General features: G+C 50.9%; 2 protein-coding genes and 1 long non-coding RNA gene across 6 annotated transcripts; 2 read left to right on the forward strand and 1 right to left on the reverse strand.

The window, feature by feature from the left end:
• The first annotated feature begins 1,083 nt into the window (after positions 1–1,083).
• On the forward strand, positions 1,084–39,228 carry LOC129046299 (uncharacterized). The gene is made up of 5 exons (XR_010408008.1): positions 1,084–1,189; positions 3,981–4,119; positions 5,700–5,791; positions 35,957–36,064; positions 37,950–39,228. It is a non-coding gene; the product is annotated as an uncharacterized LOC129046299 (long non-coding RNA).
• Positions 39,229–43,009: 3,781 nt separating this feature from the next.
• On the forward strand, positions 43,010–52,945 carry CEBPG (CCAAT enhancer binding protein gamma). 3 transcript variants are annotated; one of them, XM_064580867.1, is made up of 2 exons: positions 43,010–43,207; positions 49,336–52,945. In XM_064580867.1, exon 2 carries the CDS (start codon positions 49,432–49,434, stop codon positions 49,867–49,869), a length of 438 nt encoding a protein of 145 aa, XP_064436937.1. In that variant the 5' UTR covers positions 43,010–43,207; positions 49,336–49,431; the 3' UTR covers positions 49,870–52,945. The 3 variants fall into 3 exon arrangements, with proteins under 3 accessions (XP_064436937.1, XP_064436938.1, XP_064436939.1); XM_064580868.1 differs by lacking the exon at positions 43,010–43,207 and adding an exon at positions 43,218–43,685; XM_064580869.1 differs by lacking the exon at positions 43,010–43,207 and adding an exon at positions 43,692–43,994.
• Positions 52,946–55,927: 2,982 nt separating this feature from the next.
• PEPD (peptidase D) lies at positions 55,928–173,979 on the reverse strand. Of its 2 annotated transcripts, XM_064580866.1 has the most exons (15): positions 173,822–173,979; positions 165,823–166,006; positions 163,698–163,825; positions 156,577–156,640; positions 150,731–150,778; positions 149,285–149,346; positions 139,873–139,917; positions 129,336–129,411; positions 128,119–128,165; positions 80,026–80,094; positions 78,312–78,389; positions 68,311–68,459; positions 60,294–60,478; positions 57,167–57,358; positions 55,928–56,458 (listed from the first exon to the last, which is right to left on the reverse strand). In XM_064580866.1, the coding sequence occupies exons 1-15, from the start codon at positions 173,836–173,838 to the stop codon at positions 56,321–56,323; spliced, it is 1,482 nt and encodes a 493-aa protein (XP_064436936.1). In that variant the 5' UTR covers positions 173,839–173,979; the 3' UTR covers positions 55,928–56,320. The 2 variants fall into 2 exon arrangements, with proteins under 2 accessions (XP_064436936.1, XP_045747183.2); XM_045891227.3 differs by lacking the exons at positions 128,119–128,165; positions 129,336–129,411.
• Positions 173,980–245,807: the final 71,828 nt, after the last annotated feature.

The following is a 245,807-nucleotide window of genomic DNA, read 5'->3' on the forward strand; positions in this document are numbered from 1 at the left end:
TCACACCAGCACAGGTACTTATGCATCACTCCATTTGCAGGGAATTTGCCCGGTGAGGAGGAGATGGACAATGGAGCAAGGTGCCCAAGGATGCAGCAAATTGGATGCATCCTCCAGTGACATGATGAGGGGTATTTAGCTTTCTGACTAGGACGAAAAGGGGCACGAGAGATCTATGCTGTAAAAGTCCTTGGAATGCACAAGGTAGACGAAAAGTGAAGATCCACCACATGTGAAGATCCTCAACTTGGGAGGAAAAACACAAAGAATCCAATAGAAAAATGAGCCAGGGATTTAACAGGCTTTTCACAGGAAGAGAAATTCAAAGAGCCAATAAGCATGTGAAGAAACTGAGGTAACCTTCTTTCCTCTAAGCTCATGAGGTAGGGACAAATAAAAGAGTGGCTGGTGAGAATGTATGAAACCAGATTCTCTTGCACATTGTTGGTAGAAACATGAATTGCAGCAATGCTCCGGGGAAATAATCTGGCAATGTCTATTAAAATTAACTTACATGTCCCTTTTGATGCAGAAATGACACTATTAAGAATCTATCTTATAGGTATAAAATTACCAGCCTGGAAGTATATTTACCCCAAGATGGCATTTTAGCAACTGTTTGCAATATCAGAAATCAAAGGGCAGATTAGAATAAAGGTTGTAACAAAATGGAAAATTGTTCACAATGTCACGTTAAGTAAAATAGGAAGATAAAAAATTCTATCAACATGACTACGAATCTGCCAACATGGACTGAGCATATGGACAAGAATGTGTAGAAATATTGATTTAGATCGCTGACGGGATTGTGGGAGATTTTGCCTTGAATGTCTGTTGCTATCAGAATATTGTTTTGCCAATAATGTAACTTTTTAAAAACACGTGTGGTGAGTCCTGGAAGTGGTGGTGGTTTACAGGGTAAAGGTTAATTTCCCTTGACAGCCATCTTAAGGTTTTGAGCTATTCTTTGGGAAGCCGTGAGTGGTGGATGGGTTTGGGGCTTGGGAGTGCTGGAGGTGGGCATGGAGGTGGAGGGGGTGAGGGTGGAGACTAGAGGGGAGTCTTCATGGGAGGGGAAGTCACTGCCACTCTATATAGATCAGGCTTGGTGAGGATCAGATCTGGGGCAGCGGAGAAGGAAGGCAGGAGGCAGATTCGGAAAGCCATTTGGAAGAAACCACCCAACTGGGTAAGTGAGGAGGAGGAGGAGCGGAGGTGACTCTACCCGCCTTACCCGGGCAGGGAAAGCCTTGCAGCCAGCGGAAGTTTTTAAAGACCTAGGGTGGGAGGGGAGGAAACGTAAGAGCTCAATTTCAGACATGCTGAATTCGGAATTTGAGAGTTTTCTGAACTCAATTTGGAACAGGGAAATGTTTGCTTTGAATGACAAAGTTAATATATATATATATATATAAAATATCTATTTAAATATATATTTATATACTTTTTAATATTTATATACAAGTATATATATTTATATACTTTAAGTATATATATACTTATATATATAATTTATATATATACATATATATACTTATATATATATAATTTATATATATACATATATATATATAGTACATATATATTCAAGAAGCCAGAGATGGAACATTCTTCAGTGATTTGACTGACCTGTAGAAAGACTGAACTTTCCCTTCAATAAGACAAAGCTACTTTCAGCAGAGGGATTTCCAAAAATAGCACTTCCTCACTTTCTGGTATGGCTTTATCTTAGTATTTTTGTCTAATATTGAACCCAGACTCTTCTTTTTTAAGTCTTTGTGATCGTACAAGGATATTTTCCCCTCCTTAACGCTTTTCTTTTCTTCAAGAAAGAATTCCTGTGCTGGTTTTGCCCATTGTGTATTTGTAAACAGTGGACACCAATGACCCAAACTACCCCTTGGAGCTTTCGTCTTTGCTATGGACCAATTCCTCCATTCTTTTAATAACTTTGGTTCCTCTTTACACTCTGGCAGCCTTTTCCCTACATACTTGTGGTAGAAAGCAGCCCTAGCCAAGCACGGTTTTCTGGGTGTGGCCCTACTGCCCTTCCCTCATCTGGGCAGCCATGGTTCTTGCCGGCTCTTTCAGGTTCTCTGGCACTAGCTAGTCTGTGACCTTCTCCCGCAGGGACCTCTCCAATCCCGACCACCCATTGTGGCTACTTTCAGAACCCTCTGCCGCAGGTCCTAGATTTACACTTTCCAAATCAGATGTGAGTGTTAGAACATCCCAGCTTGCCTACTCGGGTGGCTACAGCCATTTTTAAAAAAGGAAGACAGCAAGTGTCATCGAGGATGTAGTGAAACTGGAACGCTGACACATCCCTGGTGGGAATGTATGGTTCCTCAAAAAATTAAAAATAGAATTACCACATGATCCAGCAATTCTACCTCCGGGGACAGCATCAAAAGAACTGGAATCAGGGTCTCAGATATTTCTACACCCGTATTCACAGCAACGTTATTCACAGTAGCCAACAGGTGGAAGCAAGCCACATATCCATTGATGGATAAATGGGTATACAGAATGTGGTCTAGCCATACAATGGAATATTACTCAGCCTTCAAAAGGAAGGAAAGTCTGACACATGTTATAACCTGGATGAACCTTGAGGCCATCATGCTAAGTGAAATAAGACAGCTGCACAAAGACAAATGACGTATGGTTCCACCTATACGAGGGACCTAGAGTAGCCAAATTTAGAGAGACAGAAAGAAGAACGGTGGTGGGTAGGGGTGGAAAGCTGTTGTTTAATGGGTATAGAGTTTCCGTTTTACAAGATGAAAAGACTTCTGGAGATTGGTTGCCTAGCGATGTGAATCACACACTTAAAAAGGGCAAAAATGGTAAATTTTGTCATGTGCATTTTACCACAATCAAAAATTTTTTTGAAAAATTAAAAAAAGGAGAGAGGGAGTGGAGTCAGGATCTAAACCCACGTCATCCGATGACAATGCCTATTCTTACCACTAAGCTATGCTAACCCTATGGGTAAGAGGACCCGTGCACCTCAGAAGGCAGATTATCTGTCACCGGCTCTTGCTTGGAGATATCATTCCCCAACCTAAGAGGCTTATTGGTCGAGGCCTTATATGTACATTCAGAGCACCTTCCCCTGTACCACCCCTGCCCAGAGATGTTCTAGTAAACCATTTCTGTAACTCCATTTATCCTCAGGAGCAGAGCCCCACCAGCAAGCCATTCTCAATCAGTTTAACATAAGTAGCACATCCTCTAACATTAAAGCTGGAGTTTGGGGGCGCCTGGGTGGCTCAGTCAGTTAAGCGTCCAACTCTTGATTTTGGCTCAGGTCATGATCTCAGGGTCATGAGATGGAGCCCTGTGGTTGGTTCTGTGCTCAGCGAGGAGTCTGTTTGGGATTCTCTCTCTCCCTCTGCCCCTCCCCCCGCTTGCAAGTGCTCGCTCTCTCTCAAAAAATAAAAATAAATAAAAAAATTTGGAGCCTTGTGAGTAGCTAACACACAGCCCCAATACTCACCTTACAAAATGCACTCGTCTTTATTATTTGTGTGCTCATTTGGTTTCCTCATGCCAGTATAAGTCCCTCCAAGATATTCATGTGTATCCAAGGGACCCTGAGTCTAGGCTTGTGTTCATGAAAGCTTTTCTGCATGGGCCAAGAATATTCTGTTCATTCTTTTACCTTTTGCATTCTTTGAAGATGAGACCTTGTCTTGTGCGTCCCATAATACTACCATATTTATACACATAATAAGCATTTAAAAAAGAACAACTTATAGAGATTTTCAAACTCGACAAAAGTAGAGAAAATAGTATAATGAACACTCATGTACTCCTCACTGTGTCAACATTTTACCATTCTTGATCCCTAAAATTTAATAAATATGTCATGAGATGATAGCATTGAATGAATGAATTAAATTGAGAATTTAAATGGAAGAACTTCTTGGTAGGTACATTCAGTTTTGTTTGTTTGTTTGTTTGTTTGTTTTTAGCAAGTTCCGGCGTGGGGCCCAAACTCACAACCCTGAGATCAAGACCTGAGCTGAGATCAAGATTTGGACGCTTAACCAACTGAGCCTAACATTCAGCTTCTTAATAGGTGACAGTGTGGAATACACTATTTCCACATAGGTAGGTCAGATTCTACCTGTCTGAGATCATTTATATCTAATTCTGCCAAATGATAATCTGGAGATGGGCTAAGTTACCTCTTTGTATATTTTCCCATTGTGTAAGTCCAGAATGCTGCAGGCTCTTTGTTTACAAGCAACAGAAACTGAGTCTGGTTGATTTAAAGCAAACAATCTACTGAAAAGATTTGGAGGAGCTCATAGAATCCAAGGAAAAACAGGACAGCCTTGTAAAGGACAGCAACCAGGGCAACTCCAGGACCCTGGAGAACAGGAACCTATTGATAAGTCTGTTCAGGGTGCTGCTACTGTCCAGATGAGATGCTCCAACCATTCTCTGATTGTTACTCCTGTCACCACTTGAATTCCTAAGAGACATCGTCCCCCTTTTGAATTCCCAGGAGAGACCATCAGTTGCTCACTCTAGTCTGGGTCATGTGTCCATGCGGATGTGCAGTCAATCACTATGACTCTAATTTGGCCAGGCCAGTCTAGTTCCCCAAAGAAGAATCTTGTACTCTTATCAAAAGAATAAATGAGGGATAACAAAGGAGCAGAGTTCACCCAAAGACCCACTAGCAAAAAAAGACCCACTAGCACTTTTCCTTGGCAGCACCTTCCAGCTTGGTGTCTTGTGAACTTAATTTGTCTTATGTGGCTTCAGACATGGGTTTGATTTTAAAAATGTTAAGTAGTTTTTAACTAATCCCTAAGATACTATCACCTTCTGGTATATTGCCTCGCTGTCCTGTCTGACCTTTTGAGAATAGATCGCGTCCAGAAGAGTAAAAAATCCATACCATCCATTTTTATCCCAATCTCCCCAATTTTATTTCACTTTATGTCATCAATAAATGCTTTGGAGTCTCCATACAAGTAATTTTCTTTTGGCAAATCGAGTTATGCTTCCCTATTAATTTATTTCTAATCTCAAAGTTGTCATCCTTACGTTCGACTCTTCTTTCACAAGTGGTGGTCATGACAGTGAGATTCTCCTATATGCTAAGTGGATGCTCTGTTCAAAGACTACTTCATGGGAGGTCCTGATATGAATACTTAGTGAGGAAAAGTTCTGTAAAGTGAAGCATTCTTCTAATTTTTTTTTCAAAAGGATTTATTTGCATTTTTTAAAAAGAATACATAAATAGATATTTTAGGGAAAGGAGAGGGAAGAAACTGAATCAGTAGAGTAACTATAAAATTTTTCCATTTCCTTCTTCTACATCATTTCCACCTTTTATTTTAGTCCTTCAGGTTTTAGAACTTAGCTGGTCTTTGAGTCAAACACTTGTGGACTGGGTTGAATACACACCTTCAATTATGATAAGTATGTGTTTACCCCATCAATTAAAATTAGGATTGTCCCACAGAAGATTCCAGGTGGCTGGTAGAATCTGTTCTTCAGAATTCCTTCCTGTTGTTCCTTTTTCCTTTTTATCCCTTTTCTCTTTGCTTATAGTTTGACTTTCAAAGTTTTTTCAAGTCTTCTGGTTACAGACATTCTTAGGAAACATTTGCTGTATTTTCCTGGCTTTGGGCAAGGCACCCAAACTTACTCTGATCTTTCATGACACCCACTAGGCTCACTATTTTCAGGATGGTCTAGATTTCACTCATCGTTCAAAGGGGAATACACAGAAATGCACAGCATTGAAGCGTCATTTCCACGATGGGTAAGTATACCATGCCATTGGGGAGAAAGATGGATTTTTTCAGAGTTCTTTTTTCACCTGAGAATCTCTAGACAAATGGATAATTTTCATCAATAAATTATTTTCTGTACAACATTTTCCATGAGCTAGCTTCTCCCATTATGCCACCCACTCCTTGGCTAATAGAACCCTGTTCCTTGGCTAATGAATGCATTCAGGAACACAGGCCTGGGCCACTCTAGACCAGTGCTGTCTTAGAGAAATAGACTATGAGCCACATATGTAGTTTAAAATTTTCTGATAGCTATATTTAAAAAGTAAAAAGAAACAATTGAAATTAATGAATTTTAACTTACACAAATATACAAAAAAAAATATTTCAACATGAAATCAATGTAATAATTATTACAGAGTTGGTTTATAGTCTCCCCCACCCTCCGCAGTCTTTTTGAGATATAACTGACATTTAACATTCTATAAGTTTAAGGTGTACAATATAGTGATTTGATATATGTGTATATATATATATATGCATTGTGAAATTTCAGGGTTTTTTGTACAAAGTATTCAAAATCTGGTATGCATTTTATACTTAGAACACATCTCCATTTGGACACTAAATTTTTATTGGAAATAATTGATCTGTATTTAAATTTCATAAAATTGATATTGAAAAATAGATACACATACCAACATTTAAAAAATGTTTCCAATCACTGAATCATGTATTGGTTCAAAATTTTAAATATAAATTACTTAAAATGAAATAAAATTGAAAATGTAGTTCCTTAGTTGCACTAGTCACATTTCAAATGCTAGTTTTTTTGGACATTACAGCTCTAATGTCCAAAGTAAGCTCTAAACTCTTACTGCTCTAAGTATGGTCTATGGACCAGAGGAAGTTGTATGACCTAGGATCTTGTTAGGGATGTAGCTTCAACTCTATTTCAGAAGCTAGTTTCCTAGCATTCAAAGCACATTAAAGCATAAAAAGGACACTTTAGCCCAGTGGTCACTAAACTTTTTCATCATGGGCATATTCTTCTTATTTATTTTTTTACAAAAACTTAAAATGTAAAAATTATTCTTAGCTCATGGGCCTGTAAAAACAGGCTGCAGGCCACATTTGACCCACAGGCCATAGTTTGCTAATCCTTGTCTAGACCAAAACTGATAAAAGAACAAAAGAATCTGTAGTCCTTTCTGGTGACCCAGTTACCTGGTATATTCACATTATAACAAACAAAGGTAATTAAAAAGATAACATGAATTTTATAGGGTAAATTTGCCATTACCTATCCAAATGTAAATATGTACCCTTTGACCCACACATACCACTTCTAGACATCTATTCTACAGAAAAAATACAATTACACACAAACACACACAACATAGCAATTATATATGTTCAAAGATACTCATTGCAGCAGTGTTTGTAGAAGCAAAATATCAGAAATATTATAAATGTCCATCAATAAATGTTCTAATAAGTTATGATATCTTCATTACCACAAAACACTGTATAGTTATCAAAAGAAATGAAGTAGATCTGTATACAGGGACGTGAAATTATGTCCAGGACATATTGCTAATTGAAAATAAAGTTACAGAATGGTATATTCTCATTTTAAAAATTGAGAACACACATGTGCAAACATACACTCACATAACCCAGATTAGTTCAATGATTACCCCTGTGGAGTAAGAACTGGGATAAACGGGCAGAAAGTAGAGGGAACTTCCGCTTTTTGCTTCATACATTTCTGTATTATATTCATATTTCAATAGGTGTGCATCATTTCTATAATAAAAGTAATTTAAAAGGCGATTTTGATTTGTGGGCATATGACCACTATCTTACTTTATACTCTTTTCTGTTCTCCCTATTTGTAGTAAGCATATTGAGCTTATACCTAAAAAATTAATCATGTCAGTCATTTACCATTTCTGATAATGAGGGTCAGAGTCCTAGCTGAGATGAGCCCAACATTCTGCAGTTCTTTTCTACATGAAGCATTTCCTGATTCAAAATATTATGGAGGTGGGCTGCCCAACAGAAATAGAAATAGAAAAACAACTAGGAATCTGGGAAACCAAAAATTTAAACTTTCACTTAAAATCCAGGAGGGGCTACACTCAAAAAGGGTAAACTGGAAATAGACACCCTTCTCAAAAAACTGAATACAACCTTAGACATCTTTCAATCCCAAACTAGATTAAGGTAATTAGCTTTTCTCTACTTGCCTGCCAGGAGGCAAAATTAAATCCTCTTTGAAGGATGATAACATTCACCAGACTGTCAAACTATTTACATAATTTGTCATACATAGTAATTGTATTCAAGCTAATATTACCAGGATGTCTATTAGTTATAACCAAAACCAAAAGAAAATAGAAAGCATGTAGAAAAATAGACAATAATAAATAAAATTTAAAAATGAAAGAAAAAGAAAATAGTAGATAGGAAGTAGTATAAGCAGGTCCTCAAGTGATCCATAATATTGTGATTATCAGAAATGGACTTTAAAATAATTGATTGAAGTCCTAGCTACAAAAATAAGGCAAGAAGAGGCTATTAAAGTTACAACTTTAGAAATTAAAGGTATAACTAATAGAAAACCCCCCACAAAACTCTTATTATTTATAGACAATATGATGGTATATGTAGGAAATTCAAAAGACTCTACAAGCAAACTATTACAATTCACATGTGAATTTAAAGGAAGTTATTACATCAAGTTCAATATAAAACATTTTTGCATGTGTGTATCAGCAACAAATAAGAAGTCACATGTAATAGCATAAAAACATCAACCCTCTACAAATAAATCTAAGGAGAGATTCCAAGTGCTATAATTTTACCCCAACAACTCAAAACATTATTTAGAAAAATTTAAAAGATCTAAGGATATGAAAAGACAGGAGATGCTCATGGATTAGAAAACTCAACATAGGGGCACCTGGGTGGTGCAGTTGGTTAAGTGGTCCATTCTTGGTTTTGGCTCAGGTCATGAACTCAGAGTCGTGAGATTGAGCACAGAGTCTCTCTCAGCTTGAGTCTCTCTCTCCCTCTCTATCTGCCTCTTCCCCACCATGGGCGCGGGTGCTCTATCTCTCCCTCTCTCTCTCTCTCGCAAATAAATAAATAAATCTGAAAAAAGAAAACTCAACATAATAAATATTTAATTCTACACTATAGTAATCTATAAATTCAGTGTCATGCCAGTTAAAATCCCAGATTTGTGTGTATGTATTTACTAAAATTGGTAGGCTTATTCTAAAATTATATGGAAATGTAAAGGGCCAAGAATAGTCAAGGTAATTTTGAGAAAGAATAAAGCCAAGGACTTATATTATTAAATATCAAAACCTATTTAAAGCTGTAGTAATTAAGACAGTATGGTATTGGCACAAGGACAAATGAACCAGTGGAAAATTATGTAGAATCCAGAAACAGCCACACATACCAACAACTGATTTATGACAAAGGCTATGGAGTAGTGCAGTGGGGAAAGAAGGATTATTTTTTCTTTAAAAAAAAGATTTTATTTATCTATTTGAGAGAGCGAGAGCGAGCAAGCAAGAGCAAAAGTGGCGGGAAGGGGCAGACGGAGAGGGAGAAGCAGACTCCCCTCTGAGTGAGAGCCCGATGCGGGGCTCCATCCCAGGACCCTGGGATCATGACCTGTGCTGAAGGCAGATGCTTAACTGACTGAGCTACCCAGACACCCAAGGAAGAATTATCCTTCTAACAAATGATGTTAGCCAATCAGATATTTATACAGAAAAAAATACATTTTTTTCCTTCTATTTCACCAACATGAAAATCAAATTCAGATGGATTGGATATCTAAATGCAAATGTAAAACAATCAAGTTTTTAAAGGAAACAAGAAGAGGATATCTTTATGACCTCAAAGTAGGCATGGGCATAAAAAGTAGTAACCATAAGAAAAAATAATTGAGAAAGTTGAGTATATTAAAATTTGAAACAAAGTATTAGGAGAATGATAACACACAAAAGTGGGAAAAGATATATCCATAAATATAGCAGAGAGACTCATACACAGACTATGTGAAGATCTCCAAACCCAATAAGAAAAACTCAGACAACTTAATGGAAAAGTGGGCAAAATACTTGAAAAGACAATCATAAAAGATGATATCCAAGTGGTCAATAAACATATGAAAAGATGCCCAACCTCATTCAATATCATTTATGACAACCACTTTGGGAAAATAGTTTGGCCATATCTGTTATAGCCAAACATGTGCATGCCTATGGCCCAGCAATTCTCCTCCTAGCTATATATCCATCAGAAATGCACACAAATGTTCACCTAAAGGTATGTACTAAAATATTTCCTAACAGCACTATTTATAATAGTGCCAACCTGAAAACTATACCAAATGCCCCTCAACCACTGAGTGGATAAATCAGTGAAATACTACATATAGTGATAAGAATGAATTATCCATAACCAGAGAAACAATATGAACAAATTTCACAAAAATAATATTGCGCAGAAGAAGCCAGACACAAAAGAAGACATATATAGTAGGTAGAGACTAAGATGGCCCTCAGTCATTTTTGCTTCCTGGTATTCATGCCCCTGGTTAGTCACCTCCCCACTCCCAAGTATGGACTGAGCCTCATGACTCATTTCTAGTGAATAAAATATGACAAAAGTGATAAAAATGTCACTTCTGATATTAGGTGGCAAAAGACTGGCTTCCCTCCCGGGTTCTCTCTCTCTCGTATTTTCTCACTGTGAAGGAAGCTGTTGCCATATTGTGAGTTGCTCAGTGGAGAGGCTCATGTGGCAAGGAGGTCTTAGTCCAACAATTCAGATCCCAACAACTCAGGGATCTGAATCCTGTAACAATCTGCCACTGGACTTTGATCTTTCCCCAGCTGAGCCTCCAGATGAGGCCATCGTCATAGATGACAGTCTGAATTCAGGAGATAACCTTGAATCAGAGCTACCCAGCTAAGCCACGTGTGGATTCCTGACCCACAGAAACCATGAAATCATAAGTGTTTCTTGTTTTAAGCTGCAAAATTTGGGGTTAATTTGTTATGTATGGGCTCAGCAACATGGCTTCCCACTCACCAAGGCCAAACAGGTTAAGGCCGCCACTGAGTTCCCAGTCTGCCAACAGAGACCAACATACTATGGCACTGTCCTCCAGGGTGGTCAGCTGGCTACCTGATGGCAGGCTGATTTCATTGAACCACTTTCAACATGGAAGAAGCAGTGTTTTGTTCTTACTGGAGTAGGGGCGAATGGGTGGCTCAGTCAGTTAAGCGTCAACTCTTGATTTCAGCTCAGATCATGATCTCAGTGTCATGGGATCAAGCCCTGCATTGGGCTCCACACTCAGCGTAGAGTCTGCTTGTCTCTTTCCCTCTGCTCCTCTCCCTGCTCATGCTCTCTCTCTCAAATAAATAAATAAAAATAAATAAATAAAATCTTACTGGAGTAGACATTTTCTCTGGGAATGTGGCTTTTCTTTCCCTGTGCACAATGCTTCCACCAAATCTACCATCTGTGGACTAACAGAATGCCTTATCCACCATCATGGTATTCCACACAGCATTGCTTCTGATCTAGGAACTCACTGACAGCAACATAATTGTTGCAATGGGCCCATGCTCGTGGATTTCACTCGTCTTGCCATGCTTCCCACCATCTTGAAGTAGCTGGTTTGATAAAATGATAGAATGGCCTTCGAAGACTCAATCACAACACCAACTAGGTGGCAAAATCTTGTGGGGTTCTCAAGAAGAGTGTAAGTACTCTGAGTCAGCATCCTATATGTGGTGCTATTTCCCCCACAGCCAGGATTCACAGGTCCAGGAATCAAGGCGAAGAAATGGGAGTGGTACCACTTAGTATTACCCCTGGTGACCTACTAGCAAAATGTTTGTTTCCTGTTCCCACAAATGTGTGCTCTGGTCCAGAGGTGTTAGTTCCAAAGGGAGGGAAGCTTTCACCAAGACACACAATGATTCCATTGAACTGGATATTAAGACTGCCACCTGGCCACTTTGGACTCCTTGTTCCTTTGAATCAACAGGCAAAGAAAGGAGTTACTGTGTTGGCTGGGGTGATTGATTCTGATCACCAAGGGGAAGTTGGAGTGTACTCCACCAGGGAGGTAAGGAAGAGTATGTCTGGAATAAAGGAGATCCCTTAGGGCATCTCTTAGTATTACCATGCCCTGGGATCAAAAGGTCAATGGAAAACTACAGCCCAATCCAGGCAGGACTACTAATGGCTCAGACCCTTCAGAAATGAAGGTTTGGGTCACCCCACCAGGTAAAGAATCAGGACCAGCTGAGGTGCTTGCTGAAGGCAAAGGTAATATAAAAACAGTAGCAGAAGAAGGTAGTTACCACAGAGCTGATTACAGAAATGATGACTGTCGTTGTCATGAATATTTCCTCCTGATTTCGTTATGAACATGTGTGTGCGTGCGTGTGTGTACGTGTGTGTAGCAAATGCCTTTGTTTTCCTCCCTCTTATTCTCTTTAATGTAACATAAGGTGTATTCACTTTATATTATACTATTTGAGTATTGTTCATTTGAAATCATAGTATTTAAGTTACAGGATATCAAGGAGAAGGGTAAACATCACTCAAGGACTTAACCCCCTTTTCTGGGAAAGGGGCTAATGGGTTTTCAGTTGTATGCAGAATAGTTGTATCATGTTAGGTGGAATTATGATTGTCTTTATTTGAAGATTCACTTGGTTTAAGAGATGCCGTGGGTGCCAGGTTGACAAGGGTTAGAAATAGGGAAAGAGGGAAAACAGAAAACAATGTAAAAGACATGTTGAAAATGTTTAATGTCATATAATTGGGGTCCCAGAGCAAAAGGAAAGAGAGAATGGATTTAAAGCAGCCTATATGCAAGGAAAGCCACACATAGGCACATCATAGTGAAGATGCTAAAATTTAAGATGACGAGAAATCTGAAAAGTATCTAGAGAAAAGAAAAAACATATCATCTTCCAAAGGAGCAATAAAATTGACAGTTTTTGTTTTGTTTTGTTTTGTTTTGTTTTGTTTTAAGGAGGGATTCGGGGCAGAAGGAGAGAAAGAGAGAGAATTTTAAGTAGGTTCCATGCCCAGCACAGAGCCCGGCACAGGGCTTGATCTCACAACCCTGAGATCATGACCTGAGCTGAAATCAGGAGTCAAGACACTTAACCAACTGTCGCACCCAGGCACCCCAACAGCTTAGTTTTTTATTTATTATTATGTTATGTTAATCACCATACATTACATCATTAGTTTTTGATGTAGTGTTCCATGATTCATTGTTTGTGTATAACACCCAGTGCTCCATGCAGAATGTGCCCTTTTTAATACCTATCACCAGGCTAACCCATCCTCCCACCCCCCCTCCAGAACCCTCTGTTTTTCAGAGTCCATAGCCTCTCATGGTTCGTCTCCCCCTCCAATTTCCCCACCTTCATTCTTCCCCTCCTGCTATCTTCTTCTCCTTCTTCTCCTTCTCCTTCTCCTTCTCCTTCTCCTTCTCCTTCTCCTTCTCCTTCTCCTTCTCCTTCTTCTTCTTCTTCTTCTTCTTCTTCTTCTTCTTCTTCTTCTTCTTCTTCTTCTTCTTTTTAAAACATATGATGTATTATTTGCTTCAGAGGGACAGATCTGTGATTCAACAGTCTTGCACAATTCACAGCGCTCACCATAGCACATACCCTCCCCAATGTCTATCATCCAGTCATCCCATCCCTCCCACCCCCCACCACTCCAGCAACCCTCAGTTTGTTTCCTGAGATTAAGAATTCCTCATATCAGTGAGGTCATATGATACATGTCTTTCTCTGATTGACTTATTTCGCTCAGCATAATACCCTCCAGTTCCATCCACGTTGTTGCAAATGGCAAGATCTCATTCCTTTTGATGGCTGCATAATATTCCATTGTATATATATACCACCTCTTCTTTATCCATTCATCTGTCGATGGACATCTTGGCTCTTTCCACAGTTTGGCTATTGTGGACATTGCTGCTATAAACATCGGGGTGCATGTACCCCTTTGGATCCCTATTTGTATCTTTGGGGTAGATATCCAGTAGTGCAATTGCTGGATCGTATGGTCCAACAGCTTAGTTTTTGATAGAAAGAATAAAAGCCAGAAAAAAACTCCTAAAATAATATCTTTAACGTGCTGAAAGAAGATAATTGCCAACTTAGAATTCCACTTCCCATGAAAATATGTTTCCAAAATGAAGCTGAAGTGAATAAATGTTTAGACAAACAACAACATAAAATGTTTAGACAAATGTTTAGAGAGGATTAATCACATGTATACTTACTGTAGTACAAATGGTTAAAAGGTAAGAATTCAAGAAGCACAAGAAAAATAGTCCCACAGTTAAGGGTGGAAATTCAGGAAGGATTAAAGAGTGGCAGAGAGAGATGTGTGTGTATATCTAAGTGGACACTGGCTACATAAGACAAAATAATAATGACTGATGAGTTTTATATACACATAGAATAAAAAACATATGGCCACAATATCATGAAAAGTGTGAGGGATATTTATCAGAGCAGACCCGAAACAAAGATGTGAGTTCAAATAATTGATTCGGGAAGTTTACCCAGATAATATCACTGTGGGACTGGAGAAGTGAGGTGGGGAAGGGAAAGAAAGAATGAAGTGTGCATAATCCAGCCATTTATCACTATGTGTAATTGGAGCTTAATCTTGCTTAGAAACTCTGGGACCAGAGGAGAACAAGCACCTCTGAGTTAATCCCACTTGAGGGGCAAAGAGTCTAGGATATTTGCCCACTATCCCTGGCCAGTAATTGGTTGAGGATTACTTCAGGGAGTTTTAAATTTCCTGGCACTTTCAGCCTCCTCTGCACCCAGCATCCAAAAAAGTGCTCAAACCAGGTTAAGTCATGGATGCTAGAAGTTGTATGTTGAGCCAATAGGCATGGAAATGGTAAACACCAAGGGGGTTTAGGTGGGCCAAAGAAAGTACTACAGAAAACACGGGAGTTCAAGAATTCAAAATTTATTTTTAACCATCCAGGAAAAAATAAATGAACAAATTTACATTAGACTCTAATAAGCAGAAGATGCATATTGTTATCTTTAGATGTCAAAGAGTAAGATTATATGTATTTGACAAGTTAATGGAAGGGAAAAAGGATTGATAAAAATGGCTGGATTAATCAAAAAGAAGATAAAAAGGTTGAAAAGATGAGCATAGAAGAATGGAATGAATGGGGCACAAATACTAAGATGGTAGATTTTAATCTCGATGTGTTGTTAATTGCAAAAATTGTAAAAGAATTAAGTATTCCAGTTGAAAGACGAAGATGATCAGATTGAACAATAGAGCACAAAAAATGCTGCTTAAGAGACACACTTTCAATACAGGATCCAGAAAAACTGAATATAAAAAGATGGGAAATATAGACACTATAAACAGCAACCAAAACAAATTGGGTGCAGTTCTATTGACAAACTCTATATTAAGACAGAATGCATTACTAGGCCAAAAGAGGATTAATGAGAAAAGAGTCAGTCACCAAGGAGATATGACAATTTAAATTTGTATGCATCTAGTCACATAGCCTCAATATGTATAAAGCAAATGAATGGAACTAAAAGGTGATTCACATTCATAGTGAGAAATTTTTAGCACATGTCTCTCATTAACTGAGAGGACATACAGAACCAATAAGAAATATGTAATATGTAAACAGGATTAATAAACTTAATCTAATATATGTATAAAATATTGCTCCTGACATCTGAAGAATACACATTCTTTGCAAGAATGTTGTAACATTTACCAAAATTGGCCATATCTTGGGCCAAATTTTAAAAGACTGAAATCATACAGGATGTGTTTTCTTGCTATAATGGAATTAAACTAGAAATCAATAATAAAAAAACGCCAAAGCCCCCAAATGTTGGAAATGTAGAAGCACTTTTAAAAACCAACTGATGAATAACTGAACTCTACATCTGAACTAATGATGTACTATATGTGGCTAATTGAATTTAAATTTAAAAAATGCTTCTAAAAAAACCCCAAACCTAACGAGTCAAAGAAGAAATTGCAATAAAAATTGGAAAATGTTTTGAACTGAATGATACAAAAATATGACATAATAAAATGATTGGATCAAGATAAAACTGTGCTTTCTATATATAGCTTAAAATGTTTATGTTGGAAAAAAAAAGGCTGAAAATCAATGAAATAAGTATCCATTTCAAATGCTAGGAAAGCAAAACAGCAAGTAAACCCAAAGAAAGTAGAAGGAAGGAAATTATAAAGATTAGAATAGAAACAATGAAATTAAAAACAAATGTATACTAAAGAAAGATAAAAATTAGTTCTTTGAAAAGAATATTAAAATCTATAAACTCTCGGCAGGACTGATCAAGAAGAAGGAAAAATCACAAATTACCAATATGAGACTGACAAAGAGGATATCACACCCAATCTTCAGACATTAAAAATAAGAAGATAAACAATGAATTTTTTATGACAATGAATTTGGAAATTTAGATGAAATTAGAAAAAAAAAAAACCTACCAAGAGTGACGAAGAAGAAAGTAGAAAACGTCTGAATAATCTTGTATCTATTTAATAAATCAAATTCGTGATTAAAAACCTTCCCACAAAGAAAACTCCAAGTCCAGATGGCTTTACTAGTGAATTTTATCAAACATTTAAGGAGAATAAATATTTATTTTCCAGGGACTACTTAAAGAGAAAGTACTTTCCAACTTTTATGAGGTCAAAATAACCTTGATTCCAAAGCTCACAGGGATAGTATAAGAAAAGTATAAGCCAATCTCTCTCATAAATTTATATGTAAAAATCCTGAATAAAATATTATTAAACTAAATCCAGCAATATAGAAAAAAGATAATACATAATGACCAAGATCTAAATAAGTGTAGGGATATACCATGTTCATGAACTGGAAAACTCAATTTTGTAAATGTCAATTCTCCTCCAATTCAATACAATCCAAATACAAATCCCAATAGGTGTTTAGGGAAGTTGGCAAGCTGATTCCAAATTTATATAATACAAAGTGCTAAAAATAGCAAAGACAGCCTTGAAGAAGAATGAATTTGGAAGATTTATACTGTCAGGTATGAAGACTTATTATAATGATACAACAATATGATGGCGTGACATTGGCACAAAGATAGACCAATGAACAGGACACACCATCTGGAAATCCACACACACACAGATACCTAATTTATGATAAATGTGACAAATGCAGAGCTGTAAGGAAAGAATGGCTTTTTCAATACATGGTACTAGATCAATTGGACATCTTCATAGGAAAAACAGTGAATCTTGACCACTACCTCAGATCGTATATAAAAATGAATTCTTTTTTTTTTTTTTAAGATTTTATTTATTTGACAGAGAGAGAGAGATAGCGAGAGCAGGAACACAGGCAGGGGTAGGGGGAGAGGGAGAAGCAGGCTTCCCGCCTAGCAGGGAGCCCGATGCGGGGCTCGATCCCAGGACCCTGGGATCATGACCTGAGCCGAAGGCAGATGCTCAACAACTGAGCCACCCAGGCGCCCCTAAAAATGAATTCTTGTCATACTGGTGATCTAAATGTACAAGTTAGAACAATGCTTCTGGAAGAAAATACAGGAGAAGATCTACATTACCACGAGATAGACAAAGCTTTCCCGAACAGAACACAAAACATAAATTAAAAGGTTGATAAATTGGATTATATTAAAATTAGGAACTTCTGCTCATCCAAAGACACTCCTAAAAGAGTAATAAGGCAAACTGCAGAATGGGAGAAGATATTTGCTGACTTATGTCTGACAAAGCATTTACAAACAGAATGTATAAAGAACTCTCACAAATTAAAAAAAAAAAAAAAAGACATCCCAGTAGAAAATGATTTGAACTGGCAGTTCACCAGAGGATCTCCAAATGGTCAATAAACATGGAAAAGGTTGCTCTATTTCATCAGGTATCAGGGAAATGCAACTAACAGGATAATGAATTATCACTGTTCACTCCCACCCCCACTGAATGGCTAAAATAAAATGACTGACGATACCACATGTTAGTGAGGATGTAGAGCGGAGTATATTCATTTGGTAGGGCTGTTGTAACAAAGCACCACAGACTGAGTGGCTTAAACAACAGAAATTTATTTCCTCACAATTCTGGAAGCTGGAAGTCCAAGATCAAGGTGTCAGCTGGATTGGCTTCTTATGAAGGTCTTGGCTTGTAGGGGCCCATCTTCTCCCTATGTCTTCACATGGTCTTCCTCTGTAAATATCAGTGTCCTAATTTCCTCTTCTTATAAGGACAGTCATATTGGATCCCAGGCCACTCTGATGACTATTTCATTACCTCTTTAAAGACCCTGTCTCCAGGGGTATCTGGGTGGCTCAGTTGGTTAAGTGTCTGCCTTCAGCTCAGGTCATGATCTCAGGGTCCTGGGATCGAGCCCCGCATCGGGCTCCCTGCTCAGTGAAGAGTCTGCTTCTCCCTATGCTTCTCCCTCTCTCTTTCTCTCTCAAATAAGTAAATAAAAAAATCTTAAAAAACAAAAAAGACCCTGTCTTCAAATACAGTCATATTCTGAAATCCTGGGGGTTAGGACTTCAATGTATGAATTATTTTAGGAGGATACAGCTGAGCCCATAAACTGGAGCAGCTGAACCTCTCATATACTGGGAGTGTGGATTGATCTAACTCCTTTGGAAAATGGCTGGGCACCATCTACTAAAGCCAAACAGACACAGGCCCAGGGATGATTCCATTTCTAGGTGTATACGCGATAGAAATGCAGACACAGGCATATCAAAAGGCATGTATGAGAATGGTCATGGAAGTATTCCTAACTGCTCCCAACTGGAGACAAATCAAATATCCACAGTGGATAAATGGATAGATAAATTTTGGCATATTCATACAGTAGAATTCTATAGAATAATAAAAATGAACGATCTCTTGGCATTCCCACCATAGATGAATCTCATGAGCATAACGTTGAATGAAAGGTGCCAGATACAAAAGCGTACATTCAGCACATTCTATAGAATCGCATTGACACTAAGTTCAAAAATATGCAAAACTACTCCATGGTGTTCCAGGAGGGAGAAGGAGAGTGACGAGGGGTTGAGAAACACAAGGCGGCTTCCGTCCCTTGATCTGGGTGCTCGCCTGGTGCAATTTCATTGAGTGGGCACTTAGGTTTGTACAATTTTCCTTGGTATATTAGTTCAGTAATGAAGATCAAGCCCCTAACCCTGCTCTGCAACGGATTTTAAAAAGCCACCTTTATCAGGACAAGGACCACGTCCCTGTTTCCTGTCCATGTCAGGTAGGAGGCCACAAGGACAAATTGGCATTATTCTCTCCTAGCTGCTCACACCACTTTGAATTCAGTTCCTCAGCAAGTTTGGGAAATTTCTCCCCAAAGACTATACCTCCCATGGACAAAAGAATATTAAGTTGACTATTCTTAGAAAGAGGAGCTTAGATAAGGGGACTACTTTTTATGATGGCTTTGAGACGGGATTCAGGAGAGAAAAGAGCTTGGGTAAACAAGACAAGAGTAGAGTCTAACAAATTCACCCAGGCAGCGTCTTCATCCCCGAAGGATCTAAAACTAATTTTCAGCACAGATCCCTCTTAAGGACTTAGATTCTTTATTCCCAACTGATTATTCAGCTGAATTTGGGCATTAGTTTGCAGCCTCATTCCCAAAGCCCTCCTTTCCCCGCCTCTTCCTGACCCCACAGGGTAGAGCTGAGCGCTGGAAGCTTTGGCTTTGGAGGTCTCTAGTTTTGATATAACAGGGAAAAAAAAATTGAGCTAACTGAAGAGTTACCTTTGGAACGCTTAAGATTTGGCATCTGTGTTCCTCATGTGATTCTGCGAGTATCTGGCTCCTTTCATTCAATTCAAATCTGGCTCCTTTCATTCAATTCTGTATCCAAAACCAGAATTATTTTCATGACAATCTTAGTTTTATAAAAACCCCAGAACTGCAGGTGGAGATGTCCTCCTACACAGGTGCCTCATTGGCCCAGGGCCACACGACTCTTGCTTTTCCGGGTTAGGAGAGCAAAATCCTGGCAGGGGTCAAGGGCGCTTTTGGAAGTAGAATGGTGATTCCTAAATCCGTAGGAGAAAACACACTCTATTCCCAGGTGCGTCCCACTCACTTTTGCTCGGACACGTTTTGGACTGATAGGCCCCTTTTAAAACATAATTCATTCAGTATGTCACTTGGGTGGGTTTTACTCAAATTTCAAAAAAAAAAACCAAAAAAAACAAACCTCCCTGAAGGAACAAATTTCATGTCAAGAGATGGGACTGACCTTTTTCCTTAGTCTAAGTTGGACTGTCTCTCTGAGCACATATCCGTACATAATCCTTGCAAAGCAGGGCTGGGGAGAAGGGAGAAGACATTTCCCCAAAGAACGACTGTGATTATATCTACAATAGCACGTCCTAAGAGGAAAAATGAACCTGCAGCTCTCAGAGTAATGAGACACCTGTAGAAAGCCATTCTAGATAATTGTGTTGTCTTGGCACAATGGTGGGGGTTGGCGGGGGAGTTGATTATCTTGATTACTCTACAAATTTGCTCCCACACACGGAGGCCTACCCTGACCATCCTACTTAAATATACTCTGTGCCACCACCTTTCCTCCTTACTATTCTTCCCCTCCCACCCCCCCAAGATTTACCACCTTTTAATACAGTGAGGAATGTGACCCCAGGAAGACAAAGACCTCCTTCCGGTTTGTTCCCTGGTACATACTAAATGCCTAGGACCAAGCCTTGTACGTAACGAGCACTCAATAAATGCTCAGGGACAATTTGAAAATTCAGTACCTTCATTAACCAAGTGCCAAGCCTCCTAATCTTCTTGCCTCATCTTGAACGGAAAACTTTGATTACAAAGCCTTTGCTGAAAAACGGAACTAGACCCTTACATACAGAGAACAAACTGATGGTGGCCAGAGGGAAGGAGGTGAGGAATGGGGAGAAAGGGTGAAGGGAAGGGGGGGTACAGGCCTCCAGTTTTGGGATGAATCAGTCACAAGGATGAAAGGTACAATGTAAGGAGGAGAGCCAATGGTATTGTAATCGTGTTGTATGGTGACGGAAGGTAGCTACACTTGGGGCAAGCATAGTATAATGTATGGACCCTTCCAATCACTAGTTTGTACCCCTGAAACTAACATGTGTGTCAATTTTACTTCAATGAAAAAAAATCAGTCTTTGCTATTATGCAAAGGATATGGTAACATATTTTCCAGAGACAGGATCAGGTTACGTTACCTTATCCTTTTATAATGCCGTTTAAAATACATTATTATTGGGGCGCCTGGATGGCTCAGTCTTTAAGCGTCTGCCTTCGGCTCAGGTCATGATCCCGGGGTCCTGGGATCAAGCCCTGCATCAGGCTCCCTGCTCAGCGGGAAGCCTGCTTCCCCTCTCACTCCCCTTGCTTGTGTTCCCTCTCTTGCTGTCTCTCTCTCTGTCAAATAAATAAATAAAATCTTTAAAAAAATAAATAAAATACATTATTATTAACAAATACTAATCTAATATGAAGGTATAAAAATTCTGGAAATTAAAAAAAACCTTACGTATGTAAACATACATCCTCTATGATGCAAAGCAAATTTGGGGTTAATTGAAGATTCTCTAAAGACGAACTCAAAGACACAACACATTTGTCTTTAATCACGGCATGAAGTGTCTGTTTGAGGAACACCATATGAAAAGTGCATGTCCAATTATGATTGGTAAGACCATGTAGAGGATGCCTGGTATGTGCCAGACCTCTAATTTCCCCAACAACCCTTCAAGATAGTGTTACCATCCACATCTGTAGATGAGGAGACTGAGGCCCCAAAAGGAGAACGAACTGGCCCAAGGTCACACGGATTTCAGATGATAATCTGGTTTTGTTCAACACCACGGTCTATCCCCAGACGCTGGCTAGCTCTCCAGAAGAGCGCCCAATGCCGTTTCACGTGATATTCACATATGTCATTGGTTTCATATTCTTAGTCAACACATATGTTTTGAGTAATTTTTATGTTCTTAGCACTGTGCCGGCTTCCTTGGAGATTGCTCTAAGAAGCCTGCCCTCTCACTGGGAGGCACTCATGAACCCCAGGGAGACCATGTGAACGGAGGAGTGGGACCCACATGGATGCTAGGGGAGTTCTGAAGAGGGAGGAACCCTCATGGGCTGGGCTCCTGGCCCTAATCATGGAGTGCCCCTTTGCCTTCTAAGCCAGGCAAGGCCATGGGTTGAGTTTGGAGCTCAGCTTCTGTGTCCCTTCACAGTGGCACCTCAGTCTTCATGAGAAGTGACCTCTCCCCACCGTGTGGTCTCGGTGGTGACTGTAGGGGCCGTTGCCTCCTGCTGCCCACCAGCCTCTGTGGAAGCCGGAGAGGCAAATCCTTCCTCTCTTGGATGCTGGTGGGATATGAGGAGGCATGGGACAGCCAAGCGTGGGGCCCATGGCCAGCACCTTGGATCTTGCGTGAGTGACACAAGGATGGCAGGCCACTTGTAGGCATCAATGACAACAGGGGATGGAGGTCAAACCAAAGGAGCCACGTCTTGACTGGCTGCTTCTGGGATGAGGCAGTGACAAAGGCCCCTGAGAACAGGTTCATTCCCTCCCACATCTGGGAGTCTATAAGATCTTCCCACAAACCCCTTTGCAGTTGACATAGTCTTGAATTCCTCGTCCAGTTTTGATTGGAAAGGTGTGTTTTTTCCTTTACCCTTTATCCGGAACTTAACATGGATGGGTATCGTTCATGAGAAAAAACATTCTAGGGACGCCCATCACTGAATCAGCGGGTGAAGTCTGCTTTTAGGAAATGGTTGTTCGCTTACTCAGATGCTTTCTCCATCAGTTGGAGTGTGTCTGATTCTTACCTAATAACTCTGTATTCCTCTGAAGTTTCCTGAAGCTTGGTAATCACACAAGAAGCCACCAGGAGTTATGGAGTCATGAGTGACCTCAGGCCCTCCAGGCTGAGCAGGGCTCGGGCTCGGGTAGTAAGGAGGGCAACACCAGGGCCCTGGGTACCCTGCCGGTCTTGCTCTGTGGGATGATGCAGGGAGAGGCTTTCCTATATTTTGGCCCAGAGCACAAGATCTTATCTGCAAAACCACATCACTCTGGCCGGTCCTGAAACCATCAAAGAATTAAGCCCGGGATGACCCATTTATTGGGTGAATGAAGGTTGCATGCTCCAGCACTGTTCATTCCCTTCCACAGTGTGATGTGCTAATTCACAGAGTATATTTTCAGAGCACATCTGCCCCTTTAAACTCTGCACCCGTAACTACAGTGTGCAACTGTAATTTGAGTTCATCAAAGCCAATTATTCCAGTTCCTTTTTTTCAACTCAGGGTTTTTTTTATTTTATTTTAAGTTGTCATGGGAAAATAATTCTTAATAAATCCCTTTAAGCACAGGGAACTAGGGCAATTACAGACATTTTAAGAATTATTGAAACATTTTAAAGTTTTTTGATTTATGTTCCAAAGGACATAAGTAATCCTTTCTTCTTCTTCTTCTTCTTCTCCTTTTTTTCTTTTTGGAAGAGCTTCACTTAATTTCAAGGACAGACATTGGGCACACAGATTGTTCAAATCTAATTAATTATCTGGCTTTACCCACAACAGTCACACCTTCAAAACACTGAGGTTGTAGCTAATCATCTGAAATTCTCCCACACTGAAATAATTGCACACACCCTTTTGGGCCATGACAGATATATGTACTGGGTGAATTACAAGAAGGGAAGGCACACCCCCCGAGGGAAATCAAGTTTTGTTTGTTAGTGACTCATCAATTTAATCATGTATTAAATATTCAATATCTGATGTAAAACATTTAAAATCCTGAGGTAGTACCTTGAAACAAAAAATATACTAGTCGGGTTATCCAACTGTATTAGTGTTTTTTATACCCCCAATTAGATTAGAAAATCCCACAGCTGGGGAAAGCAAGGCTGGGAAGGTCCCAGGGATGGTACGGCTTCACAAATCCATGGGTGACCGAACCTGATGAGGCTGAGGGGTGGGTTCCTTTCAGTTTATGATCCACGGGAAGCTGAAGGCCAGTGACCGTTGGCCATGGGAAAGATCACTCCATGCCCAGGGACATCCACTTGGAATTAATTGACTGCACTAGAGCATGCATCAGAAAATGAACACAGGGTTTATGACTCATATTTGCAGGTAACCTAAAAAACACTTGATTTTTCCATGCATTGATAAGCTTTAAAAATAGAAAAAGAGGGGAAAAAATGACCTTGAAACCTAAAAGCTAGAATGTGACAGCCATACGTCTATCACGGTTGAGAGCCAAACCCTTTCAGTTTACCCCACAAAAAGACCTGGTATACCAGGTTGAAAAATAAAACCATAAACTCTGTCAGAGTCAAAGTTGAGTTACTGCTATGTAGGTCTGGAGTACAAATACAAGAAGAAATGTTAGCACAGGCCATGACATGCCCCAGGAATTATCAGATGCATCTTTTCTTTGGCACAGAAGTTTGGAATTCACGGCTCCAAGGAAAAAAAACTGCTTGTCAATCCAGACTTTGGATCCGGACACTGGCAGCCAGCTCCGTGATAATTCCATGTGGGAATTGGGTGGTTTGTAAAGGCAAGAGAGCTCTCCCTGTGGGGCTCAGGTACTGTTGCCAAGGGGGCATCTTCCAGCCGTGTTTCCTACGATCAGCTACGGTCAAGAGAAGCTGGTCTCGAGGAGGATGCCCTGCATAAGGTGAGAGAGAGATGAGCCGCGAAAGTAAGGCAATATTAATACAAAAGCTGGACAGAGCAGGCCAAAAGATGGACTTCCACCTGATGATCATTGATGATTCAAGGGAAATCGGTGTTTGGACTTGTGTGCCTGAGTGTAAGTGCCAGACTAGGATGGTCTAGGGCTGATCTTCCATTTTCCAGTGCACAGTGGGCCACGAAGGACCGACCCCTGCCCCCCCATCCTGTCAGCCCTCAGCCCCAGCACCAAGCCCTTCTGATGCAGGGCTAGTCCCAAAGTGCCCCAGCCTCTTGCTTTCACCCTGAAAGCAGTCTGAAAAATAAATTCACACTAAACAACCAATTGTTGACGAACGGTTAATTTGTGGGAGGTTCTCATTATCCTAGGATAAAGAGTATCACAAGCAAGCACGTGCAAACACCCACAAAAAATTGGAGTGAATCTAAAATTCCTTAAAACAGGAACCAAAATTTCATACTAGAGTGAAAAAAAAGCTATGACTGGGGTTTTGCCTTGAATATTAAACAAGCATTTCGCTTATATTTTGCTTTATAATTCGGGAAAGTCAATTTTGTTTTCTATTTCAGAAAACCTGGGGTGAAATTGCAATCATGCACAGTTCTTAAAATGAACAAAGAATGTGTCAGGTGTTGATGGGCGAGGTTCTGTTTATGGTGCGTGATGATACTCTATGGATTTCCCCTTAGACTGTGGCAGTGTGATGACACTTTATTCATTTCCCCCCAGAGTTTCCCTTTGCTTTAAACTCATTCTGTTCCATGTCAGTCTCCTTTATCCCTCGATTTCCCTTCCTCAGTTGGTCACCTTTCCAAATCTTGCCCCATCCACCTCTATCAAGGACTTTGCTTGTGATACAAGGAATCAATATGACTTGGACAGACTGTGTGAAATCTGTCCCTTTTTTTGCAACTTCATGTCAGGTTAGATTTATTGTATGTGTATGCCAGTCCGTTGCCCCCAAAGAACTGACCCCTCAAAAGTGTCACACGAAAGGCAAAATCGCTTGGGTCTGGAGTTGTGTAAGGGAGAATTAGTTTTGACCATGGCAAATTCATCATCCATGGCCATTCATATTTTCATGTTATGATTATCTTGGATTCTCTGAGCAACTTTGTAAATATCAGGCTTTGGATAAAGAAATCCCCTTTTTACTTCCCAGAACTGAATGATGGCCCATTTATTCTTTTCCAATAATACAAGCCTAATCTTGAACTGAAGCCTAAAACTATAAATTTTCTTGAGTAACTAAAGCTTTGGCCATATCCTCAAAATTTATTTTATGCGGTTCTCATAATTATTTTCCGAGCATAACTGAAATTGCCATTTTTATTACATCTGAAAGATTTATTATACCCAGAAGATTTTTTTAAAGATAATTTTTCTTTTGATTTGTAAGTTATTTCATTATTTTGTTGATCCTTTTATTTAATATCTAGTTTTATTGCATTGCAGACAATAGAAGCTCTATTTTTTTGGAATATATTCACATTTTCTTTATTGCCTAATGTAAATTTGTGTGTATGTGAAGGCTTAGTGGATATTTGAAGAGAATGCATGTTCTTTGACCAATAAAGCACCAATACATTTTATGTATTATGTCACAGTTATATGTTGTTATTCAGATCTTCTATGTCTTTTAAAAATAAAAGACACAATTTACATTTCATACAATTCACTGATTTTGAGGCATACAGTTCAAAGTTTTCTGGTGTATTCACAAGGTTGTGCAACCACTGCCGTATTCTAATTTCAGCCTAACCGTGAAATCCACTTCAGATTTATAATGACTTAGTCCCAGTGAAATAGACACTTTAATCCTAAAAAGCTCCATTCTGCCCCCTCTTTATGTTATTATTGTAATAAATATTACTCCTCTATATGTTAACAACTCAATAATACATTGTTATGATTAATGCATTAGGTAGTCTCACGTATTTTCAAGAAATAGAGAAGAAAGGAAAGCAAGTACAGTTGACCCTTGAACAACATAGGTTTCAATTGCATGGGTCCACTTATATGTTGATTTTTTTACGGTATAGTCCTGCAAATGTATTTTCTCTTCCTTGTGATTTTCTGAATAACATTTTCTTTTCTCTAGCTTCCTTTATTGTAAGAATATTGTAGGTATTACATAGAACATACAAAATATGTGTTAACCAATGGTTTATGTGATCAGTAAGGCTTCCAGCCAAGAGTAGGCTATTAGTGGTTAAGTTTCGGGGTAGTTAAAAGTTATATGCAGATTTTCACCTGCACGGGTGGTCAATGCCCCCTAACCCCTGCATTGTTCAAGGGTCAACTGTGTATATTTTTAGAGTTGTTATAGTACCTTCTTATTGACCCTTTCTGGTTCTCTTCATTTATTACTGTAGTTTCAGATTATCACCTTGTGTCCTTTCCTTATCCCCATATAGCTTTGCTCCTACTTTCCTTCTATGTAAAGTTATTGTCAAATATATTGTATTTCTATGTATTATAGACCCAACAATACAATTACATACACATTGCTTTTATAAATCAGTTTAGGGAAAACAGGAGAAGAAATATATAATTATGTGCTGTCTTTTGCAATCACTACATAATTACCTTTACCGAAGCTCTGTGTATGTGTGTGCATGTGCATGCACGCGCATTCAAATTATTGTCTGAGGTCACTTACTTTCTGCCTGAATATTTTTTGTCAGTCAAGTGGACTTATCAACAAATTGTCTCAGGTTTTGTCTATCTCAGAATGTCTTTATTTTGCCTTCATTTTTTAAAGATAGTTTTACTGGATATGAGATTATTGGTTTGACAATATTTCACTTTCATCACTTTGAAGATATCATCCCACTTATCTCTGGCTTCCATTCTTTCTGATTAAAAGTCAGCTGTTAATCTTCCTGGGGACTCCTCATATGGGATGAGTTGTTTTCTTTTGCTGCTTTAATGATTTTATCTTTGTCTTTGTCTTGCAACATTTTTACTATGATGTGTCTGGATGTGGATCTCTTTGTTTATCATACTTGGAGTTTGTTGACCTTCTTGGCTACAAAGATTAATGTTTTTCATAAAATTTGGGAAGATTTAGTCATTGTTTTTTCAAATACTTTTAATGTTCCTTTCTTCTCTTTCAGCTAATTCCTTTATGTGTATTTTGGTGCATATGATGGCATCTCACATTTTTCAAAGGCTCTGTTAATTTTTTGTTTTCTACTTTATTATTATTTTTTTACCCTCTATAGATAGACATTGATCTATGTTTAATTTCACTGATTTGTTTCTGCCAACTCAATCTTCTGTTGAGCCTATCTCTCTAGTGAAGTTTTCATTTTGATTATTGTACTTTTCAACTCCAGAATTTCTGTATTGCTGTTTAAGTAATTTTGTTTCTTTATTGCTGTTCTCTATTTGATGAGACATTGCTATCATCCTCTCCTTTAATTCCTTAAGTATGATTTCCTTTAGTTCTTTGAACATATTTGTAATAGCTAGCTGCTTTGAAGTTTTTGTCTATTTAACCACCTAGACCCCTTCAGTGCCATGCCTTTGAAATATTTATCTGCTTGACCTGTCAGAAAAAAAATAAGAGGTATATTAATATATCCCATTAAAAATGTGGTTTTGTGCTTTCTTCCCCTTATATTTCTAACTTTTAACTTTCCAAATTTCAGTGCTATTACTAGACATATAAATGCTTTTTCTTTCTATTTTGGTGTTTTTTAAACACTGAGCAGCTATAAATTAACACTTGGCATAATGAATATCAGAATATGTACCCATCCAATTTAAGCAAAAGAATATTATCACTCATTTTTTCACTTTTTATTTTAAAGAATGAATTTGGAGGATTCGGTCCCCGTAGTAAAGACATTACTCTGATCACAGCGGCTTTAATAGCTATGACTTAAAGGTATATTTTGATTTTTTGGGTAGGATAAGAATCTCTTGAGTACTTTTTCCTAAGCCTGTAGTGAATTCAGAGGGTACCTTCTAAGGTCTTCTGAGTCTAGATATGCTGAGGTCAGACAGAGCATGTAGGTCAGATTCTAAAGAAATAGCTTTGGTGCTAGCCTTCACAGAAACAACCACAAAAATACACTGGACAGAAATATAGCCTCCAGCTTCCTCTGGGCCCCATGATGCTCTGACATTTCACTTTTCCGGAGTCAATTCTCTTTCCTATTCTTGTTAGCTCCAATTTCACACTTAAACATATCTGTAGGGGCACCTGGGTGGCTCAGTCATTAAGCGTCTCCCTTTGGCTCAGGTCATGATCCCAGGGTCCTGGGATCAAGCCCCGCATCGGGCTTCCTGCTCAGCCGGGTAGCCTGCTTCTCCCTCTCCCACTCCCCTGCTTGTGTTCCCTCTCTTGCTGTCTCTGTCTCTCTGTCAAATAAATAAATAAATAAATCTTAAAAAAAAAACAAACCATATCTGTAAACCACTGTCTCTCCATTGACTCCTGGGGGATGAACATTCCTTCCAATTTACAGAGTAAAAACAAACCATAATATGAGAACTTCTCAACTTTCTAATGGCAAACTTACAAACCTGCCCCTAAATCTATTCTTTCCTCTTCTCCTCTTGTTAAAATGAGAGGACGGTCCTGCCCTCTCCCTCCCAGGCTCTATTAAGCGAGATGTGGTCCCATGCCCTCCCTTCCCCTTAGGGAATAGCTCCTGCAGTCCTCCCTATCTGTGTTTAAACATGCCTGTCCCTCTCACCTTTACATACACGCGCGCGCACACACACACACACACACACACACACACACACACCCTTTCACTCCAGACTTCCCTGCAGCTATCCTGCTATCTCCTCTTGCTCAAAGCCACACTTGTAGAAAAAGTTGTCTAAACTCATCATTTCTTCTCCTCCCACTCATTTCTCAGTCTGTCACCTGTCACCTGTTACCTGTTAAATCTTTACTAATATTCTTGCCTCTGATCTTGCTCTCCTTCAATCTGTTTCTCACTGTAGCAGCCAGAATAATCCTTTTAAGATGCAAATTTGGACACATTCTTCCTCTCCTTCAAAGGCTTTCATGACTTCTTATTGATCTCAAGATAAGATCCAAACTCCTTGGCAAGGCCTCCACTGTCAGTCTCCTTAATCTCCTCAGCCCTCTCCAACCCCAGGCTCTGGTCACACCTTGCTTCTCACTGTCCCTGACTGGCTCTCTGTGCCTCCCCTGGTCTTTCATTTTGCACCTTCACCCGGTTCACTCATACTTACCTTTCTCACTCCAGGGAGAAAAATGGGAAGCCTTTTCTGACCTCTACCACTCCAAGACCAGATGAGGCCCCTTTCTTTTTGTTTCCCTGGCACCTGGTACTTTACCCCTACTATGTGGTACTTACCATATCACACTGTTTATTTCTGTCTCCAACTAGACCGAAAACTCTTGGGAGCAAGGATCATTTCCTAATCACCATCTCACACCAACATTGAGCAAAGTGCCTAGCACATAGCAGATGGACTGTAGATTTTTAAATAAATGAACAAATAGCTCCTGTAATAGCCTGGAAGGTCAGCATCATCTGTGATTTTCTTTCTCTCTCTCTCTCTTTTTTTTTTTTTTGGCAACTAAAGAAGGCTGTTTGTTTTTATTGTGGTGAAAAAAACACATATCATAAAATGTACCATCCTGACCATTTTTAAATGTACAGTTTAGCAGAGTTAAAGTGCATTTACGCTGTTGTGAAACAGATCTCCAGAATGTTTTCTCTTGCAGAGCTGGAACCCATACCCATTATAGAACAATTACTCTTTCTCCTCTTCCCCTCACCCTATGGCCTGTATCTATGAATTCGACTCCTTTAGATACTTCATGGAATGGAATAGTTCAGTATTTGTAATTTTGTGACTGGCTTGTTTCACTTAGCGTCATATCTCCGAGTTTCATCCATGTAGCATGTTTATAGGATTTCCTTTCTTTTCATCATTTTATTTAAATTCAGTTTTATTTAAATTCAGGTATTATTAGTTTCAGAGGTAGAGTTCAGTGATTCATCAGTCTTATATAGCACGCTGTGCTCATTACATCTGGTGTCCTCCTTAATGTCCATCACCCAGTTACCCTATCCCCCTACCTCCTCCTGCACAGTTTGTTTCCTATGATTAAGGGTCCCTTATGGTTTGTCTCCCTCTCTGATTTTGTCTGGTTTGTTTCTTAAATTCCACATATGAATGAAATCATATGATAATTGTCTTTCTCTGATTAACTGAGAATTTCCTTTCTTTTTAAGGCTGCAGAGTACTCTATTGTATAGATATAACACATTTCATTTATCCATTTACCCACTGATGGACATTTGGGTTGCTTCCACCATTGGTGACTTTTTATGATTTTCTATGGTATTTATAATTCTGTTTTTTTATAAGTTTCTGACCCTACAACATTCAAATACAGTACTTCAGATAATATAAGCAAACATATGCTTTCTAGAAATACAGTCTTTATTAAATATAATATTTTATTGTTATAAAGTTATTCAACTCTTTCTAATAAAAATTTTATCATTAGAATCATATATATTTCACAGTATAAATCCCTGTTAAGAACAAAAACACTTATATAAGACTAGGTATCCATCAGTTTAATTTGTACAGAAGAATGAAGCTAATAAGATTCATCTTTATAAGGTCAAATTAACTTAGAAGTATACAATTCTTACTTGAGAGTCTGCAAGTACATATATAAAACCATATATACAAACTTTATATAACATATATGTATAAAATCAGTCAATAAATGGTAACATAATATCATATATAATTTACAATATATATATCTCTTCCAAAGCTAAGTGTGTATCTCTTTTTGAAAGAAGGAACACAAGTAATTAATCTTGATTTTGTTCAAACAACAGATAGCCCAGAGGAGAACATTTTTAATCAACACCTGAGATCAGGTGGGGATGGATAGAGTTCTGTGCACTAATGGTCAAATTACAGTGCAATCCATACAAATAGGCATTCAGTTCCTCAAGGGATAAAAAGACAAAAGAAAGAAAGGTGACACACACACACACAAAATCCAGTAATAGTCCGAGTCGTCATCCTGTTCCTTTAAGCAATTACCCATGTCAGGCATATCTTTTCTTCCAAGCATCACCTTCATTTCTTCTTGTTGAGCTTTGAGAATTTGGTCACCACTGGTCGGGGCTAATTCAAATGGACATTTAAATAAGTTCTTTAGTGGGGCGCTTGGGTGGCTCAGTTGTTAAGCGTCTGCCTTCCGCTCAGGTCGTGATCCCAGGGTCCTGGGATCGAGCCCCGCATCGGGCTCCCTGCTCGGCGGGAAGCCTGCTTCTCCCTCTCCCACTCCCCCTGCTTGTGTTCCCTCTTTTGCTGTGTCTCTCTCTGCCAAATAAATAAAATCTTTAAAAAATAAATAAATAAATAAGTTCTTTAGCTGCTATTGTTAACAATGATACAATGTACTTCCTTGTATCTTTGCTGGCATGCGTGATGATCTTTTAGAATAAATGACTGAATTGAAATGATCAGGTCAAAGGGTATGCACACTTCTAGGGTTTTTATTTCAAATTGCCAAATAGTCTTCCAGAAAGATTTTATAAAATTACTTTCCCACTGACCAATTTACTTTCTCGCTACTGCCATTTAGTAACATGTTTTTTGATTATTTATAATCATAGAGAGAATATGGTATCTCATTGATTTAATTTGCATTTGTTTAATAAAAGATATTTTTTCATGTCTCAGGCCATTAGTATGTCTTGTGAAATGCTTGTTGATATTCCCTACCTTTGAATATTGTGGTGCTCATCTTCTGATTATTGATTTCTTTTTTTTTAAGTAGGCTCCACGCCCAGCATGGAGTCCAATGTGGAACTTGAACTCAAGATCTTGAGATCAAGACCTGAGCTGAGATCACGAGTCAGATGCTTAACCGACTGAGCCACCCAGGCGCCCCTGATTGTTAAGAGTTTCTTGTATGATAAGGAAATTGATACCTTGTTATATGTTGCAAATATTTCTCTAGTTTCTCATTTGTTACCAGTTTTATTTATAGTATATATATATATATTTATTTAAAGATTTTATTTATTTATTTGACAGAGGGAGACACAGCGAGAGAGGGAACACAAGCAGGGGGAGTCAGGGAGGGAGAAACAGGCTTCCTGCTGAGCAGGGAGCCTGATGTGTGGCTCCATCCCAGGACGCTGGGATCATGACCCAAGCTGAAGGCAGATGCTTAACGACTGAGCCACCCAGGCGCCCCTTCTTTGTCTTTTTTTTTTTTCCAATTTTATTTTATTTTAATTTTATTTTGTTATGTTATGTTAATCACCATACATTACATCATTAGTTTTTGATGTAGTGTCCTTTGTCTTTTTTTGACCTGGGAGTCAAAGTTAGTAACCTCCACGTAGCAGGTTCCTATCCCATAAGGAAGCAACTTGCTAACTTCTGTGAGAGCCGTGGGGCAGGGGTTGGGTGCTAATCAGGGAAATTGTTCTTGCTGTCTGTTGTGCTTTGGGAAGTGTTACCTCTTGTTGGCCATTGGCTCCTCTCTGGCAATGATAACCAGTGGTATCTGCCTAGCAATGCAGTGGGTGGTACAGGGGATGAGGGAGGGGCACCTGTCTCCTCAGCACAATGGCTGCTTCTACTCCCAAAACCCCAGCAAAAGCTAATCTGACCATGGAACAGTGATCAAAATTAGAAAACTAACATTGACATGGTACTAGTAACAAATCTATAGACCCAATTCGATTTTCTCCAGTGACCCCACTAATGTCCTTTTTATGGTCTAGAATTCAATCTAGCATTCCATGTTACCTTTAGCTGTCTCCTTAGTTTCCTCTAATCTGGGACACTTTTTCAGCTTTTCCTTGTCTTTCATGACCTTAACTTTTTTTTTTTTTAAAGTAAACTCCTGGCCCAGGGCAGAGCCCAACACGGGGCTTGAACTCATCACCCTGAAATCAAGACCTGAGCTGAGATCGAGAGTGAGATGCTTAACCAACTGAGCCACCCACGCGCCCCTGACCTTAATATTTTTTAAGAGTATTGGTTAGTGATGTTATAGGTTGTCCCTCAATTTGAGTTTATCTGACATTTTCTCACAATGAGGTTGAAATCATGCATTTTGGCAAGAATGCCACAGGAGACATGTACCTTTCTCGGTGCATTATAACAGGGGTCCATGATGTCAATATGTCTTAGTACTGCCGATGGTAACTTTGAGAACTTGGTTAAGATGGTATCTTCCAGGTTTCTCCAATGTAAGATTATTAATTTTCCCATTGTAATTAATAGGTATCTTGTGGGGAGATACTTTGAGAGTATGTAACCATCCTGTTTCTCATTATCCTTTCACCCATTGATTTTAATATAAAGTGATGATTCATTCCCATCACAGTTATTACGGTGGTGTTCATCTAAAGGTGATTTGCTATTTCAATAATTCCTCCCACATTTAGTAATTGGAATTTGTTATAAGGAAGAGCTGTTTCTTTCCTGTGATTTATTTGGTTATTTAATTATCTATTTATGTTGGTATGAACTCATAGCTATTTATTTTATTCTGCAACTTATAATTCATTACTATTATTTATTTGGTTACTCAGTTGTCCCAAATTTGGCCATCGGGAACTCCTTCAAATTAACTCCTAAGTTCTTGTGATATGTCTCCATCAGTTTTGGAGCATTTTTTCACTTCCTGGCACCATGAGATGTGCCAGATTCTTCTTGTGTTTTCCCTGCCCAATTGTGGAATCAACTGCTTAACCAATGAACCCTAGTTCTGTTCACTGAAGGAAGATATTTAGAAACCATGATTTGGTCTCTAGGTGGGATCATTACTACTGGGGTGTTTTTGCTTTTGGACCCTCTCAGTGGATAAGGCTAGAGAACACACATAACTATATTCTCACACACACTTACACACATCTGTATTTATTTCTGTATCTATCAATCTGTGTATATACTACAAATCATGAATTCACCCTGATAACCTCAGATTCCAACCCAACACCACAGGATTCATTCTACCCTTCCTTTCCCCTCATCTGTAACTTCTTTCTCCAACAGTGAGAAACTCCATCTCATTATGCCAATGTATTTACTTGTTTGCTCAGTCCTAGCATGTACGTAAAATAGTTCCACGATTGCTACCATAACCCTTTGAAAAATTTAGTAACTAGTGCATATTATTTACATACAGTTATTTTTGTAGTTAGCCTTATCCAATCAAAATACTATTTTCTAAAGTTATTCAGATTAGGTTCTGTCTTTGCCACAGTGTGGTTATGTTATTCATTTGTAGTGCAGTTGGGTTCACTGGTTACTATTTGTACTTTGAGTTCCTCCCATGTCCTGGTTGGTGTTAACTATTTATTTCTGGGGTGTGTGAAACTTGACCGTGGTTCTCAGAGTCAGAGCTATACAAAAAGGTCCACTTACTCTCCCCCTCATCTATTCTACCCTCTTTCCAATTCCCTTCCACCCTGTAGATAACCAATCTCATTAGTTTCCGGTGTATTCATCCTGTGTTTCTTTTGCATTAATGATCCCCTGCCAAATCTTGATGGCAAATGGACAAATATAGTAGCCAAGGCTTAAAAAGGCATGGTAATGAAGAGTACAGATTTCTCAAGGTGGAAAGTGTGGGTCAGTTGGACATGTGAGCTACTTTGACCAGAAGAGGTGCTAGCCAAGGGTGAGGAAACTCTAACATGGATGAGAGGGGAGGCGGGTGATGAATACTGGTGTAGCCTTGAGGTCAATTGCAGCAGTAGGCACTGTAGTTCATCTACTAGCTATCTTCTGGCAAATCTTTCCAGTAAAGGAGACCATCCAGAATCCTGGAGAAGCTCTTCACAGGTGGGATTAATTTATTGTAAGTAATAAGTGGATTCAAGCCCTGGAAGAGGTGGACTGCAGTAGATGTTGTGGTGTAACCCTCCCCCCGACGTTTCTGGATCCCCATTCGGAACAGAGACACTCATGCCCCCCTGCTGCGTGCCCCCCTCATAAGTACCTGGCATAGCATTATGTGCATAAAACAGAACCTTCTCTTTCTATAAGACAAGAACAGAGTATAGCAGACAGGAGAATAGCAAAAAGCACCACAGTGTGCATTTTAATGTTAAATCCTATGCCACCGAGAAGAAAGAGGAGGGCCAGCACGAACTAGAATAGTCAGCAAAGTTGAGGTGGTCTCCAGCCTCCCTCATCAAGCATTTCTTGGCCAGCTCCTGGAGCCCCACCATGAGGCACTGCACCGCTAACATGGTCCCTTGACCATCATCAGGGTCTCTTGAGGACAGGCCCTTCGGCACAAACACTACTTCTGCTTCTTCTTTGCAGAGTTGATCCCGCAGCCAAGGGGGCTGATTCATGATGTTTACAAAAACACAAATCCTCCAGGCATCAAAGCAGCTCCCCTGGGCTGAAGAAATGGGATCATTCACAGAGGTGAGGGGGGAAATGTCCCTGTCTTCATAAAGACTGCTACATTGTGCTTGCCTCTCCAAATCTCAGATGTTTCCCCAAAAACCTTTGCAAAGAGAAGAGAAAACAACGGGGCATCTGGGTGGCCCAGTCTGTTAAGTGTCTGGGTGGCCAAGTCGGTTAAGTGTCCAACTTTTGATTTCGGCTCAGGTCGTGATCTCAGGGTCATGAGGTCAGTCCTGCATCGGGCTCGGTGCTGAGCGTGGAGACTGCTTGGGATTCTCTCTCTCCCTCTCCCTCTGCCCCACCCCCCCGCCCGCCCAGTATGTGCATGCACATGCTCTTAAAGAAAAGAAACCAAGAATTGGGTCCTAGGTAGCAAATGCTTTTTGGATGGACAAATTATTTTTACGCCTCCCATGTGCCGACACCATGCTAGCTTCATGTCAGTTTACTTAATCCTTATAACCACTCTATGAGGTAGGCACTGTCCACCTTCTCTACAGATGGGGAACAGAGCTTTAGCTATGTTAAATACAGCCAACATCACTCTTGTCTGTCTCCAAAGCCCATCACACTGCCATGATGGAGACTGCTGTCATATATATCATACATAAGCCAATAACAAAAGACAAAAACCAAACACCCATTTATCTTCTGTTTTGTGCTTCATAGGCACTGGAATAATTTGCATTACAATTATTATGTAGCAGGTAATCAGTGCTTATTCAGTGAAGTGAAGATATAAGAATAAGACCCTTCTTATATATATGCAATGGAATATTATGCAGCCATCAAAAGGAATGAGATCTTGCCATTTGCAACGACGTGGATGGAACTGGAGGGTGTTATGCTGATTGAAATAAGTCAATCAGAGAAAGACATGTATCATATGATCTCACTGATATGAGGAATTCTTTTTTTTTTAAAGATTTTATTTATTTATTTGAGAGAGAGAGTGAGAGAGAGAGAGACAGCACAAGAGGGAGGAGCGGGAGAGGGAGTAGCAGACTCCCCGCCGAGCAGGGAGCCTGATGCGGGACTCGATCCCGGGACTCCAGGATCATGACCTGAGCCGAAGGCAGTCGCTTAACCAACTGAGCCACCCAGGCGCCTGATATGAGGAATTCTTAATCGCAGGAAACAAACTGAGGGTTGCTGGAGTAGGGGGTGGGGTGGGAGGGATGGGGTGACTGGGTGATAGACACTGGGGAGGGTATGTGCTCTGGTGAGCACTGTGAATTGTGCAAGACTATTGAATCTCAGATCTGTACCTCTGAAACAAATAATGCAATATATGTTAAGAAAAAAAAAGAAGAAGATAGCAGGAGGGGAAGAAGGAAGGGGGGGGAAATCAGAGGGGGAGACGAACCATGAGAGACAATAGACTCTGAAAAACAAACTGAGGGCTCTAGAGGGGAGGGGGGTGGGAGGATGGGTTAGCCTGGTGATGGGTATTAAAGAGGGCACGTTCTGCATGGAGCACTGGGTGTTATGCACAAACAATGAATCATGGAACACTACATCTAAAACTAATGATGTAATGTATGGGGATTAACGTAACAAAAAAATTTTAAAAAAAGGAATAAGACCCTTCTGGGCCCACAAAAGGTACAGATGAGCTCTCCTGATATGCATGACGTCATGGCCTATGTATACAGATGGAGGGTACCTAGCCTCATGCCCACAGATGCACACAACTCTCCTCCTGTGTGTGGATGGTCTGTACCTATTGTCATGTGCTCACCTGGTACACACCTACCCCTGTGCTCACAGATGACATGTACTATTCTTAAGTGTACAGGTGACATATCTTAACTCACAGGATAACGAAGTCTGACATGTGGCGAAGTGCTGTATAATGGACTAACTGTTCAAGTTTAAACCATGTCAGATTTTTCTCTTTCAGGCATTGGACACGCTTACAAAAGTTAGGGTGTCCTAAGACAACCATTCAGCATTGTAGCCCATATGATTCCAAACAGTGCTTCCAAAGGTAAAATTAGAGGTATAAATTTTGCCTTCAGGCATGGGGAGCATATCACGTGGGGAAGCACAAATCAGGCAGCCAGAGCAAAGAAGCCTCCATCAGAGTGACCGCGGTGTGATTTGCCATGCGAAGTGGATATTCCTGGATGTGTCTGCTCAGCACTCCTTTTTCCTTTGGGAAGTGCCTCAGCCACTCCCTCCCGAGCTGCCTTGTCAGTGCATCGTGACCTGTTCCTGGCCATTTGGTTATTTCAGAGATGAGCACTTGAACCAGCTGGGCATCGCGATCCCAGAGTCCTTGCCTAAGACTTTTCTAACAGGGACTTAAAAAGAGAGTCGGAGAAACATCGCCAAAGGCAAGGGAAGCAAGGGCAAAAATGAACTATTGGGACTTCATCAAGATAAAAAGCTTTTGCAAAGCAAAGGAAACAGTCAACAAAACCAAAAGACAACCAACAGAATGGGAGAAGATGTTTGCAAATGACATATCAGATAAAGGGCTAGTATCCAAAATCTATAAAGAACTCATCAAACTCAACACCCAAAGAACAAAAAATCCAATCAAGAAATGGGCAGAAGACATGAACAGACATTTTTCCAAAGAAGACATCCAAATGGCCAACAGACACATGAAAAAGTGCTCAATATCGCTCGGCATCAGGGAAATCCAAATCAAAACCTCAGTGAGATACCACCTCACACCAGTCAGAATGGCTAAAATTAACAAGTCAGGAAACGACAGGTGTTGGCGGGGATGCAGAGAAAGGGGAACCCTCCTACACTGTTGGTGGGAATGCAAGCTGGTGCAGCCACTCTGGAAAACTGTATGGAGGTTCCTCAAAAGGTTGAAAATAGAGCTACCATATGATCCAGCAATTGCACTACTGGGTATTTACCCCAAAGAGACAAAAGTAGGGATCCGAAGGGGTACGTGCACCCCGATGTTTATAGCAGCAATGTCCACAATAGCCAAACTGTGGAAAGAGCCAAGATGTCCATCGACAGATGAATGGATAAAGAAGAGGTGGTATATATATACAATGGAATATTATGCAGCCATCAAAAGGAATGAGATCTTGCCATTTGCAACGACATGGATGGAACTGGAGGGTATTATGTTGAGTGAAATAAGTCAAACAGAGAAAGACATGTATCATATGATCTCACTGATATGAGGAATTCTTAATTGCAGGAAACAAACTGAGGGTTGCTGGAGTGGGGGGTAGGGTGGGAGGGATGGGGTGACTGGGTGATAGACACTGGGGAGGGTATGCGCTCTGGTAAGCGCTGTGAATTGTGCAAGACTGTTGAATCTCAGATCTGTACCTCTGAAACAAATAATGCAATATATGTTAAGAAAAAAAGAAGAAGAAGAAGAAAGTAGCGGGAGGGGAAGAATGAAGCGGGGGAAATCGGAGGGGTAGACGAACCATGAGAGACGATGGACTCTGAAAAACAAACAGGGTTCTAGAGGGGAGGGGGGTGGGAGGATGGGTTAGCCTGGTGGTGGGTATTGAGAAGGGCACATTCTGCATGGAGCACTGGGTGTTATGCACAAACAATGAATCATGGAACACTTCATCTAAAACTAATAATGTAATGTATGGGGATTAACATAAGAATAATAAAAAAAACCTGATGATTAGTAGTACTATAAGAATGTAGAGAATGGCAAAATCATGTGTGTAGTATCATTAAAGCATAAGGGGAAAAAATGGAAAGGTGTATCAAAATTATATGTGATGGGACTAAGAGTTATTTGTTTCCAACTTTTCCACAATGTGATCATATTACTGAAATAAAATCATTAAAAATAAAAAAATAAAAAAAAGAGAGAGTCGGCTTTTCTTTAGTGACCAAAACTGTGAACACTGAGGCTGTCAGTGACCGGGTGAAGAAAGTTGGTGTGCAAGCAAAAGATCAATGAAACCAATAGGCACGCACGTGCACACACACACATGGACAGAAGGGCAGAGACAGACATGAAGACATTTGAGTTCTTGGTTCTGATATAGCATGGGTATTTCATGAAGAGGGCCCTAAAATCTTTGACCAAGTCCTTCTTTCTGCTAAGGCAAGTCAGGGATGGTTTGCAATAAAAAGGCCCTTTACCAGTGCAGAATGATTGATGAGCCCTGTCCTAATAATGCTAATATGCTGCAGTAAATACCTACTGAGAGGCAGACCTGTGGCATTGTTTCAATGCTCAAAATATAGATATGGCCCAGATCTCCTATCAGAGATGGTTAATTTGGTATATTAATTTTTCAGAAACTTTCCAAATATAAATTTATGATAAGTACTTAAGTATTATCGTAGGTACTTAAGATACATGCATAAGTTTGCATAGTAAACTTTTATTGATCTGGCTTTCTAAACAGTAAGAGATTTGAAATTACCAAATTTTTCCTTACCCTACAGAAGCAAGTGAAGTAAGATATGGTAACTAAGGGAACTATTCCAAAAAACACATTTTGGGATACACTACAGGGTCGACATGAACACCTTTAATATTCTGTGCGTTTCAGTGGCTGAATGAATCATCAAAGCTACATGAAGCACAGCTTGACCTTGTTTTGAAGTGTATTTAGTCTCCTATAATTCTATGATATAGCTTGTTTATAATTCATGTATGAGCATCATAGTAATAACAGCTACTACTTTTTGAGTTCCTACCATGTAGCAGGCAGGCACCGTTCTGGGGGCCAAACACACATTAACTCCTTTAACCCCCACAGCAATCCTCTTGGGTAGATACTGTCATTATCCCTATTTGCAGATGACCAAGAGGTTACACTATTAAGAGGTTAAGCTGTGGAGAGAAAAGCCTGATACTACGGTCCACAGCTGTTAGGTAACTAAGATAATCATAGTAGGTCTCAGGTAAGTAGCATAATCAACTAACAAGACATCCTATTTCTCAAGTCCTTTAGAGGGGATTTTAATGTACAAACTTGTTTACAAACTCTTTGGATTTGTAGATTATGGATCAGGTATCAGTGAGGCAGAGATGTATGCAGGAAACCTTTCTTATGAAGGTTTAGGTCCCTGTGACTCAGAAGAGAGCAACATGGTGGATCTCCTCAACCCAGAGACAGCCTGTGTCAGGCTCTCCTCATTTCCTTATGGTGAGAGCAAAGCTTTCCAAGGCTTCTCATCTCTCTTAGGGTAAAAATCAGAACTCTTCCTGGGCCACAGGCTCTGTTAATTTCACCAGTCTCCACTGGGACATTGCGCCTTGCTACTCTGGCCTTACATTTCTCCCATCATAAAACCTTTAGATAAGACATTTCCTCTGACTGGTACGTGCACTTCATCTGCACTACCTAGGCAAACCCTACTCATCTGTTAGGCCTTCCCTGAACCACAGACCACATCTGGTTCCCTTCTTATAATCTCACAGCATCTTGTACTTCTTTCTTGTCATATTTATGAAAGTGGTAACAGAAAAATTGTGTAATTACTGAACGTCTGTCTCCCTGGCTCTAGGGGCAAGCTTCATGTAGGCAGGGGCTGTGTTTGTCTTGTTCGTTGCTGAATCTCCAGCACTTAGCCCATAGCTTAGCAGGTAGTTAGCACCAAATAAGTATTTGTAAACTAAGTAGAAGAATTACCAGCTGCCAGCTGAAGAGGAAATTTTTAAGTCTCCTTGGCATTGACCAGACCTGCTGAGTGTGGAAGACCTGCCCAGACACAGAGAACGCTAGAGCAGCTTGGCTGAGTGGTCAGCAAGCCAGAGGATAAACGAGCATACCTATAATTTTTTTTTTTTTCTATACAACTTTTAAGTGATTGGGAGGGGTTAGGGCAAAATTATGATTTTGTAAGCAATAAAGTACAATCCAGTTTTAACAGTGCTAAAATCTTGATCAGAGAAATTTCAAATCAGAACACTGAAGGCCAAAGTAAAAGAAACATAGTGGTTTTGATGGTATTATGTCTTGCTACCAAGTATGTTTCTATGGTTAACACTGTTCGCTTTTAGTTGCAGCCCTTTTAATTTTATGTTTTATCTTTAGTTTTTGCAAAGGTTTTTTTTTTTATCATCACTTTGCTGATTCCTCGAAACAATCTTATGCCGAGAACTGGTGCCCTGGCCTGGGCGATGAAGAAATGTTTCCTCTTTCAAAGACTCTTATTTTTTGGACGATAAGAATTGCTAAAGAGGAAGCAATCAAACCTATCGCGCTGGCTCTGTCCTCCACCCAGCGCGCTGCTTCCTGGTTTCAGACGCTTTCAGATCCTCCTGTGAAGTGTCATTGGATACATAAAACTGGACTGCCGTGTGTTTCTTTGAGATCCCATCTCTCAGTCTGTTCACCTGGATGACGCCACACGGGAATCGGTCGCGCAAACCCGATTCGTTTCCCGGTGACAACGAACCACAGTTTGCAGCGTTCACCAATGTGACATCAGTCCTAAACCTACGCTGGGAAAATGTGGCTCTACCACTTTTCCCGCAAGCTGGCAGCTGCCTTCGCGGCCGTGAGGTCCTGCACTTGCCTCCAGGCTCCGCCGGGCGCCCCGCGTCCCGGGAGGCGCGTGTCGTGGGCCGCTCCGCGGGACGGTCCCTGCGGATGCCCCGGGGGCCTCCCGAGGACGCGGCGAAACCCCGACGGACTTCGGCGACTGAAAAAACCACGGCAGAAGTTGTGCCTCCCAAAGACAGGTGCCGCCTTCGCAAGGCTACAGCTCCCCAACGCCTCCAACTCTCACAGGTCCTTTCTCGCCGCGGGTCTCCCGTAGCCCGGAGCCGCCGCCCCGCGCCAACCGCGGAGGACGCGGGCGGCGCCAAGAGCCTCCGTCCGCTCCCGCCACACCCGCCGAGCCGCCGCGCCGCGCCGCGCCGCGCCTCGGCCAACGCCTCCGCCACGTGCCCGCCTCCCGCAGCCAGGCCGCTCGCGATTGGCTGGCGGCGCCGCCCGTCGCGAGGGGCGGGCGCGCCGCCCGCAGGCCGGCGCTCCTATTGGCCGTGGCGGCGGCGGCGGCGGCGCGCGCGGCCCGGGCGAGGAGGGGAAGCCGGTGGCGGCGGTGGCGGAACGGGCGGAGGCTGCCGGTTTCGTAACCGTCGCTCCTCCTCGCTGACTCGCGGGCTGCGAGGCCTGGGTCCGTCGCGCCGCGCCGCGCGGGGCCGCTCGGAGTGGAGGCCGCCTGGGGGCGGGCGGGCTGGAGGCGCAGGTAAGGAGGCCGCGGGCAGGCGGGCTGAGGGAAGAGGAGGAGGCCGCGGCGGAGCCGGCCGCTCGCCTGGTTGCCGGCCGGGCCCGAGGAGACCCGGCCCGGCCTGAGGCGGCCGGCTGGCCGGGAAGGCCCCGCGCGGCGTCTGATGCAACCTGCCGGCAACACCCGGCGGGGCCGCTGAGCTCATCCCTGGCCGCGGCCCAGCGCTGCGGCGCCACCCGCCGACCCCCGCGCTCCCCCCGGGCGCCCCTCGCCGCCGGCCGGGGACGGGGCGGGGACGAGGTGTGCCCCCTCCGGAACCCGGCCTCTGTTGGAGCGACGGGCAGTGGTGACAGGCTAGGCGCGTGTGGGCCCCTGGGGATACAGGGTGTTCCCCAGAAGAGCAGTAGGTGGACCGTCCCTTACTGTCGTGCCGCATCGGATCTTGCCCGCCCCTCCAGGACCGCTCGGTGAGGGGAGGCGAGACTTCGGTTCCGAGGTTAGTAGAGCGCTCAAGTGGGCAGCGAAAGGAGTTGATGCTGAAGTCCGTGACTTTACAGAGCTAATCCCGTGCTTGCTTACGGAGCTGTAATTTGAATATCCTGCACTTGACCGCTGAACGAAGTTAGCTGAACGTGCAGCTACCACAAGTGGAATAGAAAAGAGAAGGGCCAGAAACGGAGCCCTTCGTTAGCCTGTCGCAGCGAACACAGTCAAGAAAAGAGCTGGCAGAGGGGTCTAGATGAAGAGGATGGAGATGCATGTTTGAGGGGGAAGGATCGGATCATCTGTTCTCCCACGGGGGCTTGTATGTTTTAATTCGTCAGAAGGTTTGATTGTTGGCCTTGTGTCTGAGGTTCATGTTGTAATCTGGCACCTTAAAACGTGTCCGTTTCAGAAAGGTTTTCAGGTTAGTGGGTTACACAAAAATTGGTAGTTCTCTTTCTGAGCCTACACTCAGCGAATCCTTACGTGAAGAGATTGCCCTTGAATTCAGATAGGATAACGCGACTCCCAAATAAATTTTGGAAAGAAAATACTGTAAGGGCTTGCTTTACTAAGAAATTCTGCATCTTAAAGTCCGTGATACTGAAAAGTTAAAATCTGGTCAGCTATAACCACTTGATCAGTATTGGGGATGAGCTATTCTTAAAGTGGAGTCTCTGTTTCTGGGAAAACTTCCTATAAACAAGGCTAAGTAATTACAGGATGCCAGTGAGCTGAAGAATTTTTTGATTTCTTGATTCCTGCTTCTGGTGGGTGCACTTGGCTGATTCAGTCATTTTTAATACCTGCCTGAAAAACAGGAGGAAACAAAATTTCATTTTTTCAGAATATCTTTTAAGTTCTCCAGGGCATAACATGACTGTCAGCAGTTGTCTGATCTTGGAGAGGTGGTTTCTTCTGTAGGGATTTAAACAGCACATGGTGAGTCCCTGGTAAAGACAAATAGGACCTCATGGGGCTGAATTTGGTCTTATGGTCTAGGATTGCCTCGCCTGATCACAGTAATGGTAAATGTGGGTAGCCACGATTCCAGGTATATTGTATATTCTTGGGAGTGAGTGCTTCCACCGGTTCTTGTAGGTACATTGGTCTCCTACCTTTTTGACTTTCCAGCCCTATCAGTTAAAATTTTTTTTTGAGTATGATTTCCTAATAGAGGTATATTTATAAACAATATGTGTACTGTTTTATTTTTGTATGTTGTAAATCCTACCAAAGGAAAATTAAAATGATGATGTTAAAAAAAGACAAATGAACGTACATTTTCTCCATACTCCAGTGGACCACTCATATACTCCCCAAAGGGATGTACCCTCCTTCATGGGCCCCCGTGTTGGGTCATGAAGCAAGCAGTGGCAACTAAATAGAAATCCTGCTCATCTGGGTATGTATTGACTTTGCTTACCTTGACATCACGTATAGTACAGAGTTGTCAGACCCTGGCAAAACATACCTAAGAACTTGAGGTTATTCATTGGAACACATAACTGGCTAAATAGAAAATAAAGGTTAACTGAGATGAAGCAAAGACCAGACAAGAAATGTTCATTGTATAGACTGGGCACTCGAAGTATCAAATGGAATTGTATTTTTATTTTCCTGTTCGCCTTTAAGAAAGACCAAGAACTTAGGGTTGGAAGACTATAAGATCTTACTAACACTTTTGATTTAATTGTGGTTGTTTTAAGAGATGTTAATGCTAGAGAATATCATTTCTATATAGGACATTTATAAAAATAAATGTTTTCTCTTAGCCTCTGAGCCAGTATTGGACAAATATTTCTCCAGCACCACCACTCCATGGCTAGCCCTGCACTAGATGCTGGGCATATGGATATGAAGACAGAGTCCTGCCTCTAGTTTAGTCTACAGGGAGCCACATTATAGAGCTGGCATTGACAGAGAAACTAGGGGAAAAAATTGGACAGCCACACAAAGAAAAGAGAAAGCGTGACCATTTAGGGGATTGGTAGTGGTTCGGTATTATTGAGGTGTGAAGCATAAGGGAGCAGGGGCTGGACACTAGCGCAGGTTTGAGTGCTCCATGGGTCTGGCGACAGTGGTTGGAGGGTGCACTGCTAAACCAGAGGGGACGAGTGCCCCCCGGGGAGATGGTGTCAGCCTGAGGTAATTCTGTGGTGTTAGGATGGAGAGGGATGGTGGTTGTAAGTTCTTTTGGGAGATGGGTACGTGTACAGATTGGGAGTAATGGAGAAACATCTGTGAATATTTTGGAGTGTAGATGCTCACTGAGGAAATATGAGTTAAGAATTTATTTTTTGGGGGGTGCCTGGGTGGCTCAGTCGGTTAAGCATCTGCCTTCCGCTCAGGTCATGATCCCAGGGTCCTGGGATCAGCCCCGTGTCGGGCTCCATGTTCGGCGGAGAGCCTGCTTCTCCCTCCCTCTCTGCCTGCCACTCTGCCTATCTGTGCTCTCTTTCTGTCAAATAAATAAAATCTTAAAAAAAAAAAAAATTTATTTTGGGGAGCATGGGGAGGAATATTTGGTTGTATATAATGTGGAGAAAAAAGTGACAGGAGGATTAGGAGAATTCTTGACAAGTTTACTTTCCCAAATGAAACTTAAGAGAAGTTTGTTTTACTCATTCTAACCTTGCTGAGTTTTCAGTGTGTTACTGATTTGAATGAACACTACTTGAATTAAGAAATTTGAATTTTAAAAAAATTTACCCAATCAGACCGTCTTTCTTAAGATCCATTGTTAATCTGCAGCATTGGCTCTTAAACCTCAGTGTCAACAGAATCACTTGGAGGTCCCTCTAAAACAACACTGCTCAGTCCTATTCCTAGAGCTCCTGATTCTTATGTCCGGGGTAGCCTGAGAATTTGCATTTCTGACAAGTTCCCAAATGATGCTGCTGCTGGTCCAGGGACCACGCTTTGAGAACTGCTCTTCAATTTTTCTCCTGCTCCCTGCCTGGATGATTCACATCTAAGGAAACGAGGCACCACCCTGCTTCCTGTGGAATGAACTTTGGAATAGTATTTGTCCACATAGGAGCCAGACTTTCATTTAGGGTTGAATATCCAGATTTGAAATAAACTAATTTTTTTTTCCCATTGTAGGTGCTAAGTGTTTGTGAAAGGAACAAAAGCATAAATGACAGTGGAAACTGTGAAATGTGTAACTTTGGAGGCAGCTATTTTGCTTGTGTAAAAGCACAGTTGATAATCTGGAGTTAACTCTCTTGGACCATTTGGCCCTTTGACCCCCCTCCCCCCCTTTACTTGGTTTACTTTCCTTAATGGATATTTTTTCACTTAAAACTTACTTCCCTGGCTTTGGTTGAGGAACTTAAAAAAAAAAAAAAAAAGAATCATTTTTGAATTATTTTTATTATTTCCAAGTTTCCTTACTTACATTTTTACCAATTTGATAGTTTCTTTGTTTTTCAAGCAATGAGCACATCTTCAAAGTACCCCCTACTCTAGTATCCTACCAAAATGAGTCAGGCTGAGGTAGAAGAGCTCTTCCCCATTCCTATATCTTTGGGTACAAAAATGGGCATGAACATCACTGAATTTGGAGCCTGTATTAAAAGTTTTTAGTGACTTAGGAATAAAAAAGCATAAAGGGGTAGAAAAGAGTTTTTAGTGACTAAAGTTCATGGTGTATTTTCAGAGTCAGAAGGCATCTTACCATTCTATATCCCTCATTTGCAGATGGGGAAATCGAGGCCCAAAGAGGGGAAGGGATAGGTCCAGAGCAAAACTGGGGGAGCCAGAGCCAAGACAAGAATTGACCTGGTTCCTGCTCTGTGCTTTTTGGATCATTTTCTCTTTGAGCTGTCTCTAGAGATTAGCTTTAGAGGTTAAAACCATAATTGGTGTATGAGAAATAAAAAAGTTAAATAAGATGACCGTGATCATGATAGTTGAGACAATCCCAGGAGAAGTGTTAAAGTTTTTAAAAGTCAACTAAAATTCTTATGCTCACTTTACACCAAATAAATAAGCAATAATGTAGGTGGCCACTAACACTATTAGTGGTAAGGTGGCCCAAGTTAATACTGAATTGCCACTGTTTAACTGGAAGAAAAAATAGGCAACATAATAAATTATCCAGGGAGATTGTGTAATGTCCTTTATTGAAGATAGACTCTGTGTAGATATCCATCCATGGTTTGGAAGGAAGCTTTCTCTTTTGCCGTACTTTTGGAGTGAGAACAGATGACCCACTAACTCAGGGCTGCACACATGGCTTTGAAAACAATTGAAAGTAATGAAAATATGGACTTTTTAAAAGGAAAATTTTTTTAAAGCAGACCAATGAACAGTGTTTATACAAGAAACACCTGGCTAATGGTTTGGGTGAAGCTACTGGTGTTTACTGAGTTTTTTCTTAAGAGCTGTGAGGTGTACTCATTTGAGGCATCATAATTCTGGCTCCAGGTTTTATCCACTGATGTAGGTTTAGCAGTTTTGTGAAAAGAGAACAGGATAGTCATAACACTGCTTTCTGAATTTCCAAGAGTGCTATGATTTCTTGGTGGACATGGCTCATTCGCTGAGTCAGTTTGTCTTGAAGTGGCCTCATCATCAGATAGGTATGCTTTTGACACATCTTGAGGCAGCTCAAGTGTGTGACCTAGTGGATTGGTCACTCAACTAGTGACCTAGTTGGATTGATAGTAATCCAAGTATGACTAGTTTCTGAAACTGGCTTCATTTCTACGGGCAGCAGTGCAGGAACACTCAAGAGTTGGCATTCCGTCTGAGCCGCGTCTGCCTTGTCAAGTGGGTGCCGGCGCACTTTCTGTCTAGCCTCAGCCCCATACTTGCTCTTCCTTGGGTGCATCATTAGGGCTTTTGTTTCTTTCCTTGTGGTTTCAGGTTGCCTGTGTTGAGATGTGTTTATAAATTATGTCAAGAAGGAAAAAACCCCCACCGTTAGAAGCAGCATGGTGGGATGGGGCAGCACACTGGAGGTCCCAGAGCTCCTACATCTCTGATCCAAGAAGCTAACTTAGGAAATCTATGTAAACTACTATGTGTGAGGTCATTAAAAACAAAAGAAAAAAAAGCTCCCCCCTAAAAAAAAAGTCTTTTCAGAATATTCCATAAAGATGTACTCCGGGAGAAAAGTCAAGTCCTTGGTGACTTAGGTCTCTGCATATTGGTGTAAGGAACATGCAGTGATCCCGACGAGTCGGGGAGATCGGGCACTCTGCCGCAGGATTCTGTTTTGACGTGAGCCAACAATTGAAACTTTGTCCCCCTTGCTTTGCAGGTGTCTCTTCTATCATAATTGAACTCAGGTTTTGCATGTTTCACCCAAACAGCTCAAATTTTTTCTGGCAGATTGCCAAGTGCTATTATTTCCTCTCTGCTACCTAATTAGCGGTATTCTTTTGTTTTTCCTTCCATTTTTGATAACAATCACAGACGGGCAGTACCCTCAGGGATGCAGGTGGGCTGAATTTGGCCTTATGTGCTCCTGTACTAACTTACCTTTCTAAATTAAATGATTTAGACTTCTGAAACATTGGAACAGTTGGCAGTTGCTGTAGACTTTTCTCAGCATAATCAATGAATGTCGGCCTGCTGTTAGATACATGCAAGTTTAATCTCATTTGATCTTGTCATTTCAAACATTTTAATGCAATTTATTTTTTAACTAGGTACATGTGAAGATTTCTTGGCAGCTTAGTGTGGAAACCATTGATCACCTTGCCCTCATTTCTGCCTGTTCTGTGTCAGCAAGAGAGAGTGCCCAAATGAGCAAGATAGCCCAGCAGAACAGTACTCCGGGAATAAGTGTTATTCATACTCAGGCTCATGCCGGCGGCTTACAGCAGGTTCCTCAGCTGGTGCCTGCTGGCCCGGGGGGAGGAGGCAAAGCCGTGCCCCCAAGCAAGCAAAGCAAAAAGAGTTCGCCCATGGATCGCAACAGTGATGAGTATCGTCAGCGCAGAGAGAGGAACAACATGGCTGTGAAAAAGAGCCGGTTGAAAAGCAAGCAGAAAGCACAGGATACACTGCAGAGAGTGAATCAGCTCAAAGAAGAGAATGAACGTTTGGAAGCAAAAATTAAATTGCTGACTAAGGAATTAAGTGTATTGAAAGATTTGTTTCTTGAGCACGCACACAACCTTGCAGATAACGTGCAACCCACTAGCACTGAAAATACAACTTCTGATAATGCAGGACAGTAGACCTCACCCCTTCCAAACTTCACAACTTGTGGCTTGAACGTTAAAGGTGTGACTACCTACATCACTCATATCAATGGCCGAACATTGTCTTGTTCCATTATTCAAAGACCCACTGAAGGTTGTTTTCTAGGATCAGCACTGAAGAGTTGATTAGCTAAAAATGTTAGCCATGTAATTTGAATATCTAGTTTTAAATGATATGGATTTTTTTGTGGGGATAAAACCAATTTTTAAGGTATATGGTAAAAAAAAAAAAAAAAAAAAAAGCCCTGGACCTTGATATTCTTAATAAATCCTCACTTCCCAAGAAATGCTTCTTTTGTAGGTTGATCAAAGGAATGGGGAACTGGCAGGTCCTGCAGAAGGGTCTTGGTTTTATTGGAGATGATTAATTAGACTAAGAGAAGTTGAATGCCATCTGTGTTAATCTATTTGTGTTTTTTTTCTAAATTATGTATTAAAAATCCTTAGGGCTATAGAAATCAATCACTTTGTAATTTGGAGTGATTTTATGTATAACATAAACCTGTTTTAGCCTAATTAGTACTGTTTTCCCCCAACAAGTATAAGTTTTTGAGTAGCGGTGCCAGGTTAAGTAAATTCCATTACGTTTTAAAGGCAGTATACAGCCAGTGGCTTGAAAATACTAATGATTAGGAGACAAATAGGTTTCTTAAAAATAAAAGTAAAGCATATTAGAATTATGCTTTCGGGATACCTTTGGGTTATTGGATTGGCATTATTTTGTTTTCTAACAACAAAAAACCCCCAGGAGTTTAGAGAAACTTGTATCTGTAAACTACAATTTTTGTTTCTGTAGATGCTGGTCAAGTTAAGTAAATATTTTTTGTTTCTGTAGATGCTCGTCAAGTAAGTAAATATTTTTAAAATACCATTTTGACAGCCAAGTTAGTAGACAAATGCCTTAACAGTTTACTGATTGGGATTTAGGTAACTTCTCCTGTGTCCAAATATCTTCAATGGGGCCATGATTATTAAAGGCAAAAATTTCTTGTGAAGGATCATTTGGCTTTTGATCTTAACCAAGTCATTATTAGAAAAATACGTCATCAACTCTATGCCGTCTCCCAAAATAATAGTCTAAGAAAACTTGAAAGTGTAAGGTTTAACCTTTAATTTATTTCACTTAAATACATCTTTTTATATTGTTTTTGTGACATTTCTTTTTCTAGTTAGTGGGCTCTTCTAGACTTTTGTACCACTGCTTCTGTTTGTTCATTTGTATGCTTTTGTGTCCCATAAATTATTTTAGAAAGAAAATACTGATAAAACTCAGGATATTGACATTTTTGTTGAGACTAAAAAATGGCAGTCGCTAAAGTCGGGGATCGCTAGGGTCTGGTTTATATCAGTGTTTGTGGTTTTGATTGTCCTTGTTGATTTTTTTTTTTAGCACAATCCTAGCTCAGATTTGTTGGTTTTTGTATATTTCTGTGTGTGTGTGTATGTGTGTGTGTGTGTGTCTAGGCTGGTGACAAGAGACTGAGTCACATCTGATTAAAAAGTTTGTGTTACCAGGTATCTTATTTGAACATGGTCACTTAAGTTTTTGGCCATATTGTTTCTTACTAGGACTTGGAACAGTGTAACCAGGATGTGACTCAAGTTGCACCCTTGGGTTGGTACAAAAGTGTGGTCTGTGCTCTTCTGGGCAGGTGAAAATACCACCGTGACCTGCAACTCAGCAAAGCCATTATTAAGGCCATGAGCCTCTTCCACATGTGACTGGAACCCAGCGTTGTTCCATGAGAGCCACTGTCCCAGGAGGGTTAGCTCCCTGGAGAGCCAGGAGACAGGATCAAGGTTTCTCTTAGGGTCTGACATCGGTTTACTTTGGCTGCAGTATCAGTCTACTTCTAGGTCGATAGATGTTTTGACTGACTAGGAGGTAACCCGCAGAATCCTACTGAATCTTTAATAGCTGATTGATGTTATATAATTAACCTATTTAGAGGTACAGTTAGGTCACTTGAATCGTTAAGCGCCTATAAAGGTGTTACAGACATTGTAATCTCTTGTTTACTAAAAAAAAAAAAAAAGTCTTTCAGAAATTGATGTCCCTATGGAATTTATGGTTACCATTTATATGAACTGACTTAACTGTCTTGGAGAAGAAGCTTCAGGGAAATCATCAGGGGTGTGCACTCGATAACTTCAAATCCGAACATAAGATTGAAACTTGGAAAAATTGATTCAAGCTTTCCTGTTAACCTATGCAAACCAGAACTTTAGCACAAGCCGTCATGTATGCGTAGAACAAAAATGTTAACCGTTGTCTTGACTGTCTTACTGAAGTGTTTGGGAATGAAAGTTTGCAGTTTGATAGATTTATCAGTATCAAATTGAGGGAAACCAAGTATGGGGAATGGGTAAGTTTAGAGCTTTGGGAATTGTTAAGATGACTTTTGTAACTTCTGTTCTGTAGGTTACGTATGCACCGTTAGGGTTTGATCTGCCTTTGCCGGCAGGTCCAGTGGTTTAGGAAGTAGGCTTTAGTGTAAATGTCTAGCTGCATCTGAGTCATCCGAGATGGCTGCTTTGTGGATGGGGTTGGCAGCACGTGGGGAGATCAGAGCAGCTCTTCTACCGTCTGGCCCCTTGCGGTGACTGGAATGTGAGCTCAGATACTTTGGACATTCTTGCTAAGAGGTAGTAAGATAGTAATAAAATATGACCAGATGTTTGAAAGTTAGGTCACAAGTGTGAAATCTGAAATTTACATAAAAAAGTAGTATGTGCACTTTAGTATTTGGTATTAAAAGAAATCAGCCTTTGGTGTTTCTCAGCCCCCATTAGAGGGCTTGAAACATACCTGGACAACCCAGTTAGCACTCAGAGTGCTTTTTGATGCCTTAGAAATAGGAAGCAATTTTTTGTTTGACAAAAGCTAGGGAGGAGAAAGTCCATTCTAATAGCTGTTAGAGCTGCCTCTCAGGAAAAAGTCCTTACCTTGTTCTTTTTGTTCCTGGCTTTCCTCAGTTTGTGAGATTACTCTATTTTTTTAAATATAATTTTATTTCTTTCAATGAATTTGAAATAAAAAACTTTGGAATAATGACTGTATTTCCTTGTGGGTTTCTTTCTGTTCGTATCCCGAGGAAGTAGTCCAGATGTCCAAGAGCTCTGAAGAGCAGGCAGATGGTCGGCCGTCTTTCCTGCTGTCCCAGCCCAGGGCAGGGGTGAAGGTCGCTGAGGGTCGGGGGCGGGAGGTGCTTTTGTCCAAGTCTAGATTTCCCTGAATGGATGGGAACGTGAATGGATTTCCTCTGAATCTAGAGGGCCTCTTCAGTGCTGTTCGTTGTCACGTGGTCTAACCCGGGAATGGGGACCAGGGTGGAGAAGGCAGCGGCGGGCTCGCCTGCTCGGGCACCTCGTGTCTCAGTGTGTGGTTTCCAGTCACACGGTGGTGGTAGAGAGGAGTTCTTGAGGCTTTGAGGCCTCGGGAAGGTCGAAGTAAGGCCTTTCCCCTAGCAGCACAATTTATAGTGTGTACCTCCTCATTGACGTGATGCTGTGGAGTGTCTCTGCAGATGAACGAGGCAATACTGAATCCATGCTGATTTGAGTGTGTCAAGGGAAGATGTCATTTAGAGACTCTTCTGTGATGCATCAGCTTTTTTCATGTGTTGGGACATAGGTTTCTACTTACTGCATCTTAATGACAGTCGTAGTACAGTAATTATTTCTGCGGGTAGTGCATCCTATTTGGTTTTTACAAAGTAGTTGTAATTTGGGAGCCCATAAATAGTTTGTCTTGGGGAATTGTATATAGAGATGATTTGTGAAGGTGCCAGCTTTTTTTTCAATAAAAGCACCTTTGGACCTGCTCTGTCACTGCCTGGGAGCATCTAGAGTCCGTGTGCATTGTACGTGCACTCGAAGGAGATCGCCAATCCCGAACAGTCTCGTACTGCCACGCGCATTCCTCGCACAACTCTAGGCCTGGAAGCTACGCAGCGGTGCGCACAGGGTCCGGGGTGCAGAACTGGGCTTGGAAGCGAACGGGCCTGTTGTACTTTTCGTGTCGCCCAAATGACTACATCTGGCCCGGGCCTTCCCGCTCCGCCACCTTTCCCTTCTACCCCCTAAATGTGCTTTCCTCCCTCCCTCCCCCGCCGCCCAGAACCATCGTCCTCTCTTGCCCGGACTTGGTCTCCTTGGACCACTGCCTGCTCTCCAGAACCTGCTGTCATTCCCCACTGCACCCAGAGGGAGACCCCGTCTCCTTGTGACGTGGCTCCCCTCATCTGCGGCCTTGCTTTCCCTCCGTCCTCCGTCCCCTGTTACTTGGCTTTGGCTGCAGGGCTTCTCCAGGCTCGTTTTACTCCAGGCCGCCTTTGAACAACAGTTCACGTCTGGGTGCCTCATCTTGTCTCGCTTTTCCCTTTCACTCCTTCCTGTCTCAGCGCCCTGGCTTTCTAGACAAGGTCAGCCGTTCCTTCACGGCACTTTGCGGTGAAGGGATCTGTGCTTGCTTGTTCAAGGCGAGGCCTCTCAGGATCCCCGAGGCTCGGAGAGCAGGGAGGGTGGTTTCCTACTACACCGGCCAGAGTGGCTGCTCAGTTATTTATTGAAGGAATACCCAGACCCTTCCAGGGTTTCAGAAAGGCTTTTTCAGTGCTGTTCTGCTTTCTGGAAGGGTCTCTAAGGAGTTTCTGAAGCTGTATGCCTTTCTGCAGAGGTCTGGAGGCATGAGGAGTTGGGTGCATCCTCTGGACCACGGGGTAGAGGGGGCGCTGCTGGCCACCCGAGCCCCCCACCGCCGGAGGGTGTCCTGACTCACCGCCCCGAGGCGAGACCAGTCAGACCTACCCTCCCAGTGCCCCTCTGTGACGAAGAACATGTAGTTAACGGGATTTCCCCTTATTCTTCTGACCTTCTTGCTTGGTAATCACAGAAAATGTACGTGAAACGGGCAGTTTTGGTATGAGGCGTCTGAAGGAAAGGAAGGAGAAAGATGTGACAACAGGCAGCTGTGTTTAACACAAACGAAACTGTCCATTTAGAGCGCTAGCCTCACTGTATCCGGGCTTATCCGGGCGCGGGGGCAGCTGAAACCCCGGATGCCAGAACGGGTCCCCCGCAGGTGCAGCCGGGGCAGAGAAACATTGGTGAATGGAGACTCCTGACACTCAAGTCCATCACTGCCAACCGCTCGAGGTCACAAATAACTTAGGGACTGCCTGAGCACCGGAGCAAACCTGAAAAAATGGGTGTGATCGATCTGAGGAGCAAACCAGGTAAACTGATCTGGAACCGAGGTGGTCTCATTTTAATGTGGTCACTTTGCAAGCACTTTTGTGTTACTGCCGCAGGAAGAAATCGGTTTGGACTCAACGCTTCAGTGACTTCTCAAAATGTCTAGCTTGGGCTACAGAGTTTCCCACCCCATCGTGGTTTCATCTCTGGTGTCCCTTCACCTTGGCCCGGAAAGTCCTGGATGAGAGGGCTGTGGAGACACAGGCCCGGATCGGTTTCTCACCGAGCTCCCCCGCTCCCGGCGGGGGCAGGGCTGCGGGACGGGGGACCTGGGCCAGCAGAGGGGAGGACAGGCATTGCGCATTCGGCGGGGACCAGGCCCAGCTGGCCCCAGAACACTCCCTGCCTGCGTGGAGTTTGGTCCGCGGGTTCACACTTAGGGAAGACAAATGGTCTCAGCAAACGGAAGCCACTAGAAGGCTCACCTCTACCACGGAGCGGCCCTAGGTGGCTGTGTCGCTCAGGCGGATGCCGGCTTTGCTATGAAAAGGGCATCGAGGACAAGGCATCCCTGCCAAGTCTCACATTTTATAGAACTGTGCCTTAAGTGCTGCATAAAAATTGTTCCCTTCAGAAATCTAGCTTTGAGGCAGTGCCCCGCCCTCGAAAAGGCTTCTTCCTCTAGCGGTTCACCTTTTCATGTGCAAAGGCCCGTGTAGGGTGGCTCCACGCCTGCGCCCCGGCTCCCCGCTCTGCCCCGGCAGCTGCTATGCTAGGTCCCTGCGTGCCAGGCTCCGCCGCCGAGCGAGAAAGAACAGAGAGTAAGCTGTGCACAAAGGACCATTTTGGGAAACTTTTTATTGCAAATCCGACTCTGCACATTGATTTTTGAGAGGAAACGCTGGAAATGGATCTTCCCGGAGCAGAAGAATGCAAATGACGAGACATATTTTAGTTGCTATCAAGGAGCAGAATTCTCTTCCATTAGCACTTTAAAAGCCACTGTCATTCAAGCAGAGTAAGAGCAGATTCAGGTGTGATCTTGCAGAAGGTTAAGAAAGAGACCCTCCCCCCCTGCCCCCCGAGGAAACCACAAGCTCAAACATGGACGCAGCCATGGGATTTCTGAGCACGCATCTCTCGCCGCTCGAGGGCCAGGCAGGAGGCTGCGCATCGTGAAGACAGGTGGCCAGGCTGGGTCCCTGGTCCCACTGGGCACTCCCAGCTGGCTCTACTTGGGGCCACAGAAGGGAGTAAAGGCCTTGTCACTGCCTGCCATGCATGCTTCGATCTCCTCCACCGTGCGGGGCACACAGGTGAGCAGTTCCATGCCACTAGCAGTCACCACGACGTCCTCCTCGATCCGGACCTGCGTCACAATGACAGACACTCATGGGGGTGCCTGGGTGGCTCAGGGGGTGAGCATCCGACTCTTGGGTGTCAGCTCAAGTCATAATCTCACGGGTCCTGGGATTGAGCCCCGTGTCGGGCTCCACGCTCAACAGGGAGTCTGTTGAGATTCTCTCTCCCCCCTGCCCCTCCCCCTACTTGGGCATGTGAGTGTGCACGCGCACACTCGCAAATAAATCTAAAAAAGAAAAACTCGGGGGAAAAAAAAGAAGAATGACAGACACTATTTCTGAGTTGGCCTCACGCACCAGATTAGAGGCTCAGACCAGCCGCTGGGTTGGAGGAGCCCCTTCTAAGGAGCGGTCTGTCTTGCCTGTGATGGAAGGGGCTGGCCTCCAGGCCTCCGTGGGAGGCTGTTGAGACGAAGGCGCCTCCCATGGGGCCATCTGCTCCTGCCACCTGCCCACCCAGTCCTTGCCCCTTGCCCAGTGGACGGGGTCCCAGAGTGGGCAGGGGTTTTGTAGAATCTGTGTCTGTCTTGCTGAGGAGCGAGGCACTGGTCCGTGACAGACCATGAGAAGGCACATGCCGGGTCCTTCTCAAGGGAGGAAGTGAAGACCATCCCCACCCCCACTAGGGCTCCTGTCTCGAGACAAAGGGGTGGCGCGCTGCAGTGTGCGCATGTCGGTGTCCAGGGGGCCGGGATGCGGGGCCTGTGGGCACTCACCCCCCCGAATGCCCGGAAGCGCTGCAGGACCTCGCGGTTGAAGAAGCAGGCACGGGCCGGGTCGGCCAGGGCCTCGTCCAGCAGGTGGTCGATGAAGTAAATGCCCGGCTCCACGGTGAGCACCATGCCCGGCTCCAGGTGCCGCGTGGTGCGCAGGCTCCGCAGGCCGGGCTCATCGATGCGTTCCACGCCCTGTGAGGAGAGGCAGGGCCCGGAGGACCCCAGCGCTGGCACGGATGGAGGGTTCCCGCCGCGGCGGCAGCCAGATGGCCCCCAAGGCCCACCTGCTGAGCCCTCCCTGCTCTCACTGGAGCTTCGGATGAGACCCTCCACTCTCCGCAGACACCGCCAGACTTGGCCGGTTCCTGCCTCTCCTTAGCCCCCACACTGCCTGCAGGGGCCCTGTGGACACCTATGTGCACGCCGCCGGGGCGAGCTGCCCGAGCCGGCCGCCCTCACCCAGGCCCTGTCCCCGCCAGAGAGGGCGGCAGAAGCCAAACTCCGGAAGCCAAAAAAGCTCTTAAGGCGGCTGCAGGGCTTCCCGCGCTGCGTCGTGTCTTCCAGGCAGCTGGAGTGGGAACCGGCCCCAGAAGCACTGGGCCCCGCTCCCCCAGGCCAGGACCCAGGTTTTCCGCGGGGCCTTCCAGGAGGAGGGACAGGTGCTGTCCCCAGGACAGGCGTGACGCTGCTGTGCACACGCACAAACGCGCACGCGCGTGGAGCCTGGGGGCGTGGCCCCAGAGGAGCACACGTGGGGGGCTGGCCCCCGCCCTCGCAGAGCAGGCGACAGTGGCAGCGTGCTCCCTGCAGAGGCACCCTCTCCCCCGAATGCCCACCTGGCCTGGGCCCCTCGATTCACACGGCATCACCAACACCTGTCTCCCCGGGTCCCCGAGGCCGCCGTCCGGCCCCAGCCCCGGCCCGTGAGCACGGGTGGGCAGCGAGCAGGCTTTCCGGTCGGGTCTGAGCCTGCCCCGCCCCGCTCGCAGCCTGGAAGCCCAGCTGCTGGAGACGGAGCTGTCATTTCGGACTGTTTGGGGGCCAAGAACATCAGACTTCAATTAGTGGTTCATGTAAGGTAACCAGAAACAGGCTGGCTCGGCCTCCAGGGCCGGGCACATCAGGGAAGCCTGTGACGGGGATTCCAGGAGGGTGGGGACAGCAGGGCACGCAGAGAAACTTGTGCACGGCCACCCTGACCTGGCATGAGCCAGGCTGGGGCGGAGGGGAGGAGGGGACCCCCAGGCACCGTGACCCCTGATGGCTCGCGCTTTGGGCACAGATGCCCATCTGGAGAAGCTCCCGACTCTGTGCCACTTTGTGCCCGGAGGGGCTATGCAGGAGGGCCCGGGACGCACCCCCGTGCTCGGATGAGAGGTGCTTGTGGGGCCGGCCAGTGGCCTTCTGCCATCTCAAGTCTGTGCCTGCCCTGGACACGCCCTCCCTGTCCCTCACCTACTTGTTACCCGCTAGGTGCCTGTCCCTTTCCCTCCACTCCAAGGTTGTCAAAGCCGGGGGCCCAGCAGAGGCAGCAAACTGGTACGGTCAGGTCTCCCTGTTCCCCCTCAGTCACTGTGGGCCCACGTCGGGCCACTCCATGGGCGCGCCCAGGGGAGGGTGGTCTGCTCAGGCTTGTATAGAGACAAGCCCTCTGGAAAATTTCAGGACCGCCCATCCAATTGTGGGTGAGGGGAGAGCGGGAGGGGGCCCTGCCGCGGCCCCCCGACCTTTATCCCTTCAGAGCATTAGCTCCCAGGAGTCTCCCACCGTGGGCACGGCCCGAGCAGGTCTGGCGAAGCATGGGGGCTGGGCAGTGGAGAGCAGGGCCCCCCCCCCAAAGGGGAGAGGCCAAGCCCCCCCGCCCCTCCAACCCTGAGACCTTCCGCCAGGGCAGCAGACCTCCACTTTTACTGGGTTCTGAGCAGAGGAGACCCAGATGTGTCTGGAGGCCTGAAATAAAACAAATGACTTTTATAGGAAAAGCCATATTTTTTTCTACAATGTTTATCTGTCAAAAGAATAGACTCTGTGAGCACAAAGGGCTGCTTACTGGAAAAGATAAAACAGTTTGCTGCCAATTTTCTCTGGTGGAAAAAAAGCGCTCTGGCGACTAATGAATAACGAACCTCAGTTAACAATGTCTGGAAGGCCCTGCTCTTGGCTCCCTGTACACAATGTGATGGATAGAAATTAGGAAATTAAAACTGATTTTGTTTCTCCAAATTTAACTGTTTACACTTGAGGGAAAAAAAAAAATTGAATAATAATGCTCCTCTTGAGCAATTTTTTCCCCCCAAAAATCATTCTTCGTGCTTTCAAAATACCCTGCAGCCAACAGGCCCAGCCTAGTCTTGGCTAACTGGCTGGTGGGCCCCAGGGCGTGCACCGATTGCATAAGCAGCCCCCTGCACCTTGGGCGCCAGGCCAGGCGGCAGGGCCGGGCTCACCCCCGCCCACCCGGGGCCCGGAAAGGCTGCAGCCACCTGCCGGGCAGGGCCTCCCCAAGGCTGGCTGCAAGCGCCGGCTGGGTGGTCCTTTCAAGAGTCAGTGGGTAGGGAGGGGAGGAAAAGCCTTGTCTGGAAATGCCCACAGAAGCCTCCCTCCCCTGCTAAGGGTGCCCGGAGGGCCTGCAGACGAGGAGGCCACGGGGGTGTGCTGGCCTGGGGGGCTGGGGCTGCTGCTGGGCCTGTGAGGGGCGCTGGGCTCTGCTAGTCCCAGGAAGGACCCGGGTCAGCCGCCTGACGGCAGTGCCTCACCGCCCCGGCTTGCATGAAGCCAGAGGCAGGAGGACACTATGGTGGCGGGGTCAGCCTGGTCACTACGACCCAGCTTTGGGGTTCCCACTGCTCTGTGGAAACTGCGCGCTGACCTACCACCCCGCAGGGCAGGGGCTCCCCCCAGTGCACAGCCCGGGGCCACCAGATGAGGCACACTCTAGGGAGCCCCCCACCCCGCCGGCGCCCACAGCGGCCAGGGGCCAGGAGCAACCGCTGGGTGCAGGGCGAGGAGGAGCAGGGGACCCTGTGGGACCCCATTCCTCCTCCTCTTGCTTGTCCTGCTACAGCCCAGTTGGCTCCCGGAGCCCCGCCCCGGGGAGGGCCACTCACGCGGACGTGTCCACACTGACCTCGGGGTAGCCTCCCACGTCGTGCACATCAATGCCCAGGAAGTGGCCGAGCCCGTGAGGCATGAACACGGCTCCCAGGTGGGCCTGGCCCATGGCGTCAATGCTACCGCTCAGGATGCCAAGGCGGGTCAGCTCCTCCAGGTGGATGCGGTCGGCCAGGCGGTGCATGTCAGGCCACCACACCCCTGTGGCTCCAGAGGAGGCTGCAATGAGCTGTGGGGACTGGCCGTCTGGCCGGGGCTCCCCGAGGCAAGGTTTGGGGGGCCCACGAATCCCCTGCGCGGGCTGAGGCGGGACGGCTGCAAGTGGGTGGCGAGGGGGCCGTGCCGGGCCAGCTGTCCAGGCCAGGCTTTCCCCGCCTAAGTTGGGACCTCGAGACCTCTCCTCTCTCCCGATCGTGCCCTCTGGGGGAGGCTCCTGTGGCCCATGGCCAGGCGCCCAGCCTAGGGCTACTGCGCAGCCCACGCCACATCTGCCCTCGGCCAGAGCAGGCTTCTGGGGCCAGGGGAGCCCGGGAAGACCCCTGAGCATCAGGAGGAGAAAAGCGTCTGTCCCCGGCAGATGGGGGGCAGCCTCAGAGAGCCCCAGACCAATGCTCGGAGCCTCAGGCTGTGGGGTGAGGGCATCCCTGCGCCCCCCGAAGTGGGCCTGAATCACCCTTGGAGCTGCAGAGGGGAGCAAAGGTTTCCAGGGCGAAGGTGCAGCTGGCGCGGCCTCACGGCCCGGCTGGCACGGGTCTGCGGCCCCGCCCGCTCCGAGCAGGGGCGGACCATCTCCACAGCAGCCCAGACATCCAGGCCCCAGACTGCTGCTCGAACTCATCCTTGCCCCATGCTTCTGAGGCAAAGGTCACTGTGGGGAGCACGTCCCCAGGCACTGAGTTTCGGGGTGTGAGCAAGCTCCGGGGCTCTGCCCAGGGCTCTCAGGCAGCCACCCGCAAAGAGCCTCGGCCAGTGCCAGGGCACGCTGGCCCTGCCCACGAGGCTGGAGAGTCCCCACCGTCAGCCTCACTCCACAGCACCGGGCACTCAGCCTAAGCACCAGGCGAGGTTCAAAGCCGGTGGAGCTCCCTGGCCGGCCCTGCCCCACCGGGCTGAGTTTGGGGCAGGCCACATGCTGGCTGCGGCCAGTGCGCCAGGCCGACAGAGCGGGGGCACGCACCCCTCTGCCATGCTCCAGCCAGAGAGGGGGCCCGTGCTGGCCCTCGTGGCCCCCTCCACGTGGGGGGCAACCCTGGCTCCTAAGAGGCATCCCCACGATGCCCTGCCCTGCACACCCTGCATGACTGATGGTGGCTGCTGCAGAGGGGCACCCCGGCACCCTGCACCATCGGGGGCCTGCGCGGGCCCCGTGCTGGCAAGGGCTGGGCCGTCAGGGCTGGGCTCGGGGCTCTGAACCTCTTTGGCTGGCAGGAGGCAGCCCAAGGGCTCCATGCAGGGCGAGAGAGGGGTGAGAGCCCACTCGGGGACACAGGGCATCGCCCCTCAGACACGTGCTGGGTGCCAGGCCTGCAGGTGGGCCCCCTTCCCCACCAGGGCAGAGGCCCCACAGTCGGGGTCTTGGGCTGGCTGGAGGCACAGGGCTGACCCAGCCTCCTGGATCCCCGGGGTCCAGCTCTGAGCGGGCGGCTGGGGCTGCACCCTTGGTCCATTCGCAGGGCAGGGGCCAGCCCATGGCCCCAGGCGCAGGGAGGCCGAGGGGAGAAGACCGGTCTCTAGAGACAAGAGAGCCTCCTTGGAGTCCAGCTCCTGAGGCCAGTCCCGTTCTGTTCCACCTGCCAAGGACCACAAGGTGCCACGGTGGAGGGGGTGTCCTGGGCTCTGGCTTTACCGTAGCACAGGAGGGGAGGGCTGGGTTTGAGGCCGTGGAGGCGGAGCCAGATGGGCGGCTCTCCTCGGACGCTCGGGCATCCTCAAATGGAGAGCTGGGCACCGGGTCCCTGCTCAGCTGCTCGCTCGCCGCCGTGAGCCCCAGATGCCTTTGTCACACACAGCTGCGACGCTGGTCTTAGAAAGCCAGCCGCAGAGGCTCTGGCATCTACCGGGAGACCGGGTCAGTATCCCCCCAAAACTGTCATTGGCCCAGCCAGACCCCGGTTCAACCCTTGATGTTGGCTGTGCTCTTGGGGCACCAGCCCGAGCCTTGTGTCCCCACTCCGCCCCGAGGCCGACCCGCTCTACCTCGCCGTCCCCAGGCCAGGCCACCTGTCACACATGCTCACGGAGGCCTCTCTGAGTCACCCTGCCGCCTGAGACTCCTCAGTCCCCGGGGCTCGGCCCCAGTGGGCCCTGCCCTGGACAGCCCTTCCCCAGCACACTCTCCCCCCCGGTCCCGGTTAGGCCTCTCCCTGCACCTTGTCCCCTAGGCAGGCCTGCCTGCTCGCTTCTCCTGTCGCTGGACCAGAGAGCCGCTGCCTCCCCTGGGCACCCTGGCCTAGCGAATGCTGGTTCAAGGGAGGATGCACAGCAGGCTCGTCCCTAAGTTCTGCTCCTGCTCGGAGGCTCTGGGCCTGAAAGCGCCCCTGCGCAGCTCTGCACACTTGCTCCTGGCTGGCCTGGCCCCCGGGGCTGAGGAAGGGCGTCCCGTGCGCTGGCTGACACCCCAACCCCAAAGCAACTCCGCTTCTCTTGGGCAGGGGCCTTTTCCGGTGGCCAAAGGGGAGCCCCAGGAAGCAGCCTGACGTCAAGCCCGGCGGACTTCCAAGTGGGCTGCGGCCTCGGCATAACGGGGAGTCAGGTATAAATCAAGCTCCCTGCCGGCAGCTCGGCTCCTCTCCTGTCCTCCTGGGGCCGGACGCGAGGGCCGGGGCGGTCCCCACGGCGCCTCTAGTCCTCCTCGCCTGCGCTCCTCGGCCGGCCTTGCAAACGCTCTCGTGGCTGGCAGTGGGCGGCTGCCTGCATGTGGTTAGGGTTGTGACAGTGATTCAACCTCCAGCAACTTGGCCCCAGTGTCTGGCCCGGATGGTGGTTACGACACCCTGGGCCAGGGCAGGGGCCCCGAAGTGTGTGAAGGTTGCTGTCCTTGGGCTAGGCTGGAGGAGTGGATGCGAACCAGGGGACTCCAGCGGCACCCCCCAGGCTCCCCCCCAACCTCAGCAGAAGGCCCAGTGGTCCCCTCAGCCTGCTCATACTGGTGATGGGTGCCACACTGGGGAGCACACTACAGACTGTGGGTCACCAGTCCTGCCCGCCCTCCCGCCTCCAGCAAGCACTGGAGCTTGTCCCCTTTTCCCCGGACATCTCCTGAACCTGGCCCCTGACCTCTCCTGGCCTCCCGCCACCTTCCTGCAATGCCTCATTCCCCCTGCATCCTGTCCGAGTCAGGTGAGGACAGAGCCCCACATTCCTCAGCCTGGCCTCCCTCTCACCCACCCCTGCGCCCACGGCCCTTGGTGGTGCTGGCACTGCCCTGTGTCTTCCACCTGCTGGCCCCTCAGCTGGGACCACCTCGCCAAAGCCTCCACCTGCCCACACTCACTCCCATTCTTGCTGTGGGCCTCTGTTAAGGCTTTCTCCAGGAAGCCCTCCCTGACCGCCCCTTCCTGTGCTGCCAGAGCTCTTCCCGCCAGAGGACAGTCAAAGCCCCTGCGCCGAGAGGAGGGACCCGCGTCCTGCTCCATGCCTGACCAACGTGTGGCCTGAGGAGGAGCCCCAGCCTCCCTCACAGCTCTCCTGTGTAGTCAGTGCTGTGACCTCATGGGCCCGGGATCTGGGTGTGCCCCTGACCCTGCTCCTCCGGGCACTCAGACCCCAGGGTGCCAAGCTAGCAGCTGGGTTTGCGCCCTGCCATCTGGCTGTGGGCTCCGAGGGACCAGAGCCCTGGTGCCCGGACCCCAGCGTGTGTCCAGACCATCCCCGGGTCACAGGCTGGTCTTCCGTGCCCACCTGATACCCCTCAGGCCACACCTTCCCCCGACGGGGCCCAGGCCCGGACTGGGAGCCTCCGCAGCCGCCCTCACAGCCTGAGGCCTCCTGCCCAGAGCACGGCAGCCCCAGGGGCTCGGGGCCCCAGCTCAGCCAGGAGGGCCCGGAGAGCTGACTCCTCACGGCTACTTCCAGACAAAGAACTCACTTCATCCAAAGACAATGGCCCTCAGGAGACCCTGCGCGCGCCAGGCCCTGGGGGTGCTGTAAGCAAGGCGCAGGGCTGGGTCCCGGGGCAGGCCCCGAGGGCTGCAGGGAGCCGTCTGGTGGGCCAAGCTGGCGCGGGGCTGAGGGCCTCTGGCCCAGCCACCGCCCCCCCAGACCCGCCTGCTGCCAGGACCTCCGGGGACCCACTCACCCTGCGGGAAGGGCAGGGGGCAGTGTGCGCCCCGGACTGCAGGCGCCTCTCTGCCGAGCGGAGCGTGGCCGGCTCTTGAAGCCTCTGCAAGCAACACCCCCCACCCCTCCCGCCTGCAAAGGCCCGAGGGAGGAAAGGAGGCCAGGGAGGGTGGGAACTTGCCCACCGTCCTACAGCCAGCAGGGGGGCCTCTCAGGACAGCGAGGGCCACACGGGGCCCTCACCAGACAGCCCTCCCTGCCCTGCCTCCTGCCACAGGGGAAGCCCGCGGTCTGAGTGGCACCGTCCCCGCACCTCCGTCTGCGGCACCCCGGCACCCCTCTCTGAGGAGGAGCCGAGGGGAGTCCGGCCACTCCAGCCCCCATCCCCGTCCCTGCCCGGCAGGCAGGCAGAGCCGGCTGAGGCACCCCAACCACAGGCCATAGCAGACACGTGCCGGGCCATGTGGGCCCGCACGGCTCCGGGGCCCCGGGTCCTGCCTGCCGTCCGGCCCGCTCCGGGGGCAGCCTGCTTCTCACTTCACATCGGCTGCGCCTCCCCTCCATGCAGGTGGCCGGGACCCTGACCACAGCAGAGTGGGAAGTGGGGGGAGCTACGCACACCTGCTAGGGTGTGGGAATGACTGGGGGGGTCGTTTGCATAGACAGAGACTCCACCCCCTTTGCAGCCCAGAAGCAGTGGGGCCCCCGAGCCCAGCGTGCAGTCTGCACCCCCTATGCGGGGTCCCGGTGGGGGCATGGGCTCAGAAGTGGGGGAGGGGGGCTGCAGCCTAAGCATGGGAGGCGGAGGTGGGCAGGTGAGCACAGAGAGAAAGGAGCTGCTGGGAAGCGGGACGCGAGGCTGCAGGAGACCTGGGGACTTCCAAGTGACCTCAGTGCTCCACAGTGGCTGGAGGGACAGAGGCTACAGAATGGCCCCGGCGCGGCGGCCCACGGACACCCTTCTCTGAGGTGCTCTCTGGGCACACTCCCTGGTCTGCTCAGGGTGGGCCGCCGGGCCTGACACACAAGCTGGGGAGAGCTTCGATTCCAGAAGGCAGCACAAGGCCCCTTCCGCGGGGCTGGCTCGGGTGGTGGGGGTGGTCCCCAGGGGCCACGGCCTCGCCGGCCTCGCCACCCTCACGCGGCCCCTCTCCGTGAGCTCGGCCACCTTTCCCTGGCTGTCTGGGGGACAGGGAGGGGTGCCCCCCCCCCCGGCTGTCCGCTCACTGCTCCCTGCAAGGCCGCAGGAAGCAGTCATGCAGTCTCAGCGGGTGTGTGTCTTGGCGCAACAGCTGAACCCACAAACCAGGGGCATTTCCGCTAGGACAGGACATGGGGCTGACCTGGCCACGGCCTCCTTGCAGCTCTGAGGAGGCGACCTGCCCCCATCGGAGCAGCTCTGTGGGCACAGGATGCCCATCCTGCTTGGCCAGTGCAGCGTGGGACCCGGCAGGGTCGGCCCTGGGGAACTGTCGGCAGGGGTGTCTGTGTGTCTCAATCCCAGCACCGGTAGGAGAGGTGGGGGCTATAGCAGGGACTCTGCTCCAACCCCCTCACAAGAGAAGCTCAGGGCCGCAGCGAGGGCCCAGCCTGCGCCCTGCTGTGTCTGGGAGGAGGCCCACCTCACGTGGTGCGCAGAGACCAGCTCAGCTGAGCCCAGCCTGGCCGGGCCTCAGGCCTTCTGCCTGCCCCGAGAGTGACATGGCCAGGCAGCCTTATGGGATCAAGGTGCCCAGGGGAGTGCGGGGACAGAGCATCAGGCCTTTCTCAGTGCAACTGGGGGCCCTGCGGACTAGCCTGTGGGCCTGGCCACTTTCTGGGCAGAATCGGGGTTGCTCTGTCGGCCGACTCAGTTGGCCAGGACACCGACTGGGGAAGTGCTACCCGGGTCCCAGCAGACTTTGCTGTGTGTGTGTGGGGGGGTGGGCAGGTGGGGTAGGCCAGGCCTGGGCCTTCACCCCCATCTCAGCACCGGGCAGAGGCTAAGCAGGGCCAGGGGCTTGAAGCCTGGAGCTCTGAGTTGAACAAAGCTTTCCAAAGCTCCGCCTACCATCCCTCCAACCCTCACCCCCCCCCCCCCCCAACCACCAGGGCCATGTTGGCCTGACTCTGCCTGCCCGTCTCTCCAGTGTGGACCTCGGAGCCCGCCAGCGCAGCCTCTCTGTGCTGCAGCCCACCCCCACCGCCTCCTCGAGGGACCCACCATGGGGCATGGGGGCTTCATAGGCAGCAGAGCGTGGCTCCGACCTCAGAGGGCGGGAGCACCAGGCCCTTCCAGCCCCTGGCCTGGACTCCAGGACATCTAAATTCACAACTGCCCGTGCGCAGGTGGACAGTCCACTCAAGGGAAAGGCGACACGGTTTGCTCACCCTGCGAGGTGATGGCCCAGCGGGGGGCAGCTGCCAAGTGGCCTGGCATGGGGAGCTCGAGGCAGAGGGAGACCCCTCCTCAGCCGCCGTGCTCGCAGACACCAGGGAGCGCCCCACAGCCCATGGCTAGCGGCGTAGAGAGAGCAGGAAGGGTCATGCCCCTCGGGTGACGGGACTGCGTCTCCAGGCTGGACTTCACTGGGAATGGGTGATGCATTCCGTGCTTTAAAGGCTAGATCCCCGCCCCCCCAGCCCCCCCCGCCCGGGGCTGCAGCCCACTCCTTCCAGCGCCCCTCCTGCACCTCCCCCACGGAGTCACAAGCACTGTTACACTCCCTTCTTCCACACAAAAGGGGGACTGGCCACCCCATTCTGCACTCTTCTGTCTCCATGCAACAAGCATCCAGAAGGCTCCCTGTGTTAGCGCTCCCGGAGTGACTAGGCTTTTCAAATAAGTGATGAACATGAGATGCTTTTTCCTTCTGCAGCCAACAAACCACGCAAGTCCTGTCACCTTGTCACCCCAGCAGGGGCTTAACTTGTAGGTTTTCCTTTCTTATCTTCCCTTGGGGGCTGAGTTGCCTGGCCTGGGACTCCCTGGACCGCCAGTTTCCCTCCATGGCTCCCCTAGCGTCTGCTGCGGGCCCGGTGGCTGGATGGGGGCCGTCCGGAAAGGCCTGCTCGGTGTGCCTCTCAAAGTGGCACCTGCTGAGCGTCCCTCAAAAACAGCACCTTGCTTGTGCTGTGACTCATCCCAACACCTGGCCGAGGGGCCCCGGGGCTGTTTAGCCAACACAGAGCCAAGAGGCCTCAAGAGGCCACACCCTGGGGCTTTCACAGTTTGGGGATCTTCTTTTCCTAAGTAAGGGCTCCACAGAGGGACGCCAACGTGACTGCACGATCCCTCTGATTTCAGAATGAGCTTGGAGTCCAGCCTTCGAGGAGGTCATGGCCAGGCCCCCAGAGGGCCCTGCGGCAGCCACCCACCATTCCCCAGACACCGCGAGACACTCGGCCCCCACCAGAGCCAGTGGCAGCCTGAACAAAAGGGCGCCCCAACACCCAACCGAACGCCAGTGTCGGCGTCTGCCGGTCAAGCTCTCTCTGGAGCGGCCCCTGCGGGACAGGACAGGGGACATGCTGACATCCCACTGGCCCCTGAGAGCAGGGGTTCTTGCTGGTGGAGGATGTCCGATGGGATGTGGGGTGACTTTGGGCCGAGCTCCCCCATTCCCAGCCCTGTCCCTCCGTGGTGGTCAGCCCCTTTCCCAGGGCTGCTCCTGGGGATCCGATACCATCTGGAGTCTCAGCCAGTTGACCGAGCGAAGGGGGACAGAGTCAGGCTGTGGCGTGCAGGACCTGCCTCAGGCCACCAGCGTCCTCACCTGGCTTCATGGCGCTCATGACAGCACGGCAGCTCCGCAGCACCGCCTCGTAGATGGCCTTCTGGTCTGCGGTGAACTTGCCATTGGCCGGGAAGGAGCACGTGATGTCAGAGGAGAAGCAGTAATACTCTCCACCCATGTCGAACAGGCTGCGGGGAGAGGAGGCTGTGAGGTTGGGATGGCCCCACCCCCACCCCCCAGGAGGCTCAAGGACAGCCTGCTGGGCCCTGGGGGTGTCAGGGTGCTGAGCCCGAGCCACCCTGTTGCATCACTGGTGCGGGCAGCAGTGTGGGGCCTCCCGCCCTGCTGCGTCCTCACGCTGCCATCTCGGGAGACCTCCGACCCTGAGCAGGGAAGCCTGGAGGGAGCGGGGCCGATCCTGCGCACATTCCCCTGCCCTCCCAGGCATCTGGGGATGCCCAGCTGCGGGGCCTCACCTGGAGAATGAGGGAGGGGCAGAGATGTCTTCAGGCCCCGACTCACCATGTGGCCTCCACGGGAGCACTCCCAGACCCTCCCATGACTTCCCTGCCCCAGTACTGCTCAGGGGCCTTGGGATGGATGAACCCACCCGACAGACAAGGTGGACTAAGCCACACCACCCAGCTCTCCTGGGCCCCAGGGTCTGAGTGAAAACCCAGTGGAAGGGTCCCTCTCCCTGCTGGGATAGGACCGATGTGCTCTACCGGGGCGTGAGGGAAGGACCAGGAGGACGTGGCAGACAGCAGTCCTCACGTCCAGCAGGGCGCCCCCACATCCCCAGGGGTGGAGAGTAGGAAGCTACGGAGACCCTGAGCTAGGGTCTGAGAGCCAGCAGAGGCAGGAAGGTGCTGGTACACACAGGCAGGCTCCTGAGTCAGGAGGGCAGCCCAGCTCAGCCTGCCCGCTGGACCCCCTGTGACTGGGCCCAGTGCAGCAGGGATAGGAGGGTGCTGGGTGGGCCTCTCCGACACCTTGGCGGCCTGCCAGGAGCCAGGGCCTCCGGGGCCTCAGTGATCAAGGGCAAGAAAGAATCCTCCCCTGCACCCTGCATGCTGGGATGTGACGGGATACATCAAGTGCTGCTGGGTCACCATGCTGACGGGACCCCAAATGAGAGCAGGAGGGGTGTAGAGACGGAGTGCCCCCCTCCATCCTGTCCCTCCCCGAGCATCTCAGCAGGCCGCTTGGCAACAGGCATACAGAGGGGACCCCTTCATCAGCCAAGCATGACGCTGATGGGAGACAAAACCGAGGGACAGTGGTCTAACACCAGGCCCAGGATTCTGCTGCGTCCTCAGGGCCAGGTGACCAGAGTCGGGGGGAGCTAAGGGGCGGGGGGCAGGCTGCAGCTGCATAGATCCTGGCAAACCTGAGCCCGGGGCAGGGCTGTGCTCTCCCCAAACCCAAATCCTCGTGGTGAGCACAGCCGCTCAACAAACATTGCAGGGGCCGCCTGTGCACCTGCCTTTGGGGCCCCAATCCCCCACCCCAGACGACAGAGGAGGGGGTCCCTGCCCCTGCCGGTGGAGGAGTCGGGCCATGTGGCCTGACAGGCAGCACCCGCTACTCCAAACAGAGTTTTAAAGGAAAAACTTGAATGCTCAGGATCCCCGGACGCTCTGCTGGAATCCAAAGTCCCCAGCCGAGCGCTTTTTCATCTCCTGTCTTTTTCCGATTGCAAAACGCCATAAACAGTGTCAACAGTGCAAAAAGCACCAGATAAACACCTCAGGTGATTCTGAGGGGGTGGGGGGAGAGCCCCAAGCAGTATGGCACGGGAACTTCGGGCCGGGTCAAAGTCACAAACTCTAGGGGACCCTGCCTGGGGCAGGCTCGTGGCAGGGCCCTGGGCCTCACTGGGGGTAACCCGAAGACAGGACAGGGAGGCCTTGAACAGACACACCCAGGCAGCTGTTCCCCAGGAGGCTCCAGATGCACCCGGGGGTTTGGGTCAACAGCCGCCTGCAGGCTGACTCCTGTGCGGGGGGTGGGGGGTGGGGGGACGCTGGCCCTACAGAGCTGGCCGGGAGGGCAGGGAACATGAGGCTCTGAACAGGGACCCAGCAAAGCCTCATGTCCAGGGACAGCAGCTCAGAGCCCAGTGACAGGCCCTGTTCTGATTCCAGCGCTGGGCCCCCTGGGCCTCAGCACTTCTCCCTTTAAGATAGGGGCGCCACCGCCACTGTGTCCTCTCAGGGCCGGCATGTAGGCAGGCGTGGGGCGCGGATCTGTGTGGGGCCATGGCCCAGGTCCACCCTGGGAGCAGAGCATTCTCATTTGGGCCCCTCCAAGGCAACAAAGGAACACGGTTTGTGGTTTGTTGATTCAGAACGTCCAAGAATGGTCTGAGCAGACAGGATGGAGCTGGGGGCCTGGGCGACACAGGCCCGTGAGGGCCACCCCATCGGGGGGCAACCGCCGGGGCAGACGGCTCTGCTGGACTGTGCTGATCTCAAAGAAAAACAGAAATGGAACTATTTAAAAAACGAGGAAGCCCACAAGAGCACACTGAAGGCTGGAGTCTTCTAGAGCGGTGGAGACAAGACACTCCTCTGCTGCAGCCACACTCCTGACGGAGTTCTCCAAACATGCTCCTCAGAAACACAGTGAGAACATGGGACAGGGGTGCTGGGAGCCCCTCGGCCAGCCTGGCTTTACCGTTCGGACTCTAGAAGACCTCGCTTATATTTGTTGTGTGAGAACCGTCCGCTCGCTGCAGAAGGAAGTGTTCGCCTAGGTGGCCAGCTCCATTCTGCCCAGCGCTGCTCGGGCACGGGGCTGGAGTCTATTTTCGTGCTCTCAGTTCCCTATCTTTCTCTGCTTAAAAAAAAAAAAAGAATCCCCCTCAGAGTTCCTACACACGTAAGTTATTCAGATTCAAGCCAGTCCGGAATCCAAGGACGAAAGCGGCCTCTTTCATAAATCATCTCCCTCCAGCTCCTCTGTGTCCACGTCACCCGTCCTCTGAGCGCTAAGTGACAATGGGGAATTCGGTCATCCTTTGGCTCCACCGAGCGCTCAGGATCCTCCTCCCCCTGCCTGGGGACACCCACCAGGGCCGCTACCATCTTTGGCCGAGTGAATGCGTGTGATAATCTAAGACATCTGGGGAGCTGTTACGCATCTCCAAGCAATACACTGGCGTCTCTTTGCTCATATGTGTTTATCTGGTTCTATTTCTGGCCGGGATGAGAAGTTCTGTCTGCCCTTGGCTCCTCCCGGGCAGCTTCATGCCCGGGCTGCCCGCCACCCTTGGCTCAGCAGGGCCCTCCCCAAGCCCCCCTCAGCTCCCCGGGCCCCACCGCAGGGACCGGCCGGCCCACAGGCAGAAGGTCTCCGAGATGGGCTAGTGACAGAGGCTTGGGAAGCATTCTGAGGAAACGCTGCTATGCACGTACAAGGCTCTGCGCTCAGCATCCCGAGCTGTGGCCTCGCCCCCGGCCGCCTCTCACCCAAGCCCGGCCAGCGCTGGGCCTATTCACCGTGGCAGGAGCATTTCAGACCTCAATTCGCCGCCACCCCAGCCTGTGTTCCAGGCGAGGCCAGGGGATTTCTGAGAAGCAGGAAACTCCTGCTTCCCTCCAGACCTCAGCGTGAGAGAGGAAGACGTGCTGCTGGCTTTCCCGTTTGTGTCCTGCAGCCGGCAGCCCCTCCGGACAAGGCACGTGGCCCGCCCCCCAGCCCCCACTGTGACCGGCGGGGCCGAGGCCATCACTTGGAGGCCACAGGCTGACTCATCAAGCAGACCTCTCCCCAGTACCTTCTAGGCATCCCTGCTCCCCACTCCAGTCATGGGTCGGCTACTCCTGGGGGGCCCAGGCAGACAGAAAAGTTGCCCAAGCGACCAGCCCCCAGAGACCCAGAGCCAGCAGTCCCTGGCACACAGGCTCGGGCCGGGGGCGTCCTGCATGTCTGGAAAGAACTGTTGTTCCCATTCTACAGATGGCGTGGGGAGAAGCAGAGCCCCCATGTGGGGCCAAGTCCCCTGAAGGGCACGACATGGCACCTGGCCCGCTATGTGGGTGGGACACAGTGACCATCCAGCCAGGCACTCTCTGCCACCACGGCACAGCAGACAAGGGCTGGGCATCAGGGCAGTGGCCTCCATCGGGGAGGGACGGAATCGTGTCACGAGCCCAGCACATGCTTCATTTCACTTTTTTGGTCAGCAGTGTCCCATGATGTCTGTGACCACCCAGGCTGTCTGGACTAGTGCTTTTCAAGCCGGGGGCAGTAAAGTCAACTGAGTGGGGTGCAGGCAAGGAACGTAAAGTACACAGAACGGACAGATCATGCAGAGGGGTACCCGGTTCTAGTCTGGGTAGGTCTGCGCACATGGGATGGGGCCAGAATGTGAAGGTGCTTCTCACTGGGACGGAAGGCTGACGGCTATGGCCACTGGTCTAGCTGTCCAGGCTAGTGGGGTCTGTGCCCCCCAGAGAGTGTTCTCTTACCCTGAGGCCTGGGCATGTCTTTAAGACCACTGAACCCTCGGTATGGGGCTGCTGGGTGAGAATCAAGTGTTCCTCTGAGGAAACAGCCAGGGGACCGGGGTCAGGGAGCAGGCTCTGGAGATGACACTCGTTCTCTGAAGTCAACCAGGACATCGGGCACCAGGACAAGTGAGGCCTGGAGGCTCCCTCAGCCCAGCTCCACCACCAGCTGTGGGGGGAGCCCCCCTCACCCCAGCTCCGCCACCAGCCCTAGACACTCGCCCCTCCGTGGGGCTGCAGGTGCCAGGCAGACATCAGAGCAGGCGGCTCCCAGGAGCAGGCAGGACCATCCCATCACAGCCTGCGGGACACCAAGGGAGCTGCTGGGGCCCCGGGTTAGCGGCGGGGGGGCCCCCTACAGCCTGCAGGCTGGGGGCAGGGTGTCCGACAGAGATGCAGACTGCTGCCCACGGCACGGTGGCCTGGGACGGAGGGGGTGAGGTAGGGTGACTTCCCCCACGCAGTTTAACATCTAGTCCACGTCAAGCCTGTGGAACTAACTGGGAACGAGACAGGGGCAGGAAGGAGCCGGCGGTAATGGCGCTGGTGGCAGGAAGGGTGGCCAGCTAGGGAAAGAGCCTGCCTTGACCACGATCCCTCACAGGTCTGTTCCCCCATCTGTGGAAGGAAAGGACGAGGCAGCTTGGGGGTGTGACATGGTCAGCATGTGCCACTGACACGCCGGTGACAGGTCAGGTGTCTCCAGGGGCTTCCCTAGGAGGGAAGCCCTTATTTCTCTGGGCAGAGAGAAGCGGGGCTTCGGTCACTGCGTGCTGTGTCCCCACCTCTGCCGGTCAGCAGGGCAAGGCAAGCGAGAGCCAGGGCATCAGGCCGACCGTTAGCATGGCAAGAAGAAATAGAGGCCCCCGACCCCTGACAGGAGAGGAGAGGAGAGGAGAAGGGGAGCGACCTGGCATGGGGCTGGGACAGGCCTCTCCCCCTAACTGGGCTGGCTGTCCCCTCCCATGCCCCAGGGGCAGCACAGACAGAGGGCCAGCAGGGAGTAGGCCGGCCCACACATCCTGAGACAACTCTGCCCTCTTCTGGCCAGTGCTGGGACGTCCGGCACGCCACCCACTGGCCACATCCTGCCTACAGCTGGACAACCCAGGCCTGGGCATCCTTAGGTGCTCTAGAAGGTTCTAGAAGTATACACAGGGTATCCTACCTCAGGAACCACTCCCCCCGCTCCCTGATCGGATGGTAGGGTGGGAGGCAGCAGTGGTTGAGGAGGGGTGTCCCAGCTGTTTTCCAAATCAGGACCCACCGGAGGCACAGCCTGGGCCCCTCCTGCCTCTGCCCCTGGGGTGATCCTGCCGAGGGGCCCCGGGGAGGTAGGAGGGCTGCAAAGGCCAGCCTCAGACCCAGGAGCCCAGCACAAGGGAGGATCCGACTCCGGTGCACTGCTTCCCAGTGGATTTGAACACGGACAGCAGCGCTCCCTGGTAGCCCATGGGTGGCACACCAGCCCCTTGGCACCTCCACCTGCCTTGGGGACTCTGGTTTCCAAAGCCCAGGCTGGTTCTGGGAAGCCAGGGCAGCCCATGGGGGCCACATCTGTCTTCACAACATCTGTGTTCACACCCACCTGGCTGGGGCTCATTTGGTGGGGAGGGGTCTTCCGGGGCTCCTACCCAGAAAGAGTGTCCAATGACAGGAGCCACCATCCTTTGTGTGAACACGTGAAGAGCATGCATCAGCAAGTGTACTGCACTCCTACCACCCTGTTTGACAAGGTGCCACTTGCCTTAAACGCCAGAACAAAAAGCAACTAATGGCTTCTCTAGGACCGTGGCTGGGAGACGGGTTCCTGGAGAACCTGTGAAAGGGCTCTGAGAGCCAAGGGCAAAGGCCCAAGAGGTACCCCCCAAGAGGCCTCATGGCTCTGAGGGAGCTGAGTGTGAGGCCCCCAGGGATCTGAAGCCACATCAAAGTCTGGTTCTCCACCTGTGGCTCATGCTGAGCAAGTGGGGCTGCATCCAGCAGGGAGACATGAGAAGGGGCCCATGGAGCGGGCGTGGTGGGTGAAGCAGCCCTTGCTGTTCAGTCCTAGGAAGACAAGGTGGACATGGAGGGCGAACCAGTGTGCCTAACTCACAAGCCCTGTTCCCAGGGCAATGACTGAGGCCGACAGCAGCTTCGACCCGGCTCCCGGGAAGGTGCTGGTCCTGGAGGGACGGAGGCATCGGGGGGTGGGCCTGGCCAGCCTCACGCCCCACCTGGCACTCACCTCGAGGACAGTGCGAGGCTGAAAACACAGAACAGGCCTCGGTGCTCACGAGCTATCTGCCTCAGGCTCGGCAGTGCCTCTCACCGCCTGTCTGTCATGGAACCCGCTGCTGGAAGGTGGGCCTCAGGGCCCCAGAGCACAGGCAGAAGCGCAGCCTGCTGGCTCTGAGGACGGCCACCACTGTCCCTCTCACCCGCCAAGGCCACGCTGTGCCAGGCTCCCCACTCAACACTGCTTATTCTCGCTGAATCCTCCCAGAGCTGGGTGTGGATGGAGAAGCTGAGGCTCGGGGTACCAGCCACTCAGCTAGGGAGGGGGAGGGCAGGGGCAGGAACTAGGGACCCTCCGCGCTCATCATCACACAGCCCAGGCTCTCTGAGGCTCCCTGTGGGGGGCTGTGGGCACGTCTGGGACCGGAGGGAGAGGGATGCAAAGGTTGACCGCCTCTCAGCCCCCACTCCCACCTTCTCCAGTAGAGCCTGACTGCGCTGGACCAGCTCTGGCCCCATGCAGCCCCTTCCTCAATGTTCAAGTATCTCTGGGGCATTTTCACCTGACTTCAAGGGACTGGAACAGTTGTACTCTGGGAGACACTCAGCTTCAGGAAGAACTGCACCATGCTCATATTTTGGTTTCATACCTTATGATGAAGTAGCGTGGCTTTTACATTGGGATAACAGAGTGATTTATTATTTACCCAACACAGTAGGCGCGGCGGATCCATTTCAATAAAACAATGGATTATAAGCGCCACCAGCAATCTGGCAGTAGCAGTAATCAACAAAACATGTTGTTCTAAATGCTGCATAATAAATTGACTATAATAAACTCATAATTATTCTACTGGCTACGTTTCAAAGTTACCATTAGAAAAATCAAATCACCAATTTGAACTTGGCATTAATATCCACGGGATTCCTGGATCAGCCCTCAGTCCTCCTGTCTTAGCTGCAAGCAGGAGCCGCAGTGCCACACGCTGCCAGGAGGGCCGGGGCCACATCTGGGCCACGTGGGAAGTGGATATATGCTGCGCCTTGGTCAGCCCAGCCCCACCCCAGCAGCGGCCAGTCCAGGGACGCAGCTGTGACCAGCCTCTCATGGGGTGAGGACCGTAGTGGGGGCAGACAGAGAGTGGAAAAGTAGCCACTTCCTCTGGGGTGTGCCAAGTTCACACGGCCACATGGCATGGCCACAGGGCCCTCCAGGCGGCCAGAGCTGGCCCCGGGACAGCCAAATCCCACTGGTATGGCGAGGTCTCTGCCTCTGCCCGGGGACTGGTTTCCCACATCCTGGCCTCGTGGCCCAGGCGGAATGGGCGGCACAAAGAGCATTAGGAAAGGTTCCAGGATGCAAAAGTCCCTGGAGACACCAGGTGGTCTCTCTTTGGCCCAGAGGGCACGGTGCTCCCGTCTGCCCTTAGTCTCCAGCTGAGCCACATCTCAGGCAGCCACCCCCCTCCCTAAATCCCTCTGGCTCTGTACCTGGACCTTCCTTGTGTCTCAGTGACCTCCCCTACACATGGCGGGGGGGGGGGGGGCATGGGGTGGGGGCAGGGTGAGAAAATCTACCTGAAGAGACGTCCCTGGGGCCAGGTACAGGAGAAGGTCCTGTCAGGGTTTCTGCATACCCTTGGCCCCTGTGCCAAGAGGACACCAGCCACTCTGGGAGGAGTGCAGACACTTTGGGTGTCCCCCTCTGTATGCTCCCATTCCCACTCTACTGGCCCAGACTCCCCAGGAAAGGGCACATGAGCTCAGCCCCTGCCTTTCTGACACATTTCTTCTGCCCCTTCATGCCGTTCTGAGAGCTGTGTGTTATCTCCACTGACAGAAAAGTAAACTGAGGCTCCAAGAGGGAACTCAGGGGCTTTGTTTCCTCCCAGAAGGTGGAACTAGGCTCTGGGCGACAGCGGCCCTAGCCAGAACAGCCCGTCCCGCTACTGCCCCCGGGTGATAGCAGAGCCCACAGCCAGTCACCGAGCCCAGTGTGCCCTGCGGCAGGGACGGACCCCCTGGGGTTGGGTGGATGTCTGAAAACACTTAGCAGGGACAGCTCAGAACACAGCTCAGGCCCCCCAGTGGATGCGGGCCAGGGCCTCCTGAGTGCAGGTTCCCCTCCTCCCTGCCTCAGGGCTGGGCTACACGTGCGGGAGGCCAGGTTCTGGCCGCCGGGCTGCATGGCCGGAACTCCAGCAGGGGAACGGAGCCTAGCTGGGCGACACCCACAACCCGACGCAAGGCACGATGCTGCCGGGAAGCAGGCTGGCAGGATTCTTGCTCAGGTGCCCAGCAACTAGGAGCTGCAGGCCCCAAAGAACCGGATGCAACAGTGCGTGCCCCCCACCCCGGCCATGTGTTGATGACCGTGGCAAGATGTCTGAAGACCAAGACAGGGTGGCCTCTGGGTGGCTCTCAGTGGCTCTCAGCCCGGCTTTCCTGAGCACAGGAGACATGTGGTGAGTGAGGCCAACCCCTCACCACATGTCTTCTGTGGGCTGGGCTGGCCCTGCCTGATGTCTGGGAGGTGGAGAGGAGAAGTGGGCAGTGCCCAGTGTCCGAGTCAAAGAGAGAGCTGGTCCAGGTCAGCGAGGCACCCACAGACCCCTGCCAAGACCCGGGGCAACTGCCCAGAGAGGTGCGGCCTATGCTCAGTATGAGCCCTCCACCCCGGGGGGGGCGTGAGCGGGAGTGCAATCCTGCCAACAGGGGAGAGTCCATCTGGGGGCTGAGGGCTGCAGATCCTGCCCACATCTGCTTGGTCGGGGCTCTAGGAGGTGCCCTGAGCACCTTAAGCTGTGCTCAGGAAAGCCCCGCAAACAGTCTTGAAGGTCAAGAGCCCCCTCTGACCTCCTGAACTCATGGCCGTTTATGGATGGCTGAGGCTGGCAGGATTCAGAGGGTGGGAAGCTCCCCACGGGTCTTCCCCGCTCCAGACTAGGTGCCCGCCCTCCTGGTACCGAGACAGAGGTGTGAGTGGCGAGTACGGGGCAGGTGCTGGGGGCCAGCTCAGGCCGCCTCTGAGGCTGTGCCTCAGCAACCCGCCACCACCCGGCACAGGGTCCCCCGCACCCTCTCTCGGTGCTTCTCTGGCCTTGCAGAGAAGGAGCCGTGCAGGTGGGCAGCCCTGGTAAAGAAGTCTGGGCCCAGAGCAGACCTGGGGGCCTCACTGTGCTCAGCCCTCTCAGGGTGGGACCAAGAGGCTCCCCAGTCAGTCCCCCTGGAGGTGGAGACCCCCTGCGACCCCGCGGGTCACATGCAGAGCCAGGACAGGACCGGCTCAGAGCTGGCCTCACTCACCACATGTCTCCATCCTGGATGGTCCGGTCGTTGGGGGCCCCGGCGTGTCCATAGTGCAGAACCGCCGAATTCTCACCACTGTGGAGGACCGGGGGAGGTCAAGAGCCCATCCTCACCGGTATGTGCCCCTCAGAGACACAGCCATGGTGACACATGCAGACATGCAGACATGCACACGGCCATGCACACCCATTCTCAGGGGCAGGCCCCGGCCCACGGGCAGTACCATTCCCCCCTCCAGCAGAGGCCCGGGGGTGGCCGGCTCAGGCCATACAGCTGGTGGCCAGCCTCGTGGCTCGCAGCTCCCATGCTGACACGTCAGGGCTCCCCTAGACGAGCGCTGTGTGGGCAGATGCCCTTGGGGCTCAGCATGTGGGACTGGTGGGGGGACAAGGGTCTGAGGCCCAGGGAAGGGACCCTGAGGAAGCCGTCTTCTCCTGGTTGGGGGGGCGGGGAGGCCCAGGGGAACGGCCCGGACCATGGAGGGGCCGCCATGCTGTCAGCCTCGCTCCTCTATTCGAGCTTGCTTCCCTAATGAGTGATGCCTTTAAGAAAAAAAGGACTTTTAAGTCTGTCCAAAGGAAAAAAAAAAAAAACCCACCTGGGTGTAATATTTATGGCCCTGTTCGGGAGTCTCAGGAATCATAAAAGTAGAAATAATGATTTTTCTCTCTATCCACCAGAGAAGAACATTTCCAAAGACTGAGACGTCCACATGTATTATTCATGTGCCGAGGACGTGCGCATCAGCAGAGCTGCTGGTTCCGTCCTGGCTGGGCAGAGGCCAGACCCTCTGACCCAGGGCGCAGAGCTGGGCGAGGCGAGCTAGGGTGCACCCGGGAGCCGAGGGGGCCACCCCCAGCCAGGATGTGCTCCTCAGAGACACACGCACGGTGACACACGCAGACACGCAGACAAGCATACAGCCGTACACACCCACAGCCATGGGCTGCCCCGTTCTCAGCGGCATTTGACCCCCGTGGCCTCTAAGCACACTCAGCCACGTGCAGCTGACACACACAGACACACACAGAGCACCCGCAGCCACAGTGTGCCGCACGTGGGGGGATACCCCCCACCCCAGAGACCCGGACCCACCCACCATCAGGATGTTCCCTACACAGCCACACTGATGGCCACACACACACACAGACACGGAACCACGGCCTCCTGCACCGACATGGCTCCTTCCGCCTCTGTTGCACACAGAAGCCGTCACAGCCCTAAGTCACACCCTGGGGGAGGTCAACAGCCCATCCTCACCGGGATGCGCCCCTCAGAGACACAGCCACGGTGACACATGCAGACATGCACACGGCCATGCACACCCATTCTCAGGGGCAGGCCCCGGCCCACGGGCAGTACCATCCCCCCCTCCAGGAGAGGCCCAGGGGTGGCCGGCTCAGGCCGTACAGCTGGTGGCCAGCCTCGTGGCCAGCCCCACATGCTGGCTGTGTGTCTGTGTGGAGGGGGAAGGAAGGCTAGCCAGCAGCCCCAGGGGGGCAGCCACCCTAGAGAGGGCAAGAGAGGGCATGGCAGCGAGTGGGCCGGCTCCCTCCTGCACCCCGCACGGGCCGGAAGCCTTAGGAAGGGACAATGGCTTAGCTTCAGTGGGCACTGCTGTGGGCATGGTAGCGAGCAGGTGTGTCCAAGCTCAGGGGGCGGGGGGGCCCTCACCTTCCCACAACCCCCCCTCTCTGTCATCCCCACTTACCTGCCACAGATGCAGGTGTAGGAGCTGTGGCGCATGCCCCCCCGGGAGTAGCAGTAGTGCTCGAAGAGGCTGCAGGGGAAGAAAGGACGTCAGGACGGAGGTGCCAGAGGATGCACGCCCCCCGCCCCACGCAAATCCTGGGCCCAGCTTGGCTTGCTTGGCTGTGCCCGCAGCAAGACCCAAGCTCCCCGGCATTGCTCTGCGAGGCTTGTAGCCCGGAGCCCAGGGTCGGCGCAGGCCACAGAAGCAGGGGCCAGTGAGGAGAGGGAAAACAAAACAAGAGGCACACCACCTCCCATGCTGGGGGGCCGCCCAGAGCCCCAGGCCCATCGGGAAGTCAGCCCTGGTCTTGCAGGAGGACGGATTGGGGCAGGGGCCACCGCTGTATCCCTGGGACTCCCGTGTCCACTGGCCACAGCCCACCCCACCACGAGGGGCTGGACACGAGCTCTCCCAGCCCCAAGCTAGCCTCAGATGGCCCTGGGCCTGACCCTGGGGAGGGGCACAGGGAAAGGAGAGCAGAACCGCTGGGCACTGGCCTGGAGGACAGGGTCGAGGGGCAGGCCCTCACGGAGACAAAGCAGGGCAGGGCGGTCTCTGGTTGGGGGCAGAGGGGATGGAGAGATACAGGGTCTGAGGACAGGTCCTCCTTCTCCTTCCTAAGGCCAAGCAGCAAATGGCCCCATGGACAAGCTCCCACTCTGGGCAGGGGAGGCAAAGGTGAGACCCTAGAGGGGGTCGCTAGCCCCCAGGGTGAGCCCAGAGCCAGAGCCTTGGGAGGCCTCCAGGTGCACAGGATGTCAAGGTCAGAGGGTAAACCACCCCTGGCAAAGGCCTGAGCCCTGCCCCTGGGCCTCCTGGGGCAGATCCTGCAGATGACTACAGGGGCTGATGGACCAGACCAGCCACATGAACACCACCTCAGCAGTGCTGAACTCTCGGCGGGCCTGGGCAACATCTGAGAAGCAGGTCCAGGGGGCCCCACCCCACCCGCCGACCCCCAGGGCAGGGGCCCAAGCACAGGGCTGTGCCACAGCCCCCGTCCTCGGAACACCAAGGCTGCCCGTGGGCATGCTGAGTGGCAATCCTGCCCTGCTCACTCGAGGCCTGTTTCGGGGAACATCTGTATGGAGCAGTCTAATCTTCCAGGCGCTGTAAACATCAATTACGTATAATTGTTATGATTGGGTATTAAGTAGTTGTCATGCAGGAACGGTTCTGCTCCGTTCAATCGGCTTCCAGACTTGCTTCACAAACCTCCCAGGATAATTGGGTATCTGTGAGTGAACGATTTCCTCAACAGAAAGAATTTCAGGAAGTGCCAGGGAGGCGAGGAAGGGCGCACACTCCCCCCTTATCAGTGCCCTGTATTCACAGCAGGGGCACTCTAGGGGCTGCCACCAACTTTCACCTCTGTCCCGGAGACCACGGGGGTGGCGAGACCAAGTCACAGCCCCGCGTGCGGCTACAGCCCAGCCCGTTCCTTCCTGGGGCCAGCCTTCCAGTGCCAAGCCCCGGCAGGCAGCCTCTGATACCAGGGCCTCGGACACGGGGCCCCCGCACAGCGAGCCCACATGAGGGGAGGACACCCGATGAGCCGTGGAGCTGCTCCCTTATAAGGAAGACCCAAGCCTGTGCGGACAGAAGCAGATCTCAGGGCCGCATGGCCATTCTCCAGGGGCTGGGGACAGAGGGCCTTTCCTGGGGCGGGGACAGGCAGACAACTGTGGGAACAGCCAGGAAGGCCAGGCCGAGGGACAGCTGTGCCACCTGCGTGCGCAGATGAATAACCGGGAACATTCTGCAGAGGCCTGAGGACGTGGGGTAGGAGGGCGGCTTCCCTCCCCTACAGCCTCAGCGGCCTGCATTTCCCGGCCGTGTCCTCTGCTCAGGAGAAATGGCCTTCATGGCACACTCCGGCTTCCATTTAAGAAAAAAGCACTTTAGGGTAAAAGGCACAGCTTACAGAAGCACTAGACTGAGCGAAGGCTGACCCAGTTTTCACCTGCGGATTGCAGCCCGGCCCTGGGGCAGTTTCTAGCCACAGGAAGAGGAGAAATGCCAGAAGCTGAAAAGTCACTCGAGCTGAAAATGACTTGAAGTTATTCAAATTGGACTTCAGCATCTAATTTTGGTTTGAATTAACTTTTCTGACACGACGTGAGGACCAACTGGGGCTTTGGTGGCAATAACAGGCGAACGCAACAGGCCCACGTTTTCTGCTCATGCGCCTCGGAGGTCCCTCTCTGAGCCCTCAGGCCTGGGCTGTGGACACATGCAATGGTCAGGGGGCCCATGGAAAGATGGGCATTTCTGGTTTTCAAGGGACAGGGGTACTGAGCAGTGCATGCTGCAAACTGGGGCCACATGGGTGACACGGAGCTCCTGTGGAGCCTGGTAGGAGCTCGGTCAGAGATGCACGCGTTCCCACTACACAGCTCACAGACCGAGGCGGTGATAGAAGGGCAGTTGATAAAGACCCCTCTGGAACTTTATGGAAAATATGGCCAACTGTGAACCAGATAAGGATCAGGTGACCCATAGCCAGAAGGGCCCAACTCCTGACAGACACAAGTCTACAACCAGATTCGGCTGGAAGCTACCCGTTGGTCCCTCTGGAGCCATAAGGAGACAATGGCAGAGTAAACTGAAAACCGGAACTGTAAACCGTCCCACCTCCCCCACTCAAGAGGTGCTACATGAAAGACAGTACACAGAACCACGTTCATGGGACAGGAAGGAAGATGGGGCCGGAAGGAAGGAAGACGGAGCTGCCAGGCTTGGGAAGCTGGAGGCCTTGGCTTTCACTGCCATGTGGGGACAGGGACAAGGCCTCAGGGACATAAGAAGTAGCAGAAGAGAACGAGACCCCACCCTCACATACAGCTGCGGCCCAGGCCGGGATGCACCCTCAGCAGAAGGCCAGACCTGGAGAAAATTCGCCAGCATCAAAACAGGCCATCAGGGAGCCTGCCTGGGCTCTGGGGAAAAACAAAATACCAGCCTTCCCTCGGAGTTCATAGTGTGGGTCTGTCCTCTGTGGGGTTCAGGGTCCAGCGTGAACTACCTGCATGGTTTGGAGTGACACAAAGCCAACTGGGTGGCCACAGCCTCAGGCCAGCCAGGGTCTGTGTGCACGCTATGTACACAATACACACACACACACACACACACTGAAGATGAACTCACAACCCACACTTCGTCCACAAGAGTTGTCAGACACAGCCAGCAGCAGGCTGGGACCCCCAAGGATTTCTGGTAACAGAATTTCAGGGACTATACGCACCCATGAACTGACACCTAACCACAGAGCATGAAAACACAACAGGTAGATCCTATGAAGAACCACCTCAAAACTTCTGGAAGTGAGCAGTCTACCCATCAGCAGATGGGGGCAGGAAGCCAGGCAGCAGGGCCGGTAGCTCAGAGATCACCTCCGCCTGCTCTTTCATCTGTGACTCTCGCCTGTGTGTCGGTGTCCCGCGGAGCCCACCCGCCCCGCTCCCTCCTACTCACCTGCGTGGAGCATGAGGTGGGGAGCACCCGACCAGGCACCAGGCCCGTGGCCCGGCAGCAGGGGGGGCTTCCCGATGCGCAGAGGCAAGCCGGGGTCTCACACACACCTGCCACAACGTGGTCTCTGAAGCTCTCCCCAGCAGGGCCGTGCCTCTATCAATTTACACCCCTTGCCTATAAATTTCTCCCAAGCAAGACACGAGTGGAAAATGCTTTGTCTCCAGACATCAGTGAGAACCTTTCAGTAACCTGGGAGAGTCTGTGCTGTGAATAACGAGGTGGATGGAGCTACTGCGGCGACAGAGGGGCAGACCCATTTGTCAGTGCCTAGAGATGACGAATGGGGCAGGGCGAGCAGATGCCGAGGCCCAGATCTGCAGGAACAGTGTCTCTGGGGACATCACTGGGGCCTCCGCCGGGGCCTGCACGTCTAGCCCGTGGAGCCTTCCTGGGCTCACGGCCCAGCTCCTGCCCTCGGAGGTTTATCACCTGATGAGGAGATAGCCACGGCCCTATAAAAATGCATCAGCTGCCCAAGATAACGGCAGGAGGGCTGCCGGGGGCAGAGAGTGTCAGCGAGCTACCAGCACAAGCGTGAGCGCTGGCAGATGGGCCAGCCGGGGAGGTGAGCAGGGGCTGCATCAGCCCCCTGCTGATGCACGGCGGTTCCAGGGCATGCCGCGCCAGGAACAGGAACGTGGAAGGGAAGATGGGCAGGCCGCTTGGCTGAGCTGCGGGTCTAGGAGAGTGAGCAGCTAGGACACGGGGTTCTCGTGTGCGGCCAAGGCACTCCAAGCTACATGCAGGGGCAGGTGCAGTCCACACCCACTGTTACTGCGGTCCCCAGCGGGTGCCCCACGTTCTCTCCTAGCAGAGGCAGGCTCCTCGTGGCGGCCCCCCACGTCCTCAGGCCTGTGGATTCTCCACCCTGTGCCATGTCCCGTCATCCTTGCTCTGGGCCACATGCCCAGCCTCCTGGGGGCACTGCTCAGTAATGACACTGAAGCCAAATCCCAGCTCTGCCATGTACCAGCTGTATGGCCTGTCCGTGCCTCAGTTTCCTTGTCTGTAAGATGGGATAACAGTACCTTCCACAGAACTGCTGTATCACTTACATGATATGATACATAGAAAGTGCATATAACAGCGTCTGCCACATGCTGAGCCCTACGTGCAGGACACATCAGCTGTCACCACTGTGGTCGTTCAGGGGCCTCAAAGGGAGTGCACATAGCAAGGTCCCCTTGAGGGAGGCCGGGCTTAGACAAAGAGTCTCTTGTCCTTTAAAGCCAAACAGAATCCCTCTGTGGCCCGGACCCCGGCGCCCACATGGCGCAGTGCAGCCCCACGTGCAGGTGGACACACGCTGCCTCCCCCGGACAGACACGCACACGGGTGTCCCCTGACACAGGGCGTCTAACTGCCTCTGTCCCGCTCACGCATCCGGAAGTCTTGCCTCCTTAGGGAAGTGCCCCGGCCTCGAGGAGTGAGAAAGGAGGGAGTGGGGGTGTCTCGTGATGTTTTGGGGCTAATGACTATGTTCTGTGCAGTTATCACAGCACTGAGTTACTTCGGATTCACATTTATTGTTTAATTAACTACCCTTATTTTTGGGGTATAAATGACAGCTAGGTAATGAATGGGAAAGGCCTTCTGGAGACCTGAGTACTTACTAAAAGAAAATTCTCAATAGTAAGAAAATCACAGTCCCACAGAGAGGAGCCCTGAGACTCACCCAGAGGCGAGTGGAGTGTTTTCCTGTTTTCCTGCTTCCCCCAAGTGGAGGCAGCAGCCAGAGACGACTCGGATCCAGACCCCGAGGAGGGGTCTCTGCTAGGAGTCAGCAGCAGGAGAACAGCTTGCCCACGGAACCAGAAGCACATACCACATTACTGTTGAATTTCCAGGGAAGGGTGGATGCTATTCCACTAATTTCTTCTGGGGGTGATCAGGTGTCGTCAGAAAGTACCCAGCAGAAGAGCCTCCATCCCGCCCTGGTAATCGCTGCCACCCATCCCAGCCTCTGCCCAAATTCCCAGGAGAGCCCCAGCTCCTGTAACCGAGTTCTCTGTGGGCCTTCTGAACGGCGGGTTCCGGCCTGTGTGGTGAACCGAGAGGCAGCCTGTCCCTCTCCTTCCCCAGGCCCCCCAGGGAGGAAAGACAGAGAGCAAGTGAGGGAGCCACCACTGAGGCTTGAGGGTGTTTTAAATGAGCAAGTAGCATTCACACAGTTTGTCACCAAGAAGGGACTGACCTGGACTAAACCCAGACATACATTATTAACAAAACTAGAAAAGGAGAGGAAAGATGGCGGAGGAGTAGGGGACCCTATTTCAACTGGTCCCCGGAATTGAGCTAGATATCTACCAGACCACTCTGAGCACCCACGAAACCAGCCTGAGATGTAAGAAGATCTGGATCTCTACAAACAGAATATCGCAGGCGGTTGGTTTCCAGGTATGAAGCGGGGAGCCGTGATTCCGCAGGGAGCCGTGATTCTGCAGGCAGAATCGGAGGATAAACGGCAGCGGGAGGGTGCCTGGCCATGGGGATCCTACACCGCCCGTGAGTGACAGCCTCGCGTGCTGCGGACAGGGCACAGACTCGCAGACCGGTAGCAGCGGGGAAAGGACTTCAGGGCAGCCCCCGGGGGCGGAAACCCAGAGCAGCAGGGTCGGGCCGGCGAACTGCTGCCCTGTCCGCCCCCCCCCCCCCCCGACAGAAACCCAGAGCGGTGGGGTCGCGCGCGCGAACTGGGAGCAGCTGGGCACAACCCAGGCCGCTGCAGTTTATAGCAGCACGGACAGAAACGGAGACCGTGTGGCCTGGAGAGCTCACTGAAGAACAGACTGCGGTCTCTCTGCTCTGAGGCAGAGGGTTGGAAACAGTCTCTTCTGCTCTGACTCACGGAAGAGATGCGGAAAGCCGCCAGGGAAAGCCGCCAGAGAACAAAAGCCCCCAAAACTGATTCCCACTGAGCCCATCCCCCGCCACAGGGGGGCAGGGCAACTCCGCCCAAACAGGGTTGCCTGAGTAACAGCACGGCAGGCCCCTCCCGCAGAACACAGGCTGGGAAAACAAGAGGCCAGCAACCCTAAGGTCCCAAGAAAACAGGTGCATCTTGCTTGGGTTCTGGTCAATAATTTGGACTCTATACATTCCCTCAAACACCCATCAACAGAATGACTAGGAGGAGGAGCCCCCAAAATAGAAAAGACTCAGAGATTATGACTTACGCTGCAGACTTACAAATGGATGCAGATATAACCAAGATGTCGGAGATGGAATTCAGGCTAGCAATTGTGAAGACAATGGCTAGAATGGAGAAATCAATTAATGGTAACATAAAGTCTCTAAGGGCAGAAATGAAAGCTGAACTGGCAGAACTTAAAAATGCTATCAATGAGATCCAATCCAATATAGATAATCTAACAGCTAGGATAACTGAGGCAGAAAAACGAAGAAGCGACCTGGAAGACAATATAATAGATAAAAAAGGGAAAAGAGGAGGCCAGGGAGAAACAACTCAGAATCCATGAAAATAGAATCAGAGAAATAAGTGACACCATGAAGCATTCCAATGTCAGAATAACTGGAATCTCGGAGGGAGTGGAGAGAGAGAACTAGAAGATGTATTTGAGCAAATTGTAGCTGAGAACTTCCCTAATCTGGGGAATGAAACAAACATTCGCATCCTAGAGGCAGAGAGGACCCCTCCCAAGATCAAGGAAAACAGGCCAACACCCTGGCATGTAATAGTAAAAACTTGCAAATCTTAGAACCAAGGAAACCATCTTAAGGGTAGTTAGGGGGAAGAGATGCCTTATGTACAGAGGGAGGAACATCAGAATAACGTCAGACCTATCCACAGAGACCTGGCAAGCCAGAAAGGCCTGGCAAGGCATATTCAGGGTACTAAATGAGAAGAACATGCAGCCAAGAATACTTTATTCGGCAAGGCTTTCATTTAAAATGGATGGAGAGATGCAGAGCTTCCACGACCGGCAGAAACTGAAAGAATATGTGACCACTAAGCCGGCCCTGCAAGAAATATTAAGAGGGGTTCTATAAAAGGAGAAAGACCCCAAGAGTGATATACAACAGAAATTTACAGGGACAATCTATAAAAACAATGTCTTCACAGGCAACATGATGACAATTCATTCATATCTTTCAATAATCACTCTCAATGTGAATGGCCTAAATGCTCCCATAAAACGGCACAGGGTTGCAGACTGGATAAAAAGACAGGACCCATCCATATGCTGCCTACAAGAGACTCATTTTGAACCTAAAGATACATCCACACTGAAAGTGAAGGGATGGAGATCCATCTTCCATGCCAGCGGACCTCAAAAGAAAGCTGGGGTAGCAATTCTTATATCAGACAAATTAGATTTTAAACTAAAGTCTGTAATTAGAGACACAGAGGGACACTATATCATTCTTAAAGGGTCTATCCAACAAGAAGATTTAACAATTGTAAATATCTATGCCCTCAACATGGGAGCAGCCATCTACATAAGCCAACTGTTAACCAAAATAAAGAGTCATATTGATAACAATACGTTAATTGTAAGAGACCTCAATACTCTACTCTCAGCAATGGACAGATCATCTAAGCAGAAAATCAACAAGGAAACAAGAGCTTTGAATGATACATTGGACCAGATGGACCTCATAGATATTTACAGATCATTCCACCCTAAAACAACAGAATACTCATTCTTCTCGAGCGCACATGGAACTTTCTCCAGAATAGACCACATACTGGGTCACAAATCAGGTCTCAACCGATACCAAAAGACTGAGATTATTCCCTGCATATTCTCAGACCACAATGCTCTAAAACTGGAACTCAATCACAAGAAAAAATTTGGCAGAAATTCAAACACTTGGAAGCTGAAGACCACTCTGCTCAAGAATGTTTGGGTCAACCAGGAAATCAAAGAAGAACTTAAACAATTCATGGAAATCAATGAGAAAGAAAACACATCGGTCCAAAACCTATGGGATACTGCAAAGGTGGTCCTAAGGGGGAAATACATAGCCATCCAAGCCTCACTCAAAAAATAGAAAAATCCCGAATTCACCAACTAACTCTACACCTTAAAGAACTAGAGAAAAAGCAACAAATGATGCCTACGCCACGCATTAGAAGAGAATTAAAATTAAAGCAGAGATCAATGAATTAGAAACCAGAAACAGTAGATCAGATCAACAAAACTAGAAGTTGGTTCTTTGAAAGAATTAATAAGATCAATAAACCAGACTTATCCAAAAGAGAGAAAGGACCCAAATTAATAAAATTATGAATGAAAGGGGAGAGATCATGACCAACACCAAGGAAATAGAAACAATTATTAGAAATTATTATCAACAACTATATGCCAATAAACTGAGCAATCTGGATGAAATGGAGGCCTTCCTGGAAACCTGTAAGCTGCCAAGACTGAAACAGGAAGAAATTGACAACCTGAATAGGCCAATAACCAGTAACGAGATTGAAGCAGTGATCAAAAACCTCCAAAAAAACAAGAGTCCAGGGCCTGATGGATTCCCTGGGGAATTCTACCAAACATTCAAAGAAGAAATAATACCTATTCTACTGAAGTTGTTTCAAAAAATAGAAACAGAAGGAAAACTTCCAAACTCATTCTATGAGGCCAGCATTACCTTAATCCCCAAACCAGGCAAAGACCCCATCAAAAAGATGAATTTCAGACCGATATCCCTGATGAATATGGATTCCAAAATCCTCAACAAAATCCTGGCTGATAGGATCCAACAACACATTCAAAGGATCATCCATCACGACCAAGTGGGATTTATCCCCGGGATGCAAGCGTGGTTCAACATTCGCAAATCAATCAATGTGATACAACACATTAATAAGGGGAGGGAGAAGACCCATATGGTCCTCTCAATTGATGCAGAAAAAGCATTTGACAAAATACAACATCCTTTCCTGATTAAAACTCTTCTGAGTATAGGGATAGAGGGAACATTCCTCAAGTTCATAAAATCCATCTATGAAAAACCCACAACGAATATCATCCTCAATGGGGAAAAGCTGAGAGCCTTTCCCTTAAGATCAGGAACACATCAAGGATGCCCACTCTCGCCACTATTGTTCAACATAGTACTATAAGTCCTAGCAACAGCAATCAGACAACAAAAAGAAAGAAAAGGTATTCAAATTGGCAAAGAAGAAGTCAAACTCTCTCTTTTCGCATACATGATACTAAAGTATCATGGAAAACCCGAAAGACTCCACCCCCAAATTACTAGAACTCATACAGCAATTCAGTAATGTGGCAGGATACAAAATCAATGCCCAGAAATCAGTTGCTTTCTTATACACTAACAACGCAACTGTAGAAAGAGAAATTAGAGAAATGATTCCATTTACAATAGCACCAAAAACCATAAGATACCTCGGAATAAACCTAACCAAAGCGGTGAAGGATCTATACTCTAGGAACTACAAAACACTCCTGAAAGAAATTGAAGAAGACACAAAAAGATGGAAAAATATTCCATGCTCATGGATCGGAAGAATAAACACTGTTAAAATGTCTATGCAGTCTACACCTTCAATGCCATCCCGATCAAGATTCCAACGACATTTTTCAAAGTGCTGGAACAAACAATCCTAAAATTTGTATGGAATCAGAAAAAAACCCGAATCACCAAGGAAATGTTGAAAAAGAAAAACAAAGCTGGGGGCAACACATTGCCCGATTTCAAGCTATATTACAAAGCAGTGATCACCAAGACAGCATGGTACTGGCACAAAAACATACAGACCAATGGAACAGAATAGAGAACCCAGATATGGACCCTCAACTCTATGGTCAAATAATCTTTGACAAAGCAGGAAAAACATGCAATGGATAAAAGCCAGTCTCTTCAATAAATGGTGCTGGGAAAATTGGACAGCCACATGCAGAAGAATGAAACTCGACCATTCTCTAACACCATTCACAAAGATAAACTCAAAGTGGATGAAAGACCTCAATGTGAGACAGGAATCCATCAAAATCCTAGAGGAGAACGTAGGCAGTAACCTCTTTGACATCGCCCACAGCAACTTCTTTCAAGATACATCTGCAAAAGCTAGTGAAACAGAAGCAAAAATGAACTTTTGGGACTTCATCAAGATAAAAAGCTTCTGCACAGCAAAGGAAACAGTCAACAAAACAAAAAGGCAACCCACAGGATGGGAGAAGATATTTGCAAATGACACTACAGATAAAGGGCTGGTATCCAAGATCTATAAAGAACTTCTCAAACTCAACACCCAAAAAACAAATAATCAAGTCAAAAAGTGGGCAGAAGATATGAAAAGACACTTCTCTGAAGAAGACATACAAATGGCTAACAGACACATGTTCATCATCATTAGCCATTAGGGAAATTCAAATCAAAACCACATTGAGATACCACCTTACACCAGTTAGAATGGCAAAAATAGACAGGGAAAGAAACAACAAATGTTGGCGAGGTTGTGGAGAAAGGGGAACCCTCTTACACTGTTGGTGGGAATGCAAGTTGGTACAGCCACTTTGGAAAACAGTGTGGAGGTTCCTCAAAAATTTAAAAATAGAGCTACCCTATGACCCAGCAATTGCACTACTGGGTATTTACCCCAAAGACACAGATGTAGTGAAAAGAAGGGCCATATGTACCCCAATGTTCATAGCAGCACTGTCCGCAATAGCCAAACTGTGGAAAGAGCCAAGATGCCCTTCAACAGATGAATGGATAAAGAAGATGTGGTCCATATATACAATGGAATATTACTCAGCCATCAGAAAGGATGAATACCCAACTTTTACATCAACATGGATGGGACTGGAGGAGATTATGCTAAGTGAAATAGCATAGGTCAAGCAGAGAAAGTCAATTATCATATGGTTTCACTTATTTGTGGAACATAAGGAATAGCACGGAGGACATTAGGAGAAGGAAGGGAAAAATGAGGGGGGTGGGAATTGGAGGGAGAGATGAACCATGAGAGACTATGGACTCTGAGAAACAAACAGGGTTTTAGAGGGGAGGGGGGAGGGGGATTGGTTAGCCCGGTGATGGGTATTAAGGAGGGCACGTACTGCATGGAGCACTGGGTGTTGTATGAAAACAATGGATCGTGGATCATCACATCAAAAACTAATGATGTATTGTATGGTGACTAACATAACATAATAAAATTAAAAAACAAAACAAAACAAAACTAGAGCTCACGGCACAGCCTGCAAGACTCGGCACCACCTGGGACACGGGCCACATGCAGTGGCTGCAGTGGCCATCTCCACCATCAGCAGCTCCTTCTGCCTGAGGCTCGCCAAGTCCCCTGCCGCTGCCCCACCTGAGTCCCCGCCAGGGGACAACGACACCTTCCCACCCAGGGCCTCTGATAAGGCCCTGCCAATAAGAGAAACTGATCAGCCCCCAGCAGCCTCCAGCGTTGTCAAAAATCCTTGGGGGGGAAGGAGCGGTTTTCCTACTTTGTGGGAAAAAGGCCCTGCAAGGGAAGACTCCACCCAACCGGAGGCAAGGGCGGCAGCAAAGACAGGGTCACGGCAGGAAGACGAGGAGCACCAGAGAGAAGCCACTCACTCTCTCCCCAAGAGCAGCGTTATCAAGGTACGAGATAATTAGCATTTTAATTGGATAATTGGGAATTCTAAATTGCCTATCTTGTATTAAGCATAACTGAGGACATAACATGACATTCAATTAACAAATATTCCTCTTTATCCTTGACATGCTTGATTAGGTTGAATTTCCGAGTTCTTCGGTATCAGCAACAGGATAAAGCCCCGGCTTATTAGTCAGACGGCTAATAAATGCAAATCATATATATATGGAAAAGATTTTAGAAATTCTCTACACAAAGGGAAAAAAACCTCACCCAGAATCTTATCCCCCAGAGATAACCTCTGTCAAATATGCTGTTGAACATCCTTCCAGGCATTTTTTTTAAATGCATAAATACGGATTGTTAAAAATAATAATGAGCTGTATGTTAAAATAATAAAACCTTTTTCGAAGCCACTTTTTGACTGAAGTCTGACGTGCGTAGAGAAGAGGACTACGACCATAGGGACCCAGCATGGTGACCTGCCACAGAGTGAGCACGCCCTTGTGCCCGGCACGTGGGGCCCCTCCCAGCCCGTCCTCCCTCCCGAGGGCGCCTGACTTCCATCACCGCACGGGACTTCTGCCTCCTTGTGACCTTTGCATAAAGGGAATCAAACAACAGGCCCTCTCCGTGGGGCTTCTTCTGCCGCTCCCATCGATGCCCATGAGACCCGCCCCGGTGGCGGGGAGCTGGCGCTGCTGCTTCTCTCTGTTGGTAGTGTTCCATTGGCTCCGTTCTCCTGCTGCCGAACATTCTGGCGGTTTCCAGACTGCAGCTAACACGAACAGGGCAGCTGTGAACACGCTCATCCGGTCTTCTGGGGCAGTGTGCACGCACCTCCACTGAGCATACTCCAGGCCTGGAAATGCTGTGTCACTGGATTTTGTATCCGTTCGGCTTTAGCAGGTAACTAACGCAAGGCTTTGTAGGTGACTGTATCAATTTATTCATTGGCTCGTAACTCCTACTTCACACCTGTGCATGGGGCCCCACTGAGCTCAAAAGGCACCCCCTCCAGTCCTGAGACATTTCTCTTGCTAAAGCAACATCATGTTCCCTTGTCCATAAATATATGTCTATATTTTTGGGGGCCACTCTGTCCAGAATCTGACTACTTCTCCCCCCTAACGCTGGTGTAGGCCACCGTCTCTTGCAGGTCGATGGACACAGTGGTGTAGCTGGTCTCCCTGCTTCAGCCCTTGTCCCCTACAGAGGACTCCTTTGATGATCTAAGTAGGAGCACACAGCGTCCTGGCTTCATTTCCCTGTCTCCTCTTATCTTCTCCATCTGCCTCCCTGCTGCTCCTGGGGCTGCCGGGCAAGCTCCCACCACAGGGCCACCAGAGGAGCCCCATTCTCTCCACCTGGAATGTCTGTCCCAGAGATCCATAGCTTGCTTTCTCCTTCAGGACTCTCCTCCAATGTCCCCTTCTCAGGGACACCTGTCCTCAGCTCCTTGGACAAAGTACTCCCTCCCTTCTAGCCCTCACCATATGACTTTCACCCATCCATCCATCCACCTATCCTTTCTCACCTCCATTATGTGGGGTTTTGTCTGTTTTGCTTGCTCAAGTGTCCCCAGAGCCCAGAATAGTGTCTGGCCCACCGACACCCCTCCACACATGTCTGCTGAGTGACTGAACAGTACGTGGTTGCGTGGGCAGTACCACAACCTATAATTTATTTACTCCCCCAATTTCACGCTGTTGGATATCTAGGCTGCTTCCACCTCCATCTTATGCTGGACACCCGTGGCCACATGCCTGAATTCTTAGAAGGAGAATTACATGGGCACATTTTCAGTCTCAGGGCCCGTTCTGCCCAACAGACCCCAAAAACGTTCATAAGGATTTTCAGCGTCTTGAGCAGCGTACTATAGGGCCTGCCTGCCCACTCAACTGCGAATCTAGCAGGCAAAACCAAAAAGTATTTTGTTTCATTGATTAACTGGCAAGTTTACATGTTTACGTCCTCATAGTTCTTCCTTTCTGAGTGGCCGTTTCTTTTTTTTTAGAAAAATGAATGTTCATCTTTCTCCTATTGATCCGTAAGGGATTTATATATGAAGGACACTAGCTAGTGGTTTCGACCATCATCTAGGTAGCAAGCAGCTGGCCCATTCTGACCCTCTGCAGGACCTTCTTTGCTGATTTCCTAAAAGAAGGGCAGGGCAGTGGGGGAGGCACTGCCGACAACAAGGGCAGGACGGACCGGTGTCTGGAATGGTGATGATATACAAGAAGACAAAACCTGGAGCCTGCAGCATGCAGCTTAAGTGGAAAATTCTAGATCTGTGAATCCAGATCCCTTTGGGGCTGATGCTCTTGAACAAGTGAGAGGGCCCCAGCTTTGGGAGGCCTGGGGAGAGCTGCGTAAACACAGCCACTGCCAACAACGTGCCTTCATCTGGGATCAACATCTGCTCACATCTGACCCAATCTCACCAGCCCTGGCTGATGTCAGCAATCACAGCCTTTTTGGCCCCAAACCAAAACCACCCCCCCTTTAAAAAATGCACCAGGCCATCCTAGGAATCATCCATGGAGGATCAATGTATGACCAGGAAGGGATGGAGGGAGATAATTCTCATTTGACACAATCCAGAGGCTACTTTCCCTCTCAAGGATGCCTGCACCCCTTCCTCCCCTCCCCAGGAAGGTGCAGGGGAAGGAAGCCGGTATGTGGGGAGCCTTCTGGAAGAGCAATAGCTAGTATTTCCCAAAGCATGACAGAAGTCCACGAGATGACATTAAGGGATACACTGATACACGTGTCCTATGCACTACGTATTTATTTTTAAGTGTTCCATTCCATTTATGGCAAATTATACTGAGTTTCACTCACGACAGGGATATAAAGCTTTCTTTTAAAGGACATTTAAAGAAAAAAAAAGTATAGGAACTAATAAGCAAATAGTACTACAAGTGGGACAGGAATTTGGCAGACAGTGTGAGGGTGTCACGTGACTGATGCTAGGTGATCCTGATCTAAGGCTTCTCTGAAGAAAAACCTTATTTTAGTTGTGGGAGTACCTTGGTCCGGAAGCTCCCTGAGCACTTGACTGTCTTCAGAAAACAGCTGGTGGGAGAGACTCAAAAGAACCCAGATTCTTTCCTATTCCCCCTCTTGCTCCTGTCCCTGGCTCGGCAGCCTCAGACACCCAGCCAGTGTGGACCCTCAGGGCAAATGCCAAACGGGGCCCTCTGTCCTTAGCACCTGGAATGCTGAGGGGTCTCGGGGGACGATGCCACCTCCAGCAAATCTGGCTGCTAAGGGCCTTGGACCAGCAGATGCCGCTCAGCTCTGCCGCTGAGTGAAGACAGGGAAGCGCTTCCCTTTGGCCTGAGTCCTGGCTGGAGCCTTACTTGGCAACGTTTCTGTCTTCCTTTATTTAATAGCTCATCATAAAGCCAGGTCATTAGACGGAGGCTGTTCAGGGCAAGGACTCTCCCAAATGCCCACGTGGGTCCACGGATGTACAAGTACCTCGGGGCACGTGCCCGGTGGCCACCCCGCTCCGCCTGCGGTGTCCTTGGAGGTACCACTTGCCACGAGGCCCCACTCCACAAATTCCTCCCACCACCCGTGGAAGAAGCAAAACTTAAAATCCTTCACCACAAAGGTGCTTCCTAAATACCAATCCTGCAGAGCATGAGGGTCCCGGATCCCACTCGGCGTGGCCAGGACAGGATCCCCTCGTCATCCCTTCTACAGGAAGAGAAGGCTATGCTTTTTGAATCCCTCCAGTGTGTCTTTGTTTCTACAGAGCCCAGTGCTACCTTATTTCCAAATATCAAATTTCTTTCTCAGCCTCATAATCTTAAAAGTATATCACAAATTTGCCGTTTCGGATAGAACTCTCTCTGGAAAGCACCTTTTTATATCAGTGCCTCTTTAAAGTGGCGGTCCGAAGCATCAGCTGGCTCTCTGCATCCCAGCTCCAGCTCTGGCCAGCCCTCTGGGGCTCTCCTCTTCTGACTCAATCACCTTCTGGGCCCCATGTCCACATTTTCTCTCCCAAAGGTCCTCTGCTCAAGGCTCTGACACCAGCCAGGCCCAGACGCGCACACACAAACCATTCTAGGTATTCCAGGCACAGGGCATGAAACACAGGGAACCGGTTCCCTGGGGGGTCAGGGTGCCTGGGGCCACCTCTCAGCTGGAGGACCCAGGAGAGCTGTGTCGCTGCAGCCTAGGATCCCGGCCACCTGCAAGAAGTGAGAACGATGGCCACCTCACCAGGTGAACACTACCCCAGGTACCTAAGACACAAGATGTCCTCTTTGAGGACATTCTCCCAAGCTCCAGGGAGCCACAAAGCCCAGGTCAAAGGCAGACTGTCAATGGAAGGAGGCCCAGACACCGTCCGGCAGGCCTGGGCGGGCCCTTGGTGGCAACAGCCCTCTCCGCCCTGCAAGTGCTTGCATTCCACGGCAGCACCCTGGCTACTTAGTAGTGTGGGCTGCCGAAGATCCTCTCCTAACAAGCCTTCATGTCCCCGCTCAGAACTCCAAGCATTATTTTAGACACACCTGGCTGAAGGAGCAACAGCAATGCTATTTATCACTCTGGAAGTCTTTATCCACTTACGATGATGACTGGGGAGAGCACCCACACCGCCCCTGTAGAAAGATCAGCCCTGAAAAGAGGAGACGCTGCCAGTGGGGGGCGCTCTCCAAGCATGGAGCCGGGTGGGGTGACCAAAGGGCTCCACTCTCCAGGACCCCAGGGCCTCAGCACCAGCTCGCGCCACATGGGTATGAGGTGGCTGGGTGGCGGGGGGACAGTCATGGGTGCTCCCCACCTGTCCCCAACATGTTGCAGGATGTCCACCCTGGGTCCGCAGGGAACAGGTGAGGCAATTTAAGAACTCACTCACGTACTCTGAGCCTTTCCCCTGCTGACTTCCCGAAGATGCAGGGCAGGTTCCTAAAAGTACTCCTCCAACCCCCATGAATTAAAAATTTTGGTAACTTAAGCCTATTTATCAATAGCTAATTAATAAGGTCTAAGTCCTATGATGACAAGGTGATTAAAAGGTTTTTGAAATAATGCATTTTTAATTAAAATGCTACCTCTTGGTTTCTGGATAGATTCAAAAGAAAGCCTCAACAGATGTTTTGTTTTCAAATACACATTATATAAAGCCAATAATTAGAACTCATGCTTTTAATTACATTTTAATTATTCTTTGCCTATTGATGCAAAGTTAAATATTCTTTCTTCGTGGTACTAATAGTGCTAACCAAAGCCAGCAGATGACCAGCAGGAACTGTTCCGTGTGCAAAGCCCTGTTTCAGAGGGCTGTATCGTGAAGGTGCCCTGGAACTCTTTGCCCTCCTCCTGGCAGATGGCGATCCATTTCTGGTGAACTGCCTGGTCCAGAGGCACTCTCCTGCCTCCTGGCCTGGAAGAGTCATGCTCCGAGGCCGAAGCACCAGCGATGTTTTGAGGGTCTGCATTTCCCCTCCTCCTGTCCACAGCCACGAGGCCAGGAAAGTCTCGTGGCTTCTCCATCCCCTCCCTGCACACACTGGGAAGCGTCTTACCAGGGGGACCCACACAAGCAACCAAATCGCCCACCCAACTTCAGCAAGCTTACGAGACGCCATGAGAACCTGGAGGAGGGGGCAGAGGGAGTCAGGCTGTGAGGCGGTGCTTCCCCGTCCGCCCTGCTGGCCTCTCCAGGGAACACCCGTACTGCCCAGCGTGCCCAGAGCACTGTTTCGGCCTCTGCCCCCAACCCCAGCCCCGTCCCTGCCGCCAGCACCCATGGGCGCCCTTAGCACCAGGACTGCTACAGCCCCTCCACCCTGCTCCCTTGAGTCCACCTGGCTGCCCTGCTGTCCTTTAACCAGGCCCCCCCACAACCCACCTGCCCGCCCCAGAGGTGGTGGCTGGAGGAGGCTGTCGGTGGCCTCTCCACTCGCTCACCACCAAAAGCCCTCCTAAGGTGAGCCCTCTCCTCTCTCCTTCCCCCTCCCCCTTACACACACACACACATGCCCTTCATGGCTTTCACTCTTGCACATGGCTGTGCGCCTTTTCCCTACTGGTCTCGAAGGGAAGTTGTAGACAAAGGCCCAAGGCACCCTATACCCAAGGCTGGGTACAGGGATGAGCATGCAGTAGGTCCTCAGTAAACATCTGAGGAAAGGGTAACAGACGGCAGGGACGGTTGGCTGGAACATCCCCAATGCGCCAAAGAGAACACGAGTACGTGCACGCACACAAACACGTGGCCTTAAACCCCAGCTGCTCCGGGGGCACCTGGGCAGAGACCTGGCCGCGTGCTCACCTGTCCCCCTGTAGTCAGTGGGACCGCGGGACTGGCTCTTGCCAAACGGAGCATGAGCGAAAGTGACGTGAGCCGCTTTCAGGCAAGGCTTTTAAGAGTGGGCATAAGCTCGCCATGCTTTCTCTCTCCCCTCTCAAGAGGGGCAGAGGACTTGGGCGACAGAAGTATCTCGGACACTGGTGGAGGACAGCCACAGGGCCCGCCTCACACTGCAACGTGAGCCAGAAATAAACCTGCCCTGTGCTCAGCCACTGAGACTTGCATTTTTGGTGTTAGTGCAAAGGCTTTCCTATGCTGACTAACACACGTAGGAATTTAGAATATGGTAAAGGAATTTTCAGTCAGGGAGGTAAAGACATTATTCCAAAGATGGCGGGCTGACGTGTCATTTCGTGGGGGGCAAAAATGCCAGCATCCTTGCTTACCCATCACTCTTAAATGCATGTTAGGTAGACCAAAGAGTTACACGTAAAAAACAAAACCATGTGGATAACATGGATTTGTCACACCGTACATACCAGTGTGGAAGTATTTCGTAACTGCACAGAAAATTTTTTAAAGAAAATCGTAAAACCATAAAGAGAGAAGAGAGACGCAAGCAGCTGAATTGTATTGAGGCCCATGTGAGGATGCAAAAGGTATGAACTATACAGGAAGAGATCAATTTGACAATTTAAACAGGGCATCAAACTGGGAAAAAATATTTTGACAAATAGAACGGTAATGTGAAGAGTCCTAGAACGAAGTGCTCTTAGAGATCACTAAGTTGACCATGAATGTCCCAACAGGAGCTGTGCCAAGGACACACAAGCCCCAAAGACAGAGAAAGCACCTGCAAGAGAAGATGAACCTTGCCAGCAATCAAAGAAGTGCAAATAAAGATGACTCTTACTTTTCCCTTAACAGTTGGTAGAGATGAAAAATAATAAGAGCAACACAGTTAACTCTGGGGCCCGAGGGGGAACAGGCAATCACAGGGTGTGTGTGTGTGTGTGTGTGTGTGTGTGTGTGTGTGTGCGTGCGCGTGCGCACCCAGCTCAGTGGCAGAGAGCACGGGTTCTGGAGGCTGCCTGGCTCCTCCAAGACCCATCTGTCTGCTGTGGGATCGTGGGCCAGTTTCTTAAAGCCTTTATGTGTCCTATAAAGTGCAGAGGATGCCACTCCTCACACCCCTGGTATTAAATGGGAAAATTTCTAGGAAGCACATAGTATGTGCTCACCGGACAATAACATCACGGGCAGCTATGAGGGAGAATAAGTTCTAGAGGACAGACTAGCTTTGTGTATCAAAAGTCTCCCCAGCAGTTCCATTTGCAGGAATTTACCCCAAAGAGATGACCAGTTTAACACTCGAGAGAGAGATAGATGGATAAGGTTGATCACTGCATTGTTGTTCACACTGGGAAGTCCAAAGCCACTGGGCCATTCCTGGCAGAGGACTGGTGTGAGCAGATTATGGCGGGGCCCCACAGGTACAGTGTGCCCTAGCTCAGAGACGGAAGAAATATCCACTTGACACAGGGGGAGGAACAGTGTGATCCCAGCAGATCAAAGTCTGTCCATCTGTGCCCCTGGAGAGACCCAGAAGCATGTTGCTAAAGCCACAGGGGTTAGTGAACCTCTGTATCAAGGGAGATTTTTCATACCTTATTTATAATGTTCTGTACTGCCTGAATTTCCTACTGGAACATGTAGTATCTTTTTATCAGAAAAAGTTTCATGTTGAAAATATTTTTGGAAGAAACGAAAGCTCCTTGTTAAAGACCAGCCGCCCTGTACCAGTCTTGCCCCACTGCCCCTAGCCCTCCCCAGGCCTCTTAGGATGTGCTGGGCCCAGGGGACACAGTCCACACAGCCAGGATCCGGGACTCCTTGAAGCTGCCACAAGGGGTCGCAAGTGCACGCCGCCTGCCGCCCGCAACTCGCGAAAGCTTTGGCCCAGCTTGTGGGACCGCAGTTCAGAAACTCAGTAGGCAGGGCTCTTTGGTATGGGGTGTGGAGAATCCAAGCCACAAGAACGTCCGCTCAGCCCTGCTTCAAAAGCCCACTTAACTTCCTTCTCTGGAGTCAGATTCTGTGGCGAACCCCCCCCCCCCCGCCGTCTGCACAAAGAGATAGGCCTCCTGCAGTGGGACTGGGGGTGTCAGAGACCCTGCCTGCTTCCTCTGGCTGCCCACACCATCAACGCTGTCCTCAGCAGGCCGCCCGCCCCTCGGGGAAACACGGGCGGCTTGGGATCCCACTAGAGTGGAGGGAGCAAGGGACAGGATGGGGCCAAACAGGCAGCTTGCAAGGACGGACGGAATTAAGGAGCAGATCTGCCTCTGGGGCTCTCTGTCTCCCCTGGCAACAGAAGGAAGCGTCTCTGCCCAGGGGGACGGCGCTCCCTGGAAGTGAGCCTGCCACTGTAAACAGATTCTGCAGATCTGTACGGGGCAAATCACCTAGAATGTATACGACGTGACATTCGCCAAATGCCCCAGAAAGAACTCGGATTCAGCTGTGATCGGCGGGGCCTACCATTCGTAGCATCTGGATGCCCCAGTGGAACTCTCTGCCACCGGGGCTCCCTGCACAAGGAGCCTGGAGACAGTGGCCCAAGCCTACATCTTCCAGGGGCACCTCACCTCCCCCCCACCCCCGGCTCCCCGCCCCCGTACTGGCCTGCAGCTGTGCTGGGAGCATCGTGTCAGCCCCCCAGCCCCTGCAGCGCACTTTAAGGGAACTGTTTGTACCCACCTAGTTCTGGGACTAGTTGGGGGGGGTCCCCGGGGGCCCGGGAGCTACACAAACACTTTTAACCCATGAGAATTGGCTGCCTTTCCTGGCCTTCCTTGCCTCGGGTGGAGAACAAGCTCAGTGATGCCTCAAAGCGCCAGCCAGCCCGGAAACTTCAATAACTAGGGAAGGAGAGTTCTTTATGAAATTTTTGTAGTCTGGTTGCTAGTTCTCACCTCTCTGAGTGTGAGCAGGTGTTTTATCCTTAGACTACAGAGCTAGAGCTCTCCTCTCCCTACTAAGGGGGCACTCCCACTGAACAAACACAGGGCACACCAAGGCCCTTGAGACTGTCTTAGAATAATGATGCCCATTCTGTACCTCCAGGGGGCTTAAATCATTTATAAGGCGATTTTAATAATAACTATAGATTAATTCTGCATTCTCTTTTTACCTATTTCACTGACTACAAACTGTTAGGAATTAGGTAATATATTACAATAGGCTTCTAGGGACTTTTTATTAACTAATGCCCCATATTTAAAAACCTTCCTGCCAAATGAGAAACATTAAGAAATGCGGTCCCTTTTATAAATTGCTTCTAACAGATTCGATATTCAGGCCCCGGCCTTAACAGACAGCCCAGGCCCAAATGGTCACTTTACCGTGTCGGCCTGTGGCTCTCCAGAGGCCTAGACATTTGGAAAGTTCGAGGACCACTCGCGCTGAGAGACAGAGACAGCAGCCTTCCTGCCCAGACTGCCACTGTAATAGCTCTGCTTTGTACGTTTGCTTTTTGCTTTTCGTTTTTTGGGTAAGCCTATTGGTTGAACTGTAACACATATGGTAAAGGACACACATCTCAGGTGTCCAAACTGACGACGTTTCACGACCGGACCCCTGCGATCCAGATCCGGAACCTTTCTAGTCTGGCAGATGCCATGCCCGTCTCTCCCCCGCCCTCTGCTACCCCATCACCACGGTTCTGCCTGTTGGAGAGCTTCGTGGACATTGGATGAGACAGCATGGGCCCTGGAGTCTGGCTTCTTCCTCCTGACGCTGCCCGCCTGGTACTCGTCCGTTTATCCATCTCTACAGGGGGCTTTGGGCTCCCCCAGTTTCAGAGTACTCCCGGCCCACGCACAGAATGTTCTGGCGCACGTCTTCTGCTGTGTCTGCTGTGTAGCCGGGTACGGCATGCTCAGCCCAGTTGTCTTCCAGTGATTGTTCCAGCGTCTCTGTTTTTTACGTTTGCTATTTTTTGGCCTCCCAGGGAAGAGAGTTCCAAGCCCATGCCTTTAGGACACAGAGGCGTGAACCTGCGTGTGAGGCATCGGAGTGCCTGGCCAGGCGTGGGAGCTGCCGGGGCAGAAACAGCCTTGTCCTGAAGTCAGACCTTTCCCTGTGGGACCACAGCGCAGGCAGCTTTGCCTCAGCCCCAGAGCAGGATCACACATCTCGAAGACACAGAGAGCTACAGATGGCTTCTGACGCCCCCTCAGAGGTACCTGTCTTTCTGCAAGTAGACACCTCAGCAGCAATAAAAACTTGGTCAGGAATGAGGAAGAGGGAATGAAAAACACAAACAGGCTCACCCAGGGAAGAAAGCTGCGAGCTGGGGGCACCCGGAAGTGGCTGGGCAAGGTCCTGCCCTTCGAGAGAGTTCCTAGGCTGGGCCTCAGGAACGGGGTTGGGAAGGAGCCAGGAAGGGCAGGAGGAAGTCCAGCCAGTCCTCCTCAGGCCTGTCCTCCCTGCTTTCAGTGAAGGACTGAGATGGAGCCCGGGGGTGGGGGGCTGCACAAACACTGGGCAGTTACAGACATTTGAGGACAGCGCAGAGAAGGGGCCAAGATAAACACCAGGTCCCACAGAAAAGAGCTCCAGGGCACAGGCCCACTGCACCATGAGGGACAGGCGCCTGGCACTTGGGGCAGCCAAGTGCGGGCAGTTGAGGGTACAGCTTCCTTGTCCATCCGGCACTTCCAGGCAGAGGAGAGGAAAGGCCCAGCCTCCCAGGACTGTCCCAGTAAAGCCACCAAGCTGAGGATCCTTTGTTTTCATTTCCAAATTCAAAGGGCCCTCGGCTAAGCCAGCGTCTGATCCCGACTCAAAGCCATAGGGGACCCCTGGTGAGCCAGACATAGAGGAGCCTCAGCTGTGACAGCCCAGGGGGCTCGGAAAATTGAGGTCCCAGAAGCCAGTTTTAGAAGTTTATGAATAATAAATGCAATTAATGTGATGGAAAACAGAATTTGGAAGCAAAGCTGAGGCCCTAGGGCGGGTGACTCACCAGGTCACCCTACCTTGTCACTTCCTGCTGCCCAAGCCCCTCAGAACAGACAGGTGGTCTGGAGGCGGGGGCACCAATCCCCCATCTGGCCATAGTCCAGAACAAAGAACAACTGGGGACTGGGGTCTGGCCGGAGAACAAAGGCCCCCCAGAACCCACCCCTTCTTTAGCTCCGGGCGCTTTGGGCACAGCACGCCCTGGTGGTAGAGTTCCTGGCTCCTGAGCGTGCCTCTCCGGCCTCAGCTTCCTCCCCCGTGAAACGGGAATGTGGCCCACACTTTGCCTGGATGTTGTCACATAAGTGCTGATCCCAGCATCCTGGGGGTCAGCATCTCCAAGGGCTGTAAGCAAAGGACTGCCTTGGGCCCCTCATACCACATTCCCATGGTGGCCCCCACTTGGGCTCTGACACCAGCCCCACACGGAGGTGCTGGTGCTAGTTTGAGGCCAGGGTGTCCCCTCCAGGCTCTCAGCAGGTCCTCTGCCTGCCTGGTGCCTGGCACTGACTATTCCTTCAGCAAACATGGGAGGAGGGGAGCAGGTGTGGAGAAAGGAAGAAGGAGGAAGAAAGGCAGATGGACCTGGGGGAGGAGAGGAAGAGCCTGAGGCTAAACCAGCCCAGAGCTCCCCCTGACTTCCCAGCCCCAGCTTGGTGTCAGGGTGCCGCTCTGGCCTAGGGGAGGTGGGGGAGAAGGAGCAGGGCAGAATGAGGGATCACTGTGGGCGAGGGGGAGGGAAGGGCTCCTAGTGCCTTGCTTGGAGGCTGGCCTGAGCCTTCTTCAGTGTCTCCTGCCGGCCTAGGGCAGGAGGCTACTGCTTGACAAGCTGGGCACAATCAAGGGCTCCAGTGGGCCCAAGGCTGAGAAGCCCCTCGCCCCTGCTGTGGGCCGTGAGCCTAGTGCCCCTGGGGAGGCCCTGGTGGTTGCTGCAGACCCTCCTCATTCTCCCCACTGGGGCTGTCCGTGAAGATGGCTGAGTGTTAGCAGGAAAGTTCTCTCACTTACTACAAATTGCACCTTTATGGGAAAATCAATGACATTGCCTCCTTGGTCTCCCACCCTTGTTGCTGGTCTGAAGTAATTACTCCACAGGGTGACAGGCTGGAACTGGGCCAGCGTTTCCAGGAGCACCTGCCTGCCCCCAGCCCTGCATCTCGGGGGGCGGCCCAGGAAGGGAAACTGTCTGGAGAGATCCATCCATCACACCCGGCTCTCCATGCTTGGCCCTCGGCTCTGCTTGGCAACACCATCACATGCCTACTATGCGCTAGCCATGACGTGCTATGATCGCAGGGTGAACAAGGCAGACTAAGGCCCTCAATCCTCAGAGACATTTCCCTGAGTGAAGCTGAACACGGCAGAAGCCACGTGCTGGGAGAGCACAGCCACGAGGACGGGACTCACTGGAGGATTCCCTGGAGGAGGGGGTCTGCGGCAGAGGGCAGAGCAAGTGGGAAATCCCAAAGCAGAGAGAAGCAGGGCATGTGAAAGGAATGGCAACCAGGCCTGAGGAGGCAGCCGGAGCATGGGGAGCAGCAGGGAAAGCGAAGTGAGCGGGGCAGGCGGGGGAACCCCAGGATGTGGCCCCGGGAGGCTGGGGGAGAAAGCACCCTCCAGCCTCCTACCCTCAGAACAGCTGCGTCGCCTCCTCCTGGCAAAGCGACTCCAAACATCTCAATACAGCCTACTTCTTTCTTTCAAGATTCCTTTAAATGATAGCTTGTTTAAGTACCAACATCAATTGGCCAGCAATTCCATGAACAAATGCTTCTCTGCTTGTCTCCAAGTTCAGCCACTTTTATTTGTCCCCAAGTATTTGGCAGAAACCAGTTACATCAATAAAGAAACGTCAATTTTTAACAGCCACATGAGATGCAAAAGCTTCAGATGGATTTTTTTTTGTCAGCAATCAGGGCGCCTGGAGGAGCAGTTATTAACAGCCACTGGAGACACACGGGCCGGCCCGGGAGACAGGGCTCCAGATTTAGCCTGGATTAAGGAGACACTGCAGGCACCGGACCTCTCGGCGTCATAAATAACACTGAAATTTTACACCGTGGTTGAACTCTTCGTTGTCACAATCGTTTAGGTCACAGAGTGTATGATGCTGTATAGCAAAATGACAAATCTCTTTCTCAACTGCTAAGTACACAGAGCCCATCGGAATAAATCCAACCAAATTGCCCGCTACAGGTAAGCAGGCAGCGACACAAGGGGGAGAGCGTGAAGGGGGTGGTGGCATCAGAAACATCTTGGACAGTGATTTCCAGAGGCACGTGCACTATGTGGAGAGGGGTCTGTCTTCTGGGTGCCCCTTGCCACTTCCTGCCATGTCACCTCATGGTTGGAAGAGGTAGGGTTCCAAACCCTTGATAACACAAGGAGTCTGATACCCAGGCTCTCCCCCAAACAACCAAGTCACAGCTGAGCTAATGAAAGGGGCAGAGAAAAGTGATGCAAGAAGGATGGTCTCTCACCATGAAATATGAGGATGGAAGTGCATTAATGCAGTGGGTGATCCTCCTGGAGAGCCGGAAGTAAGCCTCCAAGGCCTACTGGTTGGACCACCGCCCAGATGTAAGCCCCAACCAAAGACATCACCGGCCAACAAGACTTCAGGAAGCATCGGGGAACTGGGCCGGGATCACAGAGGGCGGCCCCTGGGCGCTGGGTTTCGGGCACGGACACTCAGCTGAGCACGGATAAACAGACCCATCTGCTCCCTGGCCCTGAGGAGTCGTCCCAGAGGCAGGGACGCCACACCCCAATGGCCCCCCAGGCCCATGCCGTGTGTGTTTGGCAGGAGAAACGGCGTCTTACAATCCTGCCCCAGCCCAGAGCCCCAACCAACACAGCTGCCTGCTCCCTCTCCTGGGCCAGACTGGCCTGACTTTGTGGTTGTCAGAAAATGGAACCTGCAGGGCCCTTCAGCCTCTAACATGCAAGGGCAAGACCACTCCAACAGCCCGGCCCCAGGGTTCTTCCTGCACTGGTTGCTCTCCTAGGAGAACTGTGGAGCCTCAGATAATGGCAACTCTTTGGGACTGAGGAGTGGTCTCTCCCCGTTCTTTAACAGGAACACAGCAAACAGAACGCTTTCTAGCAAAAAGGGATCTGTTCTCCAGGACAAGCCAGTGGCACGGTTCTCCTCCCAGAAGTGCAAAAGGGTCTGCTCTTGGAGGAGACCCGGAGGGGCGGTTTGAGGGGCTGCTCCAGTCTGGTCATGGCCTGAGGAGGAAAAAGCATGGTATGTCCTGGCATATCTCACATGCATCCATAGCCCCCAGAGTATATGGGCCATGCCTGGGTCCTGCCCTTCCTGGCCCTTCCTGGTCCCCCACCTCCCCTGGGCTGGGCTCCTAAGCTGCCGGGGGCCATGACCTCTGCCAGGATTGGGAGCAGCACTAGACCCTCCAAATCTGCTCCGGGAAGGGCCAAACCTCAGTAAAGCTGGGTCAGCACAAAGGCCCGGGGGCCGGGCACAGGCAGGCCGGCCCCTGTGTGGGATGTCCACTGAACCTCCTTGAGCAGCTGGGTCTGCTGGAGGACCCAAGCCATTGGTTTTAGCTTCCTGGGAGCTCTCTACAAAGAACAGGCCCATTTAAAAGGAACCTGGTCCAGGCAGGACCACTACCAGAGAGCTGGTTCCTCAGCTGTCTGTGGTCATGGAGCCCAGCAGCATCCCCGAATGTCAGCCTGCCTGGGACTAAATCAGGTCCCGCCCTCTGAGGTGCTGCCACCTCGGGCCTTGATGAATGCCTTCCATAAACTCCCCAGAGCAAATGCCAAACTTTACAAGATGAGGTTCCAAGAAATGTCCTTAATGATTTTATGCTGGCTTTTCGTCAAGTGTAGCAATGGTCCATTTATAACAACTCTAAATGACATCCAGCGGGCCCTGTCACTGGATGGGAGACCCTGGCTGGAAAAAGACCTTGCCCCACCTGCTCTGCTCCTCTGTTCTTCCCTCTGCTACCTCATTTTCCTAGGCACAGGGGGTCTGGACTCTTCTTTTGGTCTTCCCCACCTCGTTTAGTGGCAACTCCCTCCTTCCAGAAGCTCAAGTCAAAAACCCTGGAGTCACCCTTGATGTGCCAGCAAATGCTGCTGGCTCCACCTGGTTCGCCAGGCCTGGCATAAAATATGCCCAGAACTTGCCTGCTTCTCACCTCTGACACTCTGACTCAGGGCCAACACCCTGTCACCTGTGGTCCCCCCACCTCAGGGCCTCCTCATTGGCCCCCCCTGCAGCCAGCTCTCACTACCACCAGATCAAGTCTCTCCCCTGCTCGACCCCCAGCCCCCAGCCCCTCTTCTCTGCCATTCGAGCCTCCCTGTGGTTCCTCTCTTGACACCCCAGGGCTCAGCACCCCCCAGCACCCCGGGTCGTGTTCAACCTCTATGACAGGCCTTCAAAGCCACCATATTCAGAAAGGCAAATCACTCCCAGGACTCCCTCTGTTATCTTTTCCTGTTTTTATTTCCTCCCCCTAGTATTTGCTACCACCAAAAATGCTGCACATTTTACTTACTTACTTTGTTTATCTCCCTTCTCGAGCTTCACACACAGGTTTTCCTCTGTTCTGTCTCCCTGCTCCTAGAACCCAGTGCCTGGCACCTGTGGTTACCCAATAAATGTTTATAATCCAACAAACTGGCACAAGCAGGCTGGGAATGAGCCAGTACTCGCCGGCCCACAGGTGGCCTGCTTGCCAAGGACAGGCAGTGCATGGCGGGCAGGTGTCGGCCCGCTCGGCCAAGAGCTGTGGGAGGGTCAAGAGCGCTTCTGCTGTACTCCGGGCAAATGGTCAAATCAGAGCTCCCGGAAATGGACAATGCCAACCATAATTCCTAGCAAGTTTCGGCCATACCTACTACATCTGGAAATGATTTTGGAAACTCCTGGTCTTGTAGGGACAGTGAGCCTGGTTGACACAGATTCCATCAAGCCCAGAGAGATCAGCTCTGGCTCGCTCAGGCCTCCTGAGATGGCATCTAAGTCTGCCTGCGAGAACACTCTGCCATTTAACAGCAACTGGAAATGGCCTTGGTCTGGCCCTGGGACCACCAGTGAAGGATTGCCACACACCACATCGCAACACCGACACACGCCCCCTTATCTGCCCTCGCAGGGGTGCGGTCCTGACTCCTTGATAACCACTGGGCTGCTGGGTTCCCCAGGGCCAGTGACCACATCCACAGGAAGGGAGGCCACTCAGAAGGGCGCACAGCCCAGGCTGATGTGGGGGGTGGGTCGTGACCCTGCTCTGACACGCATGACTTCGGCCCCAGTCAGGTGGATGCTCCTTGGACCCCGAATCCTCCAAGGGTTGAGTGAGGAGCTATCCTTCCCCACCACCCGAGGAACCAGCCCTGTTGCTTCTCTTCCTCGGGAACACCTGCTCCGTGCCAGGCTGCCCTCGGCCCAGGAGCGGGCCTGGCTCTCCCTCGGTCCTGACTACAGCCTGGAACCTGCCGGGCCTGGGCTCCTGGGACACCTAGGGCACCGTCCATCCCTGCTGGTGACCTCTACCCACCCCTCCACGCCCTCTTCCATCTCTACCCCACCTCTCCCCCGTGCCCAGCCTGTCCCTTTGCTCCAGACCTGTTATCTCTGCAGGGCCACAGGGGAACAGTTCTAGAGGCTGCAGCAACCTCTGAAGGCCACACCCAGGCTCTCAGGTCACAGCTGCTGGGCTTTCTGGCCGAGGCTGACCCTGACCTGGGGGTCGGAGGGGTGGGGAGGGGGTGGGCTGAGCCTCCTGCCCCTTCTTAGGTGGTCTCTTTCCACTTCGGGGGACCAAAACTTCTTCCTTACCTACAGTTGGCCAGATTCTACCCTGATTCTGGCATTAGCCAGAATCATTACCACACCGTACAATGGTAGCTGCTAGGGTTCGAATCCCAGCTCCTGACCTGCTAAAGGTACAACCTTGTCAAGTTACTTAGCCTCCTGGTTCCTCACTTTGCTGGCCTATGGAAGGGACAAAACGGTAGCTGCTACACTCAGAAGGTGGCTGCGAGGACGAAATGGGCCGTACCCTCATTTGATCACAGAAGAGCAAAGGGCCCAGACTGGGCTGGTGTGTGGTCAGCCCTCGGGACGTGCCCTTGGTGCTGCCGCCGCCACCATAGCCACTCTGTCCTGGAACCCCGCTCCACGGGAGCGTGGCCGTCCTGGCACGTTGAGTCCCCAGGGCTCAGGACAATGTCGGACTCCGGGAACTGGCCCGGCCTCATGGGTTTCATGTCTTACGTGCTGGCCCAAGCACTTCTCGCCCCCCGCTTGCCCCTCCTGGAAACTACCACCTTCCTGTCCCCACGTGTCACTAATGTGTCATTTCTAAGACTCTAGAACTATTGCCTCTGGGTCCTCTCCACTCCTCCACCTGGATGGCAACCCCAGGTTTGTACCCTGTCCCTGGGAGGCCTGTCCCAGGGTTGTCGTAAGACCCACTTGCCTCCTGCCCAGGGCCCAAGGGGACCTACGAGGACCAGGCCTGTGTGTGTACACACTCACTCACTCACTGGAGGCTAGGACATGAAATACAGCCAGGCCCTGGCTCAAAGTGCAGCACCAGCGCCCCGGGGATCTCTCTCCTGCCCAAATTCATGGGCCTCATAAAAGCACAGCCCAAGGGCACAGCCTCTACCATTTTCAGCAGGAAATACACTGACTGGGAGGCAGGAGGCTGCACAGAAAGCAGACAACGGACCTCAGCGGGAGCAAAGCTTGGTCGGCGCCACATGGCCCGACGCCACCAGGTGGCCAAGTGAGACGTAGGGCTCACTGCCGTCCTTCCACCCTCCCCGCCCCAACATCTGATCCACCACTGGGTCCTGAGCTCCAGCTCCAAACTCATCCTCCCCCCGCCCTGCCGCCCAGTCTGGCCCACAGCAGCCTCCCTGCTGCCCTCCTGTTGTCACCTCGGCCTACTCACCACCCAAAGCCACGGCCTCATCTCCCAGCTCCCTCCCCAGTCACAGAATCCTCTGAGGGGCCTCTCATTGAGACCTGGCCCTGCCAGCAACTCCTCTCTTACCTGCCGGGCCCCACCTGCTGTGCCCTCTCACCACGTGGGAAGTGCCGGCTGGCTCCTCGCCGCCCTCAGCCCCAGCTTGAGGGTCACACTGGGCCATGACAGCTCCCCGTTCTTTCCTGGACTCCAACTTATCACGTGTCATTCTCCTGCTTGTCTGGCTTCCCCTCTGGAATGTCAGCCGTGACCCTGGCCAGCCCCCTAGGGCCAGCCCAAGCCCTTCCGAACGTGGGCACTGCTGAGTCACCGAGGGAGCCAGCAGACAGGACACCAGGCCTGATTTCTCCCAGAAGCAAAGGCAGTTACCGGCTGAGTTGTGCCCCCCCCGCCCCGCCCCCCCCCCCCCGAATTCATATGTTCAAGTCCTAACCCCGGTACGTCAGAATGTGACTACATTGGGAGACGGGACCTTTAAAGAGATGACTAAGTTAAACCGAGGTCTTCAGTGGGACCCTCATCCAATCTGACTGGTGTCTCTACAAGAAGAGGAAATTAAGACACAGAGAGGCACAAGGATGTATGCCCGTGGGGGGAAAGGCCACGTGAGGACATAAGAAGGCAACCAAGGAGAGAGGCCTCAGAAGAAATCAAACCTGCTGACAACTTGATCTTGGACTTCTAGCCTCCAAGACTATAAGAAAATAAATCTCTGTTGTTTGAGCCCCTCCATCTATGGTACTTTGTTATGGCAGCCCCAGCAAACTAGACACCTCTGGGCCAGAGGGATGAGAGAGGTCCCCAGAGGGAGGGAGGCGGTGGCCACACACCACCGGGGTTTGAATCAGCTATGACCTGAAAGCTGAACTAGAGTCCCACCAGGGTCAAAGCCAAGACCTCGGAGGAGAAGGCAGGACAGAGGCCAGACGTGAGGAGCCCCTCCCTCAAGCCAGCACCAGCCACAGCTTCATGGCCGGCCAGGAGGGACCAGGATCTCTGCAGCAGAAAAGTGAAGCAGACCCCCAGCCAGCCCACCCCTGGCTGGGGTTCTGGCTCCCCACCCCCACAAGGAGGGCTGCCAGTCTGAACCATAACAGACTGCAGCTCTTGGAGATTCATTTCTTGCCTCTTCAAAGCATTATGGATTGATTGCCAAGTCTCACCGTAAATCAAAAGAAAGTCACTACTCATTACCTACTTAGAATTCCCTGAGTTCTTCCTGGGAAACCATTTCTCAGCTGTTTGATCTCTGAGCCACCAGCACTATCTCTAGGCATGCCACCCATCACGGCAGCCACCAGACACTTTTTTCTTCCAGGCTCCTTTCTCAGCACTTAGATGAATTTCTACCTTTCTCCAGTTTCAAGAAGAGCTGCCAGGATAAATGGTTCAAAGACTCCAGTTCACGCTGAAAATATATGGACTGTGTACAGCCGGTTCTGAATAACCCCCACGCTGGAGGGGAAAGCACCAACCACACTCGTGTTGGACGGGTCACACTGGCAGCCAGGCCCCAGACTCACTAGGACACTAGGACACTCTCCTGTGTCCTTTCATCTGTGGGAGAGTGACACTTGTCCAGCTTCAGCCAGCACCAGCTGCCCATTCCTCGGTCAAGCCCCTCCTACCCGAGTAGAATGTCGCCAAGTGCCCCAGGGCTTTGCCAGCTGGCTGAGGCTACTAGGAGCAAGGAGGGGCCCCATTTCCAAACTCTGCATCCTGGAGGAACCTCTTTCCCAGTCCTGCTGCTAGTACCACTTTCCCAAGGAACCTCTGCCCCCAGAAGGGCTCCTTTACCACCCAAGGCGGCAAGGCCCGGCTGACATCCGCTTCCCCCACCCAGGGTGCCCATTTCCATCGCCACCAGCCTGGCTCCAGGAAGGGCAGTCAAACCCCACTTCTGCTGGGGTGAACAGCAAGGCAAAGTAAAACTGCAAAAACAAAGTCCAGCCAGGCCCTGATCCTAACAGCCACCAGGCATCCGTTGTGCAGGGGGCTGGATGGGCAGGGCCCTCCACCAAGGAGCCCCACTCACCCCTGGCTGGAGGGCTGCGTACTGCGCACCTGGCCCTTGCCAGGACACCTGGAATACCCACCTGAGCAGCCCACGGTGCTGTTCCTGCAGGGCATGAAGTGGGAACAGCCCCCGCCCAGGCCCAGACACAGAAGGTCAGTAACTGCCACTCACAAGGGCATCCCGAGTGCTGTCACGAATGTAATCCGTCCAGCTGGCGGGTGTGTGGGGTGTGTGTGGCACCCTCCCAGGGGAAGGCCCCACGTAGTAGTGCAGGGGGCTGGGGAACAGAACAGCCGAATAAACATGAGCGCAGCTGGCTGGGAGGGCAAGCAGTGGTGCCGGAGCCGGGAGAAGCCAGCCCGCGCAGCCAGGGTCTTGCCCAAGGGCGGCGGCTGTCATCTCATTCTGCTCTGAGAAGCAGGGCACAGGAGGAGGCCTCGGAGCACGGTGGCGCCAGAGGCCCAGGAGGAACTGGGAAGGCTCGGCAGTGACAACATGCTAGCCCAGACCCCCTGGCCTGAGGCCTGTCACCCCCACCAGCCATGGGCAGCCTGGCTCGCAGACAGCCTCATGTCTCCTGAACCCCCCAGCGCCGCGTGTAGAGAGTCCCGCATCGGTGAGAGCTGCAGGTGAGCGGCAGCTAAGTGAGGCTGTGCTGCCCCAGCCCATCTGACCAGCCACTCCGACCCCGCGCTTTTCCTCACTCTGCATGGGAGGTGGCATGCCCTTGGACAGCCGCTGGACGAAGCCCAGAGGCTCACACTGACCGCCCATACCACCCAGTCTGCATGCCAGACACCAAGGGTGGCCTGGTACAGGGCTGGGGGGCCGGGGGGACTTGTGCGGGACACAGGCCTGACTCCTCAGAGAGGTCAGCACCCAGAGCCTGAGGTTGGGGCCTCTAAGCGGAGAGCCCCTCTCTGTGGTTTCACCACAAACTACCTCCAGGTTTCAAGAGCAGACATGCCTGCTGGCAGATATGGAAACGGGCTTTCTGAGTTCCTGGATTAAACCCTTCACCACATCTACAGAATCCTGAGTTAGGAGGGGAAAACTCCCAGCCCAGAATAATTGCTCCCACAGGGAGCATCTTTCTGCACCAGCATGTAATAGGTCTGGATGAGAATTTTCTAAAGATCGGTACCAAACCTCGCTGCAAAATCACAATTGTCTGCCTGCTCTGGCCACCAAACCCGGATAACGGCTTCTACAGGACAGTTGTGCGCCGGACGCACGTGGGACTTGGAGCGGTGCCCTCGGCTGGAACTGAGCCGGACTGCCTCCCCTCCCAGATGGACGCTGGCCCCCAGGCCGCACCCCACCCCTCCTATCAGCGCCGGGGCTCCTTCAGGGGATGCAGGCAAAAGGGAAAGGCTCTTCTGCAATGGGGGTGCGGCCTGGGGTACCTGGCAGGTAAACTGTAAACCAGTGAGGCCGACCAGAAATCTACACACGAAACCTGAGAAACAGCCTTTCTTCTTCCCCATAGCGCTCCCATTTTTCTTAAAATACATGACCCTTTGACTATCTTATTTTTCCCTCATTTGATAGAGACACTGGTATGAGAAATCCCTCTCAACTCTAGAAACAGGTGCAGCCTGAGAGCAATGAATACAAAGGGGTGACGGAGGAAAGGGGCCACCTGGTGCTGGAGGAGGTGACAGGGAGTGGCGGGGGTGCTGTGGCGTGTGCCCGCAGCTGCTCAGTTCCCACTGGGTTGCTGCTCCCTGGGAATTCCAGCCCAAGCTTACCAACTATTTTAATTTCTAGGAAAAGCCAGAAAAGTCTCCTGATTTTTCATTAATGACTCAAAACAACCAAAACAAACCAGAAAACCCGACTGTGTGAGCCAAACGAAAGCTGCCTGTATACTGGGGGGTCCAGCCCAGAGGCTACCAGTTTACAAACTCTGGCCTTTGTCTTGCTAAAAATTCCTCCTGGGGAGTGAAAAGTGGGGATGCTAGGTGTCCCCCTACCAAGACCCTAGCCTGACAGAGGCTTCTGGAAGCCCACAGGAGTGTCAGGCAAGTCTCACAGGGGCCCCAGCGGGAAGGCAGGCCAGCTAATGGGGTGTGGCCAAAGCCAGCTCAGGCAATGGCCCACTGCAGGGAAGATGTCTCCTACTGCCACCAAGAGAAGGCTCAGTACTGCCAAACCCCCTGATTTGGCTCACACCCCCTGCTCAGCTCCTCTGGTGGCTCACCTTGCAAAGTGAATCCACAGACAACCCAAACTTTCCTCCCCCTTTCTTCTGGGCCTGAGCGATTTCACTAGCACCCCATATCTGCAGCCAGTCAGCCAGCTCTCAGCCATGCAGAAGGAGCCAGAGCAAGTCTCCCTGTGGGAAATGGGAGGAATAGAGTCTGCAGCCCGTGTTTTTACAGGATCCACAAGACAGCACATCTGAGCAGACTGTCATGGATGGAGAACAGGTCAAAATGGGAAGGGGTTCTCCAGACGAAAGCTGTGGTAGCCACGTTATAAAAGTGTAATAAATGAGCCACAGAGCTGGTGTGCAGGGGTTACCATAAGTGAATGGGAAGAGAAGCCTGAGAACTTTCCACTGGTGCAGAAGTGGGAATTCTGAGAGAAAAGATAAGGGCCAGAGAAGGCTTCCTGGGGACCTGATATATGCAGAATAGGAATTTAAAAGGAAGGTCCTAAAGTAAAAAAAGGTTTCATTGTTCAAATTAAAGGACCGGATCCTAGTCCATCATGGGAGCTCATAGGGATGACTCCAGGCCTGTCTGCACAGCTTCTGGCCCCCCGTGGGTCACCCCATTAGCTTCTGTAACTGAGAAGGAAGCCACAGAGAGACTGGGGAGTGACATGATAAATAATATCACAGGTCTCAGATAACATGACCCAGGAGGATAAATGCTTGCCTCTGGGGAGTGACCAGTGAGATAAAAGGAGACACAGAGGTGTGGCACACCCACTTGGGGGTGCAAAAAGCCAGTGCTGCCGGCCTGTCCTTCACACACAGATCAGCCTCGCTGGTGTCCAAGCTGCTCCTGACTCCACAGAGCTGTTGCTGACATCACTGGACCTGTCACCTGGATCAAAGTTGACAGGCTATGTCCTCCTCCATCTCCTCTGGTCTGTGTGGGAGGTAGAACAGCTTCTTTGCTCTACCCTTCATTGGCCTAAGTCAGAAGACACCTGATCTAAGTCTCACCACTTGAATCGTGCGGTCCTCTGTACCCCCCAACCTCTGCATTGACTACTGGCTGAAGAACTGTACTAACACAGAGAACTCACACCTCTTCTCAAGGGGCTGCCTTCACCTGGGCCTCCAACCTGGTTGCCAAGGCTGGTGGGATTCTGACTCCTCTGGTATAGCTGAAGCCCAGGTCAGCACCAAGAAATGGGAAAAATTGTCACTCTCAAGAATAAAGACAGACTCCTATATACATCAAGTCAAGACAATTAAAAAGTTTCCTAGAAAGGAGAAAGAAGATGATTTGCCCAAGATCTCTGGCAGCCATGGAAGGAATGGTTTCATGGAACCAAGATCCAATACCAGTTAAACCATCCCTCGCAGAGGAGGCAACAGAAAAACTCTCCAATGTGCAAGGTCAAAGTACAAGCATTCAAGAAAAGGGAACACAAGGTACAAAACAGGGGTCCACACTGGATTCAGTATGACAGTGCACATTCTGAACAACTGTGATGAAAACTACAAAATAACACAAATGTTGAAAATAATGGAAAGAGAAGTGAGACAGTAAGAAACTGGAAGGATGGGGACAGGAGGAGGATAAAGAGTAAAACCATGCTGAATTTCTCAGTTTTCCAAGCGAGGAATCGATATTATTTGACTTGTTCATAGAGGTAGAGACCACAGAGAAATACAGGTCCTTTCTTCTTAATTTAAAAGTAATTCTACACCAAAAATAGGATGCATAGAACAAAGGAAACTTCACCAACTTTCCAGAATGACAGAAAACAATTTTTTTTTGAAGATTTTATTTATGTATTTGATAGAGAGAGACACAGCGAGAGAGGGAACACAAGCAGGGGGAGTGGGAGAGGGAGAAGCAGGTTTCCCGCCGAGCAGGGATCCCAATATGGGGCTCGATCCCAGGACCCCGGGATCATGACCTGAGCTGAAGGCAGACGCTTAACGACTGAGCCACCCAGGCGCAGAAAACAAGAGAAAACAATTTAAAAGCCAGAAAGGTGGTACAGAAACCAGAAAGCAGCACCAAGAGAGCAAACATTCTGGTCATCGCGACAGATGCAAATGGCTTTCCTAACACCCAAGGGCCCTGCATTCGGAACATGTAAACTACAGCCGATAAACAGAGTTAAAAGCAAGGAGTAAACAGAGATACACCAGGAAAATGCAAAATAAGAAAACATTTAATAGCAAAACCAGGAGCAGATAAAGTCATATTCAACACAAAAGGATTACTTAGGTCAAAAGGGGTTCCTGTAAAAAGGTAAAATACACGATTAAAAAACATAACAATCCTCAACCTGTAAGCCTCTTGAAACAACTTGGTATGGAAATGAGTAAAACAAAAATCTACTGGGAACCACAAAGAGGAATTCATAAAACTACCTCTCTTCATCCTAGAGAAAATGTCCAAAAACAGGGGAGGAGGCAGAAGACTGGAATAAGAAGAGAAAGTACATCCAAGTATATACTCTAAAAATAAAAAGTTAAAATTTTCCAATAAATGTTTAATGTTTCACTTTATTCCGTAAAATACTGACAAAAATTTTCTAAATAGGCCACAAGAAAAATCTCAAAACTAAGAAAAACAAAATTTACACAAACATTCTCTAACTACGGTGGAAACTCATAATAACCAAAAGTTAACCAAGAAAATTAACCAACCATATCTATCTGGAAATTAGAAGAAATGCTGTTAGTTCATTTCTTAGGTCAAACATCAAATCCACCAAAACTTCTTAGGACATGGTAAAGGGAGCATTCAAGAATATTTGAGCCAAAATTCATTTATTACTCCACGAGAAAGGATAGGAAAAAAAGCTAAGTTTCAACTGAACAAGTTAAAAGAGGGCTGTTCAAAACAAGGTCAGGAAGGAAGGAGAAAGGAATGAGTAATAAAACCGGGGATCTAGGAGTTAGACCAGCAGTGGAGCTGATGATTACATTTGGAAGATGACTGTATGAAAAGACCAACAAAACAGCTACGATTCTGGCAAAACTCCTCCATATAGAAAAAGCAGACACACAGGCAGGAATGAGAAAGGAAGCACAACTACAGACACAGAGGAGATGTTTTTCAAATTCAACAGAAGAAAATAACTCAGTTCTAATAAATTCAAAATTCTTGATGAAAAGAAAAACATTCCAAGAACAATTTATATTCTATGTCAACTATACTTCAACTTAAAAAAAAAAAAAAGAAAATGATAAAAAGAAAAAAAAAAAAAAACCTTCCAGGAAAATGTACTATATTGACTCTAAGGAGGATAAAGGATAAAGCGAGGCTGAAACAATCCCTTAGGAAAACCTGAAAAGTCATCTGAGAAATGCTCCCCCAAAGAAACAGTAAGCTCTGACTTCTTTCAACGTTCAAGGAACAGACAAGCCCCTCTGCTTTTTTTTTAATTTTTTAATTAAGTTTTTTATTTTAGTTCCAGTATAGATAACATCCGGTGTTGTATTAGTTTCAGTTTTCATTCAACAATTCTATACATGACCCAGTGCTCTTCACAAGTGCCCTCCTTAATCCCCTTCCCCTATTTCTCCCATCCCCCCCACCCCCTAACCATCAGTTTGTTCTCTGTAGTTAAGAGTCTGTTTCTTGAACAGTCAACAAAACCAAAAGACAACCGACAGAATGGGAGAAGATATTTGCAAATGACATATCAGATAAAGGGCTAGTATCCAAAATCTATAAAGAACTCATTAAACTCAACACCCAAAGAACAAAGAATCCAATCAAGAAATGGGCAGAAGACATGAACAGACATTTTTCCAAAGAAGACATCCAAATGGCCAACAGACACATGAAAAAGTGCTCAATATCACTCGGCATCAGGGAAATCAAAATCAAAACCTCAATGAGATACCACCTCACACCAGTCAGAATGGCTAAAATTAACAAGTCAGGAAACGACAGATGTTGGCGGGGATGCGGAGAAAGGGGAACCCTCCTACACTGTTGGTGGGAATGCAAGCTGGTGCAGCCACTCTGGAAAACAGTATGGAGGTTCCTCAAAAAGTTGAAAATAGAGCTACCATATGATCCAGCAATTGCACTACTGGGTATTTACCCCAAAGATACAAAAGTAGGGATCCGAAAGGGTACGTGCACCCCGATGTTTTAGCAGCAATGTCCACAATAGCCAAACTGTGGAAAGAGCCAAGATGTCCATCAGCAGATGAATGGATAAAGAAGATGTGGTATATATATACAATGGAATATTATGCAGCCATCAAAAGGAATGAGATCTTGCCATTTGCAACGACGTGGATGGAACTGGAGGGTATTATGTTGAGCGAAATAAGTCAAACAGAGAAAGACATGTATCATATGACCTCACTGATATGAGGAATTCTTAATCGCAGGAAACAAACTGAGGGTTGCTGGAGTGGGGGGTGGGGTGGGAGGGATGGGGTGGCTGGGTGAGAGACATTGGGGAGGGTATGTGCTATGGTGAGCGCTGTGAATTGTGTAAGACTGTTGAATCTCAGATCTGTACCTCTGAAACAAATAATGCAATATATGTTAAGAAAAAAAAAAAAAGAAGAAGAAGGTAGCAGGAGGGGAAGAATGAAACAGGGGAAATCGGAGGGGTAGACGAACCACGAGAGACGATGGACTCTGAAAAACAAACTGAGGGTTCTAGAGGGGAGGAGGGTGGGAGGATGGGTTAGCCTGGTGGTGGGTATTGAGGAGGGCACATTCTGCATGGAGCACTGGGTGTTATGCACAAACAATGAATCATGGAACACTACATCTAAAACTAATGATGTAATGTATGGGGATTAACATAAGAATAAAAAAAATAGCAGGAGGGGAAAAAAAAAAGAGTCTGTTTCTTGGTTTGTCTCTCTCTCTCTCTTTTTTTTTTCCCCTTTGCTTGTTTGTTTCTTAAATTCCACATAGGAGTGAGATCACATGGTATTTATCTTTCTCAGGCTAACTTCTTTTGCTTAGCATTATACTGTCTAGACCCATCAGGTTGTTGCAAAGTCCCTCTGCTTTCTAAACTATTCTAGAAAACGGAGAAATGTGGAGAACTTCTCAAATCACAATCTCAAAAATGCTGATCTCAAAATATGGCAAAGAGAGTTAAAAAAAATGTATAGCTTAAGCCCCTATTTTGAATCTTTAATAAAATGCTAGTAAAGAGTAACCACAAAACCATCATGATGATACTGCCTGGTCTATACACTGTCTATGTGCTGATTCACTGAATCCTCCTAACCACCCTATGAAGTGCTCTTATTATCCTTTCCCCAGATGAGGAAACTGAGGCACAGGAAGTGGCAGAGCTGGTACTGAGACGCAGGACACACCAGTCTCTAGAGACCACACTCTAACCACTGCTGTATACTGCCTCCCTATTTCAGTCCTGCGGCGTACCATGGCAGAGATCTGCCATGATGAAGTAGCGTCATGTGCCAGGGACGCCACACCAGCTCCACACCAGAAAGTCTCTGTGTAAAATTCATCTAAGGTACACCTAGTGCCCGATCTTGGTATCTGAGGTCACACTCTGGTAAAAGGAACCGGGGCTCCCTGCGGAAACGGCTCATTCTGGGGCTGGAGTGGGGACCATACAAAATGAGCCTGGAGTGGCCTGCAGTCCGGTTAAAGCAAGGCAGTGCTCGAGAAGCAAAATGACTGGGGGTGGATGATGTCGGAGGGACACAGGAGCCAAATGACGGAGCCTCCAATGCCCAAAGCGAGAATGACATGAGCAAGAAAATAAATAATACTGGATTATAACTCAAAGTATAAAGTAAGCATCTATGGGTCCACATAGGTATGAGTAAATAAGTGATTGAAGAAATACATGAATGGGGAAGAAGAGATAAATCCCCTATACAGCAGAATCACAAATAGTATATATAGATACTCCCCCACCAAGGGGACAGAACATAACTCCCCGCTCCTTAGGTGTGGGCTGGCCAGTGACTTCCTTCAACGAGTATAGTATGGAAGGTGGGAAAGAGCAACTCTCCAGTGGAGAAACTTGACAAACTGCCTCAGGGAGGTGATCAAGGACACCGATGGTAAGTGAGATTCACAGAATGTACCCCTGATATGATGTGGTGCACGCAACACTCTACCTCTGTGGTCTTCCTCCCAATGACCCATGACCTCTATCTAAACTCTGAGAAAAACATCAGAAAAAGTAAAATGGAAGGACCTTGTACAAAATATCTGACCAGTCCTCCTCAAAACTGTTAAGGTCATCTAAGTAAGGAAGTCCGAGAAACTGTCACAGTCAAAAGGAGCCTAAGGAGACAGGACAGCTAAACACAGTGGGGGTCCTGGGTGGGATCCTGGAACAGAAAGAGTATCGGGTAAAAGTGTGGACTTCAGATGATAATAATGTGTCAATATTGTTCATGAGCTGTGACAAATGTGCCACAGCCATGTTAATGATGGGGGTGGGGGTGGGGTAGGCGGCAGCTAACTCATATCCCTGTAACTTTTCTGTGATCCAAAACGGTTACAAAATTAGAAGTTTATCAATTGCCTGAAACACATACGCACAAAAGGCCAAGGGAGATGCCAAAAAGGCACCTGACAATATTCAACATCCTTTCCTGATAAAACGTCCTGGTAAGCCAGGGAGAAAACACTACTTCCTTAAAGTGATGATATATATTTATCAGAAGTCAACAGTCAGAAGCAGGTTCAATAGTGAAATACTACAGGAAAATCCATAAAGATGCCACCACTCCTACTTACTGGGATTCTCGGGGCAATTCGCCAGCATTTGAAAAGGAAATGCCTATGTCCCTTGGCTTTGTTCCCAAAAGCTCTGATTAGGACTGCATCGACCAGGCTGCATATTTGCAGGAAGCCTTTGCCTCTGATTCTTTGTCCACCCTTCTGGCTGGATACAAGGCTGCTTTGTGCCCTAAATGTACCCATTTTCCGGTTACTCTTACAGGCAAAATGAGCTACCCTGGCTTTAAGCCCCCGAGCCCTACACCCCTTTCAGACACGGGCTCTGCTGAACCATACAGAGAGAGCTACTCCCTTCCGTCACGTCAGGTCGTGTGCACAGAGCAGGCTGGGGGGCACACGGGATCTGCCCTGCCCAGTATGGGGTGGTCCGGGAGGAGGTACAGCCTGTTCCGAACACTGAGGAGTCATCTTTCCCAGGTGGCCCTGGCTCTCGGAAAGGGCTCAGCTCACTGAGGTGCGGCCAGCTGGGTGCAGTATTCGTGGGCTGCCTTCCTGAGGTGGGGCAGCAAACAGAGGGGGTTTCCTGACCCCTCTCGTGGTAGGCCATGTGGGGCCTGCCTCCAACAGCCAAGGAAGCACTGGCAGGAAACCTGCATCAGCCTCACAACACAAGGCAAAGAGCAGGTTCCGCCATGCCTGGACCTGGGGTCTCAGCGGGCCCTTTTTGAACAAGCCACGCTGTGGCTTCATCCCTTAAGGTGGCCAGCGGAGAGAGGATGTCTACTACGGAGGGGACAGGACACTGCCCATGACAGTGACCAGGCCCATGGAGAAGGCTCATCACATCCATTCTCACCCGTTGGGGCTCAGGGTCAGAGGCTGCTTGGACCCACACCTGCCCCAAAAGCCCCAAGCGAAACTCCAGCACCTTCATGGGGGAAGGTAAACTGTGGGTGGCCACACTGATGCCCAGGCTTGCCTAGACTGAGAGCACACTAAGTCAGACCACTCCCAGATGACTGAAAGCTGCACATCTCCAGAACCTCCCAGAAGGAGGAAAATACAGGCCTTTTGGTGACATCCATCACCAATGAAACCTGGATCCTCTGCATGACCCATGAGGGGCACGGCCAGAGCCATACACGGTCATGTCTGACCACCATGCCCAGCATGCCAGGCAGGGAGAGCCCTGGGAAAGACCCATAGCCAGAGGGGGGCATGCCAGTCCAGGCACCTGAGGGATGGCCCTTCAGTGACTACAGCGCACTAGCAGGGATGGACAAAGAAGAGGGAGGAAATCTGAGATGGGCCAGTGGTCTCCGGAGACCTGGAAACGCAGCCCCTGCAGAGGTAATGGAGAAGCCAGTCCCACCATCTGGGGGCAGGGTGGCCTATGGGATCTGTGGGGGGAGCTGGGAGTGAGGGATGAGCTCAGGGGTCAACTGTGTCGGGCGAGGTCTGGGGCTTGGGCTGGGGGTGGGACAGGAAAAAGCAGCTTCTTTGTGTCAGCAGCCTGTGCTTTCTACAGCCATAATCACCACGAGTTAGTAGGCTTGTGGCTGTGGGGCTCCCTATAAGCCCTCCCATCTTCCAATTATCCTCACTGGAGTGAAATGTTTTAATCCTCAAAAAAGATTTTAAAAAGGGCTTTAACAACATAGCAAGGGTTTTACAACTTGCTCCCTGGGGTGGGGGTGGGGGAGTAAATTGAAAGATCAACTACTTGACCCAGCACCCCACAGCTTATGTGGAATGTGTGTATGTGTGTGTGTGTGTGTGTGTTTATGTCTGTGGTGTATGTGAGTGAGTGGACGTGTGGTGTCAGTGGGTGGTGTCTGTGGATGGTGTGTGTGTGTGTGTGTATGTTTGGGTGTGTGTGTGTGCAGTGTTGGTGGTATCTGTGTGGGTGTGGATGTGTTGTCAGTGGGTGGTATCCCTGTGTGTATGTGTGTGGGGTCAGTGGACGTGTTTGCGCACGTGTGCGCGCAGGCGCACAGGATCAGGGCAGGAGACCCCGTCCCCTCGGCCCTTAGGCTGCCTCCCCCACTCCCCAGCCCTGACTCAGTGGGCACACTGCACACACGGGAGGTGCCTCGCTCCGTCCAGCCAGGGGGCAGGGAAAGGCAACGGGCCCTCAGCACAGCACAGATGGGCCAGTGCTTTATTAACAAAGGACTGGAAGAAAACAGGAGGCTACCGGTGTGGGCTGTTGCCTGGGACAGAACGGCAGAGCAAACCCAGGCCTTGTCGACGATCTCCGGGCAGGGTTGGGGGTACAGAAGGACCCCGGCCCGGGGAGTGGGACAGCCCTTTCCCCCTGCACACCTCGCAGACCCTCCGTCTTGTAACGCCCTCCTACAACCCCCACAGAAGCTGTCACGGGAGGACCCGAAATGACCCAGTCCCAGCCTGGAGAGAAAGATGGTATAATTTCAATTAAGGTCCCAGGCTGTCAAATACATCGTTATTAATCTCTTTGTGGCAAATGTGAGCCGGGACCTGCTTACACAGCCAACTGAGCATGCTCTAAATTAGTGTTTGCAGGTAACGGATTCAGTTGCCAGCCCCACGCCAGCCGGCTACAAGCTGATTACGCCACTAACATGAAAGAATATGAGGCGGTAAAATGGACTGCCTGATTGGGCCTGCAGTCAGATGCTGTTCGTGCCCGATTTACCCACATATTAACGTCTTATTGGTTTAACACAATTTACTACACCTCAGTCGCGGAAAATGATTTTCATTTCCTCTGAAAACCCTACTCACATGCACAGCACAAAGGAGGAGGGATCTTAAAAAAGCCATCAGTTCACTTTTTTTTTTTTAACATGCCCTCAAGATTTTATAACAAGCCTCTGATAATAAAACAACAACAAAAAACGAGGCTTAGGACCGGGTTTGCTAGCCAGCATCTCTTAAGCTTGAATCTGAGCACCACTGCCTTGAGGTTGTGCCCTCTTTTGAGAAAATCAGCCCCATCTCAGCCTCCGGTCCCCTGCTCCCACCCTGCCTCCAGTCCTGACACACGAGTCCCTGTTCTTCTTACCCTGTGTCCCTCTGTGGGGCTGGTGCTGGCCATGCTCCTGGCAGAACGTCCAGAATGTTCTAGGGATGCTCTTTTGACCCCTGTGGGTCAGCGGCCTGCATAGGAGTCTGGCCGCCCTGGGCCTTCCTGGGCATCGGTCCAGCCTGCGTTACAAGAGCCACACCCCGCGGGGAAACAACACCTGCTCTACAGGAGATTTTATACTCCCCACCTAGTTAAGAAAAGAATTCTAAAAGTTCACAGTGGTACAAAGGATAGCAAAAAATAGCTCAGGACATTTCCCTGTCTCCCATCCATCCAGCCAACCCCCACACACATACTTCTTGACACCAATTGTGGGGCCGACACTGTGCATAAAGGAGACGGGACTTCAAGAAGCCTCCAGCCTCCCAAGGACGCAGAACACAAAACTGTGTCACAGAGCCACCCGGGCAGTGACAGAGATACACGCCTGAGGGGAGGAAGCTCAGGGCAGAGAGAAGTCGGCCCCCTGCTTACCACTGCAAAATGCTCCTACGGGCTTCGGCTGGCACTGGCCGTAGGGAGCGCCCTCGTCAAATCTGGCGAGGGACACCCCAAGATGTCCCAGGACAACCATCTTCCCACCGCCTTTGGGGGTGACCCCGTCTGCCCCCACCGGTCACCCTGCCCACCTGTCCTACAGGAACAGACCCCGTCTCTTGTTCTCATCTTCTCTGCCTCAGCTTTTCCCCAGCACTGCCCGCAGTCCCCCAGGCCTGCACCCCAGGAAGGTCCCCGCTCTCAGCTCTCGGGGCAGGCACCGCTTCCCTTGCGTACCTCCTACAGCCAGCCGTGGGAGGGCAGGGCATACAGTAGGTGCACAACAGTGCACACACCTGGCACGTCCAGTTGAGCCACTCGGTAATGCCACTCGGCACCCTCAGGGCGGCTCTGGTGTGAGCATCAGGCTCATTTCCCCTGATCCACAGAGGAGGCAGCCATGGGGCCGGGGGACTAGAGGGTGGGGGGCACCCAGTGGTTTGAAGACAAAGGGACGATGTCCCCACAGCTCAGCTTAACAAAGGCCCCTTCACATGACTGCCAAACTCCATGTGTAGACTCTGGATCCCAACACAGACAGACCAGCGTGGACCAGGTATTGATAAGATTAAGGAATTACTGTTAATTTGGTTAGATGTGATGATGATGTGGTGGTTTCCTAAAGGGCAAAAATCCTCAACTGAGACACCTACTGCTGTTCTTACAGCTGAACAGACATGACATCTGGGGTTTGGTTTTAAATATGATGACAAAACAAGACGAAACAAAAACCTCGGTGGGGACTTCGAGGTTCATTATCCTCGGGGGGGGGTGGATATTCGAAATTTCTCATAATTTCGTAATTCAAATCTGATATTTGAAATTTCTCATAAAAAGAGAAAAAAGACCTCCATGCCCTAGGTGGGGGTGTAGGGAGCCGGCAGAAGTATTCCTAAGGCCCCTGGCCAGAGCTCACACGCAGGCCCGACTGGGCGGCGGCAGGCTCGGGCTCTGGACCCAGGGGGGCCGGGGGAGGGCGGCTCCTGCCCGACCCGGCAGCCAGCTTTGGAGCTAGACTGCTGGCAGCTGAGGACACAAGGTCACCAGCGTGCAGAGGACAGCAGGGCTCCACTCTGGGGCAAGCCAGTCCTGCTCTAATTTCTGGGTTATTTTTGTTTGAGGCATAGTCATGGGCCAGTTCAGCTGGGAAGAAATTTGTGGGGCAGTGCCAATCTGGGGGACTGCTGCCCGGCCCACCTCCCAGGTAGCCCTGCAGACCTCCCCCGTCCCAGGTCCTGGTAGGGGGCGAGGACCCTGGGACTAGCAGAGCAGATACCGCACTGCAGCAGACCATGTGAAGGCAGAGGCTGGGACACCTCTGTGTGCCCATCCCCATCCTCCTCCCGCGTGACAGAGCTGGGTCCCTAATGAAGCTCTTGTTCCATGCCCCCTCCCAGGACGCCACAGCAATGAGCGCCCTCAAGGCCATGTTAACCTCTTCCTACCCAGGCTAAGAGGAGAGAAATACAGAGGCCCTCTGTTCCGGACTCCTTTCAGGGTGAGACTTTGAAAAAGATGCCTCTCCCCAAGCTACAGGATGGTGAACATACATGCCCGCTGTGCCCACTGCGGACTCTGTGTGCACCTCGCCCTCACCACACACTGATAACACGGGCAGGCCAGAAAGGCTGGGAGGGACATGAGGAGGCAGAGTGGGCCCTGAGGGCACCCAGGTGGGCTCTGCAAAGTGGGGAAGGGGGGGCAGCACCAAGCTCCTACAAGGCCAGGTCGGAAGAGGCAGCCCAGAATGGGGGTGGCAGTAAAGGTAAAACTCTTTTCCTGGACTCACAACACTCTGACACCAAACGTGTGGGTTTTCCACACCAAGCAATTTTCCAGTTCTCTGTGGTCACCAACCGGATGTCCTACAATTTAATTCTGACGCTAACTGCCAGAGTTAGCACAGACCTCCCAGGTTAAGGGCTCAGTACTTATGACTGACTGGCTATAACCTGGGGGTTTCCATGACCCCTTCCTTGGGTTTGATCATTTGCTAGAATGGCTCACAGAACTCAGGAAAGTGCTTTACTATTAGTACTTTATTAGAAAGGATACAACTCAGGAAGAGCCAAACAGAAGAGAGATGCACAGGGCAAGGTGTGGGGGAAGGGACAAGGAGCTTCTATGCCCCGCCCCCCGGCCCACCACCCTTCCGGCTCTCCCACTGCTTAAGGTCCTTTGGAGGTTCCCTTCCGCAGGCACAGCTGAGTAAGTCACCGGTCAGAACTCCACCTCTGGCCCCTCTCCTCTCTCCCTGGAGTTTGAGGGCAGGGATGAGAGTTCCAACCCCCTAATCTAGGGGTTGGTTCCTCTACCAACCACCCCCACCTTCTAAGAGTCACTCAGGTGCAAGTGAAAGGGGCTTATTATGAATAAAGACACTTTCACTGAAGGAACTCCAAGGGTTCTAGAAGCTCTGTGCCAGGAACTGGGGGCAGAGACCAAATAGGCATTTCTTATTCCATCACAGGGGGAGAACTGGCTGCCTCTTCGGTGTCCTCTCCCCAGTGGAGCTTCCAGACAGTACCATCATTGGGGGGAGATGGACTGGGGGCCTCCTGCCCCCGGACCTGGGTGAGAGGAGTGCCACTGGGGCAGTTTGGGTCTGACCCCAGGGCTTCCTCAGGCCATGGCAGCACGTGCTGAGCCCTGGGTCCCAGCACAGAGTGGGGCTGAGGAGCTGGCCACGTCACACCCATCGTGGCTGGCCACCCCAGGAAGTGCTGAGGGGCGGAGGGGACAGTGGCTCGCTGTGGGCCTAACTGGAGCCAAAGGCCAATGGAATTCTCCAGAACACTTTATGAGCCACTTAACTATTCCTCGACCCAGTCGTCCAAGCACAGCCGACGTAATGGCAATGTTTACACATAAAAATGGCAAGCTGCTTTACTAGAGGCTTTCAGAGTCACAACAGCAGTTTTCTCTGCAGAAACAAAGTCCAAGTGGGGAATGATGGGGCACTAAACCATCCCGAAAAGTCATCAAAGACCATTACCATCAAACACTCTGCCCAGAGCCAGGCAGGTGGTCACGGTCCAAAGACAGACGCCCAGCCCACGGTCCCCACTCAATTCTGCAGCGGGCCTGTAGTGCTCATCTGGTACTGGCTGAGGGAACATCAATTACTGTTTTTTACATTTTAATCTTTACCCAGAGAAACACAGCAGCTTACCTCTCCATCTCATATTCTTTCATTCCCACTTTTACGGCCTTCATTACCTGGAGAATGGATATTAAGCAAAGACGTTTGTATTAAGGAGATAAGTAACACTGCCTTATAAATAATGTATAGCAGTTTTTCAAAAGAAACTCTTCTTTAAAAAAAAAAAAAAAAAAAGAATGGTATGGGCGCACAGCGGTGCAGACATGTGACAAATGCGAACTTTTTTAAAGCTCCAAGAGCCATACAGTTTATTTAAACCACTCTGGGGGCGCCTGGGTGGCTCAGTTGGTTAAGCGGCTGCCTTCGGCTCAGGTCATGATCCTGGAGTCCCGGGATCGAGTCCCGCATCGGGTTCCCTGCTCGGCAGGGAGTCTGCTTCTCCCTCTGACTCTCCCCCTCTCATGCTCCCTATCACTATCTTTCTCAATAAATAAATAAAAATCTTAAAAAAAAAAAAAAATAAACCACTCTGGAGCCCTTCCATCTGGGAGCCCGTGAGCTGCCGGCACCAAGCTACATGGCCAGCTCAGGTGGCGGCCAAGCTTCAACCAAGATGTCTGGTGAACACTTAATGCTCGGAAAGCGATGCCTAGCCTAGAAGGTTTCCTTTGTTTAGCTGTCATAGAACACACAGAAAATGAATTCATGCAAGCAACTGTGGCCCCCAAACGACCCTTGCCTGTCTCCGGACACAAAGCCGTGGCTGTCACTATACAGGCACCAGGCTATCCCAGTCACCCTGAACATCCTACAAGACATACACTTCCTTATTCGCTCTTGCTCCTCAGGTAAAGTGGGAAGGTTTGGGAAAGAGCCTCATGAGAGAGGCTGTTTTCGGAAATGGAGGACAGTAATCACTGTGCCTGAATGATGGCTAAGGACAGGAGAGCCTTTAAAAGGAGCTGGAACCGCCGGAGTGCCAGGAAGGAGAGCCCCACACTCTGAGCGGGGACTTCTTGCTGGGAAATGTCCTCAGGGTGGGTGCCTTAAGGTGAGGGACTGGGGCAGAGCCTCTGCTGTCCCTGCCCTGCCCCCACTGGGGAAGAGAAAAGAGCCATGACCGTGTCTCTGCCGGAAGCAACACTTGCTGCCTACTCACACGGCACCCGGGACTGGAGCCACCACGGGACCGTCCATCTCAACGAGGCCCTCCCACCCCACTCAGAGCCCTGCTGCTTGCCCACCCCAGCTAGAACAGCGCTCCGGGGAGCCCGTGCCCAGCTTACCTCCCGGTGGGCCTCGCTGGAGATTCTGTTGGTGTAACGCAAAACCTCCAGCTCCATGTCCGTCTTAAAGACTCGGCTTCAGAGAGAAGAAAAAAGGGGCAAGTCAGTGATGCCCAGCGTCAGGGGCTGGCCGGACCCCCCCACCCAGGGAGACCTTGGGGCCCACCATACCCAGCACGGCCTGGGAAGCAGCACAGGGCTGGCTTGTGCCCAGCCAGGCCACTGGGGCATGGGGGTGGAAGGGCCACCAAGCCCCAGAAGTGATACGCTGCACCAAGCGCTGCCCATCCTGGTCTCATGCCAGGCTTGGGTGTGCAGGCTGTTTCTAGTTACAAGACCTGGAAACCGCTGTGGGTGCTGGACGAAGCCCAGATTCTGCAGCCAGACATGTCCTGCCTCACCGAGACTCAGTTTCCCCGTCCATAAAATGGGGATAAAATCTACCTGGCAAGGAGGCTGTTGGACCTGAATCAAGTGTGCCAACTCCCAGGGCTCTGCCCAGTTGGCTGAAGAGGGTTACCGTTTCCTCCCACCCCACCCACCTGCCCCTGGGGCAGCCCAGGAATCCTCCTCCACCCCAGTCAGGCCCCCTGCGGGATCCAGGGATGGGGGTGGGAACAGTGGGTGGTGCAGCCACTTCCAGCCATGAGTGCAGGAAAAAATGTGGAAAACAGCCAGTCTGCAGAGAGGAGGAGACAAGGAACAGACAAGAAGAGAAGGGGGCTGTGTGGGGCAGGCAGGCGCAGCCAAGAGGCCCTGCTCTCCTTCTCACTCAGCTGTGCCTCCTGCAGCTGGACTCTGAGGGTCTTGGGGGCCCTCACAATAAATCCATGTTAATCTGCCCAAATGTGGTCAGGTTTCTGGTCTTTGCGATCAACCTCATTGCCAAGTACGACTCAGCTAGAGAAGCTACGTAAATATTTGTTTTCAACCTCCACTTCAGATGAGCAACTCCAGGCCATGTGGCATTTCAGTGGCAGCCGTGACCAGTCATTAAGAGCTCAGCGTCCCGGTGCGTGCCCCGTGGCCAGCTCTGCGTCCTTCACACAAGGTGACACACCTTCACCAACGCTCCCACACGGCCACCTCTCCCTCTCGTGAAGGGAACACATTCAAGCACCCTGCAGACAGGCAAAGCCAGTGTCTGATGATGGCAGACCAGTGCCTGCCCCCCCCCCCCCCCCGTTCACTCTCTCATCCAGCTGCTGTCTGTGTCCTGAAGCTGGACCAAGGCCAAGGACGGCAGCGAAGAAGCTCCCACCTCCATCAGAGGCAGCGAACCTCTGGGGACTTCACAGAAGCAGCCCAAGCCAGCCACTGACTCACACCGTCTCCATGGTGCCATCCAGCTGGGACAGCCAGCCATCTGTCACAGGGAAGTGACGAAGGCATCTTGCAGCACCGTGACGCCCTCCTAAGACCGTAAAATCTTCTGGGGAATATGGAAAAGATAAACCCTTCAGCCCAGTGAGACTTTTTCCACATGAATAGCCTTTCTTTCCTGAGGAAGCAGACCCTGAAGCCTGACACTCGGCTCTTTATCATCAGAAGGCGTCTCTGATTCCCCACCAGGGGGCTGGGAGCAGTCCCACCTGGGGAACAGGAAGCTGCTTCCTGTGCCCTGGAGGTGAGGGTCCAAAGCCTGGGCAGGACTCAGATGAGCAGCTCAGCTCCTGAGGCCCAAATCCACTCACAGGATAACCTAGCGGCCCCTGCTGCTTCACTCCCCACTGCCACCTGCTCACTCCAGCCCGAGCAACTGGTAAGCGGGGAGTGGGCTCCTCTGTTCTCAGGTGCAGTGATGACCAGAATGACAACACAGTGGGGAACCAGGCCCAGGCTGTGCCCGCCCCCAGCCCTCTGCCCCTCTATTCAGCTTAGATCCCTGGTTCATCCTGCCAACATTTCAGACCCCGAGGCCCTGTGCCCACACAGCCATATGGGCTCGGCCAAACCCCCACGAGGGATGAGCCAGAGCCTGGGCCTGCAAAAGCATGATCCGGGGCCACAACGGCCACAGGAAAATCCGCGACTGGGCAGTCGGCACAGCAAGCTCCCAGTCACCGGCCCCACCGGCCTCAGCACCATCCCAGTTCTGCTCTGAGCTGCTTGGGGGCATGCAAGGCCAGAGGGCTCCTCTCAACTTTATCTCCCTCAGATCTCTCCCCTCCCTTCCCTGGGTCTCCTCCCCTTGTCAGCAGACGAATGAACTCTATCCCTCCTCTCTGAACTCCCAAGCCTTCCCCTCCACACTCGGGTTCTCCTCCCCACCCACTCACAAGGGAAGGAGTGGAGCAGGCTCAGCACCCCAACATACACAGCTGGGCTCAGAGCCCACGTGGCCCCTATTACTGGGAGCTCCATGACCACCCACTTCCCCTTCCTCCTCCTCCTCTGGGCAAGCTCTATCCCCCACTACCCTGCCACTTTCCGGAAGGGAAACCATAACCACCTCTGCTTTGGGAGTGGAGAGAGAGCTGCTTTTATGTTTCATCTCAACCCTCTTGTCCATCTCCTCCCCTCTCCTCTTCCCCTTTTGGCCTACCACTACCCCCCACCCTGCCAGCCCCCATCTCACCAACGTGTGGGAGAAGGACTCCAGGCTGCCAAATCCAGAAGCGTTCCACGACCGCCGAGAGGAAGCACAGGGAGCCCTGCATCCTCTGGCACCACTGGGCTGCTACCCCTCCTCCATCTCCCTTCCCTGCTCCCAAATCCCCGTCTCTGGCACAGGGCTCTTCGCTGCACCTGCCCCTGTAAGCCCCCAGGCTCCTACAGCTCAGCCTGACACAAACTCCCCCACCTCACCCCACAGCTCCACCACACCCCTGCTACTTCAAACAGACACCTGCACATCATCCCAGACACTTTCGTGTCATCAGTCCATTGCTCCCACATCCAGGTGATGACCAAGGGCTTCAATTCTCGCCGCTACAACCTCTCTCAGACCCTCCGTTTCTCTCCATCCAGACCCCACCGCCTCCAGCCTGGACAACTCTCCGGCCTCTTCTTGCCTCCAGGCCTCTGTGCTCACTGACAGCCGCTGGGAACCTTTAGGAAACAAATGTGACCACGCTTTTCCTTGCTTAAAAGCTTTGGGGGCCTCTAAATGTCCTCGGGATGGAGTTAAAACTACTCACGAGCCTTCCCATGCCTGTCTCCACCACCTACCTCCCCTCAGCCCCACAGCGACTCTTCTGCTCAGGCCCTTTCACCTCCAGCTCCCACCTGAACCACACCTTTCCCGAAGTGGAAGAGGGGCTCCCCCAACCCCTTTCCCTACGTTTCCAGGGCAGTCTATAGGAATCCTTGGAGAGCTACCACACACGTGACTCTTTTTACATTTAAGTCTCTTCCCAAAAAGGCCGTGGTCCTGGGGGGTAGGGTAGCGGCACCCCAAGGGCTTGGCCCAAAACAGACACGTAGGAACCAGGGTTAGAAATAGTACCTGGGCATTGCACCAAAGCTGGAAAATGCCTTAGTTCCAAAAAGGAGAGCTCATGGCTCTTTTCAAAGAAGAAAAAGAGGCTTCCTCCACCCCACCTGGGGGAGTTTGGCAGACATCGTGGGATGTGGCTCAGCCAGGCCTGCCCTGCGCAGGACAGGGGCACAGCCTGCCCGGGCTCCAGCAGCCCAAACTGCCACAGCCACCGCCTTACCCTGAGCCACGCAGCTAGGAGGAGGCAGCCCTAAGAGTTGAACCCCAGGAGCCCACTGCACAGGCTCTCCCCACAGCCCCTCCCTGCAGTGGGAGCGCCCCAGTCTACAGAGGGGCCGGGAAAAGCAGGCCACCAGCTTCTCCTCCAAGGACACTTGGTGCCCAAACCACACTGTCTTCCCATCAGAGACGCCAGCACTTCCGACCATTGATGCTGAGGCCTGCTTTCCTTCCCAATTTGAATTTGTGGAAGATGACAAACCAGGACTTTACCTGGTTTACTCAGGACTTATTTTTGTTTTCTTTTTTTTTATTCTTATGTTAATCCCCATACATTACATCATTAGTTTTAGATGAAGTGTTCCATGATTCATTGTTTGTGCATAACACCCTGTGCTCCATGCAGAATGTGCCCTCCTCAATACCCACCACCAGGCTAACCCATCCTCCCACCCCCCTCCCCTCTAGAACCCTCAGTTTGTTTTGCAGAGTCCATCGTCTCTCATGATTCATCTACCCCTCCGATTTCCCCCGCTTCATTCTTCCCCTCCCGCTACCTTCTTCTTCTTTTTTTTTTCTTAACATATATTGCATTATTTGTTTCAGAGGTACAGATCTGAGATTCAACAGTCTTGCACAATTCACAGCGCCTACCAGAGCACATACCCTCCCCAGTGTCTATCACCCAGTCACGCCATCCCTCCCACCCCACCCCCCACTCCAGCAACCCTCAGTTTGTTTCCTGCAATTAAGAATTCCTCATATCAGTGAGATCATATGATACATGTCTTTCTCTGTTTGACTTATTTCACTCAACATAATACCCTCCAGTTCCATCCACGTCGTTGCAAATGGTAAGATCTCATTACTCAGGATTTATTTTTAAGTCATGTTTAAAAAGAAATCACACTGAACCAGGACAAATTATGCCATAAAGGCGGTTCTCCAACAAAACCTGCCTGGCGCAACTGAATCCGAGCTTTAAAGGCCCTCAGAACAGGCGTCTGCCGTGTGCCGGCTCACCTGACTATCCATAGGGCGCTCTGGGTCTAAGTCTTGCCCAGGTGCCAGGCATCCAGCCTGGCCCAGGTCTCTCCAGGACACAAGCACCAGAAACAGTTTTTAAGATGACTGTACAAAATAACAGGACTTTCCAGCATTCAGCAGTTTCTCCCTATCTTCAGGAAGGATTGACCGCCCTGAGTCTGATGAGGCTATTTCTATGACTCCTGGACATGAAAAGATAAGGAAAAAAGGATTCCAACCCTCCAGAGTGAGGGCTGCCTAGTGTCATACTCAGCCCCAGCCTTGTTTGGCCCCAGTATGTGTGGGGTGGGGTAAGAAATGTGATCTGCAAGTCTTCTATCCCCAGGACAGGACCAAGGCCTCCTCCTCCATGAGGCACCAGAGGACGCAGGTTTGGGACAGAACCAACACAGATGCAGTTAACAAGTCTGGGCTGAGAACAACTCAGACTCTTCGACTAGCAAAAGGACATGGCTGACATGTGCAGGCGATAGAGGCCATCATGCAGAGTCCCCAGGCCTGTGGCCCTGCCTGTGAGCATCAATGCACCCAGGTGGCCACTCACATAGCAAGGCAGCGCCCCACGCAGGGGAGCAGAAGGGAGGAGAAAGCTCCTCCACCATGCCAGGCCCAGAGTCCCCTGCAACAGGCTAGAAATGACAAAAACTGGACTCAGCTGAGATTTATTTGTGCAATCTGGTTTTTTTCCCCTTCAATATGCATAGGTCACAAAACTGCTTCTGGGCATTAAACCCAGGATTAAGACATTAATTAGCTGAGGTTTGAATTCTCCACTGATTAAAACAGTAGCAAGACAGGGGCGCCTGCGTGGCTCAGTCGGTTAAGCGCCTGCCTTCAGCTCAGGTCATGATCCTGGGGTCCTGGGATCGAGCCCCTTCTCCCTCTCCCTCTGCCTGCCACTCTCCCTACTTGTGCTCTCTATCAGGAAAGGAAAGAGGAAAGGAAAGAGGAAAGGAAAGAGGAAAGGAAAGGGAAAGGAAAGGAAAGGGAAAGGAAAGGAAAGGAAAGGAAAGGAAAGGAAAGGAAAGGAAAGGAAAGGAAGAAAGAAAGAAAGAAAGAAAAAATAAGACAGTAGCAAGACAAGATGAAGTATATCCAAAATCAATCTCTAAGCATCAAAATGCCACCGAGGAGCGCCTGGGTGGCTCAGTCAGTTAAGCCGCTGCCTTCGGCTCAGGTCATGATCCTGGGGTTCCGGGATCGAGCCCCGCATCGGGCTCCCTGCTCAGCGGGGAGTCTGCTTCTCCCTCTCCCTCTGCCTGCCTCTCTGCCTACTTGTTCTCTCTCTCTGTCAAATAAATGAGTAAAACCTTTAAAAAAAAAAACAAAAAAACAAAGTGCCACCGTGGTGAACAAAACCCATTTGAAGGGACAGGAATTCCATCTCTCCTGGAGATAAATGTACAGAGGGGATGGTTCTGTGGGAGCCGGCGGGCAGGAACTCAAGGCCACAGGACCCCCCATGTCCATTCCTTCCACACCTCATGACCTGGTGCTACAAAGGATGAAATCCCAAAACAACAGGAGGGACAGAAAGGAAAGAGCTACTTGGAATTACATATCCTCAGGAGGCTCAATCAATAAGTCCTCTCAAAGAAATCGGAGCCACGAAGAAAATGGTGGTCTCGCTCAGCAGTGAGCTCAGTGTGCTTGAGACTTGACATGGGCCAGGCAGACACGGCTGCACACAGGGGAGGGACGGGAGGGTCCACCTCAGTGTGTCGGCCCGGGGCGCAGCCGTGCCTTCCTCTCTGCCTGATGGCGCCCACACCCCACCTCCTGCCTTCTGGTACATGGTCATTCAAGGCCTCACTCTGCCCTAGGGTCCCCACTGTCCACTCGGCTTTCTTGCTAACGTAGGGTTAAATGCCTCTTCCTCAGGAGACAAAGACAGCAACCCAACTGAAATACTTTTCACACAGTCCAAGAATCTAGGTCATCATCTACGTATCTTCTAATTCAGGACACGTTACCCAGGACACAGGATCCTGCCGTGCTTCTGCCCCTGAACCATCCACACCTCGCCATCTCCCGAGCACAGAAAAGGCAGGGAAGGAGAAACAGATATATTACTCCCCTGCCTGTTAACACACACAGGACACCTTCGCTCTGTGTAATTAACAGTTCTAAAATCGGTGTGTGACTCAATTTAACACGGTCTCACTTAAAACCCAAGAAGGCACACGGCAACTGCTGACATGCTTGTTCTGCTGTGACGCTTCCAGAGGTACTTAACCAGAATCCCAGGCACGGAGCTATTAAGACGGTACAAAAGTATCTCCCTCTATTTCCTAACCTAACTTCAGATCAATTTAATCATCTGCAGAACAGAAGAATGGAACCACAGCCTAAATTATGGAAGTGAGATGCCTGCTCTTAAGTTTCAACTTTTGACCTCCACGTTTGAACTGCAATACCCAGCACGAGAAATTATCAGTTATGATCTCATGTTTCTGGGGAAGAGTATGATTATAGAGGAATTTACAGGAAATCACAAAGGCACTGCTTGAGTGAATGAGAAACAATAAAAGCAGTCACAGAGAGGAAATGAACAACATCCACAAAAACGAGGAAGGAAGCGTCCTCTGTGCTGGGAGAGGCTGCTCCTTGCCTCTATCAGACAGGCCCTGGGAGGAATCCCAGACCCCCAGCCCAGCGGCTAACGGGGAGCTGGGGTACATGAGTAGCAGGGGGTGTGGAGCGAGAGGAAGCTCAGCTGCACAGCCCCTGGCCCCCACCCTCACTACACCCTGGCCTCACACAGAGCCATGCCAGGCCCTCTGAGCACCCCTGCGTGTCCCGTGGCCAAGAGAGGACCGAGAGCACAGCTGAAAGTCAGGCAAACCCCCACCCCCATCCCCTCCAGGGTGCCCCTCAGATACACAAGGGGCAGCACAAGATCCTGGGACCACCTGCCTGGGCTCAGCTCCTGGCTTTTTCTCAGGCAAATCCCCTCCCTGTGCCTCAGCTTCCTCATCTGTAGAATGGGGATAATCAGAGCACCTAGCTTAGAGCATAAACAAAATACCTCTTTGAATAAGGGAACAAATGTCAAGTGCTTAGCACAGCGCCGTGTATACAAGAAGTCTAAAAAGGCAACAGACAGGGTGCCTGGGTGGCTCAGTCGGTTAAGCGTCCGACTCTTGATTTCGGCTCAGGTCATGATCTCAGGGTCATGAGATTGAGCCCCCCACTGGGCTCTGCACTCAGTGGGGAGTCTGCTTGGAATTCTCTCTCCCTCTCCCTCTACCCCTCCCCCCCACACACTCTCTCTCTCTCTCTCTCTCAAATAAATCAATTTTTTTAAAAAAAGGCAATAGACATTGTATTAAGCTGAGTTAGCACTTGACTTCTGTGGGAGCCGGCAGGCAGGAACTCAAGGCCACAGGACCCCCCATGTCCATTCCTTCCACACCTCATGACCTGGTGCTACAAAGGATAAAATCCCAGAACAGGAGGGACAGAAAGGAAAGAGCTACTTGGAATTACATATCCTCAGGAGGCTCAATCAATAAGTCCTCTCAAAGAAATCGGAGCCATGAAGAAAATGGCGGTTTCACTCAGCAGTGAGCTAAGTGTGCTTGAGACTTGACGTGGGCCAGGCAGACACGGGCTGCACATCAAGGGAGAGCACTTCTGCTTTGCACATGAGGAAACCAAGGCTCAGTGCTATAGGCTGAATGAATATGGGTCTCCCTCCAACACTGATACGCTGAAACCTAACCTCCACTGTGTTGGTATTCAGAGGTGGGGACTTGGGAGGCAAACAGGTCATGCAGGCAGAACTCTCATGAATGGGATTGGTGCCCTTATAAAAGAGACCCCAGAGAGTTCCCCGCCTCTTCTGTCCTATGAGGACACTGTGGGAACACGGCCACCTAGGGATCAGCAAGTGGGTTCTCACCACACACCGAGTCTGCCAGCACCTCAGTCTTGGATTTCCCAGGTTCTAGAACTGTGAGAAACACATTTCTGTTGTTTATGAGCCATCCACCATGGTAATTGTTATGGCAGCCCAAATGGTCTAAGACACTTGGCGAATCTTCGCAAGTTAGGTATTACTGCATTGCCACTGGCAGATGAAACTGAGGCTCAGAACACTTAAGCGACTTGCCGAGGGGACAGGTTGGGGTTAGAGTTTGGATGTGCCTGAGTGGAGGGCTCTTCTGTCACCACAGGCAGCCCCCCTCCCTGGGGCCTAGACGGAGGGGGGTAATGAAAGCATTCAGGACACAGGCACCCAAAGATGTGTCAATCATAAATTGTAAATTATGTCAATCATAATTTAATGTCATAGAAAACCCACTCTCCCGGAAATGAGGGACCAGCCTGCCATTCCACCCAGAATCCTTCCTTCACTTCCTCCAAGAGGGCAGTGACCGTGACCACCATGGATCTCACTGGAGAATGACTGCAGTCACTACAGAGGCCAGAACCCACGCTATTAAAACACACCCTTGAGGCAGTAAGGACAATGTGACATTTCTAAAATAGTTCTACTGCCATCAAATATCAAATAAGTCCTTTCTGCCAGCTTTGATAAAGTTGGTTAGTATTCTTATGAATGCGGAATCCATCTCAGAACCTTGGAAATGTCACTAGAATTAAAGCATGCCTGTTCCAAAGTAACCAACTAATGACTTGTTCCTCAGGAGATGCTGGAGCATACAAGCCAGCACGGTCTCCAAAGCACCCGAACCGTAAGCCGCCATGAGGGAGTGTCACACGTGGGGCGTAAGTGGGTGCGGGCCCATTCCTGAGTATCCAGGATTTATTCTTCTGTCAACTGGAAGCTACAGATGGGCCAGGCATCTGTTACTTTATAAAAACAAGAAAAGGCGGCTATGTGCTGAAAGGACACAGGCCCCATCCTCAGAGCGAGTGTGGCTGCCAAGAAAGCTGGGCTGGCTGGCCCACCCTCCAGCGCTCCCACAGTCAGTACCAATGCCTGTGACAGCGCTTGGATTTCCACCTCTGGCCTAGCCTCGCTCCCACTGGAACCTGCTTCAGACTCAACACGGCCCAAACAAGTCCCTGATTGGCCACAGCACCTGCTCTTCCCAGCCATCCCACTACCCAGCTGTTCAGGACAAAAAACTGGAGTCACCTTCAACTCCAGCCTTCACCCAGGTCACAGTCAGCTCCTCCCAGGGGTGTTCCCCTTGACCACCACTCTACTCTCAACTCTGTCACACTACCCTTCTACTGCCATCTGGATCCTGCAGCAGCCTCCTTACTGGCAACTTGCTACCTCTCTTGCCCTACAGCTGAGTCTCCAGTCTGAGGCCAAAATGCCTGCTTGAGTGGGAGGGCCACTTCCAGGGCCCGCAGAGGTGATGATCCCCAACCTGAGAAGGTTTGCCCTGCTGTGACCTAACAGAACCCAGTTATGCTGCAGGTACGTACAGGCTGCCGGTATCAGCAAGGAAGGAATGGAGGCAACATAAGAACACGTACAACAGGATGCCAAGTTGTCAGGACACAGAAGCAACACGAGGAAAACATGTTTACCTTTCTGGTAATAGGATTATGTATGATGTTTATTTTCACTCTTTTCATTATCTACTCTGAGCTATAGGAGCGTGGCTCATTCATGGCAGGAGTTTTTAAAAGTATCCTAAATAAAAGATAAGAAAAATTTAACTAATCTTCAAGTGACTCAAGCCCTTTTGGAACGTCAGACCAACTGACACACACACACACACACAAAACAGCGAAGAGAGTTGTTCTGGGGACCATCTTTTCTGAGGGGCTCTCTGAGATGGGGCAGGGTGTCTCAGCTTCCTGAGCAGAGCACAACAAATAGCCAAAGTAGCCATAAAAAATACTCACCACTCCACAATTTCCGGATGAAGAATGGTGTTATTGACATTAAACCTGTAGAGGAAAAACAAATCAAGCCTATTAGTTCAATGGTCTATCATCTCCCCACAAGAAATACCTCTTTTAAGGCATACCAAGAGAGGGCATGACCCAGAGAGGGCCCCAAGCTTTAACTTCATGACCCCTGGGCCCATAGAAGGCCTGCTGCTCACTTCCTGCAGCAGACTTGCAGCCAGGCCAAGTGCTCTAGGTGCCGTCAGAGAAAAAGCTGCTCGGCTGCAAAACACCATCCTCCACTCTCACTAGGCAGACCTAAAGGCCACAGCCTCCTCTGTCAAGTATACCAACATACACACAATAGGAGTCCCAGAAGAAAAGGAGAAAGATAAAGGAGAAGAATTTTTGAAAAGAAAAAAAAAAGGCCCCAAACTTCACCAATTTAATGAAAAACATGAATCTACACATCTACAAAGCCCAATAAACTCCAAAAAGGATAAATCCCAAGAGACCCACATTCAGACATATAATCTGTCAAAAGACAAAGAGAAAATCCTGAAAGCAGTAAGAGGAAAAAAAATGCATGACATACAAGGAATTCTCAGTAAGATCAATGGCTGATTTCTCATCAAAAACCATAAAGGCCAAAAGGCAGCAGGATGAAAGAAAAAAAAAAATGCATCAACCAAGATTCTATATCCAGCAAAGCTATGATTCAAAAATGAAAGGAAAATTAAAACAGTCCCAGATAGACAAAAATAGAGAATTTATTGCTAGAAGACTTTCCTACCAGAAATCCTAAAGGAAATCTTTCAGACTGTAGTGAACAACACTAGAGTAACTTGAATCCCCATGAAGAAAAACAAGGCATTGATAAAATAAATTACATAAGCAAGTAAAGCGACAGAGTAAATGTGCTTTTTTTTCTAACTCCTTTTTTCACCTCTCTGACTTAAAAGACAACTGCATAAAGCAGTAATTGTAAATCTGTGTTGACTAATGGAACATGTGAAGATGCAATCTGTATGCAACAACAGCACAAAGGAGGGGACAACATGGAGCTATACAGAGTTGTTGTATGCTACTGAAATTAAGTTGACATTAACGAAAACTAGACTGTCACAAGTTTAAGAGGTCACTTGCAATCCCCCAGGTAATAACGACGAAAATAATTTAAACATACAGAAAAGGAGATGAGAAAGGAATAAAAACAATGTATCACAAAAAAATCAATTAAATACAAAAGAAAGTAGTAATGGAGAAGCTGAGGAACAAAAATGACATATGACATATAGAAACTAGTGACAAAATGGCAGAAGGAATTCATTCCTTATCAGCAATTACTTTAGATGTAAATAGATTTGATTCTCCAATTAAAAGGCAGGGACTGGCAGAAGGAATTAAAAGAAACATGATACAAGTAAATGTTTTAAAAAGACACACTTTAGAGTCAAAAACACAAATAGGTTGAGAATGAAAGGATGAGAAAAGATGTATAATGCAAAGAGAAACCAAAAGGGAGCTGGAACAGCTCTGTTAATATCAGACAAAATAAGGGTTAAGACAAAAAAATTTACTAAAGATAGACATTTTATACAAATTAAAAGATAAATTCATGAAGAAGACATAATAATTATAAACACATACGCACCTAACAACACAGCCCCAAGATATATGAATCAAAAACTGACAGAATTGAAGGGGAAATAAATAACTCAACAATATCTGGAAACTTCAATACTCTGCTTGCAGTAATGGATAGAACAACTAATGGAAGATTGACAAGGAAATAGGAGACTTGAGCAACACTATCAACCAACTACACCTAACAGACATCTCTAGACTACTTCACCCTACAGTAGAATACCCATTTTCTCAAGTGCACATGGAACATTCTCCAGAATAGATCATATGTTAAACCATAAAACAACTCCCAATAAACTTACAAGGACTGAAATCATATTGAGTGTGTCCTCCAAGCAGGTTGGAATGAAATTAGAAATCAGTAACAGAAGAAAAATTCACTAATCTGTAGAAATTAAATTTTATACTCTTAAATAACAAATAGGTCAATGAAGAAATCAGAAGGGAAACTGAAAATACTGAGACGAATGGAAACAAAAGCACAACATACCAAAACCTAAAGAATGCTGCTAAAGCAGTGCTTACAAAGAAGTTAACAGCCAAAAATACCGATGTTAAAAAGGAAGAAAGTTATCTCAAACCAATGACCTACTCTTCTAACTTAAGAAACTAGAGAAAGAAGGAGCACCTGGGTGGCTCAGTTGGTTGAACATCAGACTCTTGATTTCGGCTCAGGTCATGATCTTACGGTCTTGAGATCAAGCCCCACGCCAGGCTCCGCACTGAGCATGGAGCCTGCTTGGGATTCTCTTTCTCTCTCTCTCCCTCTGCCTCTCTCCCCCAACACATGCATGCACTCTCTCTCTCTCACAAATATAAATCAAAATCTTTTAAAAAGAAACTGGAAAAAGAAGACGAAACTAAACCCAAAGCAAGCAGAAGGAATAGAATAATAAAAATTTGAGCAGAAATAAGCAAAAAAGAGAAAGCAAAACAGTAGAGAAAAATCAATGGGATAAAAATTGGTTCCTTGAAAACACCAACAAAACTAACAGCTTTAGCCTGACCAAGAAACAAAGAGAAGGCTCAAGTTACTGACCAGAGATTAAAAAGGGGACATTATTAATGATTTAACAAAAATTAAAAGGATTATAAGAGAATATAATGAACAACTATATGGCGATAACTGGATAATTGAGATGAAAAAGACAAATTCCAGGATGCCTGAGTGTCTCAGTCAGTTAAGCTTCTACCTTCAGCTCAGGTCATGATCCCAGGGTCCTGGGATAGAGCTCCATGTCTGGCTCCCTGCTCAGCGGGGAGCCTGCTTCTCCCTCTTCCTCTGCACCCCCCCCCCCGCTTGTGCTCTCTCTCTCTCTCTCTAATAAAATCTTAAAAAAAAAAAAAAAAAAGACAAATCCCTAAAGACACAAACTACCAAAACTGATACAAGAAAAAAAAAATCCAAATAGACCTATGACAAGTAGATACTGAATTAGTAATCAAAACCTCCTCACAAAGAAAAGCCCTGGATCAAATGCCTTCATCATGAATACCAAATGTTTAAAAACGAATTAACACCAATCCTTCATTAACTCTTACTAAAACTAGAAGAGGAAGGAACACTTTTCAACTCATTCTACAAGCTTAGAATTACCCTGATACCAAAACCAAGACATCGTAAGAAACTATAGCTGGAAATCTCTCCTGAACACTGGCACAAAAAAATCTTCAACAAAACACTAACAAACAAAATCCACCAACATATCAAAAGGACATACACCATGACCAAATCATATTTATCTCAGGAATGTGGTTACTTCAACAGACAAAAAGAATATAATACACCATATTAACAGAATTTAGAAAACCACACAGATGTAGAAAAAGGATCTTACAAAATCCAACAACCTTTCATGATAAAAACACTCAATGAACTAGTAAGAGAAGGGAACTTCCCCAACCTGATAAAGGTATCTACAAAAAACACACAGCCTACATCATAGTTAATGGTCAAAGATGAAAAGCTTTCCCCTAAGATGAGGAACAAGGCCCTTCCTCTCCACTTCTGTTCAAAACTGCACACAAGAAACATTTATCATAGTCATATACTGGAAGTTTCAACAATTTTCAAAGCACTGAGATATAGAAAATGCTCAATGATTACAGTAGAATTAAACTAGAAATCAGTAACAGAAGGAAAACTATAAAATCCCAATTTGTTTGGAAATTAAGCAACAGACTTCTAAGGACTTGCTGTTCAAAAAGGAAATAACAAAATTAGAAAATAAAAGCATGAAATAGCAGAACTGGTGAAATGCAGGTAAACAATGCCCAGAGGAAAAGGTATTTAGTGGAAAAGAACACTGAAAACAATGATCTATGGGGCCACTGGGTGGCTCAGATAGTTAAGCATCTGCCTTCAGCTCAGGTCATGATCTCAGGGTCTGGAATCGAGCCCCACGTCGGGCTCCCAGCTCAGCAGAGAGTCTGCTTCTCTCTCTCCTTCTGCCTCTCCTGCTTGTGCTCCATCTCTCTCTCTCTCAAATGAATAAATAAAATCTTTTTTAAAAGAAAGAAAAGAAAACCATGATCTAAGCTCCTATCCCCAAACATGTCCCTTTCTTCTCTCTCAAGAAGCTAGAAAAAGAACAAACCTAAAGAAAGTAAAAGGAAATTAAAAAGCACAGAAATCAATGAACTAAAAGGCAAACACAAAATAAAGAAAAATCTATAAAGCCAAAAGTTGTTCTTTGATAAGATAAACATAATTGGAAAAGGGACCCCAGGAGACATAAAAAGATCAGGTCAGGGCACATCATGTGTGACCCAGAGCTCAAGCTGGCAGTGAGAGAGCTGGGGAAGGATGGCATGGCCCAGCACAAAATACAGGCCTCAGCAGAGAAGCTGGGGCAAGCCTTCAACCCTCTGGATTCTGAGCCCTGCAGGGCATGCTGGCTTACGACCAAGCAGGGACTCTCCATGGCCCCATTACTGATGTTTGAAAACACCTATCTAATGCCGCGGTTATGCAGCTGGCACCCCCACTGCTGGTTGAGCCCACTGAAGGAAGGAAGGACAGAGGAGAGAAGTGGGAAGGGGGCATTAACAGGCTAGGAGGATTCCAAATCTCCAAAGCTTTTGGGACTCCTAACTACACAAATAAGACCAACTCAAAGTCACCCGAAATGTTGCAGAATCAAAGCCCTACTTGTGAAATATCAAAGAGACCACAGGTAGTCAACCTGGTTCAGAGTCAAGAACAGAGCAGCAGATGACATAAATCAAGACGACAACACAGACTCTGCCTCCCATTTCCCCAAATGTCACTTTGACGTTTGGAAAAGCAATGGCCTATCTACTCAGCAGGAAAACACAGCAGTAAAATTTCACTTTACAAAATGTACGTACACATACACATATGCTCCTACAGACACATGAGCAGCAAAGTGACCCAGCACACAAACACAGATGCAAACACAACAGATATGATGAACACACACCCAAGCAGGCACGCACTTAGGAAGAGGTGCAGGCAGACACACACAGATATATATGCAACACACACACACACATGTACACGCACACACACCCGGAGACAAACCCAGACAGGCATATGCTTAGACTAATACACAAAGATCGACCCCTAAATATACACGCATACAGAAACCCATAGATTCACGCAAAAGGGCACTCAGATACAAAAATACTCAGACAGAGAAACACTCAAGACACACACAGAAGAGTCCAAAAGACATTCACCCCCATTGCCTCTATCCTAGTTAGCATTTTCTATGATAAGCATGTATCAGTTGGGTAAAAACAACAATAAATCCACCAGTGCCTAAGAGGGTGGGGAGCAAGTGTCCTGGAAGCATAGGGTAATTCCCTGGTGGGCTCAGCCTGAGGGATGGGTGACAATGGGTGAGCAGGATGGGTCCAAACTCCCCTGCCCCAGCTCCTGGCCTTCTCCCTGCAGTTTCTAACTCCAGGAAGGAGGTGAGACCCACTGGAGAACATGCCCTGCAAGGGCCCCCCACTGCCCTCCCCTGCTAGGGGCTGGAGTGGGTTCCTGTCTCCTCATGGAGATTCCATGGACCATAATAAGAAGCTCAAGTTAACGAAGAGTAACCTGATACGCAAGTTAACAGTAACCACAAAGCCAAGTCCCCCCCCACAGACCGGCATTTCGTTGTGATCATCAGGTTTTAACAAAGTCCCTCTATTTCCTGGGTTTAAAAATTCACATCTTTGGGGCGCCTGGGTGGCTCAGTTGTTAAGCATCTGCCTTTGGCTCAGATCATGATCCCAGGGTCCTGGAATCGAGCCCAGCATCGGGCTCCCTGCTCGGTGGGAAAGCCTTCTTCTCCCTTTCCCACTCCCCCTGCTTGTGTTTCCTCTCTCACTGTCTCTCTCTCTCTCTGTCAAATAAATAAATAAATAAAATCTTAAAAAAAAAAATTAAAATTCACATCTTTGAATATTTATATCCCTACATTAGCAACCCCCCAAATTCAGCAATTTCATATTTAACTGCTTATTTAAATGGAATTAATTTATAACCAATTGTCTTCAAATATGCAAGGCAATTTAAGTAAATGCCAAAAGATAAGAAATATGCTTATCCTGAACAACCAGCTGATGTAAAATATCGACCGTATTTCTCTCTCAGACAACGACATGAAACTGAGCCCTCCGCAACTCATTGCCCTGGCCCAGGGCTCCCAGGCAGTCTGCCTGCTCTGGAGGGAACTGTCTCCTGGCAGGCAGGCACCCCCATGAGCCACCTGGCCCCTGCAGATCTTCTCCTCCAGGGTCAGCCTCCCCCTCTCTCTCCCTCTCTCAGGAAAATCTGCTCTGAAGTCTACCTCCTCAGATGCTATCAAAGATTTATCATGTCTGCCCTTTGCTCCCAGGCTACAGGAACCAATTGCTCCAGGCAGCCGCGGGAGGGAGCCCACAGGGAGAAGCCCCACGCCCTCCATACCACACCCCTACCCTCACCTGTCCACCCAGCTGTTCTCTGGCTGGGGCTAGCCGGAACTGAGGTGAAGAGGCTCTTAACTGGGTGGACAGGTGAGGCCACTGTTCTACGATAAGCTCCTTCCTCCCCCCAGGCCAAGGGACAAAGGTGGCCCGGGATGGCCCACAGCAGAAACCTAGAGGCCAAACCCGAACTTCTGCCACAGCAGGTCAATCAAAAATCCAAGATGTGGGGTGTTTCAGAGAAGTCCAAAAGGGTCAAAAACCAAATTTCCAGGAATAAGATGCTTTACTAGGGCAGTAAGAAGCAACCGGTGACAGACACCGATGGAAAGTGGGACAATAGCAAGACTCATCTTGCTTAGGAAACAGGCTATTATTATCCACAGCCAGCAGCTGGAGACGCGGCAGGCAGGTGAATGTAGCTGAGCTGCAGCAGCCCTCAAGGACAGTGGCAGAAGGAACGAGGGGACCAAGTCAAGGTGCTGGCAGCCAGGGTGAGTGGGAGGCAGGGGACCGAGCGGCACCCAGAGCCCAGGAGTACAGACAGGACTTTCCAGCGGGCAGCTGGAGGCAGAGACCGGGGCCCAAAGTCATACCCGTGGCATGCAGGGTAGGGGCACCCACCGCAGGCTCCTACCCAACAGAGCAACCCCTGAGGGCTGAGCTACTCAAAGGATGCCCCAGAGGGAAGGGAGGGAGGACCACAGGGGCCAGGGAACTCTGAAGCAGAGACACATGTGGGAGGGCTCTCACCAGCGGTGCATCGGTGCATCGGCCAAGACACATGGGTATGAAAACAATCCCCCAGCTCCTCCGGCCTGCGGGGGACAGGCTCTCAGTACAGCAACGAGCGGCTGGGGAGTACCCCAAGTCAGCCCCATCTGGAATGGACTACAGATCGGAGAGGGCCCGGCCAGGGCCTGGGGAGAACCAGCAAAGTTAAGGCAGTCCCTGGCTCTCCAAAAAAGCTTCCAAATGCCGACTGGGCAGGGAGGGGGTTTGGCAGAGCACAGGCTCCTCTGGGCTCTTGGCAGGGGCTGAGGGGTCCCACAGACCAACAGGGGCCAGAGGCTGAGGTCCTGTTCACAGCAGGATTCCTCCTAGGGAAGAGGCCTCAGCTGCCACGGCCCACTGACTGTGATGGCCCTGGAATCTGCCCACGCCTCGTCTCTGGGAAAACCTGGGGAGCGGCCAGCTGAGCTCTGCTCTCAGGGGTCACATCCGGAGCTCCCTCCCATACCTGCCACACCACCCACCAGACCTGTTCCTGGGGTGCTGGGGAGGCATTCTCGGCACCAAAAACCTCTGGAGGGGGCAGGCAAAGAACCCGCAACGCACTGGCATCGGGAATCTTATAATCAGTGATCCCGAAGTCCACCTGGCCCACTGCACAGAGACGGGGAGACCAAGGCTCAGGGGGGCAACAGGGCTTAATGGGGATGTGCTTGTGAACAAGTGAACACCTGTTTCCAGAGCACCAGCTCCATGCCAGGCTCCGGGGCAGAGCAGGATCCCATTTCGCCCCCATGCAAGCCCCAGCAACACCATTATGCGTGCGGGAGCTGAGGCTCAGAGGGCAAGCTCTGTGAGAGGAGGTGGCCACGAGGGCTCCCTCCTCTCACTCAGGGCCCTCCCCACGAGGCAGAGACCTAGCGGAGGCTGGAGGGGCCAGCCCATGGGAACACAGATGTTGGTGCTGGTTGAGGCAGGTGAGCCAGGCAGCGGCACCTCGGCAGGGCTGGGGGACCAGGGGAGGCTGGGCCCAAGACAGGCCACAGCGGGCTGGGCCCACGCCTTCCGCTCGGCTCCAGGGCCTGGAGGGACATGGCAGCTCCACGGCCAGCATTTCAAAGAGCGAGCACATGGCTACTCCAGGGAAATTCCCAAGAGGATGCAGGGGTTTGAGCAATGAGAAGCAAACCTGATACTCGCCCCCATCCCATCGCTCTTATCATTGGGGGAGAGATACATATTTATGAGCTCATAATCCTTCCTAATCACCCCTACCTCACACAGACGCACAAACTCCCTGTGGCTCAGGCTCATACATAATTATTAGGCACATCCTCTGTCACCGCCTCAGTCCACCAAAGGACGACAGGACGCAGTGGCGCAGAGTAAGTGCGGTAGTGGGGGAGCTGGGGATGGGAGGCCCAGGAGCAAGGCTGGGGGGCCAGCCACACTCAGCAGCCTGGGGGAGCAGGTGCCCCCCTCAAGGGTTCCTCTGCCACAGCCTGGAGCCCCAGACGAACCACCCCCCACCCACCCCGCCGCAGGGCCAGTCCCCAGCCGGCCCAGGGACACAGCCCAGCTTGCAGGAAGCTCTCTCCAGGGGCCTCGGTATGAGGGGGGCAAGGAGGGCAAGGTGCCTTACCTCGGCCCCACATCTGCCTTCCTACCTGGAGAGGCCCAGGAGGGGGAGCAGGGTTTGGAGGATGGGCCTGGAGCTAAACGGGGGGAGTGAGGGCAGGTAAGGGGTTCGCTCTCTTGAGACTGGGGCAACAGCAGACTCAGGCTGGGAGAAGTCAGTGCCAGGACTGAGGAGAGGGGCTGAGAAGAGCAAGGACTACAGAGCTGAGAGCAGGTCTCTAGAAGGAGAGTAAGCCCCCGCCTGTCCGTGCTCCCAAGCCCGGGCAGGTCTGCACTTGCATTATGGAGCTCAACAGAGAAGCAGAAGTTGAAGTGATCTTAGGCAAATCATTTTTCTAAACATTTCCTCAAAATACCCAATCCGACTCCTTCCTAGCATCCTCCTGTTCATGTATTTTGTGCCTAGCTTGCAGACAGGGCAAGGCCTGCGGGTGAAAGGTGAGCGGGGGAGGAGGGAGACCATTCCAGGGGCCCCAGGACTCACTTGCTGATGCCCTCGAAGGAGGCCTCCCTGCAGATACTGCCACTGTCCGTGTTGACGCCACGCTGTAGAGACAGAGGGAGCATGAAGGGCGGGGCAGGCACACGGGGCCGCCCTACGGGGTCCCCACCACCTGCAGGGGAGCGCCCACCTCCTCTATCCAGCCTCAGGACTGGGGAAGAACCTGGAGCCTCCACCCTGCCCAGCAAACATATCCCTTCCTGCCGTTCAGGTAACTCCCAGCCAAGCCTGCCCTCCCACCCCTGCTCAAAGGCAAGCTGTCCGTTCTCTGCCGCAGCCTGAACCTGGAGGAAAGGAAAGGGCCGCACAAACAGCATCCCAGGTGCATGAAAGCCTCCTCCCTCAGATCACTTTGCTAAAACCAGCTCAGGCTATGCAGGCACAGACGGGGAGTGTGCCCACACTCCCCACTGACAGGGTCCAAAAAAGCACTGTCACATCCAGCCCTCCCGGAGATGTGGGTAGGACCCAACTCCGGCATGATGGGCGCTTCTCAGTGACACCACGGAGCTGTGGTACATCCCTGTCCTTCCCCTGACTGGGAGGAGAGTGGAATTCAGACAAGAGAGGAGACAAAAAGGACTCAGAGAAAAGTGTGCCATCCCCAGAGAGGCAAGGCGTTCCGAAGTGCCCTTCTTCTTTAAGAACGGCAGGCCAACGTTGAATAATGCCCCCCAAAGAAAACACGCCGGGCCATCTCCGACCACAATCATCTCACGTAATCTTCCTGCTCGGCCATCAAAACAGCAGAGCGGAAAAAAGACACCATGTGAAGTGCTTTTAAAAAAAAAAAAACCAAGAAGAACTATTTCTGAAAAAAAATCGATGAACGAGAGAAAAGGGTCACTTTGGGAGGGAAGAACAGTTGTACACTCTCCATACTTGAAACTCCCCAAGGTCAAAAAAGTGCAAGAAAGCTGGTTCTTCTCTGAGCCATTTCGCTGCCAGAGGGCCCCCACAGCCCTATTTAAGGCACCAGGGGCCCACCGGGCACCCCGACCCACCCCCAGGCCGTGGCAGGTCATTCAGTGTACCTAATTCTATATCTGATGCCAAAGAGCCCAACAACCTTGCAGACAGGCACCACAGGTGTGTCTTTAAAATTCTATTAACAATGGAGGAGACACAGGGTGGAAGCACATTGATATTCTACATCCACAAAATCTGTGAGCTCGGCCTGACACAAATACATTCTCCAGCTGGGTTTTAACCCTTGGAGTAGGCGTGGCGTCTTCTGCCAGGACCCGGCACATCTCAGGGACACTGGAGGATGGAGGACGTGGTCCCGGATGTATTCAGCCATCTTGAAGGAGGTGTCACTACGTGTTACCGATGACCATTCCTCCAGTTTCCAAATCCTCTGCAGGGGTAGGCAGCTCCCTAAAACCTTTCCCCGTGGTGCCCAATCCCTGGACACCAGCCACTTACCAAGGTGAGGAGGACAGAGGGGTTCTGTGACGTCAGGACACTGGCGATCTAAAAGGTCAGAAAGAAAAATCCACTTTAGAGCAATCGCAAAGACATCTGATGGAGATGATACGCCACCATGACTTAACGATGTCAGCTCACATTTATGGAGCCAGTGGTTAAAACCAGGCAGTGATGCTGTTGTCCACATCCTACAGATGAGGAGACCGAGGCTTGTGGACACCAAAGGACTTCTGAAAGCCACGTGGCTATCAAGTGGCAGACAGGGATTCACGCCTACACCTGGCACACCTTCCCACATGCCGCCCTGCCTCCGGGCCCCACACACATCCCAGGCTCCACGCTGCCAGACCTGCCCACCCCGCAACAGCCCCCCTCGCCAGGCCAGCACCTCTGTCCATCTGCCAGTCCCTCCGGAAAGACCTGTTCCAACTACCTCTTAGGCACTGATCCCAACAGCCTCCTGTCCCCAGGGCAGACACCTCCCTCCCTGCCCCCCATTCATCTCCTAGACTGTGTGGAGGAAGCTTCCCCCAATCCCACCCTCTGTCCCCCACCCCAAATCCCCACTCTCCATCCCTCCTCCACCTTGACCCACTCAGGCCTCATGTCCCTGCATGCTGGCTGCTTTCTATCCCAACCCCATGAATTAATGTGCCACATAACCTCATCTCTCCATGCCTCTGCTCAGGCTCTGACCCCTGCCTAGAATGCCTCCTCCCCTCCTCAGCAATAGTAAAGCCTTTTGTTACCCAGACAGATTCATTCACTCCCTCATCTCCTGCCCCATTCCCTTGGCAAAGTGCCCACCACACTGCATTAGCCACGACATTTGTACCCGAGAGCACCAAGCACCCTGGTAGGAGCATTTTCTTCCTCTCCTGGCCCCCACGCCTCAGTCTGCCCTGCATCTTGGTTACCAAGGCCCCTGCCGTATTTGAGCCCTCACCCCCACCCAAAACTCTTTCACACCCTGACATGGGCGTGAGAAGGATTTGTTGTTTGTTGTTTTAACAGGTTTCCTGAGCTATCACTGACAGGCTCTACAATGCACATATTTAAAGTGCACATTTTGATAAGTTTTGACATATGTATGTACATGTTTTTTAATACTGAGAGGCTCCCAGAGAAAACCTGGAATATACTGAAAACTGTAAGAAGATAAAATACACCTACAATCCCATCCCCAGAGACTTTTTATCTCTGCACATGAAAACAGAGATCTGTAATGACATCTGATCATACGAAGTTACACACTTCACCTGTTTCCTGAGATGAAGTATTCTCCAGCCACGGGATTTTTACCAATCTCTACCGCCGGGGGAGGGGAAACGCCCAACGAGCCCCCTGATCATGGCCTGTGCTGGTCCCTCCAGACATCATCTCATCTAACCACCTGGGAAGTTGGAGCTACTTGTGTCCAGATTTCACAAATGAGAAAGCCGACAGGTTCAATCATTTGTCCAGGTTCATGGTTAAAAACGAGCAGAGGCCAGGGTTGAACATACGGCTGTATGGCTCTCTTAATGGACACAGCACAGTTCATTTATTCATTCATTCCTCTACTGGACACTTAAATAACTTCCAGCGATTAACTAGTGTTAGAGAGGCCCTGACGAACACTCTTCTATACAAATCCAGTTTCTTACCATAAATTCCTTTAAAAATGTATTTCCTTAAAAAAAGAGAGAGAGTGACCCAGTGACACCCCTGGGTGAAAAGCCATATGCTTCATTGAGGGTTTTGATGCTGGTGGCCAGACGATCCTCCAGATGTGTGCCAGCCGCCCTCCCCCCACGGCGCACAAGGCTCCGCCTCCCCAGACCCTCCTCTCTGACTCCTGCCATGAGGACAACTGAACCCCCTACTCCCGCCTCTGTGCTGCACACACCAACAGCTCGGCTGAATCCCTGCCACTCCCACAGGCCCTCCTGGAGGAGGGGGGACGCATTAAAAGGAACAAGAGCTGTGCATGTCGGGCCCCTGGGTGTGCTGTCACGTCGACAGGAAGGGTCTCCATTCATCAGCACAGAACAGCCCCGTCAATGACGGTGGCAGGACTGGAGAGCGAGCAGGCACCCGGGGACGGCCACGTGCCACCGCCCTTGGCAGAGGGGAGCCAGATCACAAATGCACGGTCTGGTGGTTTCTCTCTCGGCGATGGCTCGGGACGTGCTGGTTAGGAATGATGGGGAAAGCAGGCCTCTCTGTGCTGCCTGGTGCGAAGATGGGCCGAGAGCCGACACACCAAGCAGGCCGGGCGTCTGCCAGTCCTGGCAAGACGGCGTCTCTGGTGGATCATGACGGCCTGAGTGGGCCCTGGTTCCCTCTGTGGTTGTAAAACCTCTCCCAGCCTGGCAGCTCCGTCCACCCTTCCACATGGAGACCCATTAGCACTACGTTCTTCTCAGCACACCCCGGGCCCACGTCTCAGAAATAAAGGAGGCGGGCTGCGCCTGTGTGTCGCCAGCTCAAATGCAGCTCCAGCGCACAGGACGGCTCGCCTCTGTCAACCCCGGGCCTCATTTCCATGGAGTGCGGGCCGCGGGGGACCCATCAGCCTTCCCAAACCGGCGCTGTTAAATGCCCCTGATGTGCTGCATCCACAGCCAGCATCAATTTCCTGGGCAGCCAGGCCTCACTGGCAGGTTGAGGGAGATGGCACAGGCAGAACTGATCAGAGCCTTGTGCAGAGGGGCCCTCCCTTGGGGACACTCAGAGGCTGCCCGAAGACCCCTCATGCACCCTCACGCTCAGGGCCCCAGGCAGGCCTGCTGGCTACTCTGCCTGGGTGACGGGCCAGAGAAAGGGGCAGAGCAGTCCTTAACCAAGCCTGCCCTGCTCTAGGGAGCTGGGCTTCACCCTGCGAGCACCCAAGCTTGTGAACTGTTTTGGGGCACCTGGCTGGAGCAGTCGGTTAAGTGTCCGACTCCTGGTTTTGGCTCAGGGTCATGAGACTGAACCCCATGTCAGGCTCCACGCTCCATGTGGAGTCTGCTTAACACTCTCTCCCCCTTGCACGCATGCATGCTCTCTCTCTCCAAAGTGAATAAATAAATCTTTAAAAGCAACTGTTTTTCATGGCCGTCTGAAACAAGGGTGCAACTTGGTGGCTGGCAACGCGTCTAAAAATCTGAACTTGTTTCTAAAATGTAAGCATCAGGAAAGCTCACAAACACCATGGATCTGCAGCTCCTCCTGCACAATTGGGAGTTTCCAGCAACTCTGGACCAGCAGTCCCACGTAGCAGCTGTCCCTTCAGAGGTGCCACCCCACCCCAGAGTGAAGCACCTGACCAGCTGTCAACAACGAGCCCCCATCTCCAGTAAGAATCAGAGCAGTAAGTCAGGACAGAATTGATGAACCATGACAGTGATGATGACGGGACACAGCGGACAGCTCTTGGACCCGAGATCCTGTCCTCTGAACTCCTCTGAAGGCTTCATTTAAGATTCTGCTTCGTAAATACAGACTGAGAGTGGGCTGCTCTGTGGGGCTGTGATTCTGCACGACAGGCTTTCCTGTCCCAACGCTCCAGACCTGCATCCCTGTATCTGGAGGCCAGCTCTCCTCTTTCTCCCCAGAAGCCACAGGATGAATGGAGCTGAGGTTCCCCCAGACACAGAAGCAACAATGTCAGACTGTGGCTGGGCGGGCTGTAGCACAGAGACGCTCTGACTCGGTGGGGCTGAGTCCTGGGCTGCCCCCTCCAAGTTTATGGGAAGGTCAAGGTCCCCAAGGGCAATAATGTTAAAATGCAGTTTATGGAGGCAGGAGGGATACACGTGCCAAAGGAGAGGGTCAGGAACAAAATCAGAACTAAGGATAGAGGGCGCCTGGGTGGCTCAGTTGGTTAAGCGACTGCCTTCGGCTCAGGTCGTGATCCTGGAGTCCCGGGATCAAGTCCCGCATCGGGCTCCCTGCTCCTTGGGAGCCTGCTTCTCCCTCTGCTTCTCTCTCTCTCTCTCTCTGTCTCTCATGAATAAATAAATAAAATCTTTAAAAAAAAAAAAGAACTAAGGATAGAGCAGGTCACTGCTCCCTAGTACCTAGTACGCACTCCCTAGTACTTAGAGATACAAGGTAAGTGGCAAATGACCTCATCAGGGCATGCAAATAAATGTTCAGACTATTTGAGATCCTGCACCCAAAGAGATCAATACAACAGGTCACATGTGTATTAACAGACTCTTTAGATGCTATGAGTCACCCCCAGTAACTTGGTATTGAAATCCCAGGACAAGAAAGATCCATCAAAAGCCCCCTCTCTCTACAACCCAACTGGGCAGCAGGTGCCGCAGACACAGGCGCCCACGGCCTCGTCGATGCGAGCTGCACTCCTTCCCCAAGGCCCTCCTGACCAGGCACCGCCCTGCTAGTCACCTTCTGCAGCAGCTGGGTCCTGGCTGCTGAGTTCAGCCCTGGGTCTCAACCAGCTCTGACGCCCACACGCCCCTGGAACCAGGCAGGCAGAATGTGACAGTAATGTCTGGGGGAAGGAACTGGGCCTTAGAGACAAACATAAAGCAGCAAAAGGCAGACTAGAGAGCAGAACACAGCCAGTATCCAGCATGTCCACCGCAGGTCCCAAGAGCCGGGGTGGGAGGGGCGCCAGTGTGGACCAGTCAGCAGGGGATGCAGCGGGCTGGCAAAGGCCTCGGAGCTCGGGTAGGACACGGGGGCAGGGGGGGCGGGCATTCTAGGGCAGCAGAACTGGAGCAGGACCATGTCTGTGTGGGGGACAGTACTAACGTGGGCCTGCGTGGGGCCAGGCGTCCTCCAGCAGACTGTGCCAGGCCCCCGCTCCGGGGCTGAGACACACTGCTTCTTCACCGCGCTGTGGGTCTGGCCAGGATCCCTGCAAACCTGCCTCCCACCCAGTGCCGTCATTCCCCAACAGAGCCTGTGTCCTACCCAGGGTAAGGGGTAGCTGCTTGGTCTCCAACTGGCTGGCTCAGCAGCTGCTTCCACACTGATCCCCAGCTCTTAGGTACGTCCACATGCGATCTCGGTTTGGCTGGGGAAATGTGGCGTGGGAGGGCCCCATCCAGCTGACCCTGCCAGGCTGGGGTAGACCTTGAGCAGCAGGCCTCCTGGTGCTTATGTTCTACCTAGCACTGACCTGCACACGGTGTGGGGGTTGTAACAGCGCCCAGGGACAGAGCAGAGAGGCCTCCCTGTGGGCCTGGCAGTGGCTGCAGTGTTGGGGGCCTTGGTCCCCCAAGGAGACCATGGGGGCGCATAGCTGCGCTCTCACCTCTGCCCCAGCCCCGTCCCATCAGCCGTGGAAGTCAGGGGCAGCGCCTTGTGACTGCCTGGATTCGGGACAGATGCAGAGCCTCCCAGAAGGACAGTCATTCACCTATCCAGGCCACATGACACCGTTGGGCATCCACACTGGGAAGTAGATGAAAGCCAGGAAACTTCCAACCGCACCCCACCCCACGGGGCTCTCAAAGTCTGGGGCTTTTCTGGCAGTGGCATCTGCAGCCAGCGGCGGCTGTGGGGAGGACCTCCCAATATGTGGAGGCCCAGGCTGAGCCCCGGGGGGGGACACTGAGATGAGACCTCCCAAAGATGTCCTCCTTCTGGGAAGCTCAGCAGCCATAACCCAGGTACCAGAAGCCTCCAGCCACTGAGTCAGGGGCACTGGGCCAGGCAAAGGGGGGGCCTCTTCAGGGAAGTCTGAGGTACACGTCCTGCCGGCGCTCCCCAAATGAGGGCACTGCCACGGTGGCTGGCGGCCAGGTGGTGACATCCCACCACAGGCCGCCAGGTTACGGCCCTGAGAGGAAGGGGGTGAGGGAGGCCCTCGACGGCTCAGAGAAGAGTTGGCTGCTACTGACCTCGTCTATATACTGGACGTCATCCACGGCATACTTCTCCTTGAAGTACTCCTTGGAGTGGATCCTCAAAGAGAAGCACAAGGAACACCAGGGTGAGGGTTTGGCCACACTCGGCACAAGCTGCCTTCCCGCCCCCAAGCCCAGACCGTAAAGCCCCGGGCCACAGAGTGAACGCTGAACTGCACCTGCCTCCCCAGACCTCCCCCAGCTGACCTCCGCCGTCCTCGGAGCCCGTGACCCTGGCCACCAGCAGCAAGCATCTACAGACCATACCTCCCCTTCCCCCACAAGTGAGAGCCCACGGGGGGGGGGGGGGGGGGCCAGCCAGCATTCCCTCTGGGGCATGAAATAAGCTGCCTCCCAGGAGCCCCCCCCCATAGAGCTTCTTTAGAGGAATGTTTTAAAATTAACATTTGAAAGAAGTCAATATCAGTATTACTCACTGTGATGAGAAACATTCAAGCTTACTCATCACCACTGAAAAATCAGCCATGAAAAGACAGAGACAAAGGGAGGAGGAGGTTGGGCCACCCCCCAAAGGGCTCTGGGTCATGGTCGCAGTCTGGCAAGCAACCCCCCGCCCCAGCCTCCTGGTCAGTGGCTGAGTTGATGTCACTGCTGGTGACAGAGCTCACACGAGGTGGGGCACTAGCCACACAAGGGGAGGGTGTCACCAGCCAAGTCTAATGACGCACACACGCCATCCTGCGCCATCCCACGCCTGGGCACCACATCAGCACGGGGGGATAGGCCCCAGCCTGCCTGTGATCGCATGGTATTCTAGTCACCAAGTGTTAGATCCGAAAGAGGCCTCAGGGGAATACAGCAGATGGTTTTCAGCCTGTGCTTCCTGGACTCTCAAGGGCGAGCAGATGACAGCGGGGTGAGGGTGCCAAGGACAGGGTGCCTGGGGAGGCCCAGAGAGGCCAGGGGAGGGAGCACACTTCCAGACTTGGAGAGGACCATCTCCAAAAACGAGCTCCCTGTGCCTTTGAGTGACTGGTGTCACTGGCCAGGAAACAGAAACCCACTCCCCTCCCTGAGCCCTGCACCACTTCTCTCCGGGGCTGGAGGCCCCGGTTCTCCGTCTACCACGGACAGCTCACTGACCCTTGGCGACTAAGTGGTGACACGCTCAGCCATGCACAAAAGCACATGCCATAAGGGTGAGGTGGGGCCATCGGTGTCCTCACCACATCCACCCTCCACTGCACCGGCTGCAGTCCCAGCACCAGGACGGATGCCCTGCATCCTCAGCAGGTCTCCGACCCACCTCTGGCCCCTGTCACTTCATCGCTTGCAGCTGTGACAGGCATCCAGAGCAAACTCCCAGAAGATTTGGGAAATGCCAAGAACCTGCTTTCAAGGGATGCTTCCTACAGAGGGCATCTCAGCCATCACCCCAGGGAACGCATGCCTGCGTGCCCTGCCGGGGAATCTTGGCCTTGACCTATACTTGAGACCTGGGAACATCTCCATGTACTCAACCTGAGGTCAAGGTCTTCACAATGTGGAACCAGAAGAGATGGGAGGAGGAGGGATAAAGGCGAGGCAAACACAAGGTAGCCGTGTCCTGTGGGCGGCCCCAGGGCTGTGTGCTCACCTGTCCACCCCTCGCCTGCCAGCCACAAGCCATCCACTTGCCACAGGAGCCAAGGAGCAGCCAGGGCCAGGCAGCCCACAGGAGAGCCTGCTGCCACCACCCTGATTATCTGGGAGGAAGTGAGGGTGGGTGCCAACTCCCCAACATGCCCCCTGTCCTCCTCAAAGAGGTCGAAGGACACACAGTCCAGAGCACCCAAAACCACCCAACTACCACAGGCCTGGTTCCCAATAGGAATGATCACTTGACAGATACAATCTGAAAAGCCATGAGCATCTTTTCTGGCACTCTGCATGCCATTCTTTCCGAAAGGGCAGAGATAATTAAGTTTGAACACTACCTATTGTTCGTGTTTGGCGGCTAATTATGGTAAAAATAATTTAAATGTCACCCGAAGGGATAAGCCAGCCACCAGAGGCTCAGCAGCCACGATCTCACAGGGCTGACGGGAGAAGGAGCAATACGCCCACGAGAGCCGTACAGAACTGGCAGGAGAGGTCATGGGGCAGCTACAGACCCACCGAGGGCCAGGCGGGTGGCAGCCGCATGGAGGGCCTGCATCCTGCCCTGCCTGGAGTCTAGAGTCCCGCAGCGCAGCTCGTGGCAGATCCCACCGTACAGCGGGTCCAGATAAAGCCACTGGACCGGGAAAGAGCGGGTCACAGGGGAAGCCGGCCCCACCCCAGAAACTCGCCCTTCAAAGGGAAAGGACAGCTCTGGCAGGAGAGAGGAGAGAGCGCCCCATTCAAAGGCACTTGTGCCTTTGCCACCAGCAGCTGGGCCCGGCACGACTTAGAGGAGGCCTTTCCCAGAACTCAGGGTCAGGGTCGACACAGTGAGTAGCAATACCCCGTGCGGGGCCTCCTGCGGGTAGGAGACATTAAAGGAATTCGCGTGGTGCGGACACAATGGAGCTCTCGAGAATATGAAATTGCCAAGCACAGGCCTTGCCGCCCAGCTGGCCACCTGCGTGCGGTTAATGACTAAGTAAGAGGACCCAAGTGCAGCAGTCACCGTCACTTCACAGGGCCCTGAGTCCGCCTTCAGCTGCCCCCACTGCTGCAGCCTCTCACACTGCTCATGGCCCAGCGCCGTGGCTTGCTCCCCAATGGAGGTCGGCAACCACTTCGAGAAGCCAGTGGCTGGTCAGAGAAACGCAGATCTCTCCAAAGCAATGCAGGTGCCTGATCCTGAGGACCGTGCCTGGGAGCAAGGGGCCCTCTATGGGCACTGAAGCTGCCCTGTACTGAGTCACAGAGACAATTCCCTGCCTGCTCAAAGGACCCCAGACACCGTGCGAGCAGCCAAGGCCGCCACGGGCTAAGCCCGGTCCTGACAAAAATGATGGGAGACACTCACATCCAAAGGCACCAGACTTTTGTGAGCCAAGATTCCAAATGAAAACAAATTAGGGGCTACCACACTCCTGTCCCAAAAAAGCCCTGGGGTGAGGAACAGGCCGGGCCCCTCGGCGTCTGCTGCCCTGACAACAGGACCCTGCCCTTTACGCAGGAAGTGGCAGATCTGCAGATGGGAGTGCTGCTTCCCTGGACTACTTTGGATTGCAGTATCTGCCAGATGGATTTTCAAAAGCCATCAGATAGAGACGCAAAAGGAAGCTGAGGAGCTGAAGGTCAAATGTTCAGAGCTGTGGGGTTTGATTGCAAAGGCCAGGTAATCCCAACAGCCTCGCTCCTGAGCCCTGTTGATCACGAGTGTCTGGAAACAGTCACACGCAATCAGATGTGGCCACTCCCCAACTCCAGTCCCAGACAACCAACCCCTTCGCCACTGTCCCGCTGTAACTGAGCCTTCTCTCCCACAGGCTTGGGACATGGGGGCCAGGAGAGGACACATGGGGGCAGAGGAAGGGAAAGGTCTACCTGGCTGGCCACACTGGGGAGCCAGGTCTGCAGGAGATAAGGGTCTAGCTCTCTGCTGTGGGGCCGGAAGGGACTGACCTGCTCATTCTGGCCTGCCCGGCATGGAGCCTTTCCAATAGGGAGACCCACGCGGCAGACCCATCTCTACACTCAAAGGTCACGCAAGCCTCTATGTCTGCACCAGATAATCAGCTGGCTCAGCAAAGCAGGGCCAGACTAAAGGAGAACTTTTTTGTAAAGATTTATTTATTGGGGCGCCTGGGTGGCTCAGTCGCTGAGCGTCTGCCTTCGGCTCAGGTCATGATCCCAGGGTTCTGGGATCGAGCCCCATATCGGGCTCCCTGCTCGGCGGGAAGCCTGCTGCTCCCTCTCCCACTCCCCCTGCTTGTGTTCCCTCTCTCACTGTGTCTCTCTCTGTCAAATAAATAAATAAATAATCTTTAAAAAAAAAGATTTATTTACTTATTTTAGAGAGAAAGAGAAAGTATGTATGTGCACAAGCAGGGGGAGAGGGAGAGGGAGAATCTCAAGCAGACTGCCCGCTGAGCATGGAGCCTGACTCGGGGTTCAATCTTACAACCCTGAAATCATGACCTGAACTGAAACCAGGAGTCAGATGCTCAACTGAATGAACCACCCAGGCACCCCTAAAGGAGAACTTTTAACAGCAGCCCTGAAAACCAGCCATGGCCAAAGCACAGAACATTATTCCTGTATTACTGAGGATTACACTTCAGAATAGCCAACTGCTAACAGCTGTTCCCTGACCAATCAGGTCCTGGGTTTTAAACCCTCTAGTCAAGTGCCATTTGGCTCCCCAGATGGTGGCTGTGGGGAAACATGATGAGATTTGCTCAGATTTTCCCACTGGATGGTGGAGTCCCCAAGGCAGGGACAGGCCTCTCCGCCCACAGCCCTGGAGGATGTCCACCCTCCAGGACAGGCACTCCCCAACTTGACGCAAGACAAAGCAGCAGACGGAAAGCCCAGTGAGGCCCTGCTCAAACCCTCCCCTAGCCCCCCATCCACGCCCACATCTCACGGTGGAGCCCCTCCGCCCACAGGACTGGCACTCCCAGAGCCAGCAGGCAGGGTCCCGGGGCAGCTCAGAGGGCAGCCTGGTCAAAACCACGGGCGCTGCCCAGGCACTGGGGCCCCAGCTATTTCTGGGACGTGCCACTAGCAGGCAGGGCAGAGGTCACAGCTCCGTGATCACCTCACGTGCAGGAAAGGTTCTGGAAGAATCCTCTTACCAAGACCTGACCTACACTCTCACCAGGAAACTCCTCAGCATAGCTGTACCAGTTACCAGGGCTTTGTAGCAAACCATACTGACATTTTTCATGTTCACGGACTCTGAAGGTCTGGGCTTGGGACAGAGCCCAGAGAGGACAGCGTATGTCTGCTCCACGAGGTTTGGGACCTCAGCAGGAGGACTCAAAGGCTGGGGTTTGGAGTCACCCACTCTGGCAGGTGGTCTGGCTATCAGCTGGAGCCCCCCCCCACCCCCACTCCCGTCCATGAGGTCCCTCGACACAGGTGAGCGTGGGCTTCCTTGCAGCATGGCAGCAGGGTTCAAGGGCAGGTGTCCCATGAGCAAGAACCAGGAGTCTAGCCACAGGATGACCCTGCCAGCTTCACGCATCAAGGCAGTCACCAGGTCTCGACCTGGAGGTGTGGGAGGGCGGGGAGCCCACCTCTCCATCGGGAATGGCCACAAATATTCCTGGGGCCACTTCTAGACATCACAAGCTGCCTGTCCCTGGCATCTTTACCACCGCATTTCATTGTCACAAAAGGTAGCCATCCGCACAGTGCCCATCGCCATGACGACAGCCCCGGCGGTGCCTCACAAGCAGCCTTGTCACCGTCCCACAATAAGGATCAGAGGCCCCGATAGTGACAAGACCTGCTCTGTGAAGAGGCCATCCCCGCCATCCAGCCAGCTTCCAGCAAGACTGACCCAGGCGGCCTGCACAGGCCACGCCACCACCCAGAACCCGTGCCTCTTTAAAGCAGGACAGTCGTAAGGATCCATCCAGGAATATGCTAAAGGCCGACTATCAGGGCTACAACAGGATGGGGAGGCAAGAGTTGGGTGAGGCGGAACCACCCTCCCATGAGCACCCATGTCTTCAGGCCTGGCCCTGCTGATCTAGCAGAAGGAGGGGTCCCGGAAGATCGGACGGAGGAGGGCCTGCCCCAGGCCAAACCGGCGGCCAGTGTCTCTGCAGGTAGAAGACACCGTGGCACAGCAGGCGGGGAGGTCCAAGGGACAGAGCAAGACATCTACCGTGGCCGGCCTCCCCTTCTGCAGCCCCCTTCTCACTCCCTCCTAGGGCTGGGCGGTGTGGAGCTCTGGGGGCTCTCACTGGGCCTGGCTCACCTTGCCCAATGCACCGCCCCGTCCCTCGGGGAAAAAGCAGCACAACCTTCCCGTGTTCACCCTAACCCAGGCTTGGAGGCCAGTGGGAACCTGCTCATCACAGCAGGGACCCGTTCAGGCCATCTGCCCCAGGGCCTCTGAGAGGGCCAGGACCTAGGTGCCCAGCCATGCCCTCCAAAGGCCAACTGGATCGGGCACGCCCACTTCCCACCCTCCCTCCCCAGGGCCAAGCGGGAAAACACGCTGCCAGGGAAGCCGGGCGCACTTCTCTTCTGCTGTCAGTTCTGCTTCAAGCCGTCTTCACGGGCCAGGAGGCCTCAAAGCAGAACTGTTACCAACTTGTGAGCCTGAACCCCTTCCCCAGGATGACGGAAGTCTCCAACAAAGGAGACTCTAGAGTTTGCACTGAAGGGCTGGTGGGAGAGGCCCTGTCCCGGCCCTCTGCACGGAGCCACAGGCCCGCCAGCCCACCTGGTAATGAGCCTTCGGGGACAGCAGGCAGCAAGGGCTACAATTTAGACATTAGCCTGGAGGAATCACTCTCCAGGCAGAAATGACACACTGAAGGTGATGAACATTTAGCGTGATGCCCTGAGTGCCTTGAGCACCCATGCTTAAGTACGGCTTCTGCCTCGGTACCTCGGAGAGGCAGGATGGCTCCCACGGGGGGTAGGCACGGCCAAGCGCCCTGGAGCTGGAAGGTGCCACGGACGATGGGGAGGAGGCCTCCGAACACAGCCCACTGCCACACTCCTCACACGGTACAAGCCTAGAGTCCCCGCCGGGTCTCACAGGTGAGCCGACTGAGGCAGGGCCTCCCTCAGAGCCAGAGACAGACACACGGCAGCATCCAGCAATGCCCCACGAGGGGTGGGCCTCAGAGAAGGGTCCAGAGCCAACCCCCACGACACCCAAGGTGGGGCCACCTCCCACTGATGCCTCGCACAAGTGATGACCCATTGGGGTCAAAGCCTCCGGCATTTTAACAAAGCTGGGAATCCAGAATTTCAAGATTAATAAACAGTACGTCCACACAGACATGACCGTAGTCTGTGGCCGTGGCTCTGACGCCCCTTCCCAACCAAGGAGGCAAGGCTCCGGCCCCGAGCAGGCTGTCAATGGACCCGACCACTGACACCACCCCAACCCCACTGCTCCTTCCCTCCTTGCCACTGCAAGCCAAGCCCTGCCCCCCACCCTGAGCCCAGTGGGCAGCAGGCCCAGTCACAGGGCCCGGACGGCTCCTTACTTTCCCATCCAGGTGGCATAGCTGGCAGGAAGCCTGGGCACAAACAGGGTGGACTTCCCGGTGCTGACCTCAATCGTGCCGTAGCAGCCTGGGTCGGTGACGCCGAATGCCCAGTGAAAGAAAGACTCCTGGGATGGAAACAAGGACCTTGGTCACCAGGTCAGCAGGACAAAAACGTGAGGCCCAAGGAGAGAGGTGGGGCATCAGACCGAGCACCTGAGAGAGTCTGCTCAGGCCCCCCCAGCTCTCGGAGCCTGCCCCCCAGCCTCATATAGTTCCCCACCCGTGCACTCTGCCCCCCACCTTGCCAGCAGCAGGCTGCCCAGCACCCCCTTCCGGGATTTGGCAGGGGGCAGCCCAGCTGGCTCCTCCCACCCTGCTCTGAGCCTCCTCTGAGGATGCACGGTTCATGCGTGTGCCTGAGCCCCCCTCCCCGCCACTACCCCCTCTCTGGCCACACCCCTTAGCCCCTGGCCGGGCACCCCAGGGCACATTAGGACACAGGTGCCCACGTGCACCACAGGCCCGGCACAGCCCTACCCGCGCCTCTCTGCTGCCCCCATGCCCGAAGGTGGGCAACATGCCACCCTGACTTAGACACCCAGGCCAGACATCCGCACGGAAATGGATTCCTCCATTTAGGACTGACTTCCTTCTCTCACCCCCTGGGCAGCTGATGACTTCAGTGTTTAGCAATAAACACTGAGCTCAAATAATGTTATAAAGGTATGAAGTGGAGGAGGATCTCTTCTAAAATTAACCTTGCATAACAGCAGAAAGGGAGCCAAAGGCTGAATTTAGGAGATCGGTTTTTAAACCACAGAATACGCAAACCTCAAGAAGCATCGAGACTAGTCAGAAAAAACTTGAGACCTCCATGTCTCTAGAAACCAGGGGACTGCAAGCTTGCAGCTGCAAGAACGTGGCACGGGTACAGTTTCCAGCAGGAGCCACTTTCAGCAAAAACAGTGCAATCGCTCTCAGCAGCTGACAGCCCATCTGTGTCCTGTGGGGGGGACACAGCCCAGCTGGGGAGGCCACGTCCAGCCGCCCCTCCACACTCAGGTCTCCTTCACGTTTCCCTGCCTCCTCCTGGCCCGGATGCCGGATGGCCATGTCCCCGAGGCTCTGCCTGCCCCCAGGGAGGGTCTAGAGGTCCCAAGGTGTCAGGCACCAGCTCTGGGCACGGCAGGGAAAAGAGAGCCCTATCCTTAGAGTCCAGAGATGGGCTTCTAATTAATCCCGGCTCCCCCTCTGGCAAGTTGGTTCCTCTCTGAGGCTCTGTTTTATCATCTGTAAAGTGGGTGCAAAGCTGAGATCGATGAGAGTGGGGCCAGCTCAGGGCCTCTCCAGCTTTCTGGGGGAGCCCCTCTGTTGAGGGTCCTTGCTCCTGCTCCTGGAAACAGTGATGCCAGTGATTCTCAGCTAAGGCCACCACATCCGGGCTGGCTTCCTGCTGCTACGCCACCCTCCGCCACGCAGGATCCCAGAACCTCAAGGCGTCCGTAGTCCACTTCCCAGGCCAGGACACCGAAGCCCAGGGAGGGTCACAGAGTCAGCAGTGGCCAAGCCAGGATGAATGTCTGGGCCTCCCACTCCTGCCCAGGACCCTGTTCCCATGCCTCCTCTCCAGTCCTCGGCAGCCCGTATCTTCCCTGGGCAGGCAGAATCTGGCCCCCAGAAGTCAGGCCTCCCCATCTGCACCTCTGCCCAGCTCACCCCCTTACCACTCACTCCTGTGGACACACACCCCCCTCCCCAGCCTGGAACACCCACTCCCACCTGTACTTGTCAGAATTCACCCTGGCCTTCAGAGCCCACACCAAATACCGCCTCTTCCACGAAGCCTCCCTGCCTGCCTGCTCCCCAGGAATGTCATTTTCCTGTATTCTGACCTAAGAGCGGAGACTGGCTGGCATCAGCTCTGCCCCATCCACAGCGAGGAGGGCTCTGCCCCTCCAGAATCGGGGCTCCTTGGGTGCCCAGGCCTCAGCCCGCCCTGAGAGCCTCTTCCGGGGCCCCTTTACTCCCCAAGGCCCACCAGGCCCGACGCCAGGGCGGGCGGGCGGCCCACCGGAGGCCTGGCGCGCAGCTGAAGGCGCAGGAAGGCAGCAGGGCGGCTCACCTGGCGGAAGAGGACGCCGGTGTCGGTGCAGTAGCGCCGCGTGTGCTCCCCTCCCTGCAGCAGCACGACACTGCCGGCCTGCACGGCCGGGTTCTTGCGCAGCCGCTCACACAGGCGCTGTCTGTTCAGAGCGAAGAGCGCCAGGGGCACCTTCAGGGTCTCATTCCCCAGCCAGAACGAAGGTCTGCAGAGACACAAGCACATGTCATCACACGGGCTTCTGTTAGCATCACCGAGCCCACCCACCACCCGCGGCCTGAGCTCACCGGAGGGCCGAGCCTGCTGGGGGACCCAGAAACAGCCCCTCCCTGGGCTGCCGAGGACCACGGGGCCTCGTCGACCCCACCCTCCCCTGCTGTCCCTGAGCCCTGGACCTGGAGTGGGGATGACGGAAAGCTGCATCTGCTTCACCAGCCCCTGGAGGGAAAGGAAAGCCTGCAATGGTTTGCAGACGCACTCAATGCCTACCCTCAAGGAGCTGACCATCCACGCGAGAAGGATCTATGATCTGGCCCAGACAACACTGCAACGCTGCCCTCGTGCCTGCATGATGTTGTCTTCTCTGCAAGTCACAGACCCAGCAGCCCGGGCTGGGACACCCACCTGTCCCCAGTGCACATACACAGGACACCCAGTACCAGGGCCCGAAGTGGGTCTGTGCTGAGGGGACCAGGGTGAGATGGACTGGGCAGTGGCAGCCCTAGGGTGCTGTCCTGGAGGACAGACGTCACCGGAGAGCAGGCGGGTGTCTCTCCCCACCGCACTCCCATTTACGCTGAGAAAACAGCTTACCCTCCCAGCACCCACCCCCCAAAGCCCACCTGCCTCTGGACCCTGCACCCCATGTCTATTCCCAGGTTGCTCCAGCATCACGTTTCCCTCCCAGGATCACGCTTTGCATCCAATGTACAGGAACTTCACCTTCATAATAGATAAAAACACTTCCCTTGACTGCCACTCACCTCCAGCAGTTGATTTCTCTCTCCCCTTTGAAGGAAATAATCTCTGCAGAGTCACTCAGGCTCCCTGTTCTAGTGTCCCAGCGGCCCATGCTCTCCTCAATCCCCACCCCGGGCCTCGGCCCACCCCTCCCTGCACTGTAGCCCCTGCCAGGCCACCGTGACCCGCACTCCCAATCAGCACTGGCTTCCCAGTCCTTACCCAGCCTCCGGGCACTCAGGACCCTGGGGACCACTCTTTCCACCGCCCCCAACCATGCTCAGGCTCCCTCTCTCCTTAGCTCCTCCTCCAGCTGGGGGACCCCCATCTCCTGCCTGGACAACCACAGGGACCTCTCCAGGCTCTCTTTGGTCCCAGCTTTCCCCCACAGCCTCTTCTGCACCCACCCAGAAGGACCCTTTGCAATGCAAATCGGAGCAGGCCCTCCCCTGCCCACCCTGCCTCAGCTATCAAGTGCACTTGGAAGAGAGCTACCAGGCACTGGGGGGATCCAACCCCCACTTTGCCTGCAGGAGCATCCCAGCTCTTCCCCAAACACCAAGAACACGCCGCAGGTGCCCAGATGGCTCGTGTTCTCTCACTTTATCTAGGCCTCTGCAGAAATGGCTGCTCTTCCCAGAAGCTTACCAGTACTCCGTCCAAACCTTCTCCCCTATTCTCTTCACCCCTCTCTAGAGCACACAGCACTGCATAACGTCATTTATTTACCTGCTCCTGGTCTCCCCAAGTAAAATGTAAGCTCTAGGAGGGCAGGGACCTTGCCTCCTTCCTGAATGAAGGCCTCTGCGGAGGACGGAGGTCAAGTTCCGGGAAGTGTGCTGGGGGCCAGGCCCAGGGGGTGGAGGAGGAGTCAGGCAGGGCCCTGTGGTGCGCGCCTGAGGGAGGCCCTGCAGGCTCTCCAGCCAGGGGGCAGAAGGTGCACGGGCAGGCCCGGGAGGGCAGGCACGGCCCAGAGCTGGTTCGAGAGAGAGGCTGCCAGGGACCGCCTGAGAGCCGGGCAGACGGCCCCTCCCACATTCACCTGGCCACGGGCAGAGGCAGGGACACGCGAGCAGGTGACACCTCTGGCACACCTTAGCTCTAATCCCACCTTCTCAGGACGGTCTTCCCTGGCCTTCCTTTAAACTTTAAACTTGCCTGGCTCCCTGCTTAGCACTTGTACCCTCCAGATCCACTCTCCCTGCTCTGCATGCCCGCCTCCCAGGACTTCAATAAGGCTCCAGGTGGATTTAGCCACTGGGAGGCAGGGCAGGAGACCAGAGGGTGGAGGGAGGACAGAGAATCCATTCCCTGCTCCCTCCCTGGTGGAACCTGGAACCTGCCGGCTGGGGGTCCCTCCCCGCAGGGCCACAGCTCCCAGGCCTCCTTTGTCCCAGCACCACCTTTGCTGGCTCCCGGCCAGCTTCCCGCCTCTTCTCTCCCAGGTCCCCTGAACCTGCCCACAGCACTGTAAACTGACCCTGCATTAAGCGCTCATCAGCCCTTCGAGTGAGGCTCTGCCAGGTCCCTGGCTGAAGTGACACAAACACCTTCTAACATAAATGCAGCCTGTGTTGACTGGTGCTCACTGGAGGGGCTGCCTCCGCGCGCAAGAACGTAAATCCCACAGGCACAGATCTGGGTCTGCCCTGGTCACTGCTGCCCTAGTGCCTATAGCACCCTGCTTGGCACATGGCAAGCACTCAATAAATATGTGCTGACTGAACAACTGTCACAGCGTGGGGACGCCCACACAGCTGTGCAGACCAGAAATGGCCACATCAGCTCCAGTGCGGCAGGAAGCAGAACCCTGGAGCCCAGCGTGGCCAGAAAGGGTGGAGGGGTCATGCACACCCCACATATGTCCGCAGGACAAGAACACCCCGGTCCCTGGGCATGGGCTGCCGCCCACCCTCCCGGAGTGGCTGGACAGGGGCCAGGACCTCCTCGAGGCCGGGCCGCTTTTCTGCTATGCTCAGCCACAAGGATCAAAGGGCAGAGGTGGCAGCTCGTAAACATGCTTGCATCCCAGCTGGCCGCGTGGTCAGGAACTGAAAGTGTAGCCACCAGCATCCCCGCGGCCCCCCTCACTCAGCAAAGCCCGTGGAGGGCGTGGCCCAGAGGAGAACCTTGTCTCCGCACACTCCCCGGGGGGCGGAGAGGGGCCACCACCGAGGCACCAGGGCAGGTGGCACCGGCCAAAGGTGCCAGACGCACGCAGACTCCATAGCACAACTGGCTAGAAGTGCCCGATTCCAGCCAGCACCCACCCCCTAGCCCTGCCCACCTCGTCCCCCACCACTCCTCACCCCTCTCCCTGGCCCTCTCTCCTTAAACACACCAGACACCAGCTCCCGCTGGCCTGCCACCATGCCCCCACCAGGAAGGCTCTCAGAAGGGCTGGCCTTCCTCTTGTCCAGAACCTTCTGAGAGGCCTCCATGCCTCGGGGCACCTGGACTGGGACCTTCTGGCCCAAGGGCCAGGCAGCCCAGGTCAAGACAGGAAACTTGCTAAGAATCCTCTCTGGGAGCATCAGCTGCTACCGTGAAGAGAATCTGCAATACCGCCTGGGCCCCGGTGGGGCTCAGCCACAACAGAGAAGGGCAGGCCAGGCGGGCCGATGAACCGCAGCCACTCCTTACGGCAGGGCACCCCCAGAATCAAGGTTCATAGATAAACGCGCCTTTTGATTTCTCCTGGCATAAACCAAACCCCGTGAGAGATCGGGCCCAGAGCCAGTGCAGGTGACTTCCCGCAAGCTCAGCAAAAGCAGCACCAAAAGAACACCTCTATCTGCTTCCCACCGGCACTATCACTGGCATCCAGAATTTAGAAGGCAGAAGCCAGGTTATCCCCATGTGCCGGCGTAAATAAGGCAATGGTCAAGGAAGACAGCAGGGGCCGGCAGACTGGCCCTGGGCACCAGAGAGACCCGGAGCAAAAGCTCCAGCCCCTACGGGCCAGCACGGCCCAACCAACCGCCAGGGCCCAGGAAGCAGCCAGTGACCGGGAGTGGGGCTAGCCTCAAGGGAAGTGTGATGCCGCGGCCCCTGCGACCCGTTCCTGTCCCCCCGGACGGGGGCTGAGCACCCCCTCCTCGCCTCGTGGCCACGTGCACAACTCGCACCCAAGGCCTGTGGGGATTCGCACACAGAACTGAGGAACCCCATCTACTTGGATGGGACAAAATGGCATCTTTATGGGCTTTAACCTCTCATCCCAATTCGCCTTTTCTTCAATTATTAACGTCAGCAACTAACTGTGATACCACAGCGGTATCAGCAACGTACGAATCTGTCAGCAACAACAATCACAGGCATTTTCCTATCACATTACTGACGTCACGGCAACTCAGACTGCCACTGTTGTTCACCATTGCTTCAAAATTAAGGTGGTTATTGGGCCTGCTGCTTTTATTACTTAATGGGTTAATAAAGAAGCATCTATTACTATACTGTAAATTAACATTTTGATAACTGTATTTTAATACAGTTGGTTTTCCCTGCAATCCTCTGTGTTCCATTTTATGCATTTAAAAACATCAGGTTGAGAAGGGGGCACAGGACTCACCGATACACATGGGGTCCGTGGCACAAACAAGGACAAGGTCCCTGCACTAGAATGTGATGCCGCTTCTAGATGGGGCCACGCTGCTAAGCTCCTGGCAAGAACCAGCCAAGGACCTCCTGCTTCCTCACCCTCAGCCTCCAGGTTGGGCCAGGCACCGAGCCCACTGGCTGGCAGTCAGCAAGGGCAACCCACTCACCCTGGCTGGAAGGGTCGGGGGGGTAAGCACACACAGAGACGGAGAGAAAGAGAGCTATGTGGAGTCAGGACCAAGCCTGGAAAAGGGCCGGGGAGGGCAAAGGGGCACTCAGCGGCCAGCCCGCCTCCCACAGACCCACGCTTACCCATCCACCGGGGTCAGCCTGACTCCTCTTCCCCAGGAGCACAAGGTTCACGTCAGGGTGGGGACAGGCTTTGATCCTGAACTTGATTCCTCAGGTTACTTTCTCTCCCGAAAAGCTGACTCTGGTATGACCCATGACCCAACAGGTTCACACCCAGGGCAGCCCATCTGCATTTCCTTGCTGGCAAAGGCCCTCTGGACAGCAGCTCCCTGGGAGCCACTCAATTAAAAAATTAAAGGAGTTTCTTCATCCTACGCAGAATTCTGTCCCCCTCCCCACCCACATCTCCTTTCCTCAAACACTGAGAGCCTCCTTGCAAAGCAGGACAGCACACTGGACTAATTTAGAGTAAATCCCCCTTTTTTTCCTTAGGCACCATGTCACCCAGCACCAATCACAGGGTGGCCACATGGCCCTGGAGGTACAAACTTAACTGGTCCCTGGGCTCCAAGGTGCCAGCAGAGGCAGGAAGGGAAGCAACCTCTCAACCACGATTGGCAGGTGTGCTGACAGGGAAAAGCATCCTGTCACTGGAAAAAAACTGGGATTCTCTGGGGTTCTGAGCAGGAAGCTTGTACTGGAAGTCAGGAGGGCAGGCGGTCAGGAAAGGTTTCTGGGAGGAGGAATCATCATCTCAGCTGGGCCTGCAAGTATGTGCAAAGTTACACCAGAGGCCAAGGGCACTCCAGGGCCAGCGGGTGAGTGGGCACAGCAAGGAAGAGAACGGGGAAAAGCCATGTGGCAGGTCTGGCTGCAGTAGGTAAGTCTCAACTCTGACCACGGAAAGCTCAGGCATGGCTCAAAAAGAAGGTAGGGGTCCCTCCCACCAAGTGCCATGGGATGAGGGGTAGAGGAGTTGGGGGGGACTTTAGAGCAGACTCTCTGGGGGCTATGGGACCCTCTGTCTCACACTTGGAAGTTCCTGCCCAAGCCGGCAGGACAAGAGCAGGATCAACCCTGAAACACTCCCCAGGGGAGCTTCTCATTGCATCTGGAGTTCCCAGTTGAATCTGAGATACTAGTTGAGGACTCCCATTGCTCCCCAAATCACATGGAGCACACTCCAGTCACCTGAGACTTTCACAGCTGTCCCTGGCCCAGGCTCTGGTAGGACTCTACAGGCAACCAAATCCGACTCCCAGGGGAGGTCACGGCCATGACTTGATGGCATAGTGCCTTCTCATGCCTGACAACTCTGATCTATCCCCCTGTGTGCAGATGGGCACAGAGACTTGTTGGAAACACACTCAAAACCTCCTCCCCTTAAGAAAGCTGCTAGGGTTTGACCTCAGATTCAAAGTGTCCAGCAGGGCAGCCCCATACTAGTTGGGATGGCTCTTGCCAAGGAGGCCCTGTCAAGCTCCGGAAGCTACCTGCACTTCCAATAGTGTACCTCTCCAAGAATTCTGTCATTCTGTGTTTCCCCCTCCATGCCACCCCCCATGGCCCAGAGGATCAGTTTTGCTAGAAGAGCCCTCCTTCCAGGATTTGGCCAGTTCCAGGCTCACCCCCATCCAAACAAGGAGCCTGGCTCCTCTATGCCTTCAGGAGAGCAGGAGGCCAGCATGGAGCCCTGAACCCAAATGCAGCCCCTAGAATTCCCTATGACCACCTGGCCGGCCCAGATATAAAGACAACAGACCTGCATCTGGGCACTGGCCTACAGCTACTGCTCACTCTGCTCTTTCAGACAGGGTCATGGGCTGGGTTCAAGGATCTGACCCCAGGTTCCTTAACACACATCTGGGACTTCATATGCACAGTTCTCTGCCTGAGGGGCACCCAAGGATTGGCACACATGTCATCCAGGGACTGAAGCCTACCCACACTTTCCCCTGAGCTCAGAACCCATGCCCCTCCAGGGCACACACCAAGACCGGAGGCAGACAGGTGGATGGCCGAGTGCCATGTGTCCATCTGCCCCAGTGGCCTGTGAGCACCTACGGGTATGCCCTGTACTGTCCCTGGAATACAGCAGGTGCCCACTGTTTGATTTGTATGTCCTAGGCTCTCTCAACCTTGGGGGCCACTTGAGCGGCCATCTTCTGTTGCCATTCTCCCCACCTCCTAAAAAGTGAGCCCACTGGTTCCACCATTCTGATCTCACTTCCCAGCCTGGCATCTGGGACAGTGCCCCCTCTCTACCACTTCCCCTCCTAGCCCCCAGCACCACCAGACCCATATGCCATACCCATCATTGGGCCTCCCCTTGAACTCACACACAACCCTCATCTAAAGAGCACATCTGATTAGATTAAAACCCCGTAGATGGCTCCAGTCGCTCACAACAAAGTCTGGAGAAGCCAACTGGGACACCACGCCTTCCAGCACAAGGATGCACCCCACTCTCCCCCATCCCCAGCACAGTCTTAACTCTCAACCTTTGTCACTCACCCTTTGCTCAGATGTCCCCTCCTCTTGGACACCCTCCCCCACACTTCGGTGAACCCATCTGTCCACACTTCCTGCTACCAGAACCCTTCACCCATTCTTTCATGCAGCAGAACTTAGGAAGTACCTACTGTGTGCAAAGCACTTACCAGTTAGGCCCAGGAGTGAACCAGAGAAAGGCCCTGACCTTACATTCCAAATGAGAAAACAAGAAACAAGTAAAATAAATGCACAATAAAGTTTATCAGAAGGTGTAAAGGACTGCAAAACGTAGGATAGGTACTGTGGGAAAGCTTCTCTGAGGTGACGTTTGGGCCCTGAAGGAAGCGGGGGCGTGCCCCGTTGGGGAAGGGGGCCGGAGCCCTCCTCAGACACCACCTCCTCCCGGGAGCGCTCCATCCCCGCACCGGGCGACGCCGGCCGCCCAACTGAGGGGCGTGGCCGCGAGCGCGCCTGCAGACCCGAGCCCCCACCTCGGCCGCAAGGCGGGGCCGCCACGCGCGCGGCTGGGGCCGGAGCGCCAGGGTGGGCCCGAGGACCACCGGGCAGCGGAGAGGGGAGCTCAGCTGCCCCAGCCGCGGAGCGCGCTGCCAGCCGCCGGCGCTCCGACGCCCGCCCCGCGCGACGAAGCGCGCTGCCCGCGGCCCCACAGCACTACCAGCGGGGCCGCGGCCCGGCGGCGGGGGCTATCAGCCTGGAGGCCCAGGCCCCCTCTCCGGGCCGCCGGCCAATGGCCAGGGACGGGAGCAGCACTCACCCTGTGGCCGCCGCCATGTTCGCCCAGCAGCAGCGTCACGTAAAGCGAGGCACGCGCTGAGCCGGGCTGAGTCCCACTGCGGGCCGGGGCGGGGCCGACGCCCTTGCCCCGCCCCCTCCGGCGTCCAGCGCCGCGAGACCCGAAGGAGCGGAGCCCGGGAAGCGGGGGGGAGGATCCATCTGACTCGCAGGCGAGGGGCGGGGCCGGGGTGAGGGGCGGAGGCCTTTCCAGAGTAAGGGAGTGTCCCCAGGCAGTGGATACCTCGTCTCAGCCCCACCCCCGGGGGAGGAAATCCCGGGAGAAAGCGCCTTTGACCCGATCTAGGGGCGGGGCAGAGGTGACCCTAGTAGCTGAAGAAGGGAAATGTCTTGAGCAAAAGCCAGGGCTGTTGGAGTAACCAAAAAGTTCAGTGTCCAAGAGAGGGGGTGTGGGAGTGAGAGGTAAGACCTCAGAGTAAGCAAGGGTCAGATCCTGCAGGGCTTCCGGTATGCGGCTGGGAAGTTAGGTCTGGTAGGACCTTTACAAGCTCCCTCAACTGCAGGATGGAGGAGGACCTGGAGGCAGGGGGGCCAGTGCGGAGAGCTGGGGAGAAGGGCACAGATGGAGGGCACAGTTCAGGAGGGAGAATCTACCAGAAGGTGTTCCCTTTTGCTCTGCTGGGCACTGCTGTTGGGTGCAGGGTCCTGCAAAGAGTTGGAGGAAGGGGTATCAGGGAGGGAGATTGGGAAGCAGATGTTCCAGGGGAGCAACCTAAGCTGCAGGTGTTTTAGAATAATAGTAATACGGACACTGGCAACAGGTACAGAGCACTTACTGTGACCCTGTCCTTTGCAAATGTTAGCTCATTGAATCCTCACAACAGCTCTGTGCGGTAGGCTCTGCCCTTAAGGCCATTTTACAGATGGGGAAACTGAGGCCTAGAGAAGTAGGTAACTCACCTGAGCTCACACAGGAGCCAAGTTTATGCAGTCACACCCCTGAGTAGTTACCCATGCTGGCTCTGTAAAGGAAAGAAGTCCAGGGCTGGGGGTGGGGGCGCCCGTGGGATCCTGGGCCACATCAAGGTGTGCAGATGTGTGAGGACAGGAGGTAGGGCCCAGCACATGCTCATGGGGATCCTGACCCCAGTCCCCAGCTATCTCAAAGCTGGAGGTAATTTCTGGTTGAAGGGCTTGGGTTTGGGGATACCTCTTGTTTCTGTCAAAGACAAGGATATGGGTCACCATGGCCAGGCTGGGGGACACCAGAGGTGATGAGATGGAGAAACAGTTGCGATGTATTCCCACAACCCTGGGAAGAGAGCCAACCCCTTAAACAGGGGGAGGAACCAAGCCAGACCATAAGCAGAGTAGGCGACCCAGCATGGCCCTTTGAGTCCCAGAACCATCCCTGGTTTCCTCATCTGTCCAGTGAGATCTAATGGTAGCACCTCATGGAGCTGATGTAGGGTGTCATGAGCAAACATCCCAGCACCTTTAGCCAGGGGCACAGCCAAAAGAGGTCAAGGCACGAGGAGGAAGGTGGCACCTCCAAACAGCCCTTTGCCCCTCCCTGACCCAGTTAAGGTAAGAAGAGTTGATGGAAGAGGGGGTCCTCATCCTTGCTCCCCCTTCCCACTACACATATAGCAGCTCTCAGGGGTCTCTGTCTTTCAGGTAGGACTCCCCCAGAGAGGGTCATCAGGCCCCTTGCCAGTTTCCAGGGAGGAGAGCAGAGGTACAAGGCTCTACACTTTACCACCTGGCCCTGGGCCCCCAAGAACATGGCTCCCCCACTAAGCAGTTGCTCTACCTTCAGCTAAAGAAACTCAATTCCCTAAAAAAGAGACACTTAAAAAATAACGAAGGGTGAGCAGAATGAGCTTTTCATGTTCCTTTGCCAAAAGAAAATCTGCCCCTGAGCTAATTAGAGCCCCTCCACCATTTCTTTTGACATAAACTATGTCAAAATTAAGCCAACTGCCAGTTCAGAGTGTTTATTAATATGAAAAATAAGTAATTATCCTAAACATCCACAAAAGAGGGAGGGCACCTACCAACTCAGTGGAGCTCCCTGGTGTGTGAGCAGTAATAGGGAGGCCCTGTCCTTGACTCCCGTGCACCCAGGCCCATCTGGACCGAGGGCCTGCCCTGCTGGTGTTATGGGAGCCTGGCACAGAGGGCTGTCCGCCACCACTCACCCCTCCCCATTAGAGGCTCTGGCAGGGCCGGGCCCCACCCCCACCCTTCCTCATCAGAAGCTGGGGCTCCCAGAGAAGCAGCCCTGGGAGTGGGAGAAGATTGCGTAGTTACTCATGCAGGGCAGATCTGGACACTGTTGGGAGCCAGGAGGCAATTGGAGAAAGATTGATTTTAGAGAGTTGGAGCAGGAGTGTGTAAATCATCGAGGGAGAGCACCAGGCAGCACGCTCAGGCCTTAAGCGATGTCACCTTCGAGGTCACGGGCCTTTGGCTGAAACAGTCTGCCATCATCGTGACCTAGAAGGGGAGGTGTTTGTGCTCAGCCAGCCCAGCAGCCAGAGCATCGTGACTCTCCCAAAGTGCCCTGCCCCAGCCAGATGCCCACAAGAAACTTGGTTCCGGGAAGGCTCCTCCTTGGAGCTCCTGTGGCTCCTTTTGTCCCTGAGACACTGTGTCCTGCCACGTTCCTCCACTCTGCCCACCCCGCAACCTAACCATATGTTCTTGCAGCCCCATGGGCACTGCTGACAGTGGGCTGCCTGAGATGGCAGCCCCAGAAGTGGCCACCAGCCAGACTGACGCAAGGCCACCCTTGGGGCCTCATCGGGGTGTCCCCTGGAAAAGTCGTGACATGGGCCTCATCCATCTTCAGCCACAGACTGAGGACACTGGTCTCAGGAAGGCTCCGTGGGACCACACTGGAGGTGGCCTTGACATTGGCTCTGCCCTTGGGTACCAAGCTGTCACCCTTGGTGCCACTCTGAGACTGACGTCGTGGGGAGTCGGGGCCCAGACCCTGTGCTGGAGGTCTGGGGGCAGAGGAGGAAGAAGAGCCCACCCTCAGGGGGAACAGGGGTACGGGCTGCTGTTTTGTCCCGTGATCAGTGGGGACTTACTGATTCTGGGCAGGAAAGCAGTGGGGGCCGAGCCCACATCTGGGGCTGAAGCTCCGGAGGGTCAGAGCACAGAACTGGAAAGAGCCAGCAAGAGATTCTGCACCTGCCCCATGGGAACACCAGCCTCAGGGTGTGCAGCGTGTGACATGGGGTGTCATTTGGGGTTTTTGTGATTGTCTTGCTTTTGCTGAGTACAGGAGACTAGGCTCAGGAAGCCAGCACCAAACAACTGAACAGAAGGAATAGAGGGGGCTGGGAATGTGTAGATGTGAGAAGGGGTGGGAGTGGCACATTCCTACCCCACCTCTCCTGGAGTGGGGGGAAGGAAGGAGCGTGATGGAAAGGGGAAAGCCCAGGAGGCCGCCTCTCCATCACGGCTCTGGCAGGTCCCAGCCTTCATCTCTGCAATGTCAGCAGGGATAGCCACAGCTCTCCCATTCCTGAGGCCAGTGTGGCCACCCCTCTCCATCGCCCCCCCACAGGCACCCCCCACGAGCCCCCCCCACCTCACTCCTCCTGCCCTTCTTCCCCTTCTTGCGGAAAAGAGGCGGTGGCTAAGGCGCCCTCCCTCACAAGGCCGTCAGCATCTCAGATGAAGTGGTCCCTGCTGAGTGCTTTACCAGGGTCTACGAGGCAATTCAAGATGAGAAATGGCATGGTGGCTTCGGGAAGGCAAATCATTCCAACAGCACCTGAAAAACATCAACGGAAACAAGCTCTTTTTGTGTGTGTGAAAATGGGGGATATATTGTTTTTCACTGTTTGGAAGACTGTTTTCTCATCTTGAAATCACAAGCTGTTTTCTTCCAGAGAGACTTATAAATACATCCAATTATCGACATTCAATATAGGAAATAAAGTTCTGAAATGGTTGTCTTCCGCACATGCGGAGAGGGCTGGCCAGGTTGCGCAGGTGATAATGACTTTTATTTCTTGCGAGTCGTATCCGTGCAGAGTGGCTGGTCCCTCCACCTTTTATTGCTTTCACCTTTATTACATTTCCCATGTTGTGCTGGGCTATTCATTGATGTAACTTTATTACCACTTTCAAGATCTTGATCAAAATGAATGAGAGTCCTAATTTCAAGAGTATGAGTGCCAAGTCCCAGAGCAGGGGGATTTGGTCGTGTGGCTTGTGTCCTGGGAGCATCTGAAATTTCCCTGGCGGGGGCGGGGGGAGGAGCGGGATGATTCTCCCTCGGCCCAGCTCCAAGTTCTGAACTTCGGCCCTTCCTGCTGGCATTCATAACTGCCCCTCTCCCGGGTTCCAGTCAGGGTGGCATTTGAGGGACATTTTTGGCCCTTTATGAAATCACCCACAGACTGTGTCCCCAGCGGCCATGTAACCTATGCATGTCACCGGTAACACTCCGGTCACCTGTGACTCTGCTTCTCTTGACCTCACACCTGTCAACCCTTCCTCCCTCAGTACTTTGTCCCTCTCCTGCCTCTCCCTTCCTAAGGACCTTTGCCACCACTCCCCCATGTGACTGCCAAGGCTCCCCAGCTGCCTGCCTGCCTTCAGTCACTCCCTATTCAAAGTCCCCATGCTCATCAGGATTCTTTGCAGCAAACAGCCCCTGAGTCTATCACAAGCAGAAGAGAGATGTGTTGGAAGGATATCAGGCAGCACATGTGAAGGAGAGGCAGGCTCAGAAAACAGGAGCTAGGTGAGTGGGTGGCCCAAAGCACAACCAGGCCACACCACACAATGTCGCCCAGAACACTTGCCACCACCTCTGCCCTTGGGCATAATCTTGGACACAGCATCCTGGCTTCACCCCCCACCACCACCAATGGCCAAAGCCCTTGGCAGGCAGTGCAGCCCATTGCAAAGCCCAAACCTCATGCCCACACTCTGGCTATCTTGCCCCTTTCCACTTTGGGGCAAGGACAGGAGGGGAGGGGTGGCTACCTGGCATCTCACCGAGTCCCATTCTTCAAACAGGTGGGGGTTCAGACGCTGGTACATATATACAAAGCCCCATGACACACAGTGATGGATCAGCTTGGGGTACCAGCAACTCCTCCCACCCCAGATAAAACCATGAAAAGTCCAACTTGGACAAACTAGTCCTGAATATTGTGAGCAAAAATCTAGAGTGCAATTATTTCCATTTCAGCACAAGTATGAGTTTCTTGCTTCGTGGTTTTTATTTTCAGTTTACATGGGAAGGTATATAATTTTCATTCCCTTGGCTCTAAAGATCTTGCCTGGCCCTGCCTGTGTATCACTGACAAATAAATATTCCCTAAGCACAAAGTGGCCCCTTAGAAATCACATCATGGGGAAAGAAGTGCCTGGGTTTCAAAGTCAGAAGCCTAGGGGTGCCTGGGTGGCTCAGTCGGTTAAGCATCAGCTTTCGGCTCAGGTCATGATCTCAGGGTCCTGGGATGGAGCCCCGCATTGGGATCCCTGCTCAGCGGGGAGTCTGCTTCTCCCTCTGCTCCTCCCCCTGCTTGTGTGCGCTCTCTCTCTCTCAAATAAATAAAAAAAATATTTTTTTAAAAAGTCAGAAGCCCGGTCCTCTGACTTCTCCGATCCTCACTTTACCCATTTGAAGAGGCAGACAAGATGCCTTTCTTTGCCTCCCTGTGGGGCAGTTCCAAGGGTGAAATGAGGTCTTGGGAGACAGTGTATACAAATGTGGCAGTAGTCTCTTTTGTTATTATGAGATTCTTATTAGAGAACATTTACACAGTGGTTAAGAATGTGATGTAGGAAACTATATCCCATTCCTGGTTTTACTATTTGCTCACTGTGTGGCACTGGGAAAGTTACTCAACCTCTCTGAGCCTCAGCTTCCTTGTTGGTGAAGTGGGGGTGATGGGTCTGAATTTGGAGGATTGTTGTGGAGATGAGATAGGGTGGTCCTATGAGACACAACACAACCCCTGGCTCATGATGGCCACCATCTTTATGTCAATGGTCAAACGAGAAGTAGGGCCATCAGAAAAGGACCAGGCCCCTTATCGCATGCCCTGTGAAGTCACTCTCAGCCCTGTCCACCTACAGAGCAATTTTAACACAAAGAAGTGAGTCCATAACCCCAAGGCCAGGTGGCCAGTGCCCACTCCCTTCAAGAAGACTGGCTGGGTCCTGGGCCTGCCTGACCACCTTGAACCATCCCTGGGCTCCCTGCATGTGGCCTGGCAGTCCAGCCAAACACAGGGATGTGAAAGAGCATCTTGCAGGGAAACTGAGTGAGTGGGGAAAACTGCAGGGAGGGTTTTCCTGGCCGCCCCCGGGGCCTCTGGCCCCGCCTGGAGCTTTAGTCTTCAGGGCTCTGCACGTAGGCATGGATTTGCATGTAGAGAAGAGGGTCGGCCAGGAGGTTTGTGAGAGGGGCTAAGGACATATAATAGATTGCAAGATTGCCCTCAAATTCTTCTCGCTGCGTCCACGCTCTTGCTTAGTGATGCTGTAGCCCCTCCCACCTAGAGGTGGCGTCAATTTCTCCAGCCCTTGAATCCGGGTTGGCCAGGCAACTTACCTTGGATAATAAGACATTAGCAAAGGCAGAGGCCTTGGAAGATGCTCACCCACTGGGGCTTACCCTCTCACCACTCTTGGAAGCCCTGTCACCATGTGCAGATGCCCTAGCTAGTCTGCTAGAGGGTAAGATGCCTGTTGGACAGCCTGCCAACCAGCAGACATATAATATAGGCTAGGTTGGCCCAGATGATCAGCGTCTACCCAACCTGATAGCTGAATGCAGACTCATGACTGAGTCCAGCAGAGACCAGCCGAGCCGACCCCCAGAATCCTGAGCTGTGTAAATGATTGCTTGGAACCATTACATTGAGTGACTTGTTCTACCAGTTTATCAGAACCAACACAGGGCAGAGGGAAGAGAGCCCGGGGCTCCGCCCCAGAGCTGAGGCTGGGGGCAGACGCCGTAGGGGCTGTTGGCACTAGGAGCTCTGGGAGCTGCAGGGTTCGAGCAACACTGTTGTGGGGCCCTGTGGGGGAAGTGTGACCTTCACCTCACCCTTGCCTGGAGCACAGCCCAGCTTCAGCTTGGAGAAGGTCACAGGGACGTGGATTCTGTCCCAGCACCACGTGGTTGCGCTACCTTGGGGACTGCCCCACAGCTGCATGGCTACGTGAGGCTGGGCAGCGGTACAGCTTGGAGAAGGTCGCAGGGACGTGGTCCATCAGTGAGGCTTCCTGGGCAGCAGACTTGAAGCATTTGAAGGAAGTGGGAGACTCCGTGAGCCCCTTAAGAATCCTTCTGAGACCCCCGGGGATACCTGGAAGAGATTTTCAAGGAGACTGGAGGGCCCACGTCATAGAGATGGGGCTAGAGCCAATTAAATGGAAATGATTATGTCGATGAACAATGCATGCGCCAAAAACCAGTGACCCTCTAGCCTGGGGACTTGGCTCACACTGTCCCACCCCAATGCAAGGCTGGCGTGGGGGGCACCCGACACGGGCTTGGACCCGGGGGGCCTGGATGGGTAACTGAGAAGTGACAGTCAGCAGGGAGTTCACCCCTCCGTCAGCCTTGCTCATCGAAGACGAGGGTCCTGCTGCTGAGACACCTGCCCAAGTCCAAGGTTGGGACTGTCCAAGCTGAGCGCCCTCCTTCACTTCCAAGCGCTGGCCATTATATTCTGAGCATCTTTTACAGAGATTAATAGAGATCCCAGAAGTTGCCACTGCCGTGCTCAGTCCAGATGGTAACACGGTCTCGGCCTCAGATGTCAGGTTCACCAGCAGGGTGATGAGCCGGCTGGGGCCTCTCTCCCCTCCCCATCTTTTCTTTTTCTTTTATTTTTTTTAAGATTATATTTATTTATTTGACAGAGAGAAAGAGCACACCACACACAAGCAGGGGGGGCGGCAGGCAGAGGGAGAGGGAGAAGTCGACGCCCCCCTGAGCAGAGAGCCCAACGCGGGGCTCGATCCCAGGACCCTGGGATCATGACCCTAGCCAAAGGCAGAGGCCTAACAACTGAGCCACCCAGGTGCCCCTCTCCCCATCTTTTCTGAACAGTCTTTGGAAAAGTCACAGTTTTATTTCCCAATCTCAGAGATCAATATTGAGGGCTTGAGGGAGAATTTACTAGAAATCAGCTCACCGTGAAAACAGACCACGAATTCGCCTGCAGGACCAGCTGTCTGCCCTCTGAGCACCGGGAGTCTCTGGGCCCCTCCCCACCCCACCCCCACATCCCCCCAACCCCCACCCCCAGCCTCAGCACCAGCACCTGCTGGGAGTGGGAGCAAGCAGCTAGGCCTTACTTCACAGGGCTCTGGGAGGAGAAGGGACCGAACGTTGCCACAGGGCACCACGTCTGCCTGAGGGAGAAGGTGGTCAACACTGAGGGGAGGAGAGCTCCTGGAACCTTCGTGGTCGTTCCCTGAGTTCCAGTCTACAGAACCGGCTGCCCAGAAAGCCAGTTTTAGCTTGGGACTGGCACCAAGGGCGGGCTCTGTCACTTCTGTCATGAAGGGACACTTGCTATGTGAAGACCAGGGGCCCTTTCTGTGGGGTCCAGGTCCTCCAGGGAAGGTCCACCCAGCTTGCATAAGCTCCAAGCTCCTCCGGTGTGGTTTGGGGGGGTGGAGGGCATTGCAGAGAGGAGGTAACATGCAGGCCACCCCTCAGAGATCCTGATTTAGTGGGCTGAGGTGGGGCCCTGTCAGCTGCCCCTCCAGGGATGAGGTGCAGACACTGGCCATCAGTCCTGCACTCATCACCCTCCAGCAACCCACATGCTCATTCCCTTCCTCCCCCGCAGTGAGGCTCTCTCATCTTCCCTCCTGCCCATGAGGCCCCCTCCCACCCGTCCCACGGCCTAATCCAGAGAGCTCGCTGGCCTGGTCAGGGCACCTGTGGTATCCACGGGGCCCCAGCCTCCTGGCCAGAGAGCCCGCTAGCCCCTCCGTCCCACTCTAAAACTGACACAGAGTAGAGCTTGCCAAGACAATGTTATAAGGCCCCTGGGGAAATAAATTGGAGCGGCTACTTTGGAGAGCACTTTAGAAATATCTATTAAAACCAAAAAAATTAAAACTTAGCCTTCTGACCCGTAATTGCAATGCTCATGATCTACCCTGAGGCTCCCCCTCTGTGTGAGCACAAGGAGATATAAACCTTGATATAAAGCGCTCTCATTGCAGGATTACTTGTGAGAGTGAAAAATGGAAAGCAGTCCACGAGTTCATAACTCTCATCTGCTTGCGTGCTGTGAGAGCAGTTAGGAGGAATGTCCTAGATCTACAGGTATCCACGCGGAGAAGTCCTAACAGCACTTTGTTGAGTGAAAAGTCGGAAGCACGGTGCACACCGTGTTATGTCATTAATGTTTACAAACCCATGAAACAATAGACTGTTCTATGAATTCTCTATGGACACATGTTTTTGTTATAAAAGCACTTACGAGGTCTGGAAGAAGATAAACCAAAGGTTGTCTTCAGGGAGTGGGGGAGGGTGCTGCAGAAGAAATCAAAAAAGAATGGAACTTTATGTAGTGGTGTAATTTCTTAGAAAGGAGGACATAATCAGTCATTTGTGCCATCAAAAATAAATAAAACCACTTTTTTTTTTAAAGATTTTATTTATTTAGAGAGTGAGCGAAAGAGAAACAGCATGAGAGGGGAGAGGGTCAGAGGGAGAAGCAGGCTCCCCGCTGAGCCGGGAGCCCGATGTGGGACTCGATCCCAGGACCCTGGGATCATGACCTGAGCCGAAGGCAGACGCTTAACCAACTGAGCCACCCAGGCGCCCTAAAACCACTTTTAAAAAGAAAATCTCTTGGGACACCTGGGTGGCTCAGTTGGTTAAGCGGCTGCCTTCAGCTCGGGTCGTGATCCCAGGGTCCTGGGATCGAGTCCCGCATCGGCCTCCTTGCTCAGCGGGGAGCCTGCTTCTCCCTCTGCCTGCCTCTCCCCCTGCTTGTGTTCTGTCTCTCCCTCTGACAAATAAATAAATAAAATCTTTAAAAAAAAGAAAAGAAAATCTCTTATCTCGGGAAGGTGCCGTAGCCTGTGTGTGTGTGTGTGCGGGGGAATCCCTTGCAAACTGGGGAGCTTGTTTTAATCTAGAATCTGTTGGAGCCTCCCAGCTGTCCCCTGCACCCCCCCCTCTGGCCCGTCCCCACGACGGTGCTCTCCCTACTTCCGGCTCCGGAGTCCCAGTCAGACCTGGTCAGGGAAGGGAGGTTGGTTGGTTTGTGTTTTGAAGGAAAAGGCCTGGTTCTTACTTACAAGGGTCATGGGCAGAGCATTCCAGGCCAGTGCCAAGAGAACAGATGTGATGCAGGCCGGCTGGGTCTGAGAACCCAGGGGAGGGTCCCACAGGACCAGCCAAGAGGGTCCTCGGCCTCACGCAGGATAGAAATCAAACTCGAGCCAGAGAAAGTGAAAACGGAGTTTACCGAATAGTGTGACAGGTAGAGAAGAGCAGAGGGAGTGTCTGGGAGACGGAAGGGAAGGGAAGGGAAAGGGAAAGGGAAAGGGAAAGGGAAAGGGAAAGGGAAGGGAGAAGGGAAGGGAAGGGAAGGGAAGGAAAGGGAAGGGAAGGGAAGGGAGAAGGGAAGGGAGAAGGGAAGGGAAGGGAGAAGGGAAGGGAAGGGAAGGGAAAAGGAAAGGAAAGGGAAGGGAAAAGGAAAGGAAAGGGAAGGGAAGGGAAGGGAAGGGAAAAGGAAAGGGAAGGGAAGGGAAGGGGGAAGGGAAGGGAAGGGAAGGGAAGGGGGAAGGGAAGGGAAGGAAAGGGAAAAGGAAAGGAAAGGGAAAAGGAAAGGAAAGGGAAGGAAAAAGGAAAGGAAAGGAAAGGAAAGGAAAGGAAAGGAAAGGAAAAAGGAAAGGAAAGGAAAGGAGAAAGGAAAGGAAAGGAAAGGAGAAAGGAAAGGAAAGGAAAGGAGAAAGGAAAGGAAAGGAGAGGAAAGGAGAAAGGAAAGGAAAGGAAAGGAAAGGAAAGGAAAGGAAAGGAAAGGAAAGGAAAGGAAAAAGGAAAGGAAAGGAAAAAGGAAAGGAAAGGAAAGGAGACTGAGTCTCATCCTTGTTTGGGGCTGGGGGTTTATATTAGAAAAGGGTCTAGGGTGGGGGCACCTGGGTGGCTCAGTCAGTTGAGCATCTGACTCTTGGTCTTGGCTCAGGGCACGATCTCAGGGTCAAGAGATCGAGCCCCGCATCCTGCCCCGCAATCGGTGAGGATTCTGCTTGAGTTTCTCTCTCCCTCTCCCTGCACATGTGTGTCCACTCTCACTCACTCTCTCTTTCTCTCTAAAATAAATAAATAAAATCTTTAAGAATAGAATAAAATAAAACAAATAAAAGAGGGTCTAGGGTATCTGTTCCTCCAGGGTCGGGTCCCATCAAAGGCGAGTGTCATGCGAACAGTAGGAGTTATTCCATAAAGTACCAAAAGCAGGGGTATTGAGGCCAGCGTCAGCTGAGGTTTATTTGAAGCTGACGTCCTAGAACACGTTCAGGATCTGGCTCTTCTTAGGTGTTCTCAGGTGTTTGGGGCCGAGGACAAAACTGAGAATGATTAACTCCCTTCCTTTCCCCCCTAAAGTGGGATCGGAGTTTCTTTGGCTTATTCAGAGGCAAAACACGGACCACGAGTAAATGGGGCCGAACAGAGAAACTGCAGAGACGGAGCCTTTCTAACATTGAAAGCTTCAGCTTCACTATTTTAGTTGGGTAGTTGGGGCTGTTGGGTGGGGGGACTATGCTGGCTCATGGGAGCCCAGACCCCACGTGGCCAACCCTGCCTTGCCACCCCTGCCCCCCACTGTGACTTCCCACCCCCCTTGCCAAACTCTGCCGCCTCCCTACTGACCACCATCTCCCAGCCTCCACCTCTGCTAGGAACCTCACCACCACTGCCCCCTGACCCTTGACCCCCACCTCCACCACACCAACAACTACCTGATCCTCAGTCCCCCAACTCCTGCTCCCCATCCTCTCTCTCCTTACCCCGACTCTTGCCCCTCAACCCAGGGCCTGCTAGCTCCTCCCAGCGAAAGAATCCTCCTGCCCTTGTGCTTACAGCCCTTGAGGGAAACGGGGAGCCAATCCGTTGGTGGACTGGCTGCCAGTGAAACAGACATGGGGTTTTAGGCATTTACTCATCAAGGAACAGACTCTCCCTCCTCCCCCTCCCCAGGATTTGCAAGAGGAGCTCAGCCCCCTCCTCCCTTCTGATTTCCAGCTTCCTCTCTGGTTTCCATGGATTCCGAGATTGCTCCCAGCACCTGAGCCCAGAGAGAGGGTGAGGGGAGTGAGGGAGTGGGGGCTGAGGGAGGGCAGGGCAAGCTGCTCTTCGGCAGTCCCCCTCAGGCCCACCTGCCTGCCCACCCCTCCCAGAGACCCCAGAGGGTCACCTGGGCTCCCAGGGGAACTGATGTGTCTCATCCTCCTTCTGGAAAGCCCAGGGGACTCCAGGAAACCTGCTCTACCCTGAACGACTTCAAAGCCAGCTCACTGAGGGGGCTGTTACCCCCAACCAGAAAATACTAACTGTGGCCACAGCAAGAGGGGACAGTGTCCAAACTGGGCCCAGGGGGCCCAGCCAAGAGCCCACTGGGCTCCATGCTTCTGGGGCTCTAAGTGCTAGCTGCAGAATCTGGACCACCAGAGAGAAGGTAGGAAAGATCTACGATGGGTAGGCACTGACCATCGTCCACTTGGGGGTATCCATCCTGCCCAGTTTAGCCCCTTCCGTTCTGCCAGGGCCCATGGGGGCACTGTCACCGTGGCTGCCCAGCACCCCAACACCCTTTCTCTCTTGAGGGTTGCTAGGTATGCAGGCCCCAAGCATGGCCAGGCCAGGGCCCTGCCCGGGGTCCAGCTTAGCCAGAAAAGCTTCAGCGGGCTGCAGGAGCACCACAGAGCCAGGGCGGACAGCTGAGCGGGCTTAGACTGTAAGTCCAGTACCGGCGGGACCGCCAGGCAGAGGCTGTACCCCTGGATCCTTCCCCCAGCCTGGTCTCAGCAAGTTCGGAGAGCTGCCTCCCACTCTTCCAGTGAGGTCCTTTCCATGTTCCTTGGCTCCAGTCCACTTTTGAGAGCCTGCCTGACACGTTTGCTAGTGGGTGGGTGGTCTTCACTGGGCAGTTAGATTCTTGGGAATCCGTTGTGATCTCAGGGACCACCCACTATGCGGGGCCTCCTGGTGCTCTGCCTCAGCTTCCAGTAGAATCCCGTAGAGTCTTTAAAAGCTAGTGCCTAGCTTCTCCCCGCCCCCCCCCCGCCCCCCAGATCAGCTGAATCAGAATTCCCAGGAATGGAGACAGGACCCTGGGATTTTCGCAAGCTCCCTGGTTGATGCCGACTGAAAGTCAAGACTGAGAGAGAGCTTTCAGACAGAGTCCTCCCCAAATCCGTTGGTGGGGACTGCGGGGTAAGGGTCCCACATGAGGGATGGCAGGGGTGGTAACCGGGCAGGATGCCCTCTCTTCTGACCAACTTCATGTCCAGCTCCCCACTGGGTCCACATCCATCCACTCTGCTCCTGCCTCCTGAAGGCTGCCCACGGGCCCTGCCTCCTCACCCTCCTTGTCCCTTTCCCCCTGACCCCAAATCCTGGCTCCATCTTCACAGTCAGCCTGGAAGAGCCATGAAACCGGAAAAGGAAGCCATCTCTCTGCAACCTTAAAACACACAGCTCACTGGAACTGGAGGGTATTATGTTGAGTGAAATAAGTCAACCAGAGAAAGACATGTATCATATGATCTCACTGATATGAGGAATTCTTAATTGTAGGAAACAAACTGAGGGTTGCTGGAGTGGGGGGTGGGGTGGGAGGGATGGGGTGACTGGGTGATAGACACTGGGGAGGGTATGTGCTCTGGTAAGCGCTGTGAATTGTGCAAGACTGTTGAATCTCAGATCTGTACCTCTGAAACAAATAATGCAATATATGTTAAGAAAAAAAAAAGAAGAAGAAGAAGGTAGCGGGAGGGGAAGAATGAAGCGGGGGAAATCGGAGGGGTAGACGAACCATGAGAGACGATGGACTCTGAAAAACAAACAGGGTTCTAGAGGGGAAGGGGGTGGGAGGATGGGTTAGCCTGGTGGTGGGTATTGAGGAGGGCACGTTCTGCATGGAGCACTGGGTGTTATGCACAAACAATGAATCATGGAACACTACATCTAAAACTAATGATGTAATGTATGGGGATTAACATAAGAATAAAAAAAAAAACCAAAAACCACACAGCTCACCTCTGATGCGGCCCACCCCACTCCTGGGTGCGCCTTACCCCAGGGGGGGAAATGTCCAGCCGCAGACACGGGCCAACCTGCTCACAGCTGCCCTGCTCAGGACAGCCACAGCTACCCACGTGCCTGTCAACAACAGACTGGTTAAATAAAGTCATGTTCTCATACGGTGGAATCCATGCCAAGGAGAGGAAGAATCTCAGAAGCACAGTGAGGAGTGGGATCAGTTAGACACAGAAGAGCGTATGCTGGATGATTCCATGCCTGCCTTACACTCCGAAGAACTGAGCAGTTGCAACAGAGACCACAGGGCCCACAAGCCCCAGATATTTAGTACCTGGCCCTTTACAGGAAAATTTGCCAACTCCTCACCTATACGGTAGGGGGAATGGAAAGGGACAGGGAAGAAGCAAGACTTCTCAACGAGCATCCTCTTTTAGATCACTTTGGTTGTTGGAACTTATGAATGGATGTATGGTCTGTTTATTTAAAAAAATAGAATACAAACAAAATCCATGGGGAAAAAAATGAAAAAGGGCACCCAAAACCTCATCGAAACTGTGGGAAGTCAGAATGATGGCCACCCGTGGCTGATAGGGCCTGGGAGGGAGCACAGGAGAAACCCTGGGCCCAACGATGTTGGGTTTAGCTCATCTGGGTGGTCCCATGGGTGTCTTCAGTTCGAGAACGCATGGGGAGTTGCGCACTTAGGATGTATGCACTTCTCAGGATGCGTGCTAAACTTGAGTGAGAGGTGGAGATAACTGGTGGGGCTGCCCTCCAGGAAGAGGACGAGGAAGATGAGGGAAATGTTTGCAGTTCTTACTAAAGCAGGGAAGGAAAAGAAACCTAAACTGCCAGGTTCGTTTTCAAGTCAGCTGAATATTTGCATCCTGCTGGGGATCTGTCCCTCTGGGCCTCCTGAGCCACCTTGTACCCCAACACCTAGGTGCTGAGAGGTGCGGACATGAGGCCAGACGAGACCAGCCCAGGCTCCTCGTCCCCCACCCCCCCCTTCCCAGACCTATTTGGTGCCTTTCCACCTTGTCCTACTTGGCCTCTTGGCAACATAGGGTCCTGGGGACCCCTCCCTCCTTCTTGAAACTCTTCCTTGCTTTGTCTGCCACCTGCCCTCCCTCGGTGGAGATTCAGCACCCCCTCACATCTTGGGCCCCCCCAGGGCTCTGCTGAGGACCTCACCTCCTCTAACTGATGTGATGCCCTGCCCCGCGTGCTGATAACACAGCAGCTTTATCTCCAGGCTAGATTCTTCCCTTGGTTCCATTTCCTTCGCCCAAAGCAATCATGAGGCCTCTCAGGAATCCTTGGGCAAGACCAATAGCCTCAAGCAGCCACTCCTTGACCTCCATGTTGTTTCCCATCTCAGTGACCCTGCGGCCAGCTGTCCCCACAGAAATCTGGTGTCACCTCACCTTCATGGGTACATCCCATCCGCCACCAAACGCTGCTAGCTCTCCCCCTAAATGTTTCTGGAATTCCTGCCCCTCCCCCCCACACTGCCCTGAACCAAGCTCGTTCACTCGCTCTCTCTCACCACGGTTATCGCTGGAACCTTCCACAAGGCTCTCCCAGCTTCTGCCCAGTGATCCTTTAACTAAAAGAGATCTCATCTTGTCCCTCCCCGGTGGCTCACAGCACTCCGGGGATGCCATGTTACCCTTAGGCGAAAGCAGGGAGGTGTCAGGCAGGGCTATATTTTAGAATCGCCTGGAGAGCTTTTAACAATGTTGTATCCCACCTTACACCACGCCCCAACTGAGTCGGGCCTCTGGGCGTGGGGCCCCAAACATGGGTATACCTCCTCCTGCCTTCCGTGCTCAGCTCCAGCCCCATCTTTCTCTGTGACCCCTCCCCTCCGCCCCCCTTCCTTTTCCTCCTCAACCCACACTCCCCGTGAGCCCTGCTGTCTGTCTCCCCCACTAGAACTGCACACGAGGAGGGCACAGCGCGCATCTGCCTCGTCTCCTTGACAGAGACTCCCTCTTCGACTAAGCTCAGGCTCCTCTGAGCCCCTTCTCAGCTAGGCCCCAACCCTGGCCCTTAAGGACTGCAGCCTCAGCACGAAGTCATGACACCCCGCCCTAAGAGACTTGAGCCCACTCTAGCATGGTTCCTGACAGCTCTAGGCCTTATCCCTGCGCAGCCCAGCCTCCCTTCACTTCCTGCCTGGGAAAGCTGAAGGCTGCCCTGGAAACGTGCCCTTTGTTCCCACCAATACCTGAGGATAGGACCCCGGCTCTCAGTTTCTGGGGGAGGATAGGGGCCTGTTTCCATAAGCTCCCATTAGCAACCCCCACCTGCTTTTTGCCGATTTTCACTTCCCTGACTGCCCCAGCCCTGCTTGCTGGCCCTCCCCACGAGCCCCCCACCCCCACCCCAAATGTCCCAAATGCCCCAAGTTCCCGGTCACCTCCACACGAGCAGTGGAGCTCGGTTAAACCCACGGCTCTTTCTCCTACTGCAGTGGCTCTTAAGATCTGTCTTTCTGGCCTTCACCTAGCCTTTGGCTCCACTGCTCTTGTGTATCCTCAGCTCCTGATTCTTGAGAGAAAGGCGGGCAGGACGTGAGCAGGCTGGTTCTGCCTTGCTGATGAGGGTCTGAGGCCCCAGGCGCTGCACTTGACCGAGTCCGCTCAGGAGGGAGTGCCCCCGCCCCTAAGTGGGTGCCCCTGGTGTATTGACTCCTAGGGCTGTTATAACAAATCCCTGCACACTGGCTGGCCCGAAACAATTTATTCTCTTGTGGTTTTGAAGGCCAGAGGTACCAAATGAAGCTGTCTGCAGGGTCAGTTCCTTCCAGAGGCTGAGACAGGGAATTGTTCCAGGCCTCTTCCCTAGCTTCTGGCTACCGGAAGCCCTGGGCCTCTTTGGTTTGAGACTCCAATCTCTGCCTCCATCTTACCTGGCCTTCTCCCCTGGGCTGTGTCCTCTCCCCTTCTGTCCCTTGTAGGGACACTCATCATTGGATTTAGAGCCCATCTAAATCCAGGATGATCTCATCTCAAGACCCTTAACTTAGGAACATTCACAGAGACTCTTACTCCAAATCTGGTCATGTTCTGGGGTTCCAGGTGGACATATACTTTGGAGACCACCATTCCCCTCACTATAGCTAGGGCTCAGTGGGCACCCAGCCCTCTTGCTGGTACTCACACTAACATCACTCTGGGTGATAAGACAGATCTATGGAGGAGAGGGCCAGGCAGGGAAGATCTCAGGAGTATGGAAGAGCCTGAGATAAAGAATCTTAGACTTCCCCACCCATGTTCCGGCAGACACATCCTCTGTCCAATCCTCCCCATGGGTGAGCACTTGGCTCAGAGTCAGGAGACCTGGGTTTGAAGCCTGGCCCTGCCCCTCCACTCACTTGTGATCTCTGGTGATCAGGTCCCCTATCTAGGCAAAGATAAGTCCCCCTGTTCCTTGCAGCCCTAGCTCCAGTACCGTGAGTGTGAACTATGGTACCTCCTGCTCATGTCTCAGAGAGCCTGGCGTCCCCCACACATCCCTGTCTATGGAGGGAGAGAAAGGGTGGCTGGGTGTGCCTGGGGACAGGGTATGCCTGAACTGGGCATGCAGTGTGACTTGGGAAGCCACTGAACTTCCCAGATGGTCATGTCCCCGCCGTGGTTTATGCAGATCGCTTCTCCCAGCATCAGTTGAGTCCCCTTCAGACAGTGAAGGAGGACACAGGGTGACCAGGCCCAGAGCAGGATGCAGTAAAGCCAGATACCATGGGGAGTCCTCTGGTAACAAAGATGGGGGCTGTGAGCCTACTCAGCAAGGTTTCCCAGAAAGCCACAAATGGGGTGTGATGTCCACACCGGGACATCAGGGGACTCACCTGCCGAAGAGCCCATGGAGCAGGGAGGACCTTGACGGAAACAAGAGATTCATTCCCAGGATACTAGCATAGACCCCAGAGCCATCTCTAGGATGTGCAGAGAGAGCACACACACCTGTCCACTCTCTCCCCAACCCTGAGACATGTGACTTTTCCTGTGTGGGGTGATGTCCCCTCCCCATACTCAGGCCAGGGCTCAGAGTTGGGCCATCCACATTCTCCTGTTGGAAGATTCAAGTCGTGGAGTGTAGCCAGAATCAGGGCCAGCCCTGAATGGAATAATGAACACATCACGTGGGCTTATCAACCAACACCAAAGACTCTGCCATGATGGTCCCCAAATAATATTTTCAACCATGGTTGTATTAGGGTTGTGGGATTATAAGGGATATTCTTCTCTGCTTTCCAAACGTTTGCTAATGTGCTGATATTATCTTCATCATTAAAAAGCTAAACATTGAAAAAATTATCTCCCAAGTTCCTTTTGTCAAGAGTACAGCCAGGATAATTATCATTCCGAAGAGGCTGCTCAGGGGACGATCCACTGGTTCACAGATGGGGACCCGTGAGCCCTGCCCCCCCCCATTGCCCCCATTCCAATTCTGATCACCAGAAGGTTACACAGCGGCGGGGATTTCTGCACTTTCACCCAGAGTCATTCTCACCAACCTGCAACTGAACGCCCTGCCTTCAGTTTCTGCTGAGCATCAGTAGACACAAAGCAAATGTGTAGACTGTCTCTGCATTTTCCATAAAACTTCTTTCACAGACACCATCTGCGGAGTTGTCCCCATCTCTTGCAAAGATCCAGTTGACAAACTCCTGTTAGAGCCATTGTGGGGGGAGGGGAGGAAAACCTCTCTTGATCAACCCATAAGCCCCTGAAGAGCTCGACCACGTCTGTTATGCTCACATTGTTTTTCACAGTGCCCAGTGCGGTACGGGGCATTGACTAACTGTTCAAGTATCGTTTGTAGAATGAGAGAAAAAAGGAACTTATTGACTTGCACAACTTAGAAGTGCAAAGGTGTGTCTTGCATCAAGTACAGCTGGATGCCGGAGTCCCAATAATAGCATCAGGAGTTTAACTTCCCACCCTTGGCTCTGCTTTCTTGTGTTATTTGCCTTCCTTCACGGGCAGGCTGATTCCCTGTGACAGCCAAGAAGGCCACGAGACTGTCCAAAGTTACTCCCACATACCAGCTTGTCATCCCATAGAAAGAGAGGACTTCGGGGCGCCTGGGTGGCTCAGTTGGTTGAGCGACTGCCTTCGGCTCAGGTCATGATCCCAGAGTCCCGGGATCGAGTCCCGCATCGGGCTCCCTGCTCAGCGAGGAGCCTGCTTCTCCCCCTGACCCTCCCCCACTCATGTACTCTCTCTCTCTCTCTCATTCTCGCTCTCTCAAAATAAATAAATCAATCAAAAAAAAAAAAAAAAGAAAGAAAGAGAGGACTTCATTCCCCAAAGTCCTAGGGAGGACTCCGGTCAGCTGGCATGGGCCGCATGCCCAACCCGGAACCAACTGGGGTGGCCCAGGGAATGAGGTCCTCTCATTGGCCAGGTCTGGGTCATGTCCCACCCCTGAAGCAAGGGGGAGGAGCCAGCTGCATCCCACTCTGGGACATGGAGCCTCTTCTGCCCAGCAAGGACAAGCTCAGGTACTAGAAGAGGATGTGGAGAAAAGCATGCGGAACCAAGGCTGCCCCAGTCTCTGCAATACCCCAACTTGGACTCCAGATTTTGCCCCCTCTATCCTGCACTTCCCCATCCTGATAAATGGTACAACCCCCAACTACTCTGGTCCTAGAACCAGAATATTGCAGATTGATTATTCTTTGTTCTTTTCTTTCCCTCCCCTGTGGGCTCATGGCATGTGAGCCACATAGGCCCACTTGGGTCATTGTGGCCACATAGGCCCAGCCACCCGAGCAGTCCGGTCTTAGCCCAGCAGCTGCTTGACCCCCAGACCCCTCACGATGTCTCTGAAAACCGAGGAGTGGAGAAGTCATTATGCCCATTTCATGGATAAATACACCAAGGTCAGGCTGGGCTAATGATGCCTCTCCTCAGGCCATGCAGGAAGCTGGTGGCAGAACCAGGGCAGGGTCCAGGCCTCCTGAGACTTAGTTGAGAAATACACCCCCTGTCACACCCCACCTTGGCCTGTGGCCCCGTCTGCAACTGACCCCCTGCACCAACAAGCCTGGCCCTTTTATCCAACGGGCTTCCCCAGCCAGCCATGACCCAAGGTCTCCAACTTGGGAGCCCTGGGCTCCCACAGTGAGGGCAGGAGAAGGCAAGGCTCCCGTGTGGACCCACAGCCATGCTGGGATAGCACTGAGAACATCTTTCCTTGGGAGCTCCTGGGCTTGGGTTCCAAGGCTAGCCATCACCATGACCAGCTGCTGGACACCCGGGCAGCTGCCAGATGTGTCTGCACTTGGGCTAAGCTCTCGGTAAAGCAGGACCCTCCATGGCTGAGGCTCAGAAGGCCTCCAGACAGGGCCAGTTACTACTGGGGACAAACATACATTTGCTCATGGGCTCCTTGGTTTGGGGACATTTTAGTCTCTGATACAGAAGAAAGATGTGCTTCGATTCAGAGAATCCAACTCAGCTCGCATCACCTACACCCCACGAGGTGTCTGGCAGGTGCAAGGTGCAGCTCTGGGCAGTGCCGTCCACTCCATTCCTGTGCACGGTGCCCCCAGTGCATCCTGGCCTGACGTTCTCATTTATGCTATCCCCTTCTTCCCACCTTGCAGCTCCATGGTAGCCTTGTCATCTGGGCCACTTGGGTCCTCCAGGAAGTGGATGCAGAGATGCAGTGAGGGGTGCAACAGGTTTTTTGGGGGCAATGTCTGTGGGAGAAAATAGGGGAGGAAGTGATTGGGCAGGGAGAGCCTCAGATCCCAGTGGAGATGTGATAAGATCTCGGCCAACCTAGCAGGGAGCTCTGCAGCAAAACCTGCCCACTAGAGGAGTCCCGCATGGACCCAAACGGCCCGGTCCTAGTGCCCCTGCCAAGGGATGCCCAGGAAGAGCCTGGCTGTGGCTTGCAAGCACTTTGCAGCTCCATGGCAATTCCCGAAGGGGACTGGAGGACATCCCTGGCAGCCGCGTGACCATTTCACAGATGCAGACGCCAGGGCCGAGAGAAGTCAGTGACTCCTAGAGGCACACGGCTGGCCAGAGAGGAGCAGCCTGGCCCAGACCCTGCCCTCATCAAGCGTGGGCAGTGCCTGGCTCTTGGCTGCCGAGATGCCATTTTCCACCACTGGTCAGGACTCCGGAACACGTTCCCCTCCCATTCTCCAAGAGGAACAACCACTTGCAATCCATGCAGCCCACCAAGACAATGGCCTGCCGGAGGACCCAGGTCCCTGCTAGACCTTGGCCAAAGCTCCTGTCCCTGGGAAATGTGAGTGGGGACGACAGGCAGCGATTCGGTCCTCACGAATGTCACAGAATTCTTGCTGTATAATGAGAAGCCCCTTGGATGTGGTGGCTCTGGTTCTAACAGAGATCCATCAGAAAGCTGTAGCGCTCCCCCACTCTTTCCAGGGCCACTGGGGTCCATCTACCTGTCTGCACAGAGGTACCTCCTCATTGCCACCTGCCCTGGGGCCTGGGACACAACATGACAGGCGATCTGATGGCTGCTTGTCCACCCTGCCTCATTGTCAGCTCCATGATTGTCCAGAAACGATTCCGGTCTGGGTTTTAAGAGCTGGGTTTTAAGATTTCCCCCCTCCTCCCCCCCACCATGGCTTTCCCAGGACTCCCAGTGACGGCAGACTGGTATCGTGGTCCTCAGGCCTGGCTGCACATTTGAAAATTACGATGCCGGGATCCCACCCCCGAAATTCTGGAGTGGGGCCTAGACCTTGAAATTTATGAAGCCCTCCAGTGTGCAGCCGGGACAATTGCACAGAGCCCCCCGTTCAATGAAGCCCGTGTGCTTGGGGTTTAATCTCTGTGGCCACCCTCTTGAAATTCTTAAAAACTTTTGTCCTTGAACTTGTGCTTTGTAAGTGAAGTCCAAAGTGGCAATGGAACGTGTCCTGAGGGCTTGGAGTGCCCCATTTCTACCCCCTCCTCACAGCCCAGGATGGGTTTCCAGATGCCTACTCCCCACCTCAACCCCACAACTGCTGACCGCAGGGCTGACTCCCTGGGGGCCTGAGCACAGGCAACAGGAGGTCAGGGTCGGGCACTGAGCTGCAGGATAGGGACCTGGGGGCCCATGAGGATCTGCATTCAGCCCACAAGCACCCCACACCCAAGGGAGAGAGGCATTAAATAGCAAAAAAATAAAAACAAAAACTCCCACCAAGACAGGTAAAGACTGGAAGAAAGGAGGAAATTTTCCCTGCTCTTTGAGCCAGAGGCCCTGTGTTTTCTTCCTTCCTTCCTCCCTCACTCCTTCCCTCCCTCCCTCCCTTCCTTCCTCCCTCCTTCCCTCCCTCCCTCCCTTCCTTCCTCTCTCTTAGCCCTGGGCCCTGCAATGATGTAGCCCTGCCTCCAAGGCTTGCTGATGGTGCTGGTGCTCACCCTCTGAACTCACATCCTAGGCTATATCTATTGGCAGTGCCGTGGCCCCTTCCCAGGGGGCCTTTCTCTGGGAGAAGAGGGGGCATTTGCACACAGCTGCAGGAAAGTCTAACAGGGGGCACAGGGAGGACCATCGCTCTTCTCACCTCCATCCGCCCCCCCCCACCCCCGCTCTGAGCTCCAGTCTTCTGCCTCCCCCTCACTTCCCATCTTATCAGGCCCTGGCCTTCATTCTGCCCTCCCCCACCCCTCAGTGTCCCCTTTGCTTGGACTGCTCCTTCCAGCCCTTTCCTTGGCTGGCTCCTGGGGTCCTACTCCTACTGCCCCCGTTCAGAGGGCCCCTCCTGAGCCCTGTTGCATTTCCTCCACAGCTCGTGACAATTTCCGAAATTCAATTTGGTTATGCGTTTGCAGATTCTCTGCCCGTCCACTCTCCCTCCTTACTTCCTGAGGGCAGGACTTTGTTTCTCTCACTGACATGTCCCCAAAACAGTAAGACACACAGCTAGAGCCCAGTAAACAAGCCAAGCGAGCAGAGGCCTAGCTTAGCGTTTGGGCCACGAGTCTCGGTCTAAGGAATGACATCCAGGGTGCCAGGTCAAGACCCAGCTGGACAGACCCCGTCGGGCTGGCCCACGCGGGGTGCTGTGTGGAGCAGACCAGACTTGCTGCAAAATGCTCGTTTCGTGTCACCCTGTTGGCAAGATGGCAGGGACACCAGTGGACCTGAGGGAATGAATGACGAGGGAGGAGGTGAGGTGTTGGATACACTCAATTATTACCCCAAACCTTATCACCACTCATAATCTGCCTGAGATAAATCACAGGCAGGTAATTATTATGTCAAGCCAGGTAGCAGAAAGAAGTTTTAAAATAGCAATCAAAACTTCCTGGTGAATTCAAATCTACCTTGATTCCCTCCAGGGGATAAAAGTGCTTTGGCTGTAGAATTGGCCAGGCGTAGAGAAATGCAATTGCTCAATGCAAAATGGGGACTCCCGGACTTAATGTTGCTCTCTGTCAGGTCTCAGAATAGCAGACCTGTCAGGAGTCCTAAATCAATGATCACCCACCTGGAGTAAATCATATTGCAGTGACGTTCTATTTTTTGGGTGTCAAACCCAAACTCCCCAGCCTGCTTGTCCAACGGCACCTGCCTCCGCTCCAACCGGGCCTCAGGCCCCAAGCCTCTCCCTAGTCCTGCCTCGGGCCCTTGGCCCCTGGGTTTCCCACGCCAGCATCCCCTCCCCGCTCCAAACATCTCCAAGGCTCAGCTCGAGCCACCTTGTCCCTGGGCATCCTGTACCCCAAGTCTTCCTGAGGCCCATCTGTGGGATCTGTCTCAGGAGCTCCCACCTACTGTCCCTACCCTCAGAGGACAGTGCTGGGTTACCCCTCCCTGTACTGGTCAGAACCCAGGGCTTTCCTGGAGCGGGGTCTGCCCATTCTCATTCACTTGAACAAAGCAGCCCCCTGGGGCCAGTTCTGCCCAGCAGCAGAAACCATTTTGGGTTAACTTAAGCCAGAAAAGTGGGGTGGGCTTACTGGAAGGATGCTGGGCATGGGGAGGTCTCTTAGTGGGGGGGGGTTGCCAAGGACAGAACACCCAACCCACTGTGGGCCAAGCGGACCTTGTCCAGGGCAGGCTGGCTTCAGGCCAGGCTGGATTCAACCAGTGTCTCTGGGCTCTGGACTCTGGTCGACTCTGTCGGTGACGATCCTGGGTTCCACGTGGTGGCCAGGTAGTTGCACCTGTCCAGGTGCAAGTCCACTAGCTCACGGTGGACACTGCTCCCACTTAACTCAGATAAAAGCCCAGGGGGTGAGTTCGAGGCGGCCTGTGTGTCCAGAGTCACACGCACACCCCAGGGCCAGTCACTGCGGCCCAGGAGAGCAGGGATCTGATGGGTTCAGGCCATGGGCCACATGCTGCCCCCTGCAGAGCAGAGCTCCACCCACAGTGTGCAGGCTGAGAACCTGGGAGAACTGGGGCCTTCCCAGGTGGGGAAGGGCTCTGAGGGCAGGGAGGCGTCCTGCCGGCAGCTGCTGTCCCCACTGCGACCTTGGACACCTGAACTTTGTTTTCCCAATGAAAAATTACGGGGTTTTCCTTCTCGTAGGTGCTGCAATTCCAGGATGGTGATTTATCTGAGTAGAAACCTGCCCCTGCAGTGCGTCCTCCCCTAGCCTGGAGGCCTGGGAGAGCCAAAGGCCCTGGGGGGACAACGGGGTGGGTTGTCCATTTTCACCCTTGCCTTTCGGGGGGGGGGGGGCAGACTTTACCTCGGATTTGTCAGATCAAAATGCCATTCAGGTCTGGAAACAGTTTCTTCCCTGGGGTCAGTGCTGTGGCTCCCAGGGGTGGGGGTCCCTTAAGAGAAAGCACATGGGGAATTTGGGAGAAAGGTCAGGAAAATCTCCCTGGGAGCCCCCAGCACAAGGACCCCTTCCATCCTGAGCAGGATGGATTGGCTGCCTCCACCCCCAGGCTGGCTCTGGAGGAGGAGAAGGAAGAGAGGGTCCCGCCCACTGGGAAACAGAAGAGGAGCATTGGTGCCAGTGGGGGGGGGGGGGGGGTTGGGGGCTGCCGTGAGTCTTGACAGGGGCACACTGTCTGGGGGGCTCTTTGGGACCCATTTCTGGGGCCTCACTGAGCAGCTGGAGGTGACCGCTCTCTCCACAAGTTTTAAACAAGGGTTCTTGGCCAATATAATAAGACTACAAATAAAGAAAAAGAAAAGCAGCAATCTTCCTAAAAGATTAGGAGGGAAGAGACCGTATAATCATTCCTGGCAGATAATATGTTTATGTTTACCTAGGAAATCCAAGGGAGTTAACTGCACAATGATTAGAGCCACCGAGAGAGCCTGGAAAAGTGGTCAGACGGAAGATAACACGGAGAAAAACCCACAGCTGCCCCCGTACCAGTGACTAGCTGATTGGAAAATGAAATGAAAAAGGGCCCCCTTCACAACACCGACAAAGCTACGAATTATATAAACTTACACATGCAGGACCCAGATGAAGAAAACGCTACAACATTAACAAGGACAATAGGATGTGGCTGGTTTGAGGGAAATGGTTCTTTCGGGTGGGGAGAGCCTGCTGGTGTGGAGATTCCAGTTCTTTCCAAGTTTATCTGTGTTTTTAGGGCAAATCTGTTAAAAACAAACAAACGAAAAATCCCCAAAGTCACTGGCGTTGAGAGGATAATGCACCAAGTTCCTCAGAAACAACACGAGAGGCCAAGCTGGGGGGCATTGCTGTCCCCACACATCAGACGTGCTTCTGCCACACCCTAGCCCCACAGGGACACTGAGGCCCGCTCTCCCCGCACCGCTGTGTGTCACCGCGGGCACCGGGTGGGGGGGGATGGGCTGGCTCTGCGACCTTGGGCCTGGGTGCTGTCCCCTGGGCAATGGCCCCCAGTGGGTTCTGAATCTGCGATGGGAAGGTGAGAGCCTCCCGAGGGAAAGGGTGGTGGGCCCAGGGGAGGAGGCCCCTGGGCTGAGTCTGGACCAGTGAGGACGGCTGCGTGGTGATGTCTCCCTGGGTTCTCAGGGCTCTCGGCCCCATGCAGACATGCAGCGGAGAAGGCAGGTAGGTCAGGGAATGGAGAACTGTAAGGGCCTGGCCTCTGGCTGAGGAGTGGTGGCTCCACCTCTGTCCTGACCCTCTCCTGTGGCTTCCTGAGACTGGGAGGCAGAGTCTCGGATCCCCTTGGCCTACCTCTCCTTTTGTTGTGTGACCCTGGATGTGACCACTCTGTCCCTGGCATTCCTCAGTTTCCCCTTCTGTAACACGGGGGCAGGTGGCTGGATCTCAGGGACTGGTCTCTCCAACTGGGCTGCCTTTCTTGGCAGGTGGAAACTGCCCTCTGATAAAGGGGAACTAGGATGTCCAGCTGGCTGGGGAGAGGGCTGGGGGGGTGCGTTGCAGACCAGAGCCGAAAGCCCAGGACAGCCTGGAGGGAGGTCCAGAGTAGGGCTCTTCCAGGGCCTGGAGATCTCAAGCCACTCACCCTGCTACAGAGGGACTGACAGACAAACGGGCTGTAGGGAGGGGGCGTGGACCGGTGCGTGGGTCTGTGTCCTCAACCCTACATCTGGCCTTCCTGCGAGCCTGGAGACTCCCTTTTCCCAGCATCCCTGGGACCTGGACAGCTCCCCCTGGCCTGCTGCTTCCATGCTGGAATTGGGGACACTTTGCTGCAGGATTCATGATGGGGCTGGGTCGGAGCTGTGACTTTTTCTGCCTTACAACCGAGGTTACTCTCAGATTCATGGGCGCCGTAAACCCGCGCCCTATTTCTGCTCTAATTGAGGCTATTTGTATTGTGACTAAAACAACCAGAGGCAATTTTATGGGTATATTTTAAAAAATAATTCCATCCCACACATTTAAGTTATGTAACCGCAGTGACAATCTGATCGGGGACCCCCCAGTCTGTGTTCTCCAGCTGCTGCAGCTGCTGGCTTTCCCACCAGCTCTGGGGCAGGCCAATCAGAACATTCCCCAGCCGTGGTGCCGGGTTCCGGGTTAACTCAGCCTGTTACCCACTCGGGGACCCGGGGCCAGGGCTAGCCCCGGATTTTTCCCAGCACATCCCATTTGGGGTTAAGTCTGTTTGAGCTGGGCTTTGGTCCCCATGATCAAAATAGTTGTAACTGATGTGACTTCCACAAGGGAGAGAACAATAGCTCCTTCCTGGTGGGTTTGGATGAGGACATAGATGCAGGGAGATGAGTCACGAGCAGCACCAAGCATAGCCCCCACCCCCAGCCCTGTAAACAGGGACTGTGGCTATTGTCAGGGGCGTCAGGGAGCACAGATACTTGTCACCAGTGCAAGGAGATGGGGAGAGGCTTAGAGGGCACATTGCAGCCCAGGAAGGGCCTGGGTCTTTTTGGGAGACTCTGGCCCCCATGTTGGAGGAAGGCAGGAACGGTTTTTCTGTGGGCTTGGCTGTGCTCCCCTTGCCTTCTCTGTCAGGGCCTCCTGCATGGGCCTGACATGGCGGATGGTGCTCAGCCCAAGGCCCTGGGTCACGGGAGGCCCTCAGCTAGGCTCCTTCCTCCTTTTCCTCCTCGGCATCTCCCGGGTCTCAGCAGAGCTGACTGCTGGGGCTGTGAAGACCTTGGGGCCAGCATTTGGAGCTGAGCAGGGTTTGGCCTGTGTGCCCGCCAGCCTCACTATGCCCCCAGAAGCAATCGAAACTCCCGGCTGCTGGGAGCAGGTTCTCTCTCCCACAGCATCCTCCCCCCCTCCCCCCCCAGGACGCCACATTTGTCAAAACTGCTAACAGATGGTGGGAGCCTTGCCACCCTGCCTGCCCAAGGCAGCCTTCTCTCTGCTGGGCTCAAACCATCTTGGTCTTAAATAGTAGGGAGAAAGCCCACCATCTACCTGGTGGGGGCAACACCTTCTACCCCGGGGCGTCTCCGGTGGGTCCACAGCTTGGGAAAGCGTCAAGAGAAGTACCAGGGCTGGAATACCCCTTGGGATTCCCAGCCCCCCCGAATGCTGGTGCAGAGCAGACACTCACCCTTGCACACCCATGCACACTCACATGCCCCAAAGTTCTTGCTTTCTTGCAGAGCAGAGAAAGTCCGGCAGGTGGCCTTCTATGGAGCTCCACAGCACCCACACACCCCGGGCTCTGTGTGAGGTGAGCCCGGGAGACCGCCTGCTTCTGGGCAGCCGTGTCCTCCCCAGTCCTCAGGGTCCCCAGCCTGACAGGTAGGTTGTAGCTCGCATCCTCGGTCCTTGTGAGTGTTGGCACCAGAGATCCCGGATTTCATTCTTTCCTGTTGTCAGCCCTTATGTGCCACAGATGGCTTTGAAAATCCAGCTGCCCTCCCGGGCCAAGTGTGAAGTGCAGAGGACACGAGGCCCACAAAATCCCCACAGCCACAGGGAGACACGCAGGGCACCTTTGGTACAGCTAGCCCCTGGGGTTCGGTGCTTGTGTGTGTGTGTGAGAGAGACACCCTCATCTCTGGCTCTGGGTTACAGGCCTCCCCTTCTCGGGGTCCTAGAGGGCACTGTCTGGCAGCGAGCCCACCTCTTTCTCCCCCAGCAATGGCAGACCCTTTCCCCCAGTGGTGGTCTCAGGGATTCTCTCCCACCACCTCTGATCCCCAGGACCCCCTACCAGCACCACAGAGCCATCATCCAGACACATGGACTCCTGGACAACTTCCCCAAACCACCCGCACACTCAGGACAGGCAGTGCCCACCTCAAGACACAGCATAGCACCCCCCCCCCCCCGTTGTCATGTGCACGCAGGACATGAGTTTACCTGACCTTAGACACCCACAGTAGGCACCTGCCAGTCCATTCCCAGAGGCCCTCCCCTCTCCACTCCAGTGTCGATGAGCTGGGCCCCTCCAGCGCAGCCCCACGGAGGGGGCCCCTGTGTCTCCTGCCCATCACCTAGCCAGTCCGGTCTGCTCAGCTTTTCCTGACTCAGCTTTGTGGCAATCAAGAAAGACAAGAGTTCCCTGTGGGCCCTGACAAGCCAAGAAGCCTTCATGGAGGAAGCCCTCCTCGTCCCTGGGCCCTCAGACCAGCGGGTGGTCTGGGTCAGGATGGTCAGCCGGGACCTGAGGGTGTGCAGCCTCGGGCAATGGGCAGGGGGCTGGGTCTGCTGGAATGGGGAGCCCTGAGGTCCTGCCTTCGGGATCCATTGTGGGCCCCTCAGGGGGCTCTGGGAGACACCAACTGTGTTCCCTGCTGGTAGAAGGGTAGCACAGATGACCTGGAAAGATATAGAAGAGAGAGGGAGGGAGGGATGAAGAGAGAGAGTGGGAGAGGGAAAGGAAGGGGAAGGGAGAGTTTGAGAGTCCCTCAGAAGTATCTGGAAAAGCTGCCGTGCAGACCGGGAGCTGGTGAGGAGCAAGGGGAGTCCAGGCTGGGCTGCTAGAGGGACAGACAGACAGCATCTGGGCCCCACAGGAGATGAATAGGTCTGGGCTGTGGGTGTCCAGAACCCAGACCTCTGGACTCCCAGTCTGCTGCTGGGTTCTTGCAGAAGGTTGCAGATGCCCCTTCTGGCTTGGATATCCAGAGACTTAAGACCCCTCTCTCCGAGCCTCTGGTGGTAGCCCAGCTGGAGCTCCGGCAGGTCAGAGTCCCCTCCGTTCTCACCATTCGGCACCGGATCGTTTTTTTTAAATTAGCTCTGTCAATTACACAAGTAATACCTGCTGGCTTGTTAACCTATTTCGAACAACACAGAAAATACAAGGTGGAAGCTGGAAGCGCATCCCACCCCCGTCTGTGGTCTGTCTCCACTAGATGCCAGGTGTTCTGTGCAAACCCGAGCAAACCCTTCTCCAGCTCTTTAAGTGCTCCTTCCTGCAGAATCCGGGAGGACAGTCTGGAGCGGATGAGCCAGGGACAGCCCCAAGGCCAGGCCCAGCGACCCCACACTGGAGCCAGCCCCTGCCCCCAGCCCCCCTCCCCCCGCATCCACCCCTCCCACCCCTCCGGGCGCCAGCCCCCTGCACTGCGCCAGGGACAAGGGCTCATTATCCCACCCTGTCTGCTTTGGATGCTGCAGCTGTTCCGTGTTTAATTACTGATGGGCTGTGACTATGCCAACCCATGAATAAAATTACAGTTGTTCTGCAATGCAAATACCATGGCTCAGGAGTCTGAGGGTCTGTGAGGTGCTCATTTTGATTGGCTGGCTTTTTTAATGAGAAAAGTTTCATTTTACTTTAAAGAACATTAGTAATGATGAAACTTACACACCTAAAGATTTATATAGCGCTGCAAACAAGTAGCAAGGAGAAGGGAAGATATTTATAACTTCAAATATGCTCCTGCTCATCTGATTGCATTGTTTTAGGGAGCAGAGCATTTTTAGCTGATAATTGCTTTAATGATAAAGGTGGACACTTGAGGACCGAAATACCCAAAGTGTCATTAAAAGACAAAACACTCAGCCACAACGGGGATGAATGAGCTGACCTAATTTAGGGGAAGGGGCTGGAGAAGGGGGAGCATGGCTTCAGTGGGGTACAGGTGGAAAGGGGGTAAGAATTCCAGAGTCCACCGTGGCGGGGGCTAGCCATCTGCAGGGGCCTCAGGGTACTAGTTCAGCCTATGGAACTGAACCGGAGCTGTGTGCTTGTCCTGTTGAAGTCACCATTGCTGGACCGTGGGACACTTTGTCCTCTGTTGTCCTTGGGCGTCTCCCTTCTGAGTGATGGCCACATGTGCTGTGACCAGACGTCTCATCTGAACTACCGCTGGATGATAATACAAAGTTTGGATGCATGATCTAAAATCCATATAGATTTGAGGGGTCCCTGGGGGGGCTCAGTCGGCGAAGTGTGTGCCTTCGGCTCAGGTCATGATCTCTGGGTCCTAGGATGGGGCCCAGCGCTGGGCTCCCCACTCAGTGGGGAGTCTGCTTCTCCCTCTCCCTCTGCCCCCCCCCGCTCGTGCACAAGCTTGCTCTCTCTCTCTCGAATAAATAAAAACCTTAAAAATAAAATCAAATCCATATAGATTTGAGTCCAGAACATCTGATTCGACTTCCCCGTTCACTGAGAACATGGAGCTTCCCCAGGAAGGCAGGCATTTGCTGATTAATAGGCCTAGGAGTTGGCATTTCTCTCGCTAAGTTTTCCATGGAGATCTTCCCCTCTGGGGACACAGCTGAGCCCAAAAACAGGATAGCTGAAAGGGAGGGTTCTCTGGCTGGCCTGGGTCTGGATCTCCAAACAGAATAGAGCTGACAAACTTAGCACCTTTGGTGCGTTTCATTTGTTCCCTCATTCTGCCAACATATATTTATGGAGGGTTTACCACGAGCCAGGCTCCTGGCACATTCAGATGAGGAGGATAGAGCCTGAGCCTCCAAAAGTGGCTGAATGGGCGTGGCAGAGACAACCAAGCCCCATGAAGTCCCGGTGTGACAAGGACAGTAATGGAGGTATGGATCCCCAGCTCAGAGGCCAGCAAAGGACAAGGGCCCAGCTCTGCCTGGTGGGAGGAGGGGGCATCAGGGAGGGGGTCGTCCCCACCTGCATGAGTTTGCAGCAGGCATCCACCACCTTCAGGTCTGTGGGAGAGGAGGGGACTTTGCGGGCCAGGAGCACAGAGGGTTGTCTATGGGGGGCAGGTATTTGGGGTGAGGTAGAGCATCAGGCCAAGGCACCGGGGGCTTGTTCCCAAGGGTGCCTTGGCAGAGCTGGGGTTCAGAGAGACTGGGAGGCAGCTCTGATGGGGGCAGGCAGGGAGCCTGGAGAGAGGGATGGGCCAGCAGGCAGACCTGTGAGAAACAGGGAGAAGGTGGAGTCCGTGTTTTCTGCTTCCTCTCTTAGAGGTCAGCCAAGCAGGGTACCTCCCGTCCGTTCTGCCAAGGACCCTGTCCCGGAATGGGGAGGCAGAAGAAAACGGGGCAGGAACCCCAAACCAGCTTCGGTGTGTGCGCGCATCTGCGCGTGTGCAGTCTTGTTCCTCTGCATGTGTTTACCTGTGTGTACTTTGTGTGGCTCCTGTGTGTGCGCATGAGCGCGCACGCATACGCGTGTTTGTGCTGTGTGTACATGCGCCTGCGAGAATGTGTATGGCGCGCTCACATCTGTGTGTCCGTGTGTGTATCGTGTGTGAGTGTGCACACTGTGTGGATGTGTGCTCGTGTGTGCGTTTGAGGACGTGTGTGCGGGTGTGTGTGTGCACGCTCACCGGAGGGTCCAGGTCTAGACCAGACATGGGTTTTTGTTTTGTTTTTTTTGTTGTTGTTTTTTTAAAGATTTTATTTATTTATTTGAGAGAGAGAGAATGAGAGAGAGCACATGAGGGGGGGAGGGTCAGAGGGAGAAGCAGACTCCCTGCCGAGCAGGGAGCCCGATGCGGGACTCGATCCCGGGACTCCAGGATCATGACCTGAGCCGAAGGCAGTCGCTTAACCAACTGAGCCACCCAGGCGCCCCTTGTTTTGTTTTTTTAATAAAGTCTGACACTTGGGAATGGACACAGTCTTAACACCAGCGCTGGAGCTTCTCAAATGAATCAGGGGCCGCCCGGCTCCCAGCTCATCCCCTGGGCAGCTCAGGTTGCTGGAGTCTCCTTGGTGAGGGGAAGCAAATGGAAACTAAATAATAACTGCGGGCGCTGCCTCCTGACACAGCCCACACAGGGCTCGGGGGAGTGTGCAGGGCGGGAAGGCAGCTAAGGGTAGCCAGACGAGGGCCCCCAGCCCCACCGGGGCCCAGCCAGGCCCTCAGCCTCGGGGCCCCGGAAGACAGAAAGGTGCCCTAACGCCTGGGTGTCTGTCTGTGCACACGGGTGTGGGGGGCGTGTAGACACACACACGTAAGAGCGCACATGGACGTATCTGTGCAGATTGTGTGTGTACCTGCTCAGATAGGTACGTTGGCGGCTGCATGTGTGTGTGCATGTGACCTGTGTTTCCTGATGCAGGAACCACTGTCTTTGTTGACCACAGAGCAACCTAGAGTGGCATCCGAGGACACTGGAGATGGGGGGTAACTCCCTAATCCACCAGTGTCAGAGCTGCCAGGGGAACAGCCCTTGCTAAGGGCTACAGGGGTTGCCAGGCGGGTGCAGGACAAACCCCAGGCACTCTGCACCATGCTGCGGTGGGGCGGGAGTTCACTGCCCAGGCTGGAGGCCTGGTCTCTTCCCGCGGGCTTGTCGGGGGTCGGCCGACAGCACGGCCTGCAGTGATGGGGTCATTTTTGGCTTTGAGGCACCCTTCTTGGGCAGCTGAGTCTCTAGAGCTCTGTTTCCTCTTCCCCCCCTCAAGGCTGGGGCAGGCAGAGGGGCTGGGAACCGGGGTGTGACCAAGGGATTCTGATGGAGACTGAGTGACAGGAACTTGCCCATTTTGGTGACAACGGCTGGGCTGCAGGTGTGACTCAGCAGCCTGAGGGGCTGAGTGTTTGGGACACAGTAGACAGAGACGCCATTGTAGACAGCCTGCCAAGCTGCTGGGCCAGAGGCAGAGAGGAGGTAACCCAGTGGGCAGGACAGAGGACAGAGCTGATCCATCTACGGAATACTGCCCCACCCGGGAGCGGTGTCGTGATCCATTTCACAGGCGGGAAACCAAAGCTCACAGAGGTTGTGGCCACTCAGCAGGCTGGGTCAGAGCCATGGCCTGCACCGAGGTCCCCTGAGCCCATGGTGCCGCCTCCTCCATGCAGCCCTCCTCTCTTGTCGCTCCAGCCAGGCAGTAGGGTCAGCAGGGCCTCGAGGTGCCAAGCCGTCTGAGCTGAGTCTAGACATGGGGGAGCTTCCTGGTGCAGACGCTGGGCAGCTGTGATGCTGGAAAATACACAAGGTTTTCCTTTGGCCTCAGCCCAAGACCACAGATCACCATTTGCTGAATTATCTCCATTTGCTCATTGTGCTCCGAGGGGGTGGGGGAGAAATCCGTTATTTTGAATTTTAGGGAACGGCACTAGTGAGGTGGTGGGTAGATATCTGGGCTATGAGGCTGCATTTCAGAGGCCCTGCAGAAAGAAGAGGCTGACTCTGGGTCCCAAAGAGGAGCCCAAATGATATTCAATTTTGTAAAGGGAATATTAGGTGTTAATTAGTCCCTCTAAAATCACTACTAAGGGTGTGTGTGTGCATGCATGTGCTTATAAATATATGGATGTGTGTATATATGTGTGTGTATATATGTATATATATAAATTATTATTCCTAGATGAGTCTGGGACTAGCTTAGTTTTATAGGATAAACCTAAGTAGCACAGTGGTGTTTTTTTCCCCTTGGAAGTAGTATGCTTATCCATCAATGTTCTTTAGTAAAGGCTTGACTTGGAGGCAAGAAGATAATCCCAACCTTAGGCTTTCTGTAGTTTATACAGAAACACAGAATGCGATTTCAGCCTAACATAGGATTGAACCACAGATGTCATGTTGTAGCAGGAATAAGAGTGACAACTTCTATTCTGATAAGGAAAGCCTAAGCATCACTCAACGATCTGCTCACCAGGCACTGTTGGAAGGGCTTTGCAGATCTTCCGTGTCTTAATGAATTCAAGCCATAGAACCTGAAGTAGGTGCTGTTCTTTTCCCCGCCTTCGGTCGAAGGAGCTGAGCTTTCTGTATCTCCAAATTTCCCAGAGATGTATCATCAACTTTATCACAAGGACAATATGTTTGTCCCTTGTTCAAGTTTCACTGGGGGAGCTTACTCCTCAAGCTCTAGCCATGGGCACGTGTGGTGAGAAAGTGGTCAGAGGGTCGTAAGTGACAGAGCCTGTAAGTTCACAGGCAGGAGCTGTGTGCGTGGAGGGCGGTGGGGTGAGGAGGAGGCCTCGGATCCCTCCCTGAAATGAGAAAAATGCAAAAAGGAAACCCGGACCGGGGTGCCTGGGTGGCTCAGTCGGTTAAGTGGCTGCTTTCAGCTCAGGTCATGATCCCAGGGTCCTGGGATCGAGCCCCATGTCAGGTTCCCTGCTCGGTGGGAAGCCTGCTTCTCCCTCTCCCACTCCCCCTGCTTGTGTTCTCTCTCTCGCTGTCTCTCTCTGTCAAATAAATAAATAAAATCTAAAAAAAAAAAAAAAAAAAGGAAACCCGGACTATCCTGCTGACATTCAAGGAAGCCACAGCCGGTTGGCAAACTTTCGGGGAGTTTCCGCTAGGTGCTGGGCAGCTGAGCCAGAGTACGGTGGTCACTTGAACCACTTGACCCACAGTCCTCTTTCCTGGGTGTGGGGAGAAGTGAAAAAAAGTGTGGTATCAGGGAAAGTAAGTCCAGGAGATGCTGGTGGACATGATACATGTCTTCTCCCCTCCAAGGTAAGGCTTGTGGTGAGTGAAGTCATGGGGATGTCGGGGCCAGTATCTACTCCATCTCAAGGGCCTTCAGAGGCCCCAGCCACGGGGCCACGAGCACATCCTTGGCTGCACCAGGAAGCAGCCCTGGGTGCTGGGAGGTTTCTCTGACCTGGACATTAACTGGTGTGGAAGAACTCCTTCCAGAACCTTCTAACTTGGAGAGGTGGGCTAGAGAGGGTCAAGCATGTGCACCTTTTGCCCCCAGGGGCCACCAGCCACGAGGTTGGCTGTGCTGGGCCTGGACAGAATGAGTGTCCACACCATGCAGAATTCTGTGGCCAGGTTCTTGTCGGACTGTCCCTCCCCCACAGGGCAGGCTCAGTCGGCTCTCAGGAACCCCATCCCAGAAGAAGAGGGATGCACCTCGCTCACACAAGGGGATGGAGCATGCTCCAACTTGGAGGCAGAGACCTAGGAGTGAGGGTGAACTCAGCCACAAAGAGCTGAAGAAAAGGCGGATGGAGCAGAAAACCATATTGTGACAATATCAAGGAAGGAGGAAAAACCAAAATTTGAAAATATTTATTCCAATGACGGTAGAGACCCCATGGACAATTGACTCAGAGTGAGTTCGAGAGGGTTTTTCAGAATGCAGCAAAAAAGGACCAGACAAGGGGGCGCCTGGGTGGCTCAGTTGGTTAAGCAACTGCCTTCGGCTCAGGTCATGATCCTGGAGTCCCGGGATCGAGTCCCGCATCGGGCTCCCTGCTCAGCGGGGAGTCTGCTTCTCCCTCTGACCCTCCCCCATCTCATGCTCTCTCTATCTCATTCTCTCTCTCAAATAAATAAAATCTTTAAAAAAAAAAAAAAAAGGACCAGTCAAGGTAAAGGTAATCGGAGAGGGGATGGCACCTTTGAAGACAAAAATATTGGGAATCCAATAAGGGTGAGGACTGTTAATGAAGAATAGAACACAATTAGCAGAAAAGAAAAACACTCAAAAATACAAAAGAGGAAAACTCGCTGAAGTGAGACAGATCTGACCTGTACGTTGAAAGCGTTCACTGTACACTAGGCAAAACAAATAAATATCGAAGGAGAGCTGGTGGGGTGATCTAATCTCCTGGATGAATGAAGAATAAGGGCCTACAATGACAAACAGACCAGCTGGTCTTGTTTGTCTCCCTGCACCCCTATAGTCCTACTCTCCTTGGAGTGAGCCTTGCCCTGACCTTTTTGCTTCTCTTTCTCTGCCCTCTTACTTAGCCTTCCCTGCTCCCGCTCTCAACCCATCGTCATTAATCCCATTGCAATCTACCTGCACTTCTGGTCCTGCCCCTGGACTGTCCAGATGGCCCAGATGGTAAGAGAGTCCTCAGGGACCAGAAGCTGGCCATGCCCAGAGGCTGAGTCTCAGCCAGTCAGGCTTTCCCAGACCAGGACCCCTATCTGCAAGTGGCATCTAGATAGGCAGAGAGAAGAGACCCATCCTTCTTTAAATCCAGATCAGTCAGTGGACAAGCCCTGAACAGCAGAAGACACATAACTACTAGACCACATTGTAGATCAAATAAGTGACCTGCTGTCCTGAGTCAGTGGGCCCACTGGGAGTGTGCCCAGGCTAAGCCAGATGCCACCCGGGAGCATTGCCAAGTCCCTGACCACCTACCTACCCTATGACCCAGGGAGGGAAATGGCCTGCCATCCAGTCTCTTCTGCAGCAACTGTCGCCCAGAAGGACAAGAAACATAATTAAAATCTCAGGTGCCTTTTCCCAAGGCTGGAGAGCCTAAATATCATACAGGGAATGAATGTGCTACATTTATTATTTTCACCATGGAGACATCCAAGGAAACTGACCTTTTCAGCTTCAATAAAAACGGATTTTCCTGTAGGTCCTTTGATAGCAGCTGTGATCATGAGCCAGGCTGAAACTCAATATTAAACACCAAAGAACAGAAAAAGGAGGTGCCTTCCCTCGGCCTGTGGGGATTATTGACACCCGCCTGCAACTACACATGGGAAAGCATGTGGGGGCCTGGGACTTGCTCTGGAGAGATGCCTACCACTGTTCTTGGACCCTCATGGCTTGGACACTCCTCAGCATCAAAAGTGCCTATTATTCATGCACTGAATTCAAAGTGGATTGCACTTAGAACAAAGCCATAGTAGTGGGCTGCTTTGGAATTCAGAAGGGCTGGTTCTGGTATGCTCAGGACTCATTGTCCCTGCTCGTAATATGCCCAGGAGCCCCCCAGACATCTCACTTCGACTTATCTTCCCCTAAAATGCAGCCCAGGGCTGGCCATCTTGCTGTTGCTTGGCCACACTGGTGGGAAAAACCTTGCAGACTTTCTGCCCCAGCACGATAGCCAATAGGTAGAGGAACAAAATAACACTCAAATGGTAGCAATGTTGCCTTGCACTGAAACGAGATGTTTAACAGTGGCAAAACCAGTTCCCGTGAAAAACCAGTGGCTTGGCTGGGGGATGGATGCAAGTTCCAGACTTAGCACAATGTAATACTCAGAATGTCCAGATCTCCACAAAAAAGGTGAAGGGGGTTAAGAGGTACAATCTTCCAGTTATGAAACAAATAAGACATGGGGATATAAAGTACAGCATAGGGAATATAGGCAATAATATTGTAACAACTTTGTATGGTGATGGATGGTAACTAGACTTATTGTGGGGAAGATTTCATAGTGTACATAAATATCTAATCACTAAGTTGTGCATCTGACGCTGATACAATATTGTATGTCAATTATTCTTCAATAAAAAAAACCAAAACAAACAGTGGCTTGACCTCAGGCATTTCCTCCTCCCCCTCCCTACCCTGCCCCAGTGAAAGTGAAGCAATTTTAAAAGGTAAAAACCAACAAGGACAAAGAAAGATGAGGAAGTTATAGCGTGAAGGATTTCGATGAATTCTGAAAGGCAGAAAGAAGAGGAAGAGTGAAATCTGAAAGAGCAGAGCCGAGAAAGTAGCATCAGAGGTGTCTTGGAGGGGACACTGGTGAGCATGACTCCATGAACCACAGCATCCCCAAGCTCAGTAGTGGAGGGGCTGGGTTCCTGGAGCTGTGAAGGGGGGGGGCATGGCTTAGGAGGGATTAAAAACAGGACGACTGAGTGACATCACAGAAGATGGCAGGCGGTGGGAAACTATAGGAATCTGTCCCTCCATCCAAGTAACTATTGAGCTGGCAGGAGGTGTCCAAAATAATTATTTTGGAACTCTGGAATCTGGTTGAAAACTTGCAGTGCCCAGGGTAGAGACTGATGAAGAACTTGGTAAATTTCTGTAAATTCTCACATTTCATGGCAGCTACCATTCCCTAGCCACCAGCCCCTTTGCAGGCAGTCATGAGGACAGAAGCCCAACTTTATGCTCCTGATGTGGCTTACACCTGACAGGGTGGGCAATAAGGAACTTGTCCCCCAAACATCAGGGTTGTCTGTTTTGATTGCTGATTGCTGCTTAGGACTCTGGGATCATGACCTGAGCTGAAGGCAGATACTTAACCCACTGAGCCACCCAGGCGTCCCTATTATTATAGCTTTGATTAGGTTTGTAACTTTTCCCTTTTTCCTATATGATTTAAAAAAAGGCAAATGTATAGAATAGTAATAGTAAATCTATATTAATGAGCATTAAATGTATAAAAATAAAATCTGTGATAATAATAATAAAAAGGAGAGGGATGGAGATGTAAAGAAGCACAGTGTTTGCATACCACTGAAACTAAGTTGGTATTATTTAGATTCTTATAAATTTAAAATACTCATTATAATCCCCATGGCAGCCACGAAGAGAATAACTTAAAAAACATACAAAAAAGGCAATCAAGATGGAACATTACAAAAAATAAACTATATACCAAAAAAGGGCAGTAATGGGAGAACTGAGGAACAAAAACCATGTCAGACATACAGAAAACAAATAGATACAAATTTGTTTCTATGTGCTGAAATAGGAACAATACAGAAAACAGCAGAAGTAAATTCTTCTCTATCATTAAATGTAAATGGATTAAACTCTCCTACCAAAAGACAGAGATAGGCAGACTGAATAAATAAAACAAGATCCATTTATATATGGTCAGTAAGAAACTCACTGTAGATACAGGGACACAAAGAATTGAAAATAGAAAGATGGAAAAAGATGTTCTAGCAAATAGTAACTAAAAGAGAGCTGGGGTGGCTATATTATTGTAGGCAAAATAGATTTGAAATTTAAAAAAAGATTAAAAGAGACAAGGACTAGGGAGAAGATGGATGGATGGATGGATGGATGGATGGATAAACAGATAAAAAGGTCCAACAAAATAATAAAATATAACAATTATAAACAAATACGCACTTAACAACAGAGCACCACTGTCTACGAAGCAAAAGTGGACAGAATTAAAGAGAGAAATAATTCTATAATAATAGTTGGAGACTTCAATACCCCACTTTCAATAATGGATTGGAAAACAAGACGAAGATCAATAAGGAGGTAGAGGACTTGAGTGACATTATAAAGCATTAGACTCAACAGTCATATACAGAACACTCCACTCAACAGCAGCAGAATACACATTCTTCTGAAATTCACATGGGCTATTCCCCAGAATAGATCATATGTTAGGCCACAAAATAATTCTTAATACATTTTTAAAAACTGAAGTCATATAGGGGTACCTGGGTGGCTCAGTCCGTAAGGCATCTGTCTTCAGCTCAGGCCATGATCCCAGGGCTCCTCGTAGTGTTCCCTGCTCAGCAGGAACCTGCTTCTCCCTCTCCCTCTGTCACTCCCCCGGCTTGTGCTCTCTCTCTGTCAAATAAATAAATAAAATCTTTTTAAAAAATTGAAATCATATAAAGTATCTTCTTGTCTATTTTGAGAGAGAGAGAGAGAGAGCAGGGGAGGGGCAGCAAAGGAAGAGGGAGACTCTCCAGCAGCCTCCTTGCTTAGCAGAGTCTGACACCAGGCTCAATCTCATGACCCTGACATCACACCTGAGCTGAAATCAAGAGTCAGATGCTCAACCAACTAGGCCACCCAGGCAACCCTCATATAAAGTATCTTCTGATCATAGTGGAATGAAACTAGAAATCAAAAACAGAAGGAAGAGTGGAAAATTCACAAGTATGTGGAAGTTAAAACTTGACACTCTTCAATTGCCAATGTGTCAAAGAAGAAACCACAAGGGAAATTAAGAAATACCTTGAGACTAATACAAACAAAGCCACAACATACCAAAACTTATGGGAGGTAAGGAAAGCAGTGTTAAAAGTATAATTTATAGAAGTAAACACACACACTGAAATATAAGAAAGACCCTTGGGAATGCAAACTGGTGTGGTCACTGTGGAAGACAGTATGGAGATTCCTCAAAAATTTAAAAATAGAACTACCCTATGCCAGCAATTGCTCTAAGTATTTCCTCAAAGAATATAAGAACACTAATTCAAAGGGACACATGCACCCCCATGTTTATTGCAGCATTATTTACAGTAGCCAAACTATGGGAGCAGTCCAAGTGTCCACTGATAGATGGATAAATAAATAAAATGTGGTATATATACACAATGGAATACTATTCAGCTATAAAAAAGAAGGAAATCTTGCCATTTGCAACAACATGGATGGAGCTAGAGCGTATAATGCTAAGCGAAATAGAGAAAGACAAATACTATATGAGCGCATTCATCTGTGGAATTTAAAAAACAAAATAGGGGCACCTGGGTGGCTCAGTCGGTTAAGCGTCTGCCTTCAGCTCAGGTCATGATCCTGGGGTCCTAGGATCGAGCTCTGCTTGGGGCTCTCTGCCTAGTGGGGAGCCTGCTTCTCCCTCCCCCTCTGCTGCTTCCCTTGCTTGTGCTCTCTTGCTCTCTGCCAAATAAATAAATCAAATCTTTATTAAAAAAAGAAATCTTTATTAAAAAAAGAGAGAGAGAAAGACAAACCAAGAAACAGACTCTTAACTATAAAGAACAAACTGATGTTTACCAGAGGGGAAGTGGGTGGGATGGACAATGGGACAAATATGTGATGGGGATTAAGGAGGACACTTATCATGATAGATAAATAAATAAATAAATAAATAAATAATCTCAAATCAATAACCTAACTGCATACTTTAAGTAACTAGAAAAAGAAAAGCAAACTGAACCCAAAGCAAGTAAAAAAAAATGAAATAGTAAAGGTTACAGGGGAGATAAATAAAATAGAGAATAGACAACCAACATCAATAAAACCAAAAGTTGGTTCCTTGAAAAGATTGGCAAATTTGACAAATCTTTAGCTAAACTAAGAAGAAAAGTGAGAAGACTCAATTTCTAAAATCAGAACTTAAATGGACACATTGCGGGCGCCTGGGTGGCTCAGTTGGTAAGGGACTGCCTTTGACTCGGGTCATGGTCCCAGGGTCCTGGGATAGAGCCCTGCATCGGGCTCCCTGCTCTGTGGGGAGCCTGCTTCTCTCTCTCCCTCTGCCTGCCACTCTCCCTGTCAAATAAATAAAAACCAAAAAAAAAAAAAAAGTGGACACATTGCCACAGATTTTACAAAGGTTAAAAATATTATAAAAGAATACTGTCAACAGTTGTACACCAACAAATTGGAAAACCTAGATGAAATGCACAATTCCTAAAGGCACACAATCTACCAAAACAGACTCAAAAAGAAATAGAAAATCTCAAAGGACCCATAACTAGTAAGATTGGATCAGTAATCAAAAATCTCCTAACAAAGAAAAGCCCAGGACCAGATATCTTCCCTGGTGAATTCTATCAAACATTTAAAGAATTAACACCAGTTTTCCCTAAGAAAATTTCTTTCAAGAATACAAAGAGGAGGGAAAATTTCCTAACTCACTCTAGGAGGCCACATTATACTTACACCAAAGCCAGAAAAGACACGGTAAGAAAACTACAGACCATAGCCCTTATAAATATCATGCCAAATTCTCAACAAAATAGTAGTAAACTAAATTCAGCAGCATATCAAAAAGCTTATACATCATAAGTAAAATTTATTCCCAGAATGTAAGGATGGCTCAACATTCAAGAAAAAAAAATCAATCAATATAATATGCCATATTAATAGAATGAAGGGAAAAACACATGATCATCTCAATTGATGCAAAAAAAGCATTTTACAAAATTCGGCATCTTTTCATGATAGAAACACTGCATAAACCAGGAATAGAGGAGAACTTCCCAATACGAGAAAGGTTATGTAAGAAAAATCCACAGCTAACATTATATTCAATGTGAAATACTGAATGCCTTTCCCCTGAGATGAGGAAGAAGCCAAGGATGCCTGCTTTTACCACTTCTATTGAACTGCTACTCACAACTTCTATTCAGTCTTATTGGAGGTTCTAGCCAGCGAAATTATGCAAGAAAAAGAAATAAAAGCCATCCAGATTGGAAAGGAAGAAGTAAAATGAATTCTGTTCACAGATGACAAGATCTTTTTTTAATTAAATTGGCTAACATAGAGTACATCATTAGTTTCAGATGTAGTGTTCAATAATTTATCAGTTGCATATAACATCCAACAGATGACAAGATCTTACAGGTAGAAAACTCTGAAGAATCCACACACACAAAAATTAGAGTTAATAAACAAATTTAGAAAAGTTGCAGAATATAAAATCAACATGCAAAAATCAGTTGTCTTACTGTATGTACACTTGTAATGAACAATTCAAAAATGAAATTAAGAAAGCAATTTCATTTACAATAGCATCAAAAAGGATAAAATATTTAAGAATAAGATTTGTACACTGAAAACTATAAAACATGGCTAAAAGAAATTAAAGGAGATGATAAATAGAAATAGAAAGACATCATATGTTCACGAATTAGAAGACTTCATATTATTAAAATGACACTACCCAAAGTGAACCACAGATTCAATGTAATCCCTATGAAAATCCCAATGGTATTTTTTTTATAGAAATAGAAAAACCCATTCTAAAATTCATATAGAATCTCAAGGGGTCTGAACAGTTAAAAGAATCTTGGGGGAAAAAAAACACACCAAAGCAGGAAGACTCATATTTCCTGATTTCCAATCTTACTGCAAAGCTACAGTAATGAAAACAGTGTGGTACCTACAGAGGGAAAGACATTGAGGGGTGCCTGCGTGGCTCACTTGGTTGAGCACCTGACTGTTGATCTCAGGGTTGTGAGTTCAAGCCACGCCCAGCTGGTACCTACTTAGAAAAGAGAAGAAAAGAAAAGGAAAGAAAAGAAAAGACATTGAGACCAATGGAATAGAATAGAGAGCCCAGAAATAAACTTTTGAATGTGTGGTCAACTGATTTTCAGCAAGGGTGCCAAGATGACTCAGTGGGGGAATGGACAACGTTTTCAACGATGTCTGCAACAGAGGTCATACAAAGAACCGGAAGTGAGAATGGCATCAGACTTTTCAATAACAACAGTGAAAACTAGAACACAGTGGAACAATGTTTTTAAAATTTGGGGGAAAGATTCCTTTTAAGCTAAGATTCTATACCTAGCCACACTATCCATCAAGAATGAAAGCAGAATACGGGGCGCCTGGGTGGCTCAGTCGTTAAGCGTCTGCCTTCAGCTCAGGTCATGATTCCAGGTCCTGGGATCAAGCCCCGCATTGGGGTCCCTACTCGGTGGGAAGTCTGCTTCTCCCTCTCCCACTCCCCCTGCTTGTGTTCCCTCTCTCACTGTGTCTCTCTCTCTGTCAAATAAATAAATAAAAATCTTTAAAAAAAAAAAAAAAAGAATGAAAGCAGAATAAAGGCATTTTCAGACCTTCAGATAGTAAAAATATTTTCCAAATACCCTTTCTCAGGCAGCTGAAGAACATGACACTAAGGAACACACTCCAGCAGAACAAGAAAGAACAGAAATGACATCACAGGATCCAGGACATGGGGGATCGATAGGAAAAGGTTAAAAGCTGTTCCTAGGTGACAGTTTCACACAGACTGCAGCAAGAGGCAGAAAGTTCCAGAAGGGAAGGTCCTCAGGAATAAGACAGAATGAATGTGTTAGAGCAGAGGTTCCCAGATTTTCTTGGTGCATGGCGCCCTTGTCTTGGTAATTTTTTTCTTGGTGTTCTTAGGCTAAAAGAAATACCTAACAATTCTGTTATTAAATATTTAGGTCCAAACGACTCAATCAATATTTATGTCCTAACAACTAAGTAGCCATTTGAAAAACTAGTACACATTAATTGAAAGAAAAGATTTGAATTCCATTCTCTAATAACCACAATTACCTCCTAGTGAGATGTGTGTGTCTGTTGGACACCGCACATCTACTCAACACTTTAAATCAGATATATACCTCCACCCTCACTTTGTTTCACATTGATCTTTGCCCAGTGCTTACTTTCTATCACGGTAACTACTGAAAACCCAGCTTTGCAAAAACATGGCATGATCATAAGGAATGTAGTTCACACTATCACTGAAACATTGAATTACTTTGTACTAGTAGTTTGTGATATCTAACAAATATTGAGTGACACTGTGTTGCCCTCTAAAATTTAAAATACCCCATGGTGCTTCTGTGTGGTCACTATAACATCCTGGGGTGTCTTGGTGCAATTTGGGAATTGTGATATTAGAGTGTATCAAAACATTTTTTTAAAGATTTTATTTATTTATTTGAGAGAGAGAGAGAGCATGCGCACACGTGCACAGGAGTTGGGGGAGGGGCAGAGGGAGCAGGCAAGTAAACAGCAGACTCTCCGTTGAGTGTGAAGCCTGATGTGGGGCTTGATCCCAGGACTCCAGGATCATGACCTGAGCCGAAGTCAGCCATTTCACTGACTGAGCCACCCAGGTGCCCCCCCAAATATTTTTAATAAGCTTGTGGCAGAGATTTCAAAATCTATGGAAAAAAGTAATGATGGGTGAACTGAACACCAGGCAAATAAAAAAGTGAAGCAATCACCAACTCTAGAGGGAAAGCAAATGTTGGACAAGAAAGGAGATGGGACGATGTTATACTTCTTGACTCGACAACAAATAATATTTACAAAACCGTCATAACATAAGCAACTGACCCTAATCCTAACCAGAAGTGTGACCAGGGATGGTGGAGGAGAAGTAGGGAGAGGGGCCCTAGGGAATGCTAGAAACTCGTTCATGTAGTGGGATATTAATATAGAACGACAGACCCGCTGCATGAAGACAGGGCCGGGATTATGACTGTGGACTGGAAACATGGAAGGAAACACCGGGGGAAACAGGTGTAAGAGATCAAAGCGTTGCGTCTCCGAACAAGATTGGGACATAGGGAAGTAGAATGCTGTTCCTTATTATAAATCTTCCGGTAATATTTGACTTTTGAACTACGTGCATGCATTGCTTTGATAACAACATTTAAAAATTAAACAAAACAATATTAAAACCTAACACATGTAACCTAGATGCGCCTTATGATCTAGATAATATTTCATATGCAACAGAAAGTCTAAGAACCCTCCCAAGATTTGTGCAGATCTGAGCCTGACAGTGTGTGTGTTGGGGGGGGGGTGAATTATATTCTCACGGTGCTGCTGCCTCTGCTCAGCGTCCTCCGCTCGCCATCACGCCTCTGCGATCTACTCATCACGGCCCACCCTCCCCAGCTTCCCTAGCCTCTTCAAGTCAACAAGGCCAAAGGCTGTGAATGTTCGGACCTCTGAAGACGGGGTGCTTCTTAGACTCCCCCACTGTCCACGCCAGGGCTCCCCCGCTCCAGCTGGTCCCTTGCCGCCGTCGCCGTCTCAGCAACAGAAGCCCCCGGGAGTCCCAGCTCTCATTCCCACCACTCCAGGCCCACCGCGGCTGCGCGCGCGCACGCACACGCGCGCGCACACGCGCGCGCACACGCGCGCGCACGCGCACGCGCACGCGGGTCCGCACAAAGAGCAGACCTGAGAAGAACCGGGAATGATCGTCTTTCCTTCAGCAGGCTGCAACTTCCCAGAAGAGAGTGGTGCTTTTAAGCAGCAAATGTTTCCCCCAGTACACGTCACTCCCCGGACACCGCCAAGCACAAGAATAACAGTGACTGGGTGCTGTGACTCACGGTGGTCCGGCCATGTGATGATAACCAAGCACTTCCCTGGCAGCCGGCGATCCCCATGCTCTGCGTGTGGGCACGCAGGGAGCCATGCAGTGTGGCCTGGCCACCGTCCACCTTCGCCGAGCACGAAGATTAATGCTTGATGCACTGACGCGCCGACTTCCATTTCAGCAATCCAGAGATCCAGAATAACTCACTTGCTGGGCTCCTGATAGGAAGCCTGGGGTCAACAGTTTTAGGTGTATGGAGCTGTGCCTCACTCACCCAGAAGAACTGAGAGAGGACTTTTGATCCCCTTGCAGCCCCTGGAGAGTATCGCCTTCCTGCGGGGCCGAGGACTCGGTTTGAAGAACAGTTCTGTGCCTAGAGCATGACCCCCAGCTCATGGAGAGCAGCACTCTGCATTTCTCTCCCATCTTCCCAGCAGCATTATCGGGGGCCTAGGGGACATCTGGAGTCTAATCTCTCTTCTCCAGGTGGCCAGGGCCCACCTTTGGTCTTCTTGGCCTTCCTGAGGACACTGTCCATACAGATGTTCCGGAGAGGTGCTGCCTCCAGCTGGCTGGCACCAGGATGAAGCTGCCAGTCTCCCCATGGACAGGACAGCCCGCGGGAAGGGATTCACTGACCCTGACCAGCCCTCACATCTTCGGGCTGCCCGTCCATGTGTCTACTCTGCCCTGTGGGGCCACAAGGAGAGGGCAGTGGAGGGTTCCAGGGAAACGTCCAGCTGCTGTGATAAAGCTAAACCTCCAGCGTTGGCAGTGAAATGAACATCCCGGGTAGAGCGCTGCCCAGAGGCGACGACAGTGACCGCTGGCCTGGCCACACCAGCCTCCAGTCCAACCCAAGTGTGGATGTATGGCCTTTCCCTCAGGACTCCAGAGGACAAAGGCCAGCTTGGACTTCTTGGGCCTGGGGGGCTGCTTTCCTCCCAGCTTCTGGCCCACCCCATGGGCATCCTCATCTTGGAGCCTGTCTTCTGATGCCACATCTCAGGGCTTTTGCCTCCTTTGGAATCTGCCCATCCCTCCCTCCCCACACCCCTCCTGCTTCCTGCCTGGGCAGACACAACCTTCTCCCCTTGTCCAAGGCTCCCTGAATGAGGACACTGGATATAGTCTTCTCTTTGGGGTGAACCTCCAAAATCCCATCCTCTGCCCCCACCTCACCAGGACCCCCTTCCAGAAAACTTAGGTGCCACCAGTCAGAGGAAGGGGAGCCAGGCGTCATTGAGGATGGAATGCCAGAGTCCCATCACATCCACATCTCGAATATTCTCCCTGGAGCAGGTCAGTCTTGCAGCCGTCATCGGAATCCCGGGGCACGTGGGCTGGTGTGGTGGACCTTTCGGTCCTCCCACTGAGGCAGGACCTCTGTGTTGGACAGGCCCCGAGCTGGGTCACTAGTGCTCTCCTGAGCTGGTTGCCATAGGGCTGTTCCCTCCCACTTCCTGGACACCCCCTGCCCCCACTCCCAAGTCCTCCATGGAGCTCCCTTTTGCTGGGGCCCTGGCCTTGAACCTAGAACACACCAGCTATGACTTCCTGAAGAGCCACCCCTGTGCCCTGGGTGGTGGTGGGGAAACACACACTGTCCTGACATGTTCTGCATCTGTGGAAACGTTCAGTGTCTGTGAAGCAGGAAATGCTCCCTCCTTCCACCAGCAAGTCTGGTCCTCACTGGTCTCCATGCCACCAGGGCCAGGATCAATACCGGTGTGAGCAGAGCGGCGTCCTGAGTTGCTAGTTGTCCTTCTTGGTTTGGAGCATAATCCATAATGCTTCTCCTGGTGCCTGGCTCCCTACAGGCTCTGGGGGTTGCTGAGGAGTGGGGCATCTGGTCAGGGTGGGGGGCACAATGTCCTGAGAGCAGTTCTGGGAGAACCATGAGGAGCAGGAGGCTGAGCTGGCTGTCAGCCTCTCTAGCACGGAGCCTGGCTGCCCCTGATCTCGGGGGCACACATACCCGTCTCTCCCAGCACCAGGCGCCTGGACCCTCCCCAAACCTCCTCATGCAGCTGAGCTGCCCACACATCTCTATCTGTCGAATTTGCTGAGGACAGTTTGTTAAGAACCGTCTGCTTACGGGGCACCTGGGTGGCTCAGTCGTTAAGCGTCTGCCTTCGGCTCAGGTCATGATCCCAGGGTCCTGGGATCGAGCCCCACATCGGGCTCCCTGCTCTGCGGGAAGCCTGCTTCTCCCTCTCCCACTCCCCCTGCTTGTGTTCCCTCTCTCGTTGTGTCTCTCTCTGTCAAAAAAAAAAAAAAAAAAAAAAAGAACCGTCTGCTTAGCCATAATGAGACTTGGCCCTTCCGCTCTGGCCCTGGTCGGGGTGTTCCAGGGAAACAGGCTTTCCGGGGATGCTTAGGCATGGCCGTGCTGTATCCTGGCAACCAGACCCAAAGCCAAGTCCTCCTGAGACCCTGGCTCCAGCCCAGGGCGGGGCAGAGTGGGGACCGGCAGCCGTGCGGGGCTGCTCTCACTGCCCACCCCACCCCTTGGCGACGCCTGAGCTGCGCAGGAGTCTGCACCCCTCCCTGGGCAGCCATGCCCTGCTCTGTGTTGGCCTGCTTTGCCACCACCGCCTCTCTGGGCCCCCAGGGCTGTCCTGGGGGTCACCTCCTCTGTGAAGGGGGGTGGGAGGGTGACACGATTCCTGCAGCGCCCACCCCCGGGCCCGTGGCTCCCCAGCGGTGCACACCCTTCTGCCACTTCTCATTCTTTGGACAATTCGTTTAAAAGCGATAGCAGTTGATGTGACTTCGGGATCAGGGTGCGTTGCCTGCGGATCTCCAGACACAAAGCTCCCTGTCCTCAAGGCAGACTTTCTCTGCAAGCCCGGCTAGGCTGTCTTGCCTGAATACCTTTCTCTGCCCTTCTGATCCAGGAGCTAGGAAGGGAAGCGGCACACTCCGGGGCGCAGCCCCTCCCACTGTGTGTGGGAGGCCTCAAATGGGTGACGCGGGTCACGGCCTATGCAGGAGCCCAGATGGGTGCAGACCAATCCATCAAACCACCTCCCCTCCTGCAGCAGAGCTTCGGGAAGTCGGCCCGGGCTGGAGCTGGAGGCACCCTCACTCCAGGACTTCACCTTTGACCTCTAGAGTTCCCCTTCACCAGGTTTCTGAGAACATCTCTGATATCTCTCCCATCAGCAGCTCACAAGGGAACACAAGCCTCCAGAGCCCACGGTGGCCCACCCACCCCCTACTTCCGCAGGGCCCCAGGGAGGGGACCTCCTTGTGGGGTGAGCCCACCCAATGGCCTCAGATCTGTTGCTCCATGGGCCCCCCCCGCCCCCCCGCCAAGCCTCTCCTCCTGGAGAGTCACAGAGACCAGGAGCTTGCAGGAGAGGAGGCTGCTCCATCCCCTGTGGAGGGGGTACCATGGCGTTCCACCCGGGCCCCTCTTCAGGGCTGATACTGCCCACCTCGGCTGGGAATGTTGCTGCGTCCTTCCCCTGGAATTACCTCGGCAGCCAGCAAGCCCCTCTCCCAAAGTTAGGCCCCTTGGGGGTGATCCTGGATCCTGGCTGATGTGGGGGTACAAAGGCCTGTTCCTTGCCTCAGTTGGGGGGCAACTCTGAAGGGCAGCTCTGGAGCTTTCTGTGGGACTGGCTGGGGCTTCAGCTGTGACCCCACTTCTCTCTCTGCCCACTCCTACACTCCTCACTTCCTTATGGGGGTCCCTCCTGAGAGCTCTCAGTGGAAACCCCCTGCCCCAAACTCTCCGCCTCAGTCTACTTCCAGGAAACTCAGCCTAAGATGCTCCTGGGCTCTGGGGCCAGTGAGCTGTGGGGATGAGGGGCTTAGACTCCCATCCTGCTGGAACCCACCACATGCCCAGTCGTAACACTCCAGGTCCTGACCTCCAGCTGACCGAGGCATGGGTCTGACCCCCACAGGCCTCCCCTGGCTCACCACCTCTGTGAAGGGCTCCCTCGGTGGTGGATGCTGTTAACGCTCCTCCCAGGCCGTCTGCTAGCCCCTTCACCCCATCTGGGTGCCTTGTGCCCCGATTCTGAGAGCCACACTAACAACTTCTCAAAGGCCTGCCCCAGGGGATGGGGAGCTGCTTTGCCCACAGGCCCAGGGCGTCCATGCCCCTTGGGGAGCCCTTAGCGGTTTGTTGTTGTTGTTATTTTACAAATACAAGAACAAAGCTTTTAATATCTTGTAGCTAAAACATTCTGGAAGGGAAATCCGCTCTCACAGTGCGCTGACACCGACTTGGAACTGTTAAGAGCAGGCCTCATCCCGCCTCGGCTGACGGTTTGCAGGGGGTAGTCACCAGTCCTCTGCTGTCAGTTTGGAGCTCATGGAGGTAGTAAGAGGAAGGCCCACCAAGGCCCACAGTGACTGGGACAGGCGTGTGAGAGCCCGGATCCTCACTTCAAGGGGGGACGGTTGGGACTTTGCCCAAGATGGCAACTGTGTCTGGCTTCCTCCCTGGGCTCTGCGCCCTTCCCTTCCTGCTGGTCCCTGGGAGCGCATGGGTGTTCCTCGGGGGTCTACTCCTGAGAAGCCCACCTGAGACACTCTTATTGGAGAAAAAGTGGAGTCTAGAGAGGATCAAAACACACACACACACACTCAAGCCCGTGGGCCTTGGATTTCCGTGTTTATGACAGGTCAGGAAGAATTTTCTCCCACTCAAGGATCCACCATGTAAAGTTTGCTCACCCACGTTTTCTCCCATTACTTTTGAGAGCTTCAGTTGTTATAATTAAATCTTTAATCCACTACTTGGAATTTATTTTGGTGCACGGTATAGGGAAGGAAATCAATTTAATATTTTTCATAAAGAGTTAACTAATTATCACAGTGCTGCTTATTTATTTATGTGGTTTTTAAATTAAAAATGAATTAGTACATGACATGATTGCCAAGATATTATTAAGTAGAAAAAAACAAAAAAATAAGAAAACAAAATGCAGAACAGTGTGTATAATAAGCTCTTATTTGTTTAGCAAACTACAAGCAAGCACCTCTCTATGTGCAGGCAGTTCCTAAAGGGTTTCTAGAGACCATTTCCATGAACCGTTAATGGTGGTTGCCTCCAGAGAGAGGGACAGGGTTCCAGAGTGGAGACTTACTTTTCATTGAATACCCTTTGACTTATTTGAATTTTTTATCATGTTCAGCTATGCCCTTTTTAGTAAAAAATAAATTAATTTTAAAAATTCAAGACTCTGTAAGTTGCAAGTAAGAAAACACAGCTGAGCTACCTTGAGCATATGGGGACACATATTTTAAAGGATGTAGTGACCACCCACGGAGCCCAAGGCCAGGAGGGCCACCAGTGTTGAACCAGGGATGCAAAACTAACACAACAGCTCCTCCTGCCTGCCCACCTGTCCCCATCCTGGATCAGAGGACTTTCCTCCCAATGGAAAGTGTCTAAAACCCACCTGTCCCTGCCCTTCCTGCCTTCCTTGCTCAGGTGGTCTTGAGGTTCCTCTTCTCAGAGCTCACCTTCTTTTCACTTGACTACTTCAAGTGATACCACATCCCATAGACAGTAGTAAGTTTCATTTAGAAGAGGTGACATGTTAAGAATCTTCTCGAATAGAACTGCACCCCATTCAGTTGCCAATCTAAAGCAGATACCATTTCTTCCTACCCAGGAGGAATAGGGGAGTGACAGGACCAATGGATTCTTGCCTTCCACAGTTCTCTGGTGGCTTGCTTCCCTGGCCAGCAGCCACCCCAGGGTCCATCGGTCAAGGAGGGTAGTTCTCGACCCAGTGTCCTTTGGGGTTCATTCCAGAGAAGAGCACGGGGGAAGATCCTCCCTGAGGGGGCTGACTGCCTTGGTAGTCCACTCCCAGCTAGACTCCGAGCTCAGAACTATGGATTTCCTGAGGGACTGAGAAGCAATCACAAACTCCTGTTGGCCAGGCTTTCTCTCCTCTAGCAACACATCTCTTATGAAAATCTGAGCCATGCAACGACAGGGGTCCTCTATGTCTTTACTCTCTGTTGGCCCCTAGTCCTAGACCCAAGAGCCAACAAGCACCACGATGCTTCTCTAATATGTAACCCATTTGGGGAGACTTCTCAGTGTTAGGTGTGAAGTTCTCACTTTTGACTTCTTCACTCCCATCCTGTCTCAGTCAGCTCATTGTCTTTCAAGGACTGACTACTTGTAACTCCACTTCCTGTACCAAGGTGGATATCTGTCACTATTCTTCTGATTACACCAACCAACTAGAACCAGCTTAAACAAAAAATATGTTTTTTTTTTAAAGGCTGTAGAACTGGTGAACGGAAACTAGGCCTCAGGAAGATCCATCATTCACTCACAGCCTGGACTCCCATTGCCACATGGTTGAAAACATGGCCGCCAACCTTTCCTGGCTAGATAGGTGACAGGGCTAGCCACATGAAGGACTGACTTTCTCAGCCTGATTCCAAATTCCTGGCTAGAAGATCTTGACTGGCCCAGCTTGGGTTAATGCCCACCCCTGGTTCAACCCCTCAGGCCAAGATGGAGGGTTGGGGAGAAGACAGGCACATTATCCAAGATGGCTGCTAGACACCTACCAACGTCATCAAAATAAGGGGCTAGGATTGGAGATTATTTTGAGCTGAGAAGGCACCTCTTCAAGGTGGACAAAAATCTAATGGTATGGAAAATTACTTTTCCATTTCATGAGAAATAATATGTAAATTACAGAAAAAGCTTTAAATTCAGGAAACAGGAAACATCCCCAATCTCATATGCTAAAACAATACTATTAACGCCTTGGTGTTCAACTCTCCTGCCCCCTCCTCTGCTTCATCCGTGGGTGCACATCCTTCCAGTCTTTTTTCTCTATATTTATAATAAATTTTACATATATGTGGGAGCAGAATATGAATGCCCAGCCTGCTTTATTAAGAATCTAAAGTCTTTGATCTTTTTTCTCTTCTCTGTTGTATTAGAGAGACAGAATGCAAATATTTCATCTCTCCTCCAGGAAGGTTTGCATATTAAGCCCTTCCTGCCCTTGAGAAAAGAAAGGGTAACCAGGTTTTTGGCTGCTAAATGATGGGCTTAATGGCTCATCAAATCAGGCCTATTGTGAAAGAATGAGTGAAGATGAGGGGTTTGTTGGCATTTGAGGTGAGCAATAAACAATACCCTCCTCTCCCCATCAAGTTTTGAACCAACCGAACAATAAAATTCAGTAATCAGGCAGATGGAGATGAAATTGTCAGCTTCAGTTCTGATGAGGCTGACGTGAAGTCCCGAGGATCTGCAGCCCCTGTTGGGTTTCCTAATATTACACCCACTACATATCCCCTCCCCTCCAGCTGGGAGAGTGGTTAGTGACACCCCCTTGCATATGCAGCTACAAAAAATGGATCATACCATATTCACTTCACTCCGAAATCTGCTTTGTCCTTTATCAATACCCTTTGCTTTACAAATCTCCTTTAATTGACATCTGAGTTGTTTTAACATGGGGACTATGATGAACATCCTTATTTTTATTTTTAACCTGTTTGAGGATTTCCGTATAATAAATTCCAAGAAGTGGATCACATTAAAATTGTGTATGCATGTTGCTACATTGGTCTCAGGAAGATGCTAACAATTCAGAATCTGCCTAACAGGGTATGAAAGTTCCTGTTTTTTTTCCCACGGGCTCATCAGCATTGATAATTATCCTTTTTTGCTCTTTGCAAATATGAAAGACCAGAAACATATTGTTTTAATACATATTAATGATGATCACCAAAGTCGGATGTCTTTTAATGTTTCTTGTGCATTTGCACTTTTTTTGGAAGATTGCATTTGTCTTTTCATTTTTTTCTTATTGATTTTTTTTGTTTTTGTTTTTTTTAAGATTTTATTTATTTATTTGACAAAGAGACAGTGAGAGAGAGAACACAAGCAGGGGGAGTGGGAAAGGGAGAAGCAGGCTTCCCGCAGAGCAGGGAGCCCGATGCGGGGCTCAATCCCAGGACCCCGGGACCATGACCTGAGCCGAAGGCAGACGCTTAATGACTGAGCCACCCAGGTGCCCCTTCCTTATTGATTTTTAAGAGCTCTTTACATGTTGAGATGATAACCTTTTGCTCATTGTAATGTATTGCAATCACTTCCCATATACACTCCCTGTCAAATTTTGTTTTCTGGTTTTATGGGAATTATTTGGAAATTTTTCACTATACACATGCCAGGTACATTACAAAATATTTCCTATATACCAGGCACTGTTCTAATTGCTTCACATGCATTAAATTATTTAATCCATACAACAATAACTCTGTGAGGTTCATGCTATTATTGTACCCATTTTACAGATGCAGAGATAGGCACAGAGAGGTTATATAACTTGCCCAAGGGCACATAACCAGTAAATAGGACTCAAGCTCATTGCCTGGCTATGAAGTCCTTGCTCTAAACATAACCTAATGCTGCATGTATTTACTCTAAACCCTGGAGAATCTGAAATGTTTCCTTGGGTTGTGGCTGGCATATGCATGTTGCAAAGCTCCCCAGGCAGTTTGTCATACCCCAAGGATGAGCACCAGTGATTAATGGTGTTTTATTTGTGTTTTGCCCTACAGACGTTCTAAATTTTTATGTAGTCAAATTTGTCCTATTTCTATTTTTCTTTAGTACTACATTAAGAAAAAGCCTTCCTCAGCCCAAACCTGTCAGTTATCTATTGCTGCACACAACACTCCCCTCCAGTATAGTGGCTTAAAATTATAAATATCTATTAGTTTTTATGATTCTCTGGATGGCATATGGGCAAAGCTCCACTGGGTGGTTTCTCTGCTGGTCTCACCTAGGATCACTCATGTGGTTAAAACTGGCAGTTGGTTTTGGCTTTGGAGTGGGATGTCTTGGTTCTCTGGTAGAGAACCACTCTTCCTCCAAGAACCTAGGCTGGCCTCCATCAGAGCATGGTGGTCTTCGAGCTATGAGAGTTTTAAGTAGAAGCTGCAAACATCTCTTAAGGTAGAGACTCCAGACCTGGCCCAGGGTCACCTCCCTGCCTTATACTGGCCAAAGCAGGTTATGAGGCCAGCCTTGATTCAAGGGGTAGAGAGACAGACTCCACTTCTTGATGGAAAGAACACCAAAGCCACATTGCAAAGGGCCACAGACACAGGAAGATAGATTCGCTGGAGGACGTTATTGTAACAATCTACCACAAGATGTTGAAATCACTCTTCTGCAGTGTTTTCTAGTCCTTCTTTTTTTTTGAGGTAAAATTCACATAACATAAAATTAACCATTAACCATTTTAAAGTATACAAGTCAGTGGCATTTAGTATATTTACAGTGTTGGGAAACCAACATCTCTATCTAATTCCAAGACATCTTCATCACCCCAAAAGAAAAACCCATACCCATTGATTGAGCAGTCATTTCTGAATCTCCTCTTACTCAGCCTCTGGAAACCACTGCTTTCTATCTCTATAGATTTACTTATTCTGGATGTTTCCTATAAACGGCATCATACAACGTGTGGTCTTTTGCATCTTGCTTCTTTCACTCAGCATCATGTTTTTAAGGTTCATCCATGTTGGGGCGCCTGGGTGGCTCAGTCGTTGGGCGTCTGCCTTCAGCTCGGGTCATGATCCCAGGGTTCTGGGATCGAGCCCCACATTGGGCTCCCTGCTCTGTGGGAAGCCTGCTTCTCCCTCTCCCATTCCCCCTGCTTGTGTTCCCTCTCTCACTGTGTCTCTCTCTGTCAAATAAATAAAATCTTTAAAAAAAAAAAAAGGTTCATCCATGTTGTGACACATCACCAGTGCATCATTCCCTTTTATAGCTGAATAATTTTCAATGGTAAGGTCATGCCACACTTTGGTATCATTCATCAGTTGGATGGACATTTGGTGTGTTTCCACCTTTTGGCTTTTATGACTAGTGCTACTATGAGCATCTAGTACTCTTGATTCTTCTTACATTGAAATTTTGCCCCCATCTGGGATTCAATTTCACACTGTTAGACATAGAAAATTGAACTCCACACTCTTCCTTTTATCCCAATGACGTGTATTTATAGACCATCCTTCTTACACCAACGTCATCTGCCACTCTCATCATGCATGCCCTTGGACAAGTTACATAACCCCTGTTGTGCTTTAGTTCCCTAATCTATAACTTGGGGTAGTAATAGTAACACATCTCACAGAGTTGTTGTCTGCATTAAATGAATTCATACATGTCAAGTGCTTAGAAGAGAGCCTGGCACATGGGAACTCTCTGTTATTAAATACCCATCATTAGGGACACCTGGGTGGCTCAGTCAGTTAAGTGTCTGCCTTCAGCTCAGGTCATGATCCCAGGGTCCTGGGATTGAGCCCTGCGTCAGGCTCCCTGCTCCATGGGGAGCCTGCTTCTCCCTCTCCCTCTCTCTCTTTCCCCGTCTCTCATGAATAAATAAAATCTTTTAAAAAATTATTTAAAAAAAAGTACCCATCATTATTCTTAGTCATCCCCAAATTCTACATATGCAAGAATCCACTTTGGACTCTTTCCTGTCCTGTCGTTCTCTTTGTCTGTTTCTATTTGTAATGAGCATCGCTTTATATTTGTTTTCATTTCCTGTAAGCCAAGTCTACCTTCATTGTTCTCTTTTAAAAAAAAGTTCTTTGTTCATCTTAGCCATTTGGAATTCTTCCAGTTGAATTTTATCAGGTTCTTCCCCCTAAATCCTGCTGGGATTTTTATTAGAGTTACATTTATAGATTAATTTAGGAAAAATGGAAATATTTTTATTGCCAAGTTTTCCTATGCCATAACATGGACCTTCACTTATTAAACTCTTATTTTATATCTCACGGTACAGTTTTGTAGATTTTTTTCATATAGGTATTGTAGATTTCTTTTGGCTTATCCCTAGATATTTTATATTTTTGTTGCTATGGTAAATGGGATTTTTTTTTCATTATATTTAAGTAGTTACTATTTGTATTTAGGGGAACTATGGATCTCGGTTCTTGTTTTATTGTTGATGTTCTAGTGGCTTTTCATTTAAAAAAAAATGTCTTCCTATAATTACCTTCTTTTCTCTTTTATCCATCATTATATCTATTTTATTTTTTTTCCTTATTGCACAGACTAAGACTCTCAGAACGCTATGAGGTAATGGGCATTGCAGGTGTGAGAAGGTTTTGAGGAGTGGCAGTGGGTGGCGGGGAAGGTGTCTCAGTGCAACAGCATGAACAGAAGTTTTGCGGGAGGAAATTGGTGATGTATCCCCAGAATGGTGCAAAGAAAGGAGAAGTTGGTCTTGAATACCAGAGTGGGGATTGTGGGTTTGACTTGGCAGTGGTGGACACCAGACTGGTGTGGTCGGGTTGTATTTTGGAGGCATGGCTCAGACTGTGGTGGAAGGTACACCACCGGGAGGTAAGACCCAGATAGAATGACCAGAGGAGTCTTCAGCAATCATCAGACGAGTGGTGCTAAGGATGGGAGCTGGGTAGGAGTGTCTGCTGGTGCCCTTTGTGATGAGGGACACCAGGTCTTCCGTTGGATTAGGTCCTAAAACCCTGGGGCCCGTGTAGCCTGGGGAGCATACCCAGAATGAAGGTTCATGCTTCTCCTAAAGAGGTTCAAAGATGGCAGAACCAAGCTAATGGCCCCGCAGCCCCTCCAGTCTCACCCTCCAGAAGAATGTCTACACTCTCAGTTGTACATCCAAGAGGGGGAGGGGTTTTGTGGGGTTTGTTCTTGTTTCTGTTATTGATTTTGGATGTAACATAACTAGCAACCATAAAAACTCAAGATTCCAGGCCTCAAAGGGAAAGGGCTCCAGCCTTTAGGGTAAACCCATCTCACACATCAGTGGTGGTGACATTCTCCTTCTGTGGTCAAGGCGCCTCAGGTCCCCTCCTCTGTTATCTGGCTTTGGTTGGCTCAGCCCCACAAAGTTCTAGGGTCACAGTGGTCATCTCCAGGTTGGGGGGGATGACTGGGGTGCAGGCCTAGGTGACAGTGACCAATGTGATAGCAGCACTTCCCCAGTCCCTCCCCTCTACCCAGTATCCCCAGAGCAGCCGGTCAGGCTTCTTCCCTACCCTCCCTAGCCAGCCATCATAGAGAAGAAGAGCAAGAGGCAGCCAGAGGAGGGGGCCCCCATCTGGAGACTAGAGAGGAGAAGCCAGCTCAACCCCCATCGCAGCAGGGGCAACAAGGAGCAGGTAGGCAGCCAACGGGTGAGAAGAGAAGGGACCGTCCGGGGGCAGAGAGGGGAGCAGGTTGATGGGGGATGGTAGGGGCCCTGTAAGGAGTTTGGGGAGTGGGGCATGTGCTCTAAAATGAGGGTTTGAGTGTGGAAAGAGGATCACCTCAAAGTCTTCGAGGGCAATCAGCGTGGGGGAGAACCAGCCCTGGCAGAGAGCCCTTTGTTCCGCCGAAACCCAAACTCACTAAAGAGTCCAAGCCCATTCCCAAGCCTCACCTGATTCTGCTGTGCTTTCTGCTGGGTCTGGCTGCCTTTTGGTCATCTTGATTCCAATCAGCATGAAAGCAGTGCGAGTATCCCTGGCTTCTGGGACACCAAGGCCCAAGAATGATGGTGGACAGGAGATAAACCCCGATTTTCTGCCCAAGCCCAGCCCTGGATTCCCGGTTGGGACTTTGATTTGATAGTTGGCAAAAAGCTGTCTGGTAGTGATGTGGGAGATGGGCTGCGGGACGGGCAGAACTGCTCCGCCCACACCTGCTGATGCTCAACAGCCCCACCTGGTGGTGCCCGGGCTTCACCTGGGCAGGGCAGAAACCCTCAGATCTACCTCTGGCAATAGATAGAAGGTGCAGGGTTTTCCGAGTCATCCCAGGCTGACCTGAGGCCCCAGACAAGTGGGACACCACTCGCCCTGCAAGCTGCTCGTTCTGATTATGGGGATCCTGGGCCCTCCCTCAAAGAGGTCACCAAAGTTGCAGCACCCTCTCTCCATGACAGACCTTGGCTGGTGGGCAGTGCCCCCACCCCATCTCTGCTTGGCTAGTTGTTCACCAGTGGACATGAAGGTCCAATCCAAGTCCGGCGTTGGCTTTATTATTGTGTGTTCACGTTTGCTGGGAGGAGAACCTATTGGAAATCAGCATGGACAGAGCATTTTAATTAACAGAGCTGGTCTGAAACATTAGGCTGATGCAAGTTTGCTCAGTGCTGAGGATGATCACAGTTTAACATCAGGAGAGAAAAAGCAATGAAGGAAATAGATGAGACGAGGCAATATTGGGAGTTTATGAATCCTGTGCATTTTCTTGTGGCTTCACAGTGATCGCTTTTAAACTGGCTGTCACCCATGTGTGAATTATCACCTCAACCTGGGAGGATGGGGAGGCTGACAAGACATACGCCCGCGCACAGGACATGGGCACTTGCCCGGCTCATAATTCTTTCTTATGCTGCAAAAGTGGAGAGCACTGTGATAGCAAAGAGAGATGTGACCCTTGTGATGTTTTTGGGAAAAAAAAAGAAGAAAGAAAAAAACCAACCCTGGGGGCAGGAGAGGAAAGAGGAGAGCTAAGAAATAAATAACAAAGCAGGATGCTATTTACATACCCAGGGAAGGCCTCTGAGACTGCGCTCAGTGCCTTGGACGTCAGTAATAACTCGGTGATGGAAATAAAGAGACTCTGCAAACCCACATCGCCCGAGATGGTATCAGCACCATCTTTCTCTCTGTTTCCAGGCAAATTCCAGCGCAGCAGGGGGCCAGACAGGCCTGTCAAAGGGAATAGTGAGGGGGGGGGGTGAGTCCAGTGGTCCCCATGAAGACTCAATTAGGTTGGCTGTGAAGAGATTAATTAGAATTGAATTTTCTATTGATGTAAAGCTGCCTTTTGCACCTGCCGTTGGCATCCTCATTACTGGTTTTCTATTACGGGGGGATTATATGATGCAGCGAAATAAACTTTATGCTTCCCGAGTGGTACTCTTCAAATGGGTTTACTGTACTTAAGCTGGTGGAGAAGAGGTTTACCTGAGAGATATATGATTTAACCAATTCTCTTCTTCTTCTTCTTTTTTTTACACAAGGGGAACCTCCATCCATTTATGGGAATTGTTAGGCGCAGGGGTTTTAATGTCCGATGGTCCGGTGATAAGCTGTGTGAGGGGAGGGCTTGTCTTACTCACTCTGTGCCTGGACACTTACTAGGATGACGAATTGGAAGGAATCACGAGTCACAGCAAGTGATTCTCTGGAAGAGATGGCCCAGAGACCCGAGGGTAGGGAATCGGAGTCCCTGGGATTTCTGTAACTTGCCCCTTGGAGAGGGGGTGGAGTGGGGGTGGAGAGGGGATGCTGCCCATGTGGAGAGGTGGGCAGCATCTGTGGTCTGGGGAGAGCTGGTGACCAAAAACTGCGTCCTGTCCCATGAACTACCTGCCCCTCCCTTCCAAAGTCAAGTTTGGGAGGCACTGGTTGGGAGTGGGACCGTCTTTGCCCAGGACAGGCTCAGTAATTGTTCATTAAATGGAAAACAGTGGCATCACCCTCAAGAGCACTTCATCCTCCCCCGCTGGGATAATGACTAACCTTTTGGCCTCTACTGTCCCAGCTGTTAAATGGCTAGAAACCGGGGAGGAGGAGGCTCTGGGAAGCAAATAAATCTCAGCAATTTTGTGTAAATCCGAATTTCATCTAAATCACCTTAAACGATGCTATCTTCCAAATGTGCCCTGAATCTGGGTCTCCAAGGATGAAGGTAGTCCCTTATGTTCTTACGTGGGTGCACCTGGCATCCGGTTTTCTTGGGGACCCCCAGGAACTGCAGTTGGGGGCCTAGATGGGGCAGACCAGTACAGGCCTGTGCTGTCTTTCCCTGATATTTTTGGGATGAACTCAGTGTGAGCCCCAGAGCCCACAGGTGTCCTTGCTTCTTCTGAGCAACCACCAAGGTGAATGCTTAGTCATGGTCCTTGCTTCTCTGAAGCATCGCCAAACTGGTTCAAAATGAAGGCGAAAGGACTATCTGGTCCCTCCCCTGGCCAGGCCAGTCCTGCTCTGGTCTTCCTCTGGAAGCAGCAAGACGTCCTTCACAAACGTGGTTCACCAAGGAGGTTCTCGGGGCTCCTCAGCCACCTCGTCCAAGTGGCGGGAGGGCTGGCATCCAAAAGGGTCAGGAAGTGACCTCAGAGATAAAGCTATGCCTGACTCAGGAACAGGGAGAAGCCAGGCCTTTGGGGGGGGTGGTCTCGGTGTCTTTTATATATTTTACCCGGATGAGGTGAAACCTCTGCCTCATGCATTCATTCAGTAAATATTTATTGAGCACCTACTACCTGCCAGGTGCGGCTGGGAATACAGCAGTGAATGTGGCAGACATGGTCTCTGACGTTCCGGAGCTTGTATTCTGCTGGGTCAGTGGGTCTTTCTAATTAGACACTCTGTCCTTACTCTGGAGCTAGAGCCCAGAGGGAAATCAGTCACAGCCACAACCACTGCCTCTGGGCGTGTGGAGAATGAAGAAAAAACTGTGGGATGAGGAAATGTTTTAAAGAAATAGCTTGATTGTAAGTAAAATAAAACAGATGGAAAAAAAAATAAGCCAAAGAAACGGATGGCTTAAGGAGTTATTATAAAGACCAAAATCACATCGAGGACTAGAACTTCGCCAGTGTCCCCAGAAGTCCCTCATGCGCCTCCTATCAATCTCAGCTGCCTTCCTCCCAGCAGAAGCCACCCCTCTGCAGACTCCCACAGTAATCTATTCTCTGGCTTTCTTTAGAGGGTCTCACTTGAGTGTGCCTTCCTAGACAGATGAGGTATTCTTGCCCGATGTAGAAAAGCAGATCTATCTTTTGAGTTTCTTTTAATCTATAGGTTTCCCCCCTCCATCCCTTTCTTTCCTTTACAATTGAGCTGTTGAAGAACCTGAGCCTTTTGACCCAGAGTTTCCCACTGTCGGGATTCTGCTGATGGATACCCTTGACGCAGTTCAAGAGTGTTCCTCTGCATTTCTTGCAAATTGGCAGCTGAACCCAGAGGTTGGATCAGACTCAGGTTCGGTCATTTTGGCAAGACCAATTGGTGGTAGTGAGTTCTTTCACTGGGAGGCACGTGATACCTGTCTGTCTCACTTTTTGTGAAGTTAGCCGTTGGCTGCTCAGTACCTATCTCTGTTCATTCACTGGCGGTGTCGAAATGGTGATATTCTATCATTTCTTTTTTATATATCAACTTGAGTACCTCTATAAAGAAATGCTCCTACTTGTCTACCACATGGCTACCCAGTGGTACAGTTTACATAGTAAATTTGTTTCTTATAATCTGAAGGCGGTGACGTTTTAAGAAGCATTATGTATTAAAGGTCTAAATATATTTGATGGGTTTCAATCCATTACAATTATAATCTTTACTGAAGCTCATACGGTTCCATATATGGCCACTGGGAGCCTCTTGCAGTTGGCCCCCATGTCCTTTGGACACAATCGTTTAGTCTCTGCCGTCCTCCTTGCTACCTGGTATGACAAGATGTGCCCGGTTCATCTCACATACTTCTTCCTCCAGACCTGGGATGCAATCAGCCATGGAGAAATCAGACCTGGAGAAATCTGCCGTTTCTCCAAGAAGTCCTAGTGTCTATTAGTGGAGACTCTTTTAAAACAAAACAAAAGAAAACAAACATAAAATGTCAAGAAAATGAGAAGACGAGCCACAGACTGGGAGAAAATATTGTAAAGACATATCTGATAAAGGTCCGTTATCCCAAATATACAAAGAAATAAAAAGAAATGAGCTATCGAGCCACAAAAAAGTTGTAAAGAAACTTAAATGTATGTCGCTAAGTGAAGGAAGACAATTTGAAAAGGCTACATCCCTATGATTCCAACTATATGACATTCTGGAAAAGGCAGAATTGTGGAGGCAGTAAAAAAAAAATCAGTGGTTGCCTGGGGTCAGTGGGAAGAGGGGGAGGGAAGAGGGATGAATAGGTGGAGCACAGAGGATTTTTTAGGGCAGTGAAACCGTTCTGTGTGATATTATAATGGTGGATACATGTTCTTATACATTTGTCAAAATCCACAGGATATACAACACAGAGTGAGCCCTAATGTAAGCAATGGACTTGGGTTGATGTTGGTCAAGTTGTACCAACAATGTTGTACCAACAATGTACCTCATGACCACTGGACATCGATGGTAGGGGAGGCTGAGTGTGAGGGGAGGGGATTTAGGGGAAAAACTCTCTGTACTTTCCACTCCATTTTGTGGTGAACCCATAATAGCTCTAAAAAAATAAATTCTATGACTTATTTCAAAAAAGATAAAAACCTCGCGAATGAATACTGATTTTTAAATTCAAATTCAGTTATTGGGCGTGTTTACCTAACGTCTTCTTTTTTATACCTGAATTCCTTTTTCTCACCCCAGACTCATAGCACAGGAAATGACAGAATTAGCATTTCCAGCAATGACTCTTACCTTATTCTGTCTCACGCTCACAATAGTCTCCGTGTAAAACATTAATACTTCCTTGATCAACATCATCATTGAAAACAGGTAACATTTTCCCCTGTGCAACCTCATTTCCTTATCCCTCCTTTTTATAAATAGCTGTCGTACATCTATACTGTCTGAGCATCTAGCCGTCATACACTCTACTCTTTCCTCTTTAATCCTCATTTATTCCTAATTCTATAGACAGTTTATATTTAATGTTCACCTCCTTATGGCAATGTCCCTCTGGTCACCTTGGCTCTCTGAGGCTCATTTTCTAGTAGATTCCTCAGAGGTTCTCATGGGGACAATATTTCCTGAATTCTTGCATGTTGGTGTGAATTTGTACCCTTTCTACACTTGACAGTCAGTTTCCCTGGATATAAGATTCTTGGTTCACATTTTATTTTCTTGAGTATCTTAAATATAGTACTCTACTTGCTCATGGCACGTGTTGCCATCAAGAAGTTGATGATAATCCAATTTTCTGAATCCTGTGCTATTTTCGCTTAGCTACTCAAAGGGTTTTTCTTTTTCTCTCAAGCCTAATGTAAAACTAAAATTACAGCTTGGTTTCGGTCACTCTGGGTCAGTATTTCCAGGAATGTGGTGTGGCCTTTCAATATGTAGTTTCAACCCTTATTTCAGAGAGATGATCTTGAAATACAGCTTCTATTGTTTGCTCTGTTCCTGGATTTCATTTTTTTCCTTCAGGGACTCCTATTCTTTGTGTGTTGGGTGGTCTTTACCTCGCTTCAAGATAGGTCACTTTTTAAAAAAAATTCTTTGTATCGTGCTCATTTCTTTTTGATCTCTAGAAATTTCCAGTTTTCCCACCCTCTACTTCTTCTAAGGCGTTGTCCGTCATGTTTACCCATCCTTGTATTCTTTCCAATTTAATGTCTCAAAATGATGTCTTTTAGACCCAACTCTTTCTTCAGTTTGTCATTTCACTTCTGAGCTTTTCCATTTCTGATTTCTGTTGTTGTTCATATATCATCTCCTTAATTTATTTTAGCTCTTTTTGAAATAGTAGGTTATAGGTTTTTATTTGTTTGGTAGGCACATCTCTCTGGTGTGTTTTTCATTGTCTGTAGAGACAGCATTCGACCGCTTATTTTCTTCTTTCTTAAAACAACTTTGTGTGGGATCTGACCTTGATTCTTTTCTGCTGCTCATTTCTGTAAAGGTGAAATTAATTTTTCTGAGCTTTTAAAAGGAGGTTTCATCCGAGATAGCTTTTCCAACTTCCAGCTTTCTAACTTCACAGAGCTCCCTGTTTCGTTTCATGCAGTTAAAAGGTATGTCTCCCCTTTCATCTGGATCTTCTGTTTGCTTCCTCTCTATTCCTGCTCCGTTCAGTTTTGATCCTTCTTTCAGTAGTTTCTCCTTGGTGTGGGGCCCTGTCCTAGAGGGAAGACCTGGCTGATCAGCCTCAGGAGTTTCCAGGGGCTAGGCTGCTCCTTCCTCTCGCAGTTTTCTTACCTGATGACCCTTTGCACTCACACACTGTTGCAGTGGGCAGAATGCCTCCTAGTTTCAGCTACCATTGTAAAACTGGAGTCCAGTGCTTTCCAGTGAACATCTATTGGCTATTTTGGGGTGCTTCTGTTCTCAGGCATGACAAGCACCCATTTCTTCCCTTTGCAAATATTTTGATGTTTGGGGGGATACATTACCCACTCTTTCTATTGTGAATGTTCCCCACAGGTGTTTGGTCTTCCTATCTAGTTGGGCTGTTTTTATTAGGGGATTCAAGAATATTCAATATTTTACCACCAGCACTGACACCATCTTCTGAAAAATGCCCCAGGGAGAACTTTTAATATTGTCACTTTAACAGCACTGAGGCATGCTATGTCACAAGCAGACCAGAAGAGAAAAACTATGTAAACATCTGCTTCCAAAGCCTGGTGACCTTGGCGATTTATGTGGAATGTCTTGTGCTGACCGTGACATTGTAGCAGACCCTGCTGATCCCCTCACTGCATCTCAGTTTAACCCAGGAGACAGTTCCAACTTCTACATCTCTTGAGCTTCTACATCTTTCCTTTTCTCTCTCTAGAGCTTTCCCTGGTACCACCCATTGGCTTGCTTTGTGCTGCCCGAGATCACTCTCAAATGAATTGCCTGAGCCTAGATGCTTGTCTTGGGTCTGCTTTGGGGTAAACTCAACCCAAGACAGATGCAAAGCTGTGTTCCAGGAGCCTTGCCTGTTTCAAACACCTCTCATGTAGTATAACCTGCTGATGATTTTCAAAAATGGAATGATGTTAGCTTCATATTTTTAATAGTCTTTGGTGAGACATATTTTTATTCTACACAAATGAAATGCTTGTCTTTCCTGTCTATACACCCCTTTATTTCCTCAAAGGGCCCTGGTTGATTAGCTGTTTCCCTTAGACATTGTCTTTCCTAAATGCTAGGTTTGTTTTCCCAAATACAGCAACCCTGTTTTCTAAATGTAGAGTCTATCCTTTTTCTGGGCATGAAAATGAGAGTCCTTTATCTGTAGGTGCCAGAATATCCTTTGTGTTTAACCAAATATATATTGAATTATCATCACTGGTTCTTTGTGGCTGGAAGCCTTATGAATGAGGACAGGCCAGGTGAGATAGGTCAGGTCAAATGTCACCTCTTCCGTGAAGCCCACCCTGATGTCCCAGGGAAGACCACTCAGACACCTCTCTCATCACTCCACCATAATCTGCCTTGCATTCTAGTCTGTCTGTTCATCTGCCTTATTCCTTGACTGTGAGCTGCTCTCCTCAGTGCCTCCCCCCAATCCTGGCCCAAGCAGTCCTCAACAAAGGCTTTGCTGGGCAGTCTCTGCCTAAAGACAGGTGGTTCCAGACACCTGAAAGAGGGGCTGGGGCTTCACCCTCGATCCTACCTCCAACTGGTGCATCATCTCAGCACACCTCTAACCAGGGCAGAGTGGGGGCCCCTGCCCTGCCCCCCCAACCCCCGCAAATCCTGGGACAAGGCACAGAGCCTGGAACAGGCACAAAGGGAGGACTCATTTGAGCCCAAGCCATCACTGCTGAGAACAAGCAGACAGAAAGCTCTGTCTGAGGACAGGGATGAGGAACAGAGTGTGACAGACTTCGTGCTGGGACCTGCGGGGCTGCCTTCATGCCACAGGGCCCTTCGTGTGGTGTCAAAAGAGGAGATTTGGGTTGTCTTGTTTTTTTTTTTTAAACCTAACTTTAAACACTATTGACAGCAAGATGTCTCCAGCACGAAAGCCAACAGGGAGGCAGTGGCTCAGTGTTTCCATAGCTACTGACAGGACGCCACTGGGCAGTGTTCTGAACTCCAGAGCATCTCAGGCTCTGCCTGCAGGATGAAGTTTCCTGGGCTCTGGGAGAACTTAGCAATGAAGTGGCCGTGGCTTATCATGGTTTCTGCTGCAGCTGCCTGCTATTTTCACTGACGGGGTTTAATTTCTCCAGGTATCCAAGGCTGTCCCCTGAGATCACTCCTGCGTCTGGGAATCCTGGGGAAGCTGGAGATGTCCCTTCCCCACAAACCGGCCGCAGGTCACGGCATCTGCTTCCAGAGCCTGGTGACCTTGGCACCTTCTTGGCACTGAGGGATGGCTTGGCAAGGCGGGGAAGGCAGTTTCCTGGGTGGCTAGCCGGCTTTCAGTGACAGGTTGGCCATGGGACAGGAGGTGCTGATAGGACATTTTGGCATTACCTGCATCCAGTTTGGAAAACCCTTGGAGGGTCTGCAGAGCCAAACCTTCTCTGGCTTTTCCAGTTTTCTCCCTCCCAGGGAGCCTGCAGGACAAGGGTCTGGTCGTTCTCCTCCAAGGCTGACTTGGGTGTTTCCCGTGGTGGTGTGGGCCCCCCAGAGGAGCGGGCAGCTCAGATGCTGGGGGGAGGGGAGGGGAGGCATTCCTGAGCCGCTGCCCTTGTGTGTCCTGCTGAGGGACATGCTGCCTGACTGATGGGCTCCTCCTGGTCTGTCTCCTTGGATGCATCATCCACCAGGCTTTTGTTTTCAGTCCTGGCAGAGAGATTCCTGCTGCCAGGCGGTGTGTGGGTTCCCGGCACAGTGTGAAAATACCACTTGCTCAGGACTGCCTGGAGAAGCAGGGTAGTACCTGTCTCTGTGTTTCCATCGCTGCTCAGGCCGCCCACGTGGACTAGGGCGCAAGCGCCTCTGCTAAAAGGGTCTGAGCAACCCTTGAGAATAACCATAACCCAAGGCCTTGGGGAGATTTTTAGAATGTCTGCCCTGGGGGCAAACAACAATTGCTTAGTGACCCCTTGGCTTTCCGGCTGGCTCTGAGGACACAGACAGACCTGTGGCTCATCCAGCATGAGGCCCCCAGCTTCGCTGTGAAATTGCCACATGTGTGACCTCCATCTCCGTGTCACGTCTCGGCACTCCTCTGACTACAAACCTCCCGAATCAGGGAAGTCCCAGGGTGCCCATCCTCACCCAGTGGCGGGCTGCTGGGGGCATCTGATAAATGTTTCTGGAGTGTTCCTGCGGAAATAGTTTGTTCTGTTCAAAACAATCCTTTCTTTCCTTTCAACATCTTCAAACCCAATTCTTAATACTAAGCATCAGATGTAGAATAGCATTCACATTTGCATTTAAAAACATGCTTTTAGCTAGCTCAGGAACTGGGAAGACACTTAAGCCCTGCTTTCCTGCCACAGGATGGAAAGATACGAGTGGATGTATGACCCTTGGTCAGGGTGGAGGAGTTCTGGAAATGTGCTCTGGGCTGATGATGTTGGAGAGGAGATCCTGCCCTGAGAGGCCCCACTGGCCCCCTCGGGCCCCACATAGCACTCGGTGGGGCTGAGAGACCTGTGCTCACTCTGCCCCGGGGAGCGACCAGCAGCCCCATGACAGCGGCCCGAGTTGTGCCAATCTGGGCTAAGCCAGCAGGGGTCCTGGAGGATCCGCAAGCTTTCCCAACTAGGCAGCATTTAAAAAGAAGTGCCATGAAATGATTTCATATAGTGATTTCCTCTTTGTAATAGTCACCCCAGTTAATAATGAACAGCATATAGCAAAAAAAAAGGAGGCCCACTTGAGGGACTAGAGAGAATTATGTATAATGGGTTTGTTTGTATCTGGAGGCAGGTAGATGCACAGAACTACCACAGTGGTGGGAGAAGTCAAACCCTTTACTATCTGAGGCAGAGGAGACTGGCCCCTGCAAGCCTAGTCCCACGGTCTTTGACTGACAGTGAAAAAGTCAACTTCAGCCCCATCCTGCATGACGTGAATGCTGAGTTAGTTTGGTCCAAGTGAAAGAGCATTTACTGAATTGTGGCATAAAATTATTCTAGAATTTTAAATTCTTTACCCCAAAGTAAAAAAGAAAAATCTCCACTGTTTATGCTCAGGGTCTACCGGACCCCCTCCTGCAGTGAATCCCTCCACTTGAGTGTCCTCTCCCGTATCGTGGGCAGGCCACCCGAGGAGGGCTGGGCTCAAGATCTGTGGGGACTGAAGGAACAATCAGCAGCAGACCAGCCCAGTGGTGTTTTGTTTGTGTTTTGTTTTGTTTTTTAATTAAGAAGCACCAAAATGAACTTGAACTTGGCAAGACCTCAAGAGCGAAGCCAGGCTGGCTCTGAGCCCAGTTCGCATGGATGGGCTCGACCTGGGCTTGGGCCTGCGTCCCTCTTGGGCTCTGGGTTCAACAGGGGCGCGTCTGCAGACCCGCTCATCTTAGATTGGGGGAGGAGGACATTCCTTCCTGCAGACCCCAAAGGTCCTCTAGCCGCCCCCCTGAGTGCTGCCATCCTCCCTCCTGGATGCCCGGCTCCCCCCCCCTGCTCTGTGGGACCCCTCCAGTGTCCTTTCCAGGAGTCCTCCCTTTTTGCTCAAGTTAGCCACAGTTTTTATTACGTGCTACTCAGAAGCCCTATCTGTTCACCAACCCTCGTTCATGGTAAGGATGGACACTGGCGTCATCTTAGCCTGCCTCAGAAAGGAAGTATTTTTATGATGGTGGAACTTCAGAATTTGCAACAGGCATGGGGGACGTGGGCTTGCCCGGAAGCCCAGCAGCATTGTTAGTGTAGAGGGCTCTCCCCCAGGCATGATGGCATCAGGAGATTGCAGGTGACTCAACAAAGAAGGGAACAAAGGGACCCATTCCCTCCAGCTTCTCCAAAACCCAAGGGGTGACAGAAAAGGAGAAGGGTCATGGGGAGTGGAGGAAAGGGGGCAGGGAAGGGACATTCATCCAATATGGTCCCAGGTGGCCAAGGGAAACTCCCTGGGCCTCCTCTCTAGGGGAGGAATTTTTAGGAATTGTGGCATTACAGCAGAAGCTCGGTGGGGGTCTCAAGAGCCTGGGCTACCCTCCCCTTACTGTTCAAATGGGGAGGAAAGGCTTGGCTAGGGTCCCACACTGAGGTCACGGCAGAGGCAGCTGGGGAAAGCAGCTATGTTCCTGGAAAAGGGACTCCCATCAGCACAACGCTGTGCTCAGCCTGTCACAGTGTGGGGAACTAACTCTGGGAAACCCTGTGGTCACAATATTTCAGAGGCCAGCACAGGGCCAGCTGCTTGACACCCAGGTCCTGAGGTGGCTAATCTGAGTGACGCAGAACAGGCCAGCCTCACCACCCCACTTTCCAAAATGTCTTCACACCCTTCCCTCACCTCATCTGCGCATCCTGGCCACCAGAAGCAGGTGGAGTCTGTTTCCCAAATAAGGAAACAGGCTGGGATTGCTAGCAGACCTGCTGGAGGCCACCCAGCCCATGCCTGGGAGAGCTGAAACCCACCCCCTGGTCTATGCCATCATTCTCTTCTCTCTCCCATGGGATGCTGGTGTTCCTGGACCTACCACTCCTGATGGCTTCCCTCTCTTCCCCGGAAAAGCGCTCTGGTTCTTCTCGCAGAATGGAAAGTTGAAGACTCAGGATGCAGTCTTACCACAGGGGCTTACGTGCCCTTCATGGAACACAAGGTCCTTCCCCCACTGTGCTGCCTTCAGCTCCCCACCCAAAGGTAGGCGAGAATCTGCACTCCAGGGGATGCTCCAGGGACCCAGAGCCCGGGGAGGGGGGTGGTTTGCCTGCCACCCTCCCCCAAACCTGGCCTGGCCCCCTCCTCCCGCCTCTTTGGCAGCAAATAGAGTGGCTTCTGAACCTCCGTGACCTCTTCTGGGGCATGGGTCGTGGACTCCTGGTGTGATTTAATGCAAATGTCCTTGTACCTTCGTTGGGATGCAAAGGGAGAAGTTTGCCACTCATCTTTCAGCGGAGAAACACATATCAAAAACTGCAAGTGAGGACACAGGGCTTCATGCCGGGAATTTGCAGTGTTTCTCCGCCTCTCTTGCTGCAGAGGCCGAGCCTGACTTTCAAAAAAGGGCACGCAGCCCTTGGCAAATCCTGAGGAGGAAAACCCAGTGCATGTTGGTGCCAGGGGCCTGGAGCCCGCTTTGGGGATTTCCCCGAGGGCCTCTCCAAACAAGAAGGAAGTCTGAGTGAAAAAATTGAAAATCGCGCAGATGTCAAAGGAATGCAGCATTGTGATGCCTAGCAATGCCTGCCTGAATATTAGATGCAAATAAGTGCTAATAAGTACAGTTGGAAACGCTAATGGAAAAACGGTCCTTCCCAGGAGGATCACTGCACACAGCTGCACCCCGGGAGGATCACTGCACACAGCTGCACCCCGGGAGGATCACTGCACACAGCTGCACGCCGTACCTGGGAGGGCCTCAGCAGCCCCACTTGCTGCTAGCTTGGTTCTCATAAAGCCTGTGTAGATCAGTCCCGTGGAAGTAGAGCTTGTGTGGACTTATCCAGTGGATGCATTTGTGGTTCAGAGCCTCCTCCTGGGTGTAAGGCTGGGCTCAGGGGATGGAAGCTCCTCTCCCCATTCCCTCCGCACTGCCTGCTGAGTGTGTGTGTGTGTGTGTGTGTGTGTATTCTCTTGCAGGAGCGTGCCCAGTACTGAAGAGGTTCCCTGGACCACCAGCTTTCTTTGGCAGGTGCCCAGCCAACTCATGGCCAGGACCCTGGGTGGTGAGAGACGCTGGAGGTGTGGGGACAAG

Source organism: Mirounga angustirostris, unplaced genomic scaffold, assembly GCF_029215605.1.
Source record: "Mirounga angustirostris isolate CCGP_5_RB_7025 unplaced genomic scaffold, mMirAng1.0.hap1 SCAF_16, whole genome shotgun sequence".
Classification (NCBI taxonomy): Eukaryota; Metazoa; Chordata; class Mammalia; order Carnivora; family Phocidae; genus Mirounga; species Mirounga angustirostris.

What these genes read in the sequence shown, in the direction of transcription:
- CEBPG (XM_064580867.1), top strand. Translation starts at nt 49,432, where the DNA reads ATGAGCAAGATAGCCCAGCAGAACAGTACTCCGGGAATAAGTGTTATT.
- PEPD (XM_064580866.1), bottom strand. An exon ending in CCAGCGAGGCCCACCGGGAG is followed by an intron (nt 128,166 to 129,335) that starts GTAAGCTGGGCA and finishes TCCATTCTCCAG; the next exon opens with GTAATGAAGGCCGTAAAAGT. An exon ending in CATGAGCGCCATGAAGCCAG is followed by an intron (nt 60,479 to 68,310) that starts GTGAGGACGCTG and finishes CTGGAGCCACAG; the next exon opens with GGGTGTGGTGGCCTGACATG.